Below are 288,358 nucleotides of genomic sequence, written 5' to 3' on the forward strand. Positions count from 1 at the left end.
AAAGGCTGCAACAATATAATCACCATCCTTTATAGAAAACCGCCCCTAGTTCCTATCTAATTCCCACAGAGCGCTTTGAGGAGCATCTCGTTAGCTCCGTGTCTGATGAACCCGGTTAGGTGTGTTATATGGTGAAGACAGTGACCTCTCCACGCCGATGCACATTCCTCGTTGCCGTTGGTCTCTGGAGCACAGTCAGTCAGTCTGTTGATAACCTTTCTGCAATTAGAAAGCAGATTTCCAGGGAAGTGTTTGTGTGAAATTCAGTTATCTCCAGACTGGCCAGGTTGCGGGGACTTCTGACCAACTCCCATCTTTGGATATGCAAAGGACGAAAGATAGATCAGGTGTCAAGCTTTAAAAAAAAAAACCAAACAACTTTGTGATAACTTGAGTATCTATGTACATCTGTATTATTTTTGCGACACACGGGTGCACACATGCACACACTCATAAACATCTGCTGGCGAGGGTACCTGTTGTGGTTTAGTGGTTTTTATTTGTTTGGTTTTTTGTTTTTCTTTTTCAAGACAGAGTTTCACTGTGCAGTCTGGTTGTCCTAGAACTCACTCTGTAGACCAGGCTGGCCTTGAACTCACAAAGATTTGCCTGCCTCTGCCTCCCAAAGTGCTGGGATTAAAAGTGTGCACCACCACCTCCCAGCTCTGTTGTGTTATTTGTATTTTTGCCCCCAATAGACTGACCCCTCCCCAATTGTTTCTAAGTGGATTCTAGTCTCCCTAGAGGGAGAAACAGTTTCTACATGTCACAGGCACTGAACAGCACAGTATTTTTCGTCCTGATCCTATGTCCCCCCCCCCCCACACACACACACACATGTGCCTGAAGAGGGAGAAGCGGCCAGCTGACAACTCCCAGCTGCTCAGCGAGACAACAGATGAACATTTCAAATAGGGAAGTGTCATGTCTTGCTAGTTTGGGGGAAGAAAATAATTGGCTGGAGCAGCAGAGCCCAGGCAATGGTGCCAGTCAGAAAGGAGGCCCGTGATTGGTCCATCAGGGTGGGCATCTCCCATGTCAATGCGGAGTCACTGTCCCCAGAGACTCGGGCCTTCCGGCAGCCACCTGTCTCTGCAGGAGCATTCATGCATGCCTTCCCCAGGAGACACCCCTTCACTTGTGGAGGATCAACACCTTCAGACCAAGTGGTGTAAGCCGGGCGGTGGTGGCGCCCGCCTTTAATCCCAGCACTTGGGAGGCAGAGGCAGGTGAATTTCTGAGTTTGAGGCCAGCCTGGTCTACAGAGTGAGTTCTAGGACAGCCAGGGCTATACAGAGAAACCCCGTCTCAAACAAAGAAACAAACAAGACCAAGTGGTGTGCAGGCCCAGGAGGAAGCCCAGATTCAACATCCAATTGTGAATGAAGACATGTGGCCCAACAGACACCCCTCTCAGATACGTTAAAGGAAAGTGGCACGGTCTGGGAGAGGTTCTAGCATGATCCAGATTCCCTGGTCTGCACCAGCCAGGAGCCCGGAGGTGGAGATGAAGGTCACCTCTCTCTCCCCAAGTCTTCTGGCCACTGTATGTAAGGTCGGAGGCAATTCTGTTTATCTAGTGTAAACTACTTAGAGAGTGGGGAATTTGTTAGTAGCTGTGTTTTTTTTTTTAAAGTAAAAACAAAACCAGGTAAAATTAATTATAGAGCTGTATTTTACTTAACATATCTAGAATTTTGTTTGGCCCAAGACAATCTATATAAAGATAAAGAGCACCTTTAGCTATATATTTTTTTAATTTTTTTTTGTATAAAATCTTCCAAACTTTGTACGCAGTATTCTTGGGCCAGGCCCACAGGCTAGTGGTAGAGCACTTACCCAGCACATGGGAAGCTTTGGGTTCAACCCCAGGCACCACAACAAATGGACAGATGTGAACCAAACCCTCTTGTCTCAGCAAACCTCAGCTTATACCAACTCCTTCGCCAACACCAACCACCACATCTGACTCAGGGCGGCCGACTGAACAGCACCGATCTAGAACTTCTTATTGTAGCCGGCCACTCCTCATAGGTAAAGTTATTTGGCGTCCTCTGACCTATCTGCCTTTGCCAGAAGCAGGAGCAAGTAAGTTCTCCCTTGGGCTTGGGTGACCATGTGCCTTTCCTTATTGGCCTGCGAGAAAGGTCAGAGCCTCTGGGCATCAGAAGGCCCTGCCACTCCACTGGCTGCCTGGCCTGGAGGAAGCTGCTTCCTCTCCCTAGGATCTAGTCTCTTAGTCTGTCAGGTGAGGGGTTTCCATTAGACTCACTACCTTCAATCAGTGAGCCCCAGATTCCCAAAGGGAATGGCCTGTTGAAGCCCAGGGCGTAAACCACAGGGGGGTGGGCTGTAGTGATGTGAGAGGAAGCCCACAAGTGTCCCAGCTCCGGTTCTGTGGAGAACTCACAGGGTAGGCCTAGAGTATGGACACACATCTCAACTCCAGCCAGCCAGTCTGCCCATGCCAGCCAGCCAGCCTGCCTTCCCCCTGACATAGTCTCACATAGCCCAGGCTGACCCCCAAACTCTCTGTAGCCAACCATAACCTTGAACTCCTGGTCCTCATGGTGGTTCTGCCCCCTCGGTGCAGGGGCTACAGCTCTGTGTCGTCATGTTCAGTTAAATGCCGTGCTGGGGGTCGGAGCCAGGGCTTCGACGGGCTAAGCAAGCATTCGACCCACTGAGGCAGTCACGGGCTCTGCAGCCATCGTGTTTGCCTGTCACCTTCTGAGCATGCAGAACTACAGCCACCGTAGAGCACAGAGCCATTTGAAGCGTGGTTCTGAGCACGCAGTTCCCAGGTCACAGTCTCCTCTGAGGAGAGGAGGCGAGGACTGGGAGGTGGCTTCAGTTCCGTGGTTAATATTTAAAATTCACTGAAAGAGACCTAAAGGGAACACGGCCAAACGCTGCCATTTGTTTAAGCTTAGCAATGGGTGTTTGGCTACCTGATGAATTCCCCTGTCCTGTCCTCCGGATGTAAGATACTTTACCATGTAAATGTATTTAAAACTTTAAGGAGGATAAATATAGTATGTTCCCATTGCAGGCATGGATTTTTTTTTCCCTTAAATATAGCAAAATATAATCCCACACAGACGCTTGGTAAACCTTGAGTTCCTTCACCCTTTGGGCGGTTCCTGAAGAGGCAGGCACAACAGAAAACGCTGGGCCTTAGGGAATCAGAGATGAGGGGGCCCTGTGGGGCTAACCCCCAACTAGGGTGCAAGGAAAGCCTGGTGGAACAACTGTCCACAGCTCACCTGGCCTGGGCCTGGTCCCTCAGTCCGTCCCTGCTTCCCAGCCCGCTGCTCTTTCTTGCTCCACCTCGCTCTTTGCCTGTGATCCAGACTGTCTAAACTTCCTATGTAGGCACAGATGACCTTGAAGTTCTGATTCTCGTGCCTCCAACCCCGGAGTGCTGGGCTTAAAGGCTGTGTAACACTGGAGTGATTCATCGCAGACTTATGTGGGGCTGGGGAATCAAACCCAGGGCTTCTTCGAGCACACCAAACAGTCACTTACCAACAGAGTCACATCTAGCCCAGTTCGCCCCTATTTAAATGTCGGTTTCCCCTAGGCCTTAATTCTGCCCCTCCAAGTCACCTCTCCCCCTCACGGCCCTGGAGGGCAAGGTCACCACGCAGGACTGGGCAGGGCAGGAGGTGGGTGGGAGGTTGTGGGAGGACAGTCATATGCCAGGCTCCACCGGGCTGTTTAACCCCAGCAAACAGGCCCAGTTGTTTTGTCATTTAGAGAGTTTGGCCCCAGTCCCCATAGGTTGGTTAAATGGTAACTTGTCTTGGTGACAAGGAATTTGCCACCAGTTTAGACTGAGGAGTTCAGTAGCCCCAGCTTACATGGAGCTGAGAGTTCAGATGCAGATGATGTTTCTCTCTCCCTCTGTCTCTGTCTCTCTCTCTCTCTCTCTTTCTCTCTCTCTCTCTTTCCACCCTGCTCTTTTTTGTGGTCCGTGCATCTGTCTGTGCATCCATGTGTGCATCCGTATGTGCATTCGTGTGTGCATCTGTGTGTGCATCCATGTATATATCTGTGTGTGTATCCATGTGTGCCCTCACACGTGTGACAGCTAAAGGAAGGTGTCTCACGCCTGCTCTGTGACTCTCAGCTTCATTCCCTTGAAACAGAGTCCCTCACTGAACCCAACACTAGAGGTTTAGTTTGGTTTTTAAATGTGGGCTCTGGGGTTTCCAACCCAGGTTTTCAGGCTTGCACTGCAAGCCCCTTTTCCCACTGAGCCATCTCACCAGTCTCTTCTTTTCTTTTCTTTTCTTTTCTTTCCTTTTCTTTTCTTTTCTTTTCTTTCCCTTTCCTTTCTTCTTCTCTTCTCTTCTCTTCTCTTCTCTTCTCTTCTCTTCTCTTCTCTTCTCTTCTCTTTATTTGAAACAGTCTCACTCAGTAGTTCAGGATGCCCTGGAGCTCACTGTGTAGCCCAGGCTGGCTTTGAACTGTTGTTGATCCTGGACCCTCAGTCTCCCAAGTGCTGGGAGCCTGGGTGTGAACCACCAGACCCAGTGCTTCTGTCTTCTATCCCTCCCTCAGATCTTTCCCTTTCGTATGCCTTCCTAGCCAGATGACTAAGAGTCAGGAAGACTGACCATTTAATGACAGAGTACAACCACCAAAGGCCTTTCATTGTGGGATTTCTTAACCAAGAGCTGCTATGCCCATTTTACAGGTGGTACAACTAAGACAGAAGGTTGTGAGCTCACTTCTGATTCATTCTGGCCTAGCTAATCATGGCTGAGCCAGAAGTTGAACAGGTTAGGGCAGGGGCCAAGGCTATCCCTGGCATTGGAGAGAAGATCTGGTTCTCAAACATCAAATGTTCTTGGTGGGCCTGGGCTACAGCCATGTGCCAGATGAGAGAGGCCTCTCCCTCTGTTCTCTGTCCCAGGGCCTCATCCCCTCCTACACAATGTCCTAACACCCAGGGCAGGCATCCTTCAGGGGACAAGGAAAGACAACATGGGGGACTTGTGCCAAGTATCAAAGTCCCAGTGAAAGGTTCAGACAAAAAACCAAATTTCTTTTTGTTTTTATTTTTACAATTATGTTTATCCAGGCATGGTGGCACATACCTTTAATTTAATCCCAGTGCTTGGGAGGCAGAGACAGGTAGATCTCTGAGCTCAAGGCCAGCCTGGTCTACAGAGTGAGTTCCAGAACAGCCAGGGTTATACACTACAGAGAGAAATATATATGTATATATGTATGTACGTATGTATGTATTTATGTATATATGTATGCATGTATATGTATATTTGTATATATGTTTTTATATTTGTTTTATATATGTGTGTATGTTTGTATGTGCTCATGAACATCACAACACATATGTGGCACTCAGAGAACAACTTTGTGGAGTCCATTTTTGAGACAGGATCACATGCAGCCCCGGTTGTTCTGGAATTCTCTGTAGCTGAGGAGGATCCTGAACTAATTTTTTCTACTGCTTCCACCTCCACAGTGTCAATTGCCAGTTATCTGGTGATGAGGATTGAACCCACGGCCTCATGCATGCTAGACATGCACTCCATGGACAGACCGTGTCGCTTCCCCTTCCACAGCCTCTTTCTTCCTCTACCCTCCTCCTCCTCCTCCTCCTATTACATTTCAGTCTACATGGGGGTAGGGCAAGTATGTGCCACAGTGCATTCGTGAAAGTCGAAAGGACATCTTTGAAGTGTTGGTGCTCTCCTTCCAACATGTCGGGCCCAGGGTTCAAACTCATCCCAAGGATCCCACTCAGATCATCAGGCGCTTTTACTTGCTGAGCCGTCTCTCCAGCCCTGCTCCCTCCCCTTTTTTTCCCTCTCACCCCTATACATCTCAGCCTGGAAACAACCTCGATGCCTCCCACCTTCACCTCTCCTCTCCAATGCTGATAGTATAGTTGTGTGCTTCTGTGCTTCAGTACTGAGTGTAGACTGGCTTCTCCTGACCTGACAGCCACTCGGAGGACTCAGCCTGGCATCCTGGGAGGATTTGCACGCTCCAAGAACAAACCGCTGTAGCCGCTCTGACGGCTGTGCCCAGGCAGCCTCTCTCTGATAGATGTGGCCTGTCACCTACCTGCCCAGCCTCAGTGGGTGCCGGCATTATAATGAGATGGAAGGGAGAAAGGGAGAGGCCTGCCCTGCCAGCTAAGCTGAGGAACCTTGAGATTAGAGATGAAGGTGTTGATCCCCTCCCCTCCCAGACAAGGAGCGCCAAGGAGGAGAATGCTTCTTCTCACAGATAACGAGGCTCAAGAGCTAGGCCTGGGCCACCTCTGTCCCCACGGAGTCCTAGCTGTGACTCACTTGCTTCCTTACTTCCCTGGCAATGAAGGAGACTACCTTCCTCAGCGGGTCCTGTGAAGGAGCAAGGCTTTAAAGTGTGTGAAAGAGCCTTGGGTGGGGCCTGACGCACAGTGGGCCCTCGGAAGTCCCGCCCATGGCTTTCTGTCAGCCTCAGAGAAGCAGGTGACCTAGGATTCCCCGTGAGAGACAGGACAGGCTCTCCTTTCATGGGGCCCCTGGATGCCAAGCTGGGGTGATGGTGTCTTTTCTAAAGAATTTTCAAAAGCCAGTAGGAGGTGGATTCAGGGCCACAGAGAGGTTGAATCAAGGACAACTGCCCACTGCAGGCCACAGCCTGGGCTCTGCTATCCTGAGAGCTGATTTGGTTGCCCTGTGAAACCTTGTTATGTAAATCAGTAGCGAGCTGGTACTCTCAGGTCAAAGAAATAGGAATTGAGCCCCACCCCACCCCACCCCCACCCCCACCCCAAGGTTTTTAACCAACTCTGGGTGTGTTAAGGGCAGAGCCTGGAGTCTGAGTGAGGTTACACTGGGCTTTTCCCCAGAAGTCTTCATGGTGAGGGATACCAGGCCCCATACACCTGGGGCCACCTGTCCCAGGGTGGAGACACAGGTCCTATTACGATAATGAGTGGGGAGCCTCCTGCTGCCTTTGACCCAGTTCCTCCATCTCTGAGGCAAAGGGAGAGAGCGTGGCTGGTTTCCAGGACCCAAGGCTGACCGCCATCTTTTTTATGAGTCCAGAAAGCTCTGAGGCAGCCAACCCTCCCTTCTGCTTTGAGAAAGACAGTGTCGCAGGCGCACAAAGTTCGCTTCCACTTCTGGGGGTCCTTGTGCCTCTGTCTCAGAAGGTGGGTTACCTTCCACAAGGCTTCTAGTTTTCCTGTTCTTCCATGGCTGTTTCTTCCAGGTCACGCAGTGGCTGACGGTGCCACGTCCAGGACACTGGCTGGACTGGAGCCACCTTTACAGAACCGGTTTGAAATCAAACAACGCCATAGTACATGAGCCGGCTGAGCCAGGGGTGCCCATGGGCCAAGAGGGGCAAAGGTCGGGGGACCAGAGCAGACTCTGGTGCATAACCAGGGAGCTCACCCTGGTCTGACAGGGCGTGAGAAGGTGACCGAGGGAGCTGTCCCAGCCCAGGGAGCATGCAGACATCTTTCCTCACCTCAGAGGTAAAAGAAGGGGCTCCCCAGGTGGGGTCGGGTGGATGGAAACAGTACAGGTGTCTACAACCTTCTGAACCTGTGTTGGGGTGGGGCTGTCCTAAGCATGGCGGCCTTTAACCCAGGTATCTTTTGCCCCCAGGCAGACCTGAGGAGTGGGAGGTAAACGTCTGGAGAGCATGGTTCTCTGTGGAAACTGAGTTAGAATGGCAGAAAAGAGTCACATCCAGGCCTGGGATAGAGAGAGCCCAGTGGGTAGTTGCTTGCCTACCATGCAAGAAGCCCTGGGTTCGATTCCCAGCACTGCATAAACTGGGCCAGGGTGACTCACAGCTGAAATTCCACTCCGCTGGAGGTAGAAGCAGGGCCACCCAGAGTGTGAGGTCACACTACCCTGGGCTACCTATGAATTCAAGGCCACCCTGACCTTTAGGTTCAACAAAATAGAAAGGCATAGACCCATCACCTCCTTGAAGATAGATAATTTGAGAAGGTCCCAGACTCTATGAGGACAGCCCTAAGGGACAAAGTCTGGAGGCAGGAGTGAGCCAGGCAGCAGATAGCTCAGTAGACATTTGAATCCATCTAGAATTGGCCCCAGCTGTCTGGATAAGGACTTGGGGGTCCTCACCACCATGTGTACTAAGGTAGGGAGGGGATGGGGACCCAGGTTAGAGTTTGGGAAGGTATGTGCATATACATGTTAAGAGGAAGTCCTGCTTTGGACGTTCTGTCCCCTGTAGCCTGGTGTCCCTTTTGCCTGGCACACACAGCAGGCAGACTCCAGACTCCCTGACCTCAAAAAGTCCCGCCCCTCTAGCCACGTGCTTCTGACTTTTTATTTCCTGCAGAAGACTCAGAGTTTTGACCACTTATGTAGAAAGCAGAGGCAGCTCCACCCAGGGGCCCCACCCAGAAGCCACAGGGTACCATTGCCGGCATCGCGGACCCCTCCTGGTACAAGGGAGGCACCTGTGCCTGCCACACCTTCCTTCTGGGTCTTGGAATTAAGGGTGACAACCCAGAAAAGCTCTGAGCTTCCATGCAGCCCCTGAAGTCTCCCTTCTTTATCTCTTCACATTACAACGCATAAAGGATTAGTCCGCTGACAACTGATTGTGACTTCTCTCCAAGCAAGCCGAGACTCACCGAGGGATTGAACACCAAGGAGCCCCGTGGTCAAGAGTTCAGGCTGCTCCCACTTTTCCCTGGAAATCGCTTAAAGTTGCCAGCTAGGAGACAGCACGGTGTGCCCCGCCCCCACCCCAGGCCTGTAGAGAAAGCTTGGTTTCAATCCACCCTCACTTAAACAGACTGTAGGTTCCCTTTGTAGGTGAGGAGGCTGACAAGCCCTCACGGCAAGACAAGGGCAGGGCTCCGTATGGAATTCTGGACAGTCTACTCCAGCATTGTTGCCGAGTCCCTGACAAGCCTTTCTCCACATCTCTGCAGTGTGAACACCCAGGCACCTCCATTCAGAGCCTGGCTCTGTAGCCAAACGAGTCTAGTGATGTCATCGTTGCCATGGAAACTCTCCCCAGGCGTCAGGCAGGACCAACCTCCCCTGAGCAGTTTCCCTTTGTGTGGACTTTGCAATGCGTTGCCAAGGCAGTGAGGCCTGCTGGGTGAGTTGGCACAGGGCAGGGAAGGCAGACAAAACCCCACACTGCATCCCAGAAACCACCACTCACAACACAACAGGAGAGATGGGCCGCAGTCTGCAATCCCTGTTCGGGGGGTGGGGGTGGGTGGGGGGAGAGGGGTACAGCAGTTAAGGGGGATGGAGCCCTGTTCAGGACCCCTGATGTCAAGGGCCTTTGAGAGTGGTTAGTGGGAGTCCGTCCTCTGGATCTGTTGGGCCTGGATCTTATGAAAAGCTTGTCAGGGGGCGAAGAGGAATTGGTGGCTTGGCAGTTTGAGGGCATGTCATTGTGAGAATCATTGCTGAAGTAAGAAGCCCCTGTGGAGAACATTAGCTATGTTAGTCCCTCTTGTCTCTCAGAGTCCTCACAGCAGCTCTGGGGAAGGGGACAGAAGAGACCTCACGGCTAGACCTCGCCTTTTGTACTTCGAGTTCTGTTATTGGTGATGGAATGGGCTTTGGGTTTCTTTCAAACACTATATAGCTCTTTGATCTTGAACTTGAAATCCCCCTGTCTCAGCCTCCAGAGCGCTGAGATTGCAGGTGTGTGGTGCTGTCTCTGGCTTGTTTAGTTCTTTGTATTTCTTATTGCTTGCCCCTGGTTACCATCCCCCATCCCTCCACCCCCACCCCCATTTGAACCTAACACAGTTTAGATTCAAAATGGCGGTGGGGTTAGGTGGGGAGAGGAGTGGTTTCCAAGGTCCTACCCGGAGGCCTCTTCAGTCCAGGTTGGCCCCACAGCCTGGCATTTACCGGCTTTACAGAAAGAATACTACTCTACCTTTATAGAGCGATCCTACTCTGTCTACCAGGCCCTCCAACACCTGGATCTAAGCCAAGGGATTGTCACAGACTCTGCCCCTCCCTCCTGGCAGCCTACAGAGGTTCCAAAAGCTATTGGCTAGTAAGGAAAGCCAGTGTCCTGGCCGGTGTCTACAGGGCCACCTCCATCACAGCTTCAAACCACACCCTCTTTTGTCTTAGAAGCTGCAGGGGCCTCTTTGCTCCTAGCTCACTTACAGGCTCCTGTTCCTTGCCGCTGCCTGTGGCAAGGTGGCCCTTGACTCGATGCATACAATCTCCCCTGTGCCCCGTTCCTAGAAATCTCCAGGAAGAAACTTAGTAACCTTTGCTGGCCAACGGCAAAGTCTTGTGCTTAGAGCTGAAGACCTCTGCCTTCCTGGGTTCACCCCCCACCCCGGCCTTCCTGTTTTCTTGGCCACCTTCCTGGAGGACTGGAAGGGAGGACTCCAGCTCTTCAGTCCTGTGGGCAAGGCTACTTGTTCAGGCTGGGAGAAGACAGAGACTCTGCATGGCCTGCTGCCCTGAGCCTGAGCTCCTCCGACTCTGCCTGTGTGTCTCTGTTGAAGGTCTACAAAGTCACACGGTATGTGTGATGTGAGGAACATCTGTGGGGTGAATGGCTAGGTGGCTCTAGGCTGTCCTGGGTGCACCTGCCTACAGCCAGACAGCATCTGGACTGACCGTGACCCACCTCTGCCTGTCATTCTTTCATGAAGCAAGTATTTCCTGACAGCTGTGCTTTGTACTAGGAAGGCTTTTCCCCTGCTTCCAAAGGTCCCAAACAAGCCAAAAAGGATGAAGGGAAAAAAAAAAGTATGAAAACCAGGCAACTTCCCCAGGACTCCTGCCCACACACGGCAGCGAGGAAAACTGTGCCATCGACAACGGTGGTCAGCACTAGCCCAGCCCAGCCCATGGCACTGTGACAAACACCTTTGTTCCATTTTCCAAACTTCCTGTACTTTAAGACCGTATTTTAGTATCAGAGACTCCCAAGGAATGCTAGCACTGCTCTTGAGAACACGTGGCTTCTAGACCGTAGGCAGGGAGGTCAGCTTTGAGACGGCCCCTCCCCGCAGGGGCATGCCCAGGACCAGTAAAAAGTGCCCCTATGAGGCTGCCAAAGCTCAGAGTCCCGGCCGGGGGCGGGGGCGCACCCCCGGAGACTCAGACCCCAGTGAGAAAGTCCAGGATGACCAGCCAGCCAAGGGTAACAAATGGAGAGTCTTACCCAGGCCCTCGAACTTCCCCTTTGGCTCAGTGAGCCTGGAAAGCAGAGAGGAAGAAATGAGGGCAGAGTGTCCACAGGGTGGGGTAGCCCTGTGAGCTGGCTTAGCCAAACCTCAGTTTAGTCATCCATAAATGGGGGCAGGATACTTTTTACACAGGCAGCTGGGAGGACATGTTTTTTATTTATTATTTTATTTTATTTTACTTTATTTTGACATTATATAACCCGGATCAATCTGGAACTCACTCTGTAGCCCAGGCTGGCATTAAACTTTCAATCTTCCCGCCTCAGCCTCCTGAATGTTAGGATTATAGACACATACCACCACATCTGGCTCTGTTGAGGGGACTGAATGGCTTAAGTCCCCTTAAGTCCCTATCGGATCGTGTCCCACACAGACACAGGATGCAGAAAATGCTTTGGAAAACCAGATGACTGCCCAGCCGTGGCTCAATCCTCTCCACAACAATGGGAGGTGTAAAATCGTTCTGTGTCTAAAATCTGAGCAAGAAGCTCTCTCAGCTTCCAGGCTTCCTGACCCAAGCTGGCACTGGAAGGTTGAGGCTTTCTGGATTCCGGCTTATGAGGATCCCTCAGGGGCCCAGGCTATGGAAACTGCCACCACCTATCCTGCCAAGCGGCAGGCGGTCTGCCGGAACAAGGTGGATTATAGCTTTGGGGGGAACCAGATGCTTAAAAGGCGCGTGAAGGCCAAACGAGGTCCACGATTTCCCATCTGGATGTTAACATTGACCTTGTTGAAATAACGCCTTTGCATTTCTCTTGTGAACCTTTCCGTGGACTCTTTTTCTTCAAAGGGACAAACCGGAGTTTGATGGTGGGAATCTGGGGCCCTTTGGGTGACCCTAGGTGGCACCAGGCTGGTGGCTCCAGTTGTATCTGCCCACCGAGGTCTTCTCAGGTCCCAGTGGACATATCTGAGATTTTGGTCACTCTCTGAAGCATGGAGTCTTGCCAGCAGTAAGGAGAAAGCCTTGTAGGAGGCAAAGGGCATCCACTGGGCCTGGGGCTAGCATGGTAAATATCTGCTTATAGCCTTGTGTTTGGGGTTGAGGAGTGTATGTGGGGTCATCTTCAAAATACCCCCTCCCAGGGAAGGCCTAAGGTGATTAGGGTTTCCATCCCCTTCCACGATCCTCGTATTTGAGTCTTTAACCAAACAGGAGCTAGAGCAGGAGACAGGATCACAGTTTCACATTTTGCAAGATCTGGAACTGAGGCTTCACAAGTTTCTTAGTCTAGATCCCACGGAGACTAGCTTCCGCCCCTAAGAGCTGTAATCACTGGAAGGCAGATATCCCAGAGAGCTGCCTTTCCTGCTAGTGTCTCTCTGAGGACGCTGTCAGCTATTATGCATGGTGGAATTTCTCTCCCTCTGTAAATTTTCTTATTCGCTTGTTGGCTTTCAAAGAGATCCTTGCTATATAGCTCAAATGACAAGTGGGGTTTTAACGTTTGTGGATATGGCAAAATCGCTCTCCAATAACAATACATTTATACGCCCAGCACCGCAGTGAATTCTGAGGCAGGGTCTCTCACCAACCTGCAACTGTTTAGCAAGTCCCAGGGGTCCATCCATCTCTTTCTTTCCAGCCCTGGGGTTACAAACCAAAATACCCAGCCTGACACCTTTATTCACATGGGTTCTGGGCATTTTCATGCTTGCAGGACAAGCCTTTACCGGCGGAGCCATCTCCCCGGGCCACCTTTCCTCCTTTTACTTTATTTTGCTTATTTATTATTCATGTTGGCTCTTGTACAGATTCACACAGCTCCTAGGCTAGCTTTGAACCCCTGATCCTCCTACACAATCTTCCCAAGCAGCTGAGATTACAAGCCTGCACCAAGAGATTTGACTACATTTTAGTTTTGGTTTTTCAAGACAGGGTTTCTCTGTATGGCCCTGGCCATGCTGGAACTCACTCTGTAGACCAGGCTGGCCTGGAATTCAGAGAATCCTCCATTCTCTGCCTCCCTTGTGCTAGGATTAAAGGCATATGCCACCTCTGCCGGGCTTTAAAAATATCAACTGTCGCAGGATGGTGGTGGCGCACGCCTGTAATCCTAGCACTCTGGGAGGCAGAGGCAGGTGGATCTCTGAGTTCGAGGCCAGCCTGGTCTACAGAGTGAGTTCCAGACAGAGAAACCCTGTCTCAAAAAAAACAAATCCAAAAAGCAAAAAAAACAAAAAACAAAAAAATAAAAATATCAACTGTCACACACTCTATTTTAGACCTGTGACATGAAACCTAAAAAATAATCCATAAGCCATGAATATTACTTGCTATGGTTTTCCATATTGCCATTCATCATTGCTTGTAGGAAAACCCAGTTTCCTTGTTTCTGCGGCACAGCCTTCACCTCGTTGTCTTTAAAACACTTATTAGGAGCCAGAGAGTTGGCTTGGTGGTTAAGAGCAATGGTTGCTCTTCTAGGAGACCCAGGTTCGATTCCCAGCACCCAAATGGCAGTTCTGTATGTAACTCTAATTCCAGGGGATTCGACATGCTTTTCTGAAGGCACCAGGCATACACACTGTACTGAGGCATACAAGCAGGTAAACACGCATATGCATACAATAAAAATGTATTTATTGGTGTGGGTGTGGGTGTGGGTGACAGCATTCGTGGGGGAGTCAGAAGATAACCATGCACCTGGTCCTCTCCTTCCTGCTTTCCATGGGTCTTGGGGACTGAATTCAGATGGCTGGGCCTGTGTCGCAATTACTTTTAGCTACTGAGTGAGCCCTCTAACAATCTGCATCCTTCCTGTTTCTAAAAGATAAGAGACATCTTTTATGGTGTATACACACATGAGGCCTACTTTTATTTTCCCACTCACACCAGGATCTTCCTTGGTAAGTAAGGTACTTATCTTGTTAAGTAAATGATGGATCCTAGAACCAAGGAAGTGGAACAGGACACGTGACCAAGATGAACTAAATCACCAGCATGATTCCCCTCCGACTTCATGCACTGCCTTTTCTATCTCTGGCTAAGGTGTAGGTTTTTCAGTAAGGACCACAGGCTGCCCTAGGGTGAAGCCCAGGCTGACAGCTGGCCACTCCCACAGAGCGTAGCTGGACAATGAGGCTGGCTTTAATACAAATCAAAGCAGCAGTAGCTATTGCTCTGGACATTCTAAGAGGAAAGAGAAGAGCAGAAGGGAGGTTTAATGAGCACATACTAGTGCCAGCCTCGTGTATCAGGATTCAAGAGTCCTGACTGAAAGGAGAGTCTAAAACCTGGGTGTGCAGGGGTACATCAGTAATCCCAGCACCGGGACAGGAGGACTACACTGGGCTTTGGGCCAGCCTGAGCTACACAGTGAGTTCCGAGCTAACGAGGCCTACTTAGCAAAACCCTGTCTCAAAAGACCAAGGAGAGAAGGAAAGGAAGAAGAGGAATAAAATAAAATAAAATAAAATAAAATAAAATAAAATAAAATAAAATAAAATAAAGGAGAAACGGGGGAAAGAGAGAGCACAGAGATCACACTTGCATTCTGAGCCCAGGAGATCAGGCCAGCCTGGGCAACACGGGAGTGCCGCCCATGTGCCGTGGGGAGGGGGGAGGACACTGTGACCTTGTCCCAAAAAAATAAGGAGAGCATGGGGGTGGGGTGGTGTTAGGTTTCACAACTCTGAATCCAAGGAGAGAGGGTTTCCAACTGAACACTAGAAAACACCTCAGCTTATACCTATTTGCTTCTTGACACTTTGTAATTAACAAGCCAGAGCAAGATTTATAATTCTTATTTCAGAAAGTGTCTAAATGGAACGTCTCTTATGAAAGACCTCTTGTCAGATGTTTGGAGTTCCTAGCCTCACACCTCCTGGGTCAGAGATGATTGCTCAAATAGTACCGGCCGCCCAATCTCCCAGGGGGCTGTCAAAACCCCAGCTCAGCCCCACCCTGGGGCTGGCTCAGTCGGTCTCTGGTGGGTAGAGGACTCGCATTTCTAACCAGCTGCCCCAACGATGTTGGTGCTGTTCTGTGTCTTGGAATAACCTGTGTTGAGAAGGCTGGTACTTAGCTCCTGCTCAGGCGTAATGAGCCTGGTGCAGGTTGGGCATCAGGATTTCTGAATGTGCTGGCCAGCTCAAGAACTCTGAGGTTTACAGGGAGAGGCACAGGCAGGATCGATTAGGGTCCCCTGGAATTCACAGACAGCCTCCTTAGTCTTCCTCTTTGGGGCCGGCGGCTGGCCGGTGTATCTCAGAATGGAGGGATGCCGTGCTCAGCCATTCTAACACACTGCGACTTGATTTTATTTAATCTATCTAGAAATGGCCATGTAGCCCAGGCTGGCCTAGAACCCTCTATGTAGCTAAAGATGAATTTGAACTCCTGACCTTCCTGCCTCTACCTCTCCAGTGCTAGGGCTAGAGTCCTGAGCCACCTAGTCTGTCTCCTACGCCTGTGTCTTCGAGGCCAAGCAAGGCTGTTTGCTAATTTGAGGGGGAAGTGTGTGACCTGCCATGGTTCCAATTAGGCATCGTACTGTGTGGCTGGTGTCTCCAGACAAGCTTTCCCTGCGAGCCCTGCTTCTCCACGCCCTAACGCTGCAACCCTTTAATACAGTTCCTCGTGTTGTGGTGACCCCCAACCGTAAAATTATGTCGTTGCTACTTCATAACTGTAATTTTGCTACTGTTATGAATTGTAATGTAAATATCTGATATGCAGGCTATCTGATATTTGACTCCTGTGGGGTCATGACCCACAGGTTGAGAACTGCAGCTGTAGAGGCTTCTGTAAGCTGCAGTCAGTCATGGACCCTCCTCAGGGGACACACCTATCACCTGTCGTAGTCCCTGCCATTGCCTAGTATACCAACACCCTCTCCTGCACTGTCCAGGATGGTACTGCATTCAGCTGCTTTGTGCTACATGTACATGCATAGCTTATGTGTAGTATGGGCATGTGTGTGCACATATGTGTGTCTGTATGTGGTATGTATGTGTACATGTATACATGTGTATACAAACGCATGCATGTGTTTGTGTATGGTATGTGTGTGATGTTTGTGCACATATGTGTGTCTGTATGTGGTATATGTGTATATACATGTATGCATGTGTGTAAAATGCATGCATGCCTTTGTGTATAGTATGTGTGTGATGTGTGTGCACATATGTGTGTCTGTATGTGGTATATGTGTATATACATGTATGCATGTGTGTAAAATGCATGCATGCCTTTGTGTATAGTATGTGTGTGATGTGTGTGCACATATGTGTATCTGTATGTGGTATATGTGTATATACATGTATGCATGTGTGTAAAATGCATGCATGCCTTTGTGTATAGTATGTGTGTGATGTGCGTGCACATATGTGTGTCTGTATGTGGTATATGTGTGTATACATGTATGCATGTGTGTACAAATGCATGCATGTGTATGGTACATGTGTGATATGTATATGCACATATGTGGATCTGTGTATGTAAAAATGCATATGTGTTTGTATGTGTGTTTGTGTGTGTGTTAGGGAGTACAATGAGGTCATGGCCTGTCTAGCCCACAGAAGGAAAGTGGACTTCCATCACCTGTTAGTTAACCTAGGGTCTATCACAGACGTAAGGGGTGGGGTTGAGTAGCTCTCTCCCTCTCTGTACCTGTTTCCTAGTGTGCAAGCTAAAGGGCTGGATGTGTTGAGCTTAACCATTTCCCATTTTAGGAGGATAAGCTGAGGGTTAGAAGGAAGGTCCCAAGTCCTGGGCAGGAGAAATCTGGGCCCTGGGTACTCTGGAACTATGGCGTATGAGAAACGATGGCTTATGCTACTCTGACCGCGGGCCTGAGACACTCCCCAGTCAGAGCTGGGTTCTGAGTCCCCAACAGGTTCAGTCACCTTGTTCCTACACCCGCTCTGGTGGCAGCTGTGGGACACGGCTATGCCCTCAAGTTCTGGGATTCAACGCACCCAGTCCTGCGGCATCAGTTTAGTTCAGGCACATAACCACCCCGCTGGCTCTCAGTGTTCCCATGTGTACAATGGGCTGGCAATGGACAGACTGCTCTAGCACACACCCGAGCTTCAGCCTGGAAGGCATTTCGCATAGAGCCCTGTGAGGTGAAGTGCTTGGTGGGCACTCTCCACAGTCCCAGTGAAGAGGAGACAAAAGTTGCCGAGTCTCTCTGGGGAGTGGTATCGCACGCCTTTGATCCCAGCACTTGGGAGGCAGAGGCTAGAGGATTTCTGAGTTTGAGGCCAGCCTGGTCTACAGAGTGAGTTCCATCCAGGACAGCCAGGGCTACACAGAGAAACCCTGTCTCCACCCCCCCACCCCCACCCCCCCCAAAAGTTGCCAAGTCTCAGCCCAGCCCTGAGGTGCACATCCTCTTGATAACAAGAACCCTATTGCCTTCCCAGGTCCCAGTGGAGTCCAGGTTCCCTGAGAGGGAAGACTGGCCTAACCTGGTTTTACTGAATGTTCCTCTGACTCCACACAAACCTGTGCCCCTTGATGGGTGGACTTGTACCCCTTGTAGTGCCCTATGCCCTAAGTCAGACAGAAAACGCTCCCCTCCCCCATAACCTCGGCTAAGTTAATCTCTCCGAGTTGTGGTAAATGGAAGAACTCCACAGGGTCTAACCTGAGCTCTACACAGATTTACTCCAATCTGGGCATCAAGTACAACGCCTGGCACAGAGCCAGTTAGTGGCATGGCCTGAGGATTCGATCGAAGGATACTGCGTCGAGTGACAGGGTGGCCACTGGGCTGTTGCTTGGATCTGACTCTCTGGATGTCTCTGTTTCATTCCTGTCCTCTCTTGTGGCCTACCTGTGGGGACACACCCCAGGAAACTGTGATCAGGAGTTATCGGGCCTTTCCTTATCACTCTTGGCTCCCACCTTAACCTCCCCGGACAACTGCAGCCCCAGAGTCCTCCGCCCCAGGGCCTGTCCCTCATCCCGACTGCTTGTCTATCCAGATGAGCTCAACAGCCGCCTACGCTCATGCAGTCACCCCACGGCTCACTCACTGACACGCTGTGAGGAGAAGCTGCTGTCCGAACAGCTCTTCCCCACGTGCCCCCCACCCCACCCCACGCCTCCCTCTCAGCGTGGCACTGGGATGCTTCCTACTGGACCACATCAATGCTACAGTGCAGCCTGGCCCTCCTGGATTCTGCTTCAAGGACCGGCTTCTGCTTCAAGGCTTTCTAAGTGGCTGGTGCGTCAGCCATTTTATGCACCTGAGAAAGAAACCCAAAGCTGGACTACCGGCAACGCCCCAAGCCAGGCACCCAGCCATGATGATTCCCTAACTACTCTTTCACACCCTATCCCTCCCAAGCCCTGTCCTGAACCCACGTCCGTCCCCGTCTGGTTGTCTACCCGGCTCTAGTCCACCTTCCTCCCATAGCACATCCGCCCCACCCTCCTGCTTCTCCCAGGAAGCTCCACCTCCCATCAGCCCTGACGCCTCCCAGCTGCTGTCAATCTAAGCTCTTGCCTGCGGTAACTGTCCCATGATTGGAGGTCCTGCCTGCCATGTATCCAGCTTTCTTCTCCAGCTCCCATACAGCCCGCTCCCCACCCCACCCCCATCATTCTGGGTCTCACCTCTCATGATTCCTTCTCCTCCCCAGATTCCCTTCCTCCATTCCTTAACCTAGTCAAGCCTTACTCACCTTTCAAAGCCAGTCCAAGGTCACCTGCTCCAGGAAAGCCACCCACCCGGCCTAGATTACAGACTCTTCGGCCTCGGCCTCTATTAGCTGGGCGTGACTCCCTTGCAGAGCTTACCATGTTATTTTATAATTATTTGCTCTGTGTCTGGCTTCTCCATTAAATTATTAGTTTATTGGGGGCAGAGACCATGCTTACTCAGTGCTGTGCCCCCCCCCCCCACACACACACACAAATACTTCTGCTTTGTGAAATCACTCTTTCGGTTTGTGTCGTAAGTGTACCGTCTCGCTTGCTTTGTTGGTGGTTTTGTGGAGTTGAAGTTTGAGAAGGCCTGGTGCTTCTCACCTGGGGTCTCCGATGGGCTGCCATAACCCAGAAGTGTAATATGGCCGGAGTAACCTGGACTTGCCACTGAAGTGCTATGACCTGCCTCCTTGGCTGGCAACCTCAGGATACTTGGACTTTTTACAGACTGCCCCCCCCACCCCCAAAACCCAGTTGGACCACAATTGCAAGAAGGAAGCTTCAGGGCAGTTTCACCTGGTCTCATGAGCCAGGCAGTATCACTTCCTCTGAATTCAAAGGGTGACAAGTCCCTAAGGTCAGTCCAGATTCAAAAGCCGAGGGACAGAGAGAGAACCGCCTCGGACCGGTATTAAGAACTGTGTAGACCTCAGCAGCCGCGTGGTAGTGTGCTGAAATGCTGTGGGACCCACTCCAGCCAGGGTCTGCCCCGGTCGCGCATTGCCGCGTTCTCCGTGCTGGCTTCGCTGGGCAGGCGTCTTTGTGCCTTAACACCTGGGACAGCCTGCGTTCTTGCTGTTCTCAAACTGACTTTTGTGACTATTCTAGTCTAGTGCATCCTTCAGTTCTCGCTGCCTCCCCCATTCATTTTCTTTCTTTCTGCTCTATGACATGCCATACGACAGCTTCCTCGTTCACTAGACACTCCACACAATGCCACACATTTTGGTGGCTTGTTATTCCAGGGCAGTGAGAGTGGAGGGCCAGGTGTCCCTGTCTGCTTTCCTCTTCTGTGCAGGGGGAGGGGTAGTGCTGTGCGCCTGCCCGCAGCCCCCATCGCTCTGGAGATGGATGGTGGAGATCTCAGGCCCCAGCCCACCCGTAGTCACGGCTGGGTAACCAGGCTTACGTAACTGAGCCCGTGGAACCCAAATTAAAAGAGGAAACCATCTTCCTGCCACTCAGTTCGCCTAATCCCTATCTGTCTCTGCCCTGGGCCCCGCGCTCCCCTCCGAAGGTCTTGAGCGCGTTCCAGATTTCTAATTTCGTTTGCTTATGCAACCAAAAATATGATGGCCGCGTTTCCCGGGGGTGATGGAGTCTGTACTCCCAGCTCCAGGCGCGCTAAAAACGGCAGCGCCGGGCTGCTGGAGGCGGGGGCGACGCGGGCGGAGCCCGGCGCGGGTAGACGCGGGACTCGCGGTGCTCCGTGGTCCCCAGCCTCCTCGTGATTGCCACTGCCCGCCGATCCACGCGTGCGCAGCGCCGGGGGACGTGGGGGGGAGGGAAGGTTGCATCTTTCACCCGCGCGCCCCACCCCCAACACCTGCTGGACGTTGCACCATTGTGCGTTCAGAAATAGGAGAAAAAGAAGAAAAAGAAGGAAAGGAAAGAGCAGGCCTCTCACCCAGGAAAGGATGGAGCAGACAGGAACACCGAATTGCCGATTTAAAAGAAAGTAGGGTAGTCTGAGACGTGTTGACGCGGATCCAATTTTTTTTTTTAAAGCAAGCCGAGAAAATATAAAGAATATGATTGTGTCTGTGTTGTTTTATTTAAATGTGTAAACGGTGCTGGAGATATATAGTCCAGGCGCTAGTGCCTGAGACTTGGGTTACATTCCTAGCACCTCATAGACTGAAGTTAGTGGTGCACAGCTGGACTCCTGGCTGGAGGAGGAGGAGGCAGGAGGATCAGGCTTCTAGAGTTAGCTTCAGCTACCTAGGCCTGCCTGGGCTACATGAGAGGCTGTCTCAAAAAGGATAAAGGACGTGGGTAGGGATGGGCATTAAGATGGCTCATCTAGTAACCGGACTTGCTGCCAACTTGACCTCCACACAGGTCTTGTAGCGTGTACATGTCCGCGTCCAACACCTCCAATAAGCCCCCCCCCCTCTCTCTCCTGTATTAGCTAAGCCATCACCCCTCCTCACACCTTTAAAAAAATAAAAATAAACGCAAATGAGTTGTGGCTTCGCAGCCACTGAGGAGGACAGCTAAGGCTAGTAGGCCTTACAAGTTGGAGGCCTGCCTGCGCTGCGTGCTGACCTTGTCTTAAAATTAAAACAAAAACAAATCTAAAAAAAAATTAAAAATCCAAAATCTGAGGAGATCGTTTAGTGGCAGGGCATTGCATAGCAGTCCCAAGGTGTGGGTCTCATTCCAGTGTCCCCTTCAACAGAGATATAGCGGTTTTTTTTTGTTTGTTTGTTTGTTTTTTTGTTTTGTTTTTTTGAGACAGGTCTCTCTATATAGCTGTGTCTGTCCTAGGCTGGCCTCGAACCCATAGAGATCCATCTGCCTCTGCCTCCTGCGTGCTGGGATTAAAGATGTGTACCACCATGCCCAGCAAGACATACTGAATTATTATTTTAATTTATTATTTTTGATTTTTCGAGACAGGGTTTCTCTGTGTAGCCCTGGCTGTCCTGGAACTCACTGTGTAGACCAGGCTGGCCTCGAATTCAGAAATCCGCCTGCCTCTGCCTCCCAAGTGCTGGGATTAAAGGCGTGTGCCACCACTGCCCCGGTTTGACTTAGTGAATTATTAACATAGTAAATTATCCTGTGGAACTAAGGGTGGGGGTGGCGGTGAACTCACGTGGGGGGGGGAGGCCACTCATTTCCCATGACACTGCAGACGCTCCTATTCCACCAAGGTTACTATTTCAGATCTTGTTGCAATTTTGTTTTTGTGGGTGAGAAGATTCTAGAAGAGGCTTCCATAAGATGTGCGCATGCGCATGTTCCTGTGGCTATGCCTTGAAGTCCCTCGCTGAGCCGATTCAGTCTGGTCTCTTCACTTCCGACTTTCGAAGGACCTTTACTATGCCTTTCTCCGTGAAGGCGAATTAGATACAACCTTCAGCAAAAGTACATTCACTGGGAGCCTGGGTCGTTTGAGGCGCTTCAAAACAGTGAGTTAGGGTTCTGGGGCACAGGGGAGAATTCTGGAAAACTTGAGGTGAGCACGAACAATTCGCGGCTGAGAAAAGCAGAGGCCAGCTCACCTGTGAGATGGGAAAGGACCCAGCCCGCCTGCCAAAAAGATGTGAACATTGAGTGGGGCGGCCGGCTTGCCGGAGCGGATGTGTGGGCCCTCCCTGACTGTGGGCACCCGCACACGTGTGCACATGCCTTGGCACATACCCACAGAGCCACACAAGTAAGCGCTCGTTCGAGCAGATGCCAGCACGGCTTATCTGCAGGAGCATCACACATGTGACGGGGGTCTCTCCCAGAATCCTCTCACCCGCGAAGACAGAGGAGCCTAGCACACTTAATACATCCACACAAACCCGCGTGCCATACAAGCTCACACTCAAAGCGGAGAGGAAGCGAAGCCCAAAGCAGCCAAATGGACACACACGGCCATGCTTTGGAGCCCAAGCAAGCACAGCCAGGTACACTGAATGCGACACCAACTTGTGCACACACTGGGGTTCCTTCCAGATGCTGGAGCAAGGGGACCAGTGTGGACACTCAGAGAACACGGCTGGCTTCATCCTCACAGTATGACTGAGGCCATGGAAATGGGACCCTGTGGTGGGAGTGGAATCTTGGTTTCTAGGGGACCCAGGAGCACGCGGGCCCCTTTCCAGAGGCACATATACTTTGAGTATTTTTATCCTTGGCACTCGAATGTCACACAGCCTGCGGGTAGCTTTAGTGTTGCTACCGTGAAGGGAGACAGAGTGGGGCAGGATTTGAAAGCAGATGGCTCCTAAGTGCAAAATGTTGGGTACCCCTCGAACGCACCATCTCTCTCTCTCACACACACCTCTAACATATTGGGTCCCCTGGAGGCCTGCCCAGGCCACCAGCAAAACAGGTTGGGTGGAGTGCCCGCCTGTCCTATGCAAGGCCCTGGGGGCCATCTTATGGACAGCAGTAGCAAAGAAACAGCTGACTGGCTGTGGAGAGAGAAGCTGACTGCTCCCAGCCCCCAATCTGTCTGCCCCCTCTGGGGGGCTCAGCTTAGAGCCCCGTGGTCCAGGGATATCTTTCTGTGCCTGGGCTGTGAGCCATTGTGGGTGGCACTGCCCAGTGTATGCACAGTGTTTTCCACAGTGCCTGAGCAGTCAGAAGGTCCTGGCCTTCTGGCTGGTGAAAGACAAGCCAGTGGATTTCAAAATCTATTTAATCCCTGGGTTCTGACGCACCCCGTTCACCACCAGGCAGGATCTGGTGCCCACGGATCTGATGTCAAAGGGAGGGAGTGGCCTCCGCTGGCCCTGGCATTGCTCCGGCCCTCCTGCCCATGTGGCAGCCTGGCAGAGCTGACACAGAGGAAGAGACGTTCCCAAAGCCTGTGCCTCTTGAATCGCAACCGTTTGCTGCCCTGCAATTAACAGCATGGACTGGAAAAGGGCCGTGGAGAGCAGGCAAAGGCAGCCAGGGCCCAACAGAGAGCCGCGCACTGCGGCATAATCTCGTGTTTATTTTACAGCAATAGAAATGTATTTCGGCACAGGGGCACTTGGAAAAGCTAACAGCCTATCTGTGGAAATTTATCATTCAACAAATATTTATTGTCAGCCTGATTGGGGTTCTGGGCACACAGCAGTGGACAGGCAGAAGCCTTTATAGAGTTTACATCTATAAACTCTATAAAGAGAGGGGGTACAGGTCACAGGCTTTGTGAGGTCAACATACGACACTGTAAGTGGCAAAAGGAACAAATGGAAAAAGCCGGGGGTGGGGTGGGGTGGGGTGGGGCGGGGCAGCTCGGGCGATATTGCTTTCTATTTGCTTTTATTTACTTGCTTTTAAAATATTTGCTCTATCATTATTGTATGTGTGTCGGGGTGGGGGTGGGGCATGCCCATTCCTGTGATGGTCAGAGAACGAGAGTTGATTCTTTCCTTGGCATTCAGCCTGGCAAGCAGCCCTAAACGCTCCACCCGCTGAGTCCCCTAGCTGACTCTTATTTACCTTTTGCGGGGAGATGGGCTCTCACTGTGTAGGTTAAGCTGGCCTCGAACTCATGATCTTCGGGTATCTGGCTCTCGAGGGCTGGATTACTGGCATGCTCCTCAAAGCCCATGTTAAAGAATGGGACTTAAAAACATACAAACAACAGAATGTCCTTTAGTTGTAGGCTCATACAAAAATTAAGAGCAGTACAAAGACTTCCCTGTCTCTCTCCATGACATCTGACGCCTATTGCCACGAATGGTTGGTGCTTTTTGAGCCAGAGTCTGTGTAGCCCAAGCTGGTCTGAAATTTAGCATCCTTCTGCCTCATCCTCCCCGGTGTCAGGGTTCCGGGTGTCAGGGTTCCAGTGAGTGTCGCCACACCCAATGGTAATTATCATCCACAGAAGCGTGCACGGTTGTTTCGCAGACTTCCTTTGTTCCTCTAATACCTTTCTGCTCCAGGACCCTCCACAGCCACATTCCACGCCATTGTCTTCCCTCCAGAGGCTTCTCTTGGCCACAGCAGCTCTTGCCCATCCAGCACAGCCTTTGATCTTGATGATTCCAGTAGTTTTGAGGGGTCCTGGTCAGGTATTTTTGTAGATATCCTTAAAAATTAGAATTTGCAGGGCTGGAGAGATGGCTCAGTGGTTAAGAGCACTGACTGCTCTTCCAGAGGTCCTGAGTTCAAATCTCAGCAACCACATGGTGGCTCACAACCATTTGTATTGGGGTCCAATGCCCTCTTCTGACATGTCTGAAGACAGCTATGGTCTTACACGTATTATAAAATATATAATCTTTTAAAAAAATGAGAATTTGCCTGCTGGGGATGGTATGGTACACCCTGACAATTCCAGCCTCCCAGAGATGGGGGCAGGAGAATCAGGAGTTTAAGGCCATTTTCAGATCCTCAGTTATACAATAAGTTCAAAGCCAGCTAGAGCTACATAAAAACATGTCTCAAAATACAAAAATAAATAAATAAATAAATAATGAATGAACGAACGAATGAATGAATGAATGAATAAATAAATAAATAAATAAATAAATAAATGGTTTACTGGTTCCTCACACAACTAAATTGAGATTGTGAGCCCTGAAAGCCAGGTAACAAAGGGACAGTGCCATTTTCTTCATGACTGGGGTCCACACTGCTAACTTGACCGAGTCGCTGATGCCCTGGCCCCTGGCTGGTGCACACTGTGAGGCCTCTGCTGAGGAGCTCCTGACATCCCATGCCTTGTGACGGGGTGCCTTGGCTCTTCTCTCCCACTGATTGGTTTATTCACACTTATTTGCCACAGGCTGGTAAGTGTGTTTTGCCTTTGGGCTATAATCCAGTCCTATTTGCTGGGCTGAGTGAGCAGTTGCTCCAGCGCGGTCTGACACACCCACATTCCCGTGGGTCCTGTCTTCAGTCCTTCCTTCCTGGCTGAGGCTTTGAGATGCTCCAGATTCACCACCCCCCATCCCACCCAAGAACGAGGAGCAGCCCTCTCTCTCTCTCCCTCTCTCTCTCTCTCTCTCTCACACACACACACACATACACACTTTACTTCCTGATCATTGGCCCCCTCCCTCCTCTCTTCCCAGTCCCACCCTTACAAATCCCTCTTCCCATTATTCCCTCTTCTCGTTTGAGAAGGGGAGCCCCTTTGGGTACCACCCCACTTTGGGGTATCTAGTCCTAGCAGGTTCAGATACATCCTCTTCTACTGTGGCCCAACCAGGCAGTCTAGGAGGGGGGGCAGGGGATCCAATAGCAGAGAGCAGAGACCAAGACAAGCCCCTCCCCACTTGTTATACATTTGCTACAAATGGGGGCGGGGTCTAGGTCCAGCTCCTTCCTGCTGCCTGGTTGGTAGCCCAGGCTCTGTGAGCCCCTACGATACCAAGTTGGTTGACTCTGTGGGTCTTCTTGTGTCCATTTCTTGAAGAAGTCACGGGTCCTTTCATTACAGAATGGTATTAGAAAGCAAGATCTGGGCACACTAGAAGTGACCTTTGGTTTTCAACACGGAGGTCCTAAAGGAAGGCTCCTGGATAAGGTAGAACCCTAGTGGAGACCCAAAGAGCAAAACCTAGTGATGGCTGTGCAAAGGCCCTGAGGCAGGAACATGGGTTGTGTAATCAAAGAACAAAGCCAGCAGCTGAACCAAACAGCAGTATAGGCAATAAGGTGGGGCAGTGGTGATGGTGAAAGGCCAACACAACAATAAACAAAACAAATGAAAACAAAACAACAACAAAATAACAACAACAAAGGCCATGACAAAGACTTCAGTTTTCACTCAGAAGGACAAGGACAGGGAAACCAGGCTAAGGGTGCAATCAGAGCCCCATCTTAATAAAATCACTCTGGCTAGATTGCTAGGAACAGCAGGAAAGGATGAGGGCAGATGCTATAGTTAAGCATCCAGTGTGTGCTGATGCTTGCTGGGATCAGGTGGGAAGAGCGGCTAGAGGAGGGGGCAGCAGCCGGAGAGATGGCTCAGAAGTTAGGAGTATATACTATTCTTTCAGATTTGAGTTAAATTCTCAAGAACTACATCGGGTGGCTCACAACTGCCTGTAACTCTAGTTCCTGGAGATCCAATTCCTCTGGCCTCTGGGTATCTGTATATAATTAAATTAATAAAGAATCTTCTAAAAAGAGGAGTGCTTCTAAAAAACACATTCTTCCATGTGAACACACTTTTTTATTTTTCTTTTAATTTTTTCCTTCTTACTTTTTTCTTCTTTTTTTTCTCCTCCTCCTCCTCGTCCTCCTCCTCCATTTCCTTGGATAGACGAGCAATGGTGACAATCGGGGTTTTGCCTAACTATATGGAAGAGGTGACTGTGGTTAGCCAACTAAGGCGGAGACTAGAGGAGCGGCAAGTTGGGACTGACTCTGAGTCCACTAGGCTTGACATCCTAAGCAGAGATGGTGAGTTAGCAGGGGGCGTAGCTGGTTGGGTTGGAGGAAGAGGAAGAGGAGGAGGAGGAGGAGGAGGAGGAGGAGGGGGAGGAGAGGGTGGGGCTGAAACTCTGTACCGCTGCCCTGGGCATCCTCTGGCTAGGGCTTTAGGCCTGTAGCAGCTGCCCAAGGAGCTCGCCTCGGCCACTGGACAGGGAGGCAGCCTGAGGACAGCCAGGCCTTGGCTTTGCTTCAAGCGTTAGCAGGGTTTTGTATGACCACTGGGGGCTCAGGCATGGAAACGCCCTGTGCTAGATCTTCTTCCTCAGGGAGCCGTGTGTCAGGGCAGGCCCACCTACGTTTGAATGAACAGACGAAAGGACGAATGAATGAATGAATGAGCATCTCTTCGGTCTTCGTGTTCCCAGGACTGGCACTGTTCTCAAGTCTAATTGACTTGGCTTCCAGAACCTACCTCACCCTCTGTAAGGCCGAAACCTCCGCCGCCACTTGCTTGTTTACACCCTGGTCCTTCGCTCTTCTGGCCTTCTGCGCTTAAAAGCACCCAGAGAGCTAGAAAAACACACTGTTGGCTGGCTGTGTGGACACAAGTCAGTGAGACCAGCATCCCAGAGGCTGATGCAGAAAGTCAAAAGTTCAAGGCCTGCTTAGCCTACAGAACAAGTTCAAAGCCAACCTGGGCAACTTAGCGGACACTGTCTACCTCATAGGCAGAGTGCCTGCCTTGCAGCTGTGAGGCCCCAGGTTCAGTCCTGAGCATTCCAATAAGCAAATAAGTAAAAAGCCCAGTTCTCCTTTACCTTTGGGATAGAGAGCAAAGGTCAGGCCTGTGAGGCCTCCCATCTGAGCATTCTCCTCCAGAGGGCTGACTCTCCTCCCTTCCCCCCCCCCCCCCCCCCCCCCCCCCGTAGCAGCCCCACCCCTCCCTACTGCCTCTCCTGCAGTCTTCCACACTAGCCCATCTTCCCACTGCAAGGGCCATCTGGGTAACCAGTGCTGGCCAGCCTCGGGCTGGAGTGCACGGGGAACCCGAGTTCTAGGCCTGGAAGCAAGATGGAGGCCGCAGGAGCAAGGAGAAGCGATGGAGGTTATGGAGCAAGCAGAGGGTGTCTGGCCTCTCCCGGCTAGGTGCAGCCCAGCTTCCATGCTGCCCGAGGGAAACAAGCTCTCTGTCCTGAGTTTGACCTACAAGAGATTCAGAAAACAGCCACTAACTATCAACTGAAAGGATGACTCTACACAGTAGTAACAGTGACATTTCTTTTTTTTTTTTTTTTTTTTTTTTTTTGGTTTTTTCGAGACAGGGTTTCTCTGTGTAGCCCTGGCTGTCCTGGAACTCACTCTGTAGACCAGGCTGGCCTCGAACTCAGAAATCCGCCTGCCTCTGCCTCCCAGAGTGCTGGGATTACAGGCGTGCGCCACCATTGTCCAATGACATTTCTTTTTTATTTCTTCATTTTCCATTAAAAGAAAAGAAGGAGGAGGGGTGGGAGGAGGAATGGGAAGAGATCTGGAGAGGAGGAAGAGGAAGAGGAGGAGAAAGAGGAAAAGGAAAGCTCTTTTTTTAGAATAAAAATCCAAAAACATTGTGCTGTTCTGCCACCGTGGTGGTGACTAGGTAGCACTCCGGCATCTTCTGAGCTGAAGGGACATGCCCAGTCTACGGATTCTCGGGCAGAGGCTGGAGTGGGCCCAACAATGCTCTGAACCATTGCTAGCGACTAGAACCCACCCCGACATCCGTCAATAGTAAAAAGGGTGACTAAATTATGAGAGTCACACAGTGACAAGTTCCCAGCAGGATGAGTGGCCTGAGACCGCCTTAGACTGCATGGGAGGACTTCACAGACAGGACCCTGAGCAAAAGTGACCCGCACCACACAGTAGGTCTAGCATAACTCCATGCTACAAGTGGGCTTTGTCATAAACTGGCCATCATAGCCTAGAGGGCTGCCTGGGGTGAGGGGATTATCCTCAGAGTTGTCAGGCAGTGGGAGGGTCCTGATGACCTTTCAGTGTTGATTTGAGTGTGTCATCTTGGCCAGGCAGGCGGTAGTGGTGGTGCACACCTTTAATCCCAGCACTTGGGAGGCAGAGGCAGGCAAATTTCTGAGTTAATCCAGGTAGCCTCAAAGTTGATATGTAGTCAAGGATGACCTTGAACTCTGATCCTCCTGCCTTTGCTTTCTGAGTTCTAGGATTACAGGCAATCGGAGGTGCAGGAGAGATGGGACTCAGGCTTCACAAGATGGCAAGGGCTCTACCACCTGAGCTGCACCCCCAGCCACGAACCCCCAGCCCGCATCCCCAGCCCCACACTCCCAGCCCCGCATCCCCAGCCCCCGCACCCCCAGCCCGCATCCCCAGCCCCCGCACCCCCAGCCCCACACTCCCAGCCTCGCATCCCCAGCCCACACCCCCAGCCCCGAATCCCCAGCCCGCATCCCCAGCCCCCGCACCCCCAGCCCGCATCCCCAGCCCCACACCCCCAGCCCGCACCCCCAGCCCGCATCCCCAGCCCCACACCCCCAGCCCGCACCCCCAGCCCGCATCCCATGCCTGGTGCCGTTTCTTGCTTTGGCCACATGGGTATGTGTAACTTGCGCGGTGTCCCTCAGCTGTACACTTTGGTGTAATGGTTAGCCTGTGCACTTATCGCCCCCTCCTCCCGAAAAGTTTTGTTTTTAAAAATAAAAGGCATACCATCACCCCCCGACACACCCCCGTGCCCCGGCAGGATAAATCCCCCTCCCTTTTCTGTCCATACGACATAAGGAGAGGCGCCTGCCTCCTTGGTACACAACCAGCTGCCAGATTGTTGCCGCTAGCCTTCACTTAGCCTTCCGAAGTGAGCCGGGGGCTCTGCGTCCACCTAGCAGAGAACACATGGCTCTGGAATCAACGCTGCATCAGATCAGGTGTCTGGACAGGGCCAGGCTCGGAAGGCTGGGCCTTCCAATTTCAACTGGAGCGGACTGAGGACTAGGGCTTGGTGACATGGGGTGCAAAAGTACAGGTCCCTGGGGTGGGGGTGGGTGGGGGGGTCGCATGCACAACCACTTCCACTTCTGCAGAATGGCAAAGGTGCAGCTGTCTGAATTCAGGAGTCGGGGAAGCCCAGGCGGCCTGGCCTGACCTTGCGGGCCACCCCCCAAAGGTCATGGCGCTAGGGTTCTTTGGGGTTCAAGTTCCCGTGGCAGCCGGGAGGCCAGAAATCAATCCGGGCTGGTCTGCCGGAGAGGGGCGCGGATCCAGCAAGCTGCCCTCAGCAGCCTGGCTCGGTTATTTATAACCCTGGGTCGCCTTACCTCCTGACCTTCAGCTGGGACCAGCATCCAAGCGATTAGCATCTCTCCTCGCCTGCCCAATGCGAACAAACACCCCTCTGTGTGGCCTCCCAGAGAGCTTGCCGGAAACAGGATGTTGACCCGTGGCTCCTCAGGGTGGATCCAGTCCCCTGTGAGTTGGAGGGAGGTGGGGTGCCCCTGTGAGTTGGAGGGAGGTGGGGTGCGGCTAGGGGAAGCTTACCACAGTTACCCCTCTTGCCTTGCTTCCCGGGTTGCAAATGTTCTGGACTATTCTGGGTAGCAGTTTTTATTTACAATCTAGGACTCCCCAGCCTGGGTCTGCTCCAGCGGGTGCCCAATCGGAGCCAGAGAGAAAGAAACCTGCAGGAACCGTGCAGTCCCTGGTACCTCACTGCACATGGGAGGCAGGTCCCATCCATCACACTGTCTTCCTGGCTGATGGCTTTTCCCACTGGACCCCAGAACTCCCTCCCACCTGTGGTCTCGAGGAGGGCAGGGCAGGGCAGGGCCGGGCCAGGCAGGGGGCAGAGACCCACTTTAGCCATTCATTCAGCAGTTTGGTTGGGCCTCTTCTAGGAACCTCCCAGAAGTTACTGTCAGTGGAAAGTCTGTAGAGAAGCCGGAGGCGGGTCAGCAGCACAGGGTTTCTATGTAGTATATGTATGAGACTTGGACACAGGCAGCAAGATAGGGAGGAGGGTGAGGAGGGAGGGCGTCCTGGGAGATGGAGGCCTTGGCTGAGTGTTTGCCAAGGGCAGCAAGGCTGAGCTCAACACACATTCTAAGCTAGTGAAGGCTGTGGTTCCATGGCAGGGCCTCCCCTGGATAGCTTCTAATGACCTTGCCCCCAGCACAGAGGGTGAAAGTCTCACCCGGTGCCCATCTGGGTGGCAGAGCTGGAGAAGGCTGTGGACGGGCCAGCCGCAGCTGGTTCTCCCTAGTCCGAGAGGCTTGGGCACAGTGTGGTAGGAAGACAGGGTACACTGGTTGAGACAGGATCTTACTGTGTGGCTCTGGCTGGCTTGGAACTCTGTGTAGAGCAGGCTGGCCTCAAACTCAGATCGCTCTGCCTCTGCTCACTGAGCGGCATACGCCACCACACCCAGCCCTGCACACCCAGCTCTGCGTCAGTCTCGCACACTCTGGAACCCTGGACAGCACTTTGGCTGTGTGACTACACCCTCTTGCTTACCCTCTCAGGCCTCACCCACCAGTGGGCAGGGTGGTAATCACTGCTGTGAGGAGCATTCTCAGCACTTCCTGCCTGTTTCTTAGCCACCTTCTGCGCCAGAGGGCTAACACCCCCTCCTCCCCACATCCCTCCCCGGCTCCATTCCTCATCCCCCTCTGGCTCAGCCCTGGAGTGTTTTGACCTCGTGCGGTTCAGGGGGACACAGATCAAGGGTAGGTGTGTGAGTGGCTGTGGCTGTAGAGACCACTGATGACCAAGAACTCATTCCACAGGATAAAGGAGGGAGTGTGTTTGTGGGTGTCTCTTTGTGTATGTGTGTCTGTGTGTGTTTGTGTGTGTGTGTGTGTTGGAATGTGTCCCTGTGGGAGGTGGTATACATGGAAGGCTGTGTGTAGGAGCCTTGTGGGAGTGCAAGGAATAGAATATGGGTAACAATGTTGGACTGTGGGGTGTGGACAAGAGTTACAGCAGTGTTTTGGCAGGTGGGGCTGGGGGACTTCAGGCCCTGGGAAGGGCCTCTCCCTCATGATCAGTCTGTGGCCAGTGGGCCCTGACCAGTCAATGAACTCAGGGTCTGGAAGAGTCAGCGGCTTTTCCAACAGTTTTGCCAAATGGGATGTCAGCACAGGGGCGGGGCGGGGCAAGCGAGGGAAGGGGGATGCCTCAGGCAGACCAGGCTGGGAAGGTGGCAATGACTTCATGACACCGGGTTGCTGAGCAGCTGACTGAGGGGGTGGGGACCTGGAGCCTGACCGGGCCGAGACCTGCCCCCTTGGCCACTGCTCAAGGCCAAGGCTGTTGTTCCTTTCCAGAGGCAACCTGGCCTCAGTTCTCTTCCTGAGGCTTCTTGGGGGCCTCCCCTATTACACACTCAGGCATCTTGGGGGAAGGACACCTATCCCTGCTTTATAGATAAGGAAACTGAGGCTCACTAAAGTAGTGAGACTGGGTATGGGGGAGGGGTAGCAGGTTCCCTGCTGTGCCCCACACAGCGGCATTTAGCCACTAAAGATTGAATGCCTGGTGTGTGTGTGTGTGTGTGTGTGTCTGGGCCTTCTCTGAACTCCTAGGTATTATGGCTCTCAACCCCATCTAAGGGAGCTTCTTGGGGAGTGCCTCCATATACTTTCCTACTACTGGGGGGCAATCAACACCACTAGCTGTGCACCCCACACCACTCTAGATAGAAGCTTGGCTTCCTCCCCACCACAGGCCAGAGGCTAGCTTCTACGCCAGCAGAAGGTTGTTCACCAGCCAAGGCACCACGGACTACCGGCTCAGACTGGCTCCTCAGCAGGGCTGGAGGGACCCCAGATCACAGACCTGGTGGGTGTGAGCCTGTCCTTTGTACCCACAAGCTGAGATCAGCTTTGGGGGTGTTCTTTCTTCCATCATTTACTAGTTTCCCATAAGAATAATAACTACCCTACATAACCTTTGTAGTCCACAAAGGACTTTCACAAACATCCTCTGGTTTAGTGCGTACTCTAGGCCCCATGACAAGCTATTCATATACCCATTTTATAGACTGAGAAACTGAGGCTGAGTCTCGGATCGCAGGGCCAGGAAGTGGCTGGCGCTCAGGCCTCTGTGACCCAGAGACACCTGCCACAGCAGCAGCTTTCTCTGGGAGCATGGCAGCCATGTGACTTCTCAGAGGACAGACTGGGTCCTGCAGCCAACAGTGAGCAGTGCAGAGGCCCTCCACATTTCCTTGGGAGATATGAAGCAACACCTGCTACCTGCTTGTCCTGTGGAGGCTGGGGGCAGGGTAGTGAACAGGGAGGAGTTACAGGGAGGCAGAGGCGACCAGCACTGAGACCACAAAGGTGACCTCAGCTAGCCATGGAGAACCTGGGAGGGTCTCCCACAACAGGGCCGGCTGCTGTTCGTGCTGGACTCTGGCCAAGGAGTGGAAGGACCAGCATTTCCTGGAATAAGTCTCCTGACCGTGCCTGGGACCAGTTGCTGCTGTATGTGGCTTTTCCCACAGCAGGAGAAAGGGGACAGCATAGTGAAGTGTGAGGCTTTCTCAAAGTGACACAGGGTCTGAAAGACACCGTCCTCTAAGGTGGGCCACCCACTGCTAGTCCCTCCGGCTGGCATGCGTGCACTCAGCAAAATGGAAAGCTGGTGTGGCTGGCAGATCCCACTTGTGTTTTTTGGAAATAGTATCAGAGATACCGCTAACCCTGAGGACCAGCCAGCAAGCCTTTCCTCCAGGGAGTCAATCTACAATGAAGTTGTTTTCTGTATGTATGTGGAGGGGGTTCCCTTCTCATTTCTTTTTCTGAGACAATCTCATCAGGCAGCACTGGCTGGCTTGCCTGGTCCTTGTGATCCTCCTGTCTCAGCCCCTGCAGTATGGTGTCTACTGCATAAAAGTATCTGTGGGTTTTTGTTGTTGTTGTTGTTTCTATTTTTGTTGGTTTTTTTTTTGTTGTTGTTGTTGTTGTTTTTTTGAGACAGGGTTTCTCTGTGTAGCCCTGGCTGTCCTGGAACTCACTCTGTAGACCAGGCTGGCCTCGAACTCAGAAATCCGCCTGCCTCTGCCTCCCAAGTGCTGGGATTACAGGCGTGAGCCACCACGCCCGGCTCTGTTTCTAATATTTTTACTGAGGGTACTGGACTACCTAGAAAACTTCTCCTGGGGAAGAGGTTGGGATCATGCCCCGTCACCCCTGCCATAGAGCCAAGGCTTCCTCAGGGAACCTGAGCAAAAGGAACATTCTAGTAAGTGTACTGGGAATTCTTAGAAAAGTTTCAGGGCCAATTCTCTAGGCCATCTACCCTTGACTCTCTTCTGACCGGGAGCTGTGAGGAAATGTCCTCTTAAGCCTCTCAGCCCTCCTGGGCTACAGCTGTCTCCTCAGAGCCCTCAAATAATCCAGTCCCTGTGAAGAGACATCATGGGTACAGCTGGCTGCCTGCCCCTCTGAGAGGGCATGTTAGTAATGTCAAGGCCAAATATAGAGGGAACCAGATACCTCATGGGCCCAGGGCCTAGGGAGCCCCATGGACTCCACAGAGCCCGCCCCGCCCCCTGCTCTCTCAGAGCCCTACAACCCCCACCTCCTTCCAGCCTGGGCAAGCAGCCAGGAGACTGGCATCCCCTCTTCTGGCCCCAGCCCACTTGGGGACATGTCCCAACAAGTCCCAGCACAGCAGGAGGCTGGCTCAAGGGTGTGTGGGGGGGCAGAGTTTGAGCTGGGCGTGAGCGTGGGGACACCTCTCCAAGCCCTTTTACAAGCGTACCTTCCCATAGGGCTCTCAGCACCAGGAGCCCAAGAGGAACCACTCTGGCCCTTGCTTCTTTAACTCCCCCAGGAGACCAAGACCATAAAGCTGGGGTGGGGAGACCAGAAAGCCAGGTCAAACCCCAATAAACTGCTGGACAAACCGAACTGCAAATAAGTAGTCCTGATTGTCTCCACCGTCCTCTCAGGGGGAGTGAAAGGTCAAAGGGCAGAGTTGCTGACGCAAATGTCAAGGGAGACTTGTGGAGGCTTCAAGCAGCCGGGATTCTGCTCCTGGCGAGGTCACTAGAGCCCCAAACACTGTGTCCCCCTGGGCAACTGGGAGAGCTGTTCTCAAAGCGCCGGAGGTGAGAGGGCTCTGTGGCTTTTCCCTCCTGACTCCAAGGTCACCTGAACCTGATGAAGGTTAATCAGATTCTTGGAGAAATCCTTGAAGGAAAAGACCTCTGTGTCCTGTGAGGGGAATCCTGGCTCCAAACCCCCTTCTCTTTTGGCACGCCTTGGCAGCTCTACCAGTCTGTGCACAGTGGCGACCCCTAGGGGTTAGTGTAGGGCTTGAACTTGGGCCTGAGGCTAACACTGCAGCCTGAGGCCCAGGCCAGGAACCTGGCCCACACATAGCAAGAGCAGCTTGGGGGATTTGGCTTTGGTCAAAAATATTTACTAAGCCTTGGTTTTTCCTCATTGAATTGTGGCTAGACCTCAGCAGAAATATTCCACTGTTAGCAGATTAGGGTCAACATGTCTAAGGATGAACTCATCGTCTCCTGGGCCCAAACCTGCTCCTCCTCCAGACTTCCCTGTTACCATTAATAGCACTGCCACCACCCAGTCCCTGGAGCTCCAAACCTTGTCATCTTCAACTCCTCCTCTCTGGACTGGGCACCTGCCCTGCCCCTCCTCAGTCCGCGGGCCACCCTTCCGTCCTCCAGCTAGTTGGCTTGTTACCGAGCCACTGGTGTGCTCCACAGCGCCACCCAGAGGCCAGGCCCGATCACATGACCCGACACCTGCTGACTTTGTGACCTGGGGCTGGTCTCAGCTTCCTTGGCTATAATGTCAGAGTGAGAATAGTCATTTCACGGGATAATGTGTGACCCAAGTGACAGAATGTACCCGAAAACCCTATCATGTAGGATGTTGCTGGGCACAGGGAAATTTTACACATCATGCCCTCCAAAGCCTCTATTTTACAAACAAGGAAACTGAGAGCTGACAGGAGCATTGATATCAAGTGTCTTTACAATATACTGTAGAGCCAGCCAAGACCGCGGGAGCTCCTGGAAGTTGTAGTGTGTCTCTCTGCCTCTGGCTTCACTAGGCCCACCCCTGCCTTCAGGGGGGGGGGTACCCGGCAGGTGTTGGGGTTATTAGCCATAGGAAATAATCTTGAAATGTGACAAGCACAGGCCACATACATCAGCTTGAGTCAGGGCAGCCCATGTGCAAGGTTTTAAGTGGGTTAAGCACACAGCTGCCTGCCTGAGGGGCAAGGCCTCATTCCAGATGTTTACAAGGGCAGGGGTCCCTTGTGCAAGTCTGATGCCCTCCTCCCCTGCCATTCCGACCCTAGTGTCCATGTACTTCTTAGGGTCAGGAAGTATAGGCTGCATCAGCTCACTGTTATCCAGGCCTGCCTCCCTGTGGCAAGATGGTCCCTTCATCCACCCTGTGGATAAGGACCCGAGTTCCACACACTCCCTTCAAATGAATGGTAGGAGGCATGCCTAGGGAAGAGGTCATAATCATTACCAGATTCCCTGAAGAGGCCACAGCAAGAGCATCTGGTGGAAAGGCTGGAAAGCATGAGGTGGATGGGCCACCCTGGGTCCTCAGTCACCCGTCCTCTAAAGCCATGGCTCTCATGTAGAAGGATGCTTGTGTTGCCAGGGGGCATTTAGCAGCATCTAGAAACAGTTTCTCTTGTCACAAATGGAGAGTGGGTACTGATAGACATTTTTAGTGGGTCAGGACCAAAACTGATGTTCTAAGCTTCTGAGGGCTCAGGGCAGAACGGAAGACAGGCCAGTCAGCTGACAGGCACAGGCCTAACCTTCAGTTTTTGTAATGATCTTTGTGTTCTTGTCCCCCTGCCCAGCCCAGGGAAGTTTCTAGAATAGTCTATGCTGACTTCTCAACTCTTTCAACAAGGACAAATAGGCCCTGGAGGGCCACCTGGGCTAGGCCCTCACCATCCCATTTCCTGAGACTCGTTGTCCACTGGATCTGCACGTAGTCCCTGGCGTTGGATTCATCAGGGGAAAGCAGAGGGCAGAGAGGCACAAAACAGCTCTCTCAGCTCTCTTCAGACCCAGCCTTCAGCCCGGGAGGGAGGTGGACTTGTTGAGGAGCAGAGGCAGGAGAACCTTAGCAGGGCCAGGAAGCTTCTGCCACAGAGTCTAGTGGTCACACGTTCTCCTTTGGCCTCTACAAACACCATTCCTATATAAACCAGTGCCCTGGGACTCCATGGTGCCCCCACATGGCTCTGTTAGGGTACCTGATACAGCCTTGGTGTCGGAGCCTTTCACATAACCCAGGTGTCTGCTCTAAGGTAGCTGACAGTAAGTGACCCCGAGACTCCATTCTGGAACTGCTTTCCTTGTGGGACTGGGAACTCCCACAGGAGTCTCATCTCAACAAAGGACACCACATTCCCCACCATGGTGATGTCAAGCTGCTGGGTTGTGGCAGTAGCCTGGCTCTGGACCCCAGCTGTAGCCTCTGATGAGTCCAGGCCGGCAGTTTTTCCAAAAGAAATGCAGCAATGGCTTCAGAGCCCAGCCCTGGAGGAAGGAGTAGCCCCAAGTTCCTGAGTGCAGGGGAGGCTCTGAGGGATCTGGGGTTCTAGAAAAACCACCACTAGCCTCGGGGTCGCACCCATCTCATGCAAATCTCTGCTCCACGGCACTTAATCTTTACCTTTCTTTCCATTATGTTGCCGCTGTGTGTGTGTGTGTGTGTGTGTGTGTGTGTGCAGGTATGAGGGCATGGCTACCAGCCTGCCCCAGTGCTGCGGCCAGCAGGCCACCCTCATCTTCTATCTGTAGTGCCCCTGAGCTGGGGAGGGGCAGTGAGGAACTGGCCTTCCTGCCATTCTGTACTGGGTCAGGGCCCCCACAGAAGGGCTGGGAATCTGACTTCTGCCTGAAAGGTCATGTCTTTGCATGCCCCTCAACTCTCTGGCTAGTCTAGTCCCTCCCCGGCTTCTCTGTCATTTCCTGTCACAAAACTTTGTCCCAAGCAACTTTCCCTGGCTCTTCCCCTTCTCTACCTGTGCTGTCTAGTCACGTCAGCTGGTGGGATCTGGACCACAGTGCTGCACAGGCGCCAGTCCAGAATGGAACTTTCAGCATCAGGATGGCCGGGGAGGTACCTCCCTAGGGGCACTTCGAATGTCATTGGGACATTCTTCTCCATCCTTCTGGATAACTGAATCTTCTCAACTACCAAAGCCCCTGAGCTTGAGGCTGCCAGTGACTGCTGTCGAGATGCCCCACCCTTCAGCTCGAGCTTGCTTTAGTCAGCTGTGTGACCTCACCCTCTCCTGTGCTAGCATCCTGGTCAAGCTCGTATCCCTCCATGGGGCTGACAGTCCAAACCTCACCTACCCCAGCCTTCTGGCGATGTCTGCCTCATCTTTACCCTCAGGAAGATCCACTTACATGTAACACCCATTACAGATGGAGGACTTCCCCCCAACCCCCGCCCCCTGGCTATTGAGAGTCCTGAGGCAGAAAGCTATCCTACAACCCATCTGGCCCAGCACTGTTGTGCTTCAGAACTGAAAACCAAAGCTCAGAGAGAAAAAGACCGAGCTAAAGCTCTGGCCATACAGAGCAGCTTGGGGGGAGGGCTTGGGAGCCTCTTCGTGGCAAGGGCAGTGGACTAGCAGGTTCCTGTGAGTAGGTGGAGAGAGGAGAGGGGGTGTGGCCTGGCAGGTTTATTCCAGGCGCACAGATGCTCTCCCTCTAATCTTTACCCCCTCCTTTCTTTTCCAGAAGCAGCTATAAAAGCCAGGAAATAGATGTGGATTGATGGCCTGTAATGGGCTTAGTTAGTGCTGTGACCTGCTGAGTTATGTAACTCCTATTTGTTATCGGCTTGGGGAAAGTCTCCATTGAAGCAACTCACTAAGCTGATTCCGTGACATCTCCTTTAGTGTGCTTAGAGGCAGGTGGCAGCAGAAATTCCTCTGCAACTTCAAAGACCAGAAATCATGATGTGGACACTTCCCCAAATCCCTTAAGCCAGTGTTTTTTGTACCCATCTCAAAACCTGCTCACGTCCGAACCAGGTCCATGCTCGGACGCCGAGGCTACAGGCTGCCTTAGTAGAGAGAGCTGAGCAAAGGTGTTTCCTGCCACTAGTGAAGGGTGAGGAAGAGAGCCAGGGCAGTGAGAAAGCAAAGCACTGTGGGGTGGGGGTGGGGCAAGGAAGGCCCCGAACTAACAATAGTTCCAGGCTTATCTCTGCCCTGGCTGCTCTTGGTTTCTGATTCACTAGCACTTGAAAGGTTAATACCAATATGGCGCCACCTTGTGCTGAAAGGGAGAATAGCCCCGTTTCTTCAGAGCACAGTGGGTCTTCTTCTTTATCACCCATTCCTTTCCTGCTCTGGAAGAGGTGGGGTCTTGTAACCCAAGGATTCTCCCTCCTTAAATTACATCTCTCATCCCACCATCTTGGTTAAAGGGGCCTAGGAAGACGGTGTCTAAAGGGTTGATGCTTGACCAGTTTCTGCCTGTCTCTAAGATCCCCAGGAAACACGAGTGTTTGAGAAGCCCCCGACCGAGTCAGTAAAGCCACCTCTTGGTGAAGAATGCCTTATGCTGCTGCTCCTAATTCTTTGTGAAGACCTCTGGGCAGCTTCTCCAAAGAAGGAGCATGGATGGCGTGTGTGCTCACATGGACACAGGCACGCACACCTGCTTCCACAGATGCAGTGCCAACCAGAGCATGAAAAACCAGTAGCTGAAAATCCACTCCCGAATTTGGAACTCAAGCCACAGACCTTTGTCTGGGATGAGTCAGTGGTGTAAGAAGGTAGGCTTGTTGAAAACGGGCGATAGGGAAAGAAACGGAGGCCCCTGCTCAGAAGGACAGTGACAAATGATCATCATCTCTTGCAACAAAGAATCTCGAGACCACCGCTGTGGTGCCCAGGAGGACAACCTGGTTTCTGAAGCCACTCGACTTTGGGTGTCGTGCCTGAGATGCCCTGCTGATATCTCCAAAGAGGCAATTTTGCCTTCTTGCTCAGGAAGAGGGATGCTATGCTTTCAAATCCTCTCGGAAGCATAGGAACCTCTGGGCTCCACTCCCAGAATCCCTGTTGTCACTTGTTAATTTCCCTGAGATCTGTGTCTGTTCTCCACTCATGTACTGAGTTTGGTTCCTGTTATAAAGTGCTATACAGGTGTCAAGATGCTTGAATGGTATCTAAAAATGTCACCTTTACCACTGCTTCCAATTCTCTCTGGCTGCATAGGAATGGAATTAGCTCTTAGATGTAAAATGTAATCTCCCTGTGTTTAATTTTCAGAATTAACATTTGATCGGGACTCAGATGTTCCACCAACCAACCAGAAGGTGCCTTCTGATCTATCAGACCTGTCTATCAAAAGGCAGGGCACTTTCTAAGGCCAGGCCTCTGGATAACTTAAGGTCAGCAATGCTCTCCACAGGGGGTTCTCTTCAGATCCCCTATGAATTTATGGGCACATACTTGGGAAAACTAGATGTCATGAATGACCCTAGGCATGAAGCTAATGACCTCATCCTATAAAAACTCTAAGAAGTTGTACAGGCTTCATGAGGGAAATACTGTTTACTCCTTTAAGGTAGCACCAGGTTTACAGTATCCTAATCTTCAACTGCCCTTGAATCAGAAAATGAGGACTGTGAAGTTGAGGTGGAGGGGAACCTCACAAAGGGTATAACTGGCCTCGAATGAAGGAAGCTTTGTCTCCTAGGAAACACGATGTGTGGGACTCCAGCTGGGCTGCTCTCCTTCTCCTCAGCAAATGTTACCAACCTCAGAATCAGAATCACCAGGGTGATTTTCATCTGCGATAAAAGCAGAACTACCGGGTTGTGCTATAGCTCCCAGGGTGGATCATGGCCACACCTCCCTCTTCTGGCCTGACTGAGAACTGCATCTTATGGGTGAGACTACTGTACCCAGAGTTTGGGCATATTTTGTTCCTCTCTATTTTAGGGCCTTAACTCAAATCACAGCTCTTCATCTCTTTGGTTGGAAGTTATTAGGCTGCTTTCAGGTGGCCCCCCCAAAAAATCAAAGAGTTAAACTATCTGGCTTCATGTCTCCTTAGATAAACTGGAAATTCTTTAAGTATTCCCTTACCCAACTGGATGCCAGGAACCTGCTGACAGGAATGTCTCTTACCCTGTGAGATCAAGGCCAACCTAGTCTGTACAGCAAGTTCCAGGCAAGCCTAGGCCAAGAAATGAGAGCCTGTTTTAAAAGAATAAATCAAAAAAAAGGGCAAAGATTATTATGAAGAAGTGGTAATAGCAGCCTCTGCTACACATGATAGTGCATACTTTAAATCCTAGTGCTCAGGAAGGAAAAAATATGGATCTCTAGAGTCTGAGGCAAGGAGAAAGAAAAGGAGAGGAGGAGGGAAAAGAAAAAAAGGTAGAACCCCACTTTTCTTACATTGATTTTTAAAATTCTCCCTGTGTGTGTGTGTGTGTACATACATGACGAGGTCAGAAGATGGCTTGTTGGGGTCATTTTCCTCCATCTATCATATGAATGCTAGGGACTGACCTTAAGTACCTTCTACTGTGCCAACTCACTGATACCAAATCTCAGCATTCACCAAATTTCACTCATCTTGAAAACCATCGAGCCACGTTGGTCCAACAGTAAACGTCACTGCACTAACCTGTATACTGACAGTGCTGCCAGGGCCCTGGGAGCAGTCATGCTCTCACATCCCCCGTGTCAGAAAGCTGTATTGCAGCATGCCTCTTACCACTGAGGGATCAACTGCAGGAGGCTGAGGCAGGTCTTAGTCAGTCAGCACTCCTACCTGTCAACTAAATGCCTTCCTGAGCAGTGCCACGTGTGTACTCAGGAGCCATAGACAGGTCTAAACGTCCCCTCTGCTCACTTTTAGCCAGCGCCAACCAACCATAATCTTGGTTCTCAGAAATGATGTGTTTTATGGGACATATTATTGGACTTTCTGATAAAAAAAAAGCAAGTCTAGAGCCCCAAGAAAGATAAAAACAAAACACACTAGACTTCACACATGTTTCATATACATATTTATATATATTTCATGTACAAAGTTACATTCCGAACCCCAGGGATTCCATAATAGAAATAAATACTGAAATAACTACATTGCTAAATGAGCTTTTTACGCATAGAAATGAAGCCTTGGCCTCTAAAGACAGCAAATGGGACATTCTAGAACCCAATTTTATGAGGCAAGTAAAATTCTGGATTTCTAGAACGAAAACAAATTTAGGACATAAACAGTTAAAACATATTCAAATATTGAGAAATAAATGATAAAATTATTAATAAAACTTCATTTTTAAGAGAAAGACAATTAGTGTTACAGAATAGCATAACCCTGTTAGAAAAGCATTTATGATTTCAACATTTATTTCCTTCTCTTCCCATCTTATAAAGTGGGATGCAATCAGCCCCTTTCTCAACATGATCAATTAAGAAGAACCCTAATCTGGTTGAGTCCTTTGGTAATAGTCATAATACTTTCTAGGAAATAAATATCCATTTTCATGGCATTTGCAAGACACACATTCTTTTTGGGTTAATATGAGGCTAATTTTGTTTGTTACAAAGGCTGAATGTTAAGTGGTCTCTTCTCAACTCCGCAGGAAGTGAATGATGCTGCCACTGAGAGTGTATTTTACTTTCTGCAGTAAACACATTCCATCTGAATAGTGCTGCATTGCTGTATGCTGAAATGTTTTAAACTCCCTGCAAGCTGCAACTTGTAAGAGATACAAGTTAGAGATCTACGAGTTAGAGAAAGTTATTCTCAAAACTGAGTTAGTCTAGAAAGCAGTTTTGCCTCACAGAGACTTTAACCTGCACTTCCTATCTTGTGTTAGGTTGGACATACAATGCTACTGTTTTTACAGACCAGCAATAGCTGTACACTGGTCATTCATATGGTTCAGCCTCATATATAACCCATATAACCCACACGTAACAATGACATGAGAACTCTCAGCGCTCTGCCTTCTTTCGTTAAAGGTCAGCATTTTGCATGGGAGGCTGCCTAGAGGCACTTAAGCCTTCTTGGCCCCGTGGTGACAATGGTACTTTAGACCCTATCACTGTTTGCAAGCAGCTTATCCTGGTATTTCTTCCAAAAATCACCTCCTTGACCAAAATAAACATCACAAGAATATATGTGTTATGGGGGAAGAGGAGAGAAGCAGAATTACAATTATAAGCACAGCCCTTCAAATAAGCTTGCACGGGTGCGTCTGCTTTCTCTAGTCCTTCAAATAGTTCACAGGGCCCCAGTAATCTGAGATCTTTAGCTAAAATCACCACGCACCAACAGTCTGCAAGTTAAGTCAACATCATTAAATTTCAAAGAAACAATTATAACCAGGGTAACACATTTGCATGTTTCTTCTTTAGCTTCTGATTCCCTGAGTTACTCTGGACCACACAAACATGTAAAGCACTTCTGAACAATGATGAGGGGCCTGACTCTAGGACACTTCTTGGGATTAAAATTCTCCAGAACATTTGTGTCTCCTTATCAATTTATACAACACTTCCAATAAATGTTAATAATGCTTTTTAAAAGTATTTGCATCAAATGATTCAGATCTAAAATAAAGACATACCAAACAAGCTAAGGAAAAGTGGTTTGCTCCAAAGAGAAATGAATAAGTAGATCAAACAAAATATTAATTATCCTTTATACAGCTTTATCAAAACAGGTGTTTTTCTTTTAAAACATACGGGGCCACAGTGTGCCCAATGTGCTTAAAGATACAAAAGCCTCTCATGCTCACTAGGTCCTATGTATTTTAGGATCTAGCCTAATCATATACATGTGAAAAAAATCCCTGGCATACTTTTTACAGATATTTTTGTATCACAGTCTGGGGAAAAATCCCCGGTACTCAAGAATGCTTAGATAATTAGAGACATGTATTTGATTTCTTGTCTATGAGGTGGTCCTTCCAATGACCAGAAGACCTGTTTCCTGTATTTTAAGAGATCACATAAAATTATGTTTAACTTTGCTTGCAGCAGTGGTTAAGAAATGGTAAATCATATACGAAGCTTGAGAGAGGAAAGCAAGCCTTTAGTTCATGGTTGCTGGTTAAAGCTAGATGACCCTGCTTTCTCAGATGGATGCCACGAATGAAGACAAGAACCGGCCCTGCCCGCTTCACAGCACTTCCCTTGGAGATGGCATTTAAGCAGGGAACAAATGCTGAAGATTACTTATACCAAGCAAGCACTAGATGTTTGGTAGTTTTATACAGAATAAAACAAATCAACTTTCCTAATCATTCAGCATTCAGCAAACAAGGCAGAATCCACAGCCACCAGTGTTCCCTCCTTGACAGGCTAAGAGCAGCCTAGGGACATGTGGCTAACAGGTACATTTTTTTCCCATGGAAAAAACTGAATCCACTACCACCATCCTGTAGGACAAGGAGAGCACCCTTCCAGTACTGAAGTGTCCTCAACACTTCCCAGATTATTTCCTAAGCTTCAGATAACACATTTCTTAAATGTCAGTATGAAAATGGGTGAAATTAATCTAAAAAATGAGAATATTCAGAGAAGCAGGCTTCATAAACTTTAGAGTTCTAATGAGAGAGGAACAAGAAATTTTATTTAAATAGTATAGCCTTAATTTCTTTAATATAAAACCCCCCAAGTCTGATGAAAACAAAGTTTTATATACCATATAAACAAGATTTGTCAGAATTGAAAGTGAAAGTTAAAGTACTTTACAGTTAGCTCTTAGCCCTCTTGGGACATTCAGATAAATCCTGATAATCTGTCTGTTATTTGTGCATCAATTCTATAATACACTGGGGAAAACTCTATTGTACGTCATGGTACAATTTCATTTATTAATAAGTCTTTTCATTAGTTCCATTATTAGTGACAGGTAAAACATGGCCCTATCAATTAAGTGAGTGACATTAGACTGTGGCAGAGCAAACCACACCTGGATTCCTTTCTGTAATTCACCAGTTTGCAGAAAGTAAACCTTCTTTGTTCATGATACACTGAGATTTCTTATTAACACTGGTGCAGTAAACTAGCTTGCTCATCTGTATTGTTACCATAGAACAGGTTCTGTAATATAAAGGTAACGGGAAAATGCTCACATATTATGTGGTGAAATGTCTTTTACAAAAAGAGCATTAAATAAAGGGAAAGAGAAATAACCCATGCAGAAGAGGCAGCGTCCTCATCTCCACCTGTTTCTTATGGACTCATTCATTGCCACACATCACCTGCCACACTATCAGGTGACTCCTCTCAGCTTTGGTGACTGAAGGTTCCAGTGGAAGATCCTCTCCAAGAAGTTCAGATTCTCCACCTTCATCACCTAATGGATCACAAGGAAACTGACGTTAGGGGGAACACAGATGATGTGAGCTGGACTCATAGTTGGTCCATCAACACATGTGATGCTTCCGATGGCACAAAGCATGTTTGATTTTGATTTCTACTGCAGAGAACACAGTAAAGAATACCAGGAGGCTGGAGAGATGAGAGATGGCTCAACGATTAAGAACAGTTGATAGTCTTCCAGAGGACCTGAGTTTGATTCCCAGCACCCCTGTTAAGTAGCTCATAACCATCTGTAACTACAGTTCCAGGTACTCTGGCTCACTCTTTTGGCCTTCAAGGGTGAACACACACACACACACACACACACACACACACACGAAAGCTAGTTCAAAATACTATGCTGGATAGTCATTATAACATGTCTGTCTTAGGGTTTTATCTTATTTCTGTGAAGAGACATCATGACCAAGGAAACTCTTATTAAGGGCAAACATTTAATTGGGACTGGCTTACAGGTCAGAGGTTCAGTCCATTATCATCATGGCAGGAAGCATGGCAGCATACAAGTAGACATAGTGCTAGAGGAGCTGAGAGTCCTACATCTTGATACGAAGGCAACCAGGAGGAGACTGGATTCTACACTGGGCAGAGCCTAAGCATAGGAGACCTCAAAGCCCCACCTCCACAGTGACACACTTCCTCTAACAATGCCACACCTCTTAATAGTGCCACTCCCTATGGCCAAGCATTCAAACACAGGAGTCTGTGGGGACCAGACCTATTCAAACCACACAATGTCTGTTTACTGATAACAGAAATGGGAAATGAAAAAAGCAATTATATTCAGTTATGTTTGTTCAAAACAAACATCCTACTCTTGTTTATTTCAAATTAAGAAAAAATAAATATGGATCATATTAAATAAGGCCCAGTGTAAACGTCGCTTTTATTTCCTCAGATGAAATGACAAGAGCCAGACTTAAGCAGTGCAACTACACGGCTTGAGTGGAGCCCAGAGAATTTCCTTCTCTGTTCTGACGATCCCTGGGTCTGGAAGCTTCCAGCCTCTGTACAATCTAATCTTCTCCAAGCCTGAGCCTTGAAGGCTTTAGCTTCCAGCCTCCACCTGCTAACCTAGGCCTAGAATGTTTCAGCCTCTGAGACTTAACTATGAAATAAACTCACTCTTTCTAGCTCTTTCTGAATTCTGGCTGGCTGGTTCACTTCAGCTGTTCTGGGTCAAACTCCTCTCCAAGCTGACTGATTCAAATTGGCTTCTCTCAGCTTCTCACTAAATTGTTCTGCTTGGAAAGACTGCCTCTGAACTCCACAAACTGAACTCTCCCAAACTAAAATGAATTCAATTGACTCTCCCTCCCTCTCTGGTCTGTAAGTACTACAGCCTCTCTTTCCTGACTGTTTTGAGAGTTGGACATATCCTCTCTGATTTATTCTATCAGATCTTTCTCTGATTCATCACTGCCTGCCCTGCAATTTGACATTGTTTGGGATTAAGGGTGTGTGCTAAATGCCAGCCAGATGGACTGGATGTGTGTATTCCAGCTGGATCATATCTTTGGATGTGATCTCTTGTCAGAGCAGCCACGTTGCTGGATTAAAATTTCTCTACAGCCCAGGAAATCCTGCTGATTCTCCGTGAACTGGGGTAAATTCTTCAACTAAGACAATGAGTACTGAACAGATACTGCTCTGCTGCTCCTCTTTACAAGCTCGCAGCAGTCAGCTCTGCTGTGCAGAGCAAGGTTATTCTGGTACAATCTAGCTGACAACTTGTTTAGTGGGACGAATTCTTCAGCAGAATCCTAAAAATGTGCACACTAAGAAACAAAGATATTCCACGGATGCACTGGAATTTTGAGTTTAGCAGAAGAAAATGACACCATTGACTAAAAATAGAGGAAGAGAAGCAATAGAATATATTCACTTTTCTCTGCAAGCCATTTTCCCCTCCCCTCCCTCCCCCAACACACAGCTCTTTTACATTAGTGTCAAAATACAGAGTAAGCATGCTTAGGTCAAAAGTCAAGTTCCTCCATCTAAAATATAACCAAATATTTAAGAAAAAAAATGTTTGGCTCTTTTATTGGTTGGTTGGTTGGTTTTGGTTTTTCAAGACAGGATTTCTCTGTGTAACAGTTCTGGCTATTCTAAAACTCACTTTGGAGACCAGGCTAATCTGGAACTCACACATATCTGCCTGCCTCTGCCTAGGATCAAAGGTGTATACCACCATCACACAGCTGCATTTTAAAAAATATTTATTTATTTATGTATATGAGCACTCTATTTGCATCTATGCCTGCACCAGACAGAAGAGGACATCAGATTCCATTACAGATGGTTGTGAGTCACCATGTGGTTGCTGGGAATTGAACTCAAGACCTCTGGAAGAAAGCAAGGACCACTGAGCCATAGCTCCAGCTCCAAGTTTGGCTCTTAAATTTTAGAAATATACAATGGTGTTGTGGAGCACACCCTTAATCCTGGCACTCAGGCAAAGATGGGCAAACTTCAGTGAGTTCTAGGCCAGCCTGGTTTAGCGTCAATTGTATGTAAGTCAGCAGGGCCACACAACTAGATCCTATTTCAAAAAACAACAACAGCAGCTACAACAGTGAAGACTAAGTGGCCGAGACAAAGGTGCAGGTTACCTGCCTTTTAAGCTACTTTTGAAGACTGTTACTATCTTTCTTCCCAGGGTCTCTATATCCTACAATTAAAGCTGAGCCCTTACAAATACGGGACTTCTGAGATAAATTATTGCAAAAACATTACAGAAAATGAATAAGAACACCAAGATAAAATTCACGCTGTTTTTGTTGTTATTGCTTTGGTTTGTTGAGAATGTGTTTCACCTTGTACCTCTGGTATCCTGGAACTCACTACTCAGACCAGGCTCCATCTGTCTGTCTCTGCCTCCCAGGGTGCTGAGATTTAAAAGTATTTACTACCATGCTTTGTTTTTAAAGACAACATATTCACTATTAAAATTAGCATCTGCTTAAAAAACAAGTGTATTTTCCTGGCTGAATTACTAGAGATATTGTCAAACCTGGTTAAGCAATTTTTATGCTATTTGCAGAATATGCAATGGAAAACATTTAGTGGAGATGGAAAACTGCAGAGATCTGACTAGAATGATTCCAACTGCCACACAGCACTCCAAGAAAAAGCTATCATCACCTAGCTAAGGAGAGTCCCTACAATTCCTTTCCATAAAACATTCCTGTGCCAGTAGTTACTTACTTGAAATGCTTTAAAACTCTTCTTTTCTTGCTGGCATCAATCTCTAGTTGATATTTCAATTAATTGATATTAATTACATTAATATTTCTTTCTAACAGAAGTATGCATGAGCCTTCAACTTTCATGTTCTGGTTTATACTGACCACATATGATCTATTATACTGCGACTGATAGGACCCTGCATTTTCTACTATGATAGACTTCCTTAGTGTATTCTCTTCTGTTTGAGACGTCATTAAGTTACTAAGATGTTTGTGTTTAGATTAGTGTACTTCTTTTTCCTTCCCTGTTTTCTGGCTGCTTCCGTTTATACAGTGCTCGGAGTGGACACATGACTCCTAGCTCAGGACCCTTCTTCCTGCTACTCTCTCCAGTACCAGCTGCCTCAGATATCCACTTTCCTCACTCATTTCCACACCTCTTGCCTTGAACTTAAATATCTTCTTCCCAAATCTAACCACATGCTCCTCCACGTCAAGTTCTGCAATTCTCTTTTGCTTAAAAGATAAATGAAAACTTTACTTGTGGTGCTCTGAATGAAAATTCCCCCCACAGATTCATAGGGAGTGGTCTTATTGGAAGTGTGGTCTTGTTTGATGTTTTAGACGCTTAACCCAGATCTGGCAGCTGCTGACTACTGATAAGAACTCTCAGCTCCTTCACCAGCAGCAGAAGTCTGTGTGCATCATTATGCTCCCACCATGATGGTAATGGACTTAACCTCTGAACAGTAAACCAGCTCCAATTAAATGCTTTCTTTTATAACAGTTACTGTGGTCATGGTGTCTCATCACAGCAGTAGAAACCTTAAGATACTTGGAGAAAATACTTTCTATTTTTTTTCCTTCTGTCAAAATACAAGTATATACAGTATATGAAAGTCTCCCATAACTCATCTCACCTTCCTTTCTAGATAAGAAATTTATACTCTCTGCTTTCATCTTTTTAAGATGGCTTTAATCTTTAAAATCTTTAGTCAAACTTTTAGACTAAAAGATTTTAGTCAAATCTTTAGTCAACTTTAGTTGGGTATGAAGTCCTGGTTTCAATACCCAACATTAGAAAACAAACAAACCTACACAACAAGCAAATGAGACAGAATTACCTTAGCTGAGCTATTTTTATTTATTTTTTTTAATCAGGAAGTGCTATCCCTCTGTTGATTCCGCCATCTGATGCAGACTCTGGTCAAGCATCATGTCTTCTGTACCTTGTCTTCCCACTGTGGGAAGAACTAACAACTCTCCACCAGGCCATTTACAGTAATGTAACCACCTTTTTACAACCTTAGCTCTGTACTGGTGTATAAAATCTACTGGAAGGAAGAAAGCATTTAATCCCAGTACTTGGAAGGGAGAGGCAGGCAGAGCTTTGTGGATTTGAGGCCAGCCTGGTCACACGGCCAGTTCCAGGACAGAATGATAGACCTCATCTAAAAAAAAAAAAAAAAAACCTACTAAAAGGGAACAAGTGACTGATTTGCTTACACATATTAATTTTAAGGCTGACAGGTACAAGGTGAAAAAGTGAACAGATAAAGTAATTTTGACATCAAGTTTTATGAAGTATTTTTTATTTATTTTGTGGGTGAGAAAAAAGGTTCTTTGAGGGTGAATAGTTTGCTCAAGGCCATATAATTACAATTCTTCAGTTCTTCACACAAACCTTAACATGGGCCATTGGCAATTTATAATGTTCTTTTTAATGATTATTTGTATATGTGTGTAAAAGAAACACACACATATTCATGTAGAGGGAGAAAAATCAAGCAAAAATCCTTCTCCAAGTAAGATTCCAAGAGAACTTGTAAGTCATTATCAGAGTGATTTCTTATTCACCTTGAGTGAAACCCCAGCTCACAGAGCACAGTGGAACCTGACCTCCCAGAAGCAAAGACTCACCCATCCGGAAGTCAATGTAGCCTTCTCCTCCACTGATGACAAGCATGGACTTCAAGGGCGTCTGGCTACTGGGCTCCTGGGCAGATGACCCCGCTTTGTCAGCTGTTAGATCTGCTCCACTACTGCTACCATGTGGGCTAATGACCTGACCTATTTTACACAAAAACACAACAGTGAATCTCACTCATTACAGATGCAGGTAGGCAATGCTATTTTTCTATACCTTTTTTAAAGTTAAATAAATCACACGATTGATTCCTGAGTGCAATTAAAGTACTACTAGGTGGTATGTAGGAGGATGGTCCTGAGTTCAAGGCAGTGTACGCTACAGAAATCTTGAATCAAAATAAAGTTAAGCTATATAGCATCCTGACTGCCTTTAATCTGAGGGCTCAGGAGGCAGAGGCAGGAGGATCTCTGTGAGTTGAAGGTAATGAAGTCTACTCCAGGTAATAAGTTTGAGGCTGGCCAAAAATGCACAGTGAAATCTTGCCTCAAAAAATTAAGTATTTAAAACACACACACACACACACACTCAGTATACATCAAGGTACAAGGTACCTTGAGTAAACCAATTCTAAAGTAAACAGGAATCTTCAAAGTTCAGAGGGAGACATGTATCTCCCACTGAGATATGTGATTTCTCAGCTTCCTGATGTCACACCGTCCCTATTATTATAGACTCCAATTTTCTGGAACTCTTTTCTAAGTTGCCTTGGTCATGGTATTTTATTATAATAATGGAAAAGTAAATAATATCATAATATCTTAAATATATTTCAAATTTATGTCCTTTTTTATAGTTAAGAAATGTCTTATTTTTAACTTAAGAGTATGAAAATAAAATTGTTGCTAAATGTGTCATTTGTTCTAAAGTTCAAATTCTAAGATAGAATCTTTGAGTATGAAATGTCATAGGAAAAAAAAAAAGAAATGTCATAGAAGAGAGAAACCTTTACAGATTATTCACAATATGAACAATTGAATAGTCTCCAAGACATTCCTCTTAAAGAGCTCTGGCTGTGGGCTGGGGATGCAGCTCAGAAGCAGAGCGATTGCCCAGCATGTGAGGAACAATGCCCAATCCCCAGAACTGTGGGTGGGGTGAGTGTGTGAGAGAGAGGGACAAAGAAAGCTTTGACTGGGAGATACTTTTTTCCTTTTCAGAATCTGCTGTCCTTCGGTCAAATCTCACAGACTGCATGCCTCTGGGGACTAGCAGGACACTGTCCTATGATGTGATGCATTATAAATTTACATTTTTAATTGAAAGTGGATGGGGGTAGTGTGCTGGATTCTCATAGGGCTTCATTACTTCATTATTTAAGCTTACTCTGGACTCCATTAAGCCTGCTAGAAACAACGTCTACAGTAGAGTCTGCAATAAAAGGCAAAACATTTACAACGAAGCTAATACAACACTTCATCCTTCAGGCTAATTGACCTATAACAAATAACAGTATTATTAGTTTCACTTTTAGATGTATACGCCAAAAGAAAAGTCCACATTTACAATAAGAAGGTTCAACATTGGGGGATGGGGTGGCTCAGTTGGTACAGGCCTTGATACACAATTGAAGACTTGAGCTTAGATCTCTAAACTATATATAAATATGGGCAAGGTGGGCAAGTGGAATACTGGTGCTAGGGTGCAGGTGTGTGTGTGTAAACAGGTGACCCCTGGAACTCACTGACCAGCCAGTTTAGCTAATCAGTGAGGTCTGGATTCAGTATAGGACTCTAAAAAATATGGTGGAGAACATTTGAGGAAGGCACCTGACATTCATTGACTTCAGCCTTCACACATGAATGCATAAATGCATACTACACACACACACACACATACACGCGCGCGCGCACGCACGCGTACAATATGGTGAAGCACATCTGTAATTCTAGCACCCAGGAGGCTGATTAGAGGTACTGAGAGTTTAAAAGCAACATGGGCTATTCAGTGAGCTCCAAACTTGTCTTTGCTGTCTAGGTAATCTGTGGTGTTTCAGGCTGGCTTTAAACTCACTATGTGGCCAAGAATGACTTTTAATAATACACTGTGACAAAATATTACCATTGCTTTTCAAAACTAAGCAATACCTCCAAAGTATCTGTTTTAGGGAATAGAGGAGAGGTTGCAAAATAACTTTATCCAAGTAATCTATTTTACTCCAATCACATCTCCTTTATAGAGCATCCTTAGATATTATATTGAAATTGTGGGAAATTCTAGTAATTTAGTGTTTGGAGGGGTGGTAACACACAAGGAAGACAGACACAATTACATGGATACCTCAACAGAATGATCTAACTCACCTGGGACTGCCACAAAGAATTTCACAGCATCCCGGTGCCCATGGAAACAAAGCTGTGCATGTGCCATTGAACAGTAGGGTATAAATGTCCCTGGAGTCACTTTATCACTGTTCTCATCACCATATACACGGATTACACTTCCAGGACGGTTACCTGGAGTCCCTGAGGTTTTATTTGCTGCAACAAAAAAACCAAATACCAAGTATTTTCCTCTGGAAACTAGTACTGGTGCAAGAGGTTACTGGTTAATCCTTAGGATATTATCTAAGAGCTACAGCCAGTTGAGATAACGTAAGTGCAGCAACGCCAGCTCAAGGCAAAGCTGGAGAGAGACAGCATGCTAGTTATTTTTAAGTACTTCAGTAATGGAGTAGGGGATTTTGCCAGTCTAGCAATGACTAAGATTCTATTAAGTTGAGAGAACCCATTATAGTAAACAAAACAAAATTGAATCATAGTTAAATCTACTTAGTTTTGTTTTTAGTCCTTATTAAAAGGACTATAGTACAAAGGTATGTTCTTAATTATGACCTTTATAGTTAGTTCATTTTCTAATTTCCCCCCATGGTAAGGAGCAGGAAAGCTTTGCTTAAAAGAATCCCACAAAGACACTTGCATTTATGCCTGCCTGACAGTTTGCTGGATTCCTATAGAATGGCCAGACTTACAAAATACCCCTGATTCCATGGGTAAGTGAATGAAAAAAACATGATTGATAATAGAGTAAATAATGCAGATTAATGACAGCTTTAAGAGATGTTTCATGTTTTTATTGGAAAGAAAACCAAGTCTGAAAGAAAGTTTAGCTGCAACAAAAGATGATCAGTGGACTAAGCTGCTGAGCAGTGGGTGGCTACGTAACAAACGTTTAAAGGGAAAAAACAAAAACAAATTCTGCTGCAATGCAGTGACTGCAAGTAGGTGACACTGAGCAGCATTGGAGAGGGTGCTCTAGAGATGAGGGGAAGCCTCAGAGGGGCTCCAGGAAGCCAGGAAGAAGTGTGGTTCTGGATCTGCACTTACCCCTCAGCCCCAGTAAACGTCCCTGGTGGAGGATTACGGCTAAAGTGAGAGAGGAGGAAAGGGGGACGTGGGGAGGTGCACGACAGGAAGGAGAAGCATCACTGTGAGCCGCACTGAGCCTCTTCTACTGAATCATGCCAGCCTGGCAGAGCACCAAATAATGGCCCGTTCTCACCAAGGCCTCGACAAATACCTTTGCTCAAAAGACGATGATTTGATTTATTATGATTTTATGAAGCCATTCCAGTGAAACAGAATCAAATCCCTAAGAACTGATGTGGTATACTACAATTTCCTTTTTCTCAGTCTCCCAAAAAGAAACCACCTTTAAATAATTAAGCTAAACCCAACCCTCTTTTAAGGCGAAAAGGTAATTCAGACATCTTGGAATGTCTTTGGTTTAAGAAGTGCTTTGAACTTGTCTACATTACTGTGTAGACCTGTAAGTAACTGCACAAAAAACAACGAGGGACTGAGAACATAGAGCCTTTAAGGGCTCCCAGTCCACCTTCTGGTGTTCTTTCCTCCCTTCCATTGAACAAGGGAATTTGTTGACTTATTTGATGGACTTAGAGCATCCCTCCTGCCCCAAACTATTCCTTGTGTGTGCATTTTGTAACACAAAAAACACTTACTGGATGATCAGTGATCAGTGTAATGGAATACAAATGAGGAACATACAAGATACATTCTCTTCTCTAAAATAATAAAGCCAATTCCTTTCAAATAGCCAGCCTGTCTTCAATATGAGAGAGTCAGTGATCTCAGATTTTTCCCACAAGTTTTTTTTTTTTTTAAAATCTCAAGTACAACAAATGGAATAGCCACAACCATTAGCCAGAGTGAGTTAAAACTATGATGAATGAAATGCAGTGTTTCTGAATACTGGTATAATAAGGCTCAGGAGAAATGGACCTTTTACATCAAAGATGAAATAGGGCTATGACTCCTGAATTGAGAAAAAGGGCTTCCTACCATGGAAACATATGGACAATAGTCTGCATACTTAAAAGCTGACTCTGTAGTTTGTAAACAGATTTCAGCGTTGTCACAGATTTGCCAAAATCTAAACAATTCCTTTAGTCTGAATTCTGGATAGAATAATTCCCTGCAATTCTTTGACTTGTGACAGTTATTTTAAAATATACTTACTTTCTGTCAATGGGATGGAGATGATGACACCGTTTCCAGTCCCCACCCACAAACGATTGCAAGACACCATAAGAGCTGTTATCCTCACGAAAGAGAAACCCAGTTTTCCAGTACCTGTCGGGCAGGGAAAGAAAGGACAGTTTTTTGAGACACTAGAGCAAAATTCTAAATCCCCAGGAGTCTCTAGTTTAAAAAGAACAAAGAAAACAAAGAAAAAAAGTGTGCTGGAAAAGTGTGTGTGTGTGTGTGTGTTGTTTAAAATGGCTCTGAACTAACTCTGTAGCCAAGGATAACACTGAACTTGTGATCCTTCTGCCTTTACCTCACAAATGGTATGATTTTAATGGAGTAGTGTGGGGTTGTGGGTAGGCACCACCATGTTCAGCTCAAAGCAAACTTTTATTGGTTATATTGTTTGACAATTCAAGATTAATGGAAAAAGAAAATTCTACACATGGCTGGCATTATTTAATCAAGTAGAAAGAAAATACAAAGAAAAAAAATTCAATTAAGGGCTCTACAAACCCAAAACCAAACCAAACATTAGACACAGGAAAGCAACAACAACCAAGAGTTGGGATTTGCTAGATTGGGGAATCAAATGTCATTTAATTTTCTAAGAGAAAAAGGTTCCTAATTTGCTTTAAATTTCTTTATATGTATAAAAGTCAATCTTTGCTAACAAAACATACCTTTTTTCTTGTTTACAGACTTAGGCTCTACATCAGTTTAGGAGTAGTAGGATATCATATAAAACTTAGAAACAACAAACAAGTAAGTGTGTGTGTGTGTATAATGTATTTATTTTATGTATCTGAGTCCACTGTAGCTGTCCTCAGACACACCAGAAGAGGGCATCAAATCCCATTACAGATGGTTGTGAACAACCATGTGGTTGCTGGGAATTGAACTCAGGACCTCTAGAAGAGCAGTCAGTCAATACTCTTAACCTCTGAGCCATCTCTCCAGCCCCAAGTTTTAAATTTTAAGAGAATTTTTGTAATTGCTCTCACTTTCAGGAAACATTTGAGACAAACATCAGTGACTCAAAGAATTGCAGCCCTGATCACACAAGCAATGTGAGAAGCAATCTTAACTCCCATTCAGCCTAAGCTGAAAAATTTTAAAGAAAAATGTCCCTTTAATGATTTATTTTATATAGAGTGTTTTGCCTGCATGTATGTATGTACGTCATTCACATCCCTGGGACCAGCTAAAGTTACAAACAGGCGTCAGAACTGAAGTTAAGGATGGTTGCTGAACTGCCACGTGGGGACCAAAGCCAGGTCCTCTGCAAGATCAGCGAATGTTCAAATATTCCTAAATACTGAGCCATTTCTCCAGCTTTAAGTTAGGAATCTTTAACCAAGAGTCAAAGTACAATTCTAAACTTCATGTGTGCATGCTCCCAGCATGCTTGATTCTATGGAAAGAGTACACAACTAGTCAGCTTCTCTAAAAAGGTGAAGAATTATTGAGAAAAATCAACCTTTCCTTAGGAAAGGTGTCTTTTCCTAATATCTCTAGTAGTTACAGAGCACCGTATTTGATAAAGCACAGTAGAGAATAAGAGCAGAGATTGTCCCTGCCTTTCCTGGGATTTTGTCTATAGGTAGGAACAAAAGTCACATTAATATGGATGCAATCACACTACTGTTAAACCTATGAAAAAGGGCAGCTGGGTGTGGTAACACACACCTTTCATCCCAGCTCACGAGGCAGGGCCAGGGGCAGGGGCAGGGGCAGAGGAAGAAAGGTCTCGGTGAGTTTGAGGTTAACCTGGGCTACAGTGAGACTCTGTCTTTCCTTTGTTTTGTTTTCTTTAAATATAAGACCTAAATAAAGGTCCCTCTTCAATATGACACAAGAACCTGAGAGTAAGTAAAAAAAGACCAAGAAAAACTTTCAAGGTCGAGGATACACAGTACATGTGAAGGCACACAATATGTGTTGTGGAGAGGCTGGGTGAGTAGGTGGGACTTCCAGGTTGGACTGAAGGAGAGAGGAATCAGCAGAGAGTTCCTTTTGGAACTGAAACAGGAGAGGGTTAAGATGTAGCTGCTAGAGTTTCCTAGTATCATGACGGATCTGCAAGGAAAAGCCACTGGAGGGATCAGAGTTTAATAAGGCTCACAAGACTAGGTTTTAGTTGTTACGCCCGGAGATTGAGTTACCATTGTTTTGGAACCAAGTTTGTGTTGCGTTTTTCTTCATGCTGTGGGTCATCTGGGTTCAAGAGACAAAGGTATGGCAGCCAAGTGTGGGTTTGCAAGAAGTGCACGACAAAGGCCGTGGGGGATTTGAAGCACTGGAATGGCATGGTAGCGACTTACCAGTGGGATTCAGAGTCAGAATCTCTGCGAGATGAAAACAGGTCAGCCATTGCCTGCCAGTGCATAGCCAGTCAGGCTGCCAGGGCAGAGGCACAAGCACGGGAATAAGCTGGTTCGACTTTTTAATATTTTCCCCAACAAGTATGTGTGAAGATATACAGTACATGTGAAGGCACACAGTACATATGAAGGTAGACAGTACAAGTGAGGGTACACAGTACATGTGAGGGTACACAGTACATGTGAGGGTAAAGTGAGGGTACACAGTACATGTAAAGGCATATAGTACATGTGAGGATACACAGTACATGTGAAGGCCCTGAAATGGAGGGAACTTGTCAACATGGGTAGACTGAGATGGGAAACTAGTCTAGACTGTGTAAGGTCTCCTTGTGGTAATCCAAATGTCACTTAGACTAAAGACTAGAGTCAAAGTGCAACAAAATATGTTTGCACATTCTTTACTATGTAGAGAACAGAATAGTGTAGAAAGAAGACAAGATAGGAGACAAAGTTATCAAATGGGGAAAAGGACAGGAAACTGGCCTAATGTAATAGTCAACAAGATAAAGCATTTGACTTTAAGTAGTTTCAAATTTAACAGAGTTCCAGGTCATCAAAAGATGTAAGGAATAAGGAAGAGAGAAAGGAAAAAACAAAAAACAAAACACCAGATTCTAGTCAAGAACCACGCTATTCATTTGCACATCTATCCAACTCTTCCAGTGGTGACAGTGAACTATTCATGTGGTAACGTATTCAGTGACTCAGAGTATTAGAGGAGAGTGAAGGTGTACTGTAGTTGTAGACCATCTGCTCAATATACACAAGGCCCTGAGTTAGTGCCACAACATTGCATAAAGAAACCAAAATAAAGCACTCCCACTGATTTTCAAAAAGAAAACATTTTGGAAGCTTACCTAACATTTTGCTTACATAAGGCTCAATGTCCACATCCTGGAGATGTTGGTATGTGTGTGCATGATAGAGGCGGAGCGTGGAATCCAAACGAATGGAGACCCACACACCATCACCCACCCATGCAAGCTGCCGCACTTGGCTCTCCTTCCTGGGGTGTGCATCAAATGATTTCTAGAAGAGATGTTAAATAATGAAATTAATGTCTGTTTTGTTTTTCAGGACAAGGTTTCCTTGTGCAGCCCTGGCTGTTCTAGAACTCTACTGTATGTAGACCAGGCTGGGCTTGAACTCAGAGATCTGCTGTGCTTCTCTCTGCAGTGCAGGGGCTAAAGGCAGGCGCCACCACACTTGACTAAGGAAATTACTTCTGTCTCATAGGAAGTCATTTAAAACCTACTAATCTAGAACTGGAGATGGCTCAGTGGTTAAGAATACTGTCTGCTCTTCCAGAGGACCTGGGTTCAGTTCCTAGCACCTACTTGGCAGTTCCGTCTGTAACTCCAGTTCCAGAGGATCCAAAATTCTCAATACAGACATATATGGGAGGCAAAACACCAAAGCACATAAAAAATTTTTAAAAAATCACTAATCTGCAAAACAATCTGAAGACTGTTTATTAAAGGGGCCTAAATTTGCTTATCTTGTATGACTGTTCTCCCATAAATTCTTCCACCACAGACTGCAAACCTCCCATAACCCCCATAAATAAAAACAAAGGACCAAATAGTAGATAGGCATGGTGGCTGACACCAGTAATCCTAGCACTTGGAAGTCTGAGGCAGGAGACCTGCTGTGAGTACACGGCCAGAGTGAGACTATGGCTCAGTAGTGAGACAACAACAACAGAACCAAGTGGAGGTTCAGCCCTGTGCAAGAAATTACCTTAAACAAACAACTCTGGCCATCCAGGCTATTATGGTGCTCAGAGAGGTGATGTCAGGATCTGGCGTTGTTACAGAGCCACGAGAAGTAAGATCCTATGGGTAACTAAGCTAAAAGGAACCCGCATTGTTGTATAAGGAACAACCATGAAAAATAAATACCAAATGGTTACCTGTGGAAAGGGTTCAGCAGAAGGGGTGGCTGCGGAAACAAAGTCTTGCTATGTAGCCTAGGTTACCTTAGTCCTGAGAGTGCTGGAGTTATAGGAGGGCACTATCATATCTAGCACTAACTGGGAGATTCCTAAGAAGAAAATGAGACACAGGGCAGAAAGAAATACATCTCACCTTGAAACTTGCCTACTATTAATTTTTCAAGATAGTAAGAATGAATACATTGTGGCCAAAATTTAAAATCTTGTTTTTATAAAGCTTTTCACTGTAATGTAATTTCTCAATTTGTGATATATATGCAGATGATTCTGAATACATATGGAGTAGAGGCAAAGGAACTTATGAATCCTTTCAACCAACCACTGTATCACTCATAACAAGAACTACATATTCAACCAGCATGATATTGCACATATAATCCCAGCACTCAGGAGGCAGAAGCAAGTGGATTTCTGAGGTCAGCATGGTCTACATAATGAGTTCCAGGATAGCCAGGGCTATGTAGATAGACTTTGTCTCAAAAAAACACATACTCAAATAAAATATATACACAAATACATACAAACTTTTATGTGTGAACCCTCTGTCCTTAAAAACAAAATAAAATAGAACCAAAAACAACCAAAAAAACAATCAAAGAACAAAAACAAAACCCCATTATTTCCTAACATCATAGCCCAAAATGATAAGGGAAGTAAAGGAACAGAGAAAGCTAAGACATCCAAAGCTCTTTCTGAAGTGCCCTTTAAATACAGATCTAGGAAAGAGTCTCTTGGGAATACCAACTCAGGATGTACTCAAAATATAGGTTAACTTGCCTCTATCTTCATAGCCTTTGGTTGAACCACATAGATTTTGTTCCTATAGCCACACCAGACTTTGTCATGCACCACAGTCATGCATCGTATGGAATGATGAGGACGTCCAAGGTCTAAAAGGTGATAGTTTGACAGGTCCCACTGTCCATCTTTAAAGCAAGAAGCAGATTATATATAGTTAACCATCCCACTCTTTATTGATTAGGTACTCAAAGTAGCACAGATTAAGTATGTCTTTATCTATATACATACACTACAGAGTTGGAAGAGATCCCAAACCTCTGCTCCAACCTGCCACTCACTACTGCATTCCCTTTAAAGCATGTTTCCAAAAGTGATGATGTAGTTTGGTCCAGTGGTACACACCTTTATCCCACCACTGGGAGTCATAGGCAAGCAGATTTCTTTTAATTCCAGGTCATCCTGGTTTAGATAGTAAGTTCCAGGCTAACCATGGATACTTAGTGAGATCTACTTTTAAAAGAAAGAACAGTTTTTTGTTTGTTGGTTTGTTTGGTTTGGTATTTTTGAGACAGGGTTTCTCTGTGTAGCCCTGGCTGTCCTGGAACTCACTCTGTAGACCAGGCTGGCCACGAACTCAGAAATCCGCCTGCCTCTGCCCCACCCCCCACCCCCCAAGTGCTGGGATTAAAGGTGTGTGCTACCACTGCCCAGCTTGAAAAAGCAGTTTTGTGACAATCAGTCATAGTTTATTTGAATATGGTAAGTCTTTTTAGGATTAGAAAGGACTTAGGGCTTGGGGCATGACTTGGAAGTAGAGTACTTGTATCACACATGCAAGACTCTGGGGAGTTATATCTCTTTAGCATTTTGATGAATTCTTAGGTAGAAATTGAAGGCAACTCATTGCTAACATGTTAGGAACTATTCATACAATCTGAAATCCAAAATCCTGAGAAATTAAAAACACCGAGGGCTGACATGGCACGTGCATGTAATCACCCATTAGTCTGTAGTGCTGCCTAATGGAAAGACAATGAATATATATAACTCTCACTTTACTACATTTCTATGGTCTAATTTTTGTTGTTATTGTTGTTTTTGTTTTTTGACACAGGTCTACTCTGTGTAGCCCTCCTGGCTGTTCTGGAACTCACTCAGTAGACCAGGCTGGCCTTGAAATTAAGAGATCTGCCTGCCTCTGTCTCCTGAGTACTGAGATTAAAGGTGTGCACCACCACCACCTGGTTTTCCATGTCTTTTCAAACCAAGCATTTTTGTGTATGTTATACCTATCATCCTTTACAAACCCTTCATGCTAATTCCACTTTACTGACTCCTGCTGTGTATGTAGGTTCATCACCAGCCCTGCAATAGACACTGTATTTCTGAGGCTTTAGCATTAATTAAAGCTCACTGAGCTGATAGTCAACCTTTAGGCAATCCTGACTCCTTGTAAATCTTGATATTGATCCTTAATATATATAATGTTTTATTCTGCAAATATAATTTTATTCTACTTATCAAAATGTCAATTATTTCACTTTTTCTAGTCTTTTACTAAGGGTCTGTGAGTAAGTGATTAAAATGCTGGCCTCAGTTTCCTTCATTACTGTCAAGTAAGGAAGATGACAACAGAATTCCTCATAAGAGCTTGTGGTGATTTGAAGATGCTTGGCCCACAGAGTAAGCAATGTTAGGAAGTGTGTCTCTGTGGAGGTGGGCATTGAGACCCCCCTCCAGCCACATGGGATTCCGTCTCCTCCTAGCTTCCTTTGGATGAAGATGTAGAACTGTCAGCTCCTGCCTGGACTCTGCCAAGCTCCCACCTTGATAATAATGGACTGAGGCTCTGAATCTGTAAGCCAGCCACAATTAAATGTGTGTCCTTATAAGAGTGCCTTTTCATAAAAGTAAAAACCTAACTAAGACGAAGCTTGTGAAGTTTAAACGCAGAAAATTCAAGAGAAGACCAGAGATGGCAATATACAGCCTTCTCTCTGTGATGACACAGTCATCAGCAAGCAATCTGCACATATAAATCCATCCCAGGAGCCTAAGTATCATCTCCCTAACACATTTGTCTGTCAATAAGGACAGGGGATTTCATTAAAACCCAATTAGTTTATCTTTTCTACATATTTGGTAACCTAGTGAATAATTATTTTTGGATGACACACATAGCAAGGTTAGTTATAATGATACATATTTTCCTTAATTGACCCTGTTTGAGACAGACTTTCTCAAGTCACTACATCTTTGTCTATGGGTGTAGAAATAATGTAACAGAAAAAAATGATTAAGCTATACTCAATTGAAAGATAACTGGGGGCTTATGAGCTGGAAACAAGAGCACTTATTGTTTTTGCAAACCATATTTGGTTCCTAGCATCCACAACAGACGACGCACAACTGCCTATAACTGCAGCTTCTGTAGGAACATGCATATTTGTAGTGCATGTAAACTCATGGAGAGACATGCATACACATAGACTTTTTTAAAAGTAAATAAATATAAAAAAAATGTTTTTAAGCCAGGCTTGGTGGCACATATTTATTTATTTAACACTACAGATTATATCTCTGCCCCCCCATCCCCCAGCTCAGTACTGGGTGACTAAGATAAGAAGATACTGGGAAGCTAAAATAAAAAGACTGTTAACTCTAGTCCAATTTGGGCTATCAAATAAGACCCTTTCTCTAACAAAACAAAATTTTTCCTAAATGAAATAGATAGAGATTATTTCTTAATAATAGTATAGGACGGGGCTGCAGAGATGGTCCAGAGGTTAAGAACACTGGCTGTTCTTCCAGAGGACCTGGGTTTAATTCCCAGCACCCACATGGCAGCTCACACAATTGTCTATAACTGTAGTTCTAGAGGATCCAACACTCTTACACAGACATGCAGGCAGGCAGGCAGAATACCAGTCAATGCTTATAAAATAAAAATAAATAAATATTTTTTTAAAAAAGGGATAAGGGTGCATGTGATAGCATGTACTTTTCATGCCAGCACTCAGGAGGCAGAAAACAGGTGGATCTCTGTGAGTTTAAGGCCATTCTGTTCTACATAACAAGTTCCAGGCTAGCCAGAGCGACATATTGAGAGCCAATCTTTAAAAATCAAACAAAAATGCTGAGCATGGTAGTGCAGACATTTAATCCCAGCACTTGAAAGGTAAAGGCAAATGGATCTCTGTGAATTTGAGGCCAGCATATTCTACAGAGTGAGTTCCAAGACAGCCAGAGCTACACAGAGAAACCCTGCCTCAAAACAAACAAAAAAGGAATAAAAAAAAATTATCCTTGCCAAAAGTTTTCTAGTTAAACATATGAAAATTTGTTGTATTATATTACATAAGTGCATCAGAAAGCCGGGGAGATGGCTCAGTAGATAAAGTACTTATTGGACAGGGGTGAAAAACCGAGCTTAGACTCAGAACCTATGCAAACAGGGCATAGTAGCATGCATCTGTTATCCCATTTCTCCTAGTAGATGGAAACAGGAGAATTTCTGGAAACTTGGAAGCCAGCTAGCCTGACTTACACATCAGTAAATAACAAAAGACCCTATCTAGAGCAAGGTGAGAGGTAACAACTAGCACAAAGCTGGCTTGTCACAACTCACACACACACACACACACACACACACACACACACACACACACACATCCTATGGCAAATGCTTGTGCATATTTGTATGATATCATAAGCATACACACAAAGATAATGTATATATACTATATGGGCAGAGAAAATGCTAAAGTTTTTGTTCATTGTGATAAACACACTGTCCATCATCCATATATTTACTAATATATATCAAATATTTCATTTAAAACTTTATTCTCTTTTAACGTATCATTTCTTTCAAATGCAGTAAGCCAATCTACTTGAAAATGCTCCACAAAGCAACATTTTGGTGTATGACATGATAAAAACTTACCAACTCCTCTGTGGAAGATTGCAAGGGTGCCATCAGCTAGGGCCACTAGTACAATTCCTTTCACATGTCTGCGTGAAATAGGAAAAAGGCTTTCAGAACTTCCACCTAGGAGCCCAGAATGGACGGATGTATTTCTGAGCTGGTGCAGGCCTCGCAGAGGGCCAGTTTGTGACAGGGACTGACACTGCACTTGAACATGTGGCTGCTCACTGTGAGCATCTTGTTATGGAAACACCAGAGAAACATATGCACGGCATATGTGGTTATCTCCGGGTGTTGCTTTCTAGCCCAAGGCTTCTCCTTTCATCACACCTCAGTGTAACTACAGACCAGACAAACATCTTGACTGGAACAGAGTTCTGTACATTACGGCATGTTTTCTCATGCTAATGAGAAATTATGCTAATGAGAAATTAATGAGTGTTACGAGGAGCTCAGGGCAGATTAATGATTTACCGCTACACCTGTAGATTTAGGAACAAACTGTTGGAACTTTGCTAGTCAACCCATGAAAAAGGAACTAGCAAACCAATGACCCAATCAATGTATTCCTGAGCTATAAGGAATATTCTGAAATAAACACAGAACTCTACAATGAAGATTCAATCTGGAAAGTTCTCTCCTACTTAAACGTTTTGTACTCCCCACTTTAGAACTTTATTCTCATTCAGTTTCTCTAGTTCCAGTAAGATGGTTATGGTGGTCTGAAAGAGCTGTATCCTATAGTCATGGGTATTTGAATACTTGCTCCCCAGTCGGTGGCTTTGAGAGTTTAAAAGACTTGCATCATTGCTAGCTTGCTCTCTCTTTCTACCTGCAGTCCTAGATGTGAGCGTACCACACCCTGATCTAGCCTGCCTGCTGCCCTGCTTCCCTGTCATGATGTTGTCGACTCTTATCCCTCTGGATCCATAGCACAGACAAACCCTTCCTCTGTAAGCTTCCTTGGTTGCGGAGCTTTATCACAGCAATAGGAAAGAACTAAGGTGAGGGTTAAAACCAACAAGCAAAAAACTCAAGTTTGTATACTGATATTGTCATGAGATACATATTAGCTTTCATAGTCTTAAATCTATTTTACACTATAATCAAAACTTTTGGGCGGGAGAGATGGCCCAGCTGTTAAGAGCACTAGCTGCTCTTAACGATGGCATGAGTTCAATTTCCAGCAATCACATGGTGGCTCACAACCATCTGTAATGGGATCAGATGCCTTTAAACAAACAAACAAACTTTTAAGAGGAATAATTTAAAAAACAAAACTTACACAATACTGAGGATTGAGTCTTTGAGCTTAATGGAATGGAGACACTTCCTCCACTGGGCTACAGATGAATGGACATACAAACTGCAGAGTAAAGTCAAGAATGTTAAGGCACAGAATAATCACTGCTTCTATTTAAGAAAGACTACAGGCTCCCCCAAGAGAAAAACACAGTAACATTCAGTTATTAGGAAAACGGCTTAATACTTTTGTATGAAAAGAGAAAGAGAAAGGATGGGAAGAGAGAGGGAGACTAAAAGACAGAGACAAGGAGAGAATGGAGGAGAGAGAATGAGTGCCTAAGACAGAGAAGCAGGCTATTTACACAAACAAAAGAGTATGACTACCCAAAAGCTACAACCACTACTGATTAGGCAATTACACCAGCTAACTCTGGGTTGCCCCATGTTATCTGTACAAAAGCTATTTCATGAATAATCTTACATCTCTATTACACAGAACTATTGAATGTCACATCAATTCACATCAGTGGTTGATTGTGGCCTGCAGACTAAGTCAGATGCTATGGAAGACACACACACACACACACACACACACACACACACACAAATTTTTTTCTTTGAGACAGGGTTTTGTTTTAAACCAGGGTAGTCTAAAATTATATAATCTGTCTCATTGTGGGCTGAGATTATAGGCATGTACTACCATGTCTGACTCGATTTAAAAATCCTATTTACCTTTCCTCCTATGAATATTACATAAAGAGAACATGCTGTGACAAAGAAAAAGTTTACCATTTAAAACTAATGAAAGTTTAGTTTTGTGTGGGTATAAAAGTTTTTGTATTAATCTACACTTTTGTTTATATTAATGTTTACTACATTTCATTTATCTCTTACTTAAGGTTTTTGTTTTTGTGAAGGTGTCACACATAGCCAAGGCTAACATGGAAGGTTCTGTGGCCCAAGCTCACCTTCAACTTGCAATCCTCCTGCCTCAACCTCCCACATGCTGCATTATCATGTCTGGCTCATTGTCTGCTTTCAACTGTAGATGTGAAGACTAAAGCTATGTTACCTTAGGACACTTACCAGCCATTCTGAGCTCCGAGCCACATGGTTGGTAAAAGACTACTCATTTTCTGAGCTTCTTCTCTCACAAGGTCTTGTTCATTTGGCAATACTGATACTTGATCTTTGTACACATCTGAGTCATTACTGGGAAAATGAGGCACAAGGGAAAAAACCCACACTGAGTATATCCAGCTTTAGTTTTCAATAATTGAGTAGTTCTACATTTAAGCTTCCTACAATGAACAAACACTGAGATTCCAGAACAGTCAGTGTTAAATGCTTACACATTAAGTAGTTCAATAACTGTACCAGAAATACTAACGAACTAGCTCAAAATGGAGAAAGGGGAATAAGATATGGTAATAAACTTTATCAGTTAGCATTCAAGACTTTAATTATGACTCCCAAAAAGAAGAAAAAACAAAAGCTAAAACAAGACAGAAAAATTTATGTCCCTGTTATTAATTATTTTAAAGTTTATAATAGTTTTTTTCTGGGGTAGGTAGGACAGAGAAGGGAGAGGTACTTTGTTTTATTTAAAACCACTCACTCCCAGAGGAGGTGATGTATACTTTTTAATACATAATTAATTTTATAAAATAAATTACAGCAAAATACGTTTATATTGCATCATAAACCTCTTCTTTTGGATTGTCAGAGCATAGTAGGTGGGTGATATAAAACTGGGTTATCAAATTCAAAACATGACTTCATTCTGAACATTAATTATAAATGCTAATAAATTCTTGGTTGCTCTATATACTAAGAAAAACAAACTTAGAATGAAACCAGTTTACCAAGAGCTGTATCTAAGGGGATGGAAAAATATAAATAGCTCTGGATTAAACAGGCCTTTTAAGTAGAGGCCTTGCCAACAAAATGTGCATGAGAACTAAATTCAAGTCCATTTTAGAAATAAAATCAAACAATGACAAATTTAACACTGGCTAATTCTGATAACTGGAGTGGGAGTAAGTAAAAGAGAACAACCAGAATCATTGGCAGGATGCACAGTAGAACACCACGATGGAGACCATAACACCAGAAGGGAAAATGACCAGGAAGACATAGACTAGTATCTACATGTACAATGGTATGCACTTGTTCCATTTTTTTTTAAAGTTAGGAAATATAGTTAAGAAATGGATGGAAAAATCTCCAGAGACAATAAATAGGAGAGAATAAAACATCTTTTGGCCCCCTCTAAGGATGTCAACTAGTGGGTGTTCTGGCTATGTGACATGATTTTGATTCCTTTTATTTGTGCAGACTCCCAGGTTACTGATTTAGGGTGCATACCTTGACTGAAACACTGGGGAGAGGTCTTCTGGGAGCTGAACTCCCAGGGGATCTGTAAACACATGCTCTGTGTACACGCCAGGCTGGGAGATGTCCACAGCATCTTCAGTGGACCCTGCATTGCCCTCTGTGGCTTCAGTTGCTTCTTCTGCTGTTGGAATATTTTCATCAACCTCACTATTTTCAGCTTCCATTTCTGCAAAAACATAAAAACACTCCATGATGAATGAGTTTTTCTCCTCCAACATTTTTACTCTACTACCCCTGCTCTGGTGCTCCACTCCACTGAGCCCAGGCTGGCATTGCATAATGACCTGGACAGTTCTCTCTCTGACATGGTCACTATACTACATGGTCTTCTTCAACTCTTTCACCTTGGCTACTTTAAGACTGACAATGAGCCTTAGGTATACCTGGAGGCTTTTCAACCACAGGAGAAGCACCGTTGTTACTTGGGGAAGTAGCAGTTCCTGTCACTCCCTCTGTGGAGCACCCAACCACTGTGATGGCTCCCAGCAAGCTGTCCATCTCTGTGGAGCTGTTACTTGTCATGCTTCCACACAATGATGCCTTGTCTACCTGACCAGACTCAGAAAGTTCTTCTCCTGCAGGGTAGTCTGTTTCCCGAGCTCCTAAAAACAAAACAAAACAAAACAAAACAAAAAAAACTTTCTTTGAATGCCCAGTAAACAAGCAGGAGCTTCTTTGTATTAAAGCCACTCTAGGTTTGAAGTAATTATATAGGGCTGGAGAGATGGCTCAGTGATTAAGAGCACCAACTGCTCTTCCAGGAGATCCGGGTTCAATTCCCAGCACCCATATGGCAGCTCACACCTGTCTGTACCTCCAATTCCAGAGGATCTGATATCCTCACACAGACACTCGTGCAGACAAAACACCAATGTACATGAAATAAAAATAAGCTGAAATAAGACTATACAGGTGACCCACACGGCTACTAGAAGGCAGTGTTACATTAATTTAAAGTAATCTTGATGAAACAAAAAAGTAATTTTGAGGTAAAATAATATTTCTAGGGCTGGAGAGATGGCTCAGCGGTTAAGAGCACTGACTGCTCTTCTGAAGGTCCTGAGTTCAAATCTCAGCAACCACATGGTGGCTCACAACCATCCGTAATGAGATCAAATGCCGTCTTCTGGTGTATCTGAAGACAGCTACAGGGTACTTATTTATAATAATAAATGAAATCTTTGGGCCAAAGGGAGCAGGGACTGAGCGACCAGGTTGATCAGAGTGAGCAGAGGTCCTAAATTCAATTCCCAGCAACCACATGAAGGCTGTACAGCTACAGTGTACTCATATACATAAAAATAAAAAAATCTTTAAAACATAATATTTCTATTGGTTTATATTCTAAAGAAAAACATGTTAAAGGTAATACCTCTATTTTTTGTTTGTTTGATTGTTTTGTAACAGACATGGCAGGCAACATGGTTCAGGAGGTCAAAAGTATTTACTACACAAACCTGATGACTTGAGTTTGGTCCTTATAACCCACAGTGGGAACATGAAACCAACTCCCAAAGCTTTCTTCTGCTTTCTGTACGTGAATTGTGGCATGTGTGCACTTCCACACACAATAACAAATTATTTAAAGCATTTTAAAGGTATTTAAAATATGGATCTATTAATGTTAGACAGCAACATGGGTGTGTGATTTTGGAGACAAGGTCTCACTAGGTTCTTGGCCTTGAACTGTATGTGGTCAAAGCTGACCTTAAAGGTCTGCATCTTCATCTCCTCCCCTCCCAAACAGGAGGGAACACAAGTCATCACTTCTGGCTAAGCCATAAGAACACAAACACGAAGGATCATAGTGAGATGCTCAGTTGGCAAAGCACCTGCTGCACAAACCCAATGCCCCGAGTCTGATCCCTGGAACTTTTTAAAGTGGAAGGAGAGAATCCACTTCGCAAAGTCCCCTGACTTCCATCCATGTGCCATGGCATAAGCAACCTCTTCATACACCACACATACACACACAATAAAAACAACGAAAATGTTTAAAAACTTAAAAATTTCAGAAATTTCAGGAATTAACAACTATTTATACAGTAAGTAAAGAAGAAAACTGATCAGTGGTCAAATAACCAATATATAAATGCAACCAGTTAACAAATGGGGCCAAAAAAATTAATGTAGGTCATGCATCATATTCATTGTTAATATCATGACTTTACTCCCCACAAACATAAAAACAGATTGATTCAAGTTAGCTCTATTAACTGTTAACTTATACTTTCATCAGATTTTTTATTCCTTTTTTGGGGAAGGGGTTGAAACAGAATTCTACTCTATAGGGTCAGGCTGGCCTTCAACTGTTACTCTATCTGCCTCCACTTCATAAGGGCTGGGGTGACAGACATATGCCACCACACCTGACCTTCCACTTGAATACTTAAATGGAACACCTATCAGTAACTCATATGCCTTCTGGTTTTCTACTGACACCCCAAGTTCACTGAGTGGTTTTCATATTTGGTCAAAGGTTAAAATTATAATAAGAAATATCAAGTTTGAATATCATGATAACATTAGTTAACTTTTTTCCAAAGTAGAAATAGGCTAAATCTAAAAGGATCTAATATATCAATAGTTCAAGTTTCAACAGTATTTACTCAGACCAAAACAAGATCAAGGTAGATATACCTTTTAGAAGAGCCAGTTTTGGTCCTGGCATTACCCTTCACAAGAGCAAGCTCCTAGACCACTGTGTTTAACAAAGACTGGAAACACTGTCTTGGATCCTACCACATAGGCTTTCCAAGAAAATGTTCATACTAATTAGAAACTGAAGAAAGTTCATGCTGAGAGCCGGGCGGTGGTGGCGCACGCCTGTAATCCCAGCACTCTGGGAGGCAGAGGCAGGCGGATTTCTGAGTTCGAGGCCAGCCTGGTCTACAGAGTAAGTTCCAGGACAGCCAGGACTACACAGAGAAACCCTGTCTCGACAAAAACCAAATAAAAAAAATAAAAAAAAATTTAAAAAATAAAAAAACAAGAAACAAACAAAAGGATACTTTAAAAAAAAAGTTCATGCTGAGAAAAACAATGTGACACCTTTGCTCTATGAAGTTAAAACAAGTAATATCAATATCAAGTCAGGAAAAGGGCAAGGGTGCTGGTGAGGCAGTCAGCAGATGGATGTGCCTGCTGTAAGCCTGATGACCTTGAATTTGACCGCCAATACAGACATGGGAGGAGAGAACCAACTCCTCAGAGATTTTTTTTTTTTTAATCTTCAAAATGGGCATTGGGATATGATGCCATTTCTATTATCACACAAAATAACTAAAATGTAATAAAACTTCTTTATTAAAAATTTGGAAGGGGCAGGGCACTAGATATGGGTTAATGGAAGCACTTGCAGAGAGGACCACGGTTCAATTCCCAGAATCCATATGTCAGCTCACAACTATCTGTTCCAGGGCATCTGATGCCTTCTTTTGACCTCCACAGACAGCAGACATGCACACAATATACATATAGGAAAAAACTCATACACAGAAAATAAAAATTACATTAAAAGTCATTTTTAGCTGGATGGTGGCAGCACACACCTTTAACCCTAGTACTCGGGAGGCAGAAGCAGGCAGATCAACCTGGTCTACCTAGTGAGTTTCAAGACAAACAGCCAGGCTATACAGAGAAACCCTGTCTCAAAAAACAAACAAAAAAACCAGAAAAAAACCCCAAAAGAACAAAACAAGTAATTTTTTTAAAGAATTTATTTATTAATGTAAGTACACTGTAGCTGTCTTCATACACCGCAGAAGAGGGTGTCAGATCTCATTACGGATGGTTGTGAGCCACCATGTGGTTGCTGGGATTTGAACTCAGGACCTTTGGAAGAGAGGTCAGTGCTTTTAACTGCTCACTGAGCCATCTCTCCAGCCCCAAAACAAGTTAATTTTAACTTATTATGACTATTATTATTATTACCAAGATGGGCTTCTATATATACTATCATTAAAAAACAAACAATGGCTTAAAATATTAGTAAGACATATAATAAAAAATTTAAACAATATAGTACATTTACACAATGGAGTACTACTCAGCTATTAAAAACGAATTCATGAAATTCTTAGGCAAATGGATGGAACTAGAAAATATCATCCTGAGTGAGATAGCCCAGTCACAAAAGAACACACACGGTATGCACTCACTGATAAGTGGATGCTAGCCCAAAAGCTCAGAATACCCAAGTTACAACTCACAGACCACATGAAGCTTAAGAAGAAGGAAAACCAAAGAGTGGGTGCTTAGGTCTTTCTTAGAAAGGGGAGCAAAATACTCATGGGAGCAAATATGGAGACAAAGTGTAGAGCAGAGACTGCCCCACCTGGGGAATCCATCCCATATATAGTCACCAAACCCAGACAAAGTTTTTTATAGCTGTTTTTGAATTCAAGGAGGGAACACTTACTGAGACCATGGCCACTGGATGGCAGCACTGAGATTTAAGATCCAATAAAGGACAACTATGTGTCCTCTCAAAGGGAGAGTTTAAAAAGGGAGTCATTGCAAAGAGTGATTGCTAGAGTCTAGCAGGTCTGGAGTGACCAACAGGAGGTTGGATCTGATTTAAGCATTTACAATGGAAAACCACTTTTATTTTTATCACTTTAAAATATATTATATTACTTTATTTATTTATTCATTTTTGTTTATTTATTTATTTTATTTAGAGACAGAGTTTCTTTATGTAGCCCTGGCCTGAAAGGTCTATAGCCCAGTCTGGCCTCAGAGATTCACCTGCCCCTTCCTTCCAAGGACTGCATTAAATGTGCCGCCATCAACCAGCTTTAACATTTATTTTAAAGTAGTTTTTTTTTTTTTAAATGATATAAAAGTTGTCAGCTTAGCCTTTGGAGACACAATCTCACTATGTGGTTCTGGCTGACTTTGTCTCAAGGGGAAAAAAAGTGTTCAAACCACAATTAAATAACAGGGGGAAAAAGAATGTTATTTCTTTCATGGCTGACTAATATTTCTGAACTATTGTTTTAATTTTACACATTGACTTCAGAACTTTAGCTGGCCTTAAATGCAAACACAACTCTTATCAATTTCCACAACTCCACACCCATTTCCACCGGAAAGGAGGTGCAAGGAACACAGGGAGGGGAGGTAGCAGAGTCTTGCTTTACCTGGGACACTGGCAATGCACAGAACGTGAGAATTGCAAACAGTGAAACTATCTAGGATGTTGCCAGGCTGCACGGCGTCAATGATGATGACCTTTGTAGTTGAATGGGTGCTGGTACAGATCCAGACTTGACTAGACAGCTCTTCTTGATTTTTTAACTCTTTCTGCTGTTCCTGAGTAGGTAGAGGAAAATGTTTAAAATTATATGAATGTACAAATATTCTTAAGCTGTGTTCTTATACTAAAATGCAGTGTTATTTCAAGATTATTTGGAAGGGTCAAAATGCAATTGCTTATACGTATTTCTGGATTAACAACTAGTACTTAAAGCATGTCGGAATTAAAAAATAGTCTGTCTTCTTTGTAGTAGTGGTTATATACATTTGGCACAATGGAATTGTAGTCCCTTGAATATATGTAAATAATGCCTCAATATAATGAATGTGAAAGGGTCATGTGAGGGGAAATAAGTGCACAGTAATCGCCACTATAGGTTGCCTCACACAAGTTTTGCATTTAAGGGCTGAGGTCTTACACTCATCAATCAGGAAGTCAAAAGTTAGTGCGTACTTACCTTGAGTTCTTGATCCAATTTATCCAAACTACTCTGAGACGCGCTCCGCTGCTGACTGCCTTCGGTGTCCAGACCAGCAACATCCTTGTAAAATACACTTGCTCCAACAACAGACCCACCATCTCTTGTCTTGCCACCAGATAAATTGACTCCTACAGCACACCACAGCTTCTCAGAGGCAGGGGGCAGGGAGAAAGTTATTATGTCATTTTTTTCCCTCTACAAATAGTAAGAAAATTTTCACCTTTTAAAAAATAGGTAGAACCAAGGGTATTTCAATACACTCTAGTACTATTTATGAGATGTGGTAGCACATGCACTTAGGAGAAAGGCAGAGTGAAAGAGTTCAAGACTAGAATATGGAAGAAAAAACAGAGTTCAAGGTCAGCCTGGATTGTACAGCAATTCTGTCTCAAAATACAAAAATAACCAAATTTTAAAATGAGCAATTGTTTCACTACAAAAGCAGTGTTTAAATAGTTTTGGGTTAAATAGTTAAATCTAACTGGGGTTTGATAGTCTCTCCTTCAATGTCACAGTTAGCTTACCTTCATAGACGAATCTTTTTCGTCCAGTGGTCTGAGATAGACAGGCACAGGTAAATTTTTCATCTTATTTTCCCCTTGTCCATTGGCTGCCTAATAGGAACACATCAGTAAGCCCGATTAACACTGACATTATAGAACCACTGAGACGCGAGTAAGCATGGCTCTTACACACTTGCTCCTAAAATCAAGTCCAAGCTCCAGTCTGTCATTCTTACTTGAAAAATAAGCAAAAACTCAAGCTGCAATTGCATATATTAGTATAAGAGCTCAGGAGGAGGTAGAGATTCACAGTCATACAAGTGCACACCAGTGCATGTTGGTACACAGAAGTGCTTAGTCTTTTAGGAGTTAGAATGTTTATTTACATTCTAGGGCTCTAGAAAACAGCCCGAAAGCCCACATCCTCCACATTTGCCTAAACACACCAAGTCAAAGCAAGCAGAGATGAGAAACGTAGGATATTGCTTCCAGTTCACATTTTCCAAGCACACTCTTCTCAACTTGTACTTCCTGCTACACACACCTGGCACATCCCCAAGTACCTGCTTGTACTTCTGAGGCAGACTCCAGCCGAAAGCTTGTACTCGGCCATCTTCCTTCTGAACATGAGCCTTCACCTGCCGATACTGCTCTCTCTTTTGCTCTCTGCGGGAGGCTAAACTAGCCTCAGTTCTAAAAGGAGACATTTGCAGTTTTAATTAACAGAATGCAACAAAATCTCTAATCCTATTATTTAAGTCATCCTCCATTCTACCCGGGAGCCTTATACACAACACACACAACACACACACACACACACACACACACACACACACACACAGAGGATTATTTAAGTCATCCTCCATTCTACCCGGGAGCCTTATACACAACACACACACACACACACAGATACACACACACACAGAGGATTATACCAAAGTTGATTTTTCCATGTTTGTGAAACAAGTCTTCAACAGGGAATAAGCAGCAGTTATATTAAACTGAGTTATTAGTCATCAAACTTATGAAGTTTCAGATGTTATATTTAAAAGCATAAACTTCTGAAGTAATTTGGGATCTTCCTTTTCTTAATAAATACTGAGAATTTTCTAATGCTGTTATGGAAGGTGATTAAGTTAAACTCCTAGATTCTACACCCTCTTTTCATTATTTTTTTAATTTAGATTTAATTATTTTAATTTTATGTGTTTTGAGTGTTTTGCCTGCATGGATGTCTGTGCACCAATGCAAGCCTAGTGCCGTCAGAGGCCAGGAGACTACATTCTCCTTCCAGTACACAGGTCCTAGGAATGGATCTCACTTTACCAAGGTTGGCAGCACCTTTACCTGCTGGGCCAGCTCCCTAGTCCTGAAGAGCAATTTTCGTAAGAAACACTGGCTAGAAATTATTCATTCACTCACTCATTCATTCACTCACTCACTCACTCACTCACTCATTTTGGGGCAAAGACTCACTCTGTGGCCCAGGATGACCTCAAAACTACAATCCTCCTGCTTCAGCTTTCACAGGTTTAGAATTACATTGCTAAGCTCTACAGGTAATTTACTTAAAAGCATTCATCTGCACTATAGAAACCCATACTTCTTTTTCCTTCTTCCCACTTCAATCCATAACCCCAACACACAAACTAGACGTTCTTAAGAAAGGGTTTATGTGTGTAGCTGGTGCTAGCCTCAAACTGTTTATACAGACCAGGCTGGCAATGAACTAGAGCTGATTCTCCTATATCAGCACCCTGTGTACTGGGTTAACATGAGCTAGTATATCTGGCCACAGTCTCTCTCTTCCGAGTTCCCTGAGTCCCTGAGGATAGTCAGGGTGGCAGGCTCTAGCACTCTGTGTGCTCACTCGGCATACTTACTCCTCACTCAGGAAATCAAATGCCTTGCACTTATCCCCAGGGAGCTGAGATAAAGTGCTGCTCCTTTTCTTCACGGAGGGAGTCACATGAGAGGTGGGGGCATTGTACTTCAGATTAACAGGGGGTTCAGGCTTCTTTGTTGCATTACTTGAAGAGCTAAAAAGTCGGCTGAAACTAACAAAATAAAAGAGGCAAACAAACAAAACCCATAGATATGTGTATTACATGCACTGTGAAAACCAAGCCCCAATTTTCCATAAATTTTTATGATGAAGAAAATTTCAAAACTTTACAAGGCAGTTTGTTAGACATTAGCAAAACCAGGTTTATAGTCACTACAGACTTAGCAGTCAGTTACAACCAAACTTGGACATTCAGGGAAAAGTAACTATTGCTTAGAATGCCAAATATAAGCAAGTTCCATAATGAAAGAGATACTCTTGCATACAGAAAGCTTCTAATAAACAAGTATAATACAAAGGCTCTTTGGCTAGCTAGGTCCTATGTGGGACAAGGTCACAGTGGTCAGTGAGCAGTAGGGAGATGACTATGATGACAGCCAAAGCTTAGTGTGCAGCAAATAGAAAGGGCTACTACACTGGGAACACACATCACCAAATTAACTCATATCATTAATTTCCTAAGCCATGTCTACAGTTTTAAATCATTTATGCTTCCAGTAAACAGATTAATTCTCAAAGGGTAAGTTTTAACTTCAATAAACACAGAACTTTTGGTACAAACATAATCGAATTTAACACACACAAAACTAACCAAGCAGTTCAAATACTAAATTTCTCATCCTCTCTTTGATGGGGATTCATGTAATTGTCAACTTTACAAAGAATTCCCCATGGTTTTATGTAAATCATCAGAAGATTCCACCAAATGCATCACCAACACAGTGCAGCTTACGATTGCCTACTTTTGGTCCTGAAGCACCACAGCCTTACCGTGTTGGCATGCTATATATTAAAGAGAAGAATTTCAGTTTAGCTATTTCCTCCCGCTTGGGAAAAGTCAGTATAACGCTCTTGTCTCCAGGTATCATCTCTGACTCCCGTCCTTCCTATACTCACAATTGCCAGATGCTTGACCTTTTTTTTTCTTGCATAGCTGGATTTTCTCGTGAGGCCCTAAACAAACAAAGAAAGAAACAAATGTATCATTAGATAGGTGTTCTAGGAAACTCATTAAATAGAAGAGAGTGAACCAAGTTAACTCATTTAGCAAGCAAGCTGCTCTCAGCTCTCCTGAGACAGTCCTCTAAAGTCGAACCCTGCTTATGTAGAGTGAGACCTTCTCTTAAAGATCTAAGACTTTTCAGAGCAGCCCCGTGATAGACAAATAGCCAATAAGACTCAGTGTTGTTATTTAAGTTTTTTCCCCTTTTTTGTTATTGTTGTTATTAGGAAACAAGGAGTCACTCTGTTGTTCAGACTAGCCCTGAACTCTTGGTATCAAGAACTCTCGTCTTCATCTTTCAAGTGGCTAGACGGCAAGGGCAGGGCTCTGAGGAACAAGATTAAAGCAGCATTCATGCAGGGTGGAGCGGCACACAGCTCTAATCCCAGCAGCCAGGGACTGAGGTGGAAGAATTGCAAGTCTGGAGCCAGTTTGGAACAAGATCTTCTCTCAAAGAACAAACAAAACAAAACAAAACAAAACAAAAAAACCAAATAATATCAAAGCAAGGGAAAAAATTAAAAAGGTATACTCTATCTCACTCTTTAAAATACTGTTTTACAAATTCCTGTTCTTCTTTAAGGCTTCTTTTATCTGTACTCTAAACTTTCACAAAATAGCTTGGAACTACACTGCTCTGGTAGACCACTTAGTAAGTAAGTAGTGCTAAAAATGATGTACGCATGAGGAAGTAAGGGTTGGAAATTAGGGTTTCAAACTTAAAAACAATGTATAAACTTGATGTGATAATCCAAACTCAAGAATATGAAAGTCAGCTGACAAACTTTTCTTTCCTTTTCTCTTAAAGATCTAAGACTTTTCAGAGCAGCCCCATGATAGACAAAAAGCCAATAAGAGTCAGTGTTGTTATTTAAGTTTTTTCCCTTTTTTGTTATTGTTGTTATTAGGAAACAAGGAGTCACTCTGTTGTTCAGATCCTTCCTTCCTTCCTTCCTCCCTCCCTCCCTCCCTTCTTTCCTCCCTCCCTCCCTCCTTCCCTCCCTCCCTCCCTCCCTTCCTTCCTTCCTTCCTTCCTTCCTTCCTTCCTTCCTTCCTTCCTTCCTTCCTTCCTTCCTTCCTTTTGCAAGGGATAAACTGGTTTTTTTTATTGGATATTTTCTTTATTTACATTTTAAATGTTATTCCCTTTCCTAGTCTCCCCCTCCCCCCAACACACACACACAGGAAACCCTCTATCCCAAGTCCCCTCCCCTCCTTGTACTGGCTAGTTTTGTATGTCAAATTGACACAAGCTGGAGTTAGGACAGAGAAAGGAGTTTTAGTTGAGGAAATGCCTCCATGAGATCCAGCTGTAAAGCATTTTCTCAATTAGTGATCAAAGGGGAGGGCCCCCTGTGGGTGGTGCCATCCCTGGGTTGGTGTCTTGGGTTCTATAAGAGAGCAGGCTGAGCAAGCCAGGGGAAGCAAACCAGTAAGAAACATCCCTCCATGGCCTCTGCATCAGCTCCTGCTTCCTGACCTGCTTGAGTTCCAGTCCTGACTTCCTTTAGTGATGAACAGCAATGTGGAAATGTAAGTTGAATAAACCCTTTCTTCCCCAGCTTGCTTCTTGGTCATGATGTTTTGTGCAGGAATTGAAACCCTGACTAAGGCACCCTGCTTCTGTGAGGGTGTTCCCCTACCCACCCACCCATTCCTGCCTCCCTGCCCTCAAATTCCTCTACACTGGGGCATCCATCAAACCTTCACAGGACCAAGGGCTTCTCCTCCCACTGATGCCTGACAAGGCCATCCTCTGCTACATGTGTGACTGGAGCCATGTGTACTCCTTAGTTGGTGGCTTAGTCCCCTGGAGCTGTGGTTGGTTGATATCGTTGTTCTTCCTATGGGGTTGCAAACTCCTTCAGCTCCTTCAGTCCTTTCTCTACCTCCTCCACTAGGGACCCCGTGCTCAGTCCAATGGTTGGCTGAGAACATCCACCTCTGTATTTGTCAGGCTCTGGCAGAGCCTCACAGGAGACAGTTATATGGGGGTACAGAGCTAAACAAAGAATTTTAAACTGAAGAATATCAAATGGCCAAGAAGCACCTAAAGAAATGTTCAACATCATCAGTCATCAGGGAAACAACCCTGAGATTCCACCTCACAGCAGTCAGAAAAGAGGAACACTCCTCATTGTTGGTGGGATTGCAAACTGGTATAACCATTCTGGAAATCAGTCTGGTGGTTCCTCAGAAAATTGAACATAGTACTACCTGAGGACCCAGTTATTCCATTCCTGGCCATATACCCAGAAGATGCACCAACATATAACAAGGACACAGGCTCCACTATGTTCATAGAAGTCTTATTTATAATAGTCAGGAGCTGGGAAAAAACCCAGATGTCCTTCAACAGAGGAATGGATACAGAAAATATAGTATATTTACACAATGGAGTACTACTCAGCTATTATAAACGATGAATTAATGAAATTCTTAGGCAAATGGATGGAACTAGAAAATATCATCCTGAGTGAGGTAGCCCAGTCACAAAAGAACACACACGGTATGCACTCACTGATAAGTGGATGCTAGCCCAAAAGCTCAGAATACCCAAGTTACAACTCACAGACCACATGAAGCTTAAGAAGAAGGAAAACCAAAGAGTGGGTGCTTAGGTCTTTCTTAGAAAGGGGGAGCAAAATACTCATGGGAGCAAATATGGAGACAAAGTGTAGAGCAGAGACTGAAGGAAAGGCCATCCAGAGACTGCCCCACCTGGGGAATCCATCCCATATATAGTCACCAAACCCAGACAAAGTTTTTTATAGCTGTTTTTGAATTCAAGGTCATGAGACCATGGCCACTGGATGGCAGCACTGAGATTTAAGATCCAATAAAGGACAACTATGTGTCCTCTCAAAGGGAGAGTTTAAAAAGGGAGTCATTGCAAAGAGTGATTGCTAGAGTCTAGCAGGTCTGGAGTGACCAACAGGAGGTTGGATCTGATTAGACTGCACTGTATGCACACACTTGCACTTAACTCCATGAAGATGAACCATTAAAACATATTAATGATAAAAACACAGATCTGATTGACTGAAAGATGCCAAAGGAAAATATATTTTGCATGAATAGAAAGGAGGGGTATAATATAGATAAGTATATTTAATAGGAAGATACTAAGTATATTTTTCATATAATGTATTTGAAATTGACATTAAGAATATTATTACCTTCTTTTGAAAACCAACCATTATTCCTAAATAATAACAATTATTTCTTATAATTATGAGTTTATCCTCCAAGGTCCTGTATTATCTCAAAAGACACCTAGGGTGTGGGACATCCCTGATTTTGTTCTATTACTAATCTAAATGCTAACTGAGAAAGTTCCTCTTCATGAACCCTCAGGCAGAGTTTGGTTGGCAATGAAGGAACACATGCATCTAATGAAGCAGCAGGAACCATCAGAGCACTTCTCATACCAACCGGATCATCTCTGTCCATCGAACGGCTTCTTGAAGCTCCATCAGCCTCTCTTTGTACTGATTTCTCTCCATGAGAACTCGAGCCATTTCTACTCTGGTAAACCGCTTCCTCTGGGCTGTAGGAATGTCACTCTATAATAAGAGGATAGCAAATCACTCTGGGAATTTAGATGTGATTTGGTGTTAAGATTCACTTAAACCAAAGCTGAAGTTTTTAAGCATTTCTTTATTTCTAACTCAATGACTTTAAAATGTTCTTATAAAATAAAATCAGGCACTCAAATTTTTATATATAACTGAAAAGAAGTAGGCAATTTAATTTCTGAATATAAACACTACTATTTGAACATGAATTATTTAAAAATACAAAATTTCAGTTGTAACAAATAGATTTAATATGCTTTTATAAATTTTACTTAGAGACACTATTATAACATTTAAAATTGATGTTCTGTGATATTCAGCAAATAGTTACAATTAATTCCAAAAGAGATTCACTTATCTCAAACTATCAATCCATATACATATCCAGGAGTCAACATAGTGAACCTATTATCTAGTTGCTAAAGAACCTAACAATAACAGTAAAAATAGACAAACAAAAAACACCAGTAGAAACAAAAGATTATTATGTCAGAGTTATTGCTCAAGAATAGGATATGAACATGGATGATAAAGAGACATAAGTCTCCAAAAAGCATGCCCAAGTTAGCTTCCTTCTGCTGATTTCTCAAGCTTTCTTCTGGGCAAGCAGGTAGGTCTAATAAGAGGGCATTGCTTGGTTCAGAGAAGTATGTATATTTTAGATCAACACTGAAATCTTTTAACTGTGAGACAGAAGCTCAGACTGTAGCAGTCTTCCTACTTTGTCGTCCTCCTGCCTCAGAATTTAGCCTACCTCTTCAAACAAAAGTCATCCACAAATAACAAAAGTCCCGAATTCTTCTGGGTGGTGGGTGGTAGTGGGTGTTTAATAGCTGGGCTAGGGAGGCAGAAGCAGGTGTTTGAGGCCAGCCTGGTCTATAGAGTTAGTTGTAAGATAACCAAGGCTACAAAGAAGTTCTGTCTCAAAAAGCAAAAAAGTAAACAACGATAACAAGAATAGGTCTGAATTGTGCAACAAAGTAATAACCCTCACAACTAGGTATATACTCTAGAAAAAAAACAAAACACAACCCCCACCTCCCAAAAAAATTGGCAAATCTCCATTCCAGAAGGCTTGTACTATAATGTTCTGTGTTTTGTTGTTATTGTTGTTTGTTTTCTTTTTTTTCAGGGGTGGGGGTAGGGGGTTGTTGGTGTTAAGGTCTCACTGCATTGCCCTGGCTGACCTGGAACTCCCTACATAGAACGGCCTGGCCTCAAAAGTCGCAGAAATTCTCCTGTGTTAAGTGCTGAAATTAAAGGGATACACTATTACACCTAGCTGTTTTTATTTTAGACAGATCTCAACAGGCTAGTACATTTGACTTCACCACACACAGTCCAAATGTGCCATCCTCCTACCTTGGTCTTTTTTTGGGGGGCAGGGGGTGTTCAAGACAGGGTTTCTCTGTGTAGCCCTGGCTGTCTTGGAACTCACTGTGTAGACTATGCTGGCCTTGAAATCAACCTGCCTCTGCCTCCCAAGTGTTGGAATTAAAGGCATGTGCCACCACTGCCCAGCTTACCTTGGTCTTTTTACATGCTGGGATTACAAGCGAGTATCTCCATACCTAGTTTATTATAATGCTTTTAACAACAGCATTGTTTGTGAGAAAAAGATGAAATACCTACCTTAGATATTCATTAATGAGAAAACCGAAAAAAAAAAGTATAGCACATTCACATAATAGGATACTAAAAATGAATTACACCAGTTATTGAAACACAAGTGAATCTCAAACTATTCTATTAAGCAAAAACAGCAAGTCCCTAAGATAGAATATTGTGTCTCTGTGATATGAGGCACAGAACCAGGGCCTCAAGCATGCTAACCAAGTGCACGACCACTGAGCCAAGCCCTCTGCCCCTAAAGGTAGTATGAAACAAAACCAAAACCATATTCTGTAGGAATAATATAGAAGTAGGAAATTTAATTTCAAAATGCAAACATTATTTTAATATTTTATTAAAAAAATATGATTCCAGGCTGGAGAGATGGTCCAGTGATTAAGAGCACACTGGCTGCCCTTCCAGAGGTCCTGAGTTCAATTCTCAGCAACCACAAAGTGGCTCACAACCATGTGTAATAGGATCCAATTTCCTGTTTTGGTGTGTGTGAAAACAGAAATACATATATATGGAGAGGGACCGAGATGCGAGGGAGAGGGCAGAGAGGGAAAGGGAGAGAAAGAAAATTATGTCCAAAAAACAAAACAAAACAAAAAGCCGGGTGGTGGTGGCACATGCCTGTAATCCCAGCACTCTGGAAGTGCAGAGGCAGGTGGATTTCTAAATTCGAGGCCAGCCTGGTCTACAGAGTGACAACCAGGGCTATACAGAGAAACCCTTTCTTGAAACAACCAAATCCAAAAAAAAAAAAAAAAAAAAAGGGGTGTAGGCCTTTAATCCCAGAACTCAGGAGACAGAAGCAAGAAAATCTCCATGAGTTTGATGATAACCTGATCTACACAGTAAGTTCTAAGCCAAATGGAGGCACAGAGTGAAAGAAAAACTAGTGCACATTTTGGGGAAGGAATAAAAAACTTGGCTGTCATTTATATAAACTTGATAACACTATTGTAAGATCTTCTTGGATGTCAACTGTGTGTGTGTGTGTGTGTGTGTGTGTTCCCTAGTTTTTTTCCTGTGCTTTGATAAAACAGTGACCAAAAGTAACTTAGGGGAAGAAAAGATTTAATTTAACTTATACTTCCAAGTCAGAGTCCTTCAAGGGAAATCAAGGCAGAAACCTAAGTAGAAGTTGAAATAGAAACCATGGAGCAGTGCTACTTGCTGGCATGTTCTCTTGCCCATGCTTGGTAAGCTTTCTTACAGCATCCAGAATCGTCTGCATAGGGATGGCACTGCCCATAATGGGTTTGGCTCTCCTTAGTCAACTGGCAATTAAGACAATCCCTCATAGCCACGCCCACAGACCAGCCCACTGAAAACAATTCCTCAAGTGAGAAAAAGGGTGACAGTTCATGATAATTAGAACAATGTGTACATATTTACAGATGAAATTATTTTTTTACTTAAATAATAAAGGATCATGACTTACTCTGGGGTGGAGAATATATCTGGCAATATTCTAGGTTTTTTAAAATGTTATATCTACATATATTATTTATTTTGTCTATGTGTTTTGTATGTGATACACGCTTATGTATGTATGTATCATCTGGATGCATACATTCCGAAACACACACATGGAGGCCAGAAGACAACCTACGGGAGTCTGTTCTTTCTACTCTGTGGTCCTGGGGATTGAACTCAGGTCATTAAATTTGGTAACAAGCACCTTTACATGCTGAACCATCTTGCAAGCCCATCTAAATAATTTAATCAATTAGTTGTTTTATTAAGGATCAGGTACACATGTGGAACACAAACAGGCAAAACCCATAAACTTAATTAACTTGTGTGTATGCATGTGCGCATGGGCACACACACGCGCTGTCTGCGATGCCTAACAAAACCTTACCTTACACAGGTGAGAGTACTGAACCTCTGAGAAAAAAATGAGTGTATAGCACTAGAAAATACAGCATGTGGATCCCATATGGAAGCATGGGCCAGCTTAGTCAGGATCCAGAAACATGTCTTCTTTTAAAGGCATCTATCTATTTTTATTTTATATATATATATATTTATATATATAATTTATTTATAATTTTTATGTAAATATAATATTAAATATGATTAAGGTACTCCCAAAATATCAAAAAGCTAAAAAAAAAAAAAGTCCCCAATCACCAACTTACATCATCGTCATCTTTCGCTTTTTGTCTTGCATCTTCAGCTTCTGCACGAGCTCTAGTGGGGAAAAAAATAAATTGAACTCATCTTCAAAAGTAATGAAAGAATAGGTAAACAGTTTTATTTGCCACTAAAAGATTACTTTTCTTTTGCCCAAAGAGTAGCAGACTGCTGCCTTTAACTTGGAAAAATATTATATCACTTCTTGAGGGGCTGAAGACAGAGTACAGGTATTCAAAGTCATCCTCCGCTACCTCGGTGAACTAGAAGCCAGTCTGTCAGGTAAGATTGTCTCGAGAACAGAAAGCAACAACAAACACAAACACAAGCAAGCTACGTGGAGGAAATGAATACATTTGTTTTTAAAATTGAAGATGTAAGGCTTTTTGTTCATTTTTTAAAGATCTGTTGACATTTGTGTGTGAGCATCTGAGTGTACACCAGGTTGTGTGTGTGCTCCAGGCAGCTGTGAGATGACTAATGTGGAAGGGAGAGACTGACTTTAGGTCCTATGGAGAAGTAGCAAGTGCTCTTAAACACTGAGCAGTCTCCCCAGCCCCTAAGGGCTTTTGTTTTTGTTTTTGTTTTTCTCTAAGATTTACCTTATCTCCTCTCTCTCTCTCTCTCTCTCTCTCTCTCTCTCTCTCTCTCTCTCTCTCTGTGTGTGTGTGCGTGCGCGCGCGCGCGCGCACACACACACACACACACACACACGTGAGCTTGAAAAGGTCAAAAAAGGGTGTAGATCCCCTGAACCTGAAGTTACAGGTAATTGAGAACTACCTAGTGTGGCTGATCTCTGGTCCTCTGGAAGAGCAAGCAAGGAAATGTTCCTTACTGCTGAGCCATCTCTTCGGCCCACAGTTACTAACTTTTGACATCAAAATGGATAGGAAAAAGAAAACAAAACAACAAAACATAAAATAGGACTTTCTGGTTAAGAGACTGGTAGACAGAGAGGCTAGCTCATAGCAGAGGCAAATGGCTGAGACCCTCTACTCTCTTCAGGTAGCTCTTGGCCACTCCTGGTTTGAGTGTGCTGAAGGTCTCAGTCTCAGGGTTATACTTAGAATTTTTGTGGCACCTGGCAAGGTGTTTAGTTCAGAGCAGGAGTGTGTCCCAAGGTAGCTATGATCACAGCCTCATACATGTAGATGACAGCCTCATGCTGGAGTGTCAAAGGCTGAACAGCTGGCTTCCAACAACTGGTGAGACTTACTTCCTGAGCTCCTCCTCCAGTTCTCTGTTCTTTTCCTCTAGTTTCAGCTTGGCTTGTTTCACAGCCTCCAGTTCTCCCTGCAGCACATCTTTCTCACAGGTCAGCTCATCCACTTTTGCTATTAAGTCATTCTTCACTACATTCAAAGCATTTCTAAAAAATACATATTTCAAGTGCATCATTACAAACACCCTTCCAAATCATAAAACTGAACTGTGCACTACAATATATTCTTCCTACTGTTTTCATAGACAAAGGCCATAAAATATTAGTTTAATGTTTGTGTTTCATACTTGCCAACCTAATAATACAATACATACCAGGAATAAAAAAAATCAGCATTAAGAGAGATTAAACTTAAAAAAACAGCTTTCTAATCAGGCAATAGTGGCACACACCTTTAATCTTAGCATCTGGGAGGCAGATGCAGGTCTGTCTCTGAGTTTGAGGCTAGCCTGGTCTACAAAGTAAGTTCCAGGACAGCCAGAACTACACAGAGAAATCCTGTGTTGAAAAACAAAAACAAACAAAACAAACAAAAAAAGAAAAGAAAACCCAGCTTTCGAAGGTTCCTAGTATTGAAGTTTCAGGTATTACTCAACAGTGCAACAATAGAACAAATTCTCTTTGTTGTTGCTGTCAGTCACTCCTGGGAATGTAGTTTAAATTAGAAATAAGCTGAAAAGAACAAGCCTGAGATACAATACATTCCAATATGCTGGGTGTGACCTCATTTACAGGTAGTGGTGGGCTGTATGGGCAGGCACAGTTGTTCCAAAATTGCTCTGACATAACAAACTGACAAGTGGACTCTATATGACAAAGGACCTGTCCTCTTAAATAGTACCCCAACATGCTCCTCAAGGGCCTTAGGACTCCACAAACTACCCCAAAATATAAAACTATGATAACTCCATAGAATTGGCAGGGTAGAAGCCAAAAATATTCATGCAGAAATGTAAAATACCCCAAAGAAAAGAAAATAAGAAAATGACACATCTTAGAGGGAAAAGAGGCGCATGATACATCCAGTACTGATACCTGCCTGTTGGGAAAGAAATAAAAACTATATTTTTAAAAAATACAGAGCAACAAAACCTATCAGGGCAATGAAGTGCTTGCTATCCATGTCTGTTTGCACAGGTGAGAAGAGACAGGGGAGTAGGGAGACAGCACAGTGCCATGTCAGATTAGTATAAAAGCACTGGCGTGGGCAGGAGCCGTCAGCTTTACCCCCATGCTAAGCTTTCACACTCACTTGGTCTCCAGCAGCTGTGTGTTCTCCAGTATGAGATTCTCCACTTCTCGACCCATTCCTATCAAAGAAAAATAACACAAACTTTGAAAATAAATTTATCAAGAATTACATAGAAGCTATGGTCCTATAATTTATTATTTTTGGCTTTTCTTTAAACTTATTTTGTCTACTTCATTTGACGTATTTACTGAATGGATTATAAAATTATAAATAACTAGTCATCGCAGACCCGAGCCGAGGATTTTGTCAGCTAAGCCTCCCTGCTGCTGTGTGTTTTGATGGATCCTGCTTGCTCTGTTTCTTTGCCCAGACTGCCTCAGTTTCCTCAGCTCAAGTGATCTTCTCTCCTCAGTCTCCCAGCAGCTGGTGCTGCAGATACCAGCTACAGTCCCCAGCTCTTCTTGGCCTATTCTTTACAGTCATTTTTTTTTTCATAGCTAGTATTTCAGGAGGATCAAGACTTTTCTGCCAGATAGTCTTAAGAAGTATTATTATTTATGGAAAAAATGAACATTGATAGGTCTCAAAATTATTCCTAAATCATAGATGCTATTATAGGATTCTGCCTAAAACCATATATAGATGACTAATAGAAGGTAAGCAGAGGTGAGGCCGAGGACAGAACCCAGTGCAGATGAAACCTTACCAAAGAAATTATGGTCTTAAAGCCCATGCATTCCATGTAAAGCAAAAACAAAGAACAAGAAATGTTTTATGTAAGAAACAGCATGAAAACATAGTATTAGTCTATAAAGTTCTATGCATGATAGAAAACCATCTGGACTCACAATGCATAATGGTGTGCAAAGGCAGAAATAAAGATGATCTCCTTCACTTGCAAGGATGCTCTCTGATATACTTAAAATGCTTCACCAATTCTTTTTTTTTTTTTTAAGGATTTATTTATTTATTTATTTTTCCAGACCAAGCACATCGGATCCCGTTACAAATGGTTGTGGGCCACCATGTGGCTGCTGGGAATTGAACTCAGGACCTTCAGAAGAGCAGTCAGTGCTCTTAACCCCTCAGCCATCTCTCCAGCCCACCTCACCAATTCTTCCTCACAATAACTTGAATTTAATTACAATGAAAACTCCAAGTCAATACTACAAAGTGCCACACATATAATAATTTTCAGTTGTTATAGAATTGTGCTTAATATTTAATAAATAGTGTAAGATATATAAATGTTTAGTGTAAGATCCAATATAGTCATCTCTCAGAAAAATAAAATTCTTTGCTTTTCACAAGAGATTGAAGAAACAAAACAGTTCATTGGAGAACAGTGGAGACAAAAAACCAAAACCAAAACCAAACCAAAACGAAAATGAATACCCCCAGCAGAACAAAACCAAAAACTCCCTACTCAGCCCAAGCATGGTAAGATAATGCTGGAGAATGACACGATAGGAAAAGCAATATTTATAATTCAGGAAAATAAAAAGAAAATATTTCTAAAGTTAATATTACTGTTGGAAAGTGGTGGTGCACATCTTTAATCCCCCTCAAGAGACAGAGGCTGGCAAATCTCTGAGTTTGAGGGCAGGCTTGTCTACACTGAGTTCCAGGACAGCTAGGGCTATACAGCCTGTCCAGAAAAACTAACCCCAATCCCCACCTCCAAAAAAAAGAAAAAGAAGATGTTTATAAGGTTAATATTCTTAATAGCTTTTAAGTTATTTAAAACAAAACCAACTGGGAATGTTAAAAAATTAATGCTGACATATGGATTCTTGTTTTGTCTATATTACAAATTTTCAAATATTCTCAAACATCACAAATTGCACATTCAATCATCTTGTATTCACTACAAACTGGGGTAGTGAACCTGAAAGCTTCCAAATTCTACCTCCAAAATGATGGCAAGATATTTTCCTTAAACACTAGTGCTAAGTTTTTAGTAAAGGTACAGAGACAAAAGAAACTTAGCTCAGATTCACTCAAAATGCTTATATAACAACTATAACAAACTCTCAAACATTTAGAGCAGCATAAAAGCTAAAAACATATGCAAAGAAAAATGGTCAGGCAGGAGACAGAAAGCAAAAAACAATGAGAAAGCATCAAATGAGCACAGCAGCCAAGAACACCTAGCTTAGAACGCAGTAATGGGAAAGTATTTAAAAACATACACACCAGAATATTCCCCTGGGTTAGCAGCCCAAGAGAAAAATGAATAAGAAACTCAATTAGATTGTTTTTAGAAAGCAAGAATTAAACCCATTTACTTTAAAATGAGAAATATCTAACTTAGATCTTGAATCAATATAGAAAAACATCAACTGTATATAAAAAGCATAAATATTATAAAGGGAAAATTTTGGTATTCCTGAGAACATATCTTATCCAAAAGTTTAACTTAAACTTATACACACCCAGTGAAGAATTCTCTTAAAATGTAGTGTATAAGCAGGATTATCCAAAATTATTTTGAAATGTACCAGTAAAAATAATTCATTATATAAAAAATACGGCTTGAAGTGACCTATCTTTATTCAAGAGTTAAAGTCTAAATGATATAAAATATACATAAATTTTGCCTATAAAAATAAGCAAAAACCAAGAAAAATACCCTATTCTGCAGTTTTTATTTAAAATTGTTAAGCTAGGTCCACAGAAGGACAAACACATAGGATATCTGAATTATCTGCAATTGCATGAGAATGCAATGTCATTTTACCTAGAAGTATATATTCTTACAAAGGTGCACACTCTTAAAAAATCCTCCTGTTAAAGAACTCAAGAGGTAAATCACAGATTTTAAAGTGAAACAAAACTAAAGTGAATTGTTAGGACAATTTCACAATCCCATTCATTCATGTGAAGGTTGTGCTGTGCTGAATATGCAACAGCAGAGAAAAAGACACAGCTGAGCCCGACCCAGAGAACTCGTCTATCCAGGGAGGGTGGGACACAGACCCCAGGGAAGCATGAGGAACAGCATCATGGAATTCACTGCTGACACATACTTCAAGGATAATTAGGCTTTAATTGGGGATCAAAAAATAATTTTTGGAGGACGTGCCATTTAAGCAGAGATAAGAAAGATGAATATATGCAAATATTTAGGAGATAGGACAAATAGGACCCGAAGACTGGTTGTGAGAGAAAGTGAGAGTCTAAGATGGACAGTTCAGAGATGGCAGAGATGTTCACTCACTGAGACAGTATAGTTAGATGAAAGTCTCAGGGAGGAGACAATGCAGAGGATTAAATTAATTTTCATATCAGATGCAGGCAGATATGTACAAGGTATGTCTAAACTCTGCATGTGTGCCCTTTCTTTCTCCTCCATGGTGACTTCTCATGCCTTGGGGGGGGGTGTCTAGTGGTCAGTTTAGAAATAATAGTCTAGAGTTCTGGACTAATCTGGGTGGAGTCCACACCCTCACACAGACATATATGCAATCAAAACACCAATGAACATAAAATCAATCTACATACATATGTATGTACATATGTACATGTAAAACCCTGTCCCAAAAATGTTAGAAACAGGAGTAAATACATCATTCCACCACCCCCAGCACCCCTAAAAAACAACCCACACAAACCTACAGACATGTGAAAGAGCAGAGGACGTGCACCACAGTAAAAGGCAAGTCTAATAGTATGGAAACCCAACAAGGATGGTTTTTAAGTCAACAGTTTTTTAGAAGTCATATGAAATATCAGAAGCAACCTCTGGGCACAGCAAATCAGAAGACTGGAAACAAGGCAGGTGTGGAGGGGAAAGGCAGCAGAACAGCGAGCACAGACTAGAGAAGTCTGTTTGCTGCTCTGCTAAGTCCCGTACTAGAACGGTTTGTAGCACGTAACAAGTATGTCTCATACAAGAATACAAAAGCTGGACATGAACTGGGAGGACGGTGAGCAACAGGCATCTTCTGGACTTGCAGAAAATAGTTTCTACTTTTAAAAAGGAAGGGACGACTCTCTCCTCTCTCTTTTCCTTCTCTTCTCTCTCTGCATGAACTCCCTCTTTCCCTCCATAGTGACTTCTCTGTCCTCTATCCTTGAAGCCATTGAACTTGCCCATGAACCGTGTTCCATTAAACCTGCCTTGTTTTACTTTACAAAAATAAAAACAAAATAAAAGTAGAAAGGAAGGGACCTGGGCTGATTGCTCAGCTTTTAACTGCTGAGTTCAATTCCCAGCAACCACATGGTAGCTCACAACCATCTTTAATGGGATCTGATGCTCTCTTCTGGGGTGTCTGAAAACAGCGATACTGTGGTCACATATATAAAATAAATAAACCATTAAAAAAGAAAAGAAAAGAAAAAAAGGAAGGGACCTAAAGCAGGGGGACAGTGATGCATACCCACAACCCATGCAGTAAGTGGCTGTAGCGAAAGGATTCTGATAGTTCTAAAGATAGTCAGGGATGGGGTTGCAGGGGTATTCCTAGTAAAAGATAGTGAGGTTGAAAAAAATCTATATGAATAAAGAGAAAGAACATCTTGGGAAATAAATAACCAAGTGTGTGATTTCCAAGTAACAGAGAGCAGTTAAAAAGAGAGTGATTTTTAAAAGGGTCATCCAAAATAAGAAAGTTAAAGAATAAGACATCAATAAAAAAAAAAAGGAAAATGAAGCCAGGTGGTAGTGGCATATGCCTTTAATCCCAGCAGAGGCAGGCAGATCTGTGAGCTCAAGGCCAGTGTGGTCTACAGAGTGAGTTTTCTAGGACAGCCAAGATTACACAGAAAAAGGCTGTCTCAAAAACAAAAATAAAACAAAAAAAGGGAAGGAAAACTATTGAGATTAACTCTTTCAATTAAAATGCTAAGAAAGGTAATCTGCAGTGTTGACCATATGTACAGTGATTAAAGGAAATTTAATTCTAGAACAAAAGCTTGAGAACAAAACCTAGCAAAATGAACATGATCTAAAGAAATTGACTATGCACTTGTTCATTGGCCCAGATATAATTAGGGAGCATTTCAGCTGGTACAAATACACCCTGCTGTGTGAGCCTTATTATTACCCTTGAATTGCACACAAACCATTTACCGTGTTTTAAAGGTGGGATTTCATGTATTCTGAAGACAAACTTGACTCTGCTCATCCTGTCTTTACCTCCCAAGTGCTGGGATTCCATGTGTTACCTCAGCTAGTTTAGTAGTGTCAGGGCTTCATTATGCTAGGGAAGCACTCTGCTGACTGGACTACATCCCTGGCTCTCATTTATCATCTTTGATTAAAGAATTTATGCAGGTGTTAAGTCACTCACTTTAAAATATTAAAATGTTATAATTTGGAATGTTCTAGAGCTATATATGCCACTATCTGCAAAGCAGGAAAGAATAGCATAAGATGGTCCCTTATCATCAGCATGGAAAGGAAACCAAAGAATTTTGCTTTTAACTATAATTTTCTGACTTTCAGAAAATACCTGAGTCAACTAAAAGACCACCATTATTTCTATCTATGGTGTGGCTTAATCCTTGACAGGAAAAGAAAGTTATATAGTCACTGACTTCAAATTTTGTAATAGTCATTGCTGGGCTTTATAAGGCAATGTACACCAACCATCCTTTTAGGTACTTCATCCAAAGGGCAACAGGAAGGACACAGTGATAAGTGATTCTTAAAGATGGTGGCTGTTACATACTTTTAAGCATCTGTCACAAATTTCAGATGTGCCCCGCAAGCATGCATTTATCCCCTTCTGTTTCTGAGTGTGGATGCAATACAGTCAGCGGCCTCAAGCTCCTGCCATTGTGACCTCCTTTCAGTGATGGTTTGCTTATCGCCGCAAATTAATACTTGACAAAAGTAATTTCAAGAAGAAGAGTGTATTCTGGCTCAGAGTTCACTGGATCAATACTCCCAGCTCTTAAAAAGAGACGCCTCTAATTGCTGCAGGAAGGATCCTAACTTGTCCAAGTTATAAGATGCAATGGTGGAATGTTTGTCCCTAATTGGAACATCTATATCACCCCTCTAAGACTGGGAACAAGGAGGAAGAGGATGGCAAGAATGTAAGGGCAGGAGGACAGTGATCTGCTGCAAAGAGATGATTCCTGGCCGTGCCCTGCCATTTCACCCAGAAACTAACTCACTGCAGCTGTGGCTGCCTGACTGCGACCTACATAACCGTAGACCAGCGTTTCCACATGGAGAGAGAGCACAGGCACCAGACTCCACCCCAGAAGAATTACTGGCAGGTAGCGGCTGCTGGCTGTGTGTGTGTGTGTGTGTGGGGGGGGGGGGGGGGATCATTTTTGTCAGTGGTATATCTCCTGAAAAGTAGCCTGTGCTCAGACAAGTGACTCACAAAAGACACAGAAGTCGAAAGAGGAGCTTTTTAGAAAGAAGGGTTTCAGTTGAAAGGAGAGGGGACATGAAGAAGGGTAATGAAGTAGAAGTTGTTAAAATATATTATATACATCTATGAAACTTTCAAAAATAAAAGGTTTTAGGAAATTATAAAAGTCTTTTACTCAAAATACAGTGAATTTTATTATGTATAAATCTCAATATGAATTTTTAAAATAAATTTTAAATTCTTCCTAGCATTCTTTGAATTTGTCCTTAAATTTGTTGGGAGGTCAATTTTTCTAAGCCAATCAGCTTTTTGTTACATTTAATTGTGTGTACATTTGCACATCTGTGTGCACTTATATGTGTGCATGCCATGGTGTGGCAGTGAAACCAGATGACACCTTGCAGGAATCCCTTCTCTCCTTCCATCATACGGGTCCTGAAATTAGACTCAACTTGGCAAGCTTGGTGCTAAGTGTCTCTGCTCACTGAGCCATCTTGCCATCCCAATCAGCCAAACTTTCAAAGAGCATTCCTATGTGAAACTGAAAACGAAGGTATAAACTTAAATATAAAGTTTCCTTAAGAACTCTTCTGAGTGTTCCCCAGAAAACGAATTCATTTAATTCACCTAAAGTTTTACTAAGATTTTAAAGATGGGGGACTGTGTTTAACTATAAACAGTTATATTGACAGATTTTTTTGTTTGTTTTTTTTTGTTTTGTTTTTTTGTTTTTTTTGTTTTTTGGATTTGGTTTTTTGGAGACAGAGTTTCTCTGTGTAGCCCTGGCTGTCCTGGAACTCACTCTGTAGACCAGGCTGGCCTCGAACTCAGAAATCCACCTACCTCTGCCTCCCAGAGTGCTGGGATTACAGATATTGACAGATTTTTAAATCTTGGTTAATAGGTATATGTTTACATAGGACTGTTATGTGGGGAGGCCTGGCTGTTTATTACTATTGTTGTTGTTATTATTATTATTTATTTGTCATTTGTTATTGTTATTATCATCATCATCATCATCATCATTAGTAGTAGTAGTACAGGTATTCTGCCTGCATGCATGTCTGTGTGCATCTAATGTCCACGGAGGCCAGAAGAGGACATGAGAGCCTGTGGAAGTGGAGCTACAGATGGCTGTGAGCTGCTTTGTAGGTGCTCTAAGAGCAGCCATTGCTCTTACCCGCTGGGTCATTTCTCCAGCTGTGCAGTTTGTTCGACACAGGGTCTCGCTGTAGATCTCTGGCTAGTCTGGAACTATCTATAGTGCAGGCTGACCTTCAGCTCACAGAGATCCCCTACCTCTGCCTCCTGGGTATCAGGATTAAAGGCATACACTATCACACGTTTCTAACGTTTTGAAGTATGGTCTTCTATGTTGCTCAGGCTGGCCTTTCACAGTTCACCTCTCTCTACACACTGAGGGCTAGAATTAGCCTGGCTAAACTTATAATTTAAACTAAAACTACCAACAACAAAAATTTCACAATGTCAAGCACATAATTGGCAATCAATAAATTTAGCATAAATTAATGTAATCAATTCATTCATACCATATTTATGATACCCAAGAAGCATAGATTTTTGAGAACAGTGTAGTTACTTAGTATAATGACAGTAAGAGAACCTTTATTGTTGTTGAAAATTCTATGGCTTTAATTTCTACACAGAGTTCAACTACAAGGAAGATAAATTAAAACTAATTCTCATGAACTAAAATCACAGAATTCTTACTGAAAGGAACATTAAGAGATTTCCAGAGAACAGGTTGGAAAACTTTTACTTTAAAGGGACCAATGTTGATTATTTTATGATTTTGTATATCATATCATATCTTCTAGAAACTATTCAGCTCTAATAATGTTGAGTACAAGACATCAGAGAAAGCAAGCAAGCAAACAAAATGTAGAGGAGGCTGGGTTTTTCCCCTGTTTTTCTTTCTTTATTTTTTTCCTTTTCCTTTTCCTTTTCCCTTTTTCCCTTTTCCCCTTTTTCCCTTTCCCCTTTTCCCTTTTTCCCTTTCCCCTTTTCCCTTTTTCCCTTTCCCTTTTTCCCTTTTTCCCTTTCCCTTTTCCCTTTTTCCCTTTCCCTTTTTCCCTTTCCCTTTTTCCCTTTCCCTTTTTCCCTTTCCCTTTTTCCCTTTTTCCCTTTCCCCCTTTTTCCCTTTCCCTTTTTCCCTTTCCCCCTTTTTCCCTTTCCCCCTTTTTCCCTTTCCCTTTTTCCCTTTTTCCCTTTTCCCCTTTTCCCTTTCCCTTTTTCCCTTTTTCCGTTTTTCCCTTTCCCTTTTCCCTTTCCCTTTTCCCTTTTTCCCTTTCCCTTTTTCCCTTTTTCCCTTTCCCCTTTCCCCTTTTTCCCTTTTTCCCTTTCCCCCTTTTTCCCTTTCCCCCTTTTTCCCTTTCCCTTTTTCCCTTTCCCCCTTTTTCCCTTTCCCTTTCCCCCTTTTTCCCTTTCCCTTTTTCCCTTTTTCCCTTTCCCTTTTTCCCTTTCCCTTTCCCCTTTTTCCCTTTCCCTTTTTCCCTTTTTCCCTTTCCCTTTTTCCCTTTTTCCCTTTCCCTTTTCCCTTTTTCCCTTTCCCCTTTTCCCTTTCCCTTTTTCCCTTTCCCTTTTTCCCTTTTTCCCTTTCCCCCTTTTTCCCTTTCCCTTTTTCCCTTTTTCCCTTTTCCCCTTTTTCCCTTTCCCTTTTTCCGTTTTTCCCTTTCCCTTTTCCCTTTTTCCCTTTCCCTTTTTCCCTTTTTCCCTTTCCCCTTTTCCCTTTTTCCCTTTCCCCCTTTTTCCCTTTCCCCCTTTTTCCCTTTCCCCCTTTTTCCCTTTCCCTTTCCCCCTTTTTCCCTTTCCCTTTTTCCCTTTCCCTTTTTCCCTTTTCCCTTTCCCTTTTTCCCTTTCCCTTTTTCCCTTTCCCTTTCCCTTTTTCCCTTTTTCCCTTTCCCCCTTTTTCCCTTTCCCTTTTTCCCTTTTTCCGTTTTTCCCTTTCCCTTTTCCCTTTTCCCTTTTTCCCTTTCCCTTTTTCCCTTTCCCCTTTTCCCTTTTTCCCTTTCCCTTTTTCCCTTTTTCCCTTTCCCCCTTTTTCCCTTTCCCCCTTTTTCCCTTTCCCTTTCCCCCTTTTTCCCTTTCCCTTTTTCCCTTTTTCCCTTTCCCTTTCTCCCTTTTTCCTTTCCCTTTCTCCCTTTTCCCTTTCCCTTTTTCCCTTTCCCTTTTTCCCTTTCTCCCTTTCCCTTTTTCCCTTTTTCCCTTTCCCTTTTTCCCTTTCTCCCTTTCCCTTCCCTTTCCTTTTCCCTTCCCTTTCCTTTTCCCTTTCCTTTTCCCTTTCCTTTCCTTTCCTTTTTCCTTTCCTTTTTCCTTTCCTTTTTCCTTCCCTTCCCTTCCTTTCCTTTTTCCTTCCCTTCCCTTCCCTTCCTTTCCTCCTTCCTTCCTTTCTTTTCTTCTTCTTGTTTTTTATGTTTGCTTGTTTTGTTTTCTAAGACACGATTTCTGTATACAGCTCTGGCTGTTCTGGAACTTACTCTGTACGTTCCAGGTTGACTAAGCAAAGACCTATCTGCCTCCACCTCCCAAGAGCAGAGACTGAAGGCATGGGTGCCACACCACACCCAGCTAAGGAAGGCTGTTTCAATCAAACTTAACGGACACACAGAAGAGGCTAGCTGCTTTACTCTAGCAGACCCTTGAGCAGACCTCCATCTAGCAGACCCTTGAACAGAGGCCAACTTCTTTTAAATACAATAAAATCACACAACAGACAAAAGGACTGAATTTGACAAAGATCACCCAGAAAGAGTTGAATATAGTACTCTAGCTCCCCACACCCACCCCAGGCCAGGTATGTGCTCCATGACACAAACTTTTTTTTGTTTTGTGTATTTTTTATTTCTTGGAGAGGGGAACAACACAGCAGCAGTGGCTAGAATTGGAATAGAACCCCAATTCAACACAAACTTTAAAATGACTATATTTTCCACAGAGGTAAATTATAAATTTTCAAGTGTTATAATAGCCTAATTAATTAAGGTCAACAGAACCCAATGAGATTTATATAAGCCAGTAACTATCTGACTACCAATCACACACACACACACACACACACACACCCTGTACTATGTTCCTTATCTGTAATATCTAATTTTAGAATATAGGAAACCAATAAACTGTGAATTAAAAATACAAATTTAAATGTGAATTCCTTTTTTGTCATTTCCATATAAACTTTTCACTAAAACTTTTATGATATCAAATAATATGTTCTAAGTAATTCCTAAAGTATAATAACCTTGTATCATTAGGCAGTTGGGGACATTTTAATTATTCAATCAAGTCATTAATGAGATCTATTTTTAAACAGTATGGTACTTCTCTAGAGGAGCTGACATACCTAGTAGATCTGCTCCTTCATCCACATCTCCAATAAGACCTGAGCCAGCTGAAGACAGTTCTTCAAAGAGAGATTCTGTATTGCGATCAAAAGCTTTGTTCTCTATGCCTTTGGTGGGAGTGCTAGGCAACAAAAACAATAAAGCCAAATCAACAAATTACAAAGAATTTCTGACAGTGTATATTTAATATAATGATTAAGCAGCATAGGAATTTCTTACTTAAATTTACATTTTCTATAAAAATCAATATAAAAAAATTTCTTGGTGCTTTTGCAAGAATTTCCCACAGAGAGTACAGAGAAGTACCTTCTGTGATGTCCCAGCAAACACAAAATAATGGCAGCTATGCTGGTCTGTATCATACACAGCTACTCCACAAAGCAGATTCTGTATTACCCCAATTTTACAAATAAGGAAACTAAAGAGATTTACGAAATTGACAAAAATCATTCAGCAGTTAGGTGAAAAAGAATTCAAACTAAGGCAATCTTGTTTCAGAAATCTTTTGTTGTTGTTTTTTATTTGTTGTTGTATTTTTAAGACAGAGTTTCATGTCACTCAGGTTGTCCCCAAATTTGCTATGTAGTTGAGGATGACCTTGGACTTCTGATCCTTCAGAGACAGGCTTGTGTAACCAACATGACAAAGATTAAGTCACTCTAAAGAGACACTCTATGTCTCCCAACCTAACTATCAGACTACTGAAACAAAAGACCCTAGAGAAATTAGAATTTTCACAGGAATCTCACGCTGGAAAATGGAAGAGATGTCAAGAGAGGGGCAACTTGCTTTCTTGAAAGAGATTTAACACAGTTCTAACCGCCTTACAGGATGAGACTGAAACCCAGATAATGATGGGTCTATGGTGGGCCAGACCACACTTGTCCCTCTATTTAAACTGTGATCTTACTTCAGGACTACAAAGGTTTTAGGGGCTCCCTAGATCTCTTTGTTCCTTTTCCAAAACTGATGCTATTGTACTTGGGACTCTGCTTTTAGGAAACTCCCACAGAGCCTGTCACAGAACATAATAAAGAGCGTTGGTGTCCTGTTTCTCTGTAGAGAAGGCCTGAAACAGCAGAACAAGGTAAACAACACAGTCTACATGAGAAAGGAACTAGAAGGCCAAGGGCAGAGTTCTGAAAATAGCTAAATTTGGGGACTGGTTATACTGAGGATCATACACTTAGGAAATGCAGTGTCTGTTAATGTTAGTGGTAAGTGCATGGAACACTAAAAAAAGGAAATGAAGTTAATGACTTAAGAGTCACCAATTCCAGGAAAACACAAAGCATCAAAAGAAAATGTATAGCTATGTTTGAATACTTGTATGGATATACTAATGTCAATAAATTCTAATTAAATTAAAATTAAGATATAATGAAATTTAGAGAACGAAAAACAGGATGTTGCCAGGTATAATCCCTAGTCCTGTTGTAATAGAAAAGAATAGAGAAGCAAGACTTGAATCCATATAAGTCTTACTCTGTTATAGGTTATTCTGGGGCCCAAGTATTTCACCATTACTTCATTACTGACCACTCAATACTCAGTAGGGATGTATAAATGATACGTGTTCATAACCATTACTCATTAAAGGTATATCTGTGGAGGAAACTCAAAACTCAATTCTAATCAATATATTTTTTGGATGATCTTGATTAAAACAATACCTAGCCATTCTTCTGCTATCATTAAACAAGCTTCCCATGTAAAATGAGACTAAATTCCCTACTAATGAGATCATTGTACTTCTAAACAAAATATATTCTCTTCTTCCTCAGTTGTGAAGAAAATAAAGTTTGTTCAAATTTTTACTTCCTCCATTCCTCCTCCTGGTTTCCTCAGGCTGCAAGAAGTAGTTCAGGCTCTTTCCTCCTTCATCTACTACTGAGTGACTGTGTCTCCTCCAGAGCCAGGTGACCACTCAGTGGTGAGCTCTGTTATTAATGGCTCCTCCCTTGTGAGACTAAGGTAAGGTCCTTTAGAAGAGACACTTCTCATACAGCATTAAGCAAGTTTGTTCTTCTGCTTTCTACCATGAAAGAATACAGATTCCTCCCTGCAAAGGACCCAGCAAGAAGGCATTTATCTTAGAAACAAAGAACAGCCCACACTGGACAACTGAACAAGCCAGGGCTTTCAACTTGAACTGCCTAGCTTGAGAATTCTGAGAAAGCAAACCTCTCTTCTTTATAAATGATGCAGTATTAGCTAGCTACCATTGCAGTAACACAGACAAAAACCCCATCTGTCCATATGTCCAAATCCCTAATCCTGCCAGAAGAATTTCCTCAAAAATTTAAAATGAAAGTAATGAAAGGTTCTAAGGTAAAAAACCTGAATTACATTAACAGTATTTCTCTAGCACAACACGAACTGATCTTGTTTATTCATAAACAAGATTAAAAAAAAGTGAATGGGAATGAGAAAAAGAAAGATAATCATGGAATGGGATATTTTCAGTACCTTGAGCCTTTATATCCACTGAGGTCTTTGTCCATATCCAGTTCGGGAGTGGATTCAATGATTGCTTGAACTTCTGATTTCTCTTCATTTTCGGCAGGGTCTAAGGGAAGAATATGATGAAATAAATGCATATATTATATGTATTAATGAAAACTCTTGCCTTTAAGAGTTTTAAAACAGATACTGAATGAATGTTTTTAGAAACTTTCAAGGTTGTATTCTAGGAAATAGGTTAGACAATGTCACATAGTGAGTTAACAGTCAATCCCCAGAACTAGTAAGTAACCTTACTAGTAAGTACATGTTTTCATTGGTATCTGTGGGACACATAGTACAACATATCACAGAAATGGATGTTATTCCTATTTAAGGGGGATGTTAACTGCCCAGGATAGATTACCGCCTGTAATCTCAGCACATGGGAAGTTGGAAAGTAGAGGCAAGAGGGTTCAGGAGTTGATGGTCACACATGGCCACATAGTGAGCTTGAGGCCAGCCTAGGATATCTATATTTGATACAGTCTCAAAAAAAAAAAAAATGTATGTGTGTGGCACTGGCACAGTTGTATATGCCTATAGCCCCAGATATTCAGCTAAGGCATGAGGGCCAGTGAGTTCAAAGCTACAACATAGTGAGAGCCTATCATAGCAAGCAGACCTACATAAGGGGGTGGAACACAATAGCCTAGTATAGTAAGGTAAAGGACAGAAAATGGCTACCTTACTGTCTTTGAGCTCCCTTCTTAGCCCCTAACTAAGGGGTTCTCTCTAAAACTTTGTGTAAACATTACTTCTTTTAAATTTATTTACAAATTGTATACAACAGATCATCTATCTATATACTTAGAGCAGGAAACACCTCTAGAGATGTATTTTCTCATATTATGTGGGTTGACTATATTTTGCTAGTAAGAACTTACTTACCTGTAGACACATTCCTAGTCTCTTGGGCAACCTGTATTTCTATGTGTTTGCTTATCTCTGACTTATTTGGTGTATCTGCGCCTTTTACAAATCCTTCGTTATCTTCCTTTGATGGGGTATCAGGAGGAATTGCTGATACATCTGAATTTGCTGTTGAAGCTGGAGTGGTAGCTTTAGATCCACCTTGACTAATATCAGAAAGCTCATCCTACAAATAAAAAGCAATGAAGAAAATTTTAAAGCAAGTAATTTATTCTATGATACCTCAAATATGAGAAGAAATAAACTTGCCCAAGTTGTATTAAAAGAGTCAGAGAAAGAAAAGAAGAATCACTGATAGCAGACTATCTATAAATTACTAAGTAATATGTAAATAAATCCTATTAAGCCAGTGAGATGACTTAGTGTAGTTGTTCTCAACCTATGGGCCACAACCCCTCTAGGGTCAAAGGGTCATTTTACAGGGTCACATATCCAAGATCTTGCATTTTATATTATGATTCTTTTTTTTTTTAATATTTATTTACTTTATGAGCACATTGTAACTGTCTTCAAACACCAGAAGAGGGCATTAGATTACATTACAGATGGTTGTAAGGCACCATGTGGTTGCTGGGAATTGAACTCAGGACCTCTGGAACAGCAGTCAGTGCTCTTAACTGCTGAGCCATCTCGCCAGCCCTACATTATGATTCTTAATAGCAGCAAAATCACACTTATAAAGTAGCAACAAAAATAATTTTATGATTAGGGGGCCACTACAACATGAGAAACTGTATTAAAGGGCCACAGCATTAGGAAGTTGAGAACCGTTGGCTTAGTGGACTTACGTGCTTACTATGTAAATAAGCCTGACCACCCAAGTTCCACCTTTGGTAAGAAAGCCAAGGTAGAAAGACAGAACTGACTCCAAAGTTATCTTTCAACACCACACACATACACACTGTGGCATGTGTGTACTTCCACACAGACATCAAGTACACTAAAGAATAATAAATATGATTGATTTTTTTTAAAGAAAAAAACTTTTTTCAGACAAATATGAAAATTTTCTTTTCTTCTTAGTTTTTAGAGACAGGGTTTCTCTGTGTAACATTGGCTGTCCTGGAATTCGCTCTTATAAATGAGGCAGATCCCCTGCCTCTGCCTCCCAAGTGCTGGGATTAAAGGTGTGTGCCACTACTGCCCAGTTGAGATTTTACTAGTTAGAAAATTTGAAATAAAGAATTTGTAGGGTGTGTATATCAGAGCTTGGCTAAAACACATGAAACACTACGTTTAATCCCCAGTACCACACACATAATTTGACTGCACCAAAATGAGAGAGAACAAGCTATTTTTAGTAAATCCATACAACAAATCCATGCAACACTTAAGGATTGTGCTGCAGTATCTGAGCATAGTGTGGCTCATGCCTACAATCATGCAACTCAAGAAACTGGGGCCAAAAAACTGTTGTAAGTTTAAAACCAAAGCCACATGTGTCTCAAAGAGAGAGGGGAAAATAAAAGAGAGGGAAGAGGGGGAGTAGAGAGAGAAAGAGAAAAAAGAATAAAGTCCTGCGCTGTCGGGATAGAGTGTGTGTAGCTTGTGCCAGAGTGCTTGCCTAAGATGTCTAATAATTCAATTCCCAGCAACATCAAAGACAAAGTTAAAGACAGTGGATATATTAAATCTGAAAGTTCGTTTTATTATTTTAGGGGTGTATGTGTTCTTTTCATTGCTTGATTTTTCATCTTAGTTTTGTGAGGCATGGATTCACTCTATAATGTCAGCTGGTCTGATTCTATATAGTGTAGGCAGGTCTCAAACTTGGGATAGTCCTCTTAACTCAGCCACCAGAATGCTGTCATTCTAAGAATAGGGCACGATACCTAGTCCCCAAGTTTTTTTTTTTTTTAGAGGCATGTAGAATGACTTAAGGTGGCATGTAATTTTCCTTGCTTATGATACCTTGTTATTTCCAAATTTCTTAATGATGAGTGTTACTTTTATGACAAAGGAAAGAAAAGGATAAATTCTAAACAAATTTAAACCATTCATACTTCTTAGTAACTCAAGGCTAGGCATACTTTATTAAACTGTTTGATATGACCCAGTGTAATACAAATCACATAATAAAATTGTGCTAATTATTTTTATCTGTGAATCTCAAGTGCGGGACTCATTTCCAATGGAACAAATGAAAGAATGACTAAATTCTCCCCATTACCTCCTACCTACCCAAAATAAAATAATCTCTAATTCCTTGGGATGGTAACTGGCACCTGACATGAAATCATCTAAACGTTCTGCTACGTCAGGAACATTAGCTAGTTGGAAGGAGTCAGGAAAACTGACTGACTGTCTTTTGTCTGGATGCAGATATAGCATGTGGTGGTTTGAACATGTTTGGCCCCCATAGACTCCTGTGTTTGAATGCTTGCCCCACAAAGAATAACAATATTAGGAGGTGTACTCTTGTTTGAATAGGTATGGCCTTGTTGAAGAAGTATATCACAGTTGGGGTGGGCTTTGAGGTCCTATGCTCAAGCTCTGCCAGTGTAGAAAATATCTTCCTTCTGGCTGACTGCAGAAGAGAGTCTCCTTCTGCTGCCTTTGGACAAAGATGTAGAGCTCTCAGCTCTTTCTCCAGCATCATGCCTGTCTGCTTGGTGTTATGCTTCTTGCTATGATGATAAACTGCAACCCTGCCCCAATTAGATGTTTGCCTTTATAAGAGTTTGCCTTGGTCACAGTGTCTCTTCACAACAATGGAAACCCAAACTAAGACACAGCACAAAAAAATATGAGCCACCATCATTTCAGCATGAAGTCTTTGTCTTTGCTTAGCTGTACACTCCATTCAAAAATATCCATTTAACTTAAGTTAGAGGTTTAAAATAGAATACACCTTTAAAAATGTAATAACCTATTGTTCCTAATGGAGGTCCTCAAACCAATTAAGACTGTAGATTCAAAAAGCTCTACAGCTGTGGTTCTCAATCTTCCTAATGCTGTGACCCTCTAATGCAGTTTCTCATGCAGTGGTGACCCCCAGCCATAGTTATTTTCATTGATACTTCATTACTATAATTTTGAGAGTAATGAATTGTAATATTTGATATGCAGGTTATCTGATATGTGACTCCTGTGAATGACCCCAAAGGGGTTGTGACCAAGATCAAGAATCACTGCTCTAGAGAAATCTTAACTAAGTTCATCTGTACAGAGAAAAAGATTATATTGGTCAAGTTATTTGAAAAAGAAAAAAAATCAAGATGAGGGGCTGGATTTTTCCCTCTCTTATCCATCACTTTAGCTACTAAAACCACCAACCCAAATGTCTAATTGCTTTCATCTTAAGATTTCTCTATTTAATAAGAGTTGACAATATAAGCAGTTTGGCAAAAATCCACTTCCTAAATACATTTGTGCACCTGAAAGCATGGAATCAAAGAACTAGGGAAGAGCCAAACCTAAAGGAAAGGAGCATGGAGAGTAATGAATAAACCACCTTAGGAGAAAACCACACCTCAGAGTTGCCTTGGGATACCCCAATAACCTGAGATCTGTGACTTCCTCTTCACACTTTCTCCACATAAGAACATTTTACATGCTTTAAAATAGCTCATTGTGTGGGTTTTACTTCTGTCAGCTGTATCTCAGAGATACAGCATGAGCTCCAATAAGGCCTTTGATATAAATCTGAGGGGAAACCTTTTCAAAGGAGCCCAGTTTTCTTGGGCTTCAATACTTGGATGAGAACCTGTGATGTCTGATGCCACAAAGAGTCTCCTGCTCTCTGTGATAAAGTGCTGGGATCACAATACAGCTACTGTGTCCAACCCTAGAACTTTTTAGGTTGGCAAGACAAAATTCTGAGATTTTTTTATATTAATATAAACATATCTAACACTATACATAAAATCACACACTTAAGAATAGTTAACTCTAGTTTTCTTTTTTCTTTCTTTTTTAATTTTTTTATTAGATAGTCTTCATTTACATTTCAAATATTGTCCCCTTTCCTGGTTCCACCCCCGCCCCAAAAAGTATGTACTTCCCTGTCCTGGTGTTGTCTAACTGCTCTAGCTAGAACTTCAAGGACTATATTGAATAAATATGGAGAGTACAAAAAAAAAATCACACACTTAAACATGGAAGTTGGGACAGTAGCTCATACTAGAAAGCTGAGGCAGGATAATGAGCTTAAGATCAGTTTGAACTACAGAGAAAGACCTTGCCTCAAAACTAAAATTATAAAGCAGGCAGATATCCTTGAACTGAGGTCAAATTGGTCAACACAGCAAGTTCCAGGCCAAGAAAGGCTACACAATGAGACCTTGTCCTAACAAACAAACAAATATATGTTATGTTATTTTTCATCACAAAGCCAAAAAAATGGTCATTATTATTGGTCCCATTTAGGGTATCAGAGTAAAAGCAATCTGATTTCTGTGACATTTCCTACTGGATTTTTTTTTTTATTAGATTAATAAAAGCCTAGAAACTAGAGAGATGGCTCAGTGGTACTGTCTATTCTCCCAGGGGATACAGGCTCAATTCCCAGCACCCACATGGTAGGCAACAGTCATCTATAAGTCTAGCTCCAGAGGCTCCAATGTACTTTTCATGGCCTCCATGGGCACCAGGCCACGTGTGTTGCATTAATATGCATACAGACAAAATGCATATAAAATAAAAATAAATAAATCTTAAGTTGGGTGTAGTGGCATATGCATTTACTCCTAGTGGCCAGTGTTTGGGAGGCAAAGGCAAGTAGGTATATCTCTGGTTTCAAGACTAGCCTGGTCTACAGAGCTTTCCAGGATAGCCTGGGTTACATAGAAAAATGTGTGAACCCAAGTGACCCCCTCCAAGTTATTTCTGATTGGTAAATAAAGATGTCAACAGCCAATAGGTGGGCAGAAGAGATATGGGTGTTAAGGTTTCCCAGGCTTGAGGTGGAAGAACCAGGAGAAGGTGGTAGTGAAAGAGGAAGGAGAAGTTGCCTTGGATTAGGTGAGTCATGAAAACGTGGCCCTGAGGGCTGGCCAACCTGAGTTAAGAGCATCCCAGATGAAACATAGTAATAACTCGGGGTTATCTATAGGAAACTAGATTCTAATAGCACAGAGCGTAGGTATCTGCCCAGCTCTTGTGCTGTTTAAGGCTTATTATAAAGGTTGTGTGTATCTTTTATCCAGACCTAAATGGTTAAAGGTGGGGTAGAACCCAAAGCTGGAATTAAATAACTTCTACAAGAGAAAGAGAAATTAACCAAGGGGAAAACATAGCTTTTGTCTGCCCTTTATCCTCTGTAGAAGTGTGGATACCGGTGTTTGTGTCTGTGTGCAGAGAACAAGCTCTGGCAGCTGCACTGTTCACGCTTTTCTTTTCTTAAGGACAGTGTAGCTCATTGGTATACTATATATCAAATAAGCTAGCCTAGCTGGTCAATGAGCCTAGGGAGGGGCCTGTCTGCCTACACAGCCCCAGCACTAGAACTACAAATAGCCACCAATCTATCTGCCTTTTAGATTTAAAACTTTTAAACCAGAAGAAAGCAAACAAGTAACCATGCCCATATAAAACCCCCAGCTATAACACATCACCTTGTAATTTTATGCTGATGTTACTTTCTCCCCAAATAAAACTCAGCCTTGAAAGTGACTGGTATAGACCCTTGGTTCAGAACACTACAGCACACAGTTCTGAGGATACATGCAGTTTTTCTTTTAAGAAAGAGTTTTTTGTAACGAGACTCCCACCAGAGTCTGTGACTCAAAGGAACATGAAAACTTACAGGTAGGTAAAGAATATATGGTATAAATTTAGGTGATTAAAAGAAAGATAGGAATGGCCTAACCTTGAGGATATTTCTGAAAGAGGACCACCCTGTCAGACCTCAGTACGGAGGCTTCCATGGACCCTAGTTAATTGCTGACCTAGACCATGGGCAGTCTTCCTCAATACTTAGCATATCAAGTCTGACATGCAGCAAACTCACAGTTCTTCTGGGAACAAAACTGAATCGGGCCATATGTAGAACTGAAGAAAACTATTAAGCTGGGGAAGTAGCCCTTGGTAAAAATGACACCTTGGTTGTCCCCAAGGGTATGCAAGCTATATATACTCTGCCCTAGGCAAAAAATGTATGCAAAATTTCTTACCCGGAGTTGGATAAATGGAAACAGACTGAATTTTTCACAGAATGCATTTATATTTTAAGTTTCAAATGCTTACTCTGAAGGAGGATCAAATTATAGTCACAGTAAAGCCCTGGCAACCACTGTAAATTACTTTCTTCTGTATTTCAGAGAATAACATCAATAATCTTCCAAATAGTGCATGTGATATCTGGAGAATAGCAGTTTGAGAAAGTAACCAATAGTTAATCTCTTCTCTTTGTGCAAAATGTTCTGAATCACCATTCTCACCTCCTGTTCTACAGCCTTCAGAGGTTCAGGGCTATGGCTGACCTGGGTAGAGGGAAAGATTATAAAGAAAAAAATATGTATTTACTTGGTATTAACAAATCTATATTTTTGGTTTATATACTATTTCTTAGGCTATAGTTCTATCTATTACCTCCTGTGTTTAAAATGAAGGTTTTGAAAGTCAGGTACAACGGCTCTTGCCTGTGATCTCAGCTCTGGAAAGCTAAGGCAGGAAGACTGAAGGCTGAATGGTGATTTGGGCTTCATGGTGATTTCTGGGCCAGCCTTGGAACACAGTGAGTCCTAAAGTGGAATGGTTTACCAAGAAAAAGTGCTTGGTGCCAAGTCTGACAATCTGAGTTCAGTCCTCAGAACCACATGGTAGAAGGATAGAATCAACTCCTGAAAGTTGTCTCTGATTCCCACATGCACACTGACACACACATAAACACACACACTTTTTTAATGTAAAACGCATTAAGACTTTATCTCAAAAAACAAAAATTATAGCTAAGGAGTGGTGGTATACACCTTTAGTTCCAGCACTTGGGAAGCAGATTTCTGTAAGTTCAAGGGAAGCCTTGTCTACAGAGAGTTCCAGGACATCCAGGGCCACACAGAGAAACCCTGTCTCAAAAAAACCAAAACAAACAAAACTAAACTAAACAAACCAGTCCTGCTAAGATTCAGTTTAATGATATGATGATAATGGTGTTCTACATGACAATGATGTGGATCAGGTCTGACTGCCTGTTTTCTCTGTATGTCACAGGACAGCTTTTACAATGGTTCTTTGTGTCACTGTGTTAAGGCAGGTTCTCTGTCTCTTTGGTGTTGTGCTGCATACTCCAGGTTATCTGAACCCCAAGCTTCCAAACAAAAACTCTCCTCTCTCTACCTCTCCTCTCTAATGCAGGACTGCTAGGACTGCAGACACTTTACGTGGGTTTGGGGAGCTGTACTGAGGGCTATCAGGCTGGCAGAGTAACACTCTTTCCTGCTGAGCCATCTCACTTGCCTGTGACAAATGCTTATGACAGCTCCTTTGCTATTTCTATAACAGCAAGAATCTTCCCGACATCTATACTGGTCACGTGGACATTGAACACACAAATGTCCCACTGTGGCATACTTGGGAATGGGTGCTATTCCCTCATCATTACTAAAACTGTTAATTAACACCAAGGATCAAAGGGTAGCTGCTTTTCTATGTATTCTATCTATAATTTTCTTTCTTAAACAAAAAACAAAGCAAACAGGGACTCTTGATCCCCTACCACCTGCTTTAATTCTTAGCTAGGTGTGGGGTATCTGTCTATAATCCTAACATTTGGAAGGTGAGGGCAGAAGATCAAGGGTTCAAGAGCAGTCTCTGTCATGCAGGGAGTTTGAGGGCAGTCTGGGCTACATGAGAACTAGTCAAAAAGAGAAAAAGAGCTAGTAAGGTATTTACAGTATTTGTATTAATTATCCATAATTGTTAGCCCCTACATTTAATTTTCTTATACTAGAAATTGAATGAAAGACACACAAAAAAAAACACACATATCCATACTAAATATATGTGTGTGCATACACACACACACACACACACACACACACACACACACACATTATTCTTCTCTCCCAAAAATATAAAAGTTGGCAAAATTTTATTAAAAATATTAAGCTTTAGACTGTAGAGATGGCTAGAGAGCAAGAGTGCTGGCTGTTCTTCCAGAGGTCCTGGGTTCAATTCCCAATACCCATATGAAGGCACACAACAATTACAAAATTAAATGTAGGGGCTAACAATTATGGATAATTAATACAAATACTGTAAATACCTTACTAGCTCTTTTTCTCTTTTTGACTAGTTCTCATGTAGCCCAGACTGCCCTCAAACTCCCTGCATGACAGAGACTGCTCTTGAACCCTTGATCTTCTGCCCTCACCTTCCAAATGTTAGGATTATAGACAGATACCCCACACCTAGCTAAGAATTAAAGCAGGTGGTAGGGGATCAAGAGTCCCTGTTTGCTTTGTTTTTTGTTTAAGAAAGAAAATTATAGATAGAATACATAGAAAAGCAGCTACCCTTTGATCCTTGGTGTTAATTAACAGTTTTAGTAATGATGAGGGAATAGGTTAACAAGATCTGGTATTTCTTTTGACATGTAGGCATACACAAAGGCAGAACACAGTATACACAATAAATAAAATAAATCTTTAAAGAATATATTAAGCTTTGTAGAAAATAAACAAATAGTACTAAATATTAGAGAAATGCAATGCAAAACTCATCAAGGCCATGCAGGTGATGCAGACCTTTATCCCAGTAGGAGGAAGGGGCAAGCAAATTCAAATTTTGAAGTCATCCTGGTCTACCCAATAAATTCCAGGCCAGTCAGGGCACATGATAACACTGTCTCAAATAAAAGAAAAGTTAATATAATTAAAAAATGGACAACAACAAAAGCTCATTGAGATTTCATCTTACTCCTGTTTTTATAACAATCATTAAGAAAACAAGTATCGCCAGGCAGTGGTGGCGCACGCCTGTAATCTCAGCACTTGGGAGGCAGAGGCAGGCGAATCTCTGAGTTTGAGGCCAGCCTGGTCTACAGAGTGAGTTCCAGGTCAGCCAGGGCTACACAGAGAAACCCTGTCTCAGGGGTGGGGTGGGGGAGTAGGAAGAAAAAGAAGTATTATGCTGGTGAGAATGTGAACAAGAGAAACCCCTTATATCCTGCTGGTAGGGATGCAAACTAGCCCAGCCACTGTAAAACTCAGGAGGAGATTTCTAAAAAAAACTAAGGTCCATCTACCATATAAACCAACTATACTATTCCTGGGTATATACACAAAGACCTCTAAGATGATACACCACAGAGACATTTAAACATCAATGTCTACTGCAGCACTGTTCTCAAAAGCTGTGGAGCCAATCAGGGTGTCCAACAACAGAGGGATAAGGGAAATGCGAAGCATATTCCTCAAGGGAAAAAAGAGTAATCAAGGGATGGGAATACAGTTCATGGGATAAAGTGTTCACCGTGCAAATGTGAGGATCTAGATTTGCATCCTAGAACCCATATAAAGCCAGGTGGGGCAGCACAAGTCTGTAATTCCAGTGCTTCTGAAGCAAAAGAGGAGGATACTGAGACACTTGAAGACTAGCAGTGAACAACAAAAAAGATAAAACAGACTGACCCAAGCAGGACAGAAGTCAAGGACAAACAACCTCAACTCTCATGGTGTAGTACATACACTCTTGCACTCATCCATACAAAACCTTACATATCTCATATATCCATTTATAGCTGCTTGTATTACAAATGCTAATTATGCTCCCCCCAAAAACTGTTTACATGAGGTCTGTACTTAGCTTCTGGCAATCTGCCCTGGTTAGTTCTGATTGGTAAATAAGGCGCCAACAGCCAATAGCTGGGGAGGACAGACAGGCTTGGGACCCTGGGGGGAATCCCAGGCTTGGGACCTGAAGAGAAGGAGGAGGAGGAGATTCACTATGCCTGAGAACAGTGCAGGACAGAGGTATGGCCGCCATGTGAAGGGGCCAGGATAGCGTGGCCCAGAGGGTGCCTAACTGGGTCTAGAGCAGCCAACATAGAACATAGAATTAATAAGTACTAACTGGAGATTAACTGTATGGAGGTGAGGTACTGGCCCACTTAGTGAGATGCTTAAGGCATATTAAAATATAAAGGCTGTGTGCAAGTCTTTCATTCGGAACCATAAACCACTGAGGTGGGCATGGAACCTGCTGTTGGGATTTATTTAATAATTATTTCTACACCCATTTTTTAAAAGGAGGAAGGGAAGTGTTCTCTATACATAAGTATAAAGGTGGTTATTAGGCTTGGTGGCACACTCCTTTAATTCCAGCTCTCAGGAGGCAGAATCTAGCAGATCTCTCTGAGGTGTTCAAGGCCAACCTAATCTACAGAGTCAATTAAAGACCAGCTAGAGCAGCACAGTGACACTCCTATTTAAAAATAAATAAGTGATAAACACTATCAACAAATACTGTTAAGGGCTGATGAGATGCTTCAGTTATTAAGAGACCTGGCTACTCTTCCAGAGGACCAGGATTTAGTTCCCAGCATCCACATGGTGACTCAAACAGTCTATAATCCAACTGGACTGTAGGATCCAGTATCATCTTCTTCTGACCTCTGCAGGTACCAGGCACACTGAGAGTAGACATATATATGAGTAGGAAGAGCATATATATATATATATATATATATATATATATAATAAAATAGATATATAATTAAATTATATATAAATATATATATAATTAAAATAGTGTTAAATGAAAAAAAGCAGGCTGCAAATAAATTGTTTAGAGCACAAGTCTACTTATCTTAAACACACACACAGACAGACACACACACACACACACACACACACACACACTGCTATCAATATGCACCAGTGAAAGCTAAGGTCTGCCAAGCAGCGGTGGTGCATGCCTTTAATCCCTGCACTTGGGAGGCAGAGGCAGGCAGATTCCAGAGTTCGAGGCCAGCCTGGTCTTCAGAGTGAGTTCCAGGACAGCCAGGGCTACACAGAGAAACCCTGTCTCAAAAAAACCAAAAAAAAATTAAAAATAAAAGAAAATAAAATAAAATAAAAAAAGAAGAAGAAAAAAAGAAAAGAAAAAGCTAAGGTCTGTCTTAGCATGATGGCACAGCTTGTAATTCCATCTACTCAGGAGGTAAGGCAAGGTCCTTACTTTTTCCTTATTCTGAAAGCTTATTTGAACATTTAAGTATCAGTGTGTGTTTAATAAACACCTATGTGTAAGGAACTTAGAAAGAAGTTATCTATATAACTATATAGATATGCTTTAAACACCACTATTTTCAAATGGTGTTTGTTATTTGGGTTTTTGTTAATTTTATTCTCACCATATGTAAGCATCTTGGCAACATACAACACAATGAATGTGCAACAAAAGCCAGCCCTGGTGTCCCATGTTGATAGATAGAAGAACTGCTTTAAGTTCAAGGTCAGTCTTGGATACACAGGGAGTTCTAGACCAGCCTGGACTAGAGTGAGACCTGTCTCCAAAACAAAAAGAACCAGTTTCCACAGAGAAATAATTCTATCTTCTTTTCCCCAAAAGTTTTTCTGAATCTATCACCTGAGGATACATGTGTGGGGAATATACAGACAAAACCTGCAAATAGGACACATTTATTATGTTCTCTCACAAGCAAGAAGGATACAGAGCACAAAATACAATCCATTTTCTGTTAAGGTTCCATTTTTATTTTTAATTTCTGCTATAGTATAAAATTATCTCAAAAGTTTTAAGAAAAAACTTTGCTATTTTAAAACTTAATATTTTATTTCCTAGGAAACAGACAGCAAAAATATGATGCAGAGAGTCAACTATTGAGATTGACTACTTATAAAGACCAAGGAAACAGGAACAATTCCTGAACTTTACCACACACAGAAGAGGACGGGAAACTCTCAGCAAGAATGCTGGCTCTGTTTAGTTTCCTGCTCTGTATGCTAAGCACATTCCCTGAAGAATGCAGCACACACTGGCCACTGCCTTTACATAGCAGAACCTGCCAGCATGAGCTTCTCAGTGTTTGAATAGTATTCACGTCATAATTTTATAAAGGACTCTTCAAAAATTACTAAGTAGGTACAACTCTGTCCTTTTAATTACTTATAATTGTTTTTTCTCAGTTCTAAAAGTCATATCCTGCTAACAACATCCCAGAATACTATTCAACTACTATTCAAAACACTTTTTGGGAACATATGCATGCACAGAGGAGCAGTTATAAACAAATGTATTATCCTAGTCACAGGCTTTTCATGCTCATTTTTAGACCTTGGCTGGTTACTCACTACAGCATTGCTTATAACAGCAAAGCCTAGGAAAACTAAGGTGCCCCATTTAAGGAAGATGGAATTGCAGCTGAGAATGTGATTCCCTTCTCCTGCCCATTTGCTAGGATTCCGGCTTGTCCATTTTTCTCTGTCAATTCTATTTTAGTTTTCTAAGCATACAATAAAACCAGTCTTTGGGGTTTGTTTTTTCTCCTCCCCTGCCATCCCCACCTCCATTCTTTTTTCTACTCCTGCCATCACACTACCTTTCTTGAATAAGCTAGTCTCCTTTTATAAGTCACTTGTACTCCTATTATCAGCTCTGCAACTCACACTCCTTGAATCTATACCAATCCATTTCCAAATTGGCCCCTCCTCCATGTTCTCCTCACTGGCTCAGACACCCATGTCTTCTATCTCTACTTGGGTAGGCATTTGTTATTGTTTTAGGAATTGGCATGCAAGTCAGGCTGCCCTACTAACAGGATATCCCTTATGTTGCTGCAGCTCTGACACTATACCAGCCTATCACCACCCAGATGAGTGCACTCAGATTCGTGAAAGGCTTCCCTCATTGGCAGGCAGGATGGTCTCACCTCCCACTTGCTCTTTCTTCTCTGGTGGTCTCACTTCTTTTTAGTTCTCTAAATCCTGGATTGCCAGTACTTAAACCTCTGCATTTCTAGTCTAGTTGGTTCAAGTCCCATGTCTGCTCTGCCCTCTCTAGTGACTAAGTTTGACCTGTGTAGAGAAAGGAAGGCAAGATAAAACAGTGCTCACTATAGTGTTGAGACTATGGTTATCATCTAGGGACTGCCTTGTGTATACATATTCCTCCTTTATTTGGTCTTAATATCATTCAGTTAGATGAACAGGCTGACCTTGGGCTTGAGATATAGGTCAGTGGTAAAGAATTTGCTTAACATAGATAAGAGCCTGGTTCAGACCCAGAACCATGGGGGGGGGGGGCGTAGGGGGATTCTCACTTGAACATTTTCATTCATTCTTATATTTGGCACATCTATGTCACAAAAGGAAGGAAGGAAGGAAGGAAGGAAGGAAGGAAGGAAGGAAGGAAGGAAGGAAGGAAGGAAGGAAGGAAGGAAGGAAGGAAGGAAGGACAGCTTTACCTATTTGGTTTAGTTTTAGCAATTGATTTGAATTTCTACAGTAAGAGATTTCAGTTAATGAAAAATATAAAAAATTTTAATTTCTCTCCTTCAATTGGTCTCTAAATTTAGATTTGAGGATGTTAATCCATCGTCAGCAATGGTGTGGAGGGACACTGAAGCAGAAGGCCACCTGGCAAGACCCTGGAGGGGCAGGAAGAAAGGGAAGGGAAGAGTCATGTAACTATAGTGCCTGGGATGGATCTAGAAAGGGTGTGCTTGTGTGTGCAACTAAAGCAGGGCAAAACTTCAATGCAGGGAAATCTGGAAGAAATGCAACTGGACCAGAAACCTAGAGTGCAGGAAAGGAGTCACGGCTGGAGATAATGTCCGACAACATGTACAGACATGGGACTTGAACCAACTAGACTAGAAATGCAGAGGTTTAAGTACTGGCAATCCAGGATTTAGAGAACTAAAAAGAAGTGAAACCACCAGAGAAGAAAGAGCAAGTGGGAGGTGAGACCATCCTGCCTGCCAGTGAGGGAAGCCTTTCACGAACCTGAGTGCACTCAGACTGGGAAATGATGAAAAAAAGGCAAGGACTCAGACCTTCCCACTGGGTTTGCAAAGAAGGATGTTTGGGGCCAGCTCAACCACAGGTATGTCAGTGCTCTTAGGAAGGGGTGAGAGGAACAGGATGAAGAGAAACTGCTCCACGTGTGGCTCCAGTACAGTGCCTGGATGTTACTATTGTGTCTTCATAACAAAACTATTCCTGTAAAATATTTCCACTTGCCATTCTCACAGTTACCCCAAAATAGCATCTTTCCCTACAAATTATTCTCTAGCTTACCTTGCTTTCTATTTTTATCATGATTAGCACATATTAATAATATTGAAGATTTCACAGTAACATTGCTATGCATATCTATAGATATATATAGATATATATCTTAAGTGGATCATGCTCAAAAGTTTCTTTGCTTTCATTGTTTTTCTATTAAATGTGTGTGTGTGTGTGTGTGTGTGTGTGTGTGTGTGTGTGTGTGTGTGCATCTGGCGTCTGGCAAATGCATGCAGCAGTCAGAAGACAGCTTGCAGGAGGACTTCATGCTTTCCTGCACAATGTGGGTCTCAGGTTTCTCCCCCTGCCAGGCTTTGTGCCACTTAGCTGACAGTCTATCTTCCTGACCCTCACTTGCTTCTGTTTGCTTTTTTCAGACACTTCTCTATAGTAGTCCTTGAACTCCATGTAGGCCAGGTAGCCTCTTACTCACAGTGATTCACCTGCCTCTGCCTCCTGAGTTCTGGGGTCAAAGGCATGCAGTACAATATTGGCTGCTTTTGTTTTAAAGGCAAGGTTCTTACTGTATAGCTCTGGCTGGAGTCAAATCCTCTACAATCAGCCTGGCCTTGAACTCACAGAAACCCACCTACCTCTGTCTCCTGAGTGCTAGGATCAAAAGCAAACACCACCATTCCCCAGTTTTATTTTGCTTTCTTAATGGCACACAGTGATACTTGAAATTCTATCCTTTATTTACTTGTCTATCTCTGAAAAACTGTATTAGGAAATATGTAAAGAAAAGGCTTAGAAAGTTTTTAGGTACATCACTCTTGGAAGCCCTTGCAATTCTTGTAACATCACTAACAGATCTCTCAGGAAATTTTCAACAAATCAAAATAAACAATTCATAACTTTACTATCATTGGCAAATCTCCTTTGTAGCATTCTTACATCAAAGTTTTCTATTTTCTACTATTACAATGTTTAAAACTCATCATGCAATTTTTATCATGGAATATTCTAATATTAATCCTACTTCAAAAAAAGTTGTGCTAGGAAAATTAAAGTCACTTATAATCGTGACCTTTGATTTTTCTTTTCATAATGAAGTCAAACCATGCCCTAAACAAAGCCAGGTCTTTATCAAATTTCTCAGGAAAAATGAGTTGTAGTAACCATGTAAAAGTTGGGAACAGTGAGTGGTATGTACCAGTATCATCCAGTGCATGAACATGTGCACGTGCACACACACACACACACACACACACACACACACACACACACACACACACAGATATACACACCAGCCTATTTCAATTCCTGTCCCATACGAAAACTCAAGATGAGAGGCTATGTGACATGCCCAGGACATGGTCCTTGTGGGAAATCAAGCCCTGACTCCCAAAGTTAAAGTTAGAGAGGCATCTGGTTGATTGCAAGAACTTAGGTGAGTAATAACACGGATTCTAATAAGAAGGCATAATTTACAAAATGGACTTTACATTCTCCAATGTACCACCTTGTCCCTGAAAACTGTATCTGCTGAGCCTTTCCACACTTCAAGAAACAGACTGGATTTTGCTTTAAATTCTTTGGGGAGTAATGTTATCTTAGAATTTCCAGAGTAGACAAAACCCATCATTATTAATCATTTCTTAATTGGTTTATAACTTGCCAATAAAGTTTTGTCATAGCTTATTACTGGATTAAATGAAAGAACTATGAGACTCTTCCCGTACTGCTCAGTCCAGATCGTAATTAAAGCACAGCTGTCTTATGGCACATGTCATGATACAACATGTTTTAAGTGTCCTTCCTACTTAAGTTTGTTTTAGAAAAGAGAACACAGGAAGTGAGCAACTACGAGAGATATTTTGGAAGATCTATTAAACCTACAAGTACATTTTAAAAAAAGTCATGCCAGGCAGTGGTGGCGCACGCCTGTAATCCCAGCACTTGGGAGGCAGAGGAGGTGGATTTTTGAGTTCGAGGCCAGCCTGGTCTACAGAGTGAGTTCCAGGACAGCCAGGGCTATACAGAGAAACCCTGTCTCAAAAAAACCAAAATCCAAAAAACAAAACAAAAAGTCAGTGTGGATACAGACTAAAGAACAAATACTCCATAGGCATATCACCACTGACATATTCTGAGCACAAATAGCTTCTGACAAGTTATACAGGCAAACTTAGTGTCTAAGATACTCTTGAGAGGATGAGAACTTACAAATATTTAGTGATTGCTTACTGTGCTTTGAGTACATATAAAAAAATTAATGGAAAGGTTCTAAATATCTCTACCATCTACAGCGGAAAGATCATTCATATTATCTCAGAAGACTCTAACATCTAAACAAATAATTTGGACCTGAAGAGACACATTGATGCTCTTCCAGAAGATCCTAGTTTGTTTCTCAACACCCACATCCAGCTAGCAAACACTTGTCACTTCAGCTCCAGGGTATCAGACACCCCCTCCTGGCCTCCTAGAGCACCCGCACACAGGTAACATACATTCATAAATTTACATAAAGATCAAACAGTTCATTAAAAAAAATGTTCTAGCTGAGTATGGTGGTGCATGTCTATAATCCTAGCACTTAGGAGGTTGCGGCAGGAGGATTACAAGTGTAACACGAAACTGGGATACATAGTGTGACCCTGTCTCAACAACAACAAAATAAGTGCTGAGTTCCTATACCAGGTGCTTAGACAGTGATAAGTATTATAGGGAAAGAGGCAAGAAAAGATATAAGGAGCTAAGGATAGCTCAGCTGGCAGGGGGCTTACTTAGTATTAATGAAGGCTCTGTTCACTTCCCAGCACCATATTACCAGGTGTATTCATACAAGCCTAGTATACTGTAAAATCGACTGAATCATTACACAAACAGGTTGCCTACTTATATATAGATGAATTCTTTCTCAACTTCTTTCTTGGTGAAACGTGGTCTCAGATATCCCAGGCTAGCTTCCAATTTACGATGTAGTCAAGGATGACCTTTATTATTTTTTATTTATTTATTTATTTATTTTTAGAGACAGGGTCTCAGTATCTGGCTCTTTCTGTCCTGAAACTCACTATGTAGACAAGGCTTACCTCGGACTCATAGAGATCTGCCAGACTCTACTACAGAATGCTGGGACTGGATTAAAGGAGTGTGCCCTGTGACTGGCTGGCTTTCATTTTAATAATCAATAGTCCCTTTATAAATATTCTATTTTTTATATAGAACATAATTTTAAATTTTTATGTGTTTGTTTCTTCAGGTAAGGTCTATGTTGCCCAGACTGAGTTCTTCCTTGCCCCCATCTCTTTGATGTGAAGGTAAGACCTTACTCTGTAGCACACGTTGTCACAATCCTCAGCATGGCGCCTATGCTACATGACTGCAATCCTCCCACTTCAGCCTTCTTCATACAATTATAGTTGCATGCAACCATGACTAACTTTATAACATTTTTGAGTATTATTAATGTATTTCTTCTTAGGGTACTTTATTAATTACATTTATCAATTATTTACTAAATTTTTCTAGATCAAAATATATTCTTTAAAGAATTAACATCAGGCCTTTTGAGCTAAACAGGATGCATTTTATGTATCACTTTCATAAAGTAGTTTTAAGGAAGAAAAAATGCACTGTGTTTTTCAAATGGAATTATAATTGAGCATGCTGAGTATGCTTCAATCCGAGCACTTGGAAGGCTGAGGCAGGAGAACTATCTTGAGTTCGAGGCCATGAGACACTGAGTCAAATTAATAAGAAATATAATGAAGTGAAGCCCTCCAGGGAATTCAGTGCCCTTGTCTAGCCTCCACAGGCACTGCACCCAAGTGGTACACATATAGGCAACAAGCAGATACATAGACAAATATAAAATTTTGATAATAAAAAAAAAGACATAAATTGGGACAGATGATATATGAGGTACTCTGAGGCTGAGAAAAGAAGATCACCACAAGTTCGAAGCCAGCTTGTGAGTTCAGCTTGAACTACAGCTATGTGAGTTCAGAGCTAGCTTGAGCAACTTAGTGACATATTATTTCAAACTAAAAAGGAATATATCTCAGTACCAGAGAGGTTGCTTATCATGCTCATGGCTCAGAGCTGACTGGCAAGATGGCTCAGTAGGCAGAAGTGCTTTCACAAGCCTGACTCCCTGAATTCTATTCCTAGAACCTACAGTGGAAAAACAACTCCCAAAAGTTGATTCCTGACTTCCACAAATGTGCCCCACCAGTAACAGTAATACTAAAAGTAAATAAAGTTAGAATTTCTGAATATAGGGTTTCAGAAGCAGTAACAACAAGACCCTAAGTTGAGCCCCAGTACCCATAAAAACAAAAATAAAAAAACCAAACAAAACCCCAATTAGTTCCACATGTCACTAGACCCTAAATTCTAGATTCATATTGGATGCACTAAACATAAAAGAAATTCTTGTCATTAGACTACTAGAGAAGATTATATTGGCTAGTTTAATATCAACTTGACAAAGTTAGTCAAGAAAAGTTAGAGAAAAGAGGGAGACTAAACTGAGACAATACTTCATTAAGAATGGACTGTAGGCAATCCTGTAGGGAATTTTCTTAATTAGTTGATTTCTTAATTGATGGGGGAGGGTCCAGCCCCTTGTAGGTCGTGCCACCCCTGGGCTGGTGGTCCTGCGTTCTATGAGAAACCAGGCTGAGCAAGCCACATGGAGCAAGCCAGTAAGCAGCAGTCCACCATGGCCTCTGCATCAGCTCCTGGTTCCAGGTTCCTGCCTGGACTTCCTCGATTATGAATAGTGATGCACAAGGTAAATAAGCCCTTTCCTCCCAAGCTGATTGGGAGGCGCTTGATCACAGCACCAATAACCTTCACTAAGGTAAAGATGTAACAGTGTTTGGTTTTATTTTTCTATGTAACTTAGAATTAACTAGCAAAAAAATATATCCTGAGAAGAGTTCGCCTCGATTTATTTATAAGATACTTTCCAAAACTAAAAAATATATAAACTATGTTTTTAAATTTTGATGTATTTACTTATTTGAATGTGGTAGAACGAGGTGTGAACTACAGCCATGGTGGTTCTGCAGAGGTCAGAGGATACTCAGGAGTTGGTTCTCTCTTCTATCATGTAGGTCCTGAGGATGGGGACTGTCAGGGTTGATACAAGCACTTTCACCCAGTAACTATCTGGGCAGCCTAAACTATTAGATTATCCTTTGGTTTTCTGCGACTTTTCTTTGAATAAGAATGCTTATAAAATGTACTGGTAAAGTAAAGCTTACCTTCAGGCTGGTATGAGAACGTGGTTGACTTAATTCTTGAAATTTCCATTGCTCTGATCCTGGGGTCTCACCTCCTTTCTGAGTGTCAGGTGTAAGCAACCCATCTCCAGCAGGTAGCGGGAAAATCCCTAATGATATAGGACGTTCTTTTCTATTAGAAGAGGAGAGAAAAAAATTAAACATTCTCTTTAGTTTTTTTATTTGTCGTGATTGTAACTTAGAAGTCTAGGCTGTGGATAGAATAATCCCAGCTCTTTGGAAGATGAGGCAGGGGGATAATAAAGTCAGGGTCTACCGGGGCTGTAGAAAGCATTGGTCTGCAATCAGCTCTCCGACATAATCCTATATGCACACCTAAATGACTATATACCAAAGAGAGAAGACAGTCTAAAAAGTTTACATTGGCTCCAGACGTTGAGAAAGGTGTAGAAAAACTGTTTAGACACTGTTTTGGGCTGCCAAGATTGGAGTTGTTCAGAGATGAGGTCTCAGAACGTAGCCTAGTCTGACCCTGAACTGGAGATCCTCTGCGTGTTGAGACTACAGGCATGCATTACCACGCTGACTCCACCAGGAAGTGGGCGGTGGTCTGGTGTGGTAAACATGGAGAAGAGCTGCTGAGTTTTAACTGTGTAGGTTATAGGTCAAAGGGAACAGACAAAGGCAGCCTCCCCAGTCCCTGTTTCCTGGTTTTCCCACTCCCTCGAGCTACAGTGTTTTTAGGGTAGGCTTTTTCTGCCTAGAGGAAAATTAATATACTCTTTGAAACAGGGATACTATTCAAGAGTAAAATACCAAAACATTTTTTATGAAAGTTCTGGTTTTCTACAAGTTATACTACAATAGTTCTTTTTTCTTTTCCTTTTTTTTTTTTTTTTTTGAGACAGGGTTTCTCTGTGTAGTCCTGGCTGGCTATCCTGGAACTCACTCTGTAGACCAGGCTGGCCTCGAACTCAGAAATCTGCCTGCCTCTGCCTCCCAGAGTGCTGGGATTACAGGCGTGCGCCACCACTGTCCAGCACTACAATAGTTCTTTTAGGCAGAGTGTAGATGAGAAAACTGTTAGGAAAAAAGAGCAGCTCTTTTCCAAGTCTTTCTTTACTGGGAGTGATGGAGTCCTAGCATGTAGGAGACAGAGACAGGAAGAGGATCAAGAGTTCAAGGTCATCCTTGTACTACAAAGCACAAGAGACCAGCCTATTTTACATTAGATCAGGCCTCCAAAAAGTTAAAAAGAAGGCTGGAGGGATAACTCAGTCTATCTAAAGGGAATTGCCACCAAGCCTGAAAACCTGAGTTCAGTCTCTAGGACCCATGTGACAGGCGGAGAACCAACTCCTGCAGGTTGTCTTCTGACCTCCACACTCACACTCCAGTAATAAATCAATCTAAATCTGAAATGAATAAACACTAGTCAGCTATTTTACAAGTCAATGACAAAAGGAGTTTTTTTTTTTTCCTAATAGATAGTATACTACATATTACATGTTTGTATTTCCAGGCAACAAAACTTGTTGCTTCTTGAGACTTATCAGCCTTTACTGTAAACTATATCATTTTTGCTTCTTTGTTCTTAAATAACAATCCTCTTCTTTCTCATTAAATGATAGCAAGTGTTTTGTTTTTCTTTAATTAACAGAATGAAAAGTTGCTAGCCTGGTATCTATTCCCAATTTTAAAAAACATATTTTGGGAACAGAGATCCCCAAACTACTATTTGACTTTATTTTCTAATAAACCTTCATGCCTTAAGGGGAAAGCAAGTAGGAATTTAATCAGGGTCTATCTAATAGAAAGCTGGAAAGATGGCACAGATTTCTTGTGATTCAAGCCGGTCACTGGAATCATCTTCCCAAATGAACTCCTTTTTAAACATATGTAAGACTGAATATGCATTAAACAGCTAAAGTGAAGAGTCTTCTTTAAACCCAAGTTTTCCTTTCCTAGTTCATCTATACTCCAAAATACAAGGAAAATTCCCAACTCTATTTTGCTTTTATCACTTTATGAGAAAAACAGAACTCTAGGAAGGGGTCAAATACGTCAAAGATGCCTTGAGTTTCTCTGCTCCAGATCTAGAAAACTAAGTATCACTATATGCTTCTTTCTCTGTGGACTGACCATTTAGATAACTGATAGGGACAAGATGTACAGTTATGTCAGCCTGACAGTATTCTACTCTCAAAACAAAGTTCTTGGGCTGGAGAGATGGCTCAGCAGTTAAGAGCACTGACTGCTCTTCCCAAGGTCCTGAGTTCAAATCCCAGCAACCACATGGTGGCTCATAACCATCCATAATGAGATCCAATGCCCTCTTCTGGGGTGTCTGAAGACAGCTACAGTGTACTTACATATAATAAATAAATGAATCTTTAGGAAAAAAAAAAGTTCTTGAAAGGTAAACACTAGTCTTGAACTTCGTTGTCATTCATGTTTGGTACTGTATATATTAAATGCTTCAATAAAAGTCACAGAAAAGTTAGCCAAAAAATAAAAAAATGGAGATCCTGTAGAAAAATACCAAGTGGCAGATTTAAATCCCTAAAATGAAACACGTGACATCACTGTCCAGCCATTTTACTTCCTAACAGAAGCAAAGATGGCAAGTACCAGAATCCTTGTCGTATTCTCGAGCTAGTAGCTTTAATTTTATATATTGATTTTAAAAAGTTGATTAGTTAAATACCAGCTTATGTGTATAAATGATTTTTGAAAATATGTATTTCAAATATGCTCTTGGCTCTACTCGAAGGTACTGAGCCAGATAATTGGTGTACTTTAGCTGATCTAGCCAACCAGGAAATAGGACTGCTTTTCCAGATTTTAGAATAGGGAAAATGATGTTCTAAGACTTTATATATTAGTAACCAGCAGGACTAAGATTAAAAGTCATTTCTATTAAAACTGTGAGATACACAAATGACTGTGAAGTTGACTTACTTATATAATGGATCATATATTCTGCAACTGTAATAAAGTACAAAATAATAGCGCGCTTGATTTTTAAAATCAGTCACTGAGGTAAATACCTTAAGAGAAGGAACCTAAGAGAATAAACAAATTACCAAAGACCTCAAGGCTGCATATACGGGACAGTGCAACTTCAAAGTCTTAGCCTCTGCATGGCAATACTTCTCCAGCAGAGCCTAAGCCAGTCCTTAATATTAGTCTTATATTAATATTATACATATTTTCAAGCCTACAAGTTTTAGTTTCCTTATATCCTAAATATACAAGGATTTGTATACAACTCTTTCATGTACTAACATACACAAAATAGTCAGACTGTTACTCAATTTTATGCATTAGGAAAGAAACCAGCAGAGAACTATATGTAAACCCAGCACTGAGAGGAGACTCTCAGTTCCTGTGGGGTTCAAGGCTAGCCTAGGCTACACAACTTGTCTGAAAAACAAATAAATTAGGAATGAAAATAAATGATCAGGTACCTAGTTTTAGACTGTATAAGAAAACTAATTTCTGAGTGTTAAAAATCAAATGTGAGCTAGCCTATGAATAAAAAGAACCACATGGAAGGAGCTACTTCCATTCTTAAATCTGAATTAGGATTTAAGTATTTTTTACAATCACTTAGATAGTAATTATAGTCTATGAATCTTCACTTCAAGTCATATACAAAAGATGAATCTGAACAGATCAGATTCTTTGAGTTTATGAGTGAGAAAACAGGAAAGCAAATCCATAAACATAAGATGTGGAAGGAGGTCCACACAGGCTGGGTAGAGAACTGCAGCACCCCACACTCTGAGCACCCCCACAAGCAGGCTGGGGATTTGTCACCCAGGAGTACAAAGGAAAGAAAGGGCGACATCTGAGCAAACAATAGTGAATAGGCTTTGAAAAGCTTTCACAACTTTGATGTGCAAATAACTGAAGGGAAGGCAGTTAAGTCTTACGAATTTAGACTTTTTTTTCTTTTAGTTTAAAATATATTTTATAGTAGCAGGAAAATATGACTTTCCATAGTTGTTATTTAAAACTATAAAATTGCTATCAAACCTTACATCAGGCAAAGGATAACTCAAACAAAATAAACCTACATTCTGTGGCTAACCATTTGCAACACAGAGCGTAAAAGCTATTTGTCCCTCAATGCTCAGAAGCTAAACCCAGAGCTATATACAAACTTGGACCTGGTACTCGGCTCTTGATCTTCCTTCCTCTTCAACATTCAGACCACGCTGACCTTATATTTATGTACAAGCACAACAGAGAATCAATCCCCTTTTCTTTCTTTCTTTTTTTTGGTCTGTGATTTCCAAACACAAAACCGAGTTCCATTTAGGAACCTACAAAATAATAGACATCCTAGCTTGAGGCCGTTTTCCATTGTTTGAATCTGCGTCAGAAATGGTTACAAAGGAGAGACTCATGGTCCTAAGAAATTAAAACAAAACAAAACAAAAAAACAAAAAACAAAACACCAGCGAAGCAGGAGCTTCCAAGAGAGACTGGACGGAGTACCTGAGTATCCTTGGTAGGTTCTGCGTCAGCGCTGGCACACCGGTAGAAATAGAAAAGTGCACAAGCAGCAAAACAGAGAGAGATACTAAGATCGCAGAATTAATGACCACCGCCCCGCCAACAAAGCCAAACACAAACAGCAGCATGCATCCAGGATTCATGGCGCTGTGCTGGCATGGTGAAATGTCCGAACCAGGAGGCCTACACAGGGGCCAAAAGGGTATCTTTGTAGTGAGGATCTGTCATTCAGCTGCTGCCACAAAAACAATGCCAGCAGCAGCAGCTTTCCACTCCATCCTGCAGCGGCTCCCAAGCGATGACGTCATTCCGCTCCCCCCACCTCATAACCATAGAGCTGCGGCTCCTAGCATTTATGCAGCAACCCCAAGGAGAGCCAGCCTATTAACTACGTTCCTCTCCACTAAGAGTCTTGGCTTAGTTCATTGGCTACAATACCTAGCGATTTACATAATTTATTCACACTCCTACATCAAACAGATGGCTAGCTAATCCTTTTAAACATGGCTCTGTGCAACAAAAAGGACCAATTATATGGGAGAAATGAAAAATTTCAGCATACCCACAGACTGGAAAATTTCAAACCTACTCTGATTCTCCATCAAGTATCAAGAAAATAATTAAAACCCTGCACCATATTGTTTATAATTTATAAAGCTCATAATTTAACTTTTTAAATGGTATTTCTATTTTGGCATGCTATTCTTTTCCTTTCCTGTAGAGATTTTGGGGGAGCAGACTAAATATTATTCTCAGACAGAAAAACAGGAAAAACAGAAACAAAAAGATGGCTTATTGATTTCACATTTTCTTAGGCAAAAAGTATGTATAACAAAGCTTACCTAATCCTACTGTGAGCCGTAGCCTCTAGCTGGTCGTTCCCTGAGAGCTGGTGAAGTTTAGTTCTTTCTAAGTGTTCCATATAATTATGGATCATCTAGTTTAAGGAAGAAAAAACAAAAAATTTAAGGCTCTCACCTAAAATAAAACACAAATTATAACAATGGAAACATTTTGGCACAACTTTCTTACAAGATTATTGAATTTCATGTAAAGAAATAAGTCCTAAGGATGAAAGACTTGTGGTAGCAAAGAAATAGCAAATGTTCACAGTTAAGACACTAAAAGCAGTAAATATAGCTAATATCTATCTTCCTTTGTATTAAATAGCAATTTTGTAAAATTTGTGATTTTATTAAATGAAAAATATTGGTATAAATACAAATTAGTACACAGACTTTGGTAGGAGGTTCTAATAGACTACTGATTAACAATAATAACATTTAAGAAATCTATCCACTTAAATGGAAAACAAAATTAATGCCAAACTTGAGAAAAAAATTCTGTACATTTATCTTTCCATACTAATGGTGGTTACCAGAAAAAAAATTAATTTCAATTCAAAGACAGTATTTCTAATTATTTTTATAAATTTATAGTTGAAAAAATTTCAAATTACTTTCTTCTGTGCTTATTTACTAACACCAGTATTTAATATAACCAACAATAATAGTAACAAATTAACAGAAATAAAAATTAAAATTAGAAAATAAAAGTCAAAAATTACTTTGCTTCTGAGTCAATGATAAGGAACCATATGATAGAAAAGCTAAATATGGATGGGAGTTTGATCTTCAGGACTCACATGGTGGAAGGAAAAGTTACAAGTTATACTCTGACCTTTACATAACAGAGAGAGAGAGAGGGAGGGAGAGGGAGAGGGAGAGGGAGAGGGAGAGGGAGAGGGAGAGGGAGAGGGAGAGGGAGAGTTTTAAAAATAGTTTTTAGAAAACAGTTCAAGATCTGACAAATCTAAGTGACGTCCATGGGAACTCACATATACCTGGCCTCCACACAAATACAAATAAAACAAACAAAGGCTGGTCATAATGAGAACTGCTAACAGAAAAGAAAAATGAATACAGAATCACAAGGATATTTACATGTTTTATTTAAATGTCTATTTTTCTCTTCTATACCATTTTAAGAATTTTGAATAAAAAATTTTGGTTGTATCAGCAAATCAGGAATAATGAGCTGCTTTCTTCTTGTATCAAGAAGAAACTTCAAGAAAAAATAAACTGAGACTAATACAGCAAACTGAATGTTGGACCTAATGTATGCTAATAGCATTAGTTGAGTTCTCACAGCTAGAGAGTAATCATATAGAGGTGATTTGCTCAAATGGAAGGATGTTAAAAAGGAAACTTCCTTCAGATTGTCTTTATAAGTAATTCATTAATAAGCAAAATATAAAGATAGAACCAATTTTATATCCAAATAGATTGATTCTCTATTATCGTAAATGCTTAAATATTTAAAATTTAGAAAACACTATATTTGAAACCTTCAAAGAACTGATTACAGAGATAATATCCTGGAATTCCAAAATGGTCTAATACAAAAACACAGACCACACTAAAGTAGCCCTTACTAGGACAGAGAAACAGCAAAACAGCAGCTATCACCCTGAATGCCAACCACTTTAACAGAAATAGTTTTAATTTAACCCTCACTATATCACAATTTTACAGATAATCCCAATGTAAAGGAGAGAATAACTTGCCTAAATTTAATAGCTAACAATCAACTGTTTCCCACTATTAGCTTTAAAGCTGGGACTCAAATCTGTTTGATGCAGCTACTTGAGTAGTTCAAAGCTGTAGGACCCTGGATGCATCTGGCCTCCTAGTTTGCTCTCCAGGCAAGCAATGAACTAACTCATTGTCCTTTCTTCCTCACACCCACAAGAAAATCCCACGCCCTAAGGCATTTCCTAATATATTTAAAATCACAAGCTATACATCACAAGCAAACAGAATAAAAAATACACTGCACATAAAACTTTTAAAATAATTCACATTATCGTTATGATTTTAAAAAGGAGGGGGGTGATGGAGCGAGGGGAAGGCCAACATTCAGATAGAAAAAAGATGTGAAAGAGGACCGGGCCATTTTTTATACAAGGTACAAGCAAGTCTACCAGTTTTAGTCCTCCTCCATCTCAGATAAGCTATTAATTTCCCAGTAAGCAAATTAATTAACACAGCTAGAAGTAAATCAAAACAGCTGGACCCATCAAGGATTCAACTGTATTGTCTGAAAATCTGTTGTTTAGGACAGGCACAGACTGCCCTTGGTTGCATTGTCTTCACAGCAAAAGCTGACTCCCCACTGACAAAACCAAAAGGCAAAACAAGTAGACTGGAGCATAGTGTTTGTAGTCTCCTTGAATCTTCTACATACAGCTCTCCAAGCTCTGCCTTAACACCAGTGGGCCCATGAGACTCAGAAAGCTCAGAAAAACTCAGAAAGCAAAGGCTCAGAAAAGCATCTAGAGCACTCAGCCCGTGGGGTTAGAGGTAAGAATAGGTACTTTGAAGGTTCATCCTCAGCTACAAAGCAAGTTTGAGTCCAGCCTGAACTGCATGACATCCTGTCTTAAACAATAGCAAAGATAGCTCAGTAGTTAGGAGTGCCAGATGCTCTTCCAGAATGCCCGGCACTCACATGGCACTTCAGTTCCAGGGGATCTGACACCATTCTCTGGCCTCCATAGGCACCAGATATACAAATGGTATGCAGAACTACATGCAGGCAAAAATACCCATACACATAACATATACCACAGATACATACACATACAGCATAGAAAAAAACCCTAAAATCATAGAATCAGGAAGACCAGATTTTATAACTAGTCACTAACTAGCATAGGACCTTGGGTACATCAACCTACAATATCTTTCTAAAAATTTCAAAGTGTATAATATGGAAAAATGGTAAGTTGGCCAAAGAAAACACTAAGAATGTACTTATATGGTCTCAGTATGAAACTCTCCCAACCCTGCACAAAGTTCACACATGTAGTAGGTAGCATAAGAAAACTAGTCATGTGGTCCCAATGCTTTAAAATAACCACTCCTCACCCCTGTGCTGTCTTCAAGGAATGTCTTTTAGCCAGTCAGCAGTCAGTGTCATGTTAACACTATCAACTTCACAGAATCTGGAATCACTGTGCACATCTGTGAAGGACTTTGCAGATTAACTGTGATGGGAAGAACTCCCCTAAGTGTCGGTGTCACACTCCATGGATTTGTATCTCACACTGCATACATGGGAAAAAGCTTGCTGATCATATGTATGCTTTATGCCTCCTGACTGTGTACAATGCCCAGCTGCTTCAGGAGCCTGCTGCCACACCTTTCCTGCTATGATAGACTGTAATCTGAACAGTGAACCAAAAGAAACACCTTCTTACCTCCATAGCTTTGTTGGGAAACTAAGTTAACTTAGTTAGTTGCTTGGTTGCTTGGTTAGTTTTATGATAAAGGGTCCTGTTGATTATCTAGACTGACTTAGAACTCACTACTCTAGGCTGCCTCCTCAATCTCTATGTACTGATAAGGTACTTTATAAGAACATATCACATAGGGCTGGAGAGGTGGCTCAGTGGTTAAGAGCACTGACTGCTCTTCTGAAGGTTCTGAGTTCAAATCCCAGCGACCACATGGTGGCTCACAACCATCCTTAATGAGATCTGATGCCTTCTTCTGGTGTGTCTGAAGACAGCTACAAACAGTGTACTTACATATAATAAATCTTTAAAAAAAAAGAATATATCATATATAGCAAGATATGTGTTCCTTTAAGCAAAATCAATAATACAAACAAATTTATTATTTGATTAAAGAATGGTCATTCACATTTTCAAAAAGTAGAATAAATTTCCCACTGTTAGCAGTAAACAATGTGTTTTGTCAAAGTAATATTTAAATAATTCTGTGTCTGTAAAAATAAATTCTACCTTCCTTGAAAATAACAATAAATAGACTACAGAGTCCCTTTCTCTGGCGTTTACCTATAAAAGGTACACTAAGGGATTACAGAGCTATTTGTTCTTGCTAATTAAATGGAGCTTCTAGAGCAAATGGATAAACAGAAAATTTTAGGTTATAGTGAACAGACTCACATTTTAAAGCACCTTATCCATGTTACATAAGCCTACTTTGAAGCAAATAAAATAGAGTCTATCAGGGCAAAAAAACAGAAGCCACTGGTAACTGCAGGAGAGTATCCTATGAAAGAGCTGTCAGTCAGCAAAGGAAAAGCTGTCTGAGGACTGTACAGGCCCAGGTCTCTGGCTTGGTAACTAAGCTTTCTTCAGACCATTTTTTTTTCTCAATAATGCACATCTCTAAAGGCATGGAAACAGACAGAAAACTTATAATACCTTTTCACAGGAAATAGATGGCAGGTTTTAAAATTTCTATAAAAATGAATCTTCATTTTTATTAAACAGATATTAGGAAAATAAAATATCACTTTATATTTGCTCTTTAAAGAATGTATATATTTAAAAAGAACATAAATAATTTAAACATACTTTAATACTATATTGCAATTTAATAATCTCCAATTACTAAAAAGTTATAACTTTATTTTAAAATAATTCATTACTATTAACTACTTATTACATTTAAACATATTTCTCCAAATATATTTTGTAATTATCATCATTAACAAATAAGCAATGCAAGTAAATACTATATATATATAGGACCTTACTCTGATATGGAAATCAATGGTGTAAAAACCATCAACAATAGGCTTTTAACTGCCAAGTTTTTAAAAATACCCTTAATATCTAGTAAACAATATATTATTAAAACATGGGTTTTTTTTTTACAGATTTATTCATGTATTATATCTAAGTATGCTATAGCTGTCTTTGGACACTGCAAAAGAAGACATCAGATCTCATTGCGGATGGTTGTGAGCCACCATGTGGTTGCTGGGATTTGAACTCAGGACCTTTGGAATAGCAGTCAGTGTTCTTAACAGCTGAGCCATCTCGCCAACCCGCAACATGGGTGTTTTTAACTTAATTAAAAAAAAAACTATTATTTTTTTAATTAAAGAATGGTCATTTTCAAAAAGTAGAATAAATTTCCTAAAGTTAGCAGTAAACAATATGTTCTGTCATCTTTCCAGGGCCTTATGACCCTTTATGATAAAACTTTTGTTCTACCTGTATCAATTCTGTGACAATTTGTAATGCTTAACCCCAATCCCATGAATGGGAAAGAAATTCTGCATATTCAAAGCAAATGAAATTGAGTATAATGTGATGTTATGATGCTTAAAGCAGCACTTTGGTCCCTACCATAGGCAGGATAGGTTACACAGCAATGGAAGAAAAGCAGGAACTGAAGTCTACAAATAAGACTGTGGGAGCATGAGCAAAGCCCTGGACTCAGTCACCATCACCTAAATAAATAGGTAGATGAAAAGCTAGAATCAAGCCAGGCAGCGCACCAGAATCAAGTACACCTTTGATCCTGGTACCCAGGAGGCCGATCTCCGAATTCTAGGCCTGCCTGGTTTACAGAGGAGTTCCAACACAGCTAGGGCTACACAGAGAAATCCTGCCTCAAAAACCCAATCCAAACAACACACACACACATACACACACACACACACACACACCTAGAATTGGGTATAACATAAGACAGGATTAGTAAAGGAAAATGGCCAAGAAAGGTGGCACACACTTTTAATCCCAGAATTGGAGGCAGAGGTATGTGTGAGTTCAAGGCCAGCATGGTTTGCATAGTATATTCCAGGCAGCCAGAGATATAGAAAGAAGAAGGAGAGAGAAGATGGGAGGACGGTAAAATTCATTTAGTTATGTGAATCCCAGACTGACCATAACACACAGGAACATATGTCACATTGACAAGACAGAAACACATATAATATGCTAAAGACTAATGGACTCTTAAAAACAAGGGTCACAAAGGGATTATATGCTGCAAATACTAATGTAAAATACTAAAGCAGGCTGGAGAGTTGGCTGAGCAGTTAAAAACCCTGGACCTAGGTTCAGTTGCCAGCATTCGTGTGGAAGCTAACAACTATCTGTAATTCAATTCTAGAGGATCTGATGTCCTCTTCTGGCCTGTGTAGCCACTGCACTTACAAGCAGACAGGACACTCATACACAAAAATAAAAATCTAAAAGTTAATAAATAAATCTCAAAAAACTAAAATGCTAAAAATTAGAATCATTTAAATTCATTTTAATGTGTTATAAATTTGATATAACTTAATATAAAACATAATATGTTATAAATAATACAAGTCCTTTACAACTAAATTATATATGTAGAGTCTATACCAATGCAGCATTTTCCTGACTGGTAGCAAATCAATTTTTTCAGCATCATGTCAACATTTTATTGTATGCATAAAGGTCTTGCTAGCCAACTAAGTAACTGTCTTAAGTAACTAAAATTATTCTGAGGCATATAAATTTCCTACTGAAAAATTTAATTCCAGATTTAAAAAGAATAAAAGTCAACTTAGGTAAATGCTATATGACACACTTTCTGGAAATGACGCCTATGAATTATTCTAACTTTCCAAGGAAAATGTAGTTATAAAGGCCATCTCTGTGCTCCAGTACTAACCTAGTAAGGACAGACACCCACCTCAGTGTGTCTCTGATGCAGTGCATTATATTCCTTCTTCAGTTCTGCTTCTCTCTCTTCAAGTCTGCTGACTGCAATCAAGATACATATACTTAATCAAACAAATACAAGAGACTTACTTATAAAGTCTGTCTCTAAAATAGTGTATGTTATCCAAAGCTTTAGCAACTTTAGCCTTCGCCCAGTACTTCATTCGAAATTCTGCACAAAGTGACCACATTTCACTATCCTTAAATAAGAGAAGAGAGTAAAATGTCAGATTGGTTCTCTAACATATACATGTGTATCAGATCATCCTTTTACGGCTTTTTATACGATAGAGAATTCAGAAACAAAAATCACACAAGTCTTATCCTTGTGTCAGATCCCAGATGGTTGATTTCAACTCAAACATTTCAAGTATCAAGTTCTTTTTTCAGTACTAGCAGGATGACATCTCACTGTACACATTCTCTGCTTTGAGTCTTCTTGAGTTCAGGGTCTCATCTTCTTTTATTTAGCTCCCTCTGCAGGTGGATTTTGTGAAGTGCACTGATGTGGAGCTGGCTCACAAAATGGAAAAAAAAATTTAGATTCTGAGATACAAAATGTCACCATAGAATTTTAAAGGAGACTTGCAGTAAATAGAATGATTCAGAGCAGAGGGGTTCCAGGAAACTGATGAAGAAATAAACAACACTGGTCTGAACTTTAATGAGCAAGTTCCAGATACACTGCTACTACAGTAGTAAACCATGAGGCAGAGGCAGAGGCAGAGGCAGAGGCAGAGGCAGAGGCAGCCTGGGTCGGCAGCTGAAGAAGCCCACCGTGGCTAAGGGCAACAGAACAGCCACTGTGTTAGTGACATAGTCAAGAGACTCATTTAAGTCTGCTGGAAAGTCATGATTAAATGGAAACATTCTCTGTGTAAGGTCAACCAATGAGCTGCAAACACAGCTCCTGTCAACTTCAAAAGCACATAGACATTTTTATATGCTGCATGTTTACATGTGAAGCACCGAGAACATTAATGTACTGCCCAGCTTGGGGTTTATATACATTTGCCTGCCAGAATTTGCTGGAATGTCTTATAACTATGTCATTATTTAGGAGAACCCAAATTCTTTTTTGTTATAATTTGTTTGTTACTCAAGCCTATATGTCTTTGACTCATTAAATTTGCACCATGGTCAATGTTTGTGTAGTGAACTTTCTTACATAGACACGTGATGAGCACATCTGCTTTTGAGTTTATGCTGTGACCCAAAGCAATAATAAGCCACTACTAATATAGATGTACTAGGATAACACAACAGATGCTGAAACCTGGTGCTTCTCATTTAAAACAAACAAAAAAAAAAGTAAAGAAAAAATCCAGTAAATCTATGCAAATTGTGGATATTTAGTAACAACTTCCAAATAAAATTTGTGAAGGATTAGTAAAAAAAAAAAAAAAAATGCAATGTCATTTATTTACATGATGAAGACCACTTAGCAGTTCAAAGTACTTGCTTCTTTTGCAAAGGACCCAAGGTGCATTTCCAGCACCCACATCTGGCAGTAAGTCCAGCTCCAGGGGATCTGATCTGCTGGCCTCCAAAGGCACTTACACTCAGGAGCTCACACTCATGTATATGTAAACACACAAACACACAGAGACATATACAGAGATATATAAATAAATAAGTGAATAGAATTAAACCTTAAAAAGGTGCAAAACATTGCTTACAACATATTAACTAAGCTTATTTAAAAGTTTAAAGAAATCCTGAGACTACCAGACAAATATTTTTAATGATTCATCTTTGTCAATTCATATTTTTATACTTTTTATTACATTTATTTATGTTCTGTGTATACTGGGAGGGGTTGCATGTATGCCACAGTATTGTGTGAAGGTCAGAGGACTTCCTGCTGCGACTGGTTCTCTCCTTCCACCATATGGGCTCTATGAAAATCCCAGGATTGGTAGCAAGTGCCTTTACTAACTAAGCCACCTCACTAGCCCTATTAATCAATGTTCTCTTGATAATGTGCATAAAAACAAAGAAGAAAGAAAGACTAAGGCTAAAATAAAAGCCAATATCATTTATAAACTTCAACTTCAAATGTATTACAGATTAGAGCCCCATGACTCTGTCAACAAACTTGAAATAGATTCATAAAATTTATATTAATGCCACATTGACATACTGTTTATAGCATACCATGAACTGCCCTACAAACTGGATATAAGATGATCTGATTATCATATTATGATATCATTTTATATAATTTTATATTCAATTTAGAAAGAAGGATACTATGGCAATATGACTAACTTGCTAAAGGTCACAAAGATGATTCTTTCCTAATGTAGGCATCTGGGTACCATGCTATAGTGCCTCAAGAAATGTGCGTTTATCCAGGCATGTTAGATTACATCTGGAATCATAGCATTTGGGCAGTGAGGCAGAATGTTTGGTTATAGTGAATTCCAGGCCAGCCTGGGCTATAAATCCAGCCTCCAAAAAGGCAAAAGAGAAATATTACCTAACCACCCTGAGTGTGGAGGACTCAAGAAATGGTTCATGGTTAAGAGCATTCACTGTCTTGTAAAGGACTCAGGTTCAATCCCCAGTATCCACATGGTGACTCAAGATATGTGTAACTCCAGATCCTAGAGCTCCAACACACTCTTCAGACCTCCTCAGGCACCAGGCACATGCACTATACACAGACACGTAATGCAGGCAAGACACTCATACACAGAAAACAAAAATATTCATAAACATTTTTCACTGCCAGGGGATGAGATTCAAACAATTCCTTTTTCTTACAGGATAATCCAGTCTCAGAAACATAAGAAAGCATCAAACTGCCAAGTGAAAAATGCATACTTGGCTTTATGAATCATCTGGAAGACTATTCTTGTTTGGATATGGTTTGCCCCAGGCGTTCATATGTTGCAGGCTTGGTTCCTGTGGTGGCAGTGTTGGTAGGCCTGGTGAGATCCCTAAGTGATTGGAGACTGTCCTTGGAAGAGATTAAATCTCATCAGATTTCTGAATTCTCATAAAAGCAAGTTGTTGAAAGAAAGAACCTCATCCCGAATTGCCCACTGGCTTACTGTTTGAAGATGTTCCCAATATTATGTTGCCATTGGTTACCAAGCCTATGCCAGAGGCCCAGTAAGTCCCAAATCCTTTCTCTTCCACTTTGGACCTCTAGAACTATGAACTAAATAAATCTTTCTTTATAAAGTTGGCCTGCTTCAAGTGTTTTGTTAATAGTAATGAAAAACCCATTGATATATGCATTAAAAAGAATAATCAACATACTATAGATCAAGCTGGCTAAATTAAGAAATATAAGACAACAAATACTTGCTGAAAATGGGAACAAATAGAACGTTCATACATTGCTGGTAGGAGTAAAATGTTAAACTCAATTTTAAAACAAGCTGAGTGGTGGTGGTGGTGGTGGTGGTGGTGGTGGTGGTGGTGGTGGTGGTAGTGGCACACACTTTTAATTCCAGCGTTTGGGAGGCAGAGGTAGGTGGATCTGTCTGTGTGAGTTTGAGGCTAGCCTGGTCTAAGAAGTGAGTTCCAGGACAAAGAAACCCTGTATTAAAAAACAAAACACAAAACAAAAAAATCAAATTGAAAAGACTTTGGCAAGAATTAACAAACCTGAATGTCTGCCAACCCTACAACAAATTATTTTATTGCTAAGAAATACATATATGTACCCAATATTATAGTTTAAATATGAAATGTGCCTTAAAGGCCTGTGTGTTATAGGCTCTCTGAAAAAGTAACTGAACAGATATCAATAGGAGCAATACAAACACACATACACACACACACACACACACACACATCCAGCCAAACCCAAACCCAAACCCAAACCTCTTGTAATGATATGAAACAGATCTCACCTTCACTGAACTTTCACCGTGTTTTTATCGGGTGTTTTTATCAATGATAAAAAGCTTACTACCACACACTTAGAAGCATTAAATGGTGTTTAATCATCCAAAGCTGGAAAGAGCCTACTTGTCAACCCATGGCAAAGTAGAGAAAATATTCACATTCCCGAATTAGGAATACTATATGAGAATGAATACATTATTTTCAAACTCATTATGGACAAATGGTACAAGTAAGATATCAAGAAAAAACAGAAACTAAAAAATACAAAATAACACATAAAGTGTTAAATTACAGTAATTGCTTTTGAGACAGATTTAGTTGCCTATTAACTAGCCCACTCCAGTTCAAACACAATTTGTATCTATCTGCTCACCTAGGGACTCCCTTTAGCTTGAATATTCAATTCACTTAATATGTCCTCTAACAATTGTTATATGTATAGATATAGCAGAAGATTTAAATAAACTTCTCAGAATTTAGAGTGAAAATGCAGGCATGCTACCATAGTGGAGAAATATAGGAAATTATGAAATGAAAGTCCTATAACAGAATATAATGCTTTGCTATCTTACTGTCACATAACTTCAGTAATTAACTTCTCCGGGCTTATTTCCTTGTTTAGTAATAATAGTTCACATTAGGATTAAGTTAATATTTGCAAAGGACAAAGAGTAATACTGGCACAACAAAATATAGTAATTAAAGGTGCTTCTTAAAAGGAATGTTGTTTATCTGAAAACACCAATCCAGAATTGTATCTATGTAAATGGACAGGTGCTAAAAGTATATCATAGAAAATAAAAATACAAGACTATGCCAAGAATGGTTGTACGTATAATCATGGTGAAGGCATGAAGATCACAAGTTCTAAATAATAGTGAGTTCTGCAACAGCCAGAACTATATAATGAGACTCTTATCTTGACAAATAAATGGACTGGATCACCCAAATCTGCACCCCAATACCAACACTGGGTACCTCACAAGTGCTTGTAATCTCAGCTCCAAGAGAACCAATGCCCTATTCTGGTCTCCACATGCATGTGTATATCCACAGACAGAGAGACAGCTACACATTCATACACATACATACACATATATACACAAACACAAACTCACGCACACACTAAAAGTGAAAATAAAAGCCAGGCAGGGGTGGTGCATACCTTTAATTCCAGCACTCAGAAGGAGAGGAAAAAGGGTTTTTAAGTTCAAAACTAGCCTGGTCTACAGAATAAGTTCTAGGACAGCCAAGGCTGCATAAACTCTGTCTCTAAATAAGCAAATAGGTAAATAGGTGGATGGATAGACAGACAGACAATAGAATGAATGAATCTATAACCAAGCATGATAATACACGCCTTTAATCCCAGTACTAGGGAGGCAGAGGTAGGTGTATCTGGGCAGATGGTCTATGTAGTAGAGTTCCAGGCTAACTGGTAGTACAGAGTAAGACCCTATTTCAAAAAACAAAACAAACAAAAAAAAAACCCAAAAAAACCAAAACGCAGCTCATTCCTATAATCTTACTCAGGTAACCATCCTCCCTTCCCTACAAACCCTCTTTATCCCTCCTTCCACACCATAATTCCAACTGTTATGCTAATCTGAAATATCTCCCTCAAGTTCAGAAGGTGAGCACGTGGTCCCAAACTGGTATTCTGTTTTGGGAGGTGGTGGAAATGGTGTGAAGGGGCCTAACTGGGAGGTCAGTTTCTGGGCCATAACTCTCAATGTCACACCTGGTCTCTACACCTGGTTGATCCGTTTCCTGTCATATCCTGCCTACACAAAGGGTTAACATCTCTGAAACAATGAGCTAAAATATATCTTTCCTCCCTCAAGTTGTCCATTCAAGTTATTTTGTCAAATCAGTGAAAAGACTTAGCACACTATTTCTGAGTAAATTCAATATATCTATATTTATTTTAAAAATAAATCTAAGCCAGGTACGGCAGTGGTGGCTTTAATATCAGTAGTTGGGAGGCAGAGACAGGAGGATCTCTGTGAGTTCAAGGCCAACCTAGTCTACATAGTTCCAGACAATGAGAGTTACTTTGTAAGATCCTGTCTCAAAAACAACAATGACAAAAATAATAATAAATAAATTTAGACTCTGACTACTTTTCCCATCTGTGCCATCAAATTTTATTCTAGCAAATCATCTAACGCTTATACTACTATTACAATTATCTCCTGACAGGTGTTTCTACTTAGTTTTTGTTCTACAAACTGGGTAAAATACCATGCTTGAAATTCTTCAGTGATCCCTGTTTTGTTTAAAATAAGGAAACATTCTTAAAATTGTCCATGAGACTTTACAGAATCTGATGTGTCAAGTCACACCACTTTCATTCCCAAACCCCATAGAGAATGCTTGTTAAGGACTAAATTGGGTCCTCATCTCACAAACTCAAAGACAGAGGCCCCTAACTCCCAATGCAATTGTGTTTGGCAATAGCCTTTGGGAGTGTAATTAACAGGTAGAGAGAGTACTGACCCACCAGGACTGGTACCCTTGTTAGAGACACTAGAGCTCTCACTCCAAACACATACAGCGATATCCATGTGGGCATGCAGAAAAAAACATGACGACCTGCAAGCCAAGGAGAAGGGCTTCAGGACAGAAAAATAAAATAAAATAAAAATAAAATAAAATAGAATAGCAACCTGGGTACTGCTTGACTTTGACTCCTAGCTTCCAGACTGTGACAATAATATTTAAATTGTAAGCAGGGTGGTGGTGGCGCACACCTTTAGTCCCAGCACTTGGGAGGCTGAAGCAGGCTGATTTCTGAGTTCGATGCCAGCCTGGTCTACAGAGTGAGTTCCAGGACATCCAGGGTTACACAGAGAAACCCTATCTCAAAAAACAAAACAAAACCAAAAGAAAACAGAAAACAAAAAATTTAAATTGTAGTATTTTATTTTGACAGCTTTCATAAATTAAAACTAAGTATACCTTAGAAATGCTTAGATATGCATTGTATTCCCTAAGAGTTGCCCAGAGCCTATAGCTTACAGAAATAGGTCCTGACTAATTTTAATTAGCTTGCTAATTAAGTTTGGCTTGCATAGCTTCATTGAAATGTACCACTTTGTACAAAAAAACCTGAGAAATTAGTCATTATAACCCCAGTATATGACTGATTTCTGTGTTTCCAAATTTATCTGAATTATTATTTATCATCACTAGGACTGGCTTAATTTATTGACAAATATTCCCTATTTTGTTTTGTTTTGTTTTTTGAGACAGGGTTACTCTCTGTAGCCTTGGCCGTCCTGGAATTCATTCTGTTGACCAGGCTGGCCACAAACTCAAAGATCCATCCACCTGCCTCTGCCTCCCAAATGTTGGGATTAAAGGGGTACCACCTCCAGGCTGTTTTGTTTTTCTAAACATTTCAGGTTATCACTCCTTTTAATTCCTTCAGGTTCCATTCACAGCTTGCTAGCCATTAATTACTTTCTGCTTCAATTCTTTCCATGTGGCACTATTTTCTTATTTTTATCCTAAAAAGATATTTGAAGCTAGGTGAGATACTAAACACCTATAACCCAGCACTTAGAAAAGTGAGGCAAGTTGGTTTGAAATCAGTCTGGCAAAGAGACTTTGTTGACTGACTAATAGGTGGGTGGGTAGGTGGATGGATGTGAAGGAAGGGATGGATAGATATATTGATTAGATAGATAGATATATACATATATACAGATAGCTATAGGTATTAAATAAATAGGCATTACAGACTACTTGTCCCTTATGTGTTAGTTTTCTTTGTTGGAGACAAGATCTTACTATGTGGTCTTAGCAGCTGACCTGAAGCCCACTATGTATGTTAAGTTTTTTGATGTTATCTTTTCTTTCTTTTGTTTTTGAAGCAGGGTCTTACCCACTGTGAAGTCCAGGCTATCCTTAAAACTCAAAGTAATCCTCCTCAGAATCCTGAGGAGCAAGACTGTAGGTACGTATAGGTGCATCTGGTGTTTTAATGGACTTTTAAAAATAGATATGAAATTGAGCTCCATCTCCTGCCTCAACATAAACACAGCCCTCCCAGTCTCATTGCCCATGCTAAGAGTGGCACACTGTCTGTGGTCTCTGTGCTGTCTTCATAGTTTTGTCTTTTCCAGAGTGTCCTAGAGTTGGGATTACACAGTGAGCAGTCTTTTCAAACTGCTCTTTTCACTTAAAGAGTATGTATTTAAGGTCACTCCCTAACTTTTTGTGGCTGGATTATGTCCACTATATAGACTGCCAGTTTATTTTATCAGTTATTCTTGTAAAGAGCTAAATGGATGCCATTTCCATTAAACTCAAAATTTCATTTTCTTCTCTCTCTCTCTCTCTCTCTCTCTCTCTCTCTCTCTCTCTCTCTCTCTCTCTCTCTCTCTGTTTTGTTTTTTGTTCTTTCAAGACAGGGTTTTTCTGTATAGCCCTGGCAGTCCTGGAACTCACTCGTAGACCAGGCTGGCCTTGAACTCAGAAATCTGCCTGCCTCTGCCTCCCAAGTGCTGGGATTAAAGGCGTGCACTCACCACCGCCCAGATAAAAATCCATTTTAACTTAAAAATATGTTTTAATACATTTTCAACTAAGTTGAACTTGGTGGCACTTGGGAGACAAAGGCAGGAGAATTAGGTAGCCATTCTCAGCTACATACCAAGTTCAAGGTCTGCCTGGGATACTTTTGATTCTGCCCCCAAAATAAATGAAACAAACAAAAATATCCTCTTCTCTTTCCCAAGTGATTCACAATAGAAAGAATACACAGATAGTTGCTAAGCTCTAAATCCATTTAGCTTCAACACATAATCAAAAGCGCCACCTAATGAAAGCTCAGCTGAGCAAAGGCCCCTGATGAGTAGTCTCCTATTGCACAACACCACTCTAGTTACATGTCCTGCCCTATCCTGACCCATTATCAATGCTCACAACCAATCCTCTACCTCTGCTTCTAGTCTTCCAACTTAATGCATATGAATATAATAAACTTAGAAGCCATAACTTGTAAAATGTCTGTGTTTCCAAAGAAGCTACTGATTTATCAGAAACAATTTTTAAATTTTTACATGAAGATAGGCGGTGGTGCTGCATGCTTTTAGTCCCAGCACTCAAGAGGCAGGGGGAAATGGATTTCTGTGACTTTGAGGCCAGCCTGGTCTACAGAGCTAGTTCTAGGACAGCCAAGGCCACCCAATGAAAACCCTGTCTCAAAACAAACAAAAAAGTTAAATAAACAAAAATGTATACAAACAAGAAAAAACATAAGTCATGTGTCTTAAGAGAAGGGAAACATCCTCAGAGTTGCTTCACTAGCCAACTCCATCACTGTGCAAATGTATAATGTACACACATATGCTCTGCTAGGATAGCACTAGGTGATTAAAAAAAAGCTTCACAGGAATCTGTGATAAATGTAGTCCACCAGGCTGGAACATTATTATTCAGTCTTTAGCTATATAATTCTCATGGCTTATGCCCTACAGCAACCAAAGTTAAGGTTTAAATGTACTTTAGCTTATAAACATAAATAAAGTCTTCATAAAAGGCATTCTAGATCATAGAACCATGCTTTAAGAGTAGTGTATGTCTTTTGTCACTTGGAGTATGCCTCTGGCAATTATTTTATCCTTCCTAATGCCTACAAAAATATCTAGACAAAAACAGTTGACAAATTTCTGTGTTTCATGTTTTCTTTACTTAAACTATAATTTAAATACCAATATTACCTTTTTAAGCACATATATTCCAAATCCTATAACTATCATACAATATCACATAAATTCAGGAATTATGTACTATATCCGTATGCTCCAATATGTGCTAAGATCAATAATACAACTTCAGAAGTACTCATTCTTTTCTGAAAATATGATTCCATACAACAACATATTCAGTAAGCATAACTTAAGGACTAATTAATGGTAAATAGTATAACCATTTCTGAAAATACTACCTATTAACACAGAAAAAGCCACCTTGAGAGTCCTGAGTGCCACTGAAGAACCATTAAAGGGGGAAAATAGGGAAGAAGCAAAAGGAAAGTAGGAAGGAAAACCCCATCTCAGCAACAACTGTCCGTATCGGCCTCAAGTTCCATAGCATTAACCAACACCTAGGCTGCAGTGCATCTAAGATATATTAAAAGAACATTTCTTGTTAAGGAGTAAACCCACACTTTAAAAAGATCTCAAGAAAAACCTTAAACTCTTGTGATTATTATACTCATCAAGACTAGCTATATACAACCTAGCATTAACTGGAAATAGACAAGAACTGTTTATGATTATCCCCAAACAACAGATAGCCAATCTGCCTGTATTTAACTAATTTTCTGGGAAGCAAAACAAAATAAAACCATAGGGTCTAAAAGGGAAAGGGAGGAAAGATCAAGAAATAGAACATTCAAAAAAAATCTACAACTTTCCCCACTAACAAAAGCTGATGGAGATGCTTTAGCTCATTTTGGATGCTCTTTCTATCCAGCTTTCCAAAGAGCACAGGGATATGATTAAGGCAGGAAGAGCCACCTGCTCTGCCGGCTCAAAATTAGAGCTTACCTCCTCAGATTGGTGGCCTTTGCCAAGTTTGGAACACCTTCCATCTCTGTTGTCTTCTGCCCCATCAGACTGCTGATAGGCCTATGGGGGGAAGAAAGAGAAACAGACCCGCTAGAATGCCATATCCGACTATTATTTGCCTTCTCAAAAGGAATCATTAGTTCTTACTGTTCATGGAAGGCAGATAATCTAATTGTTACTGAACCTCAGAGGATTAACATTGGCCTTTCAGAGATTCTCCTTCAACAATTTAGCATCAGAAGCCCAAAAAGTAAACACGAACCAAGTGCTGACTTAAGAGCAAACCATCTCAAACAACACATCAATACAGTGATAGAAACCTGTCCTTGACCAAGGCCTTCACCACATCTGTCAGAAAGCTATTACATGTCATTACTCAAAAACAAAATGTTCAATGATATCTTAAAACTTCATGAATCCTTAAAAGGGAAGGGTGATAACTTCAACAACTTCCAGTGTTAGAAACTTTTAACAATCTATGTCACTGCCTTCGAGACGTCTTCCATAGCAGCCGCAACAGAAAGTTGGCTTCTTTCCAACCCAAAGTCTCTCTATAAAGAAGGGCCATGTTCTACCTCAGCACATATACCTTTGTTATCATCCACATGATTGCAAAATACTTCCTCATAATGTACCAAAACCAACAAAATGACTTCCTTTAATTTAATCTTCTGAACTTATAGGAAGACAGCTTGGTATCTGACTTATCCATTCGTCCCTTTATATATTTGAGAGGGGAAATCAATTAATTCATTTTTCATGTTTTCTAAATTAAATAGCCAGAAATTCTTTGATCTTTACTCATAAAAATTAAGTGCATATAGTTCTAGATATTAATTATAAGCTACACCTTTAATAATCTCAGTAGAAAACACTAGACTATGAAAGTAAAAAGCCTGAATATAGACAATAAACAAAAGACAGCAGAAGACAGTGTTATCAAATGATACGAAAGTAATGACTACCACCATTTACATAATTCTACTATTCTGATTTTCTGCTTTGCTTTTAAAAAAAAAACCTCAAGATTCTGAACCTAAAAGAACTAGACTCAAATTAAAATGAATTAAAAATAACCTTCTGCACAGTTAATTCCAAGGTCTATTTTTTTTCAGTAAGAAAATACAAATCTGAAACTTCTAAAGTTACCTTTAAAAAAACCATAGGTTTAAAAAAAATCCACAGATCATCAGCTATCCAACTTTATTGCTCTAGAAAATTATGTAGAAGAGATTTTCCTATTGAGATAAAACTTAAAAAGGTAAGATGACTTATTACAGGTTTTGTTTTGCGAGACAGGGTTTCTCTGTATAGCCCTGGCTGTCCTGGAACTCACTCTGTAGACCAGACTGGCAACGTATTACAGTATTATTCAAGCTTTTTCAGATTTCTTTTCCTTTGCAGTGCTGGAAAGTGAAGCTAAGTCTGTCTTAACACTGCGGAAACAAGCTACCATCCAGCAACGTCCCTGCTTTCTTCTCAAAATATTAACGTTTACTGAAAAGCACAGCAAAACACAAAAGAAAGTTTAAGCATGAAAACAGATCTTGTAAACTTAAAACTATCTATCTTCCTTGTGAGGTGTGAAAATCTCAACCAACAATCAACTCAATAATAGATCTTGCTTTGCAAGGGCTGCTAGGAGCCATTTATTCTTTTAAAACACAGTGTGTTAATGCCTATATACTTTTACATAGCTTTCAACTAATAAAGTGACTATTCCTTTGAAAAAGAAACAAGAGGTATTTTCCTTCTAATAACAAAGTTTCAAGATGAAGGCTTAGAGCATTTTCTTAGACTAAGATCTTTATCGAATTGACAAGGTAAGTGAATGTATCAGTGAGGTCCATAAGGGGTAGAAAGATCAAAACAGTCTTTAATACATGTTTTTAGTCTTCAACATTTTCCATTTAATTTTTAAAAATGAATTTTCAAGGCAAGCATGGTGGCATAAGCCCTTAGTCCCAGTACTGGGGAGGTAGAAGCAGACAGATCTCTCTGTTTCAAGTCTAGCCTGGTTCATATAGGGAGATTCTGTCTCAAAAATAGAGCTGGAGAGATGGGTCAGCGAATAAAATACTGACTGTTCTTCTAATGGTTACATGGCAGCTCACAACTATCTATAACTCCACTTCCAGGAGATCTGATAATCTTTTAAAACTTCCTCTGGCATAGGCACACAAGCGGTACTTAGTCATACATGCAGATAAACTCCACCAACTTGGAATTAATATTAAACAAAACAAAGGCTTTCCACTCAAAGGAAGCAAGGCAGAGTTAAAGAACGGTTTTCAAACAGCTTAAAAATCAATGCCATCTTGGGACTAGAGAGATGATTCAGAGGTTAAGAGAGAGCACTGGCTGCTCTTCCAGAGGACCCTGGTTCAATTTCCAGCAACCACATAGCAGCTCACAAATGTCTGTAACTCTAGTTCTAGAGGATCCAACACCCTCACAAAGGCATACATGCATGCAAAACACCAATGTATATAAAATATATATCTAGATAGATAGGTATCAATGCACACTAAATCTCTGTTTTTGTCATCACAAAGGCAATGAACACCCTACTATAGGGAAAGTAATCTAAACTCAGGAGCTGAGTGGAAGGCAATCAGTTCAGAGCAACTGGCCTAACAAGAAGTTTGTAACTACTCGTACTGCTAATATGTTGTTAACAAATGTCCAAAAAACCAGAAACTGACAGCACACAAATACTATGAAGTACTAAAAAATGTTCATATTCCTTGATCAGCTTACTTAAATATAGTCTAAGAAGATTATGACAAGAGGGGAAAATATAGATGTGAAAGTTATTTAGCATTAATATGCTTCATTATATTAGAAAAAAATGTCTATCCATCCAACCAACAAACCAACCAATCAGCCAGCCAGGTGGTAAAGGAAGGAAGCTCTAAGTTTTGTTGTTCTGATTCTAATCCCCCTGCAAAGCTCCTCAACCAGTGAACGACAGTTCCGACCTGACTCCTCACATTCACCGTGATTGTTGTCTTCATATTCATACTCATTCATTCTCTCTCTCTCTTTCTCTCTCTCCCCCCCCAGTGTTTCATAGAATCCAAAATGACCTTGAACTCTATAGACCAGACTAGTCCTAAACTGATTTTCATGCTTCTATTTTATATCAGCCTATTTGCACCTTGATTCATCTCTTTATTCAATGAAGGATTTGAAGTAGAGTTCAATATTGTTACTAAATTTTTGTCTAGAAAATATAAATGTGATAATCAAGTCAAAATATTGTTATAACATTTGCCTTGTTTCTGAACAGTCAAAATAAGGGAAGGGAAGGGGAGGGGAGGGGAAGGGAGGGGAGGGGAGGGAAGGGAAGGGAAGGGAAAGGAAGGGAAGGGAAGGGAAGGGAGGGAGGGAGGGAGGGAGGGAGGGAGGGAGGGAGGGAGACAGAGAGACAGGGACAGGGACAGGGAGGAAAAGTCCATTGTCAGCACTTAGGCAAATTTCTAAGTCTGAAACTAGCCTAGACTACATAAAAGACCATGTCTCAAGAAGGAAAAAAGAAATGACTATTAAATAATTCTCAGTAGAGGGAAGAGGCATAGTTCTTCAGGAGAAAAGAATTACTAATAGATGGCATAGCTTCTAGATGTTCAAAGTGTCCACACAATTGAACAATTGAAGAGGGGACGAGGTAAGATGGCTCAGTGGGTAAAGGCACTTGCTTTGTCAAGCCTGATGACCTCGAAGTTAAATCCCTGGAGCCCACAAGGTGGAAGGAAGAAGTAACTCTTCCAAGTTGTTCTATGACCTCCACGTGCACACATACTAAATAAATACAATTTTTAAAACTTTTAAAAACTGATCAGGATTGCCATAATATCTTGAGGATAAAGATATTTGCTTGGTCAGCCTAGCAACCAGGTTAGATTCCCAGAACCCATGTAGAGGTTGCAAGGAAAGAACCCATTTAACAAAGTTGTCCTCTAGCAACCTAATGTATGCTGTTTGCCCAATAACAAATAAAAATTAAGATAAATACATGTGAGCTGGGTGTGGTGGCACACGCCTCTAATCTCAGAACTTGGGGGCAGAGTCAGGCAGATTTCTGAGTTCAAGGTCAGCCTGGTCTACAGAGTGAGTTCCAGGACAGCTTGGGCTACATAGAGAAACCCTGTCTGGAAAAAAAAAGATAAATACACATGTGTACATACATAATATATATAATATAATACATATAAAATAAGTAAAGGTAATACAATTGAGAAATATTTAGGGTACAAAGTTAAGTGTTATAAAAACAAGTGAAATAACGAAACAGTTATGGCCCTAACCTTTCCTCCTACCTTCTCAAGGGTATGACTTATTTGAACACAGGACCTTATCTTATCCGTCTGTACCACAACCAGAACATAATCACTGTGGAATGGTAAACATACTGTAGTTCATATGTAACTGTACTTAACTGCCTATATTTACTTGACTCATTCAATATGTGGCTTATAAGATAAGATAGAAACAATAAATATATAAAATGTTAAACCAGAAACAATGAGTATAGAAGATATTTTCTGATTTAAAAAAGTTACTGTTGCACTATGATTGGCAAAGTTGATTAGCTGTAAAGTTCCAAATTGAACCTTTTCAATTTACAAATTTCTTACCAAACATCATATCTATTTCAGATTCTTTTTAAAGAATCATGAGATATTAATTAGCAGGAGTATTACTGTTACATTTGGAAAAGAATATAAAGCTTTTTAAATGCTTTGCTTACAATGAATTAATCAGATATTTCATGTTAGTTCAAAGTCTAACAAGAGAGAACAACCAGAAATCTCCAAACTCAAATTTTTGTCACAAAATTATGACAAAATTTTTAATAGACTTAGCTTCTCAACATAGTTAAGTCATACTGCTATCTGATAAAACCCACACTATCAGAAGCTGGAAAGGGGCTGGTTGAGGTAGCTGGGTCAGCAAAGGGGATCTCCCCCATTTCCTGACGGCCTGCTTTCAATCCTCAGGACACACATGGTAAGACCAAGAGAGCATCCACATGCTTTCTCCTGATTACCACATATGCACTGTGGCACACATGCACAGCCCTCAACCCAAATAACTATTAAAAAAATATAGTAAGCTGTAAAGACTACCCCTTAAATTCAGTTCCTATTTCTTTACCTTTTTCTTGCTTTCATGTAGAAAACCACAATCAAAATTACTCCTTTTAAAATAGGAAATGGTCTTCAAAGAAGAACTTGGACTTCTTCCCCACCACCACCACCACCACCCCGCACCCCCCTCCCCCAAGACAGGGTTTCTCTGTATAGCCCTGGCTGTCCTGGAACTCACTCTGTAGACCAGGCTGGTCTCAAACTCATAAAAATCCACCTGCCTCTGCCTCCCAAGTGCTGGGATTAAAGGTGTGCACCACCACCGCCCGGCTGAACTTAAGACTGCTAAAGACTACTTTAACAAGAATGTGTACTTTAAAACGAATCAACCAAGACTGACAAACTCAGTAATTTACAACTAGAGACTCTCCACTGTACAAACAAAAACCTTAGAAATGGAAACCAATGTCATACTGCACAGCTCTGATCTAAGCATTCAGGAGGCTGAGGCTAGAGGGATGGAGAGTTTGAGGCCAGCACTGATTTTATCTCTAGAGCCTTTGTAAATAAATAAAATAAAACAAAGAGTGACATAGTCTACAGAAATTTATTTTCATCTCTTAAAAAGCTCTTATTCCACCAGTCGTGGTCCATGCCTTTAATTCCAGCAATTGGGAGGCAGAGGCAGGTTGATCTCTATGATTTCTTGGCCAGCCTGGTCTACAGAGCAGGTTCCAAGACAGCCAGAACTACACAGAGAAACCCTGTCATGAAAAAACAAAAACAGAAAACAAAACAAACAAGCCCAAAACAAACAGCCACCACCAAACTAAAATCCAAACAACAACAGTAACAATACAACAACAAAACAAAACAAAACCCTCTTGTTTCCGGGTCTGGGTTCCCAAAAGTATAGAGATCAATGATAATAATAATGACTTCTTGCCACCATTTTTTTTTTTTAATTAAGGGGTCTGGAGCTAGAGATGGCTTAGCAGGTAAACATAGGTGCTGCTGAGTCTGAGTTCATTTCTAGGGTCCACATGGCAGGAAGAGTACCAACTCCAGGAAATTATCTCTGACTTCCACATGCACGTCATAGCATATTGGTGTAGTCACACCCACACATATGCACACACTTAAGTAAAATAAATAATGTTTTTCAATTAAGGGGCTGAGCCAGTAAAATGGCTCAGGTGATAAAGTATTTGTCACCCACACCTGATGTTGTCCTCAGACCTCCACACATGTACAACAAATGCTTTCTCTCTCTCTCTCTCTCTCTCTCTCTCTCTCTCTCTCTCTCTCTCTCTCTCTCTCTCTCTCTTTTAATTACGGAACTAAATAAAGGCTGGAGAAACAGCTCAGTAAAGTCCTTGATTTTCAAACTCGAATACCTGAGTTCAATTCCCAGAACTTGGGTGCAAATGCTGGTCATGAAGATATACTTGTAATTCCAGCACTGGAGAGGCAGGAACAGGAGGCTCTTTGGGCTCTCCAGCCGGCCGGCCAGTGTAATCTAATCAGTGACCTCCAAGTCAATAAGGCTGTGTCAAATGAGATGAGCAGCATCTTGAGGATGTCGCCTAAGATAATCCTTCAGTCTCCAGAGACATGTGTAAGTACATTTAAAAACATTTTTGAGGTGCTTTAATTCATTCAGGAAATGTGGGGGGAGGTAAAGCTAATAAAGTACCCCCTCCAAAAGGTCAAAATATTTTTGAAAAAGTAAAAATAGCCACGCATAGTGGCCCATGCCTTTAATCCCACCACTCTGGAGGTACAGGCAGGAGTATCTGTGAGTTTAAGGCCAGCCTAGTCTACAAAGTGAGTTCCAGGACAGCTAGGGCTACACACAGAGAAATCCTGTCTCAAAAAATCAAAACAAAACTTTGGAACTAAAATGAAAATATTGATAATCAATACTTCTGAAAAGAGAAATGAGAATAGATTTCATAGAATATGACAATTCCAAAACACTGAGTGTGATTCACTAAGCTAGAAAACAAACCTAGGTCAGGCAGTGGTGGCACACATGTTTAATCTCAGCACTTGGGAGGCAGAGGTAGGTGGATTTCTGAGTTTGAGGCCAGCCTGGTCTACAGAGTGAGTTCCAGGACAGCCAGGGCTATACAGAGAAACCCTGTCTGAGGGGGTGTGGGGGAAGGCTAATAATGTACCTGAGGTCAGGGGAGTTATTCACTGGATCTACCTTTTGTAGGAAAGGCAACAGTATTCCTCTCAATGTGAAACAAATTATCAAATAAAACATTTCAGTTTAGTTCAAAGGTTAGGAGCACCTGCTGCTTCTGTGAAGGAGCAAGGCTGGTTCTTAGCCCCCCACAGCTGCAGTTATCTGACCTCCTGCTCAGGCACCAGGAACAAAGACCGTGCATACACATATATGTAGGTACTCAGAGATACACATAAAAATAATGCAACTTTAAGTATAAAACAAGTTTTGCTCAAATTTCTTACAACAGATCATTTTATGTCTAAAAAGATTTTAGATAAGCAATTCTTTTTCAAGTCAAAAAGAAAGTTTTACTGAAAACAGCACTTTGTACAAAGAAAAAGGATCATTAAAAATAAAAATAATTGTCATTGTTGCTTTTTGGTTTTTTTGAGTCAGAGTTTTTCTGTGTAACAGCCCTGGCACTTGCTCTGTAGACCAGGCTGGTCTTGAACTCTCAAAGATCCACCTGCCTCTGCCTCCTCAGTGCTAGGATTAAAGGTGTGCACCACCACCGCTCAGCAAAATAATGAAAATTTGTTTGATTCTGTTATGTCTTTGTTGTGTAGTTCTAGAATACTATATGTGGTGGTTTGAATAGGCTTGGCCCATGAGAAGCTGCACTATAAATGTGACCTTGTTAGAGGAAGTGTGTCACTGTGTAGGCGGGCTTTGAGGGCTTTGAGGGCTCTAGTGCTCAGGCTCTGCCCAGTGCAGAAGAGCCAGTCTCTCCTAGCTGCAGTAGATCAAGATGCAGAACTCTCAGCTCTTTCTCCAGCACAATGTCTGCCTGGACACTGCCATGCTTCCTGCCATGATGATAATGGACTGAACTTCTGTAACTATAAGCCAGTCCCAATTAAATGGTGTCCTTGTCAGATTGTAAGAGTTGCCTTGGTCATAGTGTCTCTTCATAGCAATAAAACCAAAACTAAGACACTATATAATCCTTGATACAAAAGTTTATAATCAGTTTAGGATTAAACTATTCAATAACCATATTTTCTTGAGCATAGTTCACATCTGTATACTCAGCACTTGGGAGGCTGAAAGGACTGCTGTGAGTTCAAGGCCAGCATGGACTACATGAGTTCTACCTGGGCTACAAAGTAAGACTGTCTCAAAAAAAGGCCAAATTTTCTTATTTGAATATAAGATGTTCAACTCACAAGCATCTCCCTCACAAGTTCTTCAAGTGCTCAGGCTTCTTTCTATAGGAGAGTCTACAGCAAAAACTAGATAAACCACTGATTTCTTAATTAACAAAAAGAAGCTGCCTAACTCTTACATATCATCAAGACTAAAACCAAAGTCATGGGATAAAGCTCATTGTTTTGCTCATTAGGTTCTGTAACCAAAAAAATCTACTGAAAATCTGTAATATCTGCTAAACAGCCTGTGAATTCATGAATTTTAGTGTTTGAGCTCCAAATTCCTACTCTTTTGTATTTAGCTCAAGTTGGACCTTCTCGGGTTCCAGAGGATGAACTTAATTCCATTCTCAAATACACTTCACTTTCTGGTGTTGAAAGTTACACCTGACAACTAGCAGTTCCTCAGCAGCAGCCCTCCCACCTGGGTATGGAGGCATACACCTATAATCCAGCACTACGAGGACGATGCTTGTTACTACACTAGTTAGATACATCATGAGACCCCATCTCACAAGAACCATACACAACAGCAGGTGTGCATACACCCCTAACGTGACCAGAGAAGCATGACATGATCTGGGGCATGGCTGATGAGCACATCCCTAGGACCCACATGGGAGAAAAAGAGAATGTATTCCTCCGAGTTGTCCTCTGGCATCCACATGGACACCATGCCATGTGTGCCCTGCCCCCAAATAATAAATTTAATTTAAATTTAAAGAGAAAAGAGATCATGAAGTTTCTCATCAATTTTTTATCATTTTAACCGGTTCTTTTTATAAATTTCACTTTTTAGAATTTGTCCATTTTCATTAGCAAAAGACAAAATTATCCATGAGATTGGAAATAATTTTAAAAGTCAGAAATAACACGTAATTGCATTAAAAAATGAACCTGGGGAGATTGAAGAAATGACTCAATAATTAAGAGCACTTGCTTTTCTTGCCAGAGTCAGATTCCCAGCACCCACCCGGGATCTTACAGCCTTTTCTAATTCCAGTTCCAAGGAATCTGATGCCCTCTTCTGACCTGCAAGGAAGGGTACCAGGCTTTTGCATGGTATACACACATATATGGAAACAGGCAAACACTGGCATACATAAAAAATTAAACCTAAAAACTTTTTTAAAAGGTTTTAAAAACAAATCTGAAAAATGAACTTTTGTTACCCTAAATTACCTATACCTTCCTTTTCATCAAAAAGTAACAAAATGTCACTTTTTATACACTTCAATACTAGTTTCTCTTATATTGGAAAACTTCAAAGCAAACAATGGAACTGTGTGTACTTCATCAATGTCAGAACTGCTACACATACAGTATCTGTGTAACACAGACAGCATACATAATTACAGACAGCTCAACTAAAGAAGGAAGTCTAGCAGGTATCTCCGGCTCAGCCATTTCTGCATGTGTGGGTGTCATGTACAATAGGAGCAACAAGGAATTAATATTACTCCAAGAACCCAGATCTCACACTTGATTGTGTGATAACAATTCCAAGTGCATATTCTGAGCCCTGGCAAATGAAAAGGCCAATCACTCCCTGTAGGAGTCCACTCTTTAATGAAGAGAAAAGCATTTTACTTACTCTGGTCAGCATAGTTTTTTGCTTTGAGTTCAAGTTGTCTTGTTTGAGATTCTAGAGATTCCACTCGAGTCTGTAAATCCTTTTTTTCCTGTTCTTGAGAGTCTTCAAATTCAATGAATTTCTAATAAAGAAGAATATACATTTTCACTATTGAAATGAAGTCTAGTTTATATTTTTCAACACCTGTTTTTCAAAAATAATAATCAGGGGCTGGAGAGATGCTTCAAGGTTAAGAGCACTGGCTGTTCTTCGAAAGGACCCCAGTTCTGGTCCTAGTACCCACACAGCAGCTCACATCCTTCTGTAACTTCACTCCCAGGGGATCTGACATCCTCTTCTAGCCTCCAAAGATGCCAGGCACACATGTGGTACACAGACACACTTGCAGGCAAAAGTCTCAGCAAAGCTGACAACAAGCAAGAGTTGACAATGTGGCTCAGCAAAGGCATCTGTCACCAAACCTGATGACCTCAATTTGATCCCAGGACCCACAGAGTAGAAGGGGAAAGCTAAGTCCCAATACTAACTCCTTTGCCCTGTCCATGCATGCCATCATACATAAAATCAAAAAGAAATTATCCACATTTAACATACATATTAAATATATAGTAGTATCTAAGAGATCTTAAAAATCATGAAATTGGGTTAATTTTAAGTTTCTCTAATATTATATCAAAAACTTCAAATACAGTATTTAGTAGTAAGGTGTTATCATTTTTACATTCCTCAAAGAGAATATATATATCACACTACAATTAAATCTTTTAGCATACTTGCATATTCATTTTGAGTTGAAAAAAAATCTTTGGCCGGGCAGTGGTGGCGCACGCCTTTAATCCCAGCAGTTGGGAGGCAGAGGCAGGTGGATTTCTGAGTTCGATGTCAGCCTGGTCTACAGAGTGAGTTCCAGGACAGCCAGAGCTACACAGAGAAACCCTGTCTAGAAAAAAAAAAAAAAAAGAAGAAAAAGAAAGAAAGAAAGAAAGAAAGAAAGAAAGAAAGAAAGGAAGGAAGGAAGGAAGGAAGGAAGGAAGGAAGGAAGAAAATCTTTAATCCACAGTATGTTTAGAAGAGACAAAAGACTAACAGAATAATATTTGGCAACTGATTATTTAACAAGCGACACTGGAGCTGGGTGTATGCAGCTCCATGGGATGGTGCTTGCCTAGCATGTAGGAGGCAGGGGTTCTGTTTCCAGCACTGCTAAATAAATAAATAAGATCAGCAATAAGTAAGTTTATGGATTTACCTAGTGATGTAGGTTTAAATTCAAGAAAGAACCTGGGCTAGGAATATTACTACCAACGAAACAGAATTTTAAAAAGGCTGGTTGAATGAAATCATTAAATCCTAGTCTCCATCTTAATCATTCATCAGCAGCGTCTACCAACTGCTTGCTTTCTTCTCTCTGGCTTTCCTTATTTCCCTCCTAGTTTCTGGTTGCTCTTTCTTGGTGCTCTTTACTAGCTGCTCCTCAATTTTTTTCACACTGAAGTGTGCTCCATCCTTGGACACATTTTCACCACTACTTCTACCACTACCTCTTCTTCCTCCTCTTCCTCTTCCTCCTCCTTCTTCTCTTCTTCTTCTTTTTGTTTGTTAAATATTTTTAAACATATTCAACCGGGCATGGTGACGCATGCCTGTAATCCCAACACTTGGGAGGCAGAGGCAGGCGGATTTCTGAGTTCGAGGCCAGCCTGGTCTCCAGAGTGAGTTCCAGGACAGCCAGGGCTACAGAGAAACCCTGTCTCAAAAAACCAAAAACAAAACAAAACAAATAAAAACGTATTCATGCATGTTGGAGGTCTGAAGACAATCTTGTACAGTGTGTTCTCTCCTTATACTTTTAGATGGGTTTTAGAAATGGAATTCAGATACCAGCTTGCACTGCTAGGAAGAGGATGCCTTTATCCTCTTCACTATCTTTTTTTATGATTTATTTTTATTTTATATTCAGTGGTGTTCTGCCTGCTTGTATGTGTATGTGAGGTTGTCAGATCCCCCAGAACTGGAGTTAGAGACAGTTATGAACTGCAATGTGTGTACTAGGAATTGAACCCAGGTCCTGTGGAAGAGTAGCCAGTGCTCCTAACCACTGAGCCATTTTTCTCTCCAGTCTCTGCCCCTCACCCAATCCCATACACACTTAGCTATCTTAATAGCCCTTTAAATTATTTTTTGAAGGAAGACCTTACTATGTTGTCAAGGTAACCTAAAGTTCACAATCCCCCTGCCTTAGCCTTCCCCACAAATAGGTAGGATTACAATGCCATAGCGACTGGCTTCCTCCTTGTTCACTCTGTAGGTGATTGTGTGTGTGTGTGTGTGTGTGTGTGTGTGTGTTCATAACATGTGAGGGCAGGTGCACCTGTGGAAGTCAAAGGACAACTTCAGGTCTTGGTTCAGGACAATGTCTTTTTGTTGGTCACTACTGCTTGTGACGGACTAGCTGGCCCACAAGCCTCCAGGGATTCTCCCTGTGTGGGAACCCATCTCACTATAGGAACACTGGGATTGCCAACCTGTACTACCTTACCTGGGTCTTATGTGGGCTCTTAGGATTCAAACTCAGGTCCTTACACTCGTGCAGCAAGCTCATTACCAGTCAGCCATCTCCCCACCCTTCATTTCCTCTTTTTTGTGAGCTCATATATTTTCATTGCTTTAAATAATAACTATGTTGACAACTTCCAATTTTCTATCTCTAGTTCAAACCTGAACTTCAAATTTACATGTCCACAGTCTACTTACTAGGCAACATAATTTGGATTCTAATAAACACCTTAAACTAAGCTTGTTGAAACCTGATCCTCTCCTGGTCTCTGGTTCATTAAATGACTGTATCCATGTCTAAAACTTTGGGATCAACTTTGAATCTTCTCTAATGGCTCTTATCAGATCTATCAGCAAATCTATCTCATATCTGACCACCTTTCATTCTCTCCACCACCACCCTGATCTGTGCCACCATTATCTACTGTATGAATTACTACTACAGAATTCCCCTCCTAAATGATCTCTTCCCTTTTACCCTGATCCTCTAAAATGCAAAATAGTTAAGAGGATCCTTTCAAAGGATGTCAGGTTTTCTCTTCTGCTCAAGACCTGATGATCTATCTAGCACAGCCCTCACGATGGGCATCCTGGAACCCACACAGTCTTTCCCCACCATCCTCCTACTTGTTTGCTATCAAGCTTCTTTTGAGAAGAAGTACTCTGAGGCTTAAGGAGTAAGCATTGGCCTTGTTTCCTGCTGTTTGACGTTATCGTCCCTGGGTAACCATCTGCTACCTCTTGACTTGCCTTCATGCCTTTGTTCAAACTTAACCTTCCTAGTGAGACCTTCTAAGTTCTCCTATCTTCCCTCCTTACTCTTTTTCAGAGCAATTATTCCCATACCTCATCCTGACTATTTTAATAATTTATCTTATTTACTATGTGCCGGTCCTTGCCACAATGCAGGCAACATAAAGGCATTGCTTTATGTACTGATGTAACCCTAGTAGAAAAAGTTATGACAAGTTCTAAAATGTTTGTAATACAAATAAATCAGTAACTAAAGTTTCAAAGTAAAAGCTGAAATTTACATAAAAAAACTTTATAAATTACAAAGAGAATCCTTATGATTTACTAGTTCAATGGTAGAGCACTTTCCACAAAACTGACCAAACCAAGAACCAAAAAACCCACAAAACTGGGGCAGGGGAGGATGAAGTTTCAGTGAATATAGCCTTCTCCATCCTCCCACTAATCCCCCAACACCTCCCCTCCTGCTTTCCTGCCACATCAGCATGTATGCATGTCAGTCCACATTCTGCTGCACAGAGAATGCAGTATTCTAAGTTTCTTCCTCCTACTACCATCCCTTCTTTCCCTATCTCCTCTCCTTCTGAATCCTTTCCTCTTCCCTTATAGTCCCCCTTATATTTTCATGTATGAGATACTTGTCTCTGTGACTCTGTCTAATTACTCTTAACATGATCTTTACTTCCATACAATTTTCTGTAAATGACATAATTTTATTCTTCTTTATGGCTGAATAAAGCTATATATATATAATATATACATATACAATATGCATAATATATATTATATAATAATATGCATTATATCTATACATATTCTTTTTTCAAAGATTTATTTATTAATTATATGTAAGTACACTGTAGCTGTCGTCAGATACTCTAGAACAGGGCATCAGATCTTGTTACGGATCATTGTGAGCCACCATGCAGTTGCTGGAATTTGAACTCAGGCCCTTCGGAAGTGCAGTCGGTGCTCTTAACCACTGAGCCATCTCTCCAGCCCCATATTCTTTATCATTTCAACTGCTGAAGAGGTATCTTGGCTGATTCCATATCCTGGTTATTATAACTAGCACAACTAGCACAATAAAAAAGTCATTAGTTTTAAAGTGCAACTTTTTTTAATCCTTTACTGTTTATTACTCCTTAAAGTTCTTTTCTTATTTTTTATTTTGTTTGTTTGAGACAAGACTTATTGTGTAGCCCTTAATGATACAGAACTACTGTAGAATTCAAGCTGGCCTCAAGTCTGAGGCAGGTCTATTGCTTTAGCATTGCAAGTGCCAGGACTTTAAACACAAACCACCACACCTACCCCAAGCTTTCCATTCACTACAGAAAACACTGTTTCTGTCTATATACAAAGTCTTCCCGTGGAAAAATGTCTCTCCCTATTTCATGTTAATTCTCTTCAGTCTATGTAATCTGATGGGTGGTGACTCCATCTCCTAGGGAGAGATGTACCAGACCGCTCAGAGTCCTTTCTGGGATACTGGCTAATTATTAGGAAAAATACTACCTGCTTTGTTTTTTAAAACATTATTATTGTTGTTGTTGTTGTTGGTGGTGGTGGTGGTGGTGGTGGTGTGTGTGTGTGTGTGTGTGTGTATGTGTGTACATGCACATGTATACATGCACATGTATGTGATGTGTTGGAGAGGGAGCTCAGATGTGTCACAAAATGCAGAGGCCAAAAAACTTTGTGAAATCAATTCTATCCTTCTACCTTTTCATAAATTATAGAGATCAAATTCAGGTTACAAGACTTATCAGCAAGTGATAAGCCATCTAACCAACTCTGTGGTTCTATTTATTATAATTTGTATATAACAGCATTTGTGTGCAAAATAAAATTTAAGAACTATTACTGTAGCCAGGTGGTGGTGACAGTGCACGCCTGTAATCCCAGCACTATGGGAGGCAGAGGCAGGCAGATTCCTGAGTTCTAGGCCAGCCTGGTCTACAGAGTGAGTTCCAGGACAGCCAAGGCTTAAAAAAAAAAAAAAAAAAAAAAAAGAACCATTACTGTAATCCGGGCTTTTTGTTGACATTTATTGTTTGGAAATAGGAACTCACTCTGCAGCTCTGGCTGTCCTGGAACTTGTGATTTGCGTGCCTGCACCTTTGGACTCTTGGGAGTATAGGGGACAATACGAACTTATGTCAGGATCTAAAAAAGAATCAGTTCTCTGATGAAGCAAAACGCCTCTAAGTCCAGATGGCTTATAGGGACTGTTTTGCCCTACTGTTCTAGATAAAAACAAATGGATTCTTTGAAAAGGCAAGCTCCTCAGAGACTGTTGCTCTCTGGAGTAAGACACAGGAGGCCAACAAAGGTTGGAGAGCCCTTTAAATAGAATTCTGAGTATAACAATTGTCTAAAAACTTAGCACCACCAAATAACAGGCTTCCTTGCTGCCAGACATCCTCCAAGATAAACACCCTGACTTATTCTGAAGGGAGAAGAGATGGTTTCCATTATAGAATCATTACTTATTTTCAGTACTTATTTTTTAATGCAGCTTGTTTGTTTTTTTGGTGTTTTGTTTTTTGGGGTTTTTTTCCTTCCTGAGACAGGGATTCTCTCTGTATAGCCCTGGCTGTCCTGGAACTTATTCTGTAGACCAGGCTGGCCTTGAACACAAGAGATCTGTCTGCCTCTGCCTCCCAAGTGCTGGGATTAAAGGCATGTGCCACCACTGCCCAGATCAATGCAGCTTGTTTAATGAAATAAGAACTCAAAGTCATAAAAGTAACATAGGAAGGAAGCAACCCCCCCCCCCAAATCTAAGGGTAAAAAATAAATGTTAAGTTATTTACCTAAAAGTTAGTGTAAAAAAAATCAGGTTTATACCAGGCATGATGGGGGCTGGAGAGATGGCTCGAAGGTTAAGAACACTTCCGGAGGTCCTGAGTTCAAATCCCAGCAACCACATGGTGGCTCACAACTATCCATAAAGAGATCTGTTGCCCTCTTCTGGAGTATCTGAAGACAGCTACAGTGTACTCACATATAATAAATAAATAAAGCTTTAAAAAAAAAAAAAAAAACACCAGGCGGTGGTGGCGCACACCTGTACTCCCAGCACTCTGGGAGGGAGAGGCAGGCGGATTTCTGAGTTCGAGGCTAGCCTGGTCTACAGAGTGAGTTCCAAGACAGCCAGGGCTATACAGAGAAACCCTGTCTCGAAAAAACCAAATCCAAAAAACAAATAAACAAAAAAAACAAAAAAACAAAACAAAACAAAAAAAAGCCAGGCATGGTGGTTTATGTCTATGATTCTAACGGAAGATTAGAAATTCAAAGTCATTCTCAGCTACAAAGTACTTTCCACACAAGACATCCTCTCTCTCTCCTCTCTCCTCTCTCCTTCTCCCCACTCACCCCTGACACACACACACACACACACACACAGTCAAAATAGCTATGGTGCTATATACCTGTAATCCCAGGATTTAGGAGGCAGAGACAGGAAAATCATATGTTCTAAGCCCTAACAACTGAATCCCAATCCCTAGGACCCACAGTTGAAAAGAAAAAAGCAGCCCCTGAGAGCTGTGCCCTGACCTCCACATTTGTACTTAGCATGTGCATACCCATTCCCATACCCATGTCAAAATAAATGCAATAACAAAAAAAATTTTTAAAAAAGCAGGTGGTGGTGGTGCACATCTTTAGTCCTAGCATTCAGAAGGCAGAGGCAGATGGATCTCTGAATTTGAGGCCAGCCTGGTCTACAAAGTGAGTTCTATGATAGCAAGGGCTACATAGAGAAAACTATGAAATACCAAAACCAAACCAAACAAAGTGAAAAATATGTTGAAGTTAGTCAGGCATGCACATGCCTTAAATCCAGCAATCGGAGGCAGACACAAGTAGATCTGAGGTGAAGGACAACCTGGTCTACATAATGAGATCCAGGACCAGCTGAGGCTGCATCAGGACCAGCTGAGGCTGCATGGTGAAACCCTGTCTAAAAGAAAAAAGCAAAACCAAACAAACAAAAAAACAAAACAAAAACAAAAAGCAAAGAAAGAGATAGAGATAATTAACCATTATCAGACACTTGAAACTATAACCTGAAGAAAAAAAAGAGAGTGCAAAACTATTAGAAGGGGGAAGAGGAGGTTCTGAGGAAAACAGACAAAGCAACCGTAAATGAAAACTATAATTAATAGAATCAAAGACAGAGAAAAGTCACTGCTCTCATAGAACCACAGCAGTGGGCTATTTTTAACAGAGAGAAGGGGAGAGAAAACAAAAATAAGTACGAGCTCCCAAAAATCTAAAAGTATAAAGAAGAACCAAACTTTCTTTTTTAAAACCTATACCTTAAACCAACCAGTAGATAAAAGGAAACACTCCTTTGTAAAAAACAAAACAAAACAAAAAAACCCTAGCTGAAAGGAAAATAAATTAGAAATAGCACCATTTCCCAACTCTCAATAAACTAATAGTAAATACTTGGTTACTAATTAGATTTTGCTGGCTGCCTCATGAACACTTTTATAATCAATCTTTTAAACCAGACTTTCCAATACCTTTCTCCTGAATGATGATTTTAATGGACTATTATAAAGGTCATCAAAGAGTATAATTCAGGCTGTTCAAAAACAGAGAAAGAGGCAGACAGACATAGAGAGATAGAGACAAAGAGATAAAAGAATGTAACACTTGGTTACTAGCTCACTTTACAAAAGAAGAGTCAGGAATATCATCATGAGCTTTAGTCTCAGCACTCAGAGGCAGGTGGATCTCTGTGAGTTCAAGATCAGCCTGATCTACATCACTAGCTCCAAGCAAGCCTAGGCTAATAAAGAGAGACCCTATCTCAAACCCCACCCCACGATCAAAAACAGTCTCTGAAATTCAAACTAGCCATGTACATTCAGGTATGGTTACTACCAACTGAATAAAAAATTCACCAAAAAATGGAGTTAATCAGTAAATGTGAGAAAACATATTCAACTAAAGCAGGGGACTTAGGGAAAGCAAGTCAAAGCAAGAAGTACTTAATAGACAACAGAGAGCAACAGAAACCAAAGTCTGATCTGACAAATGTTGACAAAGATGAATGGAAGTAAGAACTCTATTAAACTTTTTCAAATGCTTTTATTATTTTATGTGTATGGGTGTTTTGCATACATTTATGTTTGTGTTCTGTGTGTTTCTGATGACAGAGAATATTAGATACCCTTAGAATTAGAGTTACAAGAGAGAGTCAAAAGACTTACGGAAAAACTTTTTGAAAGTTTTAGCATAACTTGGCACCAACAGTAAGGGACAAAAATTTGAATGCACAAAGAGAACTGTAAATGAGCTTAGGCTTAGCAATTTGACCTTTAGATATTTATCCATTTGGCCAGCAAACACTTACTAAGTGTCCACTGAATGCTCAGTTTGGTGGAAGAATAAAAGCAACAGGTTAGTCTAATATGGTAAGTGAGATGTGAAGAAAAGGACAGGACACTTGGTGTGGGAGGATATGAAACACCATAATTCATACATAGGTGTTCATAAAAGGCAATCCAGTTGATCTTAAACAACAAATCAATCAGTTGATAGGGTTGGCAGGATAACTCAATGGGTAAAGTTGCCTGCTGCTCTAAGTCTGATTTAGTTTTATCCCAGGAATGCATGTGGTAGGAGAGAACAGATTCCCAAAAGCTGCCTTCTGACTGCCACATGCACAGCCCCGCCTCAACAATAAATATTTATTTTTAAAAATTAAAAGAAAGCCGGGTGGTGATGGCGCACGCCTATAATCCCAGCACTCTGGGAGGCAGAGGCAGGCAGATTTCTTAGTTCGAGGCCAACCTGGTCTACAGAGTGAGTTCCAGGACAGCCAGGGCTACACAGAGAAACCCTGTCTCAACAAAACCAAATCCAAAATATAAAAAAAAATAAAAGAAGTTTGCTTTTATGAAGGCCAGGAAAGAATACAAAATGTTTAGTGTGGTTCAAAATGGACAGCTGAAACTCATAAGAAAGGGACATCTACACACATAGCCTTCTACTTAGAAACAAGGCATTTCAAGAAACTTAGCTAGAGACACTAAGTGTGAAGATGATCTCATCCGATATCCTTGGTTTTCTTTCTTCAGTACTGCAAGTGATCCCAGGGTATGGACAAGACCCCGAGCTATGCACTAGTCCCAGACTTCCATTTTGGAGAAATGGAAACTTTATAGGTTACCAATACTGGAAAGAAAAATTAGTCCTTCATTCAGAAACGTTCAGCTCCTCCTCTGTGCCAGTTGTGAACAGTGGTGGACACTAGTTTCCTTTCCAGGAGTGACAAGCAGAGTGAGAGATCAACCACCTACACCGTGATCCTAGAACCGGACTCGGAAAGGCAGACTTAGACACTATGACAACGCAAAGTCAGCACCATGCATGCTAGTAGCTGTTTGGGAGGCTAAAACAGGTAAATGAGCTCAGGAATTTAAGACCAGATTAGACAATATGCCACCCCCTCCACCACCCCCAAATAGAAAAATACCACAGGGAAAGAAAGTACAAATGCATGGAAAATGAAGGCAAAGTTCCATGTCTGCTGCTACAACCTTGGTGAAAAAAATAAATAAAACTAATAAGTTAACTAAAAAAAATAATACTGATAACTAGAATTGAGGGAGAACTAGGTAAGATGGTTAGAGAACAAGAGAAGACGACTTTGGGGGTAAGTTCATTTTTAAACATGTTAGAAAACATTCATGTCCAATAGGTAATGTGACTGAATACAAATTTCTAAAGAGAGAGGAAGAAAACCACTGTATCCCAAGCAAGAGCATAAGTATCAAGACAAATATTTGTTAAATCAAAGACATATCTATATGGAATAATGAACAATGGTAATTAAACCCATGGGAATGGAGACTATCAGCTACAGGTATGCAGAATGACAAATCAAAAGTCACATGGGGGGTGGGGGGGGGCCTGGAGACATGGCTCAGTGGTTAAGAGCACTGACTACTCTTCCGAAGGTCTTCTATTCAAATCCCAGCAACTACATAGTGGCTCACAACCATCCATAATGGGACCTGATGCCCTCTTCTAGAGTGTCTGAAGACAGCTACAGTGTACTTACAAATATAACAAATAAATAATTCTTTAAAAGCCAGGCTGTGGTGGCACACGCCTATAATCCCAGCACTCTGGGAGGCAGAGGCAGGTGGATTTCTGAGTTCAAGGCCAGCCTGGTCTACAGAGTGAGTTCTAGGACTGCCAGGGCTACACAGAGAAACCCTGTCTCGAAAAAAAACAAATTAAAAAAAAATCTTAAAAAAAAAAAAAGTCATATAAGAGAAAGGCAAAGGAAGCAAACACTAACATAAATATGGGAATTCAGTGCTGGGGGACAGAATACAAGAACGCTCCAAATCACACAGCCTGCATATAAGCCCTCAATTCAATTCTCAGCTCTGCGAAACATTTATTGGAAAGAGTTGCCAAAAGTTACACATTGCTGGGAAGTCAAGTTTGAAAAGGAATATGGCTAAAAACAGAAAAAAGCCACTTATGAAAATAATACACTTTTCAATTTTTTTCTATAATCAGGAAGAGAAATTCTAAATGTAAATGTTAAGTTTCAGACCAAAAAAAAAAAAAATTCAGACCTAAATATTTATTCTTATCAATCTAATTGCCTCCTGCATCAACTTAACCTTTTTTATAAGCTTGTTCCATTTAACATGCCTGCTTCTTTATTCTATCATCCTATTTACTTCCTAAATAGCTTCTACAATAATCTGCAATCTACTGTTTTTATTTACTTTCTTCTCCTTTTTAAGGTGGTAGGTGGAGTCTAACTATGTAGCTTATATCTATAGTCTAACTATATAGCTCATAGCCTGGAACCCATGACTCTCTAGCCTAAGTACAGGCAGCTACCACACTAGCTAAACTCCTCCATCTTCCCTCCTTATTCTCTTGCTCCTCTCTCTCTCATACTGGGAATCAAACCCAGGCCCAGCCCTGTGCATATTAATCAAACACTCCACCACTGCCACTCATTTAAAAAGCACAAGATAGTTAGTCTCTCTATGTCTCTCTGTCTTTCTGTCTCTCTGCCTGTCTCTGTCTCTATCTCTCTGTCTCTCTGTCTCTCTATGTCTCTCTGTCTGTCTGTCTCTGTCTCTCTGTCTCTCTCTGTCTCTTTCTGTCTCTGTCTCTCTCTCTGTCTCTCTCTCTGTCTCTCTGTCTCTCTCTCTCTCTGTCTCTCTCTCTCTCTCTCTCTCTCTCTCTCTCTCTCTCACACACACACACACACACACACACACACACACACACACACACACACACACACATAGGCTCAGTAGCTGTCCTTTGAACTCAAGAGACCCACCTGCCTCTGCCTCTCTAGTGTCGGGATTAAAAGCATGTACACTATACCTACCTTTGGTGTTTTGTACCCAGACTGGCCTTCAACCCATTATGGAGCTGAAGGTGACCTTGAATTCCTAATCTGATACTCTTGCCTCTACCTCCTCAAGTATAGAGTATAAGAGTGTATCACCCAGTGTCCCGCGCTTTCGTCTCGCCAGCAAGAACGCACGCAGGACACTAGGATCCTTCTGCAGCCAAGCTTTTATTGAAGCTTTTCGTGGAGGAAGACCCTGAGCCCAAGATGGACGTCGTTATATACCCCTTGGTGTGGCGTGTACATACTTAATTGGCTGTTCACTCATCACCCCATATCTATGTCACGGGATGGGCAGAGACTAGGTGTGATTTATACTCTTGCACATGCGTACCTAACTTGTTTACCAAGAATGCTGAGCTGGCACAACGGAAGCCAGCGCCATCTTGTAATGGCGAGTACTGTCACGGCTTTCCACAACCCAGCACTCTGGGAGGCAAAGGCAGGCGGATTTCTGAGTTCGAGGCCAGTCTGGTCTACAGAGTGAGCTCCAGGACAGCCAGGGCTATACAGAGAAAGCCTGTCTCGAAAAAAACAAATCCAAAAAACCAAACCAAACAAACAAACAAAAAGTGTATCATCATGGCCAGATACAGTCTTAATGTCAAAATAATATTGTTTTATAAATGTCAAATTAAATTTTTAAGACAGGGTCTCACTATGTAGCTCTAGGTATCCTTGAACTCACTGTGTAGACCAGGCTGGCTTTGAACTCAGAGATCAGCTTGCTTCTAGCACCTGAGTGCTGGGATTAAAGATGTGCACCACTACACCTGGCCAAATTTAAATTTCTTATAGAAATAGCTAAATTACAATAATTTCTTCTTTTCCTTATAGTTATATTAATGAACTATAAAGATATTAATGAGTTGGGCTGATGAGCAAATCGACAGGTATAGTAAAGGTGCTTGCCTGGTAAACCTAGGGACTGGAGTTCAAGCCTGGGGATCCCCCAAAATGTAGGAGAACCAGCATCACAAAGTCGCCCTCTGATGCACACACATCCTAGCACACATAGACATCATATGCTCACATACAATAATTTTAAAATATATTGACTTATTCATCTTTGTAAGTGACATATACCATGATCCTAGGTCAAAGCAAAGCCAGGCTTTGCTGACTACATCTGTAATGCAAACAACTGAGAGGTGGAAGAAGGAGAACGGAGGTCGGGGCTAGCCACCACAACATAGCAAGTGTGAGTATAGCCTGGACTACATGAAACACCTTCTCACAAAACAACAAAACTAAACTCAAGACAAGTGTAGTAATGCACTGCTTATGTTTCAGCACTTTTGAGGGAAAGGCAGAAATCTCAAGTTTAAGACACGGTAAAACTTTGCCTCAAAACTTTTAAATTAATTCAAATAGAACTTAGGTGATACTAAAAAGTATTCTCAAATCCAAATATGTTGTTGTACTGAGGAAAGTGTCAGAACGTAAATTTACTTTCAAACAGTTCAGCAATAAAAGAAATATGTGTACATAAGCCAAGACGGCTCAACAGAAAATGAAAGGCACTTGCCATGCAAGCCTGGTAGCCTAAGTTTGATAGAGCCCACATAAAGGTGAAAGGACAGAACCAACTGTACCATATTGTCTTTTAATATACACACAAACACTCGTACTAATAAGATGTGCATATATACATCAACAATCAACACCCTGACATTCACATATACATCACAAAGATGTATAAACTACTGAATCTTGATAGTGAGTATACAGATATTCAGTGAGTGGCTTTGCAACTTCTGTGTGTGTGTGTGTGTGTGTGTGTGTGTGTGTGTGTGTACTTTTTCCTAATAAGAAACAAGTGGGCTAATTGATGATAACACTGTCCCGACCATGGGACTGGAGAGAACATACTGTATTGCTACTCTTGCTCTCACAACTGCACTTTACAGCCTCCCATGTCAGGCAGCTCACCATGTTAACTCCAGCTCCCGGGGATCCAATACCCATTCTGGACTCCAAAGGCACCATGAACATTCCCACATATGACACACACATACTAGTTAATAATTAAAGCTGTGGAGATGGCTCAGTGGTTTAGAGGACTGACTGCTCTTCCAGATATCTTGAGTTCAATCCCTAGCAACCAAAAATGATAGCTCACAACCATCTGCAATGAGATCTGATGCCCTCTCCCACTGTGTCTGAAGACAGTGACAGTATACACACATACATAAAATAAATAAACAAATAAAAGGTTTTTTAAAAATTAAATCTTGAGCCGGGCGTGGTAGCACAAGCCTGTAATCCCAGCATTTGGGAGGCAGAGGCAGGCAGATTTCTGAGTTTGAGGCCAGCCTGGTCTACAGAGTGAGTTCTAGGACAGCCAGGACTACACAGAGAAACCCTGTCTCAAAAAAACAAAAAAAACAAAAAAAAAAACAAAAAACAAAAAACAAAAATTAAATCTTTAAAAATATAAGAAGTAGGGGCTAGAGAAATGATTTGGTAGATAAGAACATCTGCTGCTTTTGCAGAAGACCCAAGTTTGGTTCCCAGAACCTACCACCTACCACCCACAACTCCAGTACCAGGGGACCTTCTTCTGCCATCTTTGGGTATCAAGCATCTAAGTGGTTCAAAGCACTAAATGTAGACAAGCAAAGACATTTCAAAGAAGGTTTAAAAAAAAAAAAAAAGGTTTCCCAACCTTGACTTTTAAACATACTCAGTCTAGCAAATGGTGGTGATGCATGGGAGGCAGAGGCAGGTGAATCTCCGTGAGTTTGAGGCCAGCATGGTCTTGAGCTCCAGTACAGAGCAGCCAGGTTTTTGTGAAAAACACAGTCTCAAAAATAAAAATAAAGTACAAATAAAAAAGAAAGTGACAGAGGACAGCCAGTGCCTTCTTCTAGCCTCCCCATTCATGCACAGAAACATGCACTCACACATATTGACACACAAATATATCAATCTTTAAAAACAACACAAAACCAAACGGGTCTGAAATGGTGGTATATGTCTGTAATCCTTGGGAAGCAGAAGCAGGAAGATCAGTAACTCAAGCTTATTCTTGACTACATAATGAGTTCCTAGGCTAGCCTAGACTACAAAGCTGTTTCCAGAATAATGCTGATCTTTTTGCTTTTTCTTTTTTTGTATTCTTTTTTCCACAGGTTTCTCTGTGAAGCCCTGGCTGTCCTGAAACTAGTTCTGTAGAACAGGTTGGCCCTGAACTCAGAGATCCACCTGCCTGTTCCTCCCAAGTGCTGGGATCAAAGTCATGAACGACCATGCCTGACTGCTCACCTTTTCCCTAAAAGAATTAATGAAGACATCAGCACCAAAGTTGATTATTGGAGAAAAGAGAAGCCATAGTACCACAGGATACAAACCACAGCATTTTATTATATGAAGCAAAGCTCAGGTTTAATAGATATTTTAAGTCTTAAGCATGAAAGTAAAGAGATAAAGATGTATCTAAGAAAGTAAGAGACACCCAAGAGCACAAGTGTGGGCTTCTCTAAGATAATCATAGCAAGTGATACATACTCAACCGTAGGTAAGGCTCCTCAAGAAAGATGTTCCCACATTCAAGATTTGATTTTTAGTTTATGTATTTTATTCTTATTAGTATGTGTGTCTGAGTGTCTATATATGCATCATATACATGCAAGAGCCTGAGGATCTCAGAAGCGGTTGTCATATCATTCCAAAACTGGAGTTACAGGCTGTAAGCTGCCTTGTGGGTGTCAGGAATCTATGAAATTGAGGAAACTTAGAATCATCTGAGAGATGGATCTCTGATCATACCTCTGGAGTTTAGATTACATTGTTAATTGATATAGGAAGACCCATTTTTCTGGAGGCAAGAACATTCCCTAAGCAAGATTCCTAAGACTACACAGAATAGGGTAAGCTGACACTTACAAGCATGTATCCATCCTTCTGTTTCTGACTGTGCATGCATTGTGACCAGTTGCTTCAAACTCCTGCTGCCTGGACTTCCCTGCCATGATGGACTGAACTTTGGATTGTGAGCTAAAATAAGCCTTTCTTCCTTGGGTTGCTTTTTCTTTTAAAGACTTATTTTATATGTATGAATGTTTTGCCTGCATGTATATATGTATATGTGTGTATACCTGGTATCCATGGAGGTTAGAAGAAAGCATCAGATTCCATAGAACTGGAGTTACAAATAGCTGTGAGCCATCATGTGGGTGCTGGGAATCAAATCTGGGTCCCATGTAAGAGCAACACATGTTCTTAACGGCTGAACTATATTTCCAACCCCCTAAGGTTGCTTTTATCAGAGTCTCAACACACTGATAAACATCAAAGTGTCATCACACTGATAAACAAGAAAAGAAACATTCAGGTTCACTGAAACTCTCTTTATAACTAAACAAGGTGAGAGCAGCGGAGGATGGCATTTAGAACCAACTCTGACCTCTTTACTTGTACACACATGTGAATACACCCCTAATGAACATGGAAACCATATACATATGTGAATACACTCCTAATTAACATGGAAACCATACATACATGTGAATACACCCCTAATGAACATGGAAACCATATACATATGTGAATACACTCCTAATGAACATGGAAACCATACATACATGTGAATACACCCCCTAATTAACATGGAAACTATACACACACATATAACATATACCACATTTTAAAAAATTAAAAGCATTTTTTAAAGTTTTCATTTTGTTTTAAGATAAGGTCTTACTGTGTTGCTCTGGCTGTCCTCCAGAGTGCTGGGATTAGAAGTATACACTTAGTGGGGGGAGAGGGGTGGCAGCGGCGGCAGTGGCGGTGAATGCCTTTAGTCCCAGCTCTTGGGAGGCAGAGGCAGGCGGATTTCTGAGTTCGAGGCCAGCCCGATCTACAGAGTGAGTTCCAAGACAGCCACAGCTACACAGAGAAACCCTGTCTTGAAAAACCAAAAAAAAAAAAAAAAAAAAAAAAGGAAGTATACACTTCCGTGCCTTGCTCAGACTTTTTTTTATGACTAATTAACAGTGGTGGTACAGACCTGTAAGCCCAGCACTTGAGAGGCAGAAAAATTATAAAATCCTCTTCAAAACAAATCAACAAAAAATATGAAAAGACCAGACGTGGGCTAGTGAGACAATATAGCTGCTAAAGGCACTTGTCCACTGATGGCCTAAGGGTATTTAGGATGTGTTAGATGTATTTATTTGTTTAATTAAAAATTTTTGAGATTTTATGTTTTTGTATCATTGGTATTTTGTGTGTGTGTGTGTGTGTGTGTGTGTGTGTGTGTGTACGTGCCTATAGAGTCCAGAAAAAGGTGTCAGATCCCTTGGTCTAGAACAAGGTTGTTAGCTGCCATGTGGGTGCTGGAGATAGAAGAGGGGTTCTCTAGAAAAGCGACCAGTGTTCTAAACTACTAAGCTATCTCTCCAGACCCATTTTTTAAAGTTTTAATCATGCGGGGCGGTGGTGGCGCACACCTGTAATCCCAGCACTCTGGAAGGCAGAGGCAGGCGGATTTCTGAGTTTGAGGCCAGCCTGGTCTATGGAGTGAGCTCCAGGACAGCCAAGGCTATACAGAGAAACCCTGTCTCAAAAAAAAATAAATCCAAAAAAAACAAAAAACAAAAAAAAAGTTTTAATCATGACATGTCTACGTAGTGTCTGATGTAGGTTTGTACAAGTGAATGCAGTACTCTAGGAGGTAGATGGCATGGCTATCCTGGAGCTGGGATTACAAGCAATTGCCAGCTGCCTACATGGGTTCTAGGAACTGAACTCAGTCCTCTGGACAAGCAGTACATGCTCTTGACCACTGAGCCATCTCTCTAGCTCCTAAGAATTATTTCTCTGTTTTATTTTGTGTGTGTGTTTGTTGCTTGTGAGTATGTGCACAAGTGCAGGTGCCCACAGAGCCCTTAGGCCTCTGACCCCTCTGGAGATGGAGGTACAGTCAAATGTGAGCTGCTTGATGTGGGTGCTGGAAACAGAACTTGGCTCCCCTGCGAGACCAGGACCAGCCTTTTAACTGACATGAGCTTAATTCCTAAGAACAGTTTGCTAGAATAAAGGAACTGACCTCTCTAAGTTCTCCTCTCACCTTTGCCCATGAGCCATGGCAAATTCATCCTCAAGCATGCTTAAATAAATAAATAAATAAATAAATAAATAAATAAATAAATAAATTTTTTAAAGGAATGAGCCAGGCATGGTAGCAAACAACTATAATGCTAGCACCTAGAAAGCTGAGACACAATTGTCAGGAATCTGCAACCAGAAATTCTGAGTTCTAGACCAGCCTTGGAAAGAGAGTACTCCGCCAGGCAGTGGTGGTGGCACACCTGTAATCCCAGCACTCTGGGAGGCAGAGGCAGAGGCAGGTGGATTTCTGAGTTCGAGGCCAGCCTCGTCTACAGAGTGAGTTCCAGGACAGCCAGGACTACACAGAGAAACCCTGTCTCAAAAAAAAAAAAAAAAAACAAATCCTCCCCCCCAAAAAAAACAAACGAAAGAGGATACTCAGTCTCTCCCCACATCCGCAAAAAAGCAAATAAATGGATTCATGAGGACCACACAATATTTCAGTACACAATGGACAAGAAAGGTATTTCTTTCAAGAAAATGAGCATATAATTGGCAGGAACTGGCTGGGAATGGCAGTACAAACCTGTAACCTCAAGATCTGGAAGGCTAACGCAAAAGAATTTCAAATCCAAGGCTGATGTGGGTACAGAGCAGGTTTATATAGAGAGAAGGCACAGGCTAAGACTAAAGAAAGAAGGACGAGGGTGAGGAAGGAGGGAAGGAAGGAAGAAAAAGGGAGGGAGAAAGGAGGAAGAGAGGAGCTGGCGGGGTTAAACTCAGGAGGAAGACACTGTATGACAAGGGAGTAACATGAGCAAACCTATCTGCGGGCCTGGGCTAGAGGAACACTGAGTGGCAAGGAACCCAAAGGCCAGAGTGTCCAGTGAAAGGATTTATTTGCATTTGACGCTGGCCCAAAACTATGTAAAACTCTACCTTTCTCTATGTATTTTATTTGCTGCTGTTCAGTGCTGGAGGTAACTTTTTCCAGTGCTGTGGACTGAACACAGATAGAATTCTAGGCAGGCCCCCTACCACTGAGCTATACTCCAGTTCCCAACAGTTCTTTTTAAAAAAAAAAATTATTTATTTTATGTGTAAGTGTACACTGTCACTCTCTTCAGGCATCCTGGAAGAGAGCATCAGATTCCATTTCAGATGATTATGAGCCACCATGTGGTTGCTGGGAATTAAACTCAGGACCATCGGAAGAGCAGTCAGGGCTCTTAACTGCTGAGCCACCTTTCCAGTCCCCCCTCAAAAAAAAAAAAAAAAAAAAAAAAAACTGTTCTAAAAGGAGTCACTAAAACAAACCAACTACACACATACACAATTCAAATTGAAGCAAAAAAAGTAGAGTACATTCAAATAAGTACAACCATTATAATAGAAATTACATTTCTCCCTCCTCCCTGGCAATTTCTGCAAGCAAGAGATTACAGCTCCTCATGGGCTCCTTAACATATTCACCATTCTCATACCTTCCTAAGTTCCCACAAACACACCCAGAATTTACTTTATGCTCTAGAGATGAACAATTACCATGCTTTCAAATTACTTTGTCTGTAAATACCTTCCCTGGAGCACTTCTGCAATAAGAACACGCTCTTAGTCTCTGGGTTAAAGACACTGAGCATTCAGGGAGAGAATTACACGGAATCCACTCTGTATTCTGACCTGGAAGACCGAACTTCTAAGTACAGGCAAAACAACTCATCTTCCATGAGTGCTGCTGCTGCTGCTGCGTTTTATGTTTGTGGTTAGGGCAGGGGTTCATCTAGCTTCTCAGTGTTCTCAATTCTCAGGTCAGGAGTCTACCCAAACATTTCATTATGCAGATTTGACAGATGTAACTAAGAAAGTATAAACGTTAAAGAAAACTAGTAAATAGCCTGTTTTTAAAGTCATTTACTTAAGAAATAAATATAAGCCAGACAGAGGTGGTGCGGCTTTGATCCAGCACTCGGTAGGTAGGCAGTGGCAGGAGGCTCCCTGTGAGTCCCAGGCCAGCCTGGTCTACAGAGCAAGCTCTAGAATAGCCAGGGCCACACACTGAAACCCTGTCTTGAAAAACCCAAATAAATGAATAAATAAATAAAAATAAAGAAAACAAATCGGAGGCGTTTTATTTTCTGATTCTGTAGCCTGTGACAGATGGTTTCTTGGGATGTGTGACCTTGGCATTTCATCCTGTCTGTAGTCTAAGGCTGGAGGGAACATTTCTTTTTACCAGAGGTGATAGGTTACATTGGCTTGCTCCTAATCTGGGTATATTTGGCCCCACTCTTCCAACTGTATCCACACCATGACAACAGCCCGTATCGGCACAAACAAGTGGCAAGCCACCTTAAAGGCCTTGATCAGTTTTATAAACAGTGCGAAGAACTAACAAGTTGTGGGCTCAGCTTCTTCCCAACCCTCCCCTCCATGTATACTTATAAACATACTCTTGGGATAAAGTGAATTTTGTTTGGAAAATTCAATGCCATTCCTCTAAGATAGGTGGACTGCACAATCTCAATTACAAAGCACCACTATAATCATGATTTTAAAAAAGAATCATTTACCTGAAAGCAGAGGCACATACAACAAAATAAACCTTTAAATGGTGCTGCCTATTTAATGCTAAGAAATGAGCTGCCAAACAAATCTCACATTCTTTTACCGCGTGGTCATGTATTTTTGAAAAACAACACGTGGTTCCTTCGATAATGAGTCTCCTTCAATCACCATGTATTTAGCTAGGTGCACTAGATGTCTGGTACAGAAACAAGGAGAGCATTTTGACTGCCAAAGAAAGGTTCTTCAGAAACGATGCCAAGGCACTCGGCCTGAAGGCTAAAATCCTTAACTCGCTCAAAAAGCTAGAGGATCATTTACAGCCCAGTATTCCACAAGGCTCACCCACTCAGGTGAAGAGTACAGAGGTCACTGCTCAGGTGTTGAGCTACGAGCCAGCCAAGTGCACTTATAAACTGCAGTATGCAAAGCAAACGCAGACAGGAAAAGTGTTGTAACACTCACCCACACCTACCTACCCAACCCCGCCCCCAAGTTTTTATAAATAGAGGAGTCTGTCAGGGAACTGTCCAAGGTTACCACCTGATACGAAGGAATGCCTTGGTGAGGAAGATTAATAAAGTAAATAAATGTACTTTATGTACTTACTGGGCTCTGCTATTCGATTTCTAATTGGTTGACAAAGTATTAAAATAAAATAAAATAAAGGTACATGAGGTAGACTTCCTTCTCAAGAGGATTTAAATGTCAAGAAGAAACTGACCGAAAGAGGGAGATCTCTAACTTCCCAAAGCAGCAGCAGCCCCCTGGAAAGGTACCGAAGCCAGCGGAACTGACACAGGCAGGACAGTCCTGCCCCTCCCCATGCTAAAAGTTTGAACCCACACCCGACTATCCCACGGTGGTCGGAAACTTCCCTAAACAAGAAGCAACCAGACACCCTCAAGTCTCCGCCCTCGGGCAGTCCCAGGTGCCCTCATGCCAGGGTGTCGCTTCCTCCCGGGGCCTCCCTCCCACTTCACCCCTCTCCTGGACACTGGCTGGCCTGCCTAGGCTGCCAGCACCGGCCAGTGTCCCGGGGTCTCGAGACGCCGCGGAGCACTGTCCCGGGCCCTGGACTCAGGCCTGCCCTTCAGGAGTCCACCCTGGCGCGCTTGCGAGCCTGGCGCGCCCAGCGTCCCCGGCCCGGGCTGCGACCCCCGCCCCCGCCGGCCCTCACCTCCTCGGCGTGCTTGCGCAGCGCCTTCTCCCGCTCGTACTGGGTGATGAGCTGCTCGTTGTCGTCCCGCAGCAGCTCCAGCTCCACCTGGTGCTCCTGGTCCTGCGCGAACACCGAGTCCAGGTTCTCCAGCACGGCCACCACCAGTGGCATCAGCTCCTTGACCACCTCCTCATCGTAGCGCCCGATGAGCCGCTCGAACTCGCGGTAGATAGAGCCGGCCAGGCCGGACACTCGCTCTGACATCACGGCCCCGGAGCCTCCGGGCTCCTCCTGGTACACCACACCGTCCTCCAGCTCCATGGTGGCGGGCGGGCGGCCCCGGGCGTCGCCGGCTGAGGGGTGGCACGGGCCCGCACGGGACGGGCCCGGCGGAGGCTGGGACTGGGGCTGGGCCCCGCGGGGTGGGGGCCGGGGCCCGAACCGAGGAGGGGAGGGGTGGGGTGAGCGCACTCGCCCCAACCGCCGCTGCACCAACTGCCGGGGCAGCCCGGCCGCGCGCGCTACGCGTCACCCGTGGGGCGGGGCCAGCGCCGCGTCGCCCCGGTGGGCGGGGCCCCGCGGGAGGCCAGGCGCGGCCGGGGGCGGAGCCTTGCGGCTGCGTGCGCCGGCTGTGACGCCAACATCCCGCGCCGCACGGTCTGAGAGGTGAGAGGTGGAGGAAGTGACAGCCGGAGGCAGCGTTTGCTGGGCGTTCCCAGAGGAAAGGGAGGGGCTCACGAGGGTGACAACTTTCCCGAGGAGCTAGCAAGCGTCTGGTTCTCCTTTCTACAGCTCATCTAGCGCCTTCACGGTGCGCCAGACGTTTGGCTCCTATTTAACAAAGAAACTAGGCCCGGGGAAGTTTCGGGTTAGTCAAGGTCATACTGCAAGAACAGGAAAGAGGCAGAGGCGAGACTCGAACTACATCCTACTGAGAATACCGGACTCAGAGAAAAACGGAAAAAAAGAGGATGAGGGAAACAGCTGTGTCTACAGAAGGATAAGGTTGCCTCGAGTAAGATAGTACTGTTTGGTGTTAAGGAAGAGTAAAGATAGCCTTAACCAGAAGAGCAAAGCATCTGAAGAAGGGAAAATGAATGCCACTTCTTGCATTTTCCCAAACACTGGGTGACTTTGCTCCCTGCCTATGACAGTTCTAGGCTGCAGCCACCACCACCCGCCCCTCTCTGATCTTGAAAGGGAGGCGGAGCTGGGAAGTGAGAAGTAGCAGAGGAGGATATGGGGTGGAGTCAGTGGTGGGAACAAATCCCATGATACATGAGGTCACCTCTCCTGGGAGTGCGTCACTTGTGGGGAATGCCACAACACCCTAGCCTTGGGCAGGATGAGTCAGAGATTACTTCCGCGTATTCTCATCTTCCATTCTCAACTTTGGCGGAAGTCACTCGCAAAAGCCCCTTCTCTTTGCCATAGGTGACTCAGAAGTACGCCGACTCCGACTCATCCAAACAAAAGAGAGCAGACAGGACTTAAATAGACAAGTTATTAGGGGGAAAAATTGGCTACCTCCTGGGGTCCCAAATACCCTGTTTGGTGTTTAGAATTTTCAGATCGTCCCCAAAGTCTCCTACATTTCGATCTTCCTGGAAATCACCAAAAAGCACTGTGGAAGTTGAGCCAGTGCTCAAAGGATAAAGGTGAAAACTCAAAACTAGCTTGGTGTGTGTTCTGCCAATTTCCCTTACTCCTGGGCCACTACCCTTGGCTTGTGGTCTCCCTGTCTCCCTTTCTCACCCTTATTTTGTGTATATATCTGGGTTAGAGGAATGCTGCCCAGCTAGTTGAGTAGGACCCCAAAATACCGTCAATTTTTTTAAACTTTGTGTGTGTGTGTGTGAACTAACGTTGTGCCTGTGTGCATGTCTGGGCACCAGTTTCGTGCAGTGCCTACAGAGGGTGCCCTATCAGCTAGAACTGGAGTTTTTAGCTGGTTGTGAGCCACCCCTATGTGTGTGGTGGGAATCAAACCCTGGTCTTCTGCAAGAGCAGCCAGCTCTCCAAGACAGCCAGAGAGCTACACAGAGAAACCCTGTCTCGAAAAAAAAACAAACAAAATAAAGCAAAAAGGTAGCCAGCTCGCTCTCTTTCTCTTTTTTTGTTTTGTTTTTTTGTTTTGTTTTTGTTTTGTATTTTTGTTTTGTTTTGTCTTTTGGATTTGGTTTTTTCAAGACACGGTTTCTCTGTATAGCCCTGGCTGACCTGGAACTCACTCTGTAGACCAGAGCAGCTCTCTTAAGTACTGAGCCTATTTCTTCAGGCCGAATATCACTTCTTCTTTTTTTTTTTTAACCAACTTGTTGGATTTTTTTTTAAAGATTTATTCATTATTTTAAGGATATGAGTACACAGTAGCTGTACAGATGATTGTGAGCCATCATGTGGTTGCTGGGAATTGAACTCAGGGCCCGCTCACTCCAGCCCACTTGCTCTGGGACAAAGATTTATTTATTGTTATATGTAAGTACACTGTAGCTGTCTTCAGACACCCCAGAAGAGGGTGTCAGATCTCATTATGGATGGTTGTAAGCCACCATGTGGTTGCTGGAATTTGAATTCAGGACCTTCAGAAGGGCGGCAGTTGGTGCTCTTAACCACTGAGCCATCTCTCCAGCCCCACATATCACTTCTTAATCTCACCTTGAAAATGGAGGAAATCTTGCTGTGAATGTTCTCTCTCCCTTCCCTGCCCCTTCATGAGTGATGCCACTTGGTCTTCCTAAGCACCTCTATTTTCCTGGGAGTCAGAGATGGAAGACTTAGAGCAAGAGTTATTTTCTAGTCTTTCTACAATATTATTGTACACTTACAAATGTTTAAAGAAATTTTTGTTGTTTTTTTTTTGTTTGTTTGTTTGTGTTTGTTTTTGTTTTGTTTTTCAAGACAGGGTTTTTCTGTGTAGCCCTGGCGGTCCTGGAACTCACTCTGTAGAGCAGGCTGACTTTAAACACATAGCCATCTGCCTGTCTCTGTCTTCTGAGTGCTGGAACTAAAGGCATGTGCCACTATTTTTCTTTTTAAATGATTACATTCTGTTTGTGTAGGCCAGATTCAGTTCTTCTCCTTCCACTGTGGAAACTCAGGCCATCAGTCTAAGACAGGGAAACCGTAGGCTCCAGGCCAGCCTGGACCACAGGAAAAACCTTGCTTCAAAACATAAAATGGCCGGGGCGGTGGTGGCGCATGCCTGTAATCCTAGCACTCTGGGAGGCAGAGGCAGGCGGAGTGAGAGTGAGTTCCAGGACAGCAAGGGCTACACAGAGAAACCCTGTCTTGAAAAAACCAAATCCAAAAAAAAAAAAACCCCAAAAAAACCAAAAAAACAAAACATAAAATGTAGGGGCCGGTGAAATGGCTCGGCAGGGAAGGGTGCCTGCCACCAAGTTCCCATAACCTGAGTTCAATCCCATGCCTCACAGGGGAGGAAGAGAGAGCCACCTCCCACAAGTTGTCCTCTAACCTTCACTCACCTGGGAAAAATAAACAGAACTTGAGTAGAGGCCCATACCACCAAGCCTGACAACTTTGAGTTTAATTACCAGATACACAGGATAGGAGAAAAACAACTCTTGAAATTCCACATGAGTCACCTCCCCAAATGAATACAACTTAAAATATTGCCGGGCGGTGGTGGCGCACGCCTGTAATCCCAGCACTCTGGGAGGCAGAGGCAGGCAGATTTCTGAGTTCAAGGCCAGCCTGGTCTACAGAGGGAGTTCCAGGACAGCCAGGACTATACAGAAAAAACCTGTCTCGGAAAAACCAAATCAAAAAAATATATATTTTGGGGTTTTTTTTTGGGGGGGGGAGACAGGTTTTCTGTGTGTAGTGCTGGCTGTTCTATAGAATTCTCTCTTTAGTGCAGGCTGACTTTGAACCCACCCCAGTATTGGGAAGAACGGTGTGTACCACCACCATGTTGCTACAATTAATTTTTTTCACTAAAATAAGGGAAGAGAGAGATGGCCTAGCAGTTAAGAGTGCTCACTGCTCTTGCAGAGGACCATAGTTAGATTCCCAGCGCTCATATCCAGCAGCACACAACAACCTGTAACTCCATCTCCATAAGACCTGACTCCTGGCCTCTGTGGGCACCTACATGCATGTGGTACACCCACCCAGCACACACACACACACACAAATATTTTTTTTGGTATAGAATAGAGTTTATTCAGAGTAGGGGATGGGAGTTAGTGGTAGAGAAAGGCAGAGAGAGAGAGAGAGTAGAGAAGTGGAGTGGAGGCCGGCCATGACCACGTGGAGAGGGGGAAGGAGGAGAGCCCAAGGGGCAGAGAGGTGAGAGTCTGTGGGAGAGCAGAGAGCAAAGAGCACACAAATATTAAAAAAAAAAAAAAACTAATGAATAGGGGCTGGAGAGATGGCTCAGCAGATAAGAGCACTGATTTTTTTCCAGAGACCCAGATTCAGTTCCCAGCACTGACATGGTGGCTCACAGCCATCCCTAGAATCAGTTCCAGGGGATCTATAGCATCTTTTTCTGATCTCTTCGGGCATCAGACACAACTCATAAAGCATGTACATGCATGCAGTAAAACACTCATATCAAGCTTTAAAAAAAATGAACTGGGGGCTGAAGAGATGGCTCAATGGTTAAGAACACTGGCTGCTCTTACAGAGATCCTAAGTTCACGCCTCAGCAACCACATGCACACATGTGTACCTATGTGCTCTATCTTCATGAACACCAGAAGAGGGGCTCAGATCCATTTCATATGGTTGTGAGCTAACATGTGTTTGCTGAGAGTGTATGTGTGCTACATGTAATAAAGTGTGTAATGGAATAGAATTTAGTAATAAAGTAAATACTGCAACATGGATGAATATCAAAAACATACACTAAAGGAAATATATGGTCCCACTCATATGTCATGTACATAATTGTTGGAGCTAGAGACACAGTAAATTAGTAGTTACCTGAATTGTGTGATAATGATAAATGGGAGCGATCACTAATGAGTGTGGAATTTCTTTTGAGGTAATAGAGATGTTCTAAAGTTGAAGTGATGCACAACTCCGTCAATATATTAAAAGTCATTCTATTCTACACTTAAGTTGTATGGTATATAAGCTAAATATCAATAGAACTAATAAACGAAGCCAAGTGTACTGGGGAAGCTAAGATAGGATAGTGAATTAGAAGTCAACCTGCTGCCGGGCGGTGGTGGCGCACACCTTTAATCCCAGCACTTGGGAGGCAGAGGCAGGCAGATTTCTGAGTTCGAGGCCAGCCTGGTCTACAGAGTGAGTTCCAGGACAGCCAGGACTACACAGAAACCCTGACTCAAAAAACCAAAAAAATAAAAAAATAAAATAAAATAAAAATAAAATAAAAAATTAAAAAAATCTAAAATTCTGATCCTGAGGGCCAGCAAGATGGTTCCGAGAGTAAGGCCATTCTGCCAAGCATGGCGCTGTGCGTCCATTCCTAGTACACACACGGAAGAGCAAGACTGCTCCACTAGCTGTCTTCTGACCTCTACACACATACTGTGCTGCTTCCACGTGTAATTATAAATTAATGTAATTTACAAATGTAATGTATAATAAATACATTACAACAATGTACTTATAAATCAAATGATTTTATAAATTAACATTTATAAATATAATGATAAATTAAAATTGTGAAGCCAGGCATGGTGCTGCCTGCCTTTAATCCCAGCACTTGTGAGGCAGAGGCAAGTGGATCTCTGTGAGTTTGAGATGAGCCTGGTCTACAAAGCAATTTCCAGATCAGCCAGAGCTGTTATATAGAGAAACCTTATCTTGAAAAACCAATAGCCGGGCAGTGGTGGCACATGCCTTTAGTCCCAGCACTTAGGAGGCAGAGGCAGGCAGATTTCTGAGTTTGAGGCCAGCCTGGTCTACAGAGTGAGTTCCAGGACAGCCAGGGCTACACAAAGAAATCCTGTCTTGAAAAACCAAAAAAGAAAGAAAGAAAGAAAGAAAGAAAGAAAGAAAGAAAGAAAGAAAGAAAGAAAGAAAGAAAGAAAGAAAGAAAGAAAGAAAGAAAGAAAGAAGAAAGAAAGAATGGAAGGAAGGAAGGAAGGAAGGAAGGAAGGAAGGAAGGAAGGAAGAAAGAAAGAAAGAAAGACCAATAAATAGTGCTGGAGAGAGATGCCTCAGTGGTTAAGAGCACCGACTGCTCTTCCAGAGGTCCTGAGTTCAATTCCCAGCACCCACATGGTTGCTTCACAACCATCCGTAATGGGATCCGATGCCCTCTTCTGGTGTGTCTAAAGGCAGCTATAGTGTACTCATATACATAAAACAAATAAATAAATCTTTTAAAAAAGAGAGAAATTGTTATAGGATTATTCCCTAATAAATAAATAAATAAATTTAATTATGGTTTTGATCAGGTACAACAGCACAGGAATGTATTCCCATCCCTTGGGAATGTTGAATCAGGAGGATCAGAAGTTCAAGACTAACCTCAGCTACACAGTGACTTCCAGGCCAGCTTGGGCTACATAAGGCTACATCAAAATGAGTGAATAAATGAGTGAATAAATCGGGCTGGAGAGATGGCTCAGTGGTTAAGGGCACCGACTGCTCTTCCAAAGGTCATGAGTTCAAATCCCAGCAACCATATGGTGGCTCACAGCCATCTCTAACAAGATCTGAGGCCCTCTTCTGGGGTGTCTGAAGACAGCTACAGTGTACTTACATATAATAAAGAAATAAAAAAAAATTAAAAAAGGATGGAGTCTTTTAAAAGATTACTCAAAAAATGAGTGAATAAATCAATAGAGATGTATGCAGTGTGGACTCTAAAATTTTGGTTTCTTAAAAAAAAAAACCACAGAAATATTATATAAGACTATGTCTTCCTTTTCTTTTCTTCCTCCCTCCCTCCCTCCCTCCCTCCCTCCCTCCCTCCCTCCCTCCCTCCCTCCCTCCCTTCCTTCCTTCCTTCCTTCCTTCCTCTCTTCTTTTTTTAATAGCATTGGTTTACTTTTCCATGGTGAAGCCAGTGACACCAATAACTTTGAGAACAGCCTGGACCCTGGGGCTCATTTCTCCACCTATTCCTGATGGTATGATTTGCTTTCTAGCCTTACATAGTAAGGCTCCGTCAAGGTTGAACCAGGTTGATTTACTGGCTCTTTGAAAGCTGTCACTCTCAAGCTTGCTCCAAAAAAAGTGATGCTGACGAAAGGTTCGCAAATGCTCTCGGAGCAAGTTTGATGGAGTCGTTATGCTGGAGAGCACCTATGAATTCAAACCATTCACAAGGCGCTGCTTGAGATCTTTCTCCATGGACAGGAATGATGATATCCTAAAAGCGACTTGCGGTAGAGCAATTGTTCCATCCATGTACTGCTCCAAATATTGTTTGATAAGCACGTATGTAGTCATTTGAGCATACGCTGCTACCATCCAAATCTGCTCCATGATCTCCTTTCCAGGGGACCAGAATTTAATTGATAAGAATCCAAACAGCAAGGACAGGGCTGGGAGTTGAGCCAGTCAACAGGAGCACTTGGTGGGTCGATGCGTCGCAGCTTCAGCATGGCCAGATTTTCCCAAGGTGACCCTGAGGGTCTTTACTCTGCGTTTGCTCCGACCCACTTCAAGTCTTCTCAGACAATCCAGGAGTGTGCAGTCTCAGTCTAATCAGGAGTGTGCAGCAGTGACCAGCTGTGGAAGACACTTCAAGAGATGTGAGAACTTATTCTTTAACACCTTCTTTGAGGAGCACAGATGTCTCATAGGCAGGGCCATCTTTACCCTGCACAGGTGATGTGAAATATGATCGCTCTGAGACTCCAGCCGCTGCAGGGGACTCCCACATCCCTGGGAACAGGTAGCACATAAATAGCAAGCTGCCAGAGGCTGGACGAGCCTTCGCTCTGTGCTCATGGTTTACCATTGACAGTGTGTTGATATCAGTTTCCCTCTAATTGCTGATTCCTGGGTGAGGGTCTTTGCATCTCTAAGATGTTCTCTCTCTCCTTCTCTCCCTCTCTTTGTGTCTCCACTGCTTCTCTCTCATTCCCCTCCCCCTCTCTTCTTCCCCATGGCAACTTCCGTGGCCTCCTTCCTTGGGGTCAGTGAACTCGATTGGGCAAGACTAGCCTCCCAATAAACCTGAGTGTGTGTGTGTGTGTGTGTGTGTGTGTGTGTGTGTGTGTGTGATGTGTATTAATGGCAGAGATAAACCTATCAGAGTCCCTGTCTCAAAAAGAACAAAAAGTTAAAAATTCTTAAAATAAAAATAAAATGGACTGTTAAGATGCCACAGAAAGCTCTTGCCAAGCAAGCCTAATGAGCTGAGTTTGACTCCTGGAAACCATGGTGGATGCTTACTTCAGAAAGTTGTCCTCTGACCTCTATCCACATGTGTACAGGGCCACACACACATGCTGGTGCTCACAGGACTTTAATGTACATCATACAAAACACACACACACATACACAAACACAGATTAATATTAAAACTCTGGCTCTGTTTTTGTAGCAGCAACAGGAGCCTGGTAGTGAGTTCCTAATAGGCCCTAGTAGACCTCTGATTCCCAGAATTCATCTCTAAGCCCCAAGGACTGAGATTCTCATAAAGACCAAGAATTATCGAGGAAAAATAAGTCACAGTGTGGACTTTGGAGTGTTTACTTTTGATTCCTGAAGGGAAGGAAATTCCATTCCAAGAGATTCCTTACCCTTGCAGAAACTGAGGAGACTCTAAGGCGAGGAGATGGGGGTGGGGAGGTGATAAGGGAAGGAAGGGAGGAGTTTTCTTCCTAAGCACAATAGTCAAAGTCTGGGGAAGGCTGGAATTACCAGTCCAGTTGTGTAGCCAGCCTTACGAAACTGCTATGGTTATTTCTATCTGACTCTAAGTTTTTCTTGCTTCACACACGTGTTTTCCTACTTAGGAAGAGAGAGAAAGTTACTGAAAGAGAAAGAGAGCTCTCAGGGCTCAGGGCTGTTGGCATGGCCGCCTGCAAAGCCAGGTGACTCACTGCTCCATACGACCTGCAACATGTTTGGGGAGGCAGTTGCTTATGGGATGCTGGGCTCTGGAAAAGTGTCAGAGCCGTTTTCTCCGAGGGTTCCACGGTTTTCCTTTTGAAAGACTTGTTGCTGGTGTTGGCTGTGGCCATGCGAGGTAAGTGCGCTGAGCTGTACCCTCGCCCCCTAAACATTCTTTAGATTTCACGGGGATGACCTTGCAGATCCACTCTTGTTAAGAGTTAACTTCTGCCGGGCATAGTTGCTCACCCCCGTAGTCCTAGAACTCCAGAGGCTAAGGTAGAAGGTAAGCATAAGCGAGAAGCCAGCCTAGGCCACACAGTGAGTTCCAGTACAGCCTAGGCTCGGAGCTGCAGTGTAAGATCCTGTTTGGGGGAGGGGAAACGAAAGACAGAACTCTAGTAAGCTAGCTAGAACCTGCCCTTGTGTTGCCACATCATATATATGAGTCAGTCTACACACTCTAAAATGCGGTTATAGAAGTGAGAATCAACTTCTATTCCTTTAAAAAGTAAAACGAAATAAATGAAGAAATGAAATCTAAGAGGTCAGTCCTCCTGGAGCAGAAACAGGATGTGAGCAAACTGAATCACAATACCTTGCTGTCAAAAACATTTTCTATTTAAGATAGCTTATCTGGAAGAAAAAGAAAACAGAAGAGGGGCTGATTGGAACCTGGGTGGTGTCTGGCCAGAAAGGAAGCAGTCCCACAGAGCCTTGGTGGCCTTTGTCACTCTCCCTCCACGTAGTCATGGATGAAGATGACTCAGCTTGTCTGACACCAGCGGCTTATTTTTAGCAGGGACAACAGAGCCAGAAGAAAACCTAAGCCTATTCTCCATTTGCCAGCCAACAGCCTCACACGTCAGAAGCAAGGAAGACATACTCATGTGCCTAGTTCAGTTTAACAAGGGGCAGCAGAGGGACTGCGGCTTCCACCATCTGCCTTTGCTTCTGCAGTTTTCCCAGAGAGCCAGAAACTCTCTGCAGGACAGTAGTTACTTCTTGAGATTTCAGCCTTCTGAGGTTTGTCAGTCAGCACTGAGTGGCCCCAAGCCCAACATTTTACAATGGAGGGACCATCGAAGTTTATGGTCATGTGGGAACCAGTGTCCTGAACTAGCAATGTCAGTTCTGATACACTTCTATTGCTTCAAGTTCCCAAGGCAAAGGCCCAGCTCAGCAGTAAAAGTGCGCAACACACTGGGCACAGTGGCAGGCAGTTGGCAGATGCACTTAATTCCAGCACTCAGGAAGCAGAGACGAGTGAATCTCTGGAAGTTTGAGGCCAGCCTGGTGTACATACCAAGTTCCAAACCAGCAGGGCTATACATAGAGAGAAACCCTGACACACTTACAAAAAAAAAAAAAATGCTTATCAGACAAACCTGATGACCTGAGTTTAATATCCTCCCTCTCACGAGTGCATGTATGAGCACACATGTGTGTGCACATACACCTACACACCCACACACTAAACTTTCAAGTTCCTGTTTTAATATATGTGCTGCCAAAGCGAACGCTACTTTCAAGTTCCTAAGTCAAAAACACTATCTCATTGAACATGAGACCACGGGTCTGAACTAGGAGGATTCATCCCTGCAGACATCCCTGCTAGCACAACAAGAATGTTTTATGTAAGGAAAGAACAGGTTTGTCCTGGGGGCACAGGCTTGTAATTGTAGGTGACTGAAGCAGGAGGATCATGACTTTGAGATCAACCTGGACTAAATTATTGAATTCTAAGCCAGCATGAACTATATAAGAAGACTGTGACTTGGGTTGGAGAGATGGCTCAGTGGTTAAGAGCACTGACTGCTCTTCCAGAGGTCCTGAGTTCAATTCCCAGTAACTACATGGTGGCTCACAACCATCTGTAATGAGATCTGATGCCCTCTTCTGGTGTGTCTAAAGACAGCTACAGTGTAGTTATATAATAAATAAATAAGTTTTTTTAAAAAAAATAAATAAATAAAGAAGACTATCTCAAAACAAGCAAAAGAGAGAAAAAGAAAAAAAGAATTGTTTAAAAATGGTCATGGGAGCTTCAGGAATACTGGGGTCTCACACTTCCAACTGTTCAAGAATAGCACAAGGACTGGAGAGATGGCTCAGCAGTTACAAGCGCTGGCTGCTTTTCCAGAAGAGGGGGTTCGGTTCCCAGCATTCAGTTCCAACGTTCACATCTGTAACTCCAGTTCCAGGGGATCTGCTGCTCTCTTCTAGCTCCAGGCATGCACATGGTGTACAGACAGACAGTCATGCAAAACACTCAGTCACAGGAAATAAAAAAAAAGTAATAATAATAAAGGAGCACATTAAGGATGTGGCCCAGATAAAGCAGAAGCAGGCAGATCTCTATGAATTCTAGGTCAGTCTGGTCTACAGTGAGTTCCAGGACAGCCAGGGCTATGCAGAGAAACCCTGTCTCGAAAAAAACAAAATCCAAAAAAACCAAAAAAGAAAAAAAAAAAAGTCGACGTGTTGAGTTTTCACCAGGCGCCAGCCACAAGCCATGGGCTCCCATACTGCAGAACGTTCTGATCACAGCCAGACAAAAGGATGACAAGTCCATCGAGATCAAGGAAAACGAGCAAGAGGTAAAGTCTGATGCTCATTGCAGCTGACACCGTTCTACCCTCATTGTCACAGACAAGGAGGCAGAGACACTAAAGCACACTCTTCCCCCTCGCTTGGCTGTGAAGACGCTGAAATGCAATGGACTTCCTCATTTGACTATACTAAAAATCTTTTTAAAAAAAGTCTCATTCCATAAATCTGTTAGAATTCTAAGGATGGCAAAATTTGTTCTTCAAGCTATCCACTTTCCTTTTCTACTCCTTTCTCTATTTTTATTTATTTATATATTTTTATTTTATTTTTTGGGGGAGGTAAGACATAGCTCTGGTTGTCCTTGAATTTACTCTGAAGACCAGGCTGGTCTGAAACTTAGAGACTGCTTGCCTCTGCCTCCCAACACCACCATTACCTGGACTACTTTTCCTAATTTTAACATTTTGTTCCCTTGGGTCCTTATTCACAAAGACTAAATGACTATTTCCAGCCATGAGAGACTACAAATCTCTTCTGGGCTCCCCATAAGACTGAATGACCTATGGCTCCCCCTACCTCTTCTCTTTGTATACCTAACATTCATTGTACTGACTCTAAGTAATTATTAAAGAAAAAAGCAATCTCTACAAGCTTGTTCTTGTTATTAGCTGTTATGTAGTCTCAGGCACAGGCATACTCAGAAAGAACTTCTTGATTTGCTAACTGTATGAATGGTTACAATAATGCATTTGATACTGCCTGTGGTTACACATGCTTATAATCTCAGCATTTTAGAGGTGGAGCCAAGAGGATTGACATAAAGTTTAAGGCTAACCTCATCTACATAGTAAATTTTGGACTAGCCTGGGCTAGATATTGAGTGTGTGAGTATGTGTCACATACACAAAGCAATTGTGCTACTTGCTTATAATTCCACCTGGGACACAATCCAAGTACCCAACCATCAAAGACTGTATAGAGAGGTCCTATCACAATAACCCAAACCACAAACAAATAAACCTAGAAGCAAACAAGCAAAAATAATAAAGGCCAGCTCTGGTACCATGTCTAGAATCCTACTAGTTAGAAAATGGAAGCAGGACCGGGTGGTGGTGGGCACACCTGTAATCTCAGCACTCTGGGAGCCAGAGGCAGGCAGATTTCTGAGGCCAGCCTGGTCTACAGAGTGAGTTCCAAGACAGCCAGGGCTATACAGAGAAACCCTGTCTTGAGAAAAAAAAAATCCAACCCCCCCCCCCCAAAAGAAAATGGAAGCAGGAGGATCAGGAGACCAGACTCAGATACACATTGAATTTGAGGACAGCCTGGGCTTCATAGACACTGTACTGGCTAGTTCCGTGTGTCAACTTAACACAGGCTGGAGTTATCACAGAGAAAGGAGTTTCAGTTAGGGAAGTGCCTCCATGAGATCCAGCTGTGGGGCATTTTCTCAATTAGTGATCAAGAGGGGAGGGCCTCTTATGGGTACTGCCATCTCTGGGCTGGTGGTCTTGGTTTCTATAAGAGAGCAGGCTGAGCAAGCCAGTAAGAAACATCCTTCCATGGCCTCTGCATCAACTCCTGCTCCCTGACCTGCTTAAGTTCCAGTCCTGACCTCCTTTGGTGATAAACAGCAATGTCGAACTGTAAACTGAATAAACCCTTTCCTCTCCAACTTGCTTCTTGGTCATGATGTTTGTGAAGGAATACCAGAACCACTAAAGCAAACTTTTGTGTTACTGGGACTATTGATGCTGGTTAGCTGGACTAAGACAAATTGGTACCAGCATAGTGGGGTATTCCTGTGACAACCAGACCATGTTTTGGGGAGGATTGTGGAAGGACTTTGGAACTTTGGGCTAGATGATCCATTCCATGTTAAGAGATCTGTGGAATGTTCTGTAGGAGTTTGGAAGATAATGTTGAGAACAATGCAGAAAACAATGGAGGCCTGGATTGTGAAATTTCAGAGGAAAAATTTAAGACTCTTATCAGTGCTGTTGCTGTTTTGATTGTGAAGATTCTGTGGTTTTGGTTAGCTGGGGCTGAAGAATCAGCTGTGATTATCAAGATACCAGAACCACTAAAGCAAACTTTTGTGTTACTGGGACTATTGATGCTGGTTAGCTGGAGCTAAGAAATTAGTGGTGATTAAGAAGAGACCAGCATCACTGAGGTGAAATCTTCTGGGAAGTATTTTCTGAGAGCACAGAGGTTGTGTTCCAGAGATAGCCACAGTTGTATTTTATGCTATGGTTGGACTTGGTACTGTGTAAGAGTCACCCAGGCAGTACTGGTTTTGAAGGTATGAAGGGGTCATGAAGAGCAGCTGAGGCTCGGCACTGTGAGAGGCCATGGAAGGCTATTGGTGAAGGTGCAGCCTCAGTTGCAATTGATGGTCCAGGACTTAAGGGGTCATGCCTAGGAATTGAGGCTTGGCACCATGAAAATAGCCTATGAGAGGCTATTGGTGAAGCCTAGTAACAGCGGAAGACAGCAGTGTTTTGGAGATGCCAGTACCATAAGATGACCACCAAGAACAGCAGCAACAGTAGAGTACAGGCAGCTGGATCCTAGAAGACAGGTGTGTGCTACAAAGGGCAGAGCTGGAGAAGTGACCAAAGCCCTTGGAGGAGCCTGGAAGATCATGAGTTGGATCCCAGACATTGAACCATTGGAGTTTGAGTTTTGCTTTTGATTATGACTGTGCCCTCTTATGTTTCCCTTTGAAGGAAGAAAGTGTTTTAGTGGAGCCCACAGTTAAAAGACTTTGAATTTTTAAAAGACATTGACATTGTAAAGGGATTGAACTCTTAATATGTAAAGACTGTGGAACTTTTAAAGTTATTTAGATCTTGGGAATGAATAAGAAAGTAAGTGGTGAGGCTTAATAGTGATGTGTTTCTGTGTCAAGTTGACAAAGGATCAATTGTACTGGCTGGTTTTGTGTGTCAACTTGACACAGGCTAGAGTTATCACAGAGAAAGGAGTTTCAGTTGGGGAAGTGCCTCCATGAGATCCAGCTGTAGGGCATTTTCTCAATTAATGATCAAGGGGGGAGGGCCCCTTGTGGGTGGTACCATCTCTGGGCTGGTAGTCTTGGGTTCTATAAGAGAGCAAGCTGAGCAAGCCAGTAAGAAACATCCCTCCATGGACTCTGCATCAGCTCCTGCTTCCTGACCTGCTTGAGTTCCAGTCCTGACTTCCTTTGGTGATGAACAGCTGTGTGGAAGTGTAAGCTGAATAAACCCTTTCCTCCCCAACTTGCTTCTTGGTCATGATGTTTGTGTTGGAACAGAAACCCTGACTAAGACAGACACTATATCAACAAAGCAAAACATAAACAAAAAACCAAAACAAAACACTGGGAGCTAAGGATGTACTTAGTGGTGGAGTGCCCATCTAGCATCTATCAGCCTTAGGTTTCCCCAGTAATGCAAAATAATAAAATGTTTGTCAGATCAGAAAGTGTATGTTCTATGAATGAGTCATCCCCATTCCTACCAGCGAACATTAGGTCAGTTTCCCAGAGATCTTTGGGTTTTTTGTTTGTTTGTTTTTTGTGTGCTTTTCCCCCAACATACTATTTCTATTGATTATTTGGTAATTTCACATAATGCACCCTGATCATATTCACTTCCCACTCCTCCCTGGCCCATCCCCCACCCTCATGATGTCCTCCCCCACAAAAAAAGAAGAAAGAAAAAATAGAACAACCCCCACCCCAACAAGTCCAATATGTGTTGCCCATATATTGACGAAAGCATAGTCAAACTCCCAGTGGCTAGCCCTTAAAACGGAATCCTTTCCTACCGGCACACCCACCAGAAGCCAACGATTGTAGAGAGCTAAACATTAGCATCCCTTATTGAAAGTTTTAAGAGTTCTCTTCAACAGCATCAAGTCTATGCTGTTACTCTTTTGGGGTGTGGGTAGGGGGTTGTCATAGAAGCCTTCCATGTCCCTCTTTCTCAACTGTGAGTCTGCAGTCATCCATACCACTGCAAAAGGAGCTTCCTTGCCCTTTACAGCCAGTGGGAGCACAGATCATGGACTTCCACGTGTTTTCTCGCAACAACATGGACAAGGAACCTCCCTCTGCTGCAGCATGGGCCACAGACACCCACAGGGTCCCTGGTGGCAGTCTGGCCAGGCCATGGACACCAACAAGGCTTCAGGTGGCTGCACAGATTGAAGACATCCATGGTGGTGTTGGTGGTAAAATAAACAAACGTCAACATAGCCTTCTGTGGAATCACAGACCACAGACATCAACACGGTCTCCACCTGCAGCTCAGACCTCAAAATGGGCTCAGACAACAGGTCAGACCATGGACATCAATAGTATCCTTTAGCTGCAGCATGGACCACGGACACTCTCATGGTCCTCAGTGGCGGCGGCGGCCACAAGCATCAGCATGGTTTCAGATGGCAGCACAGAGCATGGGCATCCAAATGGCCTTCAGCGGTAACACAGGCCATGGACATCAGCACAGACCCCAGCTACAGGAGGACCATAGACCCCAATATGGTGTCAGTACAGTCCATGCACACCAACGTGGCCTTCCTGGCCTCTGCTGGACCACGGTTGATAACGTAGCCTCCCGCTGTAGCACAGGCCTGGGACACTGATGTGGCCTCCAGCACCAGTCCAGACCACAGGCATCCACATAAACCTCAGGCTTCAACATGGCGTAGGGCAACAGCATGGACTAGAAATACCAACATGGCCTCCAGGGACAGCACGGATCATGGAGGTCTAACGAGGAGTTCCAGTCCAGAAAATGAACTCTTCCTCATCTTGGACATCCTGCCGTTGCTCAGAGCCAGGGTAACCATGCAGCTGGGCAGTGTTATTTGGGGGAAGGAGGGGTGGTGGTGGTGAGTCTTCTCAAGTTTCAGGCTGCTGTACACCACCCTGCCGACACTACTCAGCAATGACGCATCCTCCCGTCCACTGCAGCCTTCTCTCATGCCTGTCACTGTCATCAAGTCTTTAGTCCCCCCCCCCACTGCGCATGCACAGCTCCACTCCTCCATCCCCCCCACCTCTCCATTGCATTGTGTCAACTGCAGTGTGTCGCACTGTCTGTATTTTTGCCCAAACACCTTTACATGCAAATATTCATTGCAACAAGTTGTTGGTCTAGTTCAAGGTTTCTGATTTCTGACACAACATTAAGACTCTTCTGGACCACCATTAAGACTCGTTTTGGATATCCTGGCCAGAGTCAGAGTGGCCCTGTGAACCCGGGGCAGGTTCTGTGCCTGCTCCAGGTTGCTGCACGCCTCCCCACCCTCGATGCCCGTCGCCCTGAGACTTGCCAGGTTTGACCGTTATGCTTGGAGCCTGCAGGCAGCACCACCACCCCTTGCTCTCCATCTTTTAGCAGAGCCAGAAGCCCAGGCCACAGCTGCAGGAGCACCATGCTGGGGACTGGCTGGCAGGCCTAGGACTGGCCCTCTTCAATAATGGCATCGCGTTCTGCAGGATCCGGTTCTTCCACATGCTCCTGAAGCTTGTAGATAGAGCAGATTTGCAGTGGAGTGACTCAAAGTACTGGATCTGGCCCCGGATGGCAGCTGACTTGGTCCCCTCAGGCCCAGTCAGGCCTTCCAGGCCACGTCCCCAGCGAGGTCTCTGTAATCTACTGTTTCTATAACTATGTCCAGGAATGTGAGAAGGACCCAACTCCCAGAGTACTGCAACCTGTTTTCATGTCTTCGGTGCTTCCCATGTCTCTCTTTCCTCACTCCCTTCTCAGGAAAGAACAGTCTTTCTGGGTGGTGGTGGCACACACCTTTAATCCCAGCACTAGAGAGGCAGAGGCAGGCGGATTTCTGAGTATGAGGCCAGCCTGGTCTACCGAGTGAGTTCCAGGACAGCCAGGGCTATACAGAGAAACCCTGTCTCGAAAAAAACATAAAAAGAAAGAGAGAGAGAGAGAGAGAGAGAGAGAGAGAGAAAGAGAGAGAGAGAGAGAGAGAGAGAAAGGAAGAATAGCCTTGCTCTTCCCAACTCCTCCAAACACAGGAAGTCAGGAGGCTCTCAGCTGAGTAGCTCCTGGAAAACCAGATGTGAAAGGAAGCATGGGGAGAAAGAGTCAGAAAACACCGCTGGTGTGGGGCATGCACATGGGGAAGGGCCCAAAGCATGGGGGATGAAGGAGGGTGGACACAGAAAGGGGGCAGAGCAATGACCAGTGGCTTTAGAGGGAGAAGGTTAACGTTTAATGTGTAGAAGTGGATGGTTTGCAACTAGCCTCTGTATGATATAATATGAGAATGCTGGACAGCCATGTCCATCTCCCAGAAGGCCATGGGTTGCAGTATTTCTTACTTCCCTCACTTTAACAGGAGCACTTGACTTGCTCCTGTTGGTTGACTTGGTTGATGGGCTGGAAAGAATTGATGAGTGTCACCTCCAGGCCAAATCGATCAGAACTACCCTGTGACTTGTTTTCTCTCCCCTGCTGTAGCCCACTGTTTCTTGTACTGATACACTGAAGCCATATATTGGAATAGCTGGGCTCCCAGGGTCGCTGTCGGGAGAGAGGTGCTGTCCCTGAAGCCGGCTCAAGATGAGTGAAAGAGTTTGGTTTTATTTAGTCACAGACACTGGGAATTCTGTTTTGTTGTTGCTACATAACCTCACATAACCTGACAAATACAAGAGGTACAATAATGTTATGGGTTTCCAGAATAGACCACATGCCATTGAGCCTCCACACTAGACAGGTGAAGAAGAGGAAGAGTTAAACCACTCTAGAATTGCCCTCGGGGAAGCCAAAAATTTACAGAGACTCCAGTGGGCATCCCAGAGAGCTAAACCACAAGAAAGGAAATGAATATCAAATCACTACCACACATGTCCAGCCTCTTCATCCAGATAATTCTTTTCCCCACAGAGAGTCTTAGCCTGAAAAGACAATACCAAGGCCAGGGCAAGCATAGAGACTGGTACAAGCCAAGAGCTTATAGGTTTGCTAAAGGCTGTATTGAATCTATGCTTAGAAAATGGTAATAAGGTTGTGTGCTGATGTACACCTGTAATCACAGCAATGGGGAAACTGAGGCAGGAGGATCATTGTTCAAGGTCAGCCTGAGCTATATAATGAATTCAAGGCCAGCCAGGAATACCTGAGACCCTGCCTCTATTACCCACCCACCTCTAATCTCTCTGTCTCTGTCTCTCTCTCTTCTCTCTCTCTCTCTCTCTCTCTCTCTCTCTCACACACACACACACACACACACACACACACACATACACACACACACATGCACACAATCTTTCTGGAAAAGACCAGACACTTGAGATCTGGCGAAATTATTTAACCTTCATACATCTTATTTTTTTCTCTCTTTCTCTCTCTTTGGTTTTTTGGATTTTGTTTTTTTTTTGTTTGTTTGGTTTTTTGTTTGTTTGTTTGTTTGTTTTTCGAGACAGGGTTTCTCTGTATAGCCCTGGCTGTCCTGGAACTCATTCTGTAGACCAGGCTGGCCTCGAACTCAGAAATCCTCCTGCCTCTGCCTCCCAGAGTTCTGGGATTACAGGTGTGTGCAGCCACCGCCCGGCTACTTTCTCTCTTTGTAAAAACAGGATTAAGAGTAGTGTCTACATGCCAGGCGTGGTGGTACAAGTACGTAATACCAGTACTCCGGTGGGAGGGTTACTGTGAGTTCTAGGCTAGCAAGGGTCTCCTAGCAAGACTGTCTCAAATATCCCAAACAGGCCCCAAAAGGACTCTTACAAAGATCTCAGTACTCTAGAGGCTAAGAGAGAAGGATTGTTGTGAGTTCAAGGTCAGATTTGGCTACAAACCTAGTAACAAGTCATCCAAGGTTAAGAAAGAAAGGAAAGGTAGGGCAGTGGTGGCATATGCCTTTAATCCCAGCACTCGGGAGGCAGAGGCAGGTGGATTTCTGAGTTCGAGGCCAGTCTGGTCTACAGAGCGAGTTCCAGGACAGCCAGGGCTACACAGAGAAACAGCCCTGTCTCGGGAAAATAAAATAAAATAAAAAAGAAAGAAAGAAAAGAAAGGAAGGGAGGAAGGAAGGAAGGAAATCCTTTCTTCCTATGGTGGTTGCAGTAGACTATTTGATAAACAGTCCTTGTCCTTACTTCTTTCTCTAATCAGCAAGTACTGCAGATTCTCCCCAAAGTCCTCTGCCTCACTCTTTCAGGAGAGACTGGGGGGTGGGGGGTGATGAGGGAGGAAAGGCAGGTGGACCAGGGTCTCTTCTGAAGCCAGGCAGTCGCTTCCCTGGAAGCTCCTGCTGTTTGATTTGTAGTTTGACCCTGGAGTCAAAGGTAGGCAGGTTCCTTCTTTATTCTTGATTACTGGCATCAAACGCTCCCCAGGGGCTCATTCTCAATTAGTTTTATAAACGTCCTGTCTTCGCCCTGCCTCCCGGAGCACTCTCCTCGTGCATGGTTATAATATATGAGCTGCTCTGATTCTTTAAATCATTAATAACCAGACCTCCGTGGCCTGGATCAATTCCATTCTCAGTGCAGTGTTACAGCTGGCGGAATTGTTTGCCCTGAATTGCATTTAAGAACAATCATGCCATCTTCTCATTGTCCTATTTTGACTTATTGGCACGCCACAGTGACCTTCTCTAGACGTGAGTCCCAGGAATGGAACCTTGTGTAACACACAAGAGGTTAAGGGCCCAGGATCCGGCAGTGCAGGGAAGGGTCCTTCCTCTTCCAGGTAATGAATGTGACCCAGTAATTCTTCCCTCCTGAGCCACACCACAGGAGGTTTCAGGTTTCCTCACCTGGAAGGCAAGAACGACCATTTCTGCTGTTGCTGTCCCCGTCTTTGCAGTGCTGGTGATGGAGCTCCAGGCATCATCCCACATGCTCTGACAGTGTGCTCCCAACGAGCCACACTGTGATAAGTAGGCCGTGCAGTAGTGTGATTAAATTAGCTAATACAAGGAGAGTGGATAGACAGGCGTCACAATGCATACAGGTAACCCAGCACCTAGGAGGTGGGCAAAGAACAGGGAAGGGTGTGAGACCAGTCTCGGCTCAAAGTAAGCTTGAGACCCTGTCTCAAAAACAAACACAAAACAAACTAAAAAACAAAAGATTTTGTGTTTGGCATGATACAACTTTGATAAATACAGGCTAAGCCAGATGTGGTAGCAAGAGCTGGTAATTCCAGCACTAAGAAGGCTGAAGCAGAAAGATCGATCACCTTGAGGTTGAGGTTAGCCTGGGCTACAAAGCCTCAAAATACAAAAATACCATTTCCCTCACAACAAGATGAATGGTAATTAGCATGTCCCCCTACTTTTTTATATTAAAAATATCTACTTTATTTTTTTAAATTTATTTATTCACTTTACAACCAGATTGCTATCCCCTTCCGGTCACCCCTCACTCAATCGCTCCTCCCATTCCTTCTCCTCTTCTCTGAAAGGGTGGAGGCCACCCTCCCATTCCCCCCCCCCCTGCCCCTGCCCTGGGCATCTCTTTTCTTTCTTTTATTTTTTTAATTTAGTGATATATTTATTTACATTTCAAATGATTTCCCCTTTGAGACAAGGTCCTACTAATCTTGATTCATTGCCCCGCCTATCTATGATCTATGAGTAACGAGGGATTACAGCGGTAGGTAGAGAAGGGTTTTGTCGTAGAGATGAGGGAGAGTTCAGCCAGAGGCATCTGGGAGGGTCCAGACTGAACATGACTAACAGAACAGACAGAGTCATGAGAGAACAGAGAGAGATGGGGAGAGCAAAAGAGGAAGAGAAGAGAAGTAAAAGGAGAGGGGCCTGGGAACAAGAAATCAAGAGAACCTGGTGGAGCGGAGAGCCGAGAGGGCGTGGCCAAAATAGCTGGTTTATACAGGAGCTGCAGGGAAGGGAAACCCAGCCTCTGTTACCTGGAGAGGCCCCGGGGTAGGGGTTAGGGTAAGAAGTGCAGGGAGGAACCGAGGGTATTGAGTGAGCCTAATCCTTTTTTTTTTTTTTTTTTTTTTTTTTTTTGGTTTTGGGATTTGGTTTTTTCGAGACAGGGTTTCTCTGTATAGCCCTGGCTGTCCTGGAACTCACTCTGTAGACCAGGCTGGCCTTGAACTCAGAAATCCACCTGCCTCTGCCTCCCAGAGTGCTGGGATTACTGGCGTGCGCCACCACCACCCGGCAAGTGAACCTAATCTTTAGAGCAACCTTGACCTCAAGGCAGTCCTCCTTCCGAGTAGAGAGATTCCTGCTATCATCCCTTTTAAAATACTTTCAATGTCCTATAGATCGCTTTAGGTAGATAATTCCAAAATGTCTGTCCTCGGGCCTAGCATCTTTTCTAAACTCTCTTTAATTGCTAAAATATCAATCTCTGTCTGTCTGTCTTTCTCTGAGTGTGTGTGCGAGCGCCTGTAAAGGGCAGAGCGAACATTGGTTTCTCACCAAACCTGGAGCTAGACAGGTGGCCAAAAAGCTTCAGAGATTCTTCTGTTTCTGTTCTCCACAGCTTTAGTGTTACAGACATGTGCTCAACCGTGTCTACTTTCTTTTCTTCCTTCCTTCTTTTCTTCTTCCCTCCCTCTCTCCTTCCCTCCCTCCTTCCTTCCTTCCTTTTTTTTTTTTTTTTTTTTTTTTTTGCTATTGTTGTTGCTTTTTCTTGTGCGCAGGTGCTCTTACCCATGGAGACTTCTGTCCAGCCCCATGGCTGAACATTTTCTACCTCAGTCCTCCACTGGTGACGTCACCCTAGACTAGACCACGGTGCTCTAGCCAGCTTCTCTGTGCCTCCCATTCCCTTTACTATCGTATTGTCAGTTCACAAGGCTGATATTTGTGTATCAAACAGCCTGTTAAACCTTCCTCCATTACTTTATATAGTTCCGTACAACAACCTAATGACCTATGGTCTATTATCCTCATTTAGCAACTCTAGAAATTGATGCTTAGAAATGTTGAGTAACTCGTCCAAGGCCACATTTCTAAAGCGGCGAGAGAACCATAAGCCACACCTACATGTTTTGAAAACACACCCATGCTCTTAAACACTGTCATTACCTTAAGTGCCCATATCTAAGACTCTGTTCTAATCTTGTCATTGTAACCTAGGAATCCTTCAAAAACGCGTTCCTCGATTGTATAATTCAGAAGTTACGACATGTCACACTTTGATTATTGATGGTACTCCCCGGCAAGTTCATTCCTTCGCTGGCATTAAAGCCGACTTCTTTGGGATTTTGATGTACACTGCAGACCAGCTGAGATATCAGCTTCATGGACTGAATAGCTAGGACTTTCTGTTGGTAGACAGAACCTGGACTAGCTTGAACAAGACTGTAAGCCTGTAAGCCACTCTAATAAATCCCCCCTCTCTCTATGTCTCTGTCTGTCTATCTATCTATCTATCTATCTATCTATCTATCTATCTATCTATCCATCTATCTACATTTATACATTTATTCTGTAAATTCTGTTCCTCTAGAGCGGGGGTTTGTTGCAAGATATTTTCTATCCATTCACATTGAGGTAGTGAGAGGCCAGTGATTGGAGGGGAGAGAGGAGGAGCTCTCAAAACAGGAGGGAGAGAGGTTCAGAGCAGAGCAGGGAGGGAGACGCAATATCCAGATGGCTTCAGATGTATTTCGGTGTTTTGGAGAAGTTAGAAGTATTGGAATAAGAGTTTATCATTGTAAATTGGCATTATGAAATTAGGAGTTTCTTATACATAATTATATTTGGTTAACTTTTCGAGTTTAAGAGTCATGCTTTACCAGGTACTTGGAAGGACTGGGTGCTGGGCAGAAGCGTGGGACTCCCACTGTTTACAGAGTCTATGGTGGAGAGGAAACACAGCTGGGATGCTGTGATAGATAGCTAGGAAAGATTGACTCAGCGGTGACAGAGAGAGTCCCCCTGAGCTGGACCCACAGGGACTTGGTGCAGAGGCCTGGCAGGGTGGTGGTACATTTTATTAATTATTTACCATTACAATGGCTCTCAACCTTCCAAGTGCTAGGACCCTTAAATACAGTTCTTCATGTTGTAGTGACCCCCAGACATAATATTATTTTGTTCCTACTTCATAACTGTAACTTTGCTACTGTTACAAATTGTACTGTAACTATCTGATCCACGACATCCCCCCAAGAGTTTCCAACCCCTAGGTTGAGAAGCAGCGCTGCTCTAGAGAACCCTAACTATAGACACTTAGGGTGACATATACCTGTAATTCTAGCAACTTGGGAGTCTGAAGGAGGTTTGTAAGCTTTGGGCTACAGAGTAAGTTCTAGGCTAGCCTGGGTGATGTTAGTGAGACCCTGTCTCAAAAGTAAAAACAAACAAACAAACAAACAAAAACAGAAAAGCAAAAAGGGGTCAGGGGACAGAGTGCAGTGGAAAGTGCTTGCCTAGCATGCATGAAGCCTTGGGTTTGATTTCTAGTAACACGAAAGCACAAAACAAAACAGTAAGAAGAGTTATGTAGGAAGGCAGTATGTACAGGAGGAAAGGCAGACCAGTTGTGTGGTCTGCCAGCAGAGACGGTGAAGTCCATGCTGGGCGTTTCAAGTCAGTCTGAAACCCCCGACTAAGGCTCCTGGACAGGAGACAGGTTAACAAGCCAAAGATGGCTAGTCTTTGTTGTCAACATCTGGAATCAACTAAAACTGGAGCAGGTGGCCAAGCTTGTGGAGATTGTCTTGATTGGATTGCTGGAGGCAGGAAGATGCCCAAATCTGACAGGTCATACTTTGATTATTGGTGATGCCAGTACCCCATATACAAAGACATGGGAGAAGGAAGTGTTTTGCTTTTTCCCTGCCAACTTTTTCTCTCGATGGCCAATTCATTCATCCTGCTGCAGAGGCATTCCCTTGCTGGTATGAGAACCTACTTCTTCAGATTCCAACACAGATGGAAGACCAGCTGAGACATCCGGCCTCTTGGACTGAACAACTACCAAGTTCCTGGCCCTTGTGTCAGGAGACAGTGGTAGTTGCAGTAGGTGGGCCAGAGCCTGTCAGGCACTCTAATAAATCATATGTATACATTCTATATATATTCATTCTGTCAGTTCTGTTCCTTCAGAGAACCCTGACTAATATCATGGCCATAAATCTTTCTTGTAAGTTTAAATTCTTAGAGCATTCCTACCAGGGGAAGCCCGGGTGGGTTGTGCAGGGCTAGGAAGGAAGGAGAGGGACAAGTTATATAATTAGCATGTTTCCAGGAAGCCAGCCAGCGAAACCTTCCTGTTCTTATCCTCTTTCCTTAGTGTCTGCCCAGTGAGTCTCCCAACTTCTAACAAAGCTTAAAGACTTCAAAAGAACCTGGCTGAAAAACAAAACGAGTCAGTGAGAAGCCAGTAGGTAGAGTCTCTTCTTGCCAAACATTCTGACCTCAGTTTGACCCAGTCTGCACACCGTGGAGGGCGCTCATGGGCTCCTTTAAATCGTCCTCTGATCTCTACATACATACTAAGGTGCCTGTCCACACTAAGTGTATTTAATTTTTTTTTTAACAATTACAAACAAAAACAAATATAAAATAACAGCCACTCCAGCACACACACAGGTAAAGAAAACAAGAGCCCAGTTCTGATAGGGCCTTAAAGAGTCTACCAACCAACAGGTCTGGAAACCTCAAACTCTCAGGCTTCGTGACAGACCCCGACTTTTAGTGAATGCCCGCATGGCCTTTTTGTATACAGATCTTGTAAAAGCACAATTGAAGTGCACCTCAGCCGCTAAGAAGGTGATTTTTATTTTGTTTTCTTTTTTTATTTATTTATTATATACGAGCACACTGTTGCAGTCTTCAGACACACCAGAAGAGGGCATCAGATCCCATTACAGATGGTTGTGAGCCACCACGTGGTTGGTGGGATTTGAACTCAGGACCTCTGGAAGAACAGTCAGTGCTCTTACCAGCTGAACCATCTCTCCAGCCTGTTGTTCTTTTTCGAGACAGTTTCTTATAGATCCTGGTAGCTAAAGAAGACCTTGAACTCCATCCTCCTGCTTCTGGGAATGAGATTACACATATGCTGCACCATCAGGCACAGCCCCTTTCCAAAAATGGAAAAACCCCAGGAAGGTCTCACTGACCTCTTCTTTTTCTCTTGCTCTACATCTTAACCGTTGCCCAGCCCTGGGTTCGATCAGTGTGCAAATATATTCTGAAACTAAGTCCATCTTATTCTTCGGTCAGCACTGTTTGCTAACCATCTTTGTCACTTGGACTACTATTTTAGTCTCAACTAATTTTTTTTCTGCCACTGGCGGAGGGTGATGGGACTCACTGTTGGCCGGGCAGCAGCCTGAGGCACTCTCCTCAGGGACCGCTACTCAAATTCGGCCAGGACATTGCTTATATTACAGGAAAGGTTTTCAAGATGAAACACTGTGTAGAGAAGTTAGAGCGGTTTGTTGTCCTGGTGACTGAGCCCAGAGGCGTTCATCTGCCAGAGCTCTCTACTAAGAAGCTTACCTACATCCTGACTTCTCTGTGTGCTTTCTGTTTTGAAAACAGCGTCTCACACAATTGCCTGGGCTGCCTTCAAGTCATTCTGCAGCACTGCTGCGCCTTGAGCCTGTGTTCCTCTTGTCTCAGCCTGCCAAGTTCCTGGGATCGAAAGGCTGTGCCATCAGACCCACCTTTTGTTGTTGTTGTTGCTGCTGTTTTTGTGGTGGTTGTTCTTGAGACAAAGTAGTGCTTTGAGTGAGAACGGCCCTTAACAGGCTCATATATTTGAAGGCTCCCTTCCCAGAGAAGGTGTGTCATTGGGCTTTGAGGTTTCACAGGCACATGCCATTCCTCTCTCTCTCTCTCTCTCTCTCTCTCTCTCTCTCTCTCTCTCTCTCTCTCTCCTCTTTCTCTCTCTCCCTCTCTCTCCCTCCCTCTCTTCCACTTGCAGATGAGGATGTGAGCTCTCATAGCTGCTCCGGCTTCCCACCTGCCTGCCTGATGCCATGCTCCCACCCTAACCTTCTGCAACAGTGAGCCCCAAATTAAATATTTTCTTTTATATGGCAGCTAAGAAAGACTGTGCATATTAATTTTAGTTACTGTTACTGTGATCAAATAACCTTAAACAACAACAACAAAACAAAACAAAACAAAAAAAAACAGGCAGACAACATGGCGGCGTCCGTGCTAGGCTCGCTGCTGCGGACCTTCCGGCAGGCAGTTCCTCCGTCAGCATCAGGTCAAGTTCGAGGATACTATGTAGACTGGAGAATGTTGCGTGATGTGAAGAGACGAAAAATGGCGTATGACTACGCTGATGAGAGGCTTCGGATCAATTCGCTCAGAAAGAATACCATTTTGCCAAAAGACCTTCAGGAAATGGCTAGTGATGAAATTGCTGCCCTTCCGCGTGATAGCTGTCCTGTTAGAATCAGAAATCGGTGTGTTATGACATCTCGCCCACGTGGTGTTAAGCGTCGCTGGAGACTTAGTCGCATTGTCTTCCGCCACTTAGCTGACCATGGGCTACTTTCTGGAGTCCAGCGAGCAATGTGGTAAAACCGTTTCAGAACCTGCCCAGCTGCCAGGGAGGCCAATCCTGGCAAGAGACTTAAGACCAAAGCCTGGGTCTTCTCAGGAAGGAACTGGTGTGTTTAGTCTATGTGACCCTGAGTTCTAACTTTTAGATTCTAAATAAAGAAATGTGATTATTTGTCACTGAATTGTCTTTTAACTTTAAAGTTAAGAGTGGAATAAAACTATTTTCTGTGAAAAACAACAACAACAACAACAACAACAACAACAACAAAAAACAAAACAAAAGGCAACTTAAAGCCAAGCAGTGGTGGCACATGCTTTTAATCCCAGCACGCAGGAGGCAGAAGCAAGTAGATCTCTGGGTTCAAGACCAGTCTGGTATACATAGTGAGTTCCTGGCTATCCAGGGATAAGGAGGAAATGCTGTAAATTGGAGGCCAGCCTGGGTTACACAGTGAATGAAATACTACATAGAACAACTACTTCCATACAACAACAAGGAAAACAAAAACCCTAAGCTAAGTAAAACAAAAACAAATCAGAAAATCGTCGCCCTTGTTACCTACATGGGCTCTGCTCTTGGTAGTTTTCCCTGTGCTCCTGTGAGCCACATACTTATGATTTCTCAGAGCTCTGTTGCATGTGTGCATTTGAACAACTGCCATTGTACTCAAGATACAGAACTCGGCCAGCAGCACAATACATTTGAGGCCAGCCTGATCTACATGAGGCTGTTTCCAAACAAACGTCAAATAAGCAAAACCAACAATTAAGTAGCTAACTAACCAAACAAATAAAAGCAACAACTGCTTCCTGAAATAGGCCAGGCAAGGTGACTCATACAAGTAGTTCTATCACTCAAGAGATTGAGTTAGCCTGGGCACGGTAGTTTCAATCCCTAACACAGAATTATTTATTCCAGGATTCCCTTATAGTACCTCTTTATGGAGACATATTTATATCTATCCCTAATTCATTCACAATTTCTTGTTATTTAACAATGTTTTATACAGGCTGAAGATATGTGTAGCGTATATACTTAATATTTGTGAGACCCTAGATCTGATCCACCACACCAAAAGAATGTTATACAAGTGAAAGAATACAGTATTTAATTTTTGCTACAATCCAGGTCTTTCTTTCTTTTTTTTTTCAGAGATGAGGGTCTGTGTTTCCAAGGCTGGCCCTCAACTCCTGACCCAAAGTGATTCTTTTGCTTCAGCATCCAGAGTACCCGGGACTACAGATATGTCCCATCATTTTTCTTTTTTTCAGTTTAAGATTGAGCTCAGGGTTCTGTATATGCTCTACTAATGTTCTGTGTCCTCAACAAGCAAGTAAAATTTTTCAGTCAGAATAATTTAAATTCCAATTAAGAATCTAAATCCTATTTCACTTCATCAATAATATTTAGTGTTACTGAAGGGGCTTAAAAAGAGAGAACTGGGCGTTAAGGGAGTGAGGCACGGTGGTGTAGGGGAAGGGGGTGCCCAGGCAGGCCTTTGTCCAAGCACTTCTTCCCCCTGAGGGACCACACACACACAGGCATGGTATAGAATAGAGTTTTTCAGGATAGAGGATGGGAGTTAGTGGTAGAGAAAGGGAGAGAGAGAGAGAGAGAGAGAGAGAGAGAGAGAGAGAGAGAGAGAGAGAGAGAGAGGAGAGAAGCGGAGGCCGGCTATGACCATGTGGAGAGAGGGGGGAGGGGAGGAGAGCCCAAGGGGCAGAGAGGTGAGAGTGGGATGAGAGAGAGCAAAAAAAGAGAGAGGAGGGGCAAGTATCCCCTTTTATAGTGAGCCAGATCTATGGGGCGGGGCATACCTGGCTATTGTCAGGTAGGTGTGGGGTGGAGCTTAGACAGAATACCAACAGTTACCATTACTGGCCCCTCCATTTTTAAAAATTTATTTTTAAAGACAGGCACTATGTAGTCCAAGTTGATTTCAAATTCTATAAGTAACAGAGCATGACCTTGAGCTCCTGGTTTTCCTGCCCTTATCATACCCAGCTTTAAGGTAAGTTCTTGCTGTTGTAGTCCTGGCTGGCCTTAAACTTTTGCCCTCTTGATTCAGCTTCCCAAAGTTGAAAGCAGTTGCTATATTTTACTTTACTACCTTTATAAGTGTACTGATATCTCATCAGGGATTTAATTCCTAGTTCTCTAATGGCTCATGAAGTTAAAAGATTTTTCTGACCTACCTTGGATGTGCTGGGATTACAGGCCTGTGAAACTATACCCAATCTTGGTAACGCTGGGGATTGAACCCAAGGCTCTGTGCATGCTAAGCATAGTTCTACCCACTGAGCTATGACACTAGCCTTTCTTTCCTCCTTTTCCCTGTCATATTCTGCCTGTGAAATATCTATTCTTGTCTCTTGCCTATTTTGTAATTAGACTGTGTGTCTCTGACTCTTGTTTTGTTTTGTTTGAGATAAGCCTTTACTATGTTGTGCTGGCTAGCCTGGAATTCACCATATAGATCAGGCTTGCCCTGAAATCACAGAGCTGTTCAGCCAGTCTTGTGCTCCCAAGGGTTTGTTTCCTGAGAGATGTATTTTATGTCATCCAGATGGCCTATAAGTCTTGATGATCCTGCTTCTGAATGAATAGAAAATACAGTCTAAATCCAGCCTTCTAAGGAGCCCCAAACACTTCACATTCCAGAGCCCACTCTTTGTGCTCTTTGTTAGAAACTAGGTAAAAGGTCACAGTCCAGAGCCCGCCCTTTAAGACCTAGGCAGAAAGGCCTTGAATAGGTGATCCTGGCCTTGTAAGGTAACTGGAAATGAGCTAAGCTTATCTTGCTTCTGTAAACTGCTTATGCCATTACGCTATCCAGGAGTTCACGCAGCTATAGACATCCAAGAAAATAGGAAACTAATTGGTCCACTGAGCGCGGGCTCCAATAATTTAAACTGATTGGCCTAAAGACTATGGAGTGGTACAAATCGATTGGCTCGCATATTGCGGGCTCTCCATGCTAAGAAATGATTGGTTTGTGATTCACGGGCTTTGTTGTAAACTTATAAAAGCTGCCGCAATTCGGCACCCTGCGAGGTTTACGGATGTGGAACCCAGAATTCTGGAATAAAGAAATCCTCATGTTACTGCATCGAGACCGTTTCTTGTGAGTGATTTGGGTGTCACCTTCCGAAGCGTGGGGTGCTGGGGCACCCTCGGTTTTTGGGGGTCTTACACTTCAGTCTTCCCAGTGCAGTGAATCCATCAAGTCAAGGTCCTTCTCACTGACCAACACCCCAGTCCCTCCATTTCATTAAAAACAAAATACCAAAAACAAAAAGCATACAAAAAACATCTGGGCTGGAGAGCTGGACCAGTGGTTGTAGAGGACATACTATTCTTGCAAAGGGCCCAAGTTCTGTTCCCAGCACTCACAGATCACTTGCAGCTGTTTGTAACCCCACCTTCAGAGGAACTGAGCACTTCATACATAGATGGACACGTGTATGCCTAAATAAATAGTAAGAGGCTTGAGAGATATCTCAATGGTGAAGAACACTGTCTGCTCTTCCAGACGTCCTGAGTTCAATTCCCAGCAAACATGGTGGCTCACAACCATCAATAATGGGATCTGATGCCCTCTTCTGGCCTGCAGGTGTACATGCAGATAGAGCCCTCATACTTAAAGAAATCTTAATAAATAAATGAATAAATAATGCTGGATGTGGTTGCTCATGCCTCGGGAGGCAGACCCAGAGGGAATCTTTCCGAGGTCACGACCAGTCTGGTCTACATAGTGAGTTTCAGAAAAGTCAGGGTTACATAATGAGACCCTACATTCAATAATAACAACAAAATAAAACCCTCCGCCTGCGTTTCCTACCATCAGACACTCACTATAATCCTTGGCTCTCGGGTAATAATAGGCTTCCTCCCTTCATGTAGGTCTATTTGATTATCACTTCTGCAGAGGTTTCCCAACCTTATTTTTCCCCCTGCTCTGCTCTTACTTCACAGCAGTATTCTTCACTGTGTATTCACTATCAATTTCCTTTTTATTGTTTGTCTCAATTCTCAACTCTACCAGTAAGCCCCAGCTTCAGCCCTAGGTTCTGGAATAGTGTCTGCTGGGCACATAGTATTCAGTACATTTGTCGCTAGACAGGACGAAGGGGAGGTGGAATGACACGGCTACTGAAGCTTTAGTTGTGACTTCATGCAGTGTGAGCGCCACCTCTCGGGAAGCCAAATTTTCTCGGGAACGGAAGAAGTGAGTCACACGGCGGCAGGGGAGAAACAAAAGATGGCGGCCAGACGGCGAGAAAAAAAAAAAATCCCAAATCCAAAACACCACACCCAGTGTCGGAAGTTAAACGCTGGGAGAGTGCTTCCTAGAATGACATCCTACTCCCCAGAGGAAGCGGGGGCGGCGGTGTACCGCCAAAAGGGCTCCCCTGAATCGGAACTGTACGAACGAAAAGGTTCCGTGCGAGCAGCCGCGGGGAAGCGCGTGAGGCCGGGGCGCGTTTCCGGTGCGGGCAGTCGCAGCCGGAGTTAAAGACTTGTCATCTGGAGGGGTGAGAGGGGTTCGGGTGCTGCGGGGAAAGGAGGCAAGTTGAGGGTCTAGGTGAATGGAGAGGGAGGCGGGCGTTAAATAAAGGGAGCACTCCCCGAGAGGTGTTGCGGGAGACGGCAGGCTGCGCTCAGGTACAGACCTGTCAGCTTGACACGCCACGTGGGCTCGCCTTTGTCCGCGGCCGCAGTTCCTGCCAGGCTGCGCGGCAGGGCTTGTTCTCTTTCCGGTCCGCTGTTGGGCACGGAGTTGGTTCTCCGGCGGTGCTTGCTGAATGAATGACTCTGTGTGTGTGAGTGTGTGTCTGTCTGCCTGTCTGTCTGTCTGTCTGTCTGTCTGTCTAGAGAGATCGGTATGCAGAGGCTTTCATTAGAGGCTGTTTCTGAATAATCAGTGCTTGCGCCACGTTCCTTCAGACATTCTCCATCTAGTCTGAGGGTCCTGTCTTTCTCGAAGGTGCCCTTTGCTCCTATTGCCTGCAAGACCCTGTGGCTTGGTATCAAAGATAGGTTGTACAGGCTTAGATCAGCCATGCAGCTTACAGGTTACAGACCGGGGAGGCGGGAGGAAGACACGAGTCAAAATGATCATTAAAGGTTATTTATTATTATTTGCGTGCTCTTGTTCATGCATGCCTTAGCTCACGTGTGAACACCAGAAGATAGTTTTGTGGAGCGGGTTCGTGGGATCAAACTTATGCTGAGCCATCCAGCTGGCTCAGGCCGTATTCTTAAGGTACACAATTAGAGGTTAACCCAAGTTTAGAAAGACCGAGCCAGGAGCTGGTGTTGCTATCCTCTTAGGTATTGTCTTTCAAGGTGGAGTCTCCTTTCATCTTGTGAGACGGGGTGTTCCCTGGAAATGGAACATTCTGGAATGGATGCTCTTCCTGGGTGATGTCCCATGTTAGGTACTGTGCTGTGGTTCTCTCATAATCCACAGTTCATTGGTTAGTCACAATACTCATTGCTCTTTTCCCATAATACATAGTTTAATAAACGTTAATTGCTATTCTTTTCTTTTCTTTTTTTTTTTTTTCTCTTCAAGACAGGGTTTCTCTGTATAGCCCTGGCTGTCCTGGAACTCACTCTGTAGACCAGGCTGGCCTTGAACTCAGAAATCCGCCTGCCTTTGCCTCCCAGTGTGCTGGGATTACACTTGTGCACCGCCACCGCCCGGCTTATTAATTGCTATTCTTACATAATGAACTTTCAGTTTTTTATCTTATTATTCGCTGACAATTTTCTAAATGTATGTGATATACTTAGTCATTTTACCACCCCCCATACTCTCTCATCTTGTCTGAATTCCTTCCAACAAGTTCCCTACTTTCATGCCTTATATTTTTTTGCTCGTGTGTGTGTGTGTGTGTGTGTGTGTGTGTGTGTGTTTCAATGAGTTTAATTGGAGTTGCTTGCTTGATGGATAGAGGAGTTATTTGTGTAAGCATGGACAGTTTACTCATGGCTACACCACTGAAGAAAATCACACACACACACACACACACACACACACACACCACAACCATTAATTGCTAATAGCTTCCAAGGCAAGGAAGGAGATAAGGCCTTGGGCCTTCTGAGTCCATTCCCAATCTATGATATAGTTATTGTTTGTTTGTTTTTCCACTTTTCCTTTCCTTTCCTTTCTTTCTTTCTTTCTTTCTTTCTTTCTTTCTTTCTTTCTTTCTTTCTTTCTTTCTTTCTTTCTTTCTTTCTTTCTTTCTTCTTCCTTCTTCTTTCTTTCTTTCCTTTTCTTTCTTTCTTTCTTTTCTTTTGTTTTTTTCTTTCTCTCTTTCTTTTTCTTTTTCTTTCTTTCTTTTTCTTTTTCTTTTTCTTTTTTTTTTTTTTGAGTCAGGGTCTTAGTTGCCCAGGCCGGCCTGGCATCTTTTTGTCCTTTCGCCTTAGTCTTCCTAGGGATGGAGTTACTGGCTTGTGTCCTCTGGCTTTTTCTCATCACATCCTAAGATATGTCCCAAGTTGCACAGGGCTGGGAAACATCATTCTTTGTAAAAAACAAAGATGGTTGTCATGACATATTCTCTAAAACTCTTGCTGGCTTTAGTGTCGTAGGTCAGATTGTGTTGTTCCAGACATAACTTTCCCTAGGGAAATCACCCCAGTACAGATTCCCCTAATTACTGAAAATAGTGCTGTCTCCTTGGTGTGTGTAGGTCTTAGTTTTACATCTCTTTCTTTGGTTCCATCATAGTAGAAGCTCAATAGGAGGTCGCTAAATCAACGGAATGGGCATTACAGTTTCTGTTTTTGAGCCCTTCTCCCACTTCAGGATATTAATTCATTGGTGAATGAACTGGTCAGGGATTGGGGTTTTACTAGAGAGATTTAGGGTAGACATAATAGATGAAAGCCAGTTTTATGGGAGTAATCCGCTTGAAAAGGATCATGATGAGAACCTTATAGTCCAGTTTCATTTTCTTGTTTGCCTGTCCGCAGGACCATGGCCAACAGCGAGCGCACCTTCATTGCCATCAAACCTGACGGCGTCCAGCGGGGGCTTGTGGGGGAGATCATCAAGCGATTTGAGCAGAAGGGGTTCCACCTTGTTGGGTTGAAATTTCTGCAGGTGAGTGGGTTTCTCCCTGTTTTGAATCCTTGGAGCATAGTGGAGCATTGCAGGATAACTTGTCTTGTCTCTTGTCTAGACGTCTCTGAGGTAGGGTATCCTGGAGCCTGAAAACCTCTCGTGACTAAGCTGGCTGAATCTTAGAACAAACCAAGTCATTTAGGGCTTTCAAAAATAGCTTCTCTTTCCCCATAACAGCATGAAGTCCCTCATATTACTGCAGAGCTGTAATTTCTGACTCAGCTCTGGGTGTTTTAGATCGCTTGGTCTTCAGCTTGCCTCCTAAGCAGATAATTTTAGAGACCATCCTTCTAACTCCTACACTCCACCCTCGAAGTAGGTTGTCAGGAAGAAAGTCTTTGCTTTACTAATTATTATCTGATAGTGCCTAACATGAGTCAGGAATGGTACACTGGGCTTTGGGGGAGAAGTCTGCAGTTTTGCTTGTGGGGTGCTTCTGACAGAACAGAGAAGAGAAACAATTCTAGCATACCTATGAAATCTGTACATACACATCTGGCACAACTGGCCTGGAACTATTGGCATCCTTCTTTACCATCCTAAGTGCTGCGAGGATGTGCCTGCCACCCACTCAGACAACAGTATTCCAGTAAATACCAAAGATTGACCGACCAAGAACCCTTCCTCAGACAAATCTATGAAATGTGAATTCTAATTCTCAATGCAAATGTATTAGGGGGATAACATTTTTTTCCCATTAAAGTAATACAATTTTAGTTATTTATACATTTTAAAGACTTACTTATTCATTTTAATGTATATGTAAGTACATTGTAGCTGTCTTCAGACACACCAGAAGAGGGCATTAGATCTCTTTATGGATGGTTGTGAACCACCGTGTGGTTGCTGGGATTTGAACTCAGGACCTTTGGAGGAACAGTTAGTGCTCTTAACCGCTGAGCCATCTCTCCAGCCCCTACTTATACATTTTAAATTTGGTTTGCAAATATTGCAAAAAACAATATTGAGTTGTTGTTCTTGTTATTATCATTATTATTATTGTTATTAGTATTAGTATTAGTGTTAGTATTATCATTTTCCTGTCGTTTTTATGTATAGCCCTGGCTAGCTTGGAACCTGCTCTGTAGACCAGGCTGGCCACAAACTCAGAGTTCTGCCTCTGCCTCTGCCTCCAGAGTGTCAGGATTAAAGGGTATACCACCATGCCCAGATGCAGTGTTGGTTTTTAAACAATTTGTATTTAGGAGCTGCAGAGATGAGTCAGCAGTTGAGAGTTTTGGGTGCTCTTCCGGAGGTCCTGAGTTCAATCCTAGTACCCATATAGTGGTTTATGACTATCTATAAAGGGGTCTGATGCCCTCTTCTGACTCGCAGGTGTGCATGCAGCCGAGCTCTCTCTCTCTCTCTCTCTCTCTCTCTCTATATATATATATATATATATATATATATAACATTAAAAATTGTATTAATGTGTATGTATGTACACCTATCTATTGTAACGTGCACCATGTATGTATAGGTGCATGTGACCAGAAAATGGTACCAGAACCCAGGAACTGATGTTATAAGTTGTTGTGAGACACTCGCTATGGGTGCTGGGAACCATACGCAGGACCTATGCAAGAGCAGCCCCCTGAGCCATGTCTCCAGCCACTGGTTTCGTGACTTGATTTTTTGGTATAAGAAGTAGACTACTGTTAATGCTAAGGGAGAACATGGTGGGATAATGAGAGTCAGATGTTGGCTTGCATAGTAAATTAGATCCTGGAGGTGCAATGAAGTGATCCGGTCATTCGTCAAGCACAGTAGTACACGTTTTGTTCTCCATCTCTCACGACAGCTCCGAGAGGTACTTATTTCTGTCCTCACAGTTGCTAGGAGGATACCGAGGCTTAAGGAGGTCAGATGATGCGTCTGGTAATATAGACAGTGAAATGACTGGCACTGTAACTTGAGTCTCCCTGGCCCATAAGAACATTTTCCTCTCTTACCATCAGTTTCTGTTGAGGATATGGGTTTGGTGAAGTAATGGAAGAAGAGATATTGGCCATGTCTCTAAAGGGCTATTCCATCAGCAATGGACTTGAGAAACAAAGGGAAGGCTGAGCTTTTCCACCCCAATAAAGCATGCTCAGTTTTGTAGGCTGAAGGTTATTGGGACCAGTTAACAGAATCAAGTGTCACGGGGAGGAAAGTCAAGTCTGCGTGTGTTAGCTGGTTCTTCTGCCCGCCCTCCTGTGGAGCAGGCAGGCTCAGACTGCATCCCTGTTTTGTGCAGGCTTGATGAAGGATAGGATAGCATGTGCTTTTGAGGCCCATGTTTGTCTGCCCGGCCCTGGGAATGCAAGTGCAGTGCTACGCTCAGCTGGGTGGATTCAACTCTAAGTAATTTTATTCTGCTGCATTAGGAATTCAGACATGCTTTGTGGCTGTCACTCCTCCCCTCTCGAGATGTGGAGGATGAATCTAGTTATAACTGATCAACTAGCTTCGAGCTCATAGTTTGAGCAGCGTGAGGGATATAGGGAAGAAACTAGCCTTCTGGTTCTTAGGGGCCTGGGACCAGCTCTCTCACCGTGTGTTCTGTAACAGGCTTCCGAGGACCTTCTCAAGGAGCACTACATTGACCTGAAGGACCGTCCCTTCTTTACTGGCCTGGTGAAATACATGCACTCAGGACCAGTGGTTGCCATGGTGAGTGAGTCTGTGGGATGAAGATGGAATGACTCGTTTGGGAGTAGAGCAGAGCCAGTGTTGCATTTCCTGTTTGGGTACCTGGTCCTCTTTATTGTAGAGGAAATAGGCTGGTGGGAAAGCCAGTTAGGATGAGACTTGGCTGTCTGACCTACCAAAGAAAATGTACATTTGTTTTCCAAGCTGAGGACCCTGGACTGGGAGAAATCAGGAGAGACCCATTTGATTGAATTCCCAAGGAACACGGGGAAATTGGTTTAATTTCAATATTTAGTTCATTGATTTTCAACCTGTGGGTCAAGACTCCTCTTTTGTTCGAATGACTCCTTTACAGGATCACCTAAGATGATCAGAAAACACTGATATTTGTAGTTTAGGCTGGCCACAGGTACTCCAGGCTGGCCTGGTGCTTTTGATTCTTCCACTTAGAGTGTATTGGGATAACCACACCAGACACAGCTTTGCTTTTTAAAGTACAGAAAGAAGGTTGGGATGGATGGTAAGGAGGAGGATGGGCTGAGACGTGCTCAGGGGCCACATGATGTCAGAACTGTGCTGTCATGTCCCAGGGCTGGGAAGGTGTGGGAGGTACCATATTTAGCATTGTATTTATTTGTTTTGGCTTTTTGAGACAGGGTCAGTCTTAATCACTGTTCTATTGCTGTGAAAAGACACTATGGCCAAGGCAGCTCTTATAAAAGAAAGTATATAATTAGAGCTTGCTTACAGTTTCAGTGGTTTAGTCTGTCATCATCTAGACAGGCATGCCTGTCTGCATGCAGGCAGACATGGTGTTGGAGAAATTGAGAGTTCTACATCCAGATCTGAAGGCCCCAGGAAAAGGAGCCATTGGGCCTGGCTTGGGCTTTAAAAGTCAAAGCTCACCCCAAGTGACACACTTCTTCCAACATGGCCACATCTACTTCTACTAATCCTTCTTAAGAAGAGCCACAAAAAGTGCATTCAAATCTGTATAAGCAGCCGTGCAGTGGTGGCGCACGCATGTAATCCCGGCAGAGGCAGGCGGATTTCTGAGTTCAAGGCCAGCCTGGTCTACAGAGTGAGTTCCAGGACAGCCAGGACTACACAGAGAAACCTTGTCTGGAAAAAAACCAAATCCAAAACAAAACCAACAAACAAAAATCTGTATAAGCCTTTAGGGCCATTTTTAGTCAAACTACCACATTTCACTTTGTGGCCCCATAGACTTAAAGCTCTATCTTAATGCAAAAATGCATTCAGTCCAACCCGGGAAGCCCCCATAGTCTGTCAGTCTCAGCCGTGTTTAAAAAGTCCAAAGTTCAGAGTCTCTTCCTGTCATCCCTGTAAAATAAAAATGAAAAGACAGATCACACACTTTGAACCTACAGTAACATAGAGGATACATTACTGTTCCAAGGAGGAGGAAAGGGAGCACAGAGAGGAAATCCTGAAGAAGCAAGCCCTCAACCCAGCAGGGCAAACCCCACACTGCATCTCCTCCTGTGACGCCAGTGTGCTCTTTGATCTCCTACTCCTCTCAGGAGTCTTCCTCCTCCTCCTCTTCTTCTTCTTCTTCTTCTTCTTCTTCTTCTTCTTCTTCTTCTTCTTTTTTTTTTTAAAGAATTTTTTATTTATTTTTTAAAGATTTATTTATTAATATATGTAAGTACACTGTAGCTGTCTTCAGACACACCAGAGGAGGGCACCAGATCCCATTACAAATGGCTGCTGGGAGCTGAACTCGAGATCTCTGGAAGAGCAGTCAGTGCTCTTAACCACTCTCGTATCTCTGCAGCCCTCCTTCCAGGATTCTTGACTGACACGCTCCTCGGTCTTGAGCTGGGGCTCCACTCCGCATGCAGCCTTCCTTGGCAGGCATCCCATGACGCTGGCATGTCCGGTATCTCGGTGTTTCCAACATAAGGTCTTTCTAGGAAGCCATGGATGTATTGGGACACTTTGTGTGGATCAGGCTGGCTTTACGGAGATCCACCTGCCTCTACCTCTAGGGCGGTGGCAATATGACCATTTAAAAAGGTTGCCGGATGCCACGTGGATGGATCTGAATTGATCTCGGGAGGATAAGAGTTGGGACAGGTGACCAGCATCCTTAGTAGGCATTCTGTTTACTTAGTTGAATGAGGGGGTCCTGGAGCTGTTGGTTTTGAATTTGCATGTGCCAGGTTTTCTACTGAGAGAGTTTTTCTTCCATGACTGTATCTTCTGTTGTCTTTGGAGGTCTGGGAGGGACTGAATGTTGTAAAGACGGGCCGCGTGATGCTTGGAGAGACCAACCCTGCAGACTCTAAGCCTGGGACCATACGAGGAGACTTTTGCATCCAAGTCGGCAGGTGAGAATTGATGCTTTTTACCCCTTTGCCAAATCTAAGCTAGTCACGTCAAGAACTTGAGCGTCTGAGTCTAGAAATGAACGTACCACCATTTTATTTGTTTTATTTTAGCTTTTAAAGTTTATCTTCATTTTTTACTTTTCCGAATGTGTGTGGATAGTTTGCCTGCATGTGTGTGTACCACTTCCGTGATTGGTGCCCAATGGGGCTAGAAGAGGGCATTGGATTCCCCTGAACTGGAGTTACAGAGTTTTGAGCCCCACGTGGAACTAAACCCAGGTTCTCTGGAGGACTAGCTAGTGCTCTTAAAACTGAGCCATCTCTGGGTTTACTGTTCTTCCAGAGGTTCTGTGTTCAGTTCCCAGCAACTACATGGTAGCTCACAGCTGTCTGTAATGGGATCTGGTGTGTCTGAAGATAGCAACAGTGTACTCACATACATAAATAAAATCTTTAAAACCAAAAACCAAACCAAGCCAAAACAAAACCCCTGAGCCATCTCTTCTGCCCCTAGTTTAGTTGTTTTTTGAGACAATGTCTAAAATAGGCTAGCTGGCCTCAAAATTGCTATGTAGCTCAGGCTATCCTTGAACTTCTGATGACCCCAACCCCCTCTCTCAAATGCTGGGATTATATGCATTGGCCACTTCACCAGGCCTCAGGTCACTTTTAAATATGAATTTTGCTTCCTGCCTCTGAAGGTGGAAGCTGACTTGTTTGCTAGGTCCCATTGGCTGTGCCTTTCTTGAACAGAGAGCCCGGCCAGCCTCTTCCCTGAAGGCTCGGACTGCTCACAGGAAGTCCTTCTTTTCATGTTGTTCTGAAGTACTTGGGACTCTGGCTTTTTTGCCGCCACGGCCTTCAGCTATCCACCCCACCGCGGGAGTGCACGGGGTCATGGGCGGGTTCGTCTTTATAGTTTGGTAATGTCGTCACCTATCTCCCCACCAGGAACATCATTCATGGCAGCGACTCTGTGAAGAGCGCAGAGAAGGAGATCAGCTTGTGGTTTCAGCCTGAGGAGCTGGTGGACTACAAGAGCTGTGCGCAGAACTGGATCTATGAGTGACAGGCGGGCCCCCACTTTCCTACCTGCTTCCCTCCCCTTGTTCTCGCAGGCAGGGGACCAGCAACTCTATTTCTGGAACTTCTTTGACCTGGAAGGAACCTCTGGGAGCTGTGCCCCCCTGTGCAGTGTTAACGGCCACTGGTAGATTAAAGTGTTTCCTCTGCACTGCTGTACTGCTGCATCGCTCTTACCCCTCTTCAGTCTGGATAACCTGAGCAGACAGAATGTAAACGTTATGCAAATTACTTATTTTGGCCTCAGATTTGCACACAGATTCTTTTCATTGTCCTTGTGGTTTGAGCTGCTACCCTGGGACACTGGCATTTCTTTGCCTATCTCCCTTCCTCTCATTCCCTGCATTCTATTTGCTCCTGGCAGTCAGCAATTTCTGTGGAGGACAGGTGAAGTTGTTAAAATTGTTCTGGGGACAGAGAATTCATCAGAAATAAAGATGCCAACCCAAGCCTGTTGGCCCAGGCCTGTAATTCCAACACTCAGGACACAGAAACAGAGTGATGAATTCCAGGCCAGCCTGGACTACATAGACTACCTTGTCTAAACAAAACAAATCAAGACAGCTGGGTATAGTGGAACATGCCTTTTAGTCCTAGCACTCAGGAAGCAGAAGCTCTCTCTCAGAAAGCCAAACCATGCAAACAAACAACAATCCCTCACTGACTGGGGCTATAGCTTAGTTGGAGGGGAGAGTCTTGCCTAACATACATGAAGCCTTGGGTTCTATCACCAACACCACATGGTAGTACTGTAATCCAGCACTCAGGAGGTAGGATCAGAAGTTCAAAATTGTCCTCAGCTTTATAGTTTGAGGCCAGCCTGGGCTATACAAGAACTTGTCTTTTTTAAAAAAAAAAAAAAAAGCTGCTGTGCAGTGGTGGCGCATGCCTTTAATCCCAGTACTTGGGAGGCAGAGGCAGGCAGATTTCTGAGTTCAAGGTAAGCCTGATCTACAGAGTGAGTTCCAGGACAGCCAGGGCTACACAGAGAAACCCTGTCTTGAAAAACAAACAAAAAAAGCTGGGTGGTAGTGGCAGTTCATGTCTTTAATCCTAGCACTCAGGAGGCAGGGGTTGGTAGTTCTCTAAGTTCGAGGTCAGCCTGGTCTACAGAGTGAGTTTCAGGACTAGGGAAAGACAGAGAAACCCTGTTTTGAAAAACAAAACAACAAACAAAAACCAACAAAGAACTGAGAAGTAGCTACCATCAGATCAGAAAACCCATGTCTTCTGTAGGCCTGGGACCCTCGGCTGGTGGTGTCAAATGAAGGGTCCTACTGCGGGTGAGGAGGTATGTGACCTGACAAAGGGGTAAATGACTCTTCATCGAACAGGTGTGAGATCTGCAGACTTTCAGGACGGTTGACATCTGGTAACTCCAAATGGAGAGTGTGGTGGCACATGCATGTAATCCCAGCATTTAGGAGGGAGAGACAGGCCTGCAGCCAGCTTGAGGCCAGACTGGTGCAGTCCAGCCAGGGCTATGCCGCGAGATCATCCCAAAAGGCATCCAACTAGCTAGCTGGGCAAATGAGAGCCGGTGCTTCAGACTGAGAATGAAGGAGATGGCCCCAGAGGGAGGGCAAGTGGCAGTCATTGCCCCTGGATCCTAGGCTGGTGCTCTGGTAATTGAGGTTCAGGACAGTGGAGAGGCACGATGAGCTGTTACCCACTGGAGTGGACCAGTTGGGCCGGAGCCACAATAGCAAAAGCCTGGGTTTGGAGGTCAGCCGACCTCATCCCATCTTGGGTCGTGAGTAGTACTGGAGTCATAGAGAACACAGAGAGCTTGCCTGTCCCTTTAGAGATGCAGGAAAGCATCAACGCAGGGTATAGCCTCTTGATGAGACCAGGGCTAAAGTTACTTGAAATCACAGCATTCATTGGGAATAAAAAAAAAAAAGTGTAGGTCCAAGTGCCCTATGTGCCGCCTGTACAAGGGAATGTTAGAGTTAATAGCTCATCCTAAAGGTCAGAGAGCAGAGACCTGTTCCATCTGAGCAGGTCTTTAGCCAGGACTGATGGGGCGGAGCTGGAGGAGGCTTTAGGCGATTTGACTCGTCTGGGTTAGTCTCAGTGCTTTGGACGACACTCTAAACCTCTTTACTGGGATGTTCAGCGCCCCAGGTCAAACATTAAACCTGCTGGGAGAAGCAGCAGTGGGTTCACAGAGTGCTCAAGGCACTGCAATTTTGGGGGCGGGGGGAGTCTGGACATGGAAATGAAGTAGATGTGGGCACTGGGGGACCTTTAGGGTACTGGGGGCTTGCCAAGAAGACTGGTAAACAAGTAAAGACTGTTTGCAAGTCGACAGGCCTGGCTTCTGAGAATATAGAATCTGGAATACTGGAGTTTGGACCAAGAAGGCATTGTGCTTGATACACAAGCGGGCCTACCACAGAGCTAAATCTTCCATCCTCCCTACCCTCATGAAGTCGAGGCTGGTCTTTAATTCTAGCATAGCCAAGGATGTACCACCATACCCAGTTTTATGGTCAAACCCATTCCAGCCCCTCTCTTTGTATTTCTTAAAGACTTATTCTTATCATCTTATGTGTAGGCTTGTGTGTTGCAGGTGTGTACACATAAGGGTGTGTCCTCAGAGATGAGAGGCATCAGTTTATGGAACTGGAGTTACACGGTTGTGAGCCACCTGAAGTGTGTGGGTGCTGCTGAGTCTTGAACTCTGGCCCCTGGAAAAGCAGCAAGTGCTCCTAACTGCAAGGCCAGCTCTCCAACCCCCCCTTTTGTATATTTTGAGACAGACCAGGGTGACTTTGAACTGTGTAGCGGTGGCTGTCCTTTTCTGATCCTCCTGCCTCTACCTCCCAAAGGTAGAGTCATGTGTCACCTCTCACACCTGCCCGTGCTTTTTATTTTGAGATCGTCTCATGTACTAAATTGACCAGGCTGGCCTTGACTTTCCTCTCAAGTCTAGGTAGGCCATCAACTTCTACAAAATCTAGAATCTTGGTGGGCAGGAATCCCAGGCTCGGGTGGCAACCGAGAGCCTCTAGAGGCTGGAAAGGTAGGCGAGGAGGCAGACAGCAGGGATCTGGCCCTAGGGTTAAAAGGCACGGGTTATCTTAGGAATTTGAAAGTCATTCAAACAGGGACAGATAGCCTTCTGAGGAGGGGGCTGAAGACAGACTTGGCTTCTAGGGACGTTGTCATTTTGGATGAGGAAAACTAAGAGCTCAAGCAGAGAGGAAGGAACAGGGGGCTGAATTTCGGAGATAGGAAAGACTCGGGGTACCCCAGAGCATGGAGAGTCCAGCTGGGCGCGGATGTCCCAGGGAAGGGTGAATGCAGATGCCTCCTGGAATAAAGAATTCAGGACCAGGTCTCCGATGTTGAAGCCGGTAGCAGTGAAGAGCAGGCGGACTTGGGTGGGGAACAAATCACTTCCTGCCTCGCTCCCCCTGCAAGGAGAGGGCGTGCACCGCGAGCCTTTGGGCGGGGACAGAGGCGACTGGAAAGATCAGGCAAGCTGAGCGTCCCGGGTTGGGCAGCAGGGTCCTCCGGGGTGTGGCGTCTCTCGTCCCGCCCCGCGCCCCTCCTCTCCCCGAGCCGGCTGGTGGTCGATCTAGTCTCTTTGCTTCCTTCGCTCATCGCAGACACTAGTCGACCCATCGGCTTTCGGTAAGGCTAAGATGCACTCCCCGCTTCAACATCAGCCCACCTCAGGCTCGCGCGGTCCCCTTTCTGAGACTCCCGGGTGGGGCAGAAGTAGCTGGAAAGCCACGTGTCCTCCATGGCGGCGGCGGCGGCAGGAACCCACGTGGCTTCCTGGGCCGGCTTGGGCCGGCCGGGCCTCATCGACTACTCTTCTTGCCTCTGCAGGACCATGGCCAACCTCGAGCGCACCTTCATCGCCATCAAGCCAGATGGCGTGCAGCGCGGCCTGGTGGGCGAGATCATCAAGCGATTCGAACAGAAGGGGTTCCGCCTGGTGGCCATGAAGTTCCTTCGGGTAACAACGCCTTTCGCCCCCTACCCCTCTGCTGCCGGGTTGCGGGAGTTTTATTCTCCTGCCAGTAGTTTGTCCACGTCGCCTTTTGGAGTCGGAGTCAGGTCTCCTGGCTCATTTCACTCCCACGAGAATCCTTTTGACCTCCGCCCCTCACCAGACGTTGGTGGCCCGCTGGCCCTTGCCCAGGCTGGGGAGGACAGACGCCCTTGGGAAGGTTGAGCGGAGGTAACGTGACTGGTGTCGGTGCCCAGGCCTGGCTTCCTTTCCGCTCTGCGTCCTGGTCCAGTCCGTCTTGCAAAAGGCCTCCAGTTTGCTTGTGTGTCTTGTGCGGCAGCAAGGATTGGAGAGAGCCTGGAACCCACCCTGTACAACTACAATTCTTTTATGCTTTAGCCAAAAATTCCAGATCACCGAGGCTGCATCTCTCCGTGGCATAGGAGAGCAACTATTTTTACATGTTATGTGGCCACCAGCTGAAGGTGTAGTTTATGAGGTCTAGAGTCAGATCCCCAGCCCCTCATAAACAGTAGGGTGTGGCGACACATGCTCTAATCTCAGCACGTGGAAGGGGGAGATAAGGAAATCTGGGTCACTCTTCCTACACCTGGAGTTTAAGGCCAGGCCTGAATTCCATGAGACCCAGTCTAAAAGAAAAAAAAAAGGCTACTATTTTGTTGTTGTTGTTGTTTTGGTTTTTGTTTTTCAAGACAGGGTTTCTCTGTGTAGCCCTGGCAGACCTGGAACTCACTGTAGACCAGGCTGGCCTTGAACTCAGAAATCTGCCTGCCTCTGCCTTCCAAGTGCTGGGATTAAAGGCGTGCGCCACCACCATCTGCCAGAAGGCCATGAGTTTTGTTCTTGGGTCTGGAGAGAAGACTCCAACATGAAAAGGACTTGCTCTTCCAGAGGATGGGTTGGTTCAATTCCCATTACCCACAGGACAGCTCAGAAGTGAAACTCCAGTCTTAGGGGATCTGACACCCACTTCTGGCTTTGGAGCACTAGACATGCACAGGATGCACAGATACGCAGGCAGACCAAACACCCATACACACAATTACTTTAAAACAGAAACAAGGGGTCTGGAGAGATGCTCAGCAGTTAAGAGCACTGACTGCTCTTCCAGAGGTTCTGGTTTCCATTCCCAGTAACCACATGGTGGCTCACAACCATCTGTGATGGGATCCGATGCCCTTTTCTGGGGAGTCTGAAAAGATGGCCAGTGTACTCACTTACGGAAAATAAATCCAAAAAGGAAGTTTAAAAAAATAAAAAAAATAAAAACAAGAAAAAGCAGGGTATAGTGGCTTACACCTTTAATCTCAACAGAGTCAAAGGCAGGCAGATATCTTAGTGTGAGGCTAGCCTGGTGTACGGAGTGAGTTCCGAGCCAACCATGGCTCTATAGACTTGTGTCTCAAAACAGAGAAAGTGGTCTTGGGGTGGAGAGAGGGCTCAGCAGTTGAGGACTTATTGTTGAGGTCAGGTGTTTGGTGGCTCACAACCATCTCAGTTTCAGTTCCAGGAGACCTGTTATCTGCTGACCTCCGGGCACCAGGCACAAATGCAGGCAAAGTAATCGTATACATACATTTTGAAGTCGTGTTGTCTGAACTGCTCAGTGTGCCGGGAACCTGCCGTCACTTGGCACATTCAGCCAGCATTTCACTTCATAAACCTTGCTTCGAACCACTTCTATAATGTTAAATCCTCAACATCACTGACTCTGTAAGAGTCTTTATTTTGGTTTTTCTAGACCTTCCTTGGTTTCTCTGTAGCCCCAACTATCTTGAAACTTTATAGACCAGGCTATCCTTGAAATCAGATTCACCTGCCTCTGCCTCCCAAGTGCTGGGACCAAAGGGGTGCCCTACCATGTTTTTTATGTTTGTTTGTTTGTTTATTTACTTATTTATTTTTGTTTTTCAAGACAGGGTTTCTCTGTGTAGCCCTGGCTATCCTGGAACTCACTCTGTAGACTAGGCTGGCCTCGAACTCAGAAATCTGCCTGCCTCTGCCTCCCAAGTGCTGGGTTTACAGGCGTGCCCCAACCACTGCCTGGCTTCAGGCTGTATTCTTAAGGTATAAAATTAGAGGTTAACCCAAAGTTAGAAAGACTGAGCCAGGAGCTGGTGTTGCTATCCTCTTAGGTATTGTCTTTTTTTTCCTTTTTTTTGGGGGGGGGTGGGTTGAGGCAGGGTTTCTCTGTGTAGCCCTGGCTGTCCTGGAACTCACTCTGTAGACCAGGCTGGCCTAGAACTCAGAAATCTACCTGCCTCTGCCTCCCAAGTGCTGGGATTAAAGGTGCGTGTCTTTTATTTTTTAAGACAAGGTCTCTATCCCAGGTTGGCCTTGAACTTTGGGTTCCCCCTGCTTCTGTCTCCCAAGGGCTGGGATTGTAAGCCTAAACTATCAGGCTCAGCTCATTTTGTAAACACTTGCCGTCTTTGCCTTGTGCATGGTGTGTTTATGTGAATGTTGGTCCTACGCCGCTTGATAGTCTCCTAGTCATTGCTGCATACACACTCCATGGCAACTGGCCAGTGAGTCTCCAGGCTCTCATCTGTCTTTACCTTCTGTCTCTGGCTGCGAGGTTCTAGGGACGCAGGTCTTCATGCCTGTACTGGATCCTCACAAGCTTCCTGTGTGGAGTCATCGTCCTTTTGAACCTGGTGCTGGAGCCTGACCCCTAAGGCCTTTCCCACGCCAGGCAAGCACTTGACCACTGAGCCACCTATATGCCCAGCTCAGGTTGTCTTGGTGATCAGTACAGGTTTTTTCTCCTGCCACAGTAGTGTATGTTTCATGGTCTGGGTCCTTGTGAATGTACTGAAATACCAAACCTGGAATTGAGAACCTGCTGTGTTGGAAGGTCCATGCCCACCCCCAGGGTGGGATACAACCATATCTAAGCTTTCCAGTCTGTGGATAATGGGATCCTCTCTCTGCCAGGCTTCTGAAGAACACCTGAAGCAGCATTACATTGACCTGAAAGACCGGCCTTTCTTCCCGGGACTGGTGAAGTACATGAACTCAGGGCCTGTGGTGGCCATGGTGAGTGCTTGTCAGGGACTGAGTGGGGGGATTACTCTTTCTCTTTTGGGACTGGCTTTTACCTTGTGGCTCAGACTGGCCTGGGATTCCAGTCTGTCCACCTCTTTAGTACTGGGCTTATAGACTGGCAGGAGTTAGCCAAGTATGTGTTTGGGAGGTGAAAGAAAAGGAAATGAGGTTGTAGAAAAGGCTGGGAGTTAGGTTCCTGGCATCCACACGAGCTGACTCCCCACCACTCCAGCCAGCTCCAGGAATCTGACAGCTCTGGCCTCCGCAGGCGCCCGGACTCCCATGTCCATGTGTGTACACACAGAGTTAAGAAAAGGGCGTAAGGCAAACCTTGGAAGGCCTAGTCTGCTCTCAAAGGAGCACCGCTTCCCATAAGTACTTTTGACCACATTTGTTTCCTAAATTTTAGAGAGGCCCAAGTTCTCTGGCCCTGTACAGCCAGTGCAGTGTCTTTTGGGTGGCATTGATGTCCCCATGGGAATGATGGCAGAGTGCAAGAAAAATTCACTGAAATCATCACAGAGCACTTCTTGTTCTCAGACTAGTTTCTCTTTTCTTTTTTTTCTTCTTTCTTTTTTTTTTTTTAAAGACTTATTTATTTATTATATGTGAGTAAACTGTAGCTGTCTTCAGAAACCCCAGAAGAGGGCATCAGATCCCATTACAGATGGTTGTGAGCCACCATGTGTGGTTGGTGGGATTTGAACTCAGGACCTCTGGAAGAGCAGTCAGTGCTCTTAACTGCTGAGCCATCTCTCCAGCCCCTAGTTTCTCTTTTCTAATTAGCCCTTGCCATCTCTCGCCTCCTCAGGTAGGCCCCTAGGTACTTTCCACGGATCCCTGATCTTTCCTCAGGCTCCAGGCTTTGTCCTCTGTGCCCCCTCCGCGCCCCCCCCCCCCCCAGTAGTCTTTTTCCTATGTCGTACTTAGTGATTTAAAACATAGGCTCTTGCTCTAGACAGGGCTTATCTGACCACAGTGCCATACGTTGATCTCACAGGTGGATGAATAGGAGCGGTGGTTCTTAGTGGTTCTGCCTCAATAATTGTCTTTTGTCTGGTGAAGGTCTGGGAGGGGCTCAATGTGGTGAAAACGGGCCGAGTAATGCTGGGGGAGACCAATCCAGCTGACTCTAAACCAGGCACCATTCGTGGGGATTTCTGCATTCAAGTTGGCAGGTAAGAGGTGTGTGTGTGTGTGTGTGTGTGTGTGTGTGTGTGTGTCTGACTGTCTGTCTGTCTGTCTGTCTGACCGGGACTCTTGAGTGGCGTATATAACACTGGGCATATTCCCAGGGTTTGGAACACCTAAACTTAATATTAAGAATGATTGCTTAAAAATTGTAATTGAGACACTGCAGAGAGCTACAGCTGATGGTTCCTGTGTGGGAAACAAAGGAGTTTATCCTCATCCAGTTTATTAATGTATGTCTGGGTCTGACACCTAACCCTTTAATTCTCTTAGCCTTAAGTTGTACTCAAACTTTGTACATTCAAATGGAATAAAGGGATTATTCCTAATAAGCATGGATGGTAGGTTTGATTTGTAAATTACTTCTAAGAAAATGCAAGCCAGGCCTGGTGGCTCATACCTTTACTTCCAGCTTTGGAGAGCCAGGTATATAGTAGCTTCTGGGACAGCCAGAACTACATAGTAAGACCGACTCGATCTTGAAAAACTAAAAAAACAACAAAACTCTCTAAAACCTCTCTTAATGTGGGTGTTATAGCCCTTAATCCCATCACATCCCACACAACTCTGAATTTGAGGCTAGCCTGGTCTACAGAGGGAGTTTCAGGACACTCAGGGCTACCCAAAGAAACCTTCACATGCATCCTCCAAAACCCAAACAAACCAGATGTGGAGGTGGGGGCAGGATGATCAGAAAGTTGGTCAGTTTTAGTTGCATAGGAAATTTGAGACTAGCCCTGCCCATTCCCCAAAGCAGGACTGGCTCTGAACTGGCATTTGGAGGCTTGCCCTCTTTTTTTCTTTTTCTTTTTTTTTTCTTTTTTTTTTTTTTTTTTTTTTTTTTTTGGTCCTTTTCCAGCAGTAGCAATCTTGGGTTATAAATACTAAGCTCCTTATATTTAGCACCTTTATAGCTTTGTACTTTTTTTTTTTTCTATTTTGGTATTCTTTTTTTGTTTTTTTCGAGACAGGGTTTCTCTGTATAGATCTGGCTGTCCTGGAACTCACTCTGTAGACCAGGCTGTCCTCGAACTCAGAAATCCGCCTGTCTCTGCCTCCCAAGTGCTGGGATTAAAGGGGTGTGCCACCATCACCCGGCTCTTTTTTTGGTATTCTTAAGTTTTTTTTTCTCCTAGTGTTTTGCTTGCATATATGATTTTTTTCCTAGTGTTTTTATTGCATGTGCCCAGTCTGCAGTCAGAAGTATTTATCTGATGCTTTGCAACCGAAGGTATACATGGTTGTGAGCTATCATGTGGACCCAAACTTGGGTCCTCTGCAGGAGCAACAAGTGCTCTTTACTGTTGAGCAGTCTCTCCAGTCCCATCCTAATGAATTTTGGTTAAATGTTTTACTTACTATTTGCCTTACTGAAAACTCAGTGTAGCTTGCCTTATATATTCCAGGCAAGCATCCTACTATTGAGTTCTGTGTCAGTCCTGTGGCCAGTTTTGGGATACTTGGGAGGGGGTTGGGGGGTGGGGGTGGGCAGGGAATGTAATTATTCAGTGTCAAGTGTAAAGGTCTGCAGTCCGCTCCATGCTGTTATCTAGTGAGTGGACTCTGGCACTTTAAGACGCCATAACAAATGAGCTTTCTTTCTTAGGAACATCATTCATGGCAGCGATTCAGTGGAGAGCGCTGAGAAAGAGATTCGTCTGTGGTTTAAGCCCGAAGAACTGATTGACTACAAATCTTGTGCCCATGACTGGGTCTATGAGTAGATGTGGAGAAACTGGAGTCCTTTACAGCACTGCTGATGGGTTCCATGGACTGGGTGGATCATCTTTTCTAAAACAATAAAGACTTTGGCACTGGGTGTAGTGTCCTGTGCTCATTTGCTAGAACTAAAAGAAGTGGTTTTGTTGGCATTGATGGCATTGGAAGCTATGACGGCATTAAATAAAGTAGTTCTATTTATTGTGAAGAATCAATCTCCATCTTCTCAGAAACCAGATCAAGACACTTACCGTGGGGAGTCAAAAGAGTGTGATATGGGTTGTGCAGGAAAATAAACATCTATTTGCATAACTAATAGAGAAATGTACATTTCCGCAAGATGTGTATGTGAAAACTTAGTGAAGTAGGTCAGATTTGGAGAAAGTCTTAAGACAGATGCAAAAGGAAAATGTTGGAATGAAGGGTTAAAGGAACAGCTGACATACTTCTGGCCTGAAACTTGTAATCAGATATTCCTGAGGCCTTATTCCCTGAGTTGAGTGTTTTGCTTGCATGCACTGTTGGGTCTAGTATGCAGAGGTTAGAAGTGCCTGATGACTTGGAACTGGGTTTATGGATGTCAGCTGCCGTGGGAGTGCTGGAACCTGGGTCTTGGAGAAGCAGCGGTGCACTCAATCACTGACCATCTCTTCCCTTCACAGTCCCCAGCTGTAGAATGTGTACATTTGTGAGTGGTCTCAAGCTGGAGACACTGGGGGTTGCTGTGGAGCCCACTTTGGGTGTTAGCAGCCCAACTTTTGGGTCCTCTGGGAGAACAGTATGTGCTCTTAACTGATAAACCACCATTCCAGCCTTCTGGGGGTGAGGAACTTTTTCTAGGCTCATCACTGGAGTGGGCTATTGAGTAGATGGCCTTTTATTATTTATTTTTACCCCTTTGGGACAGGGTTTCTTTGTGTTTAGTTGGTCCTGGCTGTCCTGGAACTTATTTCATGGCCAGGCTAGCCTCAAACTGCCCACCAGCAGAGGTTGTTTGGTATGCTTTCTTGAGAGGCTAAGGGCACAGTTCATTTTCTTTCTTTTTTTTTTTTTTTTAAAAGATTTATTATATGTATTATATGTAAGTACACAGTTGCTGTCTTCAGACACACCAGAAAAGGGCGTCAGATCTCACTACAGATGGTTGTGAGCCACCATGTGGTTGCTGGGATTTGAACTCAGTACCTCCAGAAGAGCAGTCAGTGCTCCTAACTGCTGAGCCATCTCTCCAGCCCCTGTAGTTTCATTTTTAGGGCTAATCTTCCTAGATTGGCTTAGCTGTCTTCTCTCTCCCAGAGCCTGACTTGGTTTGTTTTTTTGGATTTGTTTTTTTTTGAGACAGGGTTTCTCTGTGTAGCCCTGGCTGTTCTGGAACTTAACTCTGTAGACCAGGCTGGCCTCAAACTCAGAAATCCGCCTGCCTCTGCCTCCCAGAGTGCTCTTCTCAGAGCCTGACTTGAAACATAAGCAGGTGTGTGGCCTATTGATAAAGCCGAGGCTTGGCGGCTCTTATCTGCAGTTCTGAACTCAGGAGGCTGAGGTCAGAGGGTTTGTAGACTAACCTTAAAGCAAAAGCTGATGAAAACTGTCCTAGCTAAGACAATGTTTAATGTCTATAGGTGCTTTGTCTAAAGCACACCAAAGAGGGCTGGATCCCTTTACATTGTGAGCTGCAGCCTGTGTGGTGCTGGGATCTGAACGCTGGCCCTTAGCTGAACCTCCTAGCACTGAGCCATGTCTCTAGCCCCCAATATTCTGTGTTGCTATACTGAGAACTGGCAAGACCAACACACGATCTTGTTGTCTCTTGACTGTTATCTACACAGTTCCTAAACACTGCTAATTCTTTTGATGAAAAGTGTGCCGAAAGGATGGACAGTGGAGCCCTGGCCCCCTAAAAGGGGGAGGGGAACACGAACTAAGGGATCAGTTGTCACCAGTGGGCCAAAGAGGTGACCACAGTCTAAGCCCAAAGGGCAGGGTTTGGTGGCCATTCATATTATTTCTACCTAAATGTTTTACCTTCTGCCTTAAAATTCATCGCCTCTCTACAGTCCCAGACCCTTTATTCCGTGAAGGCACATATATGCCCCATCTTGAAGGTGGAGGAGGCATAGGGCAGCTTTCAGAACTGGTTCTCTCCTTTCACCATGTGGGTGGGTCCTGGGGACCAAACTCAATGGTTAGGCTAGGGGGCAAGAGCCTATCTCCCCAGGACCCCTCACCCCAACCCACTTTCCTTTTTTTTCTTTTCTTTCTTTCTTTTCTTTTCTTTTTTTTTTCTTTCTGAGACAGGGTACCCTCTGTATAGCCCTGGCTGTCCTGGAACTCACTCTGTAGACCAGGCTGGCCTCGAACTCAGAAATCCACCTGCCTCTGCCTCCCAAGTGCTGGGATTACAAGGATTACAAGCAGGCGCCACCACGCCCAGCTCCCACTTTCCTTTTTTAAGAGGCAGAGTCTCACTAAACTGTCCATTCTAGAGTCTTGAAGTTTTGTTTGAGGTCTAATGCTACTTTCCAGGTGCAGCTGTCTGTCAGAATTAGCAACCTCTCTCTTTATCAAAACTGATCTAATACAGAAGATATCCAGCTGATGTCTACTGGAGTTCTGCTTGGTGTGGGGAAGAACTCCACACATCCACATATCTGATATTAAGTGTTCAAGTAGGGCTGGGGACACAGATTTGGTAATACTTGCTGACTGTTCCTTGAAGCCCTGGGTTGGATCTCCAGCACTTGACATAGTCACCCACTGAGCATGGACCCTAATGCACAATGTCTCATACATAGTGACTTTCTCCACAAATGACACATCCTTATCTTTGTTTCTGCTCTGTTGGCCCTATTCGTGCCTATCCATAAGCTCTAGGCTCAAATGCCGCGTTTGCTCATTCCCCAGTACCCTCTTGTTTCTTGCCAGACAGTGCTAAGTCCCTTTGCACATGCTCACTTTTGCTTTACTTTGTGTTTTGACTATTCTTTGAGCAGAGTTAACTGTCAGCTTGGGGAGTTCAGTTGTGCCCCCTTGTGAAAGAATCACTTCCAGATCTAGTGTTGATTATTTGCACCCTGCCCTGAAGGGGTCAGAAGTGTCCCCTGAATACCCACCCAGATGCTTTCTACCACCTGTTTTCTGTCTTAACTGCATGTGGGAGAGGCTAGAGTACATGGGGTAAGCTTGACTAGTTCAATCCTGATTCCCACAGTGGAGGAAAAGTTGTACTTTGAATTGCACCTCTCCCTCTCCCCCCCCCCTCTCTCTCTCACTCTCTCTCTCTCCCACCCCCCAATGATAACCTGAGTTCTACTACAGGACCCACCCGTGGTATAAGAGAACTGACATCTGCCAGTTAACCTCCACACACGTGAGATGGCATATCCACCCATGTTACCTAGGAAACAAAATAAGTGTTGAAAAATTGATAAAGCTTAACTTTAACATTTTATTTTGTGTAAAAAAAGGGCAAATTTAGTGAATTATTTTCATCTTGTACACAAAGTTATAATTTTAATGCTTTTCACATCCATGCTGAAAATTTGCATTTTGGTAAAAATGAAAGGAACATAAATTTCTCTGAAGGAATTTTTCACGCCATTATATACATTCCATGAGAAAGCTTCAAACACTTCCTCAATAATCACAAGTTACCAGAAAATAAAAGATTAAATTTGTCCAGATATTGATCTATATATCAAACGCACACAGAAACGATGTAAAAACCTTACGTACTTTACTTTGGCCTCTGTCCTTGAAAGGTTTGCCCAGGGACAGATGCTTTTTTTTTTGTTTTTGTTTTTGTATAAATGACTGTGGCTTTATTTAAAATATGAAAATCAAAGGAAGATACCCAGTTTAATCACAGTATTTTTAAAATCCCTCCCCAATATTAAAGGATCATTACCAAATATATAGCACCATAATACAAATATTGATGGGCGAGGGTATTCACATCACACAAAATTAATTAATAATAAAAACAAACAAACACTGAAAACCCGTGTTAGTATCCGCAGAATAAGAAGTTGATAACAGCTTTAGCTTTCCTCATACACTGCAAGGAAAAAGGTTAAAAAGATTAAACTACTAAAAGTTCCCAGGCTTCTAACAGGAAAACAAAAACAAACCCAAGGTCAGCAGTACATGTTGAACTGTGGAAGAAAAAGGGCTACTGAGTAGTATGACAACAGGAACTATGGCTACAATGGAAGCCTCCTCTGGTTAACGTTCTGTGTCAGCAGCAGGAGGGAGGGTCTTAACAAAGACAGGGCTCTGGGGTCTGTTTGGACTCTAGCCAGTCCTTACCAACCCTTCACTATGAGTGAGCATAAACACTTTATGAATGCAGGCGGGGAATTCTAAACACCTTAAACCTGGTTTTGGTGTAGAATTGGAAGCTTGTAAAACCTGGCTACAAATGAGTATTTCACAGAACTAATTACCAGGACTGGCTGGCTTATAGTTAGTTCCCTGGAGAGCTCCTCCACCCAAGGTATGAGAGCACCCCATACAACAGGCTTCTTGCCCTGGTACCATGGAAACAGTCCTGGGTTTCATGCGCTGAGCCTGAGAATAAAGACTGCTATGACCTCTGCTTTGGACCTCTTCTAGGCTGTAAGCTTCTGGGAAGATCCTTCCAAGTCAAAGATTTGGGAAGTGTGAGGATGTCACATTTACAGTAGGTCCCTCTCAGCACTGTTGTTTAAGATAAATATCCAGTAATTTTACAGCTGAATTCACATATATTTGACACAAGAATCAACTTGCATTGATGTGATCTGCATTTAGCCCCAAGAGTCAATATTAAAAATGGTGACATGCGATTCCATACATTTTTACACTAAAAAGTAACACATTTTACTTCCAGTAGCTACTACAAAACCTTATGTTATTAACCCCTCTTGCATAGAATGAGGTAAACCTGTGCATATTACCAATGCTATTATTCCCAAAAGTAGAGCAATATTTTAGAAAATAAATTGCTGGTTTTTAATGTTCTATGCATTTAAAAGTCAAACAAAAAATCCTACCTAACATGTCTCCTGGGGTTTTTCATTAGCATTTTTCTTTCTTTTCTTTCTTTCTTTTTTTTTTTTTTAAAGCATTCCATAGGCTGAAGGGCTGCAGAGGTTAATCATTTTGATTAGTTTCTCATTAGCCCTGCCTATTTTCCAGAGGAAATGGGCAGTATTACCACTCTGAAGAGGCCAGGCTCAGACCCAGAAGCACTTCTAGAACAGATGCAATGAATTCCTGAGAGTTTAGTTTATGAACCTCACTGGTAAATGCTAGCTCTCTGATTCAGTCACAATTTTGTAGAAAGTTAGAAAACAGAGAGCAAACTTGTCACCAATTTACCCTTTCATCCTACCTCTTAAGGAAGCCATAAGAATTTTAAAATAGGGAATGTTTAAAATGGTCCAAATCAGTTGTTACAATTAATTCTGACTATAATTAAAGACAATTCATATTTATGTGTGTGTGTGTGTGTGTGTGTGTGTTTGTGTGTGTGCCTGTATGGAATTTTAAGAAAAATTACTTTCAGTTTCTAACAAATCCAGGACAGTTAAGAGTAGAACTGGAATGATTCTGAAATCTACACTTAAAATTTTGGATACCAATTTTTTCATCTGATTTTTTTTTTTTGTAATACAGAACAGTATCTGTTTTCAGGTATGGTTACATTGTGTTGCTCTCATGGATGGAGGAAATGGCAGAGGTCTGATAAGAATATCCCTTTTATGGGATGTTTTCTAGTAAGGAAAACAGAACAAACTTAGGAAAATATTAATTTCCCCCAACCCTTTATGTAGACTGAGATCCTGTGTATTTTGTCAACCATTCCAGTTTAACACTTTAGTGTTAGAAAATTTTAATCATTTTACGTGAAGGAGAGCATATAAAAGTATCCAGAGTTCTCCTAGTTTCATATACAACTCCAAATAAATTTTAGCAGAATGAAAAAATTTCTGTACAAACAGTTAAACGGGCTGCAATAAAATGTCAGCGAGCACAATTAATGACCCCTTCCGTGATCTACATGGTGATGAGCCCTCTGGGAGGGGTTCAGTTGCATATTTTCGCAGCAAAGGAAGCTGGAGATGTGACTGGCCTAACTTTAAAATCCAAAAATCTCCCAACAGGTACCAAGAAGGTTCATTTGTAATGACAGTTCATTTGCATTTACAACTATATCCTTCTTAATCATTTCCTTCAATCCTGCTACCTAAACTTTTATCTTACCAAAAAAGTTATAATTTCAGTTCTTGTTAACAATGCACATAAATCCAAACTTGGAAAATATTACAAAATTCTTTCAAAAGCTTCAAATACAACACAAAAAATTGTCCGTCTTTATAAATTGAAAAATTGCCCCCCCACCAAAATAGTTTCCCCCCCACCTGAAAAATCTGGAACTGAACTTTTCTGTGTTTAGCAAAATGTCCCAGTAGAATAGCCTGCTGCGCAGCTGGCTGACTGCAAGTCAGTCCTGTAAACAGCCCCTTCCACCCACAGTTTCTGAGTCGCCTCATGGCTCTTGTTTGATGTAGACAGTGGCAGGGCCATTGCTTTCTTGGTCAGATGCTCCCTGAAGGAAGCTACAGTCCTCTCCGTCTAGCAGCTCCTCCTTCAGATGTGACGTGGTCACTGTAGGAGACAGACAGAGAGGCCCGGCTGTTACCAAGTCCATCTTCACGTTCTATCAACTTTACAGCTAAGACACCACCATCTCTTCAGTACCTATAAGGATGAAACTATGGAAGGTTAGGTGGAGCTCAGGGGTGGAATGCTAGCCTAGCACATGTGAGGTGATGGCCCAGCACTCTAAGACAGATGACAATGCTAACAATCCTGAAAAGATTCACTTCTCGGTGTGTATGGTTCTAGGGCTTGCATATACTAGACACATATCCTACCACTGGGCTCCACCCTCAATCCTAATTTCAATTTTAAAGTATGCTGTTCATTGAGGAATGCTTAGAAAAGGGACACACAGCAAGAGTGCATGATCTCCAGTGGAATGCCCAAGTAACAGTGCTTATCATTCCCACTAAAATAACTCCAATTTTTCTTGGGATTAAATATTCACTTTTATGTCAATGCCTATAGAAATGAACATATTTCTTGTACATTTTAAGGTATAATACTTAACATGACAGAGTCTGCCTATTTAGCTCAACATGGCCTTTAATTTGTGATCTTCCTACTCCTACATCCAGAGGGCTGGGATCGTAGTATTGTAATATATATATATGTGTGTGTGTGTGTGTGTGTGTGTGTGTGTGTGTGTGTGTATCCTCCATAGTGTGTGTATGTATACATATATGTGTATATATGTCTATATATATCTCTGTGTGTATATATGTGTGTATGCCTGCGCACGCGTGTGTATAAATAAATAAATGTAATTTAGTGCTATTTATGTTTTGAGGCATTCAAGGTAGGGCTTTGAAATATTCATTTGGATGAATGTTTTAGAGTATGCATTTACATAAAGGGGGACTGCATTCAAAATATAAAACTGTACCCCAAACTCCTGAAATAATTAATTTATTTCCCTCTTTTCCTCTGCCCCTCACTCCCTGTGCTGGAATTAGACCCTAGGCCTTGGGCACACTAGGCAAATGTTCTATCCCATGATGGGCTACATTTCCAGCCTCTGTACACTGATTTTAGTTATGAAGATTTCTTCAAAAATCACCGACTCCTCTCCCATTCCCAGTGTTAGGTCATACCTCGAGTCCCAGCATTCTAGAGGCTGAAGGAGGAGGATCTTGAGTTTGAGGCTAGTATAGACTACCCTACATAACAAGATGAAGAAATACAGGAAACCCAGCTGTAGGATAGCAGGATAGTTTCTGACTCCTGAATATTCAGCTAGCACTTCTGATACCTTATTTACAAATTTTAATGAATAACCTTTTGAGAGATGGCAATTCATTTTATTTTGGTTCCTGTTTGGCACTGATGTTGAAAAACTTAATAGCCCATAGACAAAAAAGTGAATATACTATGTATATATAATAGAGCAGAGGAAACAACATACTGTTGAAAGGCAAAGCACATGCAACTGTATAGTTCTTCCTTTGCTTAACAAACAGTGGCAAATATGCATATAGCTATCCTTCAGATCTAACCAACATGCAGTAAGTATTAGGGACATTTTAGCACTATCACAAGGGTAAACATGGAAACAAAACCCACATTTCATTAAAGGTGCAGTACCCACAATAAAAGGTTGAACGTTATCTTGTTCTATGATGATTAGATGGCTAAATGAATGAAAAGTACCATGCTTCAAGACCAAAGATGCTTCACTCAAACCCATGTTTTTATGTAAGAAAGATAACCTGATGTTGTTTTAAAGCACATCCTAAAGTTGTAGCCATTTTTACTCAAACAAATCTTGAGAAGAGTCATGTTAAAATATGGAAATGATGTACTTAAAAAATCACTCAAGGGGAAACATTCACTCAGGTATGTTTTAATGTAAACTTTCAGTTTTCATAGAAACTAAAATAAAACCTGTCTGCTATCATCCCTCTTTCTCCAACAATGAAAGATGAATGCAATTGATCAAGTGGCTCAATGGAACTTTTTACACCAATGTACTACTGTCTAAGCGCTGCTTTAAAATCACTTAAGTGACACTAATCATGAAAATTTCACAAGAGAAGCAAATGGAAGTGACATCTTTGCCGGTATAAGATCAACAATAATAAATCTGCCAGCCAACCAGCCGACCAGCCGACCAGCCAACCAGCCAACCAGCCGACCAGCCGACCAGCCAACCAGCCGACCAGCCGACCAGCCAACCAGCCAACCAGCCAACCAGCCAACCAGCCAACCAGCCAACCAACCATTCTAACAGTGGCTTTCCGACATGAAGGCAGAAGTGCAGTTCCCACAGTGCTTCACTAAGTAGATCATACCACAGCCCACAGGACACACCCCAGAGCTCAGCAGCCATGATAGGCATTAGAGGAATGAGGAAGTCAGAAGCCAAGAGGTTTGCCGTCTAGCATCTCACAAGTCTAGTGCAGTTTGACATGAATCAGAACCTCTAACAAACATTTAAAAAGGATATTCATATTTAATCAGGTAAAACACTATTTCATAAACAGTATGCATAAAAAGAGAAACCTTAACAATGACCTGGAATGCTCTTAGTCCTTACAGGTTGATACACTAAAAGAGTAGCTGATACTGTTGGCTTTGTTGAGAAAGAGTCTCTCAGGAGGCTGCTTGAATTCACAATCTTCCTGCTGCTCACCATGCCTGAACACAGCACATGAAATTTGGGATTTGTAATCCTAATCTGACTGAAAATGAAACATGGAAATTTCCCCTTGATGTATGGTTTTCAGAATGATCATCAGAAAAATGGCCTGGTGGAAAGCTCAAGATGACTGCACACATTATCAGAGCCGTGAGAGGTAAGGAGCACTTCAGTGGAGGGTAAACAAAGTGCTGGAGTCAGATACAAACATCCTGGTAAACAGTAAGCAGGGAACAACAAAGTCCTAAATTCCACTTAAGTTTTTAAACTACAAAGCCATTTAGGAAATGCTGATCAGCTAGAACAAGTCGGTTGAAAACTAATTGTTAAACCATGGTAGGATACATGCTAATCAAACAGGCACTCTGGATTTGGAACTATAAGATCAGGACTCTCATCTAAAGTAAGCTTTGTTCTTGGCAATTACAACAGGAAGATTTGAGCAGTCTTCCTTCACTCAGACACACTCGCCTAACCAACTAAACACCAAGAATGTCCCGTAATCATGCACACTGAAACGTGGCATTATGGAAATAAATTCAATACCATGATACATAAGCAATGTATTTTCAAATCTGTGATGATGCTCAGCTTGGTTTATGGTAAATGTTACTACTAAAATAAAAATTACTTGAACTCAACACATGTTTTCCATGAATGACCCGGTATGGAATGCCATGAACCAAGTCCTGCTTTTAGGTCTGATTATCAGAGGATTAATTCCTCAGCATCTCTCTCCCTCAAGTCAAGTCCATAGACATCTACAATGTAGTTTGCTCAACCATTCTAACCAAGCATTCTAACCAAAGCACTGGAAGCTGCCTCATAATTCCAAAAACCAAAATGCCGGCTTTCCCAGATGCTCCACAATAGCCAACCCTTTCCTGATGACTCCTCTCAGTGAAATGACTGCCGAGGACCAGTGAAAATGGATAGTTTTAGTTTAAAAAAAAAAAGAGAAAGAAAGGAAGAAAAAAGAAGGATTTGGATGAGTGGGTACCTGTCCCACCAGCCCATGCTGTGTCTCCCACCACCCTGCCCAGCACCTGACCCTCTATAGTACCTGTGGTGCTGCTGTGACTAGTTACCTGTTTTGAGGCTGGGCCTGAACTCTCGGCTAGTGCTGGGAGGTGGGAAGGCCTCCAGGGCTGTCTGTGCTGGCAGGGTTCGATATGGAGGAGGAGTCAACTCTTCGTCCCCAGAGAAGCTCCTCCGCACCCCGCCTGTCATGGGCAGGCTCGACAAACTGACAGGCTTCTTCCCAATTGGCATCTTCCTCTCTAAACATCAAGTCAGACTGAAGTAAGCTTTGACTTAAGTGTGTGGTAAGAAAGTGCATTGTACTACTAGGGAGGCTAGGCTGCATAGGACACTGCAAAGAGCTAACTGTGCAAAGCTTAACTTCTGCAAGTGTGTGTGTGTGTGTGTGTGTGTTTGAGCACAGCATATGTACATGCATGCTGGGGCCAGGTGGAGGGGAGGTTGCTCTAGTCTCTCAGGCCTGGTAATTCTGCTCTCTATTCTCAAGTTTAAAATGATTGAGGCAAATTAAACAAGAGAGTAGTTAGGGTAGAGAAATACTGGGTTGATGTCTTTCAAGAAAACTCAGCTTAATTTTTTTTTTTTTTTTTTTTTTTTTTTTTTGGTAACAGTATTAATGCTTGGGACCAGCAGGCTCTCATGCACACTAGGCAAGTGCTATAGTGATCTGTACACCATTCCCAAGAGAACATTCTGAACATGACTTTTAAGACAGCATTCCCCTGGGTACAGAAGCCTAATTATGGTCCTTCAGGGGAGAACTCAGACACACATAGCTTCAGTGTATTACCAGGTGGCACAGTCCCACTGGTCTACAGTCTGCTCCCGCAGCTTTTGTTAGCATGCACTCAGACAGCATTTGGAACACTGACCCAGAAACGCACTTCTAAAACTCTCAGCTTGTTATGTATTGCTTACAGAGTTCTTAAGCTCACATAGTAAGACAGGGTCTCAGGTAGCCTAGGCTGATTTTTTAATTATTAATGTATTTATTTTATTAATTTATTTTTATGTATATGAGTACACTGTCACTGTCTTCAGACACAGCTGAAGAGGGAATTGGATCCTATACAGATGGTTGTGAGCCCCATGTGGCTGCTGGAGATTAGACTCTAGAAGAGCAGCCAGCGCTCTTAAAGCTGAACCATCTCTCCAGCCCCCCTGCCCAGCCTGATTGTAAACTCACTCCGTAGACAAGGCTGGACTTGAACTCCTGCCCATCCTGTCCTCATCTCCCTAAGGCTGGAATCACAAGTGTGTGTCACTGTGCTCAGTTTTCTTAATCTGTTTTCAAGACAAGGCCTCACGTAGACTAGGCTGCCTTCAAACTCACTGGGAAGCTGGGAGTGACCTCGAGGTTCTGATCCTCCCGTCTCTACCTCCTATGTGCTAGAATTAAAGGCATAAACCACTTTTTATAAGCAAACATACTCTAGAACTTATAAAGTGCTTTTTACCAAACTAAAATATGCTTGGAACTTTGTAAATACTAAACCACCAAGCATACTGCAAAAATAAGGGTACAAAGTGAAATATATTCATATATCTTTATAAATGTACACTTTGTCTGTCTTCCTCCTAACCCAATAACCAGCTAAACTTCAGATAATCAGAATGAAATACATAAATCTAAGACAACAGTATTTCCATATAAAATGAATCTGAAAGGTAAGTGGGTTCACACTCTGCTCACAATTGCCAGGCCAATGTCATGTGCAGTGATTACTTGACTTAACACATTTACAAGTAAACTACCAGGCAAAACCATCAAGTCCTACATAAATAGTAGCACCTCAAAGTGGTCAAATCTGAAACTGCTCCAGAATTACTAGGGTTCGAGAAAGACACTTTTCTGAGGCTGAACATTTATAAAACCCTCCTGGTCAAACAGTATTGTTAATTTCCAAGTGGTGGTTAACAACGATCCCTAAACAACACAACTATGGCACAACTGGCCCAGTGCTCACCATGCTAGACAGCAAAGGCAGTCACCTCCCCACCCTGGTGGATAGTAAGAACTACTGTAACCACGTTATACAGAGGAAACAGCAGAGCTAGAGTACAACAATCGATCAACAAATTTAAAGACAAGCACCAGGTTTTGAAACTCATCTGATATGGTCAAAAGTCTGCTGTAATGGAGAACTTAAGATTTTAATTTTCATTTATGTGCATGTGTGTGCCTGTGTGTCAATAGGCACATACATGTAGGTGCCTTCAGAGGCAAGAGGCTGTTGGATCTACTGGAGATGGAGTCATAGGCAGTCATGAACCAGCACATGTGTTGGATCCTACTTGGGTCATCTTGCAGAGCACCTAGCTTTCTCTCCAGCTCCCAGACAACTTAGCTGTTTTAAACCCCAAGTTCTTTCACGTTTTAGTAACAGGCTTTGTGGGGAGGATTTCTTTGTGTGTCTGTCTCTGTATATGTGTTTATGAAGATGTGTATGTGTGTATGTGTGTGTGGGGGGGGGGCAGGCTAGGTTGGTTAGCTGTAGAGGCACAGGATGGGATCTATTTCTGCCTTCTAGCACTGAGACTACGAGCATGTATCACATTGGCTTTTTTTTTTTTTTTTTGAGGTAGGTTCTGGGAACCAAATTTTGATCTTCAAGACCATGACAAGTACTTTACCAAGAAAGCTTTCTCTGTAATTTAGGCTGGCCTAGAACTCATTAAGCAGCTCAGGCTGGCCTTGAGTTTGCAGTAATCCTCCTGTCCTGTCCCCCCACCCCCACGGACACTGGAATTAAAAGCCTGATCCACCACACTTAGCCTTGAGAGGGAAAGATTTCCAATAAATGTTTGTTTAGTAGGGAAAAAACCCAAACCCAAGCAGTATGAAGCAATAGTCCCTTACTACTGTAAAGTTACTGTTTATTACATTTCTGCTCTTCAATCCCAACATTCAAAAAGCATTTTTTTTTTTAATTTTGGCAATAAAATCATAGTCACTTGGTGACATATGTACTATCTTTATTTGGCCCACTTACTGTAAACATCTATATTTTGCTTCAGGAAACGCCCCAGAGCTTGCAGTCTGTTACATAGTATATGCCATTTCTTTTCTGAAATGGAAAAAAAAATCCAATTCCAAAACAAAAACGTATCTGGTCCCAGGGGGTTTTAGTAAGGACCCATGGATTTATGTTTTCCTTTTCTTATGTCAAGTAATTTAAAGGTTTTAGAGATGATGGTACAGTATTAAGATCAACATGTCAGAGTTAAGGTATATGTTCCATCTATAACTAGAGTTTATCTCTAGCTAATTCAGATATCTGGTAATGTTAAACAGCACTGAAATTTGGGTAACTAATATTCTTACTTAATCAATTCATTTATTTATTCCCATATTCCTAGCCCAGGAATTCAAAGATCCAAACATTTAAGTCAGAAACAAACCCTGCAAGGGTCACAAAATGGGGAGGCAAGTGAATTGTGCATATAATGCCCATTAGTCAGTCAAAAAGACTGTTTAAAACACAAAGACTCTATGTATACACATGTGCATCTGGGTGTATGTGCAGGGGACCTCTGAGCCAATAAAGAAACTTGGGTCCCCTGGAAACAGAGTTACAGACCATTGTGAATTGCCTGATGTAGGTATGGAATGGAACCCAGTCATCTGTTAGGACAGCAAGATCTCCCAATGGCTGAGACATCGCTCTAGCCTCCTCTTTCTGTTTTGAAGACGGTCTTATATCCCAGGTTGGCCTGAAACTTGTGGCCCTCTTTCTGCCTTAGCTTCCCAAGGTCTAGTATTCCAAGTGTGAGCCACCATGACCAGCCTAGTAAAAAAGATTCTTCATAAACCACTGGGAAGGACTATAAACTAGACATACACACATACATGTGCATATACATATGTATACACATATGTGTGTACACATTAATATAATGTTAATATTATGCAAACAAACTCCACATATTTATGTGTGTGTGTGTGTGTGTATCCCCTCACCTTCTCCTCCTGCCCTTAAGATGTAGCCCGGGTAAGCCTTGAACTTGCTATGGAACTGAGAATAAATTTGTATTCCTGATCTTCTCTTTTCTGCTTGTTGAATGCTGGGATTACAGCCATGTGTCTCCATGCCTAGCTAAAAACCACTGTTTGACTTCAGTGTTTTAGAAACTTATGAAACCTTACTCAAGTTCTTGTCTAACACAAATTAAAACAGTTTAAATAAGCCAGATAAATTCTCTTTATAGAAAGTTGAGTAGGCATACCTGCCAGAGTTAATTTAGGGACACGAAATTGACATGTGAATTCTTCCTAAGCAAAGGTCTTCTTTGAATCAGCAGACCTCACTCTGTGAATGGTCTAGCAGTGCTCTCTAAGTTCTTGTAGGTGAACAACTGTATTACCAAGTTCCTGATGGGCAAAGTAACCCTGACTCTGTGGGAGGTTTTACCACAGAGGAAAGCGGTATGCATGTCTATGCAGTTCATCATGAGTTGAGGCTTTTAAAAAAGACTATGTATGTATGTATGTATGTATGTATGTATGTATGTATGTATGTGCACACTCTATCTGCAAGAATGCCTGGAGGTCAGAAGAGGGCATCAGGCCCCAGTGCAGATGGATGTGAGCTACCATGTGGTTGCTAGGATCTGAACTGAGGACCTCTGGAAGAGCAGACAGTGCTTGTTATTAACCGCTGAACCACCTTTCCAGCCATAGATAGGGTTTTATGCTGGGAGGAAACTTGTTTTTCAAAGCACCAGCACAGTAACTAGGTTCTTTACCTAAAAAAAATTATAAATAACTGTAATTAGGAAGAACTCACAGACTACTTGGTTCAGCCTTAGGTACATTTTACTATAAAAAGTACCTTAAAAATTTTTTTTTTAAATATTAGAATAAAATACAAGTTTCACCAATATAAAAAAAAACATGGCTTATTATGGTAGTGAAAAATATTTTGTTATTATTATTGTGGCTAATAATGACAACCATAGTTTAAAAGCATTAAAAAGCTGACTTTGTTAGACATCAACTCTGATCTTTTTCTCATTCTGTTGTGTGTCTGTGATACACCCATGTACGTATATGGGAATGTGTTCTTCATTTGGAGACATAGCATTCTTCACCTTACTGGTGTTTGTTTCTGAGACAGGGTTTCTCTGTGTAGCTCTGGTTGTCCTGTAACTTGCTCTGTAGACCAGACTGGCCTCAAACTTAAGAGCTGGACTGGTTCTGCATACTGAGTGCTGGGACCAAAGGAGTATGCCACATTAAGCCTCTACTATTTTTATTTTACCTGAGCTGTCTCCTCAGCCCTTCTTAATAAATGTGAATTTGTCAGTATTAGCATTCCAGATAGAGAGATGATATGACAATAGCTACTGTAAGCACCAAGCACTGCTTTTTTGCTTTTAAACTTAAGTAGGTCTATAATTATTTCAAGAATCATTCTAAGGCTCTATTCTTTATCTGTATGCTTGAGACACACGATAAAGAACACCTGATTGTCTCTCCTGTTAATTAAAACTGTTTCTTAGTATCAAGAAGGTTTGCCTTTTATGTCATACTGCACCTTTAAGTATGATACATAGTGAACAAACATCAGTTCTCACAGGGATGTATTTTCTGTGCAAGAATACTGTGACCTTAATTGCTTAACAATTAGAAAATATATGCAAACACATGGTGACCCACTTTTCTTATGTCCTTTGTATTGCTGAGACTTAGCCTTTTTCTTCTGTTTGGAAGAAGCTGACTGGTTTTCTCTTGATGCTGAAAAATAAAAGGGAAAATTAGTAACAGAGAATAATTAGACAATTCTTTATGAAAATCATCATCCTTTAAGAAGTACACATTGCTTTTAAAGGGTATATTTGGTCTTACAAAACCATGAGCCTTGTTTGGTGGTGGCGGCGGCGGTGCACGCCTTTAATCCTAGCACTCCTGGGGCAGAGTTTGTGGCCAGTCTGGTCTACAGAGTGAGTTCCAGGACAGCTAAGGTTACTCTGAGTAACGCTGTCTCAAAAAACCAAAACCTAAAAACCCCATGTGCCTATTTACTCAACAGCGTTTATGAACACCGCATTTCCAGCCTGTAATGTGTAGTTCAACAATAGTGCAGTTTAATTCTGTGACTTAACTTTGTCACTGAGACAGAGTTCACTCTGCCATGGCCTACACGTCTAATTCTGTGATATTGCTGGGTCTTAATATTTACCCGGCAGTTCATCAGACACTGATAGATTCTTGTGCTGTGAGCTTGCCCTCTGACATGAGATACTTCTCTGGAGAATCAGCTGGGTTTATACAAGAACGTGTTGTCTGCGGTCACTTACACTGCGACGCTGGAGGCTGCAGCTGATACCCAGTTAGCTGACACCAGCCCACAGGGTAGAGGTCAGGGGACTCGCAGTCCACCCACTGGTCATATTCCTCTTCCCAGCCATCAAAGTGGATCCTCAAGAGCCGATGAATAATTCGAGTGACCGTGGCTACACATATTAACCTCGGCTCCATGAGATCTACAGCTTCTAGCTTCATTCCCACACGGAACCCGTGGTTTGGAACATCCTAACACGGAGAAAGTATCATCACTGTTATTCAAAAGGACACAAAAAAAAACATCTGAAATCATTTCCCCAAAACTCACAGCAGTTCCTCAGTTATGCCACCAAATGGCCCAAAGCACCTTCCCTTACACTAAAAAAAGTTTATAACCTTGTTTCTTTCCCTAAAGAAAACACTCATTTTTTTTTTTTTGGTTGATTTTCATTAAGAAATTCTAATATAAGCCAAAGAACTTTAACTCGAGAAACCCTGTCTGGAAAAAGACAAAACCAAAAATAAATAAATAAATAAATAAATACCCAAAACCAAACAAAAAAAAACTCCCCAAAACATACAAACAAAAAGAATAGTTTCCACTCTTACGTCATGATCATGCTACCATTTAAATTTACCTTATTAAACAGTTTTACTGGTGCTGCAATGGAGCCGGTTTCCCTGAGGTAGTCAAACCATTTAAAAGGAAGTTTTGTGTAACCTAAAAAATACAACTGGTTTAGGTAACAGTACATTTAAAATTAGCATAACCTTAAGTCAGTAACTCAGTACATGAAATCTCAGATTTAGGAGGTAAAGGTAATTTCTTTTCGTTCTATTTTTTTAAAAAGAATATTTTTATTTTTGAGATCGGGGCCCGAAATAGCTCATGCAAGCGTCAAACATGCTATGCAGTGGAAGGTGAATGCCTTCGTCCTTTTGTCTCCATGTCCAAATACCGAAGAGGTATTGGTGACTGAAGAACTTCTGGTCCCAAATTACGAAGATGCCCCCCACCCCCTTGCAGACACAAGTGTATGCCTCTTTATCTTAATGCAAAAGTGATTTTTTTTGTTTACTACAAGGATAGACTTCTGCTCTCTCTCTCTCTCTCTCTCTGTGTGTGTGCACGCGCGCGCGTGTCAGTGTCACTGGGGATCTAATCAAGGCCTCAACATGCTAGGCAAATATTCCTATCTTCAAGAGCTACAACTTGCAATACTAGGTTTTAGAACAGTCTAACACTTAAAACTTTTTTTTTTCTCCAGGAAACTAAATTAGCTGAATTATACTTTCAACAATTCTTTTTTGCTTTAACCCCATCTTAGGAGAAAAACCCAAGGCAAAGGTCACTATGAGAAATTAAGGTTAAACTATGAGAGTTGCTAAAGACATAACTTTAAAAGATGGCTAGCTGGGTGTGGTTGTGCACACCTTTAATCCCAGAACTCTGGAGGCAGAGGCAGGAAAATATCTATGGTCTATAGTAAGTTCCAGGCCATTTAAGAATACAGAGATCATGTCTTAACAAAACAAACAAAAATTTTAAAAGGCATATGATAATCTAAAAAGAGAGCATCTTTTTTTTTCCCTTGAAGGCTAAATAGTCATTAAGTGGATACTTAAAATACTAAAAATGTTCATGTGGGAGCTAAGACCAGTGGCTGCTCTTCCAGAAGAACAGGGCTCATTTTTCAGCACCTGCAGTTATCAACTGTCTTCAGCTATAGTTTCAAGGGACCTGATGCCCTCTTCTTGGCTCCTAAGGCACCAGGCACACAAGTGGTACAGACATAACACAGGCAAAATACTCACGAGGAAAACTAAAAAAAATAAAAAGCTTATACATACAGGAACATAAAGGGTCTATAAATATTGACACACATTATAACACAAATTCAGGAAAAACTTCTATTGTAACTTATTAAAGTAAACTAGAATACATAGGTTGTGGGTTTTAAAATTTTTTATTTTTATGTGCATTGGTGTTTTGCCTGTATTTCTGTGTGAGAATGTCAGATCCTGGAGTTACAGACATAATGTGAGCTGCCCTGTGGGTGCTGGGATCTGAACTCAGGTCCTCTGGAAAAACAGTCAGTGCTCTTAACCCCTGAGCCATCTCTCTAGCCCCCAAAGATTGTATTTTTACTTTACTTAATGTATTAACATTGAGACAGGGTCTTGTATAGCCCTGGCTGGCCTGTACTCACTATATAGAACAGGCAGGTTTCCAACTGGCTTTGCACCCAGGTGCTGGAATTTCAGGCATGTACTACCAGGCTTGGCTTCAGAATAGCTCACAGCTCTTATTCGTTTTAGTCTATCTATACATACTCACACATATTGTGTGTAAATATACATACAAATAATTAAGATTGTGGCTGTGTTAAATGTAAGCAGAAAACACACAAAATCAAAGCAAGGCAAAAAACTGAGTGTTTATACCAGGATGGAGTACCTCGGGGTGGAGTCAGTTCTATCATGTTAATTTCACAGAAACCCACAGGGAAAATAGAAGGAGAGGTTGCATGATAACAGAACCAGTCAGACCCATCTGCTGCTTCTGAGCCATCAATCCCAATCATGAGGAATCCATCAGCCAGCACCTGTGAAATCAAGAGAATCCCAAGTACTTGAAAATGTATACCACTATTACAAAAATGTTTTATTTAAAACAACATCCTGAAAGGAAAATCTATTAATGATGCTTTACAAGTAAAAAACACTTCCTCGCCAGGCGGTGGTGACGCATGCCTGTAATCCCAGCACTCTGGGAGGCAGAGGCAGGTGGATTTCTGCGTTTGAGGCCAGCCTGGTCTACAGAGTGAGTTCCAGGACAGCCAGGGCTATACAGAGAAACCCTGTCTCGAAAAAAACCAAATCCAAAATACCAAAAAAAAAAAAAAAAAAAAAAAAAAAAAAAACCCCAAAAAACCAAAAACAACAACAACAAAAAAAAACACTTCCTCACTGGATGTTACATAAAGATATACAATAACAAGAAACTAATAATAAGATTGTTAATGAATACCAGAAACAAACAAAAATCATACAGAATTGATTTTAGAAAAGCAAAGTTTACAAAGAGATGACTTTAGATGCTTGAAAAAACAAATGTCTTTGGCCAATTACTGATTAATATATTCTTTTATGATTAACACAGGATTCACACAGTGAAGAGATCTCATTATTTCAAGTTGCCCTCTGATGATTTCTACACACACACACACACACACACACACACACACAAATGGGATAATAATATCCATGTAGTGTCAGGTTGTTATCCTAACATAATGTTTTCCTTCTTTTCTGACTTTTTACACAGGAAAAAACCCCTTTTGCTAACCCTCCACCTTCTTCAAGCTTCAACCTGTTGTCTTTTACCATATTCTTCTATGACACTGAGACTAACTGGGCCCAACCGAGAGTCCCCTTAACTCTGTGATCACGCCTTAGACTCCAGTTAGTAAGTAGCAGCCCTGCCTCCCAATACTAGACCTTGGACTTGAAATGCTCTTGTTCTAAGTTCTCAAGCCTGGAATTACAGACTTGTTGAACCATGTCTAGTTCCCCCCACATTTATTTTAAACACAATAAACTTCTCTATCTTGCTCAATTATCACAAGACCTTGTTCAAACACGTTTTACATGTTTAATATTTCCCAAATCCATTACACTGAACACATTTTATACCCTAACAACCAAGAAAGAAAAAAAGCAAAAAAATTGAATTCAGTGGTCTGTTTTCCATGACACTAAACTCTTCAAATATAAGCTTAATTAGTGAGACAAGATCTTACTATGTAGCCCTGGCTGGCAAGGAACTCACTATGTAGACTGGCTGGCCTCAAACTCAGAGATTTGCAGCCTCTATCTTCTGAATGTTGAGATAAAGCATTTATTACTATCTATGCCTGTTCTTAAATCTTATTTTATTTAACACTTGATTAATGAATTAATGACTTCTACTTTTTGTCCTCCCACACCCCCAGATCGTCATGTTCTAGTCTACTGGTTAATAGTCACGTCTCCATTGTTCCTTGCATGACTCTTTTGGTAACTGACTTTTACCTCCAACCCGTAGATTTCTGATGTTAGCTCTTTGCTTTGTTTCAATGATCTCAGACACTATCAACTTCACGACCAAGGCAGTTTTTCTCCCTTGCAGAGCCTCAGTATCTGACTTAGTTAGGGGTTTTACTGCTGTGAACAGACACCATGACCAATGCAAGTTCTCTAAAAGACAACATTTAATTGGGTCTGGCTTACAGGCTCAGTGGTTCAGTCCATTGTCATCAAGGCAGAAACATGGCTGCATCCAGGCAAATAGGGTGCAGGAGGAGCTGAGAGCTCTACATCTTTATCTGAAGACTGCTAGTAGAAGACTGACTTCCAGGCAACTAGGGTGAGGGTCTTAAGCCCACACCCTCACTGCAACAGCTCCTTCTTTAGTCCTTTAGAAAATATCACTTAGCTCACAACTCCTATCTCAAACATTCTGGATCTTGTTTTTGTAAAAAAAAAAAAAAAAAAAAAAATTAAAGAACTCATTAAATTTGTTAAAAAATTTATGTATATGGGTGTTTTGCCAGTATGTTATGTCTGTAGCATGTGTCCCTGGTGCTTATGCATGACAGAAAATGGAATCAGAGTGCCTGGAACTAGGGTTACAGATGGTTGAGTCACTGTGTGGATGGTGGAAACCAAAACCCAGATCCTCTTGCAAGACTAACAAGTGCTTTTAACTATGGAACCAACTCTGAAGCCTGGCTTTTTTTGGGCGTGTGGGGGGTACAGGGTATCGATCCCAAAGCCTTGCAAAGCCTGTTAGGCAAGCACTCTATCACTGAGCTACATCCACAGCCCTAACTTTTTTGAATGCATATTGTATGCATGTCAACCACTTGACCATTTTATTAAGGTGGTGATTAGTCTCTGTTAACTAGACTCAAACTAGAGTCACCAGAAAAAACTCAACTGAGGAAGTCTATCAAATTGGCCTGTGAGCATGTCAGTGGGGTATTTTCTTGATTGTTAATTGGTGTAGTAAGGCCCAGCCCCTTGTGAGTGGTTCCAATGTCTAGGCAGGTAGGTACCAGATGGCTACAAGTGGTAGTATACACCTTTAATGCCAGAACTCACGAAGCAGAGGCAGGTGAATTTCTTGAGTTTTTGGCCAGCCAAGGCTATACAGGGAGACCATGGCTTAAAGGAAAACAAGGTAGCTGAGACGTCAGTGGCTAGCTGCTGTGTGTATTTCACATTCTGTGTATTTCGTTGTATTAGGTTCTTCACTAATGGCCTATAGATTTAAGCTAAAATAGACTCTTCCCCACATTGTATTGTGGATGCTATTATAACAAAAGCTTTCTGCAATACTCTAGCTCACAACTGAACTTAGTACTACTTCTCCTTCTTTATTCTTCAGTGTGTAAGTACAAACTAACCTATATTTGGATTGTACTATTAGGCAACAAACATTAATTTTATTAGTACGCAAATTTGTCTTTAATAACAGGTAAAATTATACACATGCATTTTTTTTTTCCTCTGAGACAGGTTTCTCTTCAGAGCCCTGGCTGTCCTGTAACTTGCTTTGTAGCCCAGGCTAGCCTTGAACTCATAGAGATCTGCCTCCTGAGTGCTGAGATTAAAGGTGTACACTACCATGCCTAGCTCCAAAAGTTTTAAAATAAATTTGTGATGTATTTGTGTTTGATTTGTAGAATTATTTCATAAACCTTTTGTCATGGGTTGCTTTAAAGTTCTAGGCAAAAAGGGGTTGTGAAGTCTTTGACTGTAACACATTAAAAAAATAAAACAGGTCTGACAACAGAACGTGTTTATTCAGAAAGTATTAATACCATTCTTCCCAATGAAGATTCAGACATTTCAGTAGACACCTGCTTGAGGCCCCCTTCTGATTTTAAACCTGGTTCCTCTGATAGAATTCCCCCCCCCCCCCCCAGACAGGGTTTCTCTGTGTAGCCTTGGCTGTCCTGGATCTTTTTCTGTAGACCAGGCTGCCTTGAACTCAAAATCTGCCTGCCTCTGCCTCCCACGTGCTGGGTACCACCACCGCCCGGCCAGAATTTTTCAAATTTAGAATATATTCTCTTACCTTTCTAATGGTTGCAACACATATTGTAGAAAGATTTAATGGATCTATAGCTTCCAATTTCATTCCTTCTTTGAACCATTCTCCACTCTGGTCTACCTCTTTTACCTACAGAAAATACATACACTATTACACATGTCCTTTAGACTTATTTACTCTGTGTGTATATATCGCTGTGTACATGCTACCAAGTACATGCAGGTCAGAGGTTAACTCCTGAGAGTCACTTCTTCTTTCCCACCTTGCTGAGGTCTCTCTTGTGTCCACTGCACTGTGTACCGCAGGCCGTATTAGCTGCAAGCTTCCAAGCGAGTCTTATCCGTGCCTCCTATTATGCTGCAGGAGTACTGGGATTACACATGTACTCCATGGTATCTCAACCAGGCTTTGTACAGATGTTCACAATATTAGGATGTGCAATAGTAATTGAACCTACTAAACTATCCACAGACTGGCTTTGTGGTGATCCTCCTGCTTCAGCTTCCTAAATGTTTTTACTTTAATGATGAAAATATTCCTAACTTGCAACATTTACTAGATGCCATTTCCTATCTAAGGTTATAGCTCAGTTTCCTTAAGGAACAGAAAGAGTACGCCAACACACACACTTTAGGAATGGGTCTAATGAGGATTTGTGACACCTTAGGATTATATACATTTTATTTTTTTAAGTGAGCATAAGTGATATCCATAATTTTAGGAAATGCCACAAGACCTTTTTAACCTGACTTCTGAGGGCTTGCAGAAACTTCTTACCTTAGCAAATAAGTGTGGCGGTGTATCGAAATGTCCGTCCTGTTTCTTTGTAATATCTAGAAGGAAAAGTTACAGACTAGTGTGTCAGCATTCGTTTTTTTTTTTTTTTTTTTTTGGGTTTTTTTTTTTTTTTTTTTGGGTTTTTTTTTGGTTTTTCGAGACAGGGTTTCTCTGTGTAGCCCTGGCTGTCCTCGAACTCAGAAATCCGCCTGCCTCTGCCTCCCAAGTGCTGGGATTACAGGTGTGTGCCACCACGCCCGGCTGTCAGCATTCTTGAGAAGACCAAAAACCACACTTCCTTGAAAGGTTCAAACTCACAAAGAATGTAAGATTCTAAAATATGGCAAAAAAAAAAAAAAAAAACAAAAAAACAAAAAAAAACCAAAACCCTATATTTTCTGCATTTATTGTGGTGAAAATAATAATAGCCTTTTCTGTCTTCAGAGCACATGCATATATACTATTACATTTTATGCTAATTACAATGCTGGTAATTCTACAATAAAGGAACTGCAGTATCAGAAGCTTCCTCTATCCCCCTTTTGGTATAGTACTAGAGATTAAAGAGAGGGCCTCACAAATGCCAAACAGTCTAATATTCAACTATCTCCACAGTTTTCACTTTTTGTTTTGAGGGAGGGGCTCACTACGATGCTGAGGCTGTCCTTGAACTTAGGATGACTGATCATGCCTGACCGTCTTGCATAACTGGGAGTACAGGCCTGCACCACTAGGCCTCTCTAGAACAATGTTTTTGTGTTTCATACTATGTATATTTAAAATTTAATCTTGCCATTTAGATTAAAATTAGGTGTAAAGGAGATCTCATAACTTTCAAATGGTCTGGATTAAAAAAAAATAGAGTAGGAATACAATTGTAGTTGTGAGAAAAAGGGATTAAAATTGTCTTTTTGTGCTAGAAATAAAACCCATGGTCTCACGCATGAATGTACATTATCTTAAATGGAGAGGAAGTGGAAGGAACATAAGGAATTAGTACGCTAATTACTGTAGAATAATCAGATTAGAATGCTATTTTGGATCTATACTTTGTAGGAGAAACAACCAAGTAGTTATTCAACCTCACTAATCTTATCGAAAGTTTTTGTGACAGTTGCTTACCAGATCTCTTGAATCGATGGCCTATGCTTCGAGACCACCCTATATGGTGGATTAAGGGGCTGTGCATGTGGCACCAGAAGTCGTCCGTTCTATCTTCACTCTCTTCATACACCAGCCGTAGTCTTCCTCCAATTACACTCTCCACCACTGCTACTCTTGTTCGACATAAATGCCTCTTGTCAACTACTTCTACTCTCATGCAAGGTTTGAAAGGATATTGCATACTCTCAGAAACCTTCAAACAAAAGCAGGAAAAAATCTTGGAGACTCATGACAAAGGTCTATATGCAGCTTTAATATTGTCCTCCCTGTCTATCTATCATCTATCAATCATCTACCAATCATCTATCAATCATCTATCAATCATCTATCTATCTATCTATCTATCTATCTATCTATCTATCTATCTATCTATCTATCTATCTATCTATCTATAAGAGACAAGGTAGCCCTGGCTGTTTTGGAACCTGCTATGTTGATAAGGCTGAGATTGAATTTACAAATATCCACCAGCCTCTGCCTCCCAACTGCAGGTATTAAATGCACACACCACCATGCCTGGTTCTTGTTTTGGGGGACAGGGTTTCACCCTTTAGCCTAGAAGACTTCTTTCTGCCTTGGTCTCCTCAGTACTGAGATTATGAGTATGAGTCACCCTCTCCAAAAACGTATTTGGTATTAAACAGTTCAGAAATTACAATTCTGTAAAAATCCTTCTAAATCATTCTTTTAAAAGAGCTCTTGGATTCTTTAAGGATCCTATTTTTACCTTTTGTGAGAAATCAGGAGGAAGTGTTTTGGCACCAGTAAGTCTTTTTACTAGAAAGGCTTTCCAGTTTGTATATTTATGCTGAACAGCTAAAATAAAAGAAATAATTAGTTATCTTTAGCAGACAGAGCTGTTTCACAAATAACAACCCAAAAACCAAAGAAACAAGGTTAACAAGAAGTTATGAGTATTAAGGTGCTTAAAGGTAGCAAGCATGGAGAAAATAAGTATATGTCTTGCTAGCATAAGAATTATTTGACATAAAAATATCCATTTTAATTTTTTAGTTGCTTTAGAATTATGTATAAAGCACCAGTTAGACATGTTTTAAATGACCTGGGCTGGAGAACTGGCTCAGTGGTTTAGAGCACTTGTTGCCAAGGGTTTAGTTCCCAGCGCCAACATGGCGGCTCACAACTGCCTAGAACTGTAGCTCTGAGGGGCTCCAATGCCCTCTGTGGGGTCAGGCATGCATTTATTCACGTATAGATAGATACATACAGGCAAAGTATTCATACCTATAAGATAAACCAATCTGAAGTTTAAAACAATTAAATGACCATGAGGCCACTCACTTCTAGGAGGAACGAGAGGTTTTCCACTGGCTGCACACCAACCAACTGGATGAATATCAGACCCACATATATTGCACCAGAAGTCCAGAGAAGAATCATTTTCAAATCCTTCATATCTCAAAAGGGCATTATAACCTAAAGCCAACAAATCAATCATTACATAGTAAGAAACTAAAATGATTAAAGGGTTAATGTAAGATCTTAAGGGGTAATGGCTGTCAAGCTTTGCTGTCCCCTTGTAGCAGAACCATCTGCTGTTTATTAGCAGAGGTTAGCCCCTTCCAAGGACTCCAGTCCCATGCTAGGGAAAAGGATGCTATGGCCAATAATGATCCTGTTGGACTACTATTCAACTTTGTTAATACAAAGACAATTCTTCAGAGCATGGCTTTTCCCTCTGTATTTCAATTTCACCTATAATTTCTCAAATGCTTGGGAAGGGGAACACCACAGTGGAAAAAAGTGGGAGGAGGATAGTTTCCTGAGAATGGGTAGTTTTCTTTTGGGGCAGGGTCTCCTGTAGATGAAGCTGGCATCAAACTGACTACAGGGCTGGAGACTCTTCCTCCACCTTCCAGTATGATTAACATTTCTGAAATAGTTCTTAAGAGTTTTGTTTTTGGTGTGTGTGTGTGTGTATGTATGTGTGTGTCTGTGTGTGTGTATGTATACTGAGACAGGATCTTTTGTTGCCTGCTAGTGTATAAGTTTTTGGGTGATTTTCTTGCCTTTGTTTCTCAACCTGATGTAGGAGTAGTAGGCCCTGCCTCTCCAAGGTTTACTACCAAAACAGTAAAGAATATACTTGGAAGATATAGGAGGCAAAAAGAAAAATCAGAACTATAAAACCAGAATCAGTAATTAGGCATAATTCTTGGATAGTAAATGTGCCGATGTTTTGAACTATTTACATGCAAGTGATTCAAACATCTGGGAGATAAATGCTGTCTTTAATAGTACAACAAATAGCAGAAGTATTTAAAGAATGCTTATATAGACAGATATCTCAAGGAAAAGGCATGGGTCTGAGCAGATAGGAGAAAATATAGAGTCTAGGACTTCTGCCAGAGTGATCAAAGGCCTTTCCTAGTGATCAAAGCTTACTAGGAGAGGCCTTGCCCAGCATACACAGGCCTTCAATTCATCCCCTCAGCTCTCCAGGATACCTTTTTTCCTCTAGACAGGACTTTCTTTCTGTTATGTAAGCCAGGCTGATCTGAATCATTCTATGTAGCTGAATTCAGAGACCCACCTGTCTCTGCCAACCGAGTGCAGGAATTAAAGGTATGGGCCATTACACCTGGAATAAAAGCCACCTTTAGGTAACTCTATGGGCAGTTGACAGAAAAGCACTAATGTAGTGTGTTATTGGGAGACAAGTTGGAGATTAAGTCGATCTAGCTGGCTTGGAATATTGTTTGCTTGTTTGTTTTTGTTTTGTTTTTTAATGGCTGGAAAGAACTGAAGGACAATGTTTCCTTCACATAAAGTGTGGCAGCTTTATGAGACAGACTCAAATTTTAGGAATAAAGTTCTACAGATATATACATTTGTTTATATACTGTGATAGTTGTTCACAGGTTAAATAATAGAGACAGGAGTGTAAATAGACTGTAACACCACAAATCTAAAAATATTTATTGTCTGGCTACTTATAAAAAAAAAATCTTCCAATTCCTACACATATATTATTTATTTTGTAATACTTGCAAAATTTGTATACATTTTTTTAAACAAAAGTTTGTATCACTGGCATTTTCTAGTAAATCACCATGTATGCTTTTCACCTGCTAATTTTATAATTCCAGCAATCCAGAAGACTTTGGTAGGTAGACTGCAGTCTGTATTGGGAACTTCTATTCTTACATTTTCTGAGATATCACCCCAGCAGGTCCCCATAGGTGCCTGTTATACAAAAATTATTAAATTATCATCTTAGTAACATAAGTATGAAACATCATTCAAAATTAAGTATCATCAGTATTGGAATATTCAAATACATATTTTAATCCACTCATTTTTTTCTTAATGCATCGTTTCTATTTCTTATAAAAAAATTTATTTGGAGAAAGCCAGAGTCAGGATCAAATTCAAGATAGAAGACAGAATATACAAACATTAGATCCATGTTGACTTTGAAATTCAACAGACCAAATGTGACACTTAAGTAACAATTATTCTACAACCTCAATCACAAACTAGGCGGACATTATAATAACAAGCTGACTTGAGGAACTTAGTGTTTTTAATGTGTTCTGAGTGAAAAATACTTTACCCCTTAATTTCTAAAAATCTTGCCCAAGAGTAGAGAAAAATAATCATTAACAGGCTTTATTCAACGTGATCCACAGAACTAGAACAGGTATGTGAAATGCAAGTTAAATCTACATAATATAAATACAGTCGATAGACAAGACAGTAAAAAGCAGTGGAGGAATAATTAAAAAGGGAGTTGAAGAGATCTGGGAAATAAGGCCTACAGTAAACAATTTATTATTTCAAAATGTCTTATGCAACAATTACTATGAAAAGGAAGCTTGCAGTGCTGGAGCTGCTGACCACAGCCCCCACACCACGGTTAGGATGGCAACTGAGAAAAGGACTTAAGAGCATAACAACCGTATCCCAAAAGCAGCAGTTCCCGAAGCACTGCTACATCTCCCTAGGCTGCAAGGCAATGCACAATTATTTGGATTTTATGCAATAGTAAATTAAATCAAGTACATGAGTTTATAATTATTCATTAGTGCTGAAATTCTAGTCTCTGTGGCCCTAGATAACCAATGTTTTCATGAAATATAGAACACTAGACAAATAAAAAAGGTGAGGTTCTTGAAAACCTGATAATAGGGATAAATCAGGTAAAAACAAACAGCCTCAAAACTAAGATAAGCAAGCACAGACATCAACTAGCAAATATGGACATCGGGAAAGACGATGTATTCTGTCAAAGGAAAGCCCTTAATAAACTGTGAAGGTAACTCAGAACCCAGTCAGTCTAAAGCAACATTTAATTCCTGTCCTCTAAACAGTTAATAAATCTCCGAAGGAAACAGAATGCCAAAAAATAGTGAATTAAGATAGAACTAGAAGCCAAAGACACAGCAGTTAATGGCTAACACTTTGAGTAAGCAAGCAGTGAATATACCTTACTCTTACTTGGAGACATACATGCCCAATCTCAATTGTTTGTAATTATGGGGAGGGAATCACGCATATATTTTCTCAAGAGAGGAGTAAAAAATAAAACTAGTCCCGTTCCCCTTTGACACAGGGTTTTGCTATGTAGTTCAGGCTGGCCTGGAATTTGCCATGTACATCACATTGGCCTTAAATTTGAAATCCTCCTGCCACAGCCTCCCCACATCCCAAGTGCTAGCCTTATAGGTGTGTGTGCCATCATACCTGCTTCTCCTTTTTAAACAGGAAAACTGGACCCTTCAGGTTCTGCTACCTCCCCCTACATCACTCTAGACTGTAGGGCCATCCCTAATGCCAGCAGATATGATCAGAAAAGGAGAGGCTAGAAGGAAGACAGGCAGTATAAACTAAGCTAACATGTACTAATACAATGTTTGTTTCTTGTGAGGATTAGCAACCAGAGAAGGTAGGTTCAGGTAAATGCATGCATAAAGCTGCATTCCACTGTAGCAGGGTAGCTACTCTTTGCTGGACTGCCAAGTCTGTGAATTTGACTTTTATTGAGAAGAGGCATGGTTATGCTGACATGCTACAGGTTAGGTGGGCACAATACAAAATGAAATTTGCATACAGGACTCCTTTCTGAGCTAGACTTGACAATTTATTGTGCTGATTCGTTTTTAAAGCTTCAGTATTATTTTTGGAGAAAATATCTTTTAGTGTTATTTATTAAAGAAAAGACCTGTCAATGTTTACTTAAAAACAAACGACAACAAAAAAAGGTAATGTTCACTTGAGTGGGAGATCTTTGGTTTGGTCCCTATAGTCTGGATTGGTATAGGAGAAAGTAGCAGAAAGTGACATTTGTTCTTGCCTGTAAGGTTGTGGTTCTGCTAGGCCCTCTTAAACCAATCCATATAGTTCATTCTATGAAAAAAAAAATGAAGAAACGTCAACAAGATAGAGCACTACAGTCACAACAGAGTATGTGCTCGATGTGTTGAAATAATGTCATTTCATAGACAAATCTGCCCTTTTGTTTAAAGGAATATTCTTTTAAGTGTGGAAGACTGAATGACCCAGGGCTTGACAGCCACCTTCATCCAAGTCATCTGCCTTCTCTTGCTGGCAGGAGGGACACCTTCAAAGTCTGGATTGGCATAGCATGAACTAGCAGAACCATCATTTACAGGTAACAACAAATTTACCTTCCAGACTCAGGATGCGAGGTCTACCTCAGGCTCCTCCCAAACAAGGAAGATCTGCTCCACCACTTCCTGCTGCAGGGCCACTCGTGAGAGCTATCTGGGAGCGACTCTCCTTCCCTGCAAAGTAAGCTGTCATCAGGTCCTGTAGAGATGGCCAAATCCAAATGCTGAGGGGTCCCCAACACAAATGTATGATAACCTTCACCTATCTATCTGAAAGAAAATAATCTGGCAGGAAGTCTTATTTCCTTTACTCCAAGAATATTCCCAGATAGTCCAAATAGCCCAGATGATTGGTATTCAGATTCTCAGAGAGCACACACGATGCTAACAGAGATAAAGATTTCCTTCTACAGCACTGCTAACCTGTAACTTTTGGTAACTACACCCAACCTTCAGAGAGTATAAATAGACAGAGGTTAGACTTGGAATTGTAGGTAGAAAACCAAGAAAGAATTTATTCCCATGATAAAGCAAAAATCCATCATTATAATTCCTCAGAACAAAAAAAGGTATATGGTTACTAAAATGTATCTGTTAGACAAAGATTAAATAACATTTGGTCAAAAAAGACAAGACAAGGAGCTGGGCACAGTGCTGCACATCTGCAGCAGCAGGTCTTGGGAGGCCGATGCAGGAACTCTGTGGGGTTGAAGCTAGCTTGGGATACATAGCAAGGCCCTTTCTTAATTTCCACCCTGTCCCAATCAAATCAAAACAAAACAAAGATTTATCATTATCTCATTCTTTCTAGAAAGTATACTCACCGTTTGATCTGACACCAGAATCTACTGGGTGTGGGGTGGGGAGGATGCTAGCACAGAGATGTAGGGTGCAAGGAAACTGATGCTTGAAAATGTCTGAGAAAAAATGCTACCCATATGTAAAAAAAGGAAGCAGTGGTCACTAATTTAAAACTTTCTGCCTCTCTTTGAGACAAAGTCTTACTCTGTAGCCTAGGTTGCCCTGAAATTCACTATGTAGATTAAGTTAGCCTTATACTTGCTGTGATGCTCCTGTCTCAGCTTCCCAAACAAGGAAGCCTTCTAAGTGCTGAGATTAAAGTTATGCATTACTACATTGGGGTCTAAAACTCCTTAATAAAACAAAACATAGCTTAATCATTAGGAGACTTCCACCAAAAAACAAACAAACAAACAAACAAACAAACAAACAAACAAACAAACGGAACAAAAACAAAATTCACTCTGGGAAAGACTACAAAGTTAAGACAATAACATAGGTTTATTTAGGCTTCCTTTAATTTAGGTTTTTCTGTAAACCCACAGCAGGTGACTTCTCAATGTGGGGCTTGCTATATTTGCAGAGAATATACTTTACGCTCTTGATAGTGCGCGTGGAACACTAAGTACCAAAACCCAACAAGTTTTATTCATTAGAAAGACATTTTATAATCTGAGATAATACACAGAAGCTTTATCCTTAGTTATAACTAAGATAAAGTTATAGTATGTATTTTCTGGAGTTCTCTCTGCATGGGTCATGGACAGAGGGCGATAAAAGGTAACTAAAAGGTAACCTCAGTAGGAAAAGTATTTACTATGAAGCTAAACTATTGCAGTCACTCATACAAAAACAAGAGGGCTTCTGTTTTTCTATCATTAAAACAAGTATGTATGATACACATTGCAAATAAATAAAAAAACTTATTTCTTCAAGAAAACTGTACGTAGGTCAGAAACAAAAACAACATAAAGACTATATTATGTCAATGATACCAGGTATACTCATGGAGGATCCTGTTTTGAAAAGCAACCAGTCAACAAATCATTCTCCCAAACCATATATCACAAAGCCCAGTACTGTTCCCCCAATTCCAAGTCATAGGGCAGCTACATATGATGGCATAGCCTTCTTATGAGGTGGAGACAAGAACATTTTAAATTCCAGGTCAGCCTGGGCTATGCAGTGAGAGCCTCTATTTCAGTTCTCTGCCAACATCATCCTGACACACACACACACACACACACACACACACACACACACACACACACACACACACACAATAAATAAATAGCTGCAAATCTGATGAATCCATACAACATATCCAAATGGTATATGGTTGTATGTTATGTAGATTTTTTTTCCTTGTATGGATACTACTAACCAAGAACTAGAAAAGGGCTGAAAATGATGACTCAGTGCAAACTGCTCTTGTGGAGGATTTTAGTTTGTTTCCTGACACCCATGTCAGGGGCTTCACAGCCACTTGACATCTTCGGCCATCACAGGCGTCTGTACTAGGTATGCACATCCACATGTAGGCAGATACACAACTAAAAGTAATCTGAAAAAAGAAACAACCCTGAAGACTTTAAATTGTGAAAATTAAGTTTAAAATTATAATCCAGCTTTTCAAAAAATAGTCAAAGCTTTATTGAAGAGATGGATGGTTTAGGTGACTAGGAAGTTCTGAAGACGTTGCCAGCTTTGTGGCTACATTACTATTTCATAGATCACTTTTTCTGTTTTGTTTTAAGGTTTTTGATAAAGGTCTGATTCTGCAGCCAGGTAGGTGGGCCTGGAACTCACAATGCTCTTACCTCAGCTTGCTGACTGCTTGGATAAGAAGCAATTATCACCATATCTGGATGATTTAGGATTAAGTAAAAATATACCCATTTTAGTGATTTTGAACTTAAGATTGTCAAGGAAAGGGTGACCAAGAGTTGGAGACCAAAGCTCTGACAGAGTTTACTCTGTCAAACCAGTAAGTGTAGTTTCTTGCTGTGACTGAGGTCTAAGTCAGATTTAATTAGGTAAGAAATAATGTCTGAATTAAAACAACAGATTTGGTGCTAGAGAGATGGCTCAGTGGTTAAGAGCACTGTCTGTTCTTTGAGAGGTCCTGAGTTCAATTCCCAGGAACCATATGGTGGCTCATAGCCATCTGTAATGGATCTGATATCCTCTTCTGGTGTCTGAAGACAGCTACAGTATACTCATGTACACACAATAAATAAATCTTAGAGAGAGGGGGGGAGAGGGAGAGAGAGAGAAAGAGAGAGGGAGAAGAGAGAGGGGAGAGGGAGGGAGGGAAGGACTGGGGAAGGGAGGGAAGGACTGCGGAAGGAAGGAAGGGAGGGAGGAAGGAAGGAGAGAGAGAGAGAGAGAGAGAGAGAGAGAGAGAGAGAGAGAGAGAGAGAGAGAGAGAGGAAGAAGGGGGGAGGCTGGTTAAGCAGAGAATTCAGGATTGCACAGCACACTCATACCAACTCATACCAATTTTTGTTTCAACCAGACAGCTTTGTTTTGCATTGCACATTAGAGATGTGTATTTGTAATTAGGTTTGAAAAATAATTTCCACCAATGCGAAGGTGCCTATCTGGTACCTAAGTGGGTAAGAGGGCAGATGTCGAGTCTCTAAGAAGAAAATCCTACTAGAGAATGTGTTAAGTCTTAGAAGGATGAAGAAGGATGATGGTCTGAGACAGGGTTTCTGCTTCCAGCAATTCCCAGTAACAGCCTTCCTATAGCCCAAACCAGTATCTTTTCTTAGAAAGATATCAAATGATCTCAGGGTGGGGATGGGGAATATTGGAGAGTCAACTGAAGATTAAAACTGAGTTTAGCATAAGGTCTACCTCTCAAATCAAATGGCTTCAATGGAAAATGTTGATTAAAGCAACAAAGCGTTTCCGCTCTAATAAAAAGGAAGCAGTAAAGAAAGGTGAGTGGAACAGGAATTGGTTCCGAGCGAGAAAGTGAAGGTAGCACGTTATGCTTATGAATAAGTTAGCTGCTCCAATCTACACCACAGAACATCCTTTACTGCTAGTCTTCAACTCACTTTGGAGGTGAACTCTTGATGCCCTTGCTTCTAAAGTCCAAGTGTTGGGATTATAGATATATGCTATCATACCCAGATCCTGAAACTAAATTTTAAATTATAGAAATATCCTTCTTGTTAAAAAAAAAAAAAGAAGCAAATTGTTCTAAGCCTCAATGTCCTTTCTTACCATCTCTATCCATTCAAACAGCTCCCCTTGACAAAACCACAGTTGTCAGTTCAGTATACATCTGTCCAGTCTTTCTGGAATCATACTTATTTCCAGGGTACAATTACCTGCCCTATGACCATGTCAGTTTTAAAATAGCAAAGCTTTAAGCAAAACCAATCACTGCAAGAGATATACTCACAAAGAACTTTATTTCATCTAACTGTTCAAAAATATGGATAGGAAATGAAATACAGTTTCAAGACCCTGAGATGCTATTTAAAAAATATCCTGGCTATTTACATAAAAAGGCTTGATGTTATTCATGACATAAAACATTAAAATGAAGATCTGAAGAAAGATGAAAACCATTTAAAAAGAGACAACAGACAGCTATGCCAGGAATCTGGGATGAAGACTTACTATGGAATTCTGAGCACCTCAGCACCACAGAGCAACACTGTGAGGATTGAGCTTGTGATTTATGATTTATGCTCTGCAGTGGCAGGTATGGGATCTTCTTAGAGTGGCTGTGTAGTTGTCCTGCCAGTGAGTGATACCCAGCTCTGCAGTTCTTTCTGGCTGGACACGGCACAGCCACATACATCACTCAGTTCTCTAGCTTGATGTTATTTATCAATAGCACAGCAAGAATCACTCACTTGACACAGATAAGCACCTAACGATTGTATTTTAGATTCTCTTAGGTTCTGCCACAGACAAAGGGCTTTACATTTGTACATTAAAGGAAGAAAACCAACAAATTAATGCACCATGATTTAATACACATTTACACCAGTGAATATGCTTGAGTCTGATAAAAATCTTCACCGGCAGAATTAAGTGAGAACTCACTTGAATTTCACGGTAAGAAAGCATGTGCAGTTTTGTTCACATGCTATTTAAATAAAGCCCTTAGTAGAATGTTAAGTGTGAACAAAACTTCATTAATTTCTAACTTTTTTCCTGTTCATGTATGCACAGAAACAGTCTTTAAATATAATCATGTCAGATTAAAAAATATTAGAGCAAATTATCAAAGATTAAAGTGAAATGACATCTGACACATTTTTTTTTAGCATTAAATGCTGAAAAGGCCACCTTTCAAACTGTTTAAGAAACAGACCACTTACTCCAGCTTACAAGCAAACCGTCCTGCTGCTTCCTTGGGGTGTGAGTCTTTTTACTTTTGAAGGCAAAACAGGACCAAAGAAAGACATCTCTTTTAGAAATCACTTGATCAAATCCCAAAGTTCTTGAGATAAAGGTCTTAAGCTGACCATGTGACATGCTAGCAGTCAACCATGTGTTATAGAAAACCCCATTTTCATGTCTCCAATGGTTCAACATCCAAACTGGATGAGACAGCGTTTCTTACTTTTCAAAGTCATTTTGTATTGTAACAAAAAGTTTATGTTTTAATGTTGGAGGCAGAAAAGACACAGGGCCTTCAATGTTCTAGGCAATCACCTGTCCCTGAGCTATAATATTTCAAAAGCCTTCAAAAGGGGCTTTTTTTTTTTTAATGTGACGATTTTACTTACAAAACACAAGAAATTATTTTTGGCTATTAAGTATAATAATAAAAACGGAAAAACATTTTTCTCTTTTGGTATTAGCCAATACTTTCTAAGGATAAGATGATGAGGGTTATTGTACATTCAGATTTACAGAATGAGTATTTTATGGTATGGGATAAATTCCATACTCACATGCTTAAAACAGGCAACTGGAGCTGCTATGAAGCTATTGCTGTTGATGTAGTTACCCCAGCTGAAGCCTTCCACAGAGATTGCTGAAATAAAATAAATTTAGATATATGGCTAGTCTGCCATTATAAGGAAACTTTCTCATGTATTTCTGCTGTTACTAGGAAACTTTTTTCTCCCTTTTTAAAAAAAATTTTTTTTTTTTTTTAAGTTTTTTTGTGACAAGGTTTCTCTTTATAGCCCTGGCTGTCCTGGAACTCACTCTGTAGACCAGGCTGGCCTTGAACTCAAAAATCCACCAGCCTCTGCCTCCCAAGTGCTGGGATTAAAGGCGTGCGCCACCACCGCCTGGCTTTTTTTTTTTTTAAAGATTTATTTATTATATATAAGTACACTGTAGCTGTTTTCAGACACCCCAGCAGAGGGCATCAGATATTATTACAGATGGTTGTGAACCACCATGTGGTTGCTGGGATTTGAATTCAGGACCTTTGGAAGAGCAATCAGTGCTCTTAACTACTGAGCCATCTCTCCAGCCCCTACTTAATCTTTTTTTATAGTCCATATTTTATCCCTGTATCTTATAGTTCGTATTTTATCCCAGTCCCAGTCCACCCTCTGACTGTTCCATATCCCCCCTCCTCCCATGAGGATGTCCATCCCATCCCATCCCATCCCATCCCCAACTAGGAAACTTTCTAATGCAAGATTGATTACATATTCTGTTATGTTCTGTGCCCCTGGAAACCAACCAAGACAGAAGTCTGTAGAACTGTTTTATATAGTTACCCACAATAAGCGTGGACCCAAACCATTCACCCAGCAGCACTTCCTGCATCTATGTATAAGCTTTTATGGTATAAACTGCCCCTGGGATAGACTCCAATATTAGAGAGACATCTGCAACAATTTAATAAACTATTTGGAATAAGATTTCCACTTTGAGTAGTGGTCCAATAAAGTTTTAAGTTCCCAAAACCTCCCTGGAAATTGACATCCTACTTGGCAGAAAGAGACTTGTATTGTATGTGGGTAACTGACATTCTGGTAGACAAATTAGGGCACAAATATTAGACAAGGGAAGTCCCCTGAAACACTTGAATATCCCAACCAATGGGAACAAGATAAATATACAAAAACATGTTCCTAGGAAATTCCCTATCCCAAAATCCTGATTGGTGAAAAAACTGGGCATTGATGTCTGTGTATTCTGGGCTTAAAAACCCTGAAGGATCTTAACTCTGGGTCATGATCCAGTTCCCTAATCTGGACCCTAGGCCTGGTCAACAAGTCCTGGAGTGTATGCTAAATAAATAAACTAACCATGTTCGACTGAGATCGGTGTTTGTGTAGTCTATGAGGTAATTCCTGGATCCTAACACTTATTTACTGTGTGTTGGGGAGCACGTGGATGTAAAAGTGTGCGTGTGTGGAGGTCACAGCACAGCTTCTAGGAGCTGGTTCTCTTCATCCAGTGTGTGGGTTCAGGTTTGTAGGTTTGCTCTGGAGTACGCTTACTTGCTGAGTCATCTCGCTAGCCTGAAAGTTATTATTATTATTACTATTACTACTGTTGTTTTGGGTTTTTTTTTTAAAAAGATTTATTTATTATTATATGTAAGTACACTGTAGCTGTCTTCAGACACACTAGAAGAGGGCATCAGATCTCGTTAGAGATGGTTGTGAGCCACCGTGTGGTTGCCGGGATTTGAACTCGGGACTTTCGGAAGAGGAGTCAGTGATCTTAATTGCTGAGCCATCTCTCCAGCCCCGTTTTGGTTTTTTGAGACAGAGTTTCTCTACGCTAGCCCTGGCTGTCCTGGAACTCACCCTGTAGACTATGTTGGGCTCAAAATCAGAGATCCACCTGCCTCTGCCTCCCTCCTGGGATTAAAGGTATGTACCACCACTGCCTGGCTTTGAAAGTTATCTCTTTTTAAAATTTGAAAGGAAATAAAATTAATTTTTCAAAAAGAAAAACATCAGTGGAATGTGATAATACACACCCATACTCAAAGCACTTAATAAATGATGGCAGGGGATCACAGTCAACTAGGGGTATATAGTAAAACACTCTTCCAAAAATCCACTCTCACCAGAAGGATAAAGTAGCTAAAAATAAAGTTTTTTTTTGTTAAACCCCCATTTTAAGTACTTGCTACCAAAAGTATATCATATTTCAGAGATTCATGGATTTTCAGGCATCTACATGTACTTACTGGTGCTTAAATGAAGCATATTTCAAAACACTTGGATTTCAGATTTTCCTTTTGGCTGTGCTATGAACTGAATGAGGACCTCATGTACTAGGTGAACACTATCACGAAACAAGTGCCTTCCCAGATCAGAGTCTGTATTTTCTAATTAGGAATGCCCTACTTGTAGTTATAAATATAATACCATCAGTATAACGTTTTTGTGTGTCAATTATTCCTCTTTGCAACAGTTAACATTTGACACCAGGAAGTACAGTCTAAATGTATCAATAGAAAACACATACAACTCAAGCACAACTTAAGGTTAAAATGCTGTTACTTGAAGCTAGCTGAATAAATAATATTTTACTTTTATTATACTTACCAGAATTACCTGCTTTTGTCTTTGCTTGATTTTGCAAGGTAGCTTGATACTGAGCATAGGCAGCTAATTTAGCAACTAAAGGTTGTTTTTGAAGGACTTTTGCTTTCTTTGTTGGAGGCTTACCCTGAAACAAGGAAAGTTAAGTAAATAGGATTCTTCTTCATCCCTTCACAACCAAAATCTAACATGACTGCATACTATTCATTCTGCTAAAATATTGAGGGTTTAGAGAATTATTAAAGCAGAGAAAACATATAAGGAATTTTAACATTAGAGTTTTTTTCTTTCTGAGTTCTGCTACAATGTAGTTATCTAATATGGGGAAGTAGAGCTGGCGCAGACTAAAATAGCAATATGCGAATTAATATGTTAATAAAAATTATATCCCATAAAATGTTAAAATATAGGCTGTGGTAGATATTCATCTTCTTCTTAGGAGACAGAATCAGGGTTATTCACTCATGCAGCTGCAAAGCAATGCTACTGATATGTAAGAGAAGTCAACTGAATGTTCAAAGAGCAAGTGACTGAGGTTTATACCTTTAGTGCTAACGCAAAAGGTCAGTGACATAATGATCATGGCCAAATTCAGTGTGACAAACTGCATCCATTTGGGTATAGACCACTGCTCAGGATCTTTGGGAACTGTCTATCTGAAATATAGAAATACATCTAAGTGATGTATTTCCTTCATCTAGGGGATTTAAATAACTTTCAGTGCTATGTAATGATCACAATACATTAAATGAAGAGAGAAAAACTGTGATCATATAGAAATCAGTACTATCATGCCTTAAGACATTGTTAGATGGCACGTTAAAAACCGAGTCAAGTCAGTCCGACACCAGTACTTTGTCAGCCTTAATATATATATTTAAAAGAGGCCGATTTTCTTTTTATTTCACAGATGTTTTAAAAAAGGTGTGTTATATGAACCAAATATATTTGGTTAAGGCATCAAACTGGATGTACTCAAAAGTACAAAGCTGAACTTGTCTTTACGAACAAAGTTGGGGTTCGCCCCAGCAATAAAAACCATAAGAACAAAGAACAAAATCCAAAGTATAGAGCAAAGTTGAGGGAAGAAAACAAAACAGAAAAATCCCAAGATGAATCATTCTATGCCTTGATAGGAACGGAAGGACAAACTGTGGGGAGCACCAGAGAGAACAGCTTTATGTTCTACATAGGACAAGGTGTTTAATTGTACTTATGTGGAAAAAGGTCTTATTCACTTATACAGACAATTTACAACTTATTTTGGATAGCTTGTTTTCACTATGTAAGATGCTCCAGTTTATACCACTCGTGGCTTCTACATTCCTAACAGCATAGGCTGTAAACCACTGGACCGTGGGCTGAGGTGGAGTGCAGTGAATCACAATCAGATGAGCGGGGAGTGAAAGCCATGGGAAACAGGAAGAATAAGAAGGTTTCTGTACCGTTACCTGAAGTCTGGCCAGAATGCTTGCCTTCTTAGAGTTTGACGAATAACTTCTTGAACAAGAAACACTGCAGAAACGTTTCGTTTTAGAGTAAAAAGCATCTCGTACACCGACCATCCCACACATCTCGCAGGTAGCTAATCAATAAGATAAAAACATCGGTATGAATATCATACAATAAAATCAAATGTCTCTACCTGGTTAGTGGTATTTATCTAAAAATATACAATGAATTATTTTTTCCTATCTCTTACACAAATGATAGAGTAAAATTACAGACAGGACCTGATGCCACTGTGGTGGTGGTATCTCCAAAGTCTAGCAATTTCCTGAAGCCTAAAGCTTTTAGGCTTTAAAGGCTTTAAGAAGGTTCAGAGTATGATGATGCATGTTATAACCCAACACTGAGAGAGTGTGTACGTGAGTGCATGTGTGCATATGTGTGTGTGTGTGTGTGTGTGTGCGTGAGAGAGAGAGAGAGAGAGAGAGAGAGAGAGAGAGAGAGAGAACAGAGACAGACCCTGTTTTCAACTAAGGTTTTTCCTAAGGCTGAGAGAGAGAGAGAGAGAGAGAGAGAGAGAGAGAGAGAGAGAGAGAGAGAGAGAGAACAGAGACAGAGAGAGAGAGAGAGAACAGAGACAGACCTTATTTTCAACTAAGGTTTTTCCTAAGGCTTATCATGTGCTAGCAGACACTTTCATATATATTGATACATATATTTGCTACATGTTTTGAATTTTAGCTTTTAAATGGGTTATGAGCAAAAGATTAAGAGGACTGCAACATAGTTGAGGATTAACAAAATGATAGCAAAAGCCTTTAAAACACTTTAAAGGTTGAAACCAAAAAAGAACAAGTATTTAGAAAAATTAAGAGGATTTCTTTCAAATTATGTCCAGGGGACACAGAAGGATGGGGCAAGCCTCAATTCTGAGGTAGAAGTCTGCTAGTAACTAGTCAGGGCAAGAGACAGTGAAGTTTCTGGTATTACATAATAACTAATAGTATGAAAGGCAGAATTACATAAACAAATATCACAAGAACCAAAATTCAAGAATGACAGACAGTGCCGGGTCTATCTGTGCAGGCAGGTTGAGGCAGAAGGGGCTGAGAGGTTGAAGGTTTACCTAGGCTGCAGAGTGGATTCAAGGCCAGTGTGGGTAATTGTAAAATCCTGTTTCACTTAAAAGCGGGCTGGGGTAGTTTAGTGGCAGAAACCTAGCATTCATGAGGCTCTAGGCTTAATCCTTAGTATGACCTAAGGAGAGTTGGGGGAGAAACCCAATAGGTTAACAGGTTAATGTCTCACCCAAATGGTTAGGCTAAAGACACCTGTAGCACTTGGGAGACAAAAGTAGGCCTGGTCTCCAACAAAACAAAATGAGTTAAGGAGACAATGAATTCTTGACAAGAATTATACAATGTCAAACTGCACTGTTCCTTTGTGATAAGATTTTCCACACTGGTGTGACATCATCAAATCACAGCAAGAACGTAGCAACAGAAACTAATTTTGTTGTTGTTGTTTTGAGACAGGGACTCACTATGTAGCTGTGGTTGGTCTGGAATTCTGGAATTCACTATGTAGTCTAGGCTGGCCTTGAACTTACAGAGCTCTGCGTGCCTGGGTTTTCCAAGCACTGGGATTAAAGGTGTTCACTATAATGTTAAGTTCAATATTTCTAACATAGGTTTTCAAATAGTTTTGTTAACTAGGAATGACCGAGAAAAATCAGTTGAAGTAGAATACACCTAGCAAATTCTTCTTTTCTTGTTTGTGGTGCTAGGTAATTTAGTATCTTTCCATGCAAGAAAGAGCTGCTGAGCTACATATCTTTCCTTACATACATGTTTTGCTATTTTGGAGACATGGTATCTCTATGAAGTCTTGCCTGCAGTGGAACTTGTTATGTAGACCAGGGTGGCCTTGAACTCAGATCCTCTTGCCATAATGCCTGGTTCTATGATCATTTTAATTAAGTGGGTTACCTTTTTATTTTGTTTTGTCCAGACAAGGTCTCATTATGTAGCCCAGGATGGCCTCAAACTCTCAATTCTGCTGTTGGGATTAGTGGATACACTACCACATATGACTCTAGTTGGCTTTGAAAAATGAAGTTATGTGACAGTGTATATGCTGCTTGTGTGTATGGGAGCAAGGGGTCAACTTCAGCGTTTGTTCCTTTTTTTTTTTTTTGGAGACAGGGTTTCTCTATATAGCTCTGGCTGTCCTGGAACTCACTCTGTAGACCAGGCGGGCCTCAAACTCAGAAATCTGCCTGCCTCTGCCTCCCAGAGTGCTGGGATTACAGTCGTGCGCCACCACCGCCCGGCTTAGCTTTTGTTCCTTAGGTGCCATCTTTCATATTTTCTTGAGACAGACTGGCTCAAAGCTTGCCAAGCAGGTTAGGTTTCCAGTGAGCTCCATGGATTCCCATGCCCAGCACTCTTGTGCTAGTTGGAATTATGAGTAGACACCTAGCTTTTTATGTGTTATGTGGGGATCAAACAAAAGTCCCCTTTTTGCACTCTACTAATTGAGCGATTGCCTCAAACAGTGAAGTTGATTTTTATAGAAAATATTGTTTCTGGGATGGCTTCCCTGTGTAGTCCATACATATGCATGCTTTTTTACTTGTGGTCCCAATGATGGACCCTGGGGCCTTGTGCATGCTCAGAAGCACTACCTCTCAGCCCCTTGTTTAGTCTTAAAAACATTACAACCGAATGAAAAAACCTCAAAACAGGTTAAGTTTGGTTTCAATCTAAAGCATATTTTAATACTGAGAACTACTAAAAAATGAGACCATTTTCTATGTAAGATAGAAAGCACCTTATTACCAGATATGTGCCAGGCCAGCGGGGTAAGCTGGGGCAGGAGTCCTGTCTCAGTCTCAGGCCAGCCTGTGATTCACAGTGCAACCTGTTCTGACAACCAGCCTACCCATCCTCAAAAGACTGAAACACAATGTCCCCCACCTCGGCCCCAAATCTTGGAATAAATTATCAGAGTAAGCACTATCTCATTGTTTTTAAAACCTGTATGAGCACTCCCACTTTCAGCTCTATAGAGATGGTCATTAACTGAATTTATTGTGTACTAATATGTTGTTTATGATTTTGTTCTACTTGCTTCCCACTGGACGGTAGGATGGCAAAGATAAATAAATGAAACACAAACTCTCTGGCCTTATCTGGAATCCTGACTATCAGGCTCAGCTTCTTCAAACAGTCCTTTAAAAATCTTAAAGGAGAGGCAAGGCATGGTGCTACTGTTTATAATCTCAGCACTTCAGAGGCAAAGACAGGATGATTTTGAGTTCTAGAGCAGTCTGAACTAAACAGCAACACACTAGCTTAAAATAAAATAAAATGAAACAGAACCTATCAAAAAGGTCCAATGAAAACACAAGTTCAAAATGTAAAGTCACACAAAGTGTAGACACTCACCCATGCCAGATTTACCATCTGGGTATGTGTAGACTTGTCCATTATTTTTGATGATTGGGAGATTGGAAGGTAAAGGAGCAACTTCTTCCTCACTCTCCTCAGAGCTGGAGCTGCTACTTGTGTCCTCACTGCAGCTATCATAGCCGTCAAACATCCCGAACGAGTCTGCTTTTTCTTTTGGATTGTGAAGAATGTTCTGTCTTCGCAGAAGAAACCAGTGACATATGACACAGTGCACATACACATCCCCTTTACAATCCTTTAACACAAACTCTGCTAAGTGAGATTTGACAAATGAAAAATCTAGTATTGAGAACTGATCTTTTTTTGTTTATTGGGATAGGGTCTCTGTTACAGCTTGGGTTGGCCTCAAACTTAGGTGACCCTCCCACTCAGTCTCCCAAGCTGCTGGGATTATAGGTGCAGGCTTAGCAGACAACACCATATCCTTTTCAAATATTCTAAGTTTCTTAAAAAAAAGTGTATGGAAGTTTTGCCTGCAGGTATGTCTGTGCACCACATGTGTGCCTAGTACCCGTAAAGGTCAGAAGAGGTCACTGGATCCTCTGGAACTGAAGTTATAGACAGTTGTGAACTGCCATGTGGGTGATGGATACTGAACCTGTGTTCTCTAGAAGAACATCAACTACTGAGCCATCTTTCCAGCCCTATTTATTTTTTTATTTTATTTTGCCTAAGGATGGTCTTAATCCTTCTGATACAAGTGTGTCTCACTGTGCCCAAATTGGTTCCTCAGATCACACAATGGAAATATACCCTGAAGAATACTGACTTAGGAGCTTCCCTTGGAAGATTTTACATACACCAATAATGTTGCCACAACTCCTAGTCCCAAAGAACCCTTCTATTGTTCTGAGCAACTTTTGGGTAGTTTTATAATTACATCTATCTTCAAAGAGTCAAAATTTGATACTATTGGAATTTTTAAAAAGAAATACTCAGATTCTAAAGGCAATTCCAAAAGAAAAGATTTACTATTTTACACTTATAGGGTAGGTGGTAGGGAATGGGCTTATCTTCATTTGTTAGTATGGAGACATGAACACAGAATTTTGATCAACCTGACATTACCACCCGAGAACTTGAGTTTTTTCTTTTAGTCCCCAGTAACTACTTATCAAACAACTGTGTACCTCCACCATAACTGAGCGTACAAACAGAATAGTGGATACAGCAGACACAGTTCTTAATGGAGCAGTTATATAGCAACAGAATAAGATGAGGCTGGTAGCATACTAAATGGTGATACCATCCTCAGTGAAGTATTACATAGCACTTTATTCTGGATACAAAGCATTCTTCCTGAAATTAACGATGTTTTAAAGGTGATGTGAAATGTCCTCTTTCAGGGAAACTCCTTAAGCTTAAGAAGCAAGCAACTCACAGTCTGCAGGAAGTCCCTGAAACTGACCAGATGCATTAGATTCCTCCTGCCCAAGCTAAGGACTGCTGAGAGACACTGTCTGGAAGAGGCAGAGACCATCTGGGCAGTGACCACACTAAAAACTTCAGGCTTTCAGCTTTTGTGAGCTGTCCCAAAATGCTGGGGTGGGCTTTGAAGATACAGCTGTCATTTCTGCTCCTTTTAACTAACCCCTGACCCATAGCCCTGCAAGTAACTCTAATCAAACTTACTGACTCACCAAATTGGAATTTGGTGGTATCCTTACTTCGGTTTGTTATCAGTTACCTAAGTGAGGTGAGTAGACTTTTGTTCATGTCTCCCCAGGAATAGTGTCACACACATGAAGTAAGACCCTGAGAATACAAAGACTAGACTCTGAATAAATTAGAGATTTATTAGAAAATCCAGCCCACTTTCATGCAGAAATATCCATGAAGACGCCATTTGAGGCCATTGAGGTGGCTCGGTGTTGGCCCCACAAGCCTGATTTAATGAACTTCAGTCCCTAAACACTATGGTAAAAGGAAAGTACTACTAGAAAATTATTTGTGATCTCCATGTGTGCCATGCCATGTGCACATGGGTACATGTACACACATACACACTCATACACAAGAGTAAAACAACAAACGAAGAGTCTACCTAGCCTTTAAATCCAACACTAGCAAATCTGTGAGTTCAAGGCCAGCCTGAGTTTCGGGGAGCTAGGGCTACATAGAGAGACCGTGACTCAAAGAAACAAAAACAAAAATCAACAACCCCACCAAAAAAAAAAAAAAAAAAAAACCAAGTCCACAAAACAAAAAATTGCTCCTCCAAAACGGAAGTTTTCTTACAGACTTCTTATACAGCTGCCTTTGGATGGTCCCCTACACTCGGTGGGCGGGGCCCTCCTTTATCAGTAATGAATAAAATTTTGTTATATGGACATGCCCACATGCCAATCTGACCAGGGTAATTCTTCAATTGAGGTTCCTTCTCCCAAGGTGACTCTGGCTTTTCAAAGTTGACAATAAAAGACAAGCAGGACACACCTGTAAACCCAAACATTGCAGGCTGAGGCAGGAGGATCACATGTTCAACATTAGCACCTACTGCATAAACTAACAAGTATTTAGGAAAATTTGTGCTTTCAAGTTCTTCAGAGCCTTTAATATGCATATGGACATTATTAAAGAGGAAAATACAGTTTACAGTAATATATTTTAATTTATCCTGAGGGGCTGATGCTCTAGAGGAATGTTCTGACTTTTTCCATGGTCCTACTATACACAGAAAAGATGATCTTTGTAGCATGTAGGAGAGCATGTTCCCTGACACACACACACACACACACACACACACACACACACACACACACACACACAGGCTAAAAAATCTGGCTATCCCAACATACTGAATAGTCATACAGTATTTGACTTACTTTTTACAACAAAAACAACAAGATTTGATTACTTTCAGTTACTGATTATATTGTGTGAGAGTAGGTACCCATCGAGGACAGATGTCAGATCCCCTATAGCTGGAATTACAGGTGGTTGTGACCCGAACTTGAGTCTTTTCTAAGCATAGCAAGTGTTCTTAATTGTTCAGCCATCTTTTTTAATCTAACATCATAATTTATGACACTTTCTGGAAAGTTGAATCCTTTAAAAGAACTGTTCTCTAAGTAACTTTTCTTCCATTAAAATAGTCTACTGGTAACAAACATGTCAGGTGGTGGTGGTGGTGGTGCAAGCCTTTAGCCAGCACTTGGGAGTTAGTCCAGAGAGATCATGGATCTCCTCTAATTGGAGTTACAGATGGTTGGGTGCTGGGAATTGAATCTGGGTCGTCTGGAAGAGCAGCCTGTACTCTTAACCACTAAAGCATCTCTCAACCCACAGAATTCCTTCCTTCCTTCCTTCCTTCCTTCCTTCCTTCCTTCCTTCCTTCCTTCCTTCCTATCTATCTATCTGTCTGTCTGTCTGTCTATCTATCTATCTATCTATCTATCTATCTATGTTTTCTTTTAATATTTATTTATTATATGTAAGTATACTATAGCTGTCTTCAGATACCCCAGAAGAGGGCATCAGATCTCATCACAGATGGTTGTGAGCCACCATGTGGTTGCTGATATTTGAACTCAGGACCTTTGCAAGAGCACTCAGTGCTGTTAACCCCTGAGCTATCTCTCCAGTCCCGTTTTTTGTTTTTCTTTTTAATTAACTATAGGTCTATCCTGATTATATCTGAGGCTGTAATTTACCCTATTTTCTATGGTCTGAAAATCTCCCATGGCAAGAATGTAAAGCGGTTGCAGACTCCCAGTATCTCCAAAGATGAAATTACTGTAAATTTTATCAGGTAACAGTAATCTCCAAATTCAGGCAGTTGACACTTTCAGATTTATCATATATTACTGCATAATCAAATATCAGACATACAACTACCAACTATCAGGTCAGAAGAGGTTGCTGAATTCCCTGAAACTGGAATTACAGGCAGTTATAAGCCATCAAGTAGGTGCTAGTAACTAACTGGGTTGGCTCCTCTGCAAGAACCTTTTAACCCCAGTGTGGACAGCATGTTCAATCAAAGGCCAGTGACATAGCTCAGTGTGTTAAGACACTTGCCTCCAAGGCTGACCACCTGAAATAGATTCTTAGGACTGACCAGAGATCAAATCCTACAGATTATCCTCAGATTTCTACACATACTAAGACATGCATACCATCCTCTCTTCCCTAAAGAGTTCAAGACAGAAGACCCAAAATCCAATTAATATACACATTCTTTAAAGATTTTTATTTATTGTATATATTTGAGTACACTGTTGATGTCTTCAGACACACCAGAAGAGGGCATCGGATCCCATTATAGATGGATGTAAGCCACCATGTGGTTGCTGGGAATTGAACTCAGGACCTCTGGAAGAGCAGTCAGTGCTCTTAACCACTGAACCATCACTCCAGCCCTAATATACACATTCAAATAAGAAAACAGATGGACAAAATTGCTTAAGACCATAATAATCTTCTTCCCCAGGACAAAATATCATTTCTGTACTCTAAAAGGGCCTGTAAGCCCAGCCTGATCTATACCACATAAGAAGATCAGTACACAACAAGAAACTGAAATGCAAAAACATTACTTACAATACCAGCAAAATGAAATAGTTGAGGATATATGTGGCAAAAGAGACAGGAACCTTAAAAAAAGGAGAAAATAATGGAAAAAAAAAGTCCTAAATGGAAGAAAGGATCATGTTCATGAACTATAATTAATGCCATTAAAAAGTCAATTATTTTTCTTTTGGATTTTTGAGGTAGGGTCATTCTTGTTAGCCTGAGAACTCAGGATAATCCTCCTGCCTTAGTCCCCTGAGTACTGCGAATCCAGGCTAAGACCCCATATCTTGCACTAAAATGTCAGTTCTTTCAAAACTGATTTACAGATTTAACGAAATCTAATCATAGTCTTACCAGGGTGACAGCCTGACTATCACAATGTTACAGTCATGAACTCTTGAATAGGCAGAGAGATCAATGCATAAAGTATAATGACCTAGAAATAAAAATGCAGTCAATAAAAATCAGATACTTTTATCCATATTCTAAATTAATTCAAATGGCTATAGACATAAAGGGGAACTGTAAACTTCATAGAGAAAAATTGCACTTCTGGTTAAGGTTAAAGGTGCATACTAAAAATGCATAAAACAGAAAATATAATAAAACTGGATTTGATAAAAAGTTTTTTTTGTTGTTGTTGTTGTTTTTTTTTTTTTTTTTTTTTTTTTTTTGCTTTTTCAAGGCAGGGGTTCTCTGTGTAGTCCTGGCTGTACTGGAACTCTCACTCTGTAGCCCAGGTTGGCCTTGAACTCAGAAATCTGCCTGCCTCTGCCTCCCAAGTGCTGTGATTAAAGGTATGCGCCACCATTGCCCGACTGATAAAAATTTTTAATTTCTTCTCCTGAAGAAACAGCTGGGGCTGGCAAAATGGCTCACAGAGATAAAGGCGCTTGTTGCCAAGCCTTATACCCTGAAAATTTAATTCCTGGAATCCACATGCTACAAGCAGCAGACCAATTCCTGAAAGCAGTTCTCTGACCTCCAAGGGTGACACCCATACAACATTAAAAATGATAATTAAGAGAGTAAGTTAAAGACAAGACTGGGAGGAAATACTGGCAAATCATATACTTAGATAACAACAACAAAGTATCAAAACTCAGAGAGGGCTGAGGCAGTTGGTGGAATGCAAGGAACAGGAAAAAGCCCTAGGTTTGATCCCATACAGTTCAGCTACAAAGAAGGCAGGAAGATAAGAAGGAATTCAAGGGGCAGGGGTGGCGCATGCCTTTGATCTTAGCACTTGGGAGGCAGAGGCAGTCAGATTTCTGAGTTCGAGGCCAGCCTGGTCACACAGAGAAACCCTGTCTCGGGGAAAAAACCAAACCAAACAAACAAACAAAAAAGGAATTCAAGGTCATCTTGGTTACAACCCAATTTGAGGCCATCCAGGACTAAATGAGATCCTATAACAAACACAAAACAAACACTCCCCCTCCCCAAATTCCCTCAATGATTACATTGTGTGGTGATATAAATTTATAATCCCAAGTTACTTGAGAATCCAAGACAGAACATTGCCAGCTTGAGCAATTTACCAAGACCAGAATTCAAAGGACTGATATAGCTAAATAGTAAAGTAGTTGCCTAGCATGCCCTAGGCCTTAGCACTGAAAAGTCAAACCAAGCCAGACTAGTTTGGTGCCACTCCCAGCACTTAGGTTGGAGGCAGCAGGAATTCAGATCAGCCTAGATTACAAGTGACCTTATCTCAAAACCAAAACCAAAACAAACAAACACCCCCTCCCCCTAGCAAGCCAGGCAGTGGTGGCACACACCTTTTATTCCAGTACTTGGGAAGCACAGGCAGGCAGATTTCTGAGTTTGAGGCCAGCCTGGTCTACAGAGTGAGTTCTAGAACATCCAGGGCTACACAGAGAAACCCTGTTTGGAAAACAAAAAACCAAAACCCCGTAAAATAAAATAAGCATACTCCCAAAGCAATGAAAAAGCAAAATCACTTCAGAGAAGGAAACAATCCAATTTTAAAAGTGATGCAAAATACTTAAAAAGACATTTCAAATATACTCAGATGGCAAATAAGGACATGGAAATAGCTTAATATTTTTTATCTATTATAAAATGTAAATAAGCTTGAGAGATGGATCATCGGTTAAGAGTACTGGACTGTTCTTCCAGAGGTCCTGAGTTCAATTCCCAGCAACCACAGGATGGCTCACAATCATTTCTAAAGGTGCCCTCTGAAGTGTCAGAAGACAGCTATAGTGTACTCATATACATAAACAAATCTTTAAAAAAACAAAACAAAAAACTTTGTGTATAAAATGTAAATAAAAACCATGAGATTGACAGGTGGATAGTGCAAGCCTGTAATCCCAGCATTTATCTCTTTAAACCCAACACTTAAAAGAACAGTGCTTAAAGCTAATCTGGACTACACAGCAAGATTTTGTGTAGAAATGCAGATGTTCTCAGTGGTAAAGAGCACAGGCCACTCTTGAACATGGATCTGGGTTCAATTCCTAGTACCCACATGGTGGTTCATAGTCATCTGCTAACTCTAGTTCCAGAGGATTCAAAGCTGTTTTCTGATTTCTGTAGCACCAAGCATCCATACATACAGGCAAAAACATACATAAAATGAACACGATCTAATTTAATTTAGCAGGTGTGGTGGCATACACTTTAATCCCTGCAGAGGCAGGCAGATCCCTGAGTTCCAGGTCAGTGTTGCCTACAGAGACAGTCATGACTACAAGACAGAAAAATCCTGTCTTGAAATACCAAAAACTGCCTCTTAAAAAAAAAAAAAAGGACGCTAGAGCTCAGCAGGTAGAGTGCTTGCTTAGACGAATGAAGCCCTGAGTAGGACTGACCCTTAAAAGACATAAACTGGGTGTTGTGTCATGTCTGTAATCTCAGCATTTGAGAGGCAAAAATAGGGCATCAGCAGTTCATCATTATCCTTAAAGATGAATTACAAACCCAGTCTCAACCACGACCAACTTCACTTCTGAGCCTCTTTAGAGAACCCCCCCCCCACACACACACAATACATACATACTTCAGGAAATCATGAATCCATACTTTTACTTCCAACCCTAATCTACTCCCAAAGAGCTTTTTCCTTCTCACTTCTGTCTGTATTTTTCTTCCCAAGTGAGAATGTTGTTCCTAGACAAAAAACAACTTACCCATTCAAGACTTTTATATTTGTTTTTTGATATGTATGTGGTATACACATATGTACATTTGTGTGTATGTATGTGGACATGCATGTATCAGTGGTCAACTTCAGGTGTCTTCCTCAATCTCCACCTTATTTGTTGAGATGTGATTCACTGAATCTGGAGCTCAATGGTTCAGTGGCTATCCAGAGAGCTCCAGGAATCTGCTGGTCTTTGCCTTCCCCAGTGCTGGGATTACAGGTGTCACTGCCATGTTTGGTTTTTTTTAACCTACATGTGGGGATGCAAACTCTGGTCCTCATGCTTGCAATGCATATACTTTACCAACAGAGGCATCTCTCCAGTCCCTCCTTTCTATCTTAAACACAAATGTTCTTAAATGATAAATCAAATAGAACACACTACTTTCTCTGTAGAAATATTCACTTTTCAATATTTTGTATGCTATAATAAACTTAGGTGTATCTGTTTTATGGTAGGTAAATCTCCAGTGTATAAAACAGTCTCAGAAGATAGAGGCTTGGGCAGAAGGGCATTTGACATGCAATTTTGTTACATACAAAGTACTTTCCAGCTGGGCGGTGGTTGCGCAGGCCTATAATCCCAGCACTCTGGGAGGCAGAGGCAGGCGGATTTCTGAGTTCGAGGCCAGCCTGGTCTACAGAGTGAGTTTTAGGACAGCCAGGGATATACAGAGAAACCCCGTCTCGAAAAAAATCAAATCCAAAGTACTTTCCAAAGAAAATTTCCCAGCTGTGTTTCTGTCCCAGCAGTATTAGACTTACCTAGATGAATATACTCCCATTTTTGACTTTTTGTTAAAAAGACGGATGTAACAATCAGTCAGTATTGCCCTTCTTTTCACTTCTTTGGTAAGAAATGTCCCTCTCCCAGGAAGGCTGAAAGAACTGCACAAGTGCCCATGCACTACACTTTTAGGCCAGAGAACACTGTGCCCCATTTATTTGTTTTCGCTCTAAATACATGGTTTACTTAAACCCTGTGTACCAACCCTAACTATTAAAATCGTCTTTCATATATGTTTTTCTGCTAGGCGGGTGAAGTTTGCCTGTAATCTTAGCGCGTGAGAATCCGAGGAAGGAGGATTCTGAGTTTGAAGCCAGCATAGGTTAGGTTACCTTGTAAGTTCCATACTGGCCTGAGTTACATAGAAAGTCAAATAACAAAGTAACTCAAATAACAAAAACAAGCAACTATCTTCACCCCTTCCCTCCTCTGAAACAATCAAACAATTAGGGCTACTCATTTCTAATCTACCATCCACATTTTAACATAATAATGGCTTTGGATGTTTATTTTTGAGAATGCAGGTTTTTCCTTTCTCATTGATTTTCTTTCCAGTTTGGGGGTCTAGATCATGTTTCTTCATTAATTCATGTCATACACGACCATAGCAGTGATGTTCTGTTTACAAAATAGTGCATCTAGAAGCACAGGTGCCGACTTGCCCCTCACTGGTGGGCAATCATTAGTTCTGATTACCTGGTTATGATCTAGTCTAGTTTTCTCATCCTTTCTCCAGGACACTAATGTGCAGATATTGCTTATAGTAATCTCACATCTAATTTAGTATGTGATAACTTTTGACAAATAAAAATTTATGCTAGCTGCAAAGTTCATTTCCCAATGCTAGTACATCATTAGCCAGAAATAAATATTATAATTTTTCATTATTAGCCTGAATTAATGTCTGCTCCCCCTTCACCATCCTTACTCACTTTGGGTTCACAATCTTCAGTTTGACTTCTTGAACTAGTTCCTACATCCGTTTGACTTGTTACTGTAATTTGTGGTTAATTTCTTTTTTCTTTTGGATTTCCGAGACAGGGTTTCTCTGTGTAGCTCTGGCTGTCCTGGAACTCAGTAGACCAGGCTGGCCTTGAACTCAGAAATCCACCTGCCTCTGCCTCCCAAGTGCTGAGATTAAAGGTGTGCACTGCCAAGGTCGCCCAGCAGTTAATTTCTTACTTTCTAGCATATTAGTATATCCCAGGCTCACTTTACACTGACATTGCACTTCAGCCCTGAAATTAATTCCTTTAGGGGGATCTAATCCTCTTTAGTGGTCAGTATTAAAAGTATCAGAGGATAGTTTTACATTATCCATCCCCTCCTCATTTTTTTCTTTTTTTGGAAACAGGTTCTTTCTATGAAGCTCTGGTAACTCATTACACACCCAGGCTGGCCTTGAACTCATGAAGATCTGCCTGCCTACCAAGAGCTGGGATTAATGTCATGTACCATCAAGCTAGAACTTTGGTTATGTGTTTCTTTTGACCTTTCTCTTTAGAACTTTGAGTTCACAACTTTTCCCCACAGTTGTTTGTAGTTAGTATGAAATCTGTCTGCATATTGTTTTTGCTTACAGAACTTTTTAGCATGCAATTAAAAAATATTAACTCAGGAGGCAGAAGCAGGTAGATTTCTGTAAGTTCAAGGCCAACTTGGTCTACACTGTAAGTTTTAGGTCAGTAGAAATTGCATAGTTGAGATCCTCTTTTGGTGGGTGGTATGAAAAATGTATCGAGGTATCAAGCTTATTTTTCAATGCTGGAGATCAAACTTAGGCCCTTGGGTATGCTGAGTACTGCAAGTCACTGTGTTTCTCCATTCCTGAGACCAGGCTTTCTTGAGTTTGGTCTTAATGCTTTTAACACAGAAGACTCTTCAACATCTTTGTTCTTGTTCATCAAGCTTATAATTACAGAATAGGACATTCCTGACTGGCAATCTTAATACCCATTGCTCATTTTTCACTTTCGTATTTCTTAATCACTTCTAATTTTGTTTCCAGGTCCACCATTCTTTTTTAAAAAAACAAAACAGAATTTGAGACAGGGTCTTAGTATGTCACCTTGGCTGGCCTGAAACTTGCTATATAGATGAGGCTGGCCTCTAACTGCTATAGATCTGTTTGCATCTCAAGTGCTGGGATTAAGGTGTGCAACACCATACTGGGCCCAGATCCAGCATTACTACTGAGAATATGGCAGTGGAGTCTAAATGCTTAGTGGTCATGAAAGGCAGAAAAACTCATCAAGTCAAGTACAGCAGACTATCACAGTCCAAAGCTGGAGCAAGCCTAAGAACAGGGAGGCTGCTGTACTCTAACAAGGCAAGTGCTCTACAGTCACGGCACATGTCACTATGTTCCCTTTGTTTTCCTTTTTTTTTCCTTTTGGCTTTTTCGAGACAGGGTTTCTCTGTATAGCCCTGGCTGTCCTGGAGCTCACTCTGTAGACTAGGCTGGCTTCAAACTCAGAAATCCACCTGTCTCTGCCTCCCAAGTGCTGGGATTAAAGGCGTGCACCACCACAACCTGGTCATTTGTTTTTCATGAGGCAAGGTTCTGCCTTTATAAATTTTAGAGGCTTTCTAGGGTATTCTGATGTCTGCTAAACCTAGATCTACCTTTGAGATTTTAAATGTTTTGATTATTTTTTTCCTTCCTCCCTCTCATGCCCAAATGACTTATTATGTCACTTATGCCAAAATATTAGTGTTATTTTAACTGATAATTCATTACATTTATTAACTAAGGGCGGAGGATGTAATTCAGCTTAAAATGCACAAAACCTAGGTTCTATTCCCAACACCTCACAAACTGAGCATGTCCACAAAAGCCAATAACATCAGCTTTCCAGAGGTGTCAGGTGGTTCAGAAGTTCAAAGCCATTTCTGGTAACCTAGCCAGTTTGAGGAGAACACATTGAGTTACACAAGACTCTGTCTCTCAGAAGCAACAATAGAGATTTTTTTTTTAACTTAGGAAGGACAGTTTGATGTTGAGATGTAACTCTGATGTTGATGTTAACTCTGTAATGTTTTATAGCTTGCTTCACATAGATTTTATCACGTTTTTCCTTTCTTTAGAGATAGAGTCCCATTATTTAGACTAGGTTAAACTCAAACTCAGAGATCTGTTTGCTTTGCCTCCTGAGTGCGGAGTGCCACCATACTCAGGAACAATTCTAAGGTGATGTCTTATTATTTTAAATAATGCATACCAAGCGCATAGGCATGTGCATGTGAGTGTGGGTGCCAGTGGAAGCTGAGGAGTCACAACCTGGGGAACTGGAGTGGCAACAGTGGGCCATCAGTTGTGGGTGTTGAGACTGAAATCGGGTCCTTAGTTATAGAGCAGTGTGTGCTGAGCCATCTCTCCATCCTCAACAACTATTAAAACCAGTCTGAGAGGGAATGGGCACACACACACTGCTCCTCTTGTAGAGTTCTATCAGTTTTTATAAACATCTTACAAATACGGGTTGAGTATGCTTTATCTTTCTCTCTTTTTGTTTGTTTTGCTTTTTTTTTGTTTTTCAAGACAGGCTCAACTCAAAGATTCACCTTCTTCTGCCTCTTTTTTTGTTTTATGTAAAATGCTTGTGAGTATATAATTTTCAGATATAAAAATCAGTTTTCGGGGTCTGGAGAGATGGCTCAGCTGTTAAGAGCACTGACTGCTCTTCGAGAGTTACTGAGTTCAAATCCCAGCAACCACATGGTGGCTCACAACCATCTGTAATGAGATCTGATGCCCTCTTCTGGTGTTTCTGAAGATAGCTACAGTGTACTTATAGATAATAAATTAAAAAAAAATCAATTTTCTTGAGGAGATCCAAATCTAAGCACACCAAAATTAATATATGTATCATATACACAATAAGTATTATTATATTTTAAAAAAATATTTTGTCTATTGAGATACAGTTTCATTCTGAGCCCACCATGGCCATTTCTTTTCTTTTTTTTTTTTTTTGGTTTTTCCAGACAGGGTTTCTCTTTGTAGCCCTGGTTGTCCTGGAACTCACTCTGTAGATCAGGCTGGCCTCAAACTCAGAAATCTGCCTGCTCTTCCTCCCAAGTGCTGGGATTAAAGGCGTGAACCATCACTGCCCAGTTCACCAAGGCCATTTCCATTTTGTGGCAGTCTTCTTTCTTGTCTCAGAGTTCCTAAGGTGGGACTGCAGGTATGAGTCATCAAGCCTGGCTTCTACTATTATAATAGAGGGTCTCACTCAGTTGTCTAGGCAGGTCTTAACTTTATGTTGAGCTCAGACAGGCACTGGGATTCTTTGAACTGCTACAGTTTCTAGCAGAGCTGGGATTACATGCCTGCTCTATTATCTCTGCTTTTTTACATTATTTGCTTCAGACATGGTTTCATGCTGTAGTTCAGCCTGGCCCTGTACTTGTGGCAATCTTCCTAGCATTTGGGTGTGAATACCTAGGTTAATTTCTTTTTTTCATTTTAAAGATAAAGTCTCATTACGTAGTTAAGGTTCGACCTGAACTTGAAATCTCCTGCCTTAGCTTAGTGTTGGTTACAGCCCCCTATATCACCATGCACCTGGCTTTACATGGAAGTAATTTTATTTTAATTGTGCCAGTGTCTCTTTTTTTGAGATAGGTCTCACTATGTAGCCACGGAATTTGTTTATGTAGACCAGGGTAGCCTTGAACTCACAGATCCTCCTGCTTCTGCCTTCTATGGAAGGATGTATATGTACATGCCTGGTCCCCCTTTTTGAAAATTAGCATGAGTGTATAGCTTGAATGTATGTCTTGAATGTATGTCTATACATGTCACTACATGTGTGTCTGGTGTCTGTAGAGTCCAGAGGGTGTTGGATGCCCAGGAATTGGGAGGACAGATGGCCTGTGAGGCGCTGGGATTCAAACCCAGGTAAAAGAGCTACAGTGTGCTCGTGACTGGCAAGCTACCTCCTCTAGCTTCCGCACCTGTTCCCACTGTGGTCACATTTCCTACCTATGTGGTAGTTATCATAAGGTGCTCAAAATGTTCTGAGTTTTCAAACACTTCAGATTTTAGATTTTTGGATCAGGGAAGGTCACTTTGAACTTAAAAATTTTAGATCTTAGAGCTGTGTATACCTACCTGTAAGCCCAGCATTCTAGAGACTGAAACTACAAGGTCATCTTAGGTTATACAGAGATGGTATCTCAAGGAAAAGATTGGAAATTATGAACATTTCTGCACCTAATTTCTTTCACTCAGCATAGCATATCTGAGACCCATCTGTTATACACATACAAATGGTCCCTTGCCTTTAACACTGTGCACTGTCCACTTTATCCAAGTTTACAGATTATCTGTTCTCCATCTAGACTTGACTATGAATAATTGTCATTAAATTTTTTGTACAAGGTTTTCAGTGAACATATATGGTATGTCTCTTTATGTGGGGATTTCTTCTAAGACTCCCTATAGAATAGTAGAAACCAAAGATAGTTGTGAATCCTATGTAGATAATGTGTACCCCCACACAAAAATACCTATGAGCAAAGTTTAACTTATATACTAAATAAACATTATCTATCACTACTAAATAATATAGCAACACAATACAATAAAAGGTATGTGAATATACATTCAGAAAAATCTTACTGCGCCCACTCTACTAGTGATGACACTGACTACCACAAAGAGATGAAGAGGGGAAAAATACGGATGTAGGCTGCTATATACATAAAGGTGTTTGAACACAAGCTTGTGATACCGTAACAGTCAGTCAAGATGGATAAAAAGTAATAGTTGGAATATGGAGAGTGCAGATCTTTGATAAACTGGATAAAATTTAAATCTTGACCCAGACATAACTATTTGAAAGGATGTAAGACACTGGATGTTTCTTCATTTTTTTTTTTTCTAAAGATAGGGTTTCTCTGTGTAGCCCTAGCTCTCTTGGAACTTTGATGTGTAGACCAGGCAGGCTTCAAACTCAGAGATGTGCCTGCCTCTGCCTTGAGTTCTGGGAATAAAGGCATAAGCCATTACCATGTGGCTATTTTTTTTGAATCTTAAACTTGTGTGAGATCACAAAGTTCAGATGAGAAATCAAGAGACAGCTGGATTTAGGATAGAGAAAGCTACTTAGCTCCTGTTGGTTTCTATCTCAACTCACCATCAGGATCAAATACACAGTCTGATGAGTGACTAGGTCCAAGTTTCTACACTTTTGAGTCCAATTTCTGGTTCTAACAGTGTTACAATTTGGATGCCACAATTACTTTGGTCTCACTTTCCTTCTTTTCTAAGAAAACTCACTCCAAAGGAAGGCTGCGATAAGACATCTTACAAGTAATTAGGAAACACACAGTGGCCTAAAAGGGCTTAAAGATTATTATTGTTGTTTAATTGTGTATGTGTGTCAGGGATTGAACCCAGAATCTTGCAAATGTTAGACAAGCAATATCATTGCGCTACATTGCTACATCTCTGTGGACTCCATCTTGTCACAAAGCCTGAAGGTCTGAGTTCAATGCCTGCGATCTGGATGTTGGGAAGGCTGCAAGCTGTCTTCTGACCTTCATCCTTTCTGTGGCGTGCACAAGCCCACACATGCACAACACAAAATCAATCAATCAATATGGAATAAAAAGTCATGTATTTACTGAATAGAAGCTAACCAGTACTAAGTTAGGTATATGTATACAAGGGGTACTTCTCCCATGTGTAACATAATCGGGCATTTAAAGTCAAAAGCAAAGTAATAGATATTAGCCTATAAGTTACAATGCCAAACACAAGAAATATAAAAATCTACTAGTCTTAGTATGGCTGCTCTATGGCTAGGCTACAAAGTAGGGTCAAATAATTGGGCCACAATGCTTTAAATAAACTATTATATATAAGTAGCTTTATAATGGGGTGGCAGTTATACAGTGAAAAGGACATCTGGGAAGACCCTGACAGTGCTACTCACTTTTTAATTGCAGTGCTCATCACATCTCTGAGTGGAGGCTTACAGAAACCCTATGAAAAGAGTAAGACTTGATTCTCACCTCATATTTCAGATGAAGAGATCAAAGCTCTAATATGGTAGGCAACCTGCCTTAAGAATAAAATGAACAAATGAATTCAGAGCCAGAGCTAGAGCCTAACCAGTTCGCCCACTTTGTTCAGGCCTTGTTTTTACTACACTAACTTCTAAATTAACACTCAAATCAGAGTGAAAAGCAGAAAGGAACTCAAACAGTGTTTCCTTAACTGATTTGGTAAGAAAATGCTTTGGACACACATTAAGCACCCTCTTGGCAGGGATTGGTCACACACCACAACTCCAGTAATGTGGAAGTGGAGTACAAAGCCAGACTGGGCAATGAAATGAGAACTTTATCTTAAAAAAATAAATAAATAAAAAAAAAAGTAAGAAAAAAAAACCAAACCCTAGATTGGGAAGATGGTAGAGTGCTTGCTGCCCAAGTACTAGGACTCAAGTTCAGATTCTCCTGCACCACATAAAGGTGGAATAACAGTAGGTGTCTGTAATCCCACAGCTGCTGAAGGGGAGACAGGCGGATCCCCGGGGTCTTTAGTGAGAGAGCCTTTCTTACAAAGTAAGAAGAGAATAATAACGTAAGAGAAAAACATACAACGCCAACCTTTGGCTTCTACATACATGCATACTTGTGTGTGAGACTGACACACTCTCTCTCTCTCTCTCTCTCTCTCTCTCTCACACACACACACACACACAAAAGAGACAAAGAGACAGAGAAACCAAACTAGACCAACAGGTTATCAGATCTTACTGTAGGTCTAATGAATAATGACCACCTCTAGGAAAGGCGTTATTTTAAACTATAGTCTTTAAGAGATGAACCTAGTGATTACATTGTACCAATACCCGCACGCCAAATTTGGAAGAAATACAACTGTTTACATTGGCATCAAATAAAAACAGTATGATAAAATATTGAATGCCTCCCTCATTAGCTACATTTTAAGTGCTCAATAGCCACTGTGGCTGGTGGCTTCCATATAGATAACAGATATTTCCAGTTCAGCCAAAAGTTCTATTAGACAACTGACTCTATACCAATCCTTCAACTATGCGGAGAAAAATCAGATACCATCCAACGAGGCCACAGATCTCTACAATGGCAGCAGTGCAGCTCAAGCCTCTTCTGACAGTGCTCCCCAACTATCATTGCAGCCCTTTCTTCCACTCAGTCTATTCAAGTGGATTTATATAGCCTTTTCACCCTTCATTATGCTTTCTGGAAAAGCCAAAAGAGAAACTATATTCTTGAAAGGGAAAGGAGAATTCTTAAAAAAAAAAAAAAAAAAAAAAGATTAAGAAACAGTAAACTCTTGTCTGGGATGCAGTGTCAGTTAATAAGATTACCTAATATCCACAAGCCCCAGAATCAATCCCTACCACTGTAAAAGTTGAATATGGCGGTACATGCCTATGACCACAGTGAGTTCCAGGCCAGTAAAACGTGCATTTTTAAGTAAAAATAAAAGCTATCTGGAACCTTTAAAGATACCCTATTAGGACCTATCAGAAGATAAATCTAAGCATGGAACTACTTAAAATCTTTTGGCTTTATCCATTTATTGGTCATGTATTTGAAACCCAAAGACTAAAGACAACTTGTTGTCTTTGAATTTTATGTGGTAGGTTAAATCTCCTGTTGTTTTTGTCAAATGGGGGCTTTACTATAGTCCAAGAAAGCTGTATCTCTGCCACTTGGGTGGTGGGATTAGAGGCACGCACCACTATGTCTGGCCTAGACAGACGTGGATGGATACAATTGTAAAGATGGAAGGCTAAGAAGTAATGAGCAAGTCAAAACAGCTGACTTATTCAGATCACCTGAGCAGTCTTGGCTTTCAGTCATTTAGTTATTTAATGGCTATGACATTAACATGCTGTTTTTATTCATAAACTGCAATTGTCTGAGTTTGAATGCTGTATTTTAACACAACTTAAAATAATTTGCTTTGTTTTTATTTACAAAAAAGATGAGAGGAACACCCGCATATCTGGGAAAACTGAGAATAAGATCCATGTATATCTAGCCATAAAACACAGTAATGACCTCTTTAGAAATAAAACCAGTCGTTCCTGTCTAGTATGTTTAGCATGCAAATACTTTTAAAGTCAGTCAAATTATGTCATGACAGTTCATGTTTAAAGTTTGCAGGAACAGACTTTGAAGACATGCATAAAGAGCTCTGTAAGTTTTTCACAGCTAGGATTCAAATCCACGTGAAACACTCATGAGTAGACCTGAGAGAAAATGGATGCTTCAGTTCACAGAAAGTTACAAAATGGTTAGAAACCCTGGCTCACCAGAAGACAGTACAAACAGTCACTATTCGAGACAGCTTCTGCTCTAATCTGCAAGGCATTTGCAATACTTGAATATGGGATTCCATATAAATAGAAGCTATTTGTTATTCAGAGGAGGTGGTGCAAAAAACAGCTATTTTCTTTCTAAACACTCCTTGGTGTTGAGGTAAACAGTCTGAAACACATAAGAGCAAACCAACAGCCTCTACCACAGATGGGGAACAGGAAGACTTTTGCTTTACCAGTCTCAGGAGTTACTACTGGGAGTTAAGCACATCAGTGGGTGCCAATATACATATTTGCAAGTTAACTACTAAGTGCTAAGCTCTGGTGCATATTAATGTAAGGGGGATAAAAGATATTAAAAAGTCAAAAGGCAACATTAAACTGTAATAAACATTTCAAATCTGATTTAAGACAGAATTTTTACACACACACACACACACACACACACGGTGGGGGGGCGGGTGAGCTGAGGTAGGGGGAGGGGTGGATGGGCTCGAGCAGGCTCTCAGTAGGTAAAGGAGCCTGCTGCCAATCTTGATGACCTGGGTTTGATTCCTGGTTCCCACATGGCATAAGGTAAGATGATTACCTCCACCTGTTCTGACCTCCCCCACCCCCAGCAGCAGATCTATCCTATAAATAAATAAACATTACAAAAAGGATTTGTGAGAAAGGGCCTTCCTTTTGGAGGGGGCATGGGTTTGCAAATATCACAAGTCGAATAGTTTTGATCATGTGTCTTTCAGGTATTGTATTTATCAGTTTCAATATTATTCCTCCCCCAGGCCCAATTTTAGGTGTTCTTAGGAAAAGTGATTTGGGTGAAAGGCAAATTATGTCCATCGCCAGTACCAAGGATATGGTGTACAAATGTCCAAATTTCAAGGAGGAATACTTGTGAAACAGTTATGAAACCCCACATGGCAGTTCCCTAGCTTCCCAGGGAATAGTAGCAACCATCTTTAGTCATGGAAGCAGCACACGATACTAACCCAGCAAAGTTTTCGGTTGGCCTCCACCATCTCTTTACTCTCCCCATCCCCCTTCCTCCACTTCCCTGATGTTCTTTCCTGGCACAAAAAATATAGGCCAATGAGCAGTGGGTGGGTGAGGAGGATGTGAGAACAAATTCGAGAAGTAAAAAGGGAGCAACGTAACCGGGACAAGACATGAATGACACTGAGGGTCTAATAAGGGCAGGCAAGTGAGTATCAGAGACCGAGAGAAACCCAAGGTGCTTTCCTAGGCTGCAGTGCGTGGTCCACGGATGTAGGGTTAAGTAGAGGTCAGACTACCTACCACTCGTCAGAAGCTGGACAGGGGCGGCTGCTTTGGGTGACTTCTAGTGTTTCTTCCGACTCTGAAACGTTAGGATTTCTTTTTCACAAAGGAGAACGTAAGGACGATGGAAGCCCACTGACTTGGAACCCTGAAGTAGCAGCCTGGGCGGCCGACTCCCCGACACCACTCCCACGTCTCCCTCCCACACGTGCCCACCCCGCCCCCTTTCAGGATCAGCACCTCCACGTGCAAAATGCCTCCCGGCACTGGCTCCAAAATAGTAGGCTCCTTCCCCTGCCAATCCCCGAAACTCTGTATGCTCCTACCCCACACCCCTAGAGCGGGGAGGATACCACTGTCCCACCCTTGGCAGCTTAGGAAAAGGAAAAGTCTCCTATTTAGTCTTTCCCTTCAAGCAGAAACGGGGTTGGGGGGGAGGGAGCAGAGGAAAAACTTTCTTCTCATGTTTTTTTTTTCTCCCTAAGAGTAGAAAGAGAGAACCCTAAGTCACAGGTTGAGGGGGGAGGGGAACCCCTGAACGTTTAACGGCCAGTAGGGGGAGGGGAGCTCCGGAGATGGAGGGGGCGTGGGATAGAGAAGCAGGCCCGCGAGCGGGGGTCCCGGGGCTGCGGCGTTCCGGGGGCCGGGCAGCTGCAGGCGTCCCCCCCCCAACCTGGCACACAAAGCGGCTGCTGCGCTCGGCTCTCACCAGATCCTTTGTGTTTTCCATCAGGGCCTCATGGGTAGGGGCCGTCCGTGCTCCCCGAGCCCGCGGCGCCCCCTCCCCCCCGAGCAGGGGGCGGGTGCCTCTCCCCGGGACTGCGGCGACTACAGGGGGGGACCCCCGGCTGGGCCAGGGCCAGTGGCAGCAGTGGCAGTCCCCGGATTTCCCCCCTTTAACTCGGGTGGCCCCAGGATATCAACAACATTAGCATAGCCCTCCCTCCCCAGCGCGCCTGCGCCGTGACCCGCGCCCCGATTGGCCCACTTCCCCACGTACCCTCCTCTCTCCCCTCCAGCGTGGGACCCTCTGCAGGCTCCGTACTCTAAGGACCGTACCAAGACCAGAGGTCGATGAGGTAATGAGGGCTCGCGGTAAAATGCGGGGGCTCAGAATCAGCAGAAGAGAAGTTTCTTTCAGCCACTTTCATTTGTACTCTGGCCTTCCTGAGTCCCTTCCAATGTGTTGCCTCCGAGAAGTTGTGTTGGGAAAATTTCCACTCCAGTCACGCCGCTTCCCCCTACACCCGGAAGATTGGCCTTCCCAGAGGAACTCCCACACGGGGCGGGGCTGCAGAGCTGAGTGGGAGTGACGTAGCGCGAGAGTGTCGGTCACGTGGCTCGAGGCGGCGCAGGCTC

At 42.4% G+C, this 288,358-nt stretch overlaps 6 protein-coding genes and 2 long non-coding RNA genes across 31 annotated transcripts in view; 5 read left to right on the plus strand and 3 right to left on the minus strand.

Annotated features, from left to right (window-relative positions):
- Positions 1-1,135: 1,135 nt before the first annotated feature.
- On the plus strand, positions 1,136-9,247 carry LOC127695107 (uncharacterized). Of its 3 annotated transcripts, none has more exons than XR_007979897.1 (4): positions 1,136-1,555; positions 1,919-2,088; positions 7,240-7,507; positions 8,594-9,247. It is a non-coding gene; the product is annotated as an uncharacterized LOC127695107 (long non-coding RNA). The 3 variants fall into 3 exon arrangements; XR_007979898.1 differs by having other exon boundaries at positions 1,136-1,546; XR_007979896.1 differs by lacking the exon at positions 1,136-1,555 and having other exon boundaries at positions 1,800-2,088.
- An 18,612-nt stretch (positions 9,248-27,859) lies between these two features.
- LOC127694157 (uncharacterized) lies at positions 27,860-35,628 on the minus strand. The gene is made up of 3 exons (XR_007979801.1): positions 35,537-35,628; positions 30,239-30,387; positions 27,860-28,115 (listed from the first exon to the last, which is right to left on the minus strand). It is a non-coding gene; the product is annotated as an uncharacterized LOC127694157 (long non-coding RNA).
- A 6,341-nt stretch (positions 35,629-41,969) lies between these two features.
- On the minus strand, positions 41,970-174,770 carry Spag9 (sperm associated antigen 9). Of its 7 annotated transcripts, XM_052193883.1 has the most exons (31): positions 174,260-174,770; positions 152,733-152,853; positions 132,188-132,258; positions 125,537-125,631; positions 120,192-120,342; positions 107,158-107,199; positions 100,736-100,943; positions 99,812-99,911; positions 97,342-97,463; positions 86,704-86,761; positions 85,446-85,598; positions 84,232-84,283; positions 80,325-80,455; positions 76,784-76,840; positions 75,705-75,878; positions 74,385-74,514; positions 73,843-73,932; positions 73,295-73,462; positions 72,722-72,893; positions 67,961-68,179; positions 67,548-67,743; positions 66,267-66,392; positions 65,218-65,298; positions 63,951-64,018; positions 60,041-60,189; positions 58,167-58,338; positions 54,914-55,027; positions 53,762-53,800; positions 52,739-52,915; positions 50,429-50,578; positions 41,970-45,294 (listed from the first exon to the last, which is right to left on the minus strand). In XM_052193883.1, exons 1-31 carry the CDS (start codon positions 174,560-174,562, stop codon positions 45,179-45,181), a joined length of 4,005 nt encoding a protein of 1,334 aa, XP_052049843.1. In that variant the 5' UTR covers positions 174,563-174,770; the 3' UTR covers positions 41,970-45,178. The 7 variants fall into 7 exon arrangements, with proteins under 7 accessions (XP_052049843.1, XP_052049845.1, XP_052049844.1 ...); XM_052193885.1 differs by lacking the exon at positions 107,158-107,199; XM_052193884.1 differs by lacking the exon at positions 53,762-53,800.
- A 26,147-nt stretch (positions 174,771-200,917) lies between these two features.
- On the plus strand, positions 200,918-201,524 carry LOC127693935 (28S ribosomal protein S14, mitochondrial). Its single transcript, XM_052195231.1, has one exon. It carries the CDS (start codon positions 200,924-200,926, stop codon positions 201,308-201,310), a length of 387 nt encoding a protein of 128 aa, XP_052051191.1. The 5' UTR covers positions 200,918-200,923; the 3' UTR covers positions 201,311-201,524.
- Positions 201,525-205,728: 4,204 nt separating this feature from the next.
- Positions 205,729-214,951, plus strand: Nme1 (NME/NM23 nucleoside diphosphate kinase 1). Of its 2 annotated transcripts, none has more exons than XM_052195290.1 (5): positions 205,729-205,828; positions 208,281-208,410; positions 210,985-211,086; positions 213,307-213,419; positions 214,371-214,951. In XM_052195290.1, the coding sequence occupies exons 2-5, from the start codon at positions 208,285-208,287 to the stop codon at positions 214,486-214,488; spliced, it is 459 nt and encodes a 152-aa protein (XP_052051250.1). In that variant the 5' UTR covers positions 205,729-205,828; positions 208,281-208,284; the 3' UTR covers positions 214,489-214,951. The 2 variants fall into 2 exon arrangements, with proteins under 2 accessions (XP_052051250.1, XP_052051251.1); XM_052195291.1 differs by having other exon boundaries at positions 205,754-205,861.
- Positions 214,952-218,026: 3,075 nt separating this feature from the next.
- On the plus strand, positions 218,027-224,548 carry LOC127693970 (nucleoside diphosphate kinase B). The gene is made up of 5 exons (XM_052195289.1): positions 218,027-218,144; positions 218,346-218,475; positions 221,428-221,529; positions 222,604-222,716; positions 224,336-224,548. Exons 2-5 carry the CDS (start codon positions 218,350-218,352, stop codon positions 224,451-224,453), a joined length of 459 nt encoding a protein of 152 aa, XP_052051249.1. The 5' UTR covers positions 218,027-218,144; positions 218,346-218,349; the 3' UTR covers positions 224,454-224,548.
- A 3,379-nt stretch (positions 224,549-227,927) lies between these two features.
- Positions 227,928-288,133, minus strand: Mbtd1 (mbt domain containing 1). 15 transcript variants are annotated; one of them, XM_052197533.1, is made up of 19 exons: positions 287,709-287,950; positions 287,018-287,078; positions 269,556-269,670; positions 267,892-268,091; positions 264,439-264,578; positions 262,997-263,120; positions 260,420-260,502; positions 252,186-252,303; positions 250,399-250,533; positions 249,824-249,912; positions 249,055-249,289; positions 247,933-247,988; positions 247,180-247,284; positions 243,514-243,661; positions 241,694-241,776; positions 241,070-241,304; positions 240,429-240,506; positions 234,817-235,008; positions 227,928-231,096 (listed from the first exon to the last, which is right to left on the minus strand). In XM_052197533.1, the coding sequence occupies exons 4-19, from the start codon at positions 268,043-268,045 to the stop codon at positions 230,978-230,980; spliced, it is 2,094 nt and encodes a 697-aa protein (XP_052053493.1). In that variant the 5' UTR covers positions 268,046-268,091; positions 269,556-269,670; positions 287,018-287,078; positions 287,709-287,950; the 3' UTR covers positions 227,928-230,977. The 15 variants fall into 15 exon arrangements, with proteins under 15 accessions (XP_052053493.1, XP_052053495.1, XP_052053490.1 ...); XM_052197535.1 differs by lacking the exon at positions 269,556-269,670 and adding an exon at positions 272,785-272,866; XM_052197530.1 differs by lacking the exon at positions 269,556-269,670 and adding an exon at positions 283,334-283,383 and having other exon boundaries at positions 264,445-264,578.
- A 190-nt stretch (positions 288,134-288,323) lies between these two features.
- Utp18 (UTP18 small subunit processome component) overlaps positions 288,324-288,358 on the plus strand; it is a 21,122-nt gene continuing 21,087 nt past the window's right edge. The window contains exon 1 of the mRNA XM_052197544.1: positions 288,324-288,358. This exon is cut by the window's right edge and continues 426 nt beyond it. The gene's annotated coding sequence lies outside the window, so the exon portion shown is untranslated.

This window comes from Apodemus sylvaticus, chromosome 10, assembly GCF_947179515.1.
Source record: "Apodemus sylvaticus chromosome 10, mApoSyl1.1, whole genome shotgun sequence".
Taxonomy (NCBI): Eukaryota; Metazoa; Chordata; class Mammalia; order Rodentia; family Muridae; genus Apodemus; species Apodemus sylvaticus.

What these genes read in the sequence shown, in the direction of transcription:
- Spag9 (XM_052193883.1), bottom strand. Translation starts at nt 174,562, where the DNA reads ATGGAGCTGGAGGACGGTGTGGTGTACCAGGAGGAGCCCGGAGGCTCC. An exon ending in TTATGTAAGCAAAATGTTAG is followed by an intron (nt 55,028 to 58,166) that starts GTAAGCTTCCAA and finishes CCTGCCCGACAG; the next exon opens with GTACTGGAAAACTGGGTTTC. An exon ending in ACGTTTACTGGGGCTGAGGG is followed by an intron (nt 52,916 to 53,761) that starts GTAAGTGCAGAT and finishes TTTTTGTTGCAG; the next exon opens with CAAATAAAACCTCAGGGACT.
- LOC127693935 (XM_052195231.1), top strand. Translation starts at nt 200,924, where the DNA reads ATGGCGGCGTCCGTGCTAGGCTCGCTGCTGCGGACCTTCCGGCAGGCA.
- Nme1 (XM_052195290.1), top strand. Translation starts at nt 208,285, where the DNA reads ATGGCCAACAGCGAGCGCACCTTCATTGCCATCAAACCTGACGGCGTC. An exon ending in TTGGGTTGAAATTTCTGCAG is followed by an intron (nt 208,411 to 210,984) that starts GTGAGTGGGTTT and finishes GTTCTGTAACAG; the next exon opens with GCTTCCGAGGACCTTCTCAA. An exon ending in TTTTGCATCCAAGTCGGCAG is followed by an intron (nt 213,420 to 214,370) that starts GTGAGAATTGAT and finishes TCTCCCCACCAG; the next exon opens with GAACATCATTCATGGCAGCG.
- LOC127693970 (XM_052195289.1), top strand. Translation starts at nt 218,350, where the DNA reads ATGGCCAACCTCGAGCGCACCTTCATCGCCATCAAGCCAGATGGCGTG. An exon ending in TGGCCATGAAGTTCCTTCGG is followed by an intron (nt 218,476 to 221,427) that starts GTAACAACGCCT and finishes TCTCTCTGCCAG; the next exon opens with GCTTCTGAAGAACACCTGAA. An exon ending in CAGGGCCTGTGGTGGCCATG is followed by an intron (nt 221,530 to 222,603) that starts GTGAGTGCTTGT and finishes TGTCTGGTGAAG; the next exon opens with GTCTGGGAGGGGCTCAATGT.
- Mbtd1 (XM_052197528.1), bottom strand. Translation starts at nt 287,729, where the DNA reads ATGGAAAACACAAAGGATCTG. An exon ending in CCATCGATTCAAGAGATCTG is followed by an intron (nt 247,989 to 249,054) that starts GTAAGCAACTGT and finishes TTTTCCTTCTAG; the next exon opens with ATATTACAAAGAAACAGGAC. An exon ending in CGCCACACTTATTTGCTAAG is followed by an intron (nt 247,285 to 247,932) that starts GTAAGAAGTTTC and finishes TATTTTCTGTAG; the next exon opens with GTAAAAGAGGTAGACCAGAG.